We start from the raw sequence: 282816 nt of genomic DNA, 5'->3' as shown, positions 1-282816 counted from the left end.
TTGCTGGTAACATGTGATTCTAGGTATGGAGCATTGTCATTTAGGAATGAAGGTGGGTTAGGGTAGGGTGTTTTGAGGAGATTCTACAGGAAGGAGGAAAGCAGGTTTTTCCACCAAGATCTGGATAGTCCCATGGGAGTGGGGGAAAAGAGTGAGGAAAAGCTCCAACAGGTTTGCTGAAGAGCTGGGAATGAGACAGGGGTGGGAGTGGGAATTGCATTGGCAGGAGAGGAAAGAAGGTGAAAACCTCATGTTTAGCTGCTTTGCTGGCCTTCTTGCTTAGCTGGAAGGTTCTTAGGAATGTCTCCTGGAGTTCAGAGATGGACTAACAAGATTAGATGGGGTAAATAAGGTTGGAGGGGAATATCCATGTGATACACTGGAGATGGGTACAGGGAAGGAGGGGAGGCCACAGCAGGCAATCTGCTACAGAGCTGAGGATGAGACTGGGAGATAAGATTTGGAGGAGAGGAGGGAGAAATGAAGACCTGTAATCAGCCTATTTGCTTCTTTCTTTTACTACTTTCAAAACATTTTATATCATTCTTTCCCAATAAATAGTTTCTGTAAAGCTAAAAATGGCCTTCCCCAAAATTGACAAAACAGATCTATGAGGTGGAAATTTCTGGTTTCTTTGGAGACTCAGTTGTGTCATATGGTATTTTTCTAGAAACTTTCTTATGAGAGGATGTTTGCTTTGCTGAAGCAGGCACCTGAGAGGATGTTTTGCTGAAGAAGACAAGTGAGAGGATGTTTTGCTGAGAACAGACATGTGGTGTTTTTCTGGAAGCTTCCTGGAAAAAGGGGCATGTCATGTTTTGCTAGAGCAGACACATGATGTTTGAGAAGGGTCTAAGTGTAACTCAACAGACAGTGGATGATGCTCTGGCATTTGTTCACCTTGGCACTCTTTGTTTGGTGGTCTTTGTTGGGCATTGTTGACACTTGTTCCCTGATGATCCTGTGGCATTGGTTTGCCTTGCCCTTTTTGCTGATCATCGTTAGTCATTACTTTGTAGAGAGAAGTGCGCCAAAGAACTTCTCATGCTATTGTGGTAGTTTCTCTCCACTTCCTTAGACTCTGGTCAATTGTCACAGCCTCAAGTTTTCTTCTGGAATGAACTGCTGTGGTTTATTCATGAATGGTTATTCATGAATGGTTATTCATGAATGGTTATTGTGAGTGGATCAAGCTACTGCTGCTGATTCATGTGAATTGAACTGCTGATATTCTGACAACAAAACTTGGAATTACCCTCCAAAATATGATTTCTAAACAGTTCCACATCTCCCTTTGCCCTATTAACTTTTCCTTTCCACTACCTTTGGTAGATGGTTCCTTAGAAAGGAAGTTAAAGCATTTAAGAAGCCTTACTAAAGTAGGTTTTGAAAAACTTAAGCCTACAGATCTATCTATACAATCCCATTCCTTGGCATGGCGGAGTAGCTAAAAAGTCACAAGGTTTTCTGCACAAACTGTCATCCTTCCTACTGTCATCCTTTCATGTTGATCCTGTATGTCACTAACTCCCTTTCTTCTGCAAAGACTGGCAATGGAGTCCTGTGGGTTGAGTCCATTCCAGGGCAACCTCACTTGTGAACTAATGTGTGTGACTTACATTTCCAGTGACTGTCTATGGGGCTCTCATGTCATTCAAATGAGCTTTGTTCCATCTTTATTTTAAAGTTCTTCAAAAACAGAAAAAAAATGCTTTTGTTTCAGTAATAATTTGGCACACAATCACATACAATATGTTTTGCCATATGAGCTGTCAGAATGTCAATTCAGAAATATTTCTTTCTTATTCTTAAGGATCTGAAAGGTTCTGTCTTCTCTGCAATGGCTGAAATAAAAAAGGCCAGTTTCTTTGATAAAAGATCAGTTCCTTGAAAAAAATTTTATATATAAAATGTATATTGAACACATTTACTTCTTACTTTCCATCCAATTCCCCCAGGATTCTCTGTCACATCTGCCTCCCAACTTAATGTCCTCCTTTATTTACTTATTCTAACCAATTGAGTTTAGTTACTGTTGCTTATGTGCACACTTCTGTGGGGTCAGCCATTTGATCATAAGGAACCTACAAGTGGCTAATGAAAAGTGACTGTTAGCCACAACCAATTTCCAATGGCTCCTCAGCTGGCTGGTGACTTAGGATTCTCTTCTCACTACATGTTGGAATTTATAACCAGATTAATATTATGCAGGCTTTGTGTAGGTAACCACAGATGCTCTGTGATCATGTATGCAAAGGAAATATCATATCCAGACAACAGCATTTCACAGCACTCCTCTCCCATCCTCTGGCTCCTACATTCTTCACTGGGCCTTGTCTGATAGGGAATTGATGTAGATGACACATCTAAGACTGAACACTCAGAATCACTTATTATTAAGAGAATGCCCAGTAATGTTCTGTATGAAACATTACTCACTATAGCAAGATTTCTGGCCTAAGTCAGGAACTCACAAATACATGGACATAAACATAATCACTTAGCAGGCATCTCTACAATGTATTCATTTAGAAAAATGGTATCAATATGTTCTCCCCTAGAGCCTATGACTAGCCATAGGTTTGGACCATGTTTCCAGTTTGAGACATGCATTATTTAGTGTGGAACAGTTCTTAAATCCAACTCAGATAGTGTTGGTAATGCTCACAGTCTTGATTCTACCACAACAGTGAACACATCTTGCCTGGCAGGTCAGTAATTGTCACATGCAGCATCTAGTACAGGATAATACCATTGATGTCTTTTCCCTCTCAGTAGCCTGAGTAGCATCTTTCAGAAGCAAGAGTTTCCCAGTCAACTCACTATTGACTTCTGTGTGTCCTGCATCAGAGTGTGTAGTGTCTACAGAAACAGAATAACTCTTGCAATCTATTTGTGGTGAATAACCAACAGCAACTGTGGTAACCTGTGGCATTTCAGTTGCCCCTAGGATATGCTTGGCCAATAACTTGTAGGTAGAAACTGTGGTAAGAGCATATTCTAACTTCCCCTCTTAGACTTACTGTGGGGTTTATTTCTGTTATACTCTCACCTTATAGGTACCAATTTCCTTGCCTTTTCTTTGCTTCTCCCTCTTGCCTTCCCTCCTCATTTTGCTTTGTTTTGCTGTTTGTTTTCCCCATCCACTCTGGTAGTTTCAGCTTTCTATAATGCTGCAGGCCTTTTAGAAACCGCAAGAATGAAAAGTTATCAGAGATAACATTTTAACCATGGTTGCTGGTAACTTGAAGATAGTTAAGAAATATTTATTGAGCCATCATTATCATAATCACCACACTAGGGCCAAATCTGTGTATTTTTCCTTTTCACAGAAAAATAGTTATCTTTGTAAATGGACAGAGCTATGATAGTTGGCATATTAATTATCTCTTTCCATGGGTAGGAAGCAACAGACTTGTTTTGTAGAACAAAAGAAAGAAAATTCCTCTGGGGACTTGTTCTACATAGAGCTCCTAAGCTGAGAAAGAAACTTTCTGGGTTTTTGTTGTTGTTGATTTGTTTTGTTTCTGAAATCCCTAAAGTTTTGCTGCTAGGAACCTAGGCAGAACAGACTACAGCACCCAAGATACTGTTAGGTTAATATAAGAATCTCATTTTGGCAACTTGATGTTTAAAAAATAGTATGTTTCTACAAGTTTCCCTTTTAATAAAGAGAGAACAATGCCACAAATGGAGAAGGAAACAAAGAGGAAAGGAAGAAAGATGTTCAAATGGAACAAGAGGGGGAGGATAAAAGGAAGAAAGAAGAAACGGAAGGAAGAGAAGAAAGAAACAGACAGAGAGAGAGAGAGAGAGAGAGAGAGAGAGAGAGGGAGGGTGGAAGGAAGGAAGGAAGGAAGGAAGGAAGGAAGGAAGGAAGGAAGGAAGGAAGGAAGGTGAAGAAAGGGTGGGAGAGACAGAAGGAGGGAAGAAGGAGAGAGGGAGGAGCAAGGGAGAGTGGGAATATATTGTTCTGGGTTTAAGGTTGAAGAAGGAACACAATGTATGCTTCTAATTGTGTTCCCATGGCTCCACCTGCTGGCAGAAACTTTATGATTCGCAGTGACAAGCACTTCAGAGCACAGCAGTGTAGATGCAGGCTGAGGCAAGCCCGGAAGTCACATTCTTCCAAACAAACTTAGCTCACTCTGTTCTGAATGTGGGAATGAACTACCAAGTTTGAGATGTGAGAATCTATACATTTCTGTTGGTTTTAGCTGCATTAAAGCACTTTGTATTGTTAACACGTGGTCACTTTTTAATTTATTAAGACAACACAGACTAGAGATCATATAAAAGTAAATTTTATTGGAATCCATTACCAGTAACCACAAACATAATATCTCTATAGATTATAGATTGTATAGAGGAATTTTTATTAGATAACCATCTAAATAAGCATTTCTATCTATTCACGGAGACCTGTCAAAAACAGGTGAGGAGAGGAAAGAAAGATGGGGAGAGAGGGAGAAAAGAGGACAGGAGACAGGAGAGGAGAGGAGAGGAGAGGAGAGGAGAGGAGAGGAGAGGAGAGGAGAGGAGAGGAGAGGAGAGGAGAGGAGAGGGGAGGGGAGGAGCTCTCGTTTAACTATGAGAGAATGTCTGGAATGTCTTCCTCATACTTCTGGCTCTGAAAGGTAGAAAGGAATATACAGTAGGCTCATATGTGGCATCTCTCCGGTTGTGTTTCCCTGATTTTACATTAGTGGAATAACTATTAAAACATTTCTCTTTAACCTTTTTATGATCCTCTTACTATTTACATTTGACAATTACTGAGTTCTTATCTAGAATAGAGATAGACTAGACCGATACACTACTTATTGACACATTTATTTTTGTTCTTGCACATTTTTAATGGAACAAGAACTACAACTTACATACCAATTTTCTGGAAAAAAATACCTGTGCCAACAATACTCAAGCAATGACCATGGTAAAACCCAAATAATTATTTGGGAGTGAACAAATTTTATTGAAAACTTGTTAATAGGTGAATAAATAACCCGACAAAGAAAGGGATTTTGAAAAGTTGAAGCACAGTTTAAAATTGCTAGATGTTCCTAGAAATGAGCATCAGTCAATGAAACATAAGCTATACTCTGTGAACAGATTAAAATCCAGGAGAGAAGAAATACAATATGCATGGTACTTGATGTAAGCTCGGTTTTCATCACAGAATATGAAACTTGTGAAGCAGGAACTGATGATCTGGGATACTTGCCTGCTCCACCACTCAAGCACTATGTGGTGTGAACCCAGTTTGCATGCACAGTTGGGTGTGGCAGTCCATGCTATAGTAACCCACACTTGGCCCAGCATATTATTACATAGGATACTTCTACCTCAAAAGATTTCTTGTATTTAGAAACCCACACATGCCTCTTTTTTGACCTAGACTTTATTGGGATACGAAATCAATTTCCTAGATAAGGTGGCACATGTTTGCAGCTTGTATTGCATGGGTATTAGAGAGATTGAAACCACAAGAAGAAACAGTGGCTTTTGAAAACAGTGCAACTAGCCAGGTACTATACTTTGGTAAATAAAAAATAAACTGTTTTAGATGAACATAATTTTCTGAAAATCAGCTTAGGGGACACAGTAGCAGGTGGTGATTAATATTCTCACCACCCAGCTCCATGACTAAGGCAGACTTGCCGATGTTGTAGCTCATGGTACCCTGCAAGTCAAAAGAAATGTCTCCAGACTGACACTAGACCCAATAGGGTACAGCTGGATGACAGGAGAGTGCTCATCCTTGGGGACACCTGGGGACAGCACACGTTCCTTAGGTGAGGTAAAAGACCCTCCATAATATCAATAACACAGACAGTGGAAATAATTGCAAATAATGACTTGATGAGCATGCTTGGAGACAATTAAAAGCATAGATTCTGAGGCCAGAAATATCAGGACTTTAAAAAATATTCTTTGTTTTTCGTTTATTAGGTTTTTTTTATTTCCAAACTGCACAACACAGGCAAGTATATAAGCTTTTTAATCCTATGTTCCAATATATAAAATAGAATTGCTCATGTAACTTATGTAAAATAAATGAATTAATGCATACTAATAATTTAGGACATGCTTGGCAAGGACTAGTGCTCATTAAATGGAACTTGGATTTTTCCATGTTTCTTTATTGCTTGTTTATTTGCACATCAGAGAATCTAATAATTTACAGTGCAGAAGTGAACAAATTAAGCAAGAACCTACTGACATTACAGTGTGGTTTGGGAAGATAATCAATACATAATAATGGTAAGCAATGATTTTGGCCTGAAATACACGCAGAAATAGTATAGAAATCCATGGGAGGACACCAATGTGTCCAAAGGGACCAGGAGAGGTTGTGGTAAAGATGTAAAAGTAATTAGAGACTTGGAAGAGGTAAAGGAAGAGAGAAAGCTAAGTAATGGGAAGACATTGCAGGTATACAAATGCACTCAAAGTGAGAAAATGCTTGACACCCTCACAGGCAGATATATGGCTATTGAACATGTAACTAACTTGGGGTGGGTAGTTTTGGTGTGGGCAGTAGGGAGAATCCAGATTCAGCACATTATTTTATGGTAACATATTTAGAGAGGAAATGGCAAGAATAGCTTAATTTTCAAAGACTGGCTGGTTTATTTAACCTCTAATAAATTTGAAATTAGCAAGCTAGTTAGAAAATTTTTTTAATAGGCAAAAGACAGTTTGGAGTAAGAAGATGATGGCAGACACGGAGGCAAATAGACTTGAAGACCAAGACTTGAAGACCAACTTGACTGCTAGCCAGAAGACTGGAAGGAGGAAAAGAGCTTAGTCTTGGAAACTATGTTGATGGGGACACTCCCCACTGTCACAGGAAAACAAAGCAATGAGTTTGGGGACATCAGAGCTACTACCTTTGATTTCAACTTAGTAATTTGTAGGCACAGATGGTTTCTGATTTTTAAGCCTCTAACTTATGGTTTAACTTAATGTATTCTTATTTTAAAGTGATCCATATTCAGTAGGAGTTGCACTTTACATTTTGATGGTTTCTTTTCCTTAGGCAAGCTGTACAGTCTATGCGACTGTCTTGAGAGGCTGAGAAGAGGCAGCAACACACACCTCCCAGTCAACCACACAGTCATGGGAGTGAAGAGCTGGCATTGTACAGTGTACTTTGTTTCTAAGAAATGTTTCTATATCTTTTTTGCTACAACCCATCATAAGTTAAGATCCAGCTCTTCTACCTGGATATCATAGAGGAAATATTATGAACACATATACGATGCAAGGACTGTGGCACACAGACTCGATGGTGGGGACAAAATTATGAGCTGCACAGATGCTTATTCTCTGTGTATAAAAGACAAACGGCTTAAAATAAATATCTACATAGACCCTGGTTGGTGGGATAAATGTAGATTTAACTGATGTAAAAGAACAAGTTTAGAATATCTGAGTTAAAGAAAAATTAGATAAAAAGGGACATGTATAGATAGATCTATGGGAAACAGCAGAGTCTTTTGAGGTTTCTCATGTTAAGGTCCTCCAGAAATCATGAAGGTGGAGGTATTCATCCTGAGCACAAGCAACCTGCTTCTTCCAGTGAGTGCCAGGAAGCCAGTCTACTAGATGGCCCCATTGCAAAAGTGAAGAATGGGCAAGGGGCAGCACAGGAGATGACAAACCACCCATTCTTCCAAGTTTATCTAGCTACTCCTGCAGCCACACCTGCCAGCAGTGGAGTCAGCTGTGTCCTGGTATTTTGTTTGTTTGGTTGGTTGGTTTGGTTTGGTTTGGTTTGGTTTGGTTTGGTTTGGTTTGGCTTGGCTTGGTTTGGTTTTGGTTTGGTTTGGTTTGGTTTGGTTTGGTTTGGCTTGGCTTGGTCTGGTCTGGTCTGGTCTGGTCTGGTTTGGTTTGGTTTGGTTTGGTTTGGTTTTTTAAGTCATCTGCTTATTCAAAATGTTTCCAAGTAAGATGGTGAATTCGATTCCACTCTATGTGACCTGTTGAAAAACAGAAGCAACATAAGAAACAATACACTCTATTCCCACTACGGACAAAAAGATCTGATTAAAAGAGAGAGAAAAAATGAAAAGAAAAGAAGAAAAGAAATAGGCTGAGGTCAAGCTGTATCTACAAAGAAACATCCAGAGGACATCATCAGTGCCCAGCTGTATTATGCTGGTCAGTAGAGGTAGCTATTTCCTCTCTTAGGTAACAAGGAACTGGAAATATATGAGTCAGTCTGAGACTTGAGTAGGAGCTGGATGTACTGTGGGAGGAGCAATGGCAGGAACAGAACAGGTTAAGGAGACAGAGGCAGATGTCCAGCAGAGAAGACTAGGGTGGAGAGTATTCATGTCCTGAGTGAACAGCCAGAGTGGGCACCACCCACAGGAGAGCCACACTAGAATGGAAGAATTGTGCTGCTGAAAGCTGAGCAGGTTCTCAGTGTGATGGGAACATCAAGTGATGGAGGTAACTAAGAGGAGGTGTGCCTTCCACACCCACTCATACCATTAGTCACAGCAAGCCTGCAAATGTTATTGAGAACTGGAAAGTAGGCTAGGGTCACAGGCTGAGGAATTCCTAGCAAGAAACTTGTTTGAATTGCTAAAACCACCAGTGGCCCTTTAGTTATCAGACTGATATAAAACACAGCCTGGGGAGGTATAAAGTATATTCATTCCAACTAGGAGAAATGACTGAGTTCATAATATCTTTCATTATTATGAATATGGATGTTTACTAATATTTATATTTGTATTTATTTTTGTACTTTGTTTTGTTTTTTTTTATGTCTTGACTGAATGGGTTTCCCTGAACATCCTTTCTCTGCACCTATCTTGTAGTATTTTCTACACGACTTCTCACCTCCTGAAAACACATTTTTTCCTTGTGATTCAAACTTCATCCTCTTTTCCCTTTTTCATTTCCTCTCCATACTATGACTTTATTAGTAGTACCTTAACTTCTAAAAACCTACAGACTTCATGCCCCCTCCCCAGTTATTTCCCTAGTGAACTATCCCTAAACCATACTAGGAACACAAGTAAAGTAAACAAATGCTTTATGTAAATCAGTTCTGATTCTACAGTCAACTCATTCTGATCATTACTGCAATTGGCCTTCCTTTTAAGTAGTGGTAGGTAGGGAACATGAGTTAAAGTGAAATCAAATAGACAAAATATATAAAAGGAGAAAAATAGAAGTTGTAGAAAACATCCATTCACACAGATGTACAAAACCCAAAAAAGAAAAAAAAATATTAGGAAAGCCATACAATACCTCAAAAAAGCTTAGAAGACACCAAAGGTATGAGAGAACTTAAATGCTAGGGAAAACAATTCAGTCCTATTCTAAATAGATCAGTGAACACAAAGGGACATAAACAAAGAGAAGAAGTAAGGAAGTCTATCCAGGAAAGTTAGAAAAGTTTAAAAAGCGTCAGCAGTGTAAAAACTCAAAACCAAGACTGAGAATTCTACAAGGAAATGGAAACCCAGATGGATGTCCAAACAGAAAATAGTCAAAAAGAGAGGAAACAATAAGAAAAAATACTGAGACACAAACTAAGAATCCATGGGGTAGAATAAGAAGCTGAGATAAATTCTAAAGCCATAGATAACTTATTTGTTGAAATTATAGCAGAAAAATTCAAATCCAAGAGCAGAAATAGGCATACAAACAAGAACTAATTTAGAAACTTTTTACAACAAAATATGAAAAATACAAAGCAAATAAAACAATGTCAAAAGATTTATGGGGAAATAATCAAAATGACCTCACATAAATACTCAAGAATAATATGAAGCCTCTCATCAGCAGCCATAAACTCTAGAGAAGCCTGGAGTGATAGGTTTCAATTGTAAAAGTAAATGACTACCAGCCAAGCTGCTATACCTAGCAAAGCTATCTTTGAAAGTGATGACTAATTTAAGGACTACTTTAATCTAAACAAGTTCAAATTAATACAATCCACAACAACTAAGCCAATGTTGCAATATATATATATATATATATAAAGGAATGTTATACACAGAAGAAGAAAGTCTCATTTGGAAGAGCACAGGAGGGCACAGACTTATGACATGATCAGATAAGAAGATGAAAAAAAAGATTAGACATAATTCATTACATACGATATGGGAAGCCAGAAAACTTTCAAAACTCCCAGACAAGAAAACAAATAAGCGACAAGTCCCTTCCGCTCGACTCGAGCCCCGGGCTACCTTGCTAGCAGAGTCTTGCCCAACACCCGCAAGGGCCCACACGGGACTCCCCACGGGATCCTAAGACCTCTGGTGAGTGGAACACAGCGCCTGCCCCAATCCAATCGCGCGGAACCTGAGACTGCGGTACATAGGGAAGCAGGCTACCCGGGCCTGATCTGGGGCACAAGTCCCTTCCGCTCGACTCGAGCCCCGGGCTACCTTGCCAGCAGAGTCTTGCCCAACACCCCCAAGGGCCCACACAGGATTCCACACGAGATCCTAAGACCTCTAGTGAGTGGAACACAACTTCTGCCAGGAGTCTGGTTCGAACACCAGATATCTAGGTACCTGCCCTGTAAGAAGAGAGCTTGCCTGCAGAGAATACTCTGCCCACTGAAACTAAGGAGAGTGCTACCCTCCAGGTCTGCTTATAGAGGCTAACAGAGTCACCTGAAGAACAAGCTCTTAACAGTGACAACTAAAACAGCTAGCTTCAGAGATTACCAGATGGCGAAAGGCAAACGTAAGAATCCTACTAACAGAAATCAAGACCACTCACCATCATCAGAACGCAGCACTCCCACCCCACCTAGTCCTGGGCACCCCAACACAACCGAAAATCTAGACCCAGATTTAAAAACATTTCTCATGATGATGATAGAGGACATCAAGAAGGACTTTCATAAGTCACTTAAAGAATTACAGGAGAGCACTGCTAAAGAGTTACAGGCCCTTAAAGAAAAGCAGGAAAACACAGCCAAACAGGTAGAAATCATTAAAGAAAAACAGGAAAACACATCCAAACAGGTAATGGAAATGAACAAAACCATACTAGAACTAAAAGGGGAAGTAGACACAATAAAGAAAACCCAAAGCGAGGCAACGCTGGAGATAGAAACCCTAGGAAAGAGATCTGGAACCATAGATGCGAGCATCAGCAACAGAATACAAGAAATGGAAGAGAGAATCTTAGGTGCAGAAGATTCCATAGAGAACATCGACACAACAGTCAAAGAAAATACAAAATGCAAAAGGATCCTAACTCAAAACATCCAGGTAATCCAGGACACAATGAGAAGACCAAACCTACGGATAATAGGAATTGATGAGAATGAAGATTTTCAACTTAAAGGGCCAGCTAATATCTTCAACAAAATAATAGAAGAAAACTTCCCAAACATAAAAAAAGAGATGCCCATGATCATACAAGAAGCCTACAGAACTCCAAATAGACTGGACCAGAAAAGAAATTCCTCCCGACACATAATAATCAGAACAACAATTGCACTAAATAAAGATAGAATATTAAAAGCAGTAAGGGAGAAAGGTCAAGTAACATATAAAGGAAGGCCTATCAGAATTACACCAGACTTTTCACCAGAGACTATGAAAGCCAGAAGAGCCTGGACAGATGTTATACAGACACTAAGAGAACACAAATGCCAGCCCAGGCTACTATACCCGGCCAAACTCTCAATTACCATAGATGGAGAAACCAAAGTATTCCACGACAAAAACAAATTCACACAATATCTTTCCACGAATCCAGCCCTTCAAAGAATAATAACAGAAAAGAAGCAATACAAGGACGGAAATCACGCCCTAGAACAACCAAGAAAGTAATCATTCAACAAACCAAAAAGAAGACAGCCACAAGAACAGAATGCCAACTCTAACAACAAAAATAAAAGGAAGCAACAATTACTTTTCCTTAATATCTCTTAATATCAATGGACTCAATTCCCCAATAAAAAGACATAGACTAACAGACTGGCTACACAAACAGGACCCAACATTCTGCTGCTTACAGGAAACCCATCTCAGGGAAAAAGACAGACACTACCTCAGAGTGAAAGGCTGGAAAACAATTTTCCAAGCAAATGGACTGAAGAAACAAGCTGGAGTAGCCATTTTAATATCGGATAAAATCGACTTCCAACCCAAAGCTATCAAAAAAGACAAGGAGGGACACTTCATACTCATCAAAGGTAAAATCCTCCAAGAGGAACTCTCAATTCTGAATATCTACGCACCAAATGCAAGGGCAGCCACATTCATTAGAGACACTTTAGTAAAGCTCAAAGCATACATTGCACCTCACACAATAATAGTGGGAGACTTCAACACACCACTTTCTTCAAAGGACAGATCATGGAAACAGAAACTAAACAGGGACACAGTGAAACTAACAGAAGTTATGAAACAAATGGACCTGACAGATATCTACAGACCATTTTATCCTAAAACAAAAGGATATACCTTCTTCTCAGCACCTCACGGGACCTTCTCCAAAATTGACCATATAATTGGTCACAAAACAGGCCTCAATAGATACAAAAATATTGAAATTGTCCCATGTATTCTATCAGAACACCGTGGCCTAAGACTGATCTTCAATAACAACATAAATAATGGAAAGCCAACATTCACGTGGAAACTGAATAACACTCTTCTCAATGATACCTTGGTCAAGGAAGGAATAAAGAAAGAAATTAAAGACTTTTTAGAGTTTAATGAAAATGAAGCCACAACGTACCCAAACCTATGGGACACAATGAAAGCATTTCTAAGAGGGAAACTCATAGCTCTGAGTGCCTCCAAGAAGAAACGGGAGACAGCACATACTAGCAGCTTGACAACACATCTAAAAGCCCTAGAAAAAAAGGAAGCAAATTCACCCAAGAGGAGTAGACGGCAAGAAATAATCAAACTCAGGGGTGAAATCAACCAAGTGGAAACAAGAAGAACTATTCAAAGAATTAACCAAACGAGGAGTTGGTTCTTTGAGAAAATCAACAAGATAGATAAACCCTTAGCTAGACTCACTAAAGGGCACAGGGACAAAATCCTAATTAACAAAATCAGAAATGAAAAGGGAGACATAACAACAGATCCTGAAGAAATCCAAAACACCATCAGATCCTTTTACAAAAGGCTATACTCAACAAAACTGGAAAACCTGGACGAAATGGACAATTTTCTGGACAGATACCAGGTACCAAAGTTGAATCAGGATCAAGTTGACCATCTAAACAGTCCCATATCACCTAAAGAAATAGAAGCAGTTATTAATAGTCTCCCAACCAAAAAAAGCCCAGGATCAGATGGGTTTAGTGCAGAGTTCTATCAGACCTTCAAAGAAGATCTAATTCCAGTTCTGCACAAACTATTTCACAAAATAGAAGTAGAAGGTACTCTACCCAACTCATTTTATGAAGCCACTATTACTCTGATACCTAAACCACAGAAAGACCCAACAAAGATAGAGAACTTCAGACCAATTTCTCTTATGAATATCGATGCAAAAATCCTCAATAAAATTCTCGCTAACCGAATCCAAGAACACATTAAAGCAATCATCCATCCTGACCAAGTAGGTTTTATTCCAGGGATGCAGGGATGGTTTAATATACGAAAATCCATCAATGTAATCCATTACATAAACAAACTCAAAGACAAAAACCACATGATCATCTTGTTAGATGCAGAAAAAGCATTTGACAAGATCCAACACCCATTCATGATAAAAGTTTTGGAAAGATCAGGAATTCAAGGCCCATACCTAAACATGATAAAAGCAATCTACAGCAAACCAGTAGCCAACATCAAAGTAAATGGAGAGAAGCTGGAAGCAATCCCACTAAAATCAGGGACTAGACAAGGCTGCCCACTTTCTCCCTACCTTTTCAACATAGTACTTGAAGTATTAGCCAGAGCAATTCGACAGCAAAAGGAGATCAAGGGGATACAAATTGGAAAAGAAGAAGTCAAAATATCACTTTTTGCAGATGATATGATAGTATATATAAGTGACCCTAAAATTTCTACCAGAGAACGCCTAAACCTGATAAACAGCTTCGGTGAAGTAGCTGGATATAAAATAAACTCAAACAAGTCAATGGCCTTTCTCTATACAAAGAATAAACAGGCTGAGAAAGAAATTAGGGAAACAACACCCTTCTCAATAGTCACAAATAATATAAAATATCTTGGCGTGACTCTAACTAAGGAAGTGAAAGATCTGTATGATAAAAACTTCAAATCTCTGAAGAAAGAAATTAAGGAAGATCTCAGAAGATGGAAAGATCTCCCATGCTAATGGATTGGCAGGATCAACATTGTAAAAATGGCTATCTTGCCAAAAGCAATCTACAGATTCAATGCAATCCCCATCAAAATTCCAACTCAATTCTTCAACGAATTGGAAGGAGCAATTTGCAGATTCATCTGGAATAACAAAAAACCTAGGATAGCAAAAAGTCTTCTCAAGGATAAAAGAACTTCTGGCGGAATCACCATGCCAGACCTAAAGCTTTACTACAGAGCAATTGTGATAAAAACTGCATGGTACTGGTATAGAGACAGACAAGTAGACCAATGGAATAGAATTGAAGACCCAGAAATGAACCCACACACCTATGGTCACTTGATCTTCGACAAGGGAGCTAAAACCATCCAGTGGAAGAAAGACAGCATTTTCTTTTTTTTTTTTTTTTTTTCCATTTTTTATTAGGTATTTAGCTCATTTACATTTCCAATGCTATACCAAAAGTCCCCCTTACCCACCCACCCCCACTCCCCTACCCACCCACTCCCCCCCTTTGGCCCTGGCGTTCCCCTGTACCGGGGCACACAAAGTCTGCATGTCCAATGGGCCTCTCTTTCCAGTGATGGCCGACTAGGCCATCTTTTGATACATATGCAGCTAGAGTCAAGAGCTCAGGGGTACTGGTTAGTTCATAATGTTGTTCCACCTATAGGGTTGAAGATCCCTTTAGCTCCTTGGGTACTTTCTCTAGCTCCTCCATTGGGAGCCCTGTGATCCATCCATTAGCTGACTGTGAGCATCCACTTCTGTGTTTGCTAGGCCCCGGCATAGTCTCACAAGAGACAGCTACGTCTGGGTCCTTTCAGTAAAATCTTGCTAGTGTATGCAATGGTGTCAGCATTTGGAAGCTGATTATGGGGTGGATCCCTGGATATGGCAGTCTCTACATGGTCCATCCTTTCATCTCAGCTCCATACTTTGTTTCTGTAACTCCTTCCATGGGTGTTTTGTTCCCACTTCTAAGGAGGGGCCTAGTGTCCACACTTCAGTCTTCATTTTTCTTGAGTTTCATGTGTTTAGGAAATTGTATCTTATATCGTGGGTATCCTAGGTTTTGGGCTAGTATCCACTTATCAGTGAGTACATATTGTGTGAGTTCCTTTGTGATTGTGTTACCTCACTCAGGATGATGCTCTCCAGGTCCATCCATTTGGCTAGGAATTTCATAAATTCATTCTTTTTAATAGCTGAGTAGTACTCCATTGTGTAGATGTACCACATTTTCTGTATCCATTCCTCTGTTGAGGGGCATCTGGGTTCTTTCCAGTTTCTGGCTATTATAAATAAGGCTGCTATGAACATAGTGGAGCATGTGTCCTTCTTACCAGTTGGGGCTTCTTCTGGATATATGCCCAGGAGAGGTATTGCTGGATCCTCCGGTAGTACTATGTCCAATTTTCTGAGGAACCGCCAGACTGATTTCCAGAGTGGTTGTACAAGCCTGCAATCCCACCAACAATGGAGGAGTGTTCCTCTTTCTCCACATCCTCGCCAGCATCTGCTGTCACCTGAATTTTTGATCTTAGCCATTCTCACTGGTGTGAGGTGGAATCTCAGGGTTGTTTTGATTTGCATTTCCCTGATGATTAAGGATGTTGAACATTTTTTCAGGTGCTTCTCTGCCATTCGGTATTCCTCAGGTGAGAATTCTTTGTTCAGTTCTGAGCCCCATTTTTTAAGGGGGTTACTTGATTTTCTGAGGTCCACCTTCTTGAGTTCTTTATATATGTTGGATATTAGTCCCCTATCTGATTTAGGATAGGTAAAGATCCTTTCCCAGTCTGTTGGTGGTCTTTTTGTCTTATAGACAGTGTCTTTTGCCTTGCAGAAACTTTGGAGTTTCATTAGGTCCCATTTGTCAATTCTCGATCTTACAGCACAAGCCATTGCTGTTCTGTTCAGGAATTTTTCCCCTGTGCCCATATCTTCAAGGCTTTTCCCCACTTTCTCCTCTATAAGTTTCAGTGTCTCTGGTTTTATGTGAAGTTCCTTGATCCACTTAGATTTGACCTTAGTACAAGGAGATAAGTATGGATCGATTCGCATTCTTCTACATGATAACAACCAGTTGTGCCAGCACCAATTGTTGAAAATGCTGTCTTTCTTCCACTGGATGGTTTTGGCTCCCTTGTCGAAGATCAAGTGACCATAGGTGTGTGGGTTCATTTCTGGGTCTTCAATTCTATTCCATTGGTCCACTTGTCTGTCTCTATACCAGTACCATGCAGTTTTTATCACAATTGCTCTGTAGTAAAGCTTTAGGTCAGGCATGGTGATTCCACAAGAGGTTCTTTTATCCTTGAGAAGAGTTTTTGCTATCCTCGGTTTTTTGTTATTCCAGATGAATTTGCAAATTGCTCCTTCTAATTCGTTGAAGAATTGAGTTGGAATTTTAATGGGGATTGCATTGAATCTGTAGATTGCTTTTGGCAAGATAGCCATTTTTACAATGTTGGTCCTGCCAATCCATGAGCATGGGAGATCTTTCCATCTTCTGAGATCTTCTTTAATTTCTTTCTTCAGGGACTTGAAGTTTTTATCATACAGATCTTTCACTTCCTTCGTTAGAGTCACACCGAGATATTTTATATTATTTGTGGCTATTGAGAAGGGTGTTGTTTCCCTAATTTCTTTCTCAGCCTGTTTATTCTTTGTGTAGAGAAAGGCCATTGACTTGTTTGAGTTAATTTTATATCCAGCTACTTCACCGAAGCTGTTTATCAGGTTTAGGAGTTCTCTGTTGGAATTTTTAGGGTCACTTATATATACTATCATATCATCTGCAAAAAGTGATATTTTGACTTCCTCTTTTCCAATTTGTATCCCCTTGATCTCCTTTTGTTGTCGAATTGCTCTGGCTAATACTTCAAGTACTATGTTGAAAAGGTAGGGAGAAAGTGGGCAGCCTTGTCTAGTCCCTGATTTTAGTGGGATTGCTTCCAGCTTCTCTCCATTTACTTTGATGTTGGCTACTGGTTTGCTGTAGATTGCTTTTATCATGTTTAGGTATTGGCCTTGAATTCCTGATCTTTCCAGAACTTTTATCATGAATGGGTGTTGGATCTTGTCAAATGCTTTTTCTGCATCTAACGAGATGATCATGTGGTTTTTGTCTTTGAGTTTGTTTATATAATGGATTACATTGATGGATTTTCGTATATTAAACCATCCCTGCATCCCTGGAATAAAACCTACTTGGTCAGGATGGATGATTGCTTTAATGTGTTCTTGGATTCGGTTAGCGAGAATTTTATGAAAGACAGCATTTTCAACAATTGGTGCTGGCACAACTGGTTGTTATCGTGTAGAAGAATGGGAATTGATCCATACTTATCTCCTTGTACTAAGGTCAAATCTAAGTGGATCAAGGAACTTCACATAAAACCAGAGACACTGAAACTTATAGAGGAGAAAGTGGGGAAAGGCCTTGAAGATATGGGCACAGGGGAAAAATTCCTGAACAGAACAGCAATGGCTTGTGCTGTAAGATCGAGAATTGACAAATGGGACCTAATGAAACTCCAAAGTTTCTGCAAGGCAAAAGACACCGTCAATAAGACAAAAAGACCACCAACAGATTGGGAAAGGATCTTTACCTATCCTAAATCAGATAGGGGACTAATATCCAACATATATAAAGAACTCAAGAAGGTGGACTTCAGAAAATCAAATAACCCCATTAAAAAATGGGGCTCAGAACTGAACAAAGAATTCTCACCTGAGGAATACCGAATGGCAGAGAAGCACCTGAAAAAATGTTCAACATCCTTAATCATCAGGGAAATGCAAATCAAAACAACCCTGAGATTCCACCTCACACCAGTCAGAATGGCTAAGATAAAAAATTCAGGTGACAGCAGATGCTGGGGTGGATGTGGAGAAAGAGGAACACTCCTCCATTGTTGGTGGGAGTGCAGGCTTGTACAACCACTCTGGAAATCAGTCTGGCGGTTCCTCAGAAAATTGGACATAGTACTACCGGAGGATCCAGCAATACCTCTCCTGGGCATATATCCAGAAGATGCCCCAACTGGTAAGAAGGACACATGCTCCACTATGTTCATAGCAGCCTTATTTATAATAGCCAGAAGCTGGAAAGAACCCAGATGCCCCTCAACAGAGGAATGGATACAGAAAATGTGGTACATCTACACAATGGAGTACTACTCAGCTATTAAAAAGAATGAATTTATGAAATTCCTAGCCAAATGGATGGACCTGGAGGGCATCATCCTGAGTGAGGTAACACATTCACAAAGGAACTCACACAATATGTACTCACTGATAAGTGGATATTAGCCCAAAACCTAGGATACCCAAGATATAAGATATAATTTGCTAAACACATGAAACTCAAGAAGAATGAAGACTGAAGTGTGGACACTATGCCCCTCCTTAGATTTGGGAACAAAACACCCATGGAAGGAGTTACAGAGACAAAGTTTGTAGCTGAGATGAAAGGATGGACCATGTAGAGACTGCCATATCCAGGGATCCACCCCATAATCAGCATCCAAACGCTGACACCATTGCATACACTAGCAAGATTTTATTGAAAGGACCCAGATGTAGCTGTCTCTTGTGAGACTATGCCGGGGCCTAGCAAACACAGAAGTGGATGCTCACAGTCAGCTAATGGATGGATCACAGGGCTCCCAATGGAGGAGCTAGAGAAAGTAGCCAAGGAGCTAAAGGGATCTGCAACCCTATAGGTTGAACAACATTATGAACTAACCAGTACCCCGGAGCTCTTGACTCTAGCTGCATATATATCAAAAGATGGCCTAGTCGGCCATCACTGGAAAGAGAGGCCCATTGGACTTGCAAACTTTATATGCCCCAGTACAGGGGAACACCAGGGCCAAAAAGGGGGAGTGGGTGGGCAGGGGAGTGGGGGTGGGTGGATATGGGGGACTTTTGGTATAGCACATTGGAAATGTAAATGAGCTAAATACCTAATAAAAAATGGAAAAAAAAAAAGAAAACAAATAAGCACAACCTTTAACCAGAGATTTTACCAAAAAGTTACAGGCTTTATCAAATGCATTCAATCACTACCTTAAAAGCAGTTACCTCTGTCGATCATTTAAATCACAAAATATAAGGACAGGCTGGTTGGATAAAATAAAGGTCCAACTGTCTGCTGCCTCCAAAAATCACATCTCAATGGTAAAGACACCAACCGAATGATAGTCAAAGGATGGATGTCAACCTGGAAAGGAAAAAAGGCTTGGATCACATCCCATTTTTCTTTCTCTAGCTATGATACAACATTCTGACAGGAAGCAACTTGAGTAAGAAAAAGAAAAAAGAATTTATCTAGCTTCCACTTCCAAGTCATAGTGTATCCTTGGGGGGCAAGAAAAGTCTAACCATGGAGGAACACTGCTGTTGGCTCACTCATAGACTCATGATTTGGTAGGCGAGGCCAGGGCCATCTAACCAGAAACTCATACAGCCCACAGTGGGTATCAATTAACAATTAGTACAATCTATCACAAAACAATCTGGTAAAAGAACTACCTAAGTAAGACTATTTTCCTGGTGATTCTAGGCTGTCATGTGATTAGTTAGTGTAAATAGGACCAGTAACAATTCTGATATCTTAAAAATTAGACCTCAAACTAAAACAGGAATACTTAAATAAGGCTACTATATAATAATAAAGATAATTATTCATTCAGAAGGTTTAAGAACTTTGATATTGTATAAATCAGATGTGGGGGCTTCTAAGTTTATAAAATAAATATTAAAAATTGTGAAAGGTTGTGTATGATCTTGACACAATAGTGGGTGACTTGAATATCCACTCAAGATTAGATTATCATCCACCACCACCCCCCAAAAAAACTCAACAAATGAATTTCAGAGACAAAAATACAGTACATATTGATTGGAATTAATGAACACCTACAGAACATTCATTAGCATATGGAGAATATACATGCTTCTAGGAAATCTGGTAGTCTCTTAAACTGATCACATTTGTACATCACAAAGCATGCCTTAGTAAACACAAGAAAATCAAAATTATTATTTGAATATTAGTAGCGTATAATGAAATAAAAGTAAAAATCAATAAAAAGAGAAACCACAGCTATATTTAAATACTTGGACAATGAGCACTGGGCTCTTGAATTGACCATGAGTTATTTTATAAATTGGGGGTATTCCTAAAATTAAATAAAAATGACAACTCAGCCTCACATAACCTAGGATACAATGAAGGCAGTTCTGAGGAAAAGCACATGAGCTTACATTTAAGAACTCAGAGAGATCCAAACCAAGCCACTGATCCATTCCAAAGCCCTACAGAAAACAGTAAAAAGCTGAACTATAGCGCAATATAAATAAGAAGTAATAAAAGGAAAAATACAGATCAAATGGAAACCGAGAGAGAAAGAAAGGGCAGGGGGAACTTGAATTAGTTCTTTATAAGGACAAGATTTGCAAGCTTATAGAATAGCAATGAGAGAAGACTCCCCTTTTAGAAGTATGAGAGATGTTACAACAGACTTCAAGGAAATCAACCAAATCAATGGGGGAAACACTAAGATCTTTTACTCCACAAAAGCCTGGAAAATCTGGAAGAAATTAAATCTACCAAAACTAAATTAACACAGTATAAGCATCTGAAATAGACATAAACCAGATCGTAGCATTGCTCTAATAGATAAAAGTTTGCCCAAAGTAAAACAACTTGACAGTTTCACTGACAAATTCTACCAAACCTTAAAGGATGATCTACCAAAACCTCTCAAACCACTCCATAAAATAAAAAGTGAGGTTGCACTGTCAAAATACTGTATAAATCCAGCATTATTCTGATACCAAAACTAGATAAATATACATAAAAGATTTTTTGATGAGTACAGACAAAAAGTTCTCAACAAAATAATTTCAAATTGAATTCAATGAAACATTAAATATCTTGTGCAATATGATCAAGTTGGTTACATCCTAGGGATGCAAAGTTGATTCAACACCCACAAGTTAATATATGTAATATTTAAATAGACCTAAAGTCAGAACATATGATCACCTCTGAACCATAGGTGGTGAAAGGCACTTGAAACAATTCAATACCACTTTGTGATAAGAGTTGCAAAACACTAAAAATAACAAGAACATATCTCAACATAATAAATACTTTATATGACTAGTCTAAAGCTATATGACATAAATGAAGAAAACTAAAACATTTTCCCTAAAATCTGAAATAAGACAAGGGCACTTACTTTTATTTTCTTCATTTTATTCAACATGGTGTTCAAATTCTTGGCTAGAGAAATAGGACAAGAAAAAAAAAGAGATACAAGGAGAAAAGTAAGCCAAGTTATTATTACTTTCAGATGACCAGATCTTATATTTAAAATACACTAAAGGCCACCTAAAAACTGTTAGATCTAATAAACATAATATCAACATACAAAATCAGGAACTTTTCTGTATGTCATTCACTAAGATACTGAAAAAGAATTTAGAAGAAACATCCCATTCAAAATTCCTAAGAAGAAACTGAACAAAGGAGGTGAAAATTCTCATTAACTTTATAACACTGAAAAACTTCAGGCATCTATATACACATGCACATATATGTGCATGCATCCACATGTATATGTGTGCCCAGACATAGACAGTACACATATGGATACAAAAAGAAAAAAGAAACAGCCTTCATTGGGAAGTAATTCTAATGTACTTTTTTATGTTTTCCAAAAGTATGAAGAAACACATTTCTGACTTAAGGCATATTTGTTGCTTCTGTAAAGTCTAATATAGAGGTCTAACAGAACCAACAAAAGTTCACACTATACTTACAAGTAAAACATATGTCAGGCACAGGGTCTTATTTCATAGTAAATGAGTTGCACAGTGGACACTGAGCCTAGGAATCTATCCATCTTTCCATAAATTGCACCACAGGGAAGCATCTAGCCTGGCAGAATGATGGAATAGCCTATTAAGTTTCCATGTAGAACACTGATTGTGGACTTATATGCTGCTGGATTAAAGAATTTTCTCCCAGGATGTTTTATATATATATATATATATATATATATATATATATATATATATATATATATATATTCTCTGAACAAAAAGATCAATGTACAGAGTCACATTCCCAAGAGTTAAACTGAATAGACCTAGAAAACAAAATAAAAATAAAAAGCCTGTTTTAATTCACATACTATCATGATTACAGTGACCCAATGACATAATTTGTGCTTTCACAACACAATTTTGGACACTGGTAATTCTTGAATTTTTGTGTGCAAAACCTGCTTTGACTGTTGAGAGTTTGACTGGATCTGAAGGTATGACTGACATCCTAGCTTAGGCTGCTTGTGCAGATATAGCAGAACACCTGAGATGTGGTAATTTAAAAAGAAATTAAATTTATTGTTTAGAGTTCTGGGGCTGAAGATTCTAAGACCCAGGCACTGTGATTTGTGTTGGGGGAGAGCCTCCTTGCTGCATAACAGAAAACATCAAGTAAGCTAACTAGCTGAACATTGTATGTATGATGTTGTATGTATGATGTAAATGCCTCCTGCTAAGAGCAGATCAGATATCTTGCCTTCTTCACCACCCAAATGCCATGCTCATTAATGCAGTCACATTGACAGCACCCATATTTGGAAAGGGAGAAGATATATGTGGAATTCTTAGGATGTGTCTGTTATTCAGTAAATGATACAGTTTCCTCTGGCACTGATGGTACTCATATTGATGCTGACTATTGTGAAGATGGAAAGAGTGATTCAGAAAGTGAAGTTTTAAATGAACAATGCTAGGAACAATTGTCACCCGAATCAGGTATCCATAGTAGAAGCCTAGGAGGAACTGGCATTTCTCAAGAAGAAAGGAGAGATGGTTTTGAAGTGTCATTGGGAGGCAAGAACAGAAGGTTGCAAGAAGCATATCCTAAGACATCCTGTTAGTGCCAAGATGAACAGGAAGGAGATATGGTGGTTTGAATAAGAATGCTTCCTATAGGCTCACAGTGAAGAGTTCAGCTCAGAGACATTGAAAAATTCCACCAGGCACCTCTCCCCTCCTAGAAGAGACGGGTCAGAGAGGACATAGGCTGGAAGAAAGAGGCTAATTAAGCCCCTACTATCTAATTCCCTATATATCAATCAGTTTCAAGGGCACACTGTTCCACCAATCATATTGTGCCTAGTGGCTGATGCTCTATTCCACCCCTGGAAACTGTATAAAAACTCTCCAAATGGGCTGTCCAGTGTCACCTCTCCTTTGGGCACAAGACGATGACCCCAGCATGGTGGAACAATAAATTCCTTTTGCTTTTGCATCGATCCTTGGCTCCGAGTGTGGGAGTGGGAGTGGGAGTGGGGGGAGTGGTCACTGGTAAACTAAGGCTCATCAGAGTCTTACGATAGATTTGATTACTTCGTCACCAGGAAGTGGCACTACTTGAAAGTATTAGGTATTGCCTCATTGGAGAAAATGTGTCATGGGGGGGGGGGACGGTTGGGAATTTCAAAAGCACAAGACATTCCCTGCATCTCTTTCTACTGCCTGTGGATCCAGACTTCAACTCTCAACTACTTCTCCAGTACCATGTCTGCCTGCATGCCACCATGCTCCCTATCATGATGACAGTGAATCAAACCTTTGAAACTCTATGCAAGTCACAATCAAATGCTTTTCTCTGTAAGAGTTGTCATCGGCATGATATCTTGTTACAGTGATAAAGGCAGGGTATCTTATTACAGTGATAAAACACTAAGACAAGAGATGAGGGGAAATTTGCTCTGATTTATTCAGAATGATGGATATTCAGACAAACTATGTTTCTAAGTGCTGAACATGAAGATTGGAATGTAACTGTTCCTTGCTAAACTGCCATGGACTGGCCTCAGTTGGCCCCTCAATTCTCGGGAGAATCAGGGTCTTGGTACTGGTGGGCAGGGAGTTGACGAAAAGTGACAAATAGACACAAACCTACTTATGTATCTGAATGTAATTTGTCAAAGTGAGCATCAGACTTATATATTACAGAAAACAAAGAAGTTAAGTGATACATTAAGGTCATCCAAGGTACACTGAAGTTTTCTGAGACAAAACAAAAAATACACACAAAAAGATTGGCAGGAACCAGGCAATGTTTACAATTGAGATAAGATCAGCCCTATATAAAGTCAGCTATTCACAGGGGCCAGGTGAAAGGTCTTATGCAATACTGGTGTATTGTTAAACCCACCACCAGGGGTCCCTTAGTAAATACCTACTTATGCTATTCCCCTGGGCCTAGAGAAAAACATGTACCTGGGGAGTTCCATAATACTAACCCTTTCATGAATAATACAATACTCCAGTTTCTCCTAAAACTACAACCTTCCTTGTTCCTAGGCCATTGTAAATTCCTGTGTATGGAAGTGACTTGGCTATTGTTTTAAGTATTTACTATGTAGACTAGCCCTGAGATTTATAGCTCTATTCAAGTAAATTGTAATGACTAATTTCTTTCACTGTATCTCTTACAATACTAGAGGTAATTCTGAATGTTAGTGAATAGGTAATAATCATACTGAATTTCAAGCCCAGGGTTGGCTCAAGGATTGCCTAGGACATTGTAACATTGGTGGAGGCTAATCTAACTTAGCTATATGTCAAAATCAATCCTTAAAGGCACTTATAATAAAACAATATTGAAGGAAAGCACACAGATCCATTCACCAACTAAAGCAAGGACAGATTTGGAGCATTCGTTTTACGTTTTAGGATGCCACAGTTCCAGAAGACTAATTTTCTGTGAACTTTTTGCTTAGGACTGTGTCCAAGCTTTTGGGCCTGTCACAGTCACTACTGGAGTGGGTGTGGCACTAAACTTTGTATGTAGCAAAATGAAGAAAACCATATTCTATTGGAATAAAACAGGAAATGGAAAACCCGCATGAGTGTGTGTGTGTGTGTGTGTGTGTGTGTGTGTGTGTGTGTGTGTGTGTGAAATCGAGAGAGGCAGAGACAGAAACAGAAACAGAGAGGGAAAGAGAGAGAGAGACCCATTTAGGTTAATTAGGGCCATCTTGTGACAATTGAGTTGTAACTATCTTTTGCAGCTTGGTGGAACCATTCTCAGGTATAAAACTTCTTCATGAATCTATCAGCAGCAAATAATCCAAACGTGAGGATTAGGGTCCTGAGTGCCTTTGACATCCATGCTGACTATTGACAAGCCCAGGCTTCACAGCAACTCTACATTTGTGATTACAGTAGTTAAGTTTGTCGAGGAGATGATATTTCACAGCTGTTCTCCCTATCTTCTGTGTCTTGTGTTCTTTCATGTGTTTCTCTCCTACAACATTAACTGAGCCTTACATGGGTTGACATAAATGTTTTGTTTAGGACTGACCAAGGATCTACCACTTATTCTCACCACCCCAAAAGCCATGAGTATCTGCATTCACCACCACTCACTGAGGAAAAAGGATTCTCTAAGGCTGAAAATATCATGTACCCATAGGTGTAAATTTAGGTATTTAAAAGACATATAGATATCATGTTCATTTGCCAAAATTACTATTCACTTCCCTACTTGGCCTATGATCTCCTGAGATGTGTGATTTTGAGCATGTTTACAGTACTAGGTGTGGATTCTCCCATCCGCTAATGTAGTGGCTATTCCTGGTTGTCAACTTGACTATATTTGGAATGAAGTACAATCCAGAATTGGAAGGCTCACCAGTGACCCTTATCTGGAGGCTTGGAGATAGAAGTTTCTGATCTGGATCTTGGTATGGAGATCTTGAGCCATAGTGGCTATGGATTCCAGAAGATTAAATCTCCGAGTTCAAGGAATACACCTTTAATCTGGGCTATGCCTTTCATCTGGGATTAAAGGTGTGGTGGAACACACCTTTAATCTGGGCTACACCTTCTGCTGGAGACAATATAAGGACATTGGAAGAAGGGAGTCTAGCTCTTGCTCCTTCGCCTGCTTGCTGTGTGAGACTGAGTAACTGCTAGATCCTTGGACTTCCATTCACAGCTGCGACTGAACCATTGTTGGGAATTGGGCTGCTGACTGTAAGTCATCAATAAATTCTTTTACTATATAGAGACTATCCGTAAGTTCTGTGACTCTAGAGAACCCTGACTAATACAGCTAAGGAGCAGATCTAAAATCCAATCGGAGAACAGTTGGTTATCCCAAAAACAAAAGTGCCACTATTGTGCAAGTGAACACACCTTGCCAGACAAGTTGGTCTTATAGACTGTAGGACTCACAGCTGGGTGAGACCACTCAAACTCTTCTTCCTTAAGCAGCTTGCAAAGAGGCTTCTGAGACTATGCAAGCTATCTAGCAAGGAGGAATGTTCCATCTCAGCTCCAGCTTGATTTGTCATACAGTGGAATGTAAATACACGTGCATCCAAGACTTGTGGCGTCTTTGGTATTAGTGTCTTATTATAAAGTTTGGTGGATGACTAAGAGGAATAACAAAAGCCTGTATTGTTTTCGGGGCATCTGGAGATTCCCTGGCCAAATGACTCATAAGGAGGTATCCCACCCCTGGCACTGGGGAATTTGTTTAATAATCTGTGGCTTCTGGGAACAACATTTACTAGCCATGAAAAGATGCCACTTCCAATTTAAAAATAAACTATAAATTATATTTTTAATTTGGTCACAAGTCTGTAGCTTTCCATGTGTGTGTGTGTGTTTTTAAAAAATAGTTTGTTTTGGTTAATTCTTCCCTTCTCACTATCTCTCCTCCCACACCCCTTTCCCTGCCTTCTGTCTCAAGTGTCCACATTCTTTTATGTTATCTGCATTTTATTCTCTCCCTCTCTTTTAAAGAATCACCCTTCCAGTGGTTTTTTCTGGTTCCTCAGCTTCTACAGGTACTCTGAGTTGAGCAGAAAGAATTAAAAATCAAAATTAAGTGTCCACACATGGAGAACATTGGTTGCATTTGGTTTTCTTTTAGTAGACATCCTCACTCAATAAAATTGTTTCTAGTTCTATCCATTTTCCTAAAAATTACACATTCCTATGTTTCATTACAGATGAATTAAATTCCATTGTGGTTTTTGTCTGTTGACTTTGTACTCTGCAACTTTGCTGAAAGTGTTAATCAGTTCTACACGTTTTCCTGTGGGGACTCCAGAGGATCTTAATAGAACTTTTTCTAGCAAATGACAAAATCTTTTTACATCAGTATGGCAATATTAAAATAAAAACACAGGTCAAGAATATCTCTAGTCCACCTAACAAAACAATGCCTTACATTCCTCTGACACTTGGAAGAGTAAACAGATGCTCATGGGAGCTCTACTAAAGCAAACTGCAAATTGATGCAGTCCAAGGTGATAGTGAAACACTTACCATGTAAATGACAAATTAGCGTTACTACTGTGACAGGGTCTCGTGCAGCCCAGGCTGACCTGAACTTGCTGTGCAGTAGAATATGACCTTGAACTTCATGCATGCCAAACAAGCTCTGCGCCAAATGAGTTCCATCACAGCCCCACCGTTGGCAAACTCTTCAACATGTATTTCTTCAAATACTGTAGCCCCTGTAGCCCACTCATTTCTCTTGTTCTTACTTTGAAACAACTTTTAGTTGAACATTGGCATTCTGTCCTCGGTCTGGTGTTGCTGATTTTCCTTAATATTTTTGCTATTTTTGGAATGCGTTCTGGGAAATTTCTCAGCTTGGTTTTCAAGCACATTGTTTAATCCCTTTATTGAATTTTAAAAATTAAAAGTTTCTAAGATTGTAAATTGTGTTCTTTGTTTCTTCCACTTGTCACTTAACATAATTTCCATCTTTTGACTATTAGAAGAAATTACTTCCTCATGTTCTTTGATATTATTAAACATAGACTTCAAAAATTTTTAAATTTCTCTTTAGGCTGTAATAATACCTTTCTTGGCTACTAGATGGGTTACTAGGTTTCAGTAAATCTTCATTTTATTTTTAATTACATATATTTGTGTAATACTGCATGATGTATAATAATCAACTCGGAACTTTTCTATGTATGTTTTATTGGCTACTATTCTTGGGCTGTTACTAATATAAAGTATTGTGGGAGAATTTGCTAATGCATATTTCAAATTCTTTTTTTGTAAATGTATAAAATAAAGTGCTTCTTTATGATAATTTCATACCTGAGTATCATGGTATTTGTTCATATTTCTATACCCACTATCCTTCACATACACACATGGTCCTCTTCCTTTTCTTCCCCTTTTACTTCATGTCCTTTGTTCTCTCTCTCTCTCTCTCTCTCTCTCTCTCTCTCTCTCTCTCTCTCTCTCTCTTTCCCCCTCTGTATATCTGCTTGTTTGACTGACTGACTGACTGACTGACTGACTGACTGTGTGTTTAGGGGGATATATAAGTCAGCCATCATAGTGACACAAACTTTGAGCCACCTTAAAAGAGGAAAGCTCGACTAAGGAATTGCTTTTATCATGGCATGGGGCCATGTCTGTGACACATTTCCTTAATTGCTATCTAGTATATGAGGGCCCAGGCTAGGCTAGGCTATCACTCAGCAAGTAAGCTTGGGAAACATATATATAGTCTATCTGGGCATGATGCCACAGGCCTTTAATCTCAGCACTCAGGAGGGGCAGAAGTAGGTGGATTTGTATAAGTTCTAGGTCAGCTTGGTCTACATAATGAGTTGTAAGACAGCCAGAGCTACATAGTGAGACTGCCTCAGAAAAAAATCAGGAGAGGTGGTGGTATCTGAGAAAGCCAGAGGAAGCAAGCCAGTATGCATCACTTCTCCAGTTGCATCACTTCACCTTGCTCCAGTTGGTGACTCTAGTTTCCTGCCTTGATTCCTCTGAATAATGTGATGAATGATAACCTGAAGCTAAAGTAAACCCTTTCCTCCCCAAGTTGCTTTGGTCATGGTGTATATTGCAGCAACAGAGAAGCATCTAAAGCAATATGTATTCTGCAGACAAGACAGGACCCACGATTCCTGTCCTTGTCTACTTTCCTTTACTTTGTGGTTGTTGGTTTGGTTTGGTTTTATTTGGGTTTGTTTTAAAAGAGAGTGTCACTATGTAGCCTAGGCTGCCCTCAACTCACTATCGTGCTTCAATTTCCAGAGTAATGGGATTACACACCTGCACAAGCCACATGGCTTTTGTGGTTGCAATGCTACTTTTATGTAAGAAGGGATGCTTATCCTATATTTTAAGGATAATATCCACTTGTAAGTGAGTACATACTGTCTTAGTCAGGTTTTCTATTCCTGCTCAAATACCATGACCAAGAAGCAAGTTGGAGAGGAAAGTGTTTATTCAGCATACAATTTCCACATTGCTGTTGATCACCAAAGAAGTCAGGACTAGAACTCAAGCATGTCAAGAAGCAGGAGCTGATGCAGAGGCCATGGAGGGATGTTACTTGCTGGCTTGCTTAGCTTGCTTTCTTATAGAACCCAAGACTACCTGTCCAGGGATGGCACCACCCACAGTGGGCCCTCCCGCCTTGATCACTAATTGAGAAAATGCCTTATAACTGGATCTCATGGAGGCACTTCCCCAACTGAAGCTCCTTTCTCTGTGATAACTCCAGCTTGTGTCAAGTTGATATACAAAATCGGCCGATACACATAACATGTTTGCCTTTCTGGACCTGGGTTACCTCACTCAAGATGATTAATTCTGGTTCCATCCATTTGCCTGCAAATTACTTGATGTCATTGTATTCAAAGTGGAGTAATAGTCCATTGTGTAAATAAACCATATTTTCTTTATCCATTCTTAAGTTGAAGGGCATGTAGGTTGCTTTCAGTTTTTGGCTATTACAAATAAAGTTTCAAAGAGTACAGTTGAGCAAGTGCCCTTGTGGTATGGTGGATCATCTTTTAAGTATATGTCCAGAAGTAGTAGTACTGAGGTAGAACTATTCACAATTTTCTGAGAATCCTCCAAACTGATTTCTTTTTCTTTCTTTTTTTTTTTTCAGATTATGGTATTCAGTTTTTCATTAGATATTTTCTTTATTTACATTTCAAATGCTATCCCAAAAGTTCCCTATACCCTCCCCCCCCCCCACCCTGCTCCCCTATCCACCCACTCTCAATTCTTGGCCCTGGCATTCCCCTGTAGTGGGGCAAATAAAGTTTGCAAGACCAAGGGGCCTCTCTTCCCAATGATGGCCAACTAGGCCATCTTCTACTACATATGCAGCTAGAGACACAAGCTCTGGAGGTACTGGTTAGTTCATATTGTTCCACCTATTGGGTTGCAGACCCCTTCAGCTCCTTGGGTATTTTCTCTAGCTCTTCCATTGGGGGCTCTGTGTTCCATCCAATAGATGACTGTGAGCATCCACTTTTGTATTTGCCAGGCAATGACATAGCCTCACTCGAGACAGCTATATCAGGGTCCTTTCAGCCAAATCTTGCTGGCATAAAGCAATAGTGTCTGGGTTTGGTGGCTGATTATGGGATGGATTCACAGATGGGGTAGTCCATCCTTTCGTCTTAGCTCCAAACTTTGTCTCTGTAACTCCTTCCACAGGTGTTTTGTTCCCTATTCTAAGGAGGAATGAAGTATAGCCCAGAAACTTAGAATACCCAAGATACAATTTGCAAAACACAAAAAAAATCAAGAAGAACGAAGTCCAAACTGATTTCTAGAGCAGTTCTGCAAGTTTGCAATCCCACCAGCTATGGAGCAGTGTTCCTTTGCTTCACATCCTTGCCAATATGAGCTGTTCCTTGAGATTTTGATCTTACCCATTCTGACAGTGGTAAGATAGAATTTCAAAGTCATTTTTTTTATTGACATTTCCCTAACGACTAAGGATATTGAACACTTTTTAATTGTTTCAAGTCCATAAAAGATTCCTTTGTTTGAAGTCTCTATTTAGCTCTGTACCCCAAGTTTTAATTGGGTTGTTTATTTGTTGCAATCTAATTTCTTGAATTCTTTATATATTTTGGATATTAGTCCTCTGTTGGATATTGGGTTAGTGAAGATCTTTTCTCATTCTCTAGGCTGTATTTTTGTCCTATTGAAGGTATTCTTTGCCTTACAGCAGCTTTTCCATTTCATGAGGTCCCATTTAATAAATGTTGATCTTAGTGCCTGAGCTGTGGGTGTTCTGGAAGTGTCCCTTAAACCAATGCATTTAAGGCTATTCCCCACTTTTTCTTCACTTAGACTTAGTGTATCCTGTTTTATTCTATAATCCACAGACTGAAAAATGCTATGTAACAAGTAGGGCCCAAGGGAGGATGCATGAATCTCATTGAGAAGGGGAAATAAAATTGACATTTCGGGTGGATGGAGGGCGAGAACTGTGTAAAGAAAAGGTGGGGAGGAGAACATGAGGGAACAAATGTGAAGAGGACAGAGGGAGAGAGAACTGGAATCAGTGAGGGGGGCATGTCTTGGACAAGCTAACAATCTAGAACAATGGAAACTTCCATGATCTATGAGGGTGACCCTAACTAAGACTCTTAGCAGTAGGGGATATGGAACATGAAATGATCATTTCATATAACCAGGCAACTCTTCCAACTGAGGGATGGTGATACCAAACAAGTCACAAAACCTTAAATCCCCAGTTTATCCTACTTGTAAGAGGTACAGAAATAAATAGGAAGCAGACAGTGAGGGAGTAGCCAACCAATGACTGGCCCAACTTGAGTCCCATGTCATGAGAGAGAAAGCCTACCCTGACGTTATTAATTATATTATGCTCTGCTTGCAAACTGGAGCCTAGAATAGCAGTCATCTGAGTGGTTTCACCCAGAAACTGATGAAAAGAGATGCAGAGACCCACAGGCAAGCATTAGGGGAGTTCAGGGAATCTTGTGAAAGATGGGGAAGAAGGATAGAAGGAGTGAGAGAGGTTAAAGACAATACAAGAAAACATACAGAATAGCTAACCTGAGTCCATAGCAGCTCAAAGAAAGTCAACTACTAACTAGAGAGCATGCTTGGAATGGACCTAGCCCTGCCGAACATATGTACCAGATATACAGCTTGTTCCTTATTTGGGACCTCTAACAGCAGGAGCAGGGGCTTGCTTGCCTTTGGATTCTTTTTCCCTAATGGGAAGGCCTTGTCTAGCCTCAATAGAAGAAGATAGCCCAGACCTACTACAACTTGATATGACAAGGTAGGTTAATATCCATGGGAAGTTTCCCCTTTTCTAGGAAGAAAGGGGGGGGAGGGAAGAGTGATGGGATGGGAGAAGAGGAGAGAGAGAAATTTCTGATAGGGATGTAAAGTAAATAAATAAATTAATGAATGAATAAGAAAAGAGGCAATGTGTAGTCTAAGTTATACTTTTAAACACATTTGAAAGCTTCAGTATTATGTTAGGAGAACTATTCAAAGAACTTCTAGATGTAAGAGCACAGCAAGTTTAGAAGAGAAGAGCAGGGGTTTGTTTCCATATTAAGACTGAGATACTGTAGAAGAGCAGATATCAGGCAGTCAAGGAGGGGGCTAAAGCAGGAATGGATAGGAGACAGTTCAGAAACCAACAGGTACTCATAGTCAGTGGAGCACACAGCACCAATGACAAGAACCCAAAGACTGAGCCTAGATGACTTGCAAATTAAAAAAAAAAAGGTGATAGACATTATTGTCAGTTGCTTGGTTTTGTAGTTTATTCACAGAAGCCTCTTCAAAGCTCTTGGACAATTTCTAGAAAGGTTCCAAAGAAGACTGAAGACCCTAGTGAAAGTAACTCCATTACATGATCTCGGTCACTCATTGGATAACCCAACAGAAGGGAAATAAAGTGTGAGACAAGCACTGGGATTAATCTGTTTCTGCTTAGTGACCATGAACACATGTGATTAAGCACCTCATGCCCAGTTGCCACAGCTAGGGCTGCTCACCAATATGTCCCCCAAGACATGACAGACTGCACCACAAAATGCAAGCCAAAGAGGACCCTTCATTCCTTCAGCTTCTTTTTTTAAAATCAGGTATATGGTCACAGTACTGAGAGAAGAAACTGACAAAAGATGATTTGGTTGATAAGGAGGAACCAAAAGCTGAGGCAGTGTCCTTGCAATTCAGGAACCCAGAAAGCAAGGCAAGTATATTGTGTAAAAAGAGATTAAGGAGTTTCCTACTTCCCAGCATTGCTCTTCAAACTAGAGAAGATGTACATATGTTTGTGGCCATATGTAAATATTTCCTTAGAATTGGTACAAGTTCTCTTTGATGGGCCACAAATGCCTGTAAAAGCTTGGTAGCCCTGCCTAGGTGCTTTCTCACCTTGCCAGCTTCAAGAGTACTTGGGATAGCAATGGAAATGAAAATGAAGAAAATACCTAATTTAAAAAAAAAAAACAAGTAAAAGTTTCCATATTTATTTTTCAGGACTGGGTACCATTTTACTGGTTCCTCATCAATCACTGTGCCTTTGGGAATCCCAATCATCGAACCTACCTCCTATTAGTGTGTTTTCTTATTGGTGTGCAAGGTCACATTTGTATTCTGAATGTGAGTTCCAGTCTGTCACTTGTTGGTGTTTCTTTCATCACGGGGAAATTAAATACAGTTATGTATTAAACCTGCTGGAATTTTTCTCTTTCTTCCTTCCATCCTCTCTCCCCAAAGTTCCTTTTGAGACAGGGTTTCTCTGTGTAGCCTTGGCTATCCTGGAGCTCACTCAGCTTTCCAAGTGCTGGGATTAAAGGCAGATGCCGCCACCACCACCTAGCATGCCTATAGCATTTTATTTTAGTTCAACTTACTAGCTTCAGGATTATAAAAATCATCCTGCATTTCCTCTTGAGTACTTTTGATTTCATTATAAACGTTTGCCTCTATAAACACAAGAAAGTCATATTGTAAATGGCTGGAGGTAAAAAGAACTCCCTCCCTCAAATTCATACTAAAATTTCACACCACCATTCATTGAATACTTCCTCATTTTCCCCACCAATGTGAAATGTTACTTACTCATTATGAATTTTGTCTGTATGTGCACTCTCTATACCTTTGTGTGCAGTGCTGCCAGTGTTGCATCCTTGTTTTTACTTTAAAAAAAAAAAAAGAAAAGAAAAACCTGCCCACAGCCCCTAGAGGAGGCTCCACTCCCAGGCACTTTAACAAGCCCATGATCTTAAGATCAGGAATAAGTAGAAGACAATATCTGTTCCAACACCACCAGGACGGACTAGGACCAGCAGGATCCATAGATGCAGGAACCCCACCTGACCAGTGGCATGGGTTCCTTCCAGTCTGCCCTGGTTTACCTTGAAAGCTAAGACTATGCATGAGTCTTCCAGACCCATCCTATTTTGATCTCATCATGGTCTTTGACTTAAGTATGTGTCTTCAAAATTAGGGTCTTATTGTCAAGTACTGGAGGGTAAACAATAGCAATGATAATTGCTTGTAATGTCTGAGTGTCTATGAAACCTGACTGTCCAACAACCTGCTCAAAGTAATCCATTCCTACCCCTGGACTTTTTGTTAACTTATGCCTAATAACGACATTATTACCCTTCTATAGGATAATCTCTCTCTCTCTCTCTCTCTCTCTCTCTCTCTCTCTCTCTCTCTCTCTCTCTCTCTCTCTCTCTCAGCTTCAACAGTAGAAAGGTTCCTTATATCTTTTTCAAAAAGTCTTTATGTTATTTATCACTCCCTGTACTATCTTCTCTACTCTAACCTCTGCTTCTTCTTTCCAGTTTAGCCCCGCCTTTTCTCTTACTCCTTCTAACTTTTACCATTGTGTTGTCTCCCCTCCTAGGGAAGCCCCTCTCCACAGATACTCAGTAATTTCTTGACTTCTTTGGATATTCAAAGAGAACACATGTATCTGAAGATTCAAAGCTAATATCCATAAATAGGAGGTGTGGCAATGCATTGAGTCACAACATTTTTTTTTTTATTCCTTACAGGAAAAACAAACATAGGTAAGTAATGATCATTTCATGAGATACTGTAAAGGCATTTGACAAAATTCAGCATCCTTTTATGGTAAAAGTCTTGGAAATATCAGGAACTCAAGTCCCATACCTAAACATAGAAAAGCAATATACACCAAACCAGTAGCTAACATCAAACTGAATTGAGAGAATCTTGAAGCAATCTCACTAAAATCAGGAACTAGACAAGACTGCTCACACTCTCCCTATCTATTTAATATAGTACTTGAAGTCCTAGCTAGGGAAATTAGACAACAAAAGGAGGTCAAAAGGATACAAATTGGAAAGGAAGAAGTAAAAATATCATTATTTACAGATAATATGATTGTATACTTAAGTGACTCCAAAAATTCTACCAGAGAACTCCTAAAGCTTCCGCAAAGTGACTGAATATAAAATTAACTCAAACAAATCAGTAGCCTTCTTCTACTCAAAGAATAAACAGGCTGAGAAAGAAATTAGGGAAATGACACCCTTCACAATAGTCACAAATAATATAACATACCTTGGTGTGACTATAACCAAGCAAGTGAAAGATCTGTGTGACAAGAACTCCAAATCTCTCAAGAAAGAAATTGAAGATCTCAGAAAATGGAAAGATGTCCCATGCTCATGGGCTGGCAGGATTAATACAGTAAAAATGGCCGTCTTGCCAAAAGCAATCTACAAATTCATTGCAATTCCCATCAAAATTCCAAATCAATTCTTCTTAGAGTTAGAAAGAGTAATTTGCAAATTCATCTGGAATAACAAAAAACCCAGGATATCAGAAACTATTCTCAACAATAAAAGAACAACTGGGAGAGTTGCCATCCCTGATCTAAACTGTTACTACAGAGCAATAGTGATAAAAACTGCATGATACTGATACAGAGACAGGCAGGAAGATGAATGGAATATAATTGAAGACCCAGAAATGAAACCACATACCTATGGTCACTTGATCTTTGACAAAATAGCTAAAACTATCCAGTGGGAAAAAAAAAAAAGACAGCATTTTTGCCAAATGGTGTTGGTTCAACTGGTAGTCAGCATATAGAAAAATGCAAATCAACCCATTCTTATCTCCTTGTACAAAGCTGGAGTCCAAGTGGATCAAAGACCTCCACATAAAACCAGATACACTGTAACTTATAGAGGAGAAAATGGGGAAGAGCCCCAAACACATGGACACAGGGGGAAAAAATCCTGAACAGAACACCAATGGCTTATTCTGTAAGATCAAGAATCAACAAATGGGACCTCATAAAACTGCAAAATTTCTGTAAGGAAAAGGTTGCCTTTTTGTCCCTGGTTGGGCACAAACCACCCTTAGACTGGCGATGGCTTTTTTCTCCTATTGATACCAACTATCAATAGGACAAAAAGGCAACCAACAGACAGGGAAAGGTCTTTATTATGCTAAATCCAGTAGCAGGCTAATATCCAATATATACAAAGAACTCAAGAAGTTAGACTCCAGAGAACCAAATAACCCTATTTAAAAGTGGGGTACAGCCAGGCGGTGGTGGCACACACCTTTAATCTCAGCACTTGGGAATCAGAGGCAGGCAGATTTCTGAGTTTGAGGCCAGCCTGGTCTACAAAGTGAGTTCCAGGACAGACAGGGCTATACAGAGAAACAGTCTCGAAAAAAAACATAAATAAATAAATGAATAAATAAATAGGTACAGAGCTAAACAAAGAATTGTCAACTCAGGAATATCGAATCGCCAAGAATCTCCTAAAGAAATGTTCAATATCTGTAGTCATCAGGGAAATCCAAATCAAAACAACCCTGAGATTCTACCTCACACCAGTCAGAATGGCTAAAATCCAAAACTCAGGTGACAGCAGATGCTGGCTAGGACATGGAGAAAGAGGAACACTCCTCCATTGCTGGTGGGATTGCAAACTGGTACAACCACTCTGGAAGTCAGTTTGATGGTTCCTCAGAAAATTGGACATAGTACTACACGAGGACCCAACTATACCACTCCTGGGTATATACCCAGAAGATGCTCCAACATGTAAAAAGGACACATGCTCTACTATGTTCATAGCAGCCTTATTTATAATAGCCAAAACTGGAAAGACCCCAGATGTCCTTCAACAGAGGAATGGATACAGAAAATGTGGTACGTTTACACAGTGAGGTACTACTCAGCTATTAAAAATGATCAATTCATGAAATTCTTGAGTTTCATGTGTTTCACAAATTGTATCTTGGGTATTCTGAGCTTCTGGGTTAATATCTACTTATCAGTGAGTACATATCATGTGTGTTCTTTTGTGATTGCTTTACCTCACTTAGGATGATATCCTTCAGATCCATTCATTTGCCTAAGAATTTCATGAATTCATTGGGTGGATGGAGGAACACCCTCATAGAAGCAAGAGGAAGGAGGATGTGATAGAGTGTTTCTGGGAGAAAGGGAAACTGGGAATGGAGATAACATTTGAAATGTAAATAAAGAAAATATTCAATAAAAACCCTTTTACTGCCAGTAGACTAGTACTAGTAGTAAGAGTGTTAAGGGTGTGTATGTGTGTGTGTCAGAGAGAGAGAGAGAGAGATGTATTATGTGTGATATGTCTATGATATGTATATGTGTGTGTGACCATTGCCCATCCTGGATGTTCCTACCCCAAGTCTCCCAGAATTATGTAAGTTTTAAAATCACCCCCCAAAATTGCATCTACCTCCTTGCAGCTGGTCCCGGTGTGGTTATTCACTTTACGACTGTACGTGCTCATAGGGCTTTCCAACTCCCCTGCTTCATCGTCACTGCTTCCATTGCCCTCATGGACCTATTGGACAATACTTCCCAAGGGCAGGGTGGGCCACAAGGTACAGATGGCTCTCATAGGGCAACTTTGTAGACTCGGTTCTCTATGTCCATGTCTCCACATTGCTTGCATCCTCAGGCTTGCATCCTCAAGCTGCAAACGCCTTTCTCCATTATGCCTCACTGGTCCTATCATTCTTGTATATTTTTAATTTTTAAATTTGCCAATTATCTTACACTTTCTTTTTCATTTGAAATCTGGAGAAAATTTGTGTTGGTTAATGAGATAAGGAAAATCTGTTGGAGGATGTTGTTGTCTGTGATTTGGGGACTTGAGAACAGTATACATATTTACAATGGTGAGCCTTCTTTGTTGTCTTTTGCTCTGTTATTTTGAGACAGTGTAGTTCAGCCTGGCATTGGCCCTCAGTCCTCTTACCCCAACGTCCTTACTTCAGGGACTACAAGTATAGGCAACCACACCTGGCTAACAGCAAATCTGCATTTAAACATCATGGGGCATATTTTTTATTCTATTGGGTTTTTTTAAAGATTTGCTTATTTATTTTATGCATATGAATGTTCTATCTGCATATATACATGCATGTCAGAAGATAGCATCATATTACATTAATAGATGGTTGTGAGCTGTAGAGTTGCTAGAATTAAACTTAGAGTGTCTGGAAGAACAACCAGTGCTCTTAAACGCTGAGCAATTTCTCCAGCCGTTCTACTGTGGTTTTTGTAGAGTTATATCATTTTCTTTATAAATATATTGCTTATTTCATGTTAGCTCTATTCCTACCAGTTTATGGTTTTTAATTAGAATTTTAGAAGTTGGAATATTTTTGAGAAAAACAGGTGATACATATGAATCTACAGACGAGGATAAAAATCAACCTTTGATTTTCCTAATAGTATCAGATTGCTCCCAATATATTTAAAGTATATTTTATTGTTAAATGTTCATTTCTAGCGTTTGTTTTCATTGGTCCCCCCAGCAGTCTGTTAATTTACGATGGCTAATAACAAAACAGACCACTAGATGGCACAATAACATACCTTTCTTGGATTTTCACAAACATTCATAGACAAGAAACCCATTCAAAAATTTATGTTGTTGTTTTATAGTTTAGAGCACTCTAAATACACAGACAATAGTGTTGATCTTAAGATCAATAGGAAAATGTATGCCTAAAGCAATCACCATGAATAATTACATTTCATTAACTTCCCTCGTATAAACATACTGTGGTTTGGTTTCCAGTTCTCTTCCCTCACTCAAAGCTGTAGAGTGGAATTTTGAACATTTTGGTTTACTTTTTCCTCTGCTTCTCCAGATGCCAAAACTTCATTTGCTACCTTAAGTGCACTTTCATCCTGACTTCTAGTATTTTTTGTAACTGACCAAGGTGGTTCAGGGCTGCCAGTGTTCTTCTGTGTAAGCACATAGTGTGCAGCGACTTACTTCCAAGAAGACCTTCCACACAGTAATTTTCAAGCACTATTTTGTGTTCCTTGAGTGGAATTTTAAGTAAACTTGGTCAAGTCCAGAACTACTCTATCTATCTATCTATCTATCTATCTATCTATCTATCTATCTATCTGTCTGTCTGTCTATCTACTTATATCTCTATAAGGTGATAGGGAAAATGTCAGAATGCAATTCTTAGCGAAAAATGAAAATTTCTTTGGTAAATTGTGTCAATTAGATATATACATGTATATCAGCATATATATTGGGCTGTGATTTTAAAACGTATTTCTTATTGTGTGTCACATACAAAAGAGTGTGAAAATCAAAATAAACCTTCCAGAATCTCTCAGGCTTTGTGTTGCCTAGTGTAATGTAGATCTCAAACCTTCACTTTCTGAACCAGTCCATGAACACACATGTCATCTCCTTAGGGGTCTTTGCAGGTTTCCTACTCCGACCTTCCCAGGGAGTGAGCCTTTGAACTGTACTGAAAGTTCCCCAGAAGTCTGAGAAGCCCCAGTCACTCCAGAGGTGCTAGGTTGTCTCAAGTTCTTCCACTTATCCTGGACTAGTGAGCTTCTGGTCCCCAAATATATATTTTTTTAAATTTTATTATTTATTTATTCATTTATTTATTTATTTATTTATTTGGTTTTTTTCGAGACAGGATTTCTCTGTATAGCCCTGGCTGTCCTGGAACTCACTTTGTAGACCAGGCTGGCCTCAAACTCTGAAATCCTCCTGCCTCTGCCTCCCGAGTGCTGGGATTAAAGGCGTGTACCACCACGCCCGGCTCTGGTCCCCAAATATCATTCCCTAAGACCCATGCCTGGTGTTCTAAAGGGATGGCTGGTGATGTCATGCTCTCTAGTGAAAGATTCATAAATGACTCAGTTTCACTGAAGAGTGAACACTCTTAACCCATACTCACCTCCTTGGCCCCATATCAATCGATTTTATTACAGCAACATCCTCATTATTCTGTTCATTGGAATTGAATTCTCAAAATGAGTATTTAGAGATGAAGATATTGTGTTTGCATTGAGAAGTGTGACTTCAAATGCCACTGTCATTCTTGTTTCTCTTGCGGATCGCTGTGAGCATCTAATTCTTGGAATTGTGTTGTAAAGTGAACATTTTTGTAGTGCAGGCTCATAAATAGTGGTATCAGGCAATCTACAGCGAAGATGAAAGTACAACAAAAGCAGTTGATTCTACTAGTAACCAGCTTAAAGAAAACAAAAGGCTCTGCACAGCAACCACTGCCTTTCTGATCTCAATGTTCTCTAATTATATATTTTAGCTACTTACCCTTCATCTAGTATTCTTGAGTACGAATATTTGACTTTTATATGAAATTAGTGTTTTTCTAAAAATGGTGTTTCTAACGCAGCTGCCTGTGGTGTGGGTTATAAGGGGGTAAGTTTTAGATGAGCATTGTGTTTGCCTTAAAAAAAATAAAGAATAGCTTAGTTAAGTCCATTTCTATCACATATTTCATGACTCTATTGAAAATGGGCAGACACTACATTTAAATTTTTGAAAAGTACTCAAAACTGGAACTCAGGACATATTTTCCAATATTTGATATATTTTGGAAAACTTAAGTCCTCTGCTTCTTTTCCTGTTCTGGCAAGTAAATAGAAAGGGCGAAGACTTTGAACATTCTGTCCCCACTGCAGAACTGCACCTGGGTAAGTATCTTGTGTGGCTTGAACAGTATTATCTGAGTAAAGGGAAGAAATTGAATGATCAGGTATAAAATTTTGATTAACATTACTACCTTAGTCAAGTTGATTGGCTCTGAAACATAAGTGTTCTCTAAACTGTGTGTAGATACTTTATATATCTATCATGGTGTAAAATATGAACTATCTAAAAATAAAGGGTAAGTAGGAATCATGTTTGTTCCTCCATATTGCTAAGGGTCTAACAAGATGCCAACACTAGGCCTAGGTTATTCTTATCAAAAGATGCACCAAGGTTTGCTGTACAGTTGATTATGATTATTTTATATTTAGTACTTCATACCTCAAGGTTACTCCAGGAAGAGATTTTCGAGCATAGCATTATATATTTTCACTTTATGGATGCTTAAATCAGAACAAAGAGAGACACGAGATGCACAAGTTCCTATAGAAAGTTAGTAGAAGTGTAGAAATCAATGCTAAATTCCCCAATTCTCAAAGTGAAATAATTCCTCTTCCTGTCTCTTTTTTCCCTTTCTTTCTTCCTCCCACTTTCTCTCTCTTGTGTGTCCTCTTCCCTCCCCCTCATTCTTCCAGGCAGCTTTCCAAATTTAGAGTCAAATGATTCACTGGCCAAGAGAGACCCCAGAGGGGACTGTAGGACAGCAGTCAGTGAAAACACTGCATCTGTTAACATTTTATTCTCATGTTGAACATCAACAAGAGACTTAGGGTAAACTCTCTAGGGTGGCCTAACTTCTGCTGCACACAGTCAACATGTGCTATCCACCCTGGCTTTTCCAACTCTGGAGCTTTGCTAAGCAGCTAGGTAGAAAACAATACCCAGTAGATAAGCACAGGGCAAAACTACAAAGTCCATCAAAGTTGAGTATTTCTTCTGAGCTATCCCCCATCTGTCCTGAGTTTTCCAGATCTCACCATACCTGAGTTTAGCAGTGTTTAGTCCTTAGATTCATTGTGTACTTAAAATTTTCATTAGCTTTTTATTTTATTTATATTTAGTTCTGTTTTTAATTCATGCATTCTTAGTATGTTAAAGGTATAAAGCTGATGAATATAGATTAAGAAGACTGCAATTGTTTCTATTTTATTAAAAATTTCCTTTCCTTTGGATAACTATATTTTAGTTGAAATAAGGTTTGTTCATTTAAACAAATCTCTTCAACTATTTTAGAATACCTTTGGAATCTTTATACAAAATGTTTGCTGGGCAGTGGTGGTGCATGCCTTTAATCCCAGGAGGCAGAAGCTGCCAGATCTCTGTAAATTTGAGGCCAGTCGTATCTACAGGGTGGGTTCCAAGATGGCCAGGGCTAAACAGAGAAATCCTGTCTCAAAAAAACAAATAATGATACTGATACTGATACTAATACTAATTAATTAAATTAAAATGTTTATCCCTCTTTTAAAAGTGTTAGTCAGTAGAGTTTCTTAAGCTATTCCAAATCAAAAATGTATACGTATGATAGTTTGAATGAGATACTTCCATAGTCTCCAGAATTTAAATGCTTTGTTTCCAGTTGGTGAGGATTGGAGATTGTGGCCTTATTTGGGTAAGTGTGTTACTGAAGGCAGGCTTTGAGGGTTTAAGGATTCATGCAATTCTCAGTGTGGTCTTTCTGTTTCCTCCTTGTGGATTAAGATCTGGGCTCTCAGTTCTCTGCTCCAGCCACCACTGTGAAAACTGTCAATTCTGCCAAAAGTAATCTATAGATCAAGTGAAATTCCAAAATAGATCTCAGCAATTTTCTTCATACAAAAATCTTAAGATTTATGTGGAAGCACAAAAGTCCAGATATATCCAGATACTCTTAACATATAACACCATGAGAGATTTTATCATACTTGACTCTGAGTTATAATATAGAACCATAGTAATAAAAGCAATGTGGTACCGCCCCAAGAAACTGACACATAGATCCATAGAACAGGATAGAAACCCGATACAGATGTCCATTCAACACAGCTTCCTGAATTTTGTGAAAGATGTCAAAAAGGAAACTATGAAAATCTCAATATCTTCAACAAATGATTCTGTGAAGCCTGAATAGTGACATGTAGTAGAGTAGATCTAATTATTATCATATATCTCATTTTATGATACTAGACTCCAAGTGGATTAAAGATTTCCATATAAGACCTGATACTCTGAAACTATGGTAGCATAAATAAAGAGGTGAGGGTTTCCTGAACAGAACTCTTGTAGTTCAGATAATAACTCCAAACATAAAAGAGTATGGAGGCAGATACCCAACACGGTTCAATAATTATGGTCCTAAAAGTAATGAGTCATTAACAAAGAGCCGGTGCCAGCTGTGAGATAGCTCCCTCAACAGAGAGTATCTTGTGGCACTTAAAGCTTTTGTCCAGCAAGGAAACTTGTCAACTTAGTCAAATGACAGCCCAGAGAATGCAGAGACTCTCTGATAAATATTCAATAGAAAGTTAACACCTAAAATATAAAAAAGAACTCAAAAAAATAAACTTCAAGAAAAAAATCAATTTTAAAAATAGACAATGTCACTAGACAGAGAGTCCTGAAAAGAAAAGATGCAAATGTATGAAGAACCCTTAAAAAAGTCTTCAGTATCTTTAGCTGTCATGGAAATGCTGATGTTCAAACTGCTTAAGATTCTATTTCAACCCAGCCAAGATGGCCACCATCAATGATACATGTGAAAACCAATGTTGGTGTAGATGTGGGGAAAGGAACACATTTCTACAAAGCTGGTGGGAGTTAAACTGATGCAGGAGGTTTGGAAATCAATCTAATGGCCAATCAAAACAAAAACAAAAAACAAACAAACAAACAACAACCTAGAAATAGAATTACCAAACAAACCACTCACACATCTCATAGACCTATACACAAAGAAATTTATATGGTACTTTAGACACATTTGTATGCCCATGGTCATTGCAGTTCCATTTGTAGTAAGTAAGAAATATAACCAGCCTGGATCTCTAACAACTGAGGAATGAATGAAGAAAATATTCTCCATATTGGAACATACCTCAACTTCAAAGGAAAATGAAACTATCATATGGTCAGATAAGTGGATGAAACATAAAAAGGAATAGAGAGTGAGATATCTAAGTTTCAGAAAGACAAACGGAACATGTCTTCTCACACATGACTATCCTAGTATCAACTCTTTAAGCCAAGAAACTAGAATGGAGACAATAGGGACAGAATTTCCTTAAAGGATAGAAAATGGTAGAGCAAGGTAAAAGAAAGGTGAGCATAGAGACTGTTGAAGATGGAGAGACCATTGGGATGAGGAGGAGATGAAGGGGAAGAGAGGTCAGGAGGGGAATGTTAATCATAATAGAGGGAATGTTAAAAAGCCACATGAAAAGTTATGGTCTGGTAATGCAATTTTAAAAACATAAAAGAGTATGGAGGCAGATACCCAACACGGTTCAATAATTATGGTCCTAGAAGTAATGAGTCATTAACAAAGAGCCAGTGCCAGCTGTGAGATAGCTCCCTCCCTAAGAGAGGAAGGACCTTGAAGAAACCTAGAAGCTCCACAAAAAAAAGGGGGGGGGGCATCTTTCTATTCCTTTGTTTGCTTACCAGGAGTAGTTGACACTATTGCTGAAACACACACACACTCACACACACACACACACACACACACACACACACACACACACACACACACACATACACACACACACATACACACACCTTGAGTATAAAACAGAAGTCAAGTCAGAGCCAAGCTAGAAGCTTGCTCTCTGCTGACTAGCTTTTGCTATAGCTAATGGTGCTAAGCAGGTTGTTAAAAGAAAGAAAGATATTAATAGTGCAGGCCATCTATGAGCTCTCTATACCACCTGCCAAACAAGATGTGCCCATTGGTGGAATAATGGTACAACTGTTACTGGGATAACCAGCTGTTCTTTAGTTGAATTTGTGGACTATTCCACAGTTTTCAAGATTATTAATAATATGGGAGCAAAATCCACATTAATCTGAACAAGATAAAATGTCATTTTTCTTCTAATCTTTTTCAATTTAATTTTATTTATAATTCATTTTTTACATATCATATTCCATTCCCCACCCCTCCCCATCCACCCTCCTACTGCTCCACATCCTATACCTCCTCCCCATCTCATCCCATTTCCACTTGGATGCCCCCACACTCTACGCTACCTGACCTCTAAACTCCCTGGGGCCTCCAGTCTCTGGACAGTTTGGTGCTTCATCTCCGAATGAACACAGACCTGGAAGTCCTCTAATATATGTGTGTTAAGGGCTTCATATCATCTGGTGTATGCTGGTCTAGTGATTGAAAGATCTCAGGTGTCCAGATTAACCAAGACTGCTGGTCCTCCTACAGAATCTCCCTTCTCCTCAGCTTCTTTCAGCCTTCGCCAACTCAACAACAGGGGTCAGCAGCTTCTGTCCATTGGTTGGATGCAAATAACTGCATCTGACTCTTTCAGCTGTTTGTTGGATCCCTCAGAGGGCAGTCATGATAGATTCCTTTTTCTGAGCATTTCATAGCCTCTGTAATAGTGTCAGGCCCTGGGACCTCCCCTTGAGTTGGATCCCACTTTCGGCCTGTTGCTGGACCTTCTTCTCCCCAGACTCCTCTCCATTTCCATCTCTGTAATTCTTTCAGACAGAAACAATTATGGGTCAGAGGTGTGACTATGGGATGGCAACCCCACAAATGTCCTTGTGGTATGGTGGGGCAACTTTTGGGTATATTCCCAAGAGTGGTATGGCTGGGTCTTTAGGTAGATCTATTTCCAGTTTTCTGAGGGACCTCCAGATTGATTTTCAGGATGGATGTACCAGTTTGCAATCCCACCAGCAATGGAGAAATGTTCCTCTTTCTCTGCATCCTCACCAACATGTGCTGTCACCTGTGGTTTTGATCTTAGCCATTCTGATTGGTGCAAGGTGAAATCTCAGGGTCATTTTGATGTGCATTTCTCTGATTACTAAGGACTTTGAGCATTTCCTTAGATGTTTCTCAGCGATTTGAGATTCCTCAGTTGTGAATTCTCAGTTTAGTTCTATACCCCATATTTTTATTGGGTTGTTTAATTTTGTTGGTGATTAACTTCTTGAGTTCTTTATATACTTTGGATATTAGCTCTCTATGAGATGTGGGGTTAGTGAAGATTTTTTCCCAATCATTAGGTTGCTGATTTGTGTTATCGACTATGTCCTTTGCCTTATAGAAGTTTTCCAGTTTTATGAGGTCCCATTTATCAGTTTTTATCTTAGAGCATGAACCATTGAAGGTCATTGAAATTCATAGGATATTTCCCCCTGTGACGATGAGTTCAAGGTTCTTTTCCACTTTCTCTTCTATTATATTCAGTGTATCTGGTGTTATGTTGAGGTACTTTATCCACTTGAACTTGAGCTTTGTACAAGGTTATAGATATGGATCAATTTTCATTTTTTTACATAAAGACAAGCACCATTATTTGAAGATGCTTTGTTTTTTTCCATTGTATATTTTTGGCATCTTTGTCAAATATCAATTGACAGTAAGTGGGTGGTTTTATTTCTGAATCTTCAATTCTATTCCATTGATCAACATGTCTGTCTCTGTACCAATACCCTGCAGTTTTTATCACTATTGCTCTGTAGTAAAGCTTGAGGTAGGGGATGGTGATTCCCCCAGGTATTTTTTTGTTTTGTTTTGTTTTTTTGATTTTTTGAGACAGGGTTTCTCTGTATAGCCCTGGCTGTCCTGGAACTTACTCTGTAGACCAGAGTGGCCTTGAACTCAGAAATCCACCTGCCTCTGCCTCCCAAGTGCTGGGATTAAAGGCGTGCACCACCACCACCCGGCTCCACCAGCTGTTCTTTTATTGTTCAGAATTATTTTCACTATTTTGGGTTTTTTTGCCCTTCCAGATGAATTTCAGAATTGCTCTTTTCATGTCTTTGAAGAATTGTTTGGGAATTTTGATGAGGATTGCATTGGATCTGTAGATTGCCTTTGGTAGGATGGCCATTTTTACTATATTAATTCTGCCAATCCATGAGCATGGAGAATCTCTCCATTTTCTGAGATCTTTGATTTCTTTCTTGAGGAACTTGAAGTTATACAGCTCTTTCACTTGTTTGGTTAGAGTTATCCCAAGATATTTTATACAATTTGTGGCTATTGTGAAGGGAATTGCTTCCCCAATTTCTTTCTCAGCCTGTTTACCCTTTGTATAAAGGGAGGCTACTGGTTTATTTGAGTTAATTTTATATCCAGCTACTTTGCTGAAGTTGCTTACCAGCTGGAGTTCTCTGGTAGAATTTTTGGGGTCATTTATTTATACTATCATATCATCTGCAAATAGTGATACCTTTATTTTTTCTTCACCAGTTTGTTTCCCTTTGATCTCTTTTTGTTGTCTTATTGTTCTAGCTCATACTCTGAGTACTATATTGAATATGGGGAGAGTGGTCATGTTTGTCTTGTCCCCGATTTCAGTGGGATTGCTTCAAGTATGTCTCTGTGTAATTTGATATTGGCTATTGGTTTGCAGTAAATTGCTTTTATTATGTTTAGGTATGGGCCTTCCTGATCTATCTAATACTTTTAACATGAAGGGGTGTTGTATTTTGTCAAGTGCATTTTCTCCATCTAAAATGATCATGTGATTTTTTTTTAGTTTGTTTATATGTGGATTATGTTAATGGATTTTCATATATGAAACCAACCTTGCATCCCTTGGATGAAGCCTACTTGAACAAGTTGAATGATGGTTTTGATGTGTTCTTGGATTCGGTTTGCAAGAATTTTATTATTTTTGCATTGATATTCATAAGTGAGATTGGTCTGAAGCTCTCTTCTTTTGGTTGGGTCCTTGTGTGGTTTAGGTATCAGAGTAATTGTGGCTTCATAGAATGAGTTAGGTAGTGTTCCTTCTCTTTCTATTTTATGGAATAGTTTGAGGAAAATTGGTATCAAGGTTTTCTTTGAAGGTCTGGTAGAATTTTGCACTAAATCCATCTTACCCTGGGCTTTTTTGGTTGGGAGGATTTTAATAACTTCTATTTCCTTGTCTGATATGGGCCTGTTTAGATAGTTTACCTGCTCTTGATTTAACTTTGGTATATGGCATCTGTCTAGAAAACTATCCATTTCATCTAGATTTTCCAGTTTTGTAGAGTATAGAATGTTATAGTAGAATCTGATGATTTTTTCACTTTCCTACGTTTCTGTTGCTATGTCTCCCTTTTCATTTCTAATTTTATTAATTTGGATACTGCCTTTTGGCCCTTTAGTTAGTTTGGCTAAGGGTTTATATATCTTGTTGACTCTTTCAAAGAACCAGCTTTTGGTTTTGCTGATACTTTGTATTGTTTTCTTTGATTCTAATTGGTTAAGTTCCACCCTGAGTTTGACTTTTTCCTGCATTCTACTCCTCTTGGGTTCTTTTGCTTCTTTTTGTTCTAGAGATCTCAGGTGTGCTGTTTAAGTTGTTAGTGTAAGATCTCTCTGGTTTCTTTACAGGGCACTTAGTGCGATGAACTTTCCTCTTAGCACTGTTTTCATTGTGTCCCATAGGTTTTGGCATGATGTGTCAAATTTTTCATTAAATTCCAGGAAGTCTTTAATTTCTTTCTTTATTTTTTTTCCCAGACCCAGTTATCACTGAGTAAAGAGCTGTTCAGTTTCTACATGTATGTGGGCTTTCTGTAGTTTTTGCTGTTATTGAAGATCAGCCTTAGTCCATGGTGGTCTGATAGGGTGTATTGTATTATTTCATTCTTCTTGTATATGTTGAGGGTTGTTTTGTGACCAAATATATGTTTGATTTTGGAGAAGGTACCATGAGGTGCTGAGAAGAAGGTGATTTCTTTTCTTTTAGGGTAAAATGTTCTGTGGATATCTGTTAAATCCATTTGGTTCATAACCTCTCTTAGCTTCACTATGTCTCTGTTTAGTTTCTTTTTCAATGACCTGTCCATTGGTGAGAGTGGGATGTTAAAATCTCCTATTATTATTGTGTGGGGTTCAATGTGAGTTTTGAATTTTAGTAAAGTTTCTTTTATGAATTTGGGTGCTCTTCAATTTGGTGCATAGATGTTCAGAATTGTGACTTTCTCTTGGTGGATTTCCCCCTTGATGAATATGAAGTGTCCTTCATCATGCTTGATAACTTTTGGTTGAAAGTCTATTTTATTGGATATTAGGATGACAATTCCTGCTTATTTTCTTGGAAGATGTGTTTCCATCCTTTTAGTCTGAGATAGTGCCTGTCTTTGTTGTTGAGGTATGTTTCTTGTATGCAGCAAAATGCTTGATCTTCTTTGTGTATCCAGTCTGTTAGCTCATGTATTTTTATAGGTGAATTGAATCTATTAATATTGAGAGATATTAAACAGAGATGACTATTGGTTCTGGCATGTTTGTTTTCTGTAGGTGGTTTTATGTGTTTGTGGCTCTCTGCTTTTGATTTTGTTGTGAGATACTTAATATCTTGTCTTTTCTTTGGTGCAGGTATTTTCCTTGTGTTGGAGTTTTCCTTACAGGACCTTCTATAAGGCTGGGTTAGTCGATAGATACTGTTTGAATTTGGTTTTGTCCTGGAATATTTTGTTTTCTCCATCTATGTTGATTGAGAGTTTTATAGTATAGTAGCCTGGGCTGGCATTTGTGTTCCCTTAGAGGCTGCATGACCTCTCAGCAGGTTCTTCTGGCTTTCATAGTCTCTGTTGAGAAGTCTGTTGTAATTCTGATATGTCTACCTTTGTTCATTACTTAGCTTTTGTTTTTTCTTGCAGCTTTTAATATTCTTTCGTTGCTCTTTGCATTTAGTATTTTGATAATTATGTGACAAGAAGATTTTCTTTTCTGGTCCCATTTATTTGGTATTCTATAGGCGTCTTGTACCTTTATGTCCATTTCTTTCTTTAGGTTGGGGAAGTTTTCTTCTACGATTTTGTTGAAAACATTTTCAGGTGCTTTGAGTTGGGAATCTCCATTCTCTTCTATTCTGATTATCCTTAGATTTTGTGTTTTTGTTGTGTCCTGAATTTCCTGGATGCTTTGGGTTGGAATTTTTTATGTTTTGAATTTTCTTTGACAGTTGTATCAATCTCTTCTACTGCATCTTCTATACCTGAAATTCTCTCTTCCATCTCTTATATTCTGTTGGTAGTATTTACATCTGTGATTTCTCACCTCTTTCCTAGGTTTTCCATTTCCAGGTTTGCCTCCATGTGTTTTCTTTATTGTTTCTACTTCCACTTTTAGGTCTTGGACATTTTATTCAATTCCTTTACCTGTTTACCTGTGTATTACTGTATTTCTTTCAGTGAGTTAATGATATCCTTCTTAAAGGACTCTATTATCTTCATGAGATAGGATTTTAGGACAGATTCCTAATTTTCTGGTGCGTTGGTGTATTCAAGGCTTGCTGTGGTGGGAGAACTGGGTTCTGATGATGTCCATGTATTTTGACTTCTGTTGCTTATGGTCTTGTACTTGCCTTTTGCCATCTGAATATTCCTGGTGTTTGTTGATCTTGGTGACTGTATGGAGTCTGCCTCTTTTTTCCCTGGGTTGCTTCAGGTCTCCTGGAAGATTTGCAGCCCTGGCTATATCAGGCCATCTGTGGGGCCTTCCAACTGGGAGCTCTTCACAGGAGCATAGAAGCTGCTAATCTGTTGTCCTGACTGCAATAGACCTCCCAGGAGGCCGTCTCTGAGAGCAGAGGGTCCTCAACTGCTCTGAGTACAGAGGGTCCTCAACTTCTCAACTGCTCTTAGTTCAGTGGGTTCAACTGCTCTGAGTGCAGTGGACCTTCAACTGCTCTAAGTGCATCCGACCTCTGGGATGTATCGGGATATTGAGTCTTCAGGGGGAACAGACCAACTAGGGGTCTGCCCCAGCAGCAAGGACCAGGCAGAAGGGGTAGGAGGGATGGAAGCAAAAGGAGTGGTATTTGGGAGGGCTGGGGTTTTGGTGGGTGATGGGGTCCTGAGTCCACCAGGCTCCCAGCAGCAGCACCAGCTCAGGGCAGGGAAGGGGGTGTTCTTACCAACTGCTCTAAGTGCAGTGGGTCCTCTGGGGTGTATTGGGATATAGAGTCTTCAGGGGAGCAGACCAACTAGGGGTCTGCCTTTTCTACTAATCTTTAATTCAATTTTAACATGTATCTATGAATAATTGCCAAAATAAATATTAATAGTAAAAGACAAGGAGCCTTTCAAAATTTAAGGTGAAAAGTCTACTTTTCTCTAATGACTTAAAAATGTGAATTTAATCTCTAGCAAGCAGGAATTACTGGCCGTGAACTCTGAGATATAAATGTCAGCTATAAACATAGCATTTAGATGCTTTAAAGGTTTCAATAGAGGAGAAGAAACAGAAGAGGGACTTACTACTGTTTCCCAACTATCAGGAATGAAAAGGTGGCAAAAAGAGACATTTCTGCAGTGAAGCTGCCCCGCCCTCCTCAGGAAGAGGAGGTCCAGGTCTAAGTGAGAAATCCTGTCAGGAACCAATTTGCACAAAAGCACTAAGGAATGAAAGGCAAGAAGCATTTAGAGAGATTTAAATAGAAGCTGAAGCCCGGCAGGCTGCAAAGTGTGTGTAAGCAAAGGTCAGTGCCAACCTACCCAGGAAAGCAGGGCAGAACCAATGATGGGCAGATTTTCTTGCTTCCTTTCTTCTCTTTCTTCCTTATCTTCTTCTTTCCCTCCCTCCCTCCCCATGTCCCTCTTTCCTCCTTTCTCTTCCTTTCTATTCCTCTTTTTGTTTTATATTTTATATTCTTGAATCAGGGTCTCTTTCTTTATGTAGCCCAGGGTGGCCTGAAAAATCACCATGTAGTTCAGGTTAACCTCAAACTAATGGCAAAAACTCTACCTCCTCTTCCCAGTGGCTGGGGTTATAAAAAGGAGCCACTGTGCCTGGCATCACAGGAATGTCTGCCTCAAGATAGCACAAAGTTTGGTGGTGGGAATAGGCATTGTGGGAGATGGGACTGTGACTTGTACAGTCACACTTTCTCCACTGAGGACAAGTGTGCTGACTGGGTCTTAGGACTGATGGCTATGCTCTTCAAAACTCCCCGACTGAAAGGACTAATTTGGGTCTCACAGTTAAGTATAGGATGTCTGGTTTCTTGGAGGATCAGCTGTGACAGCTGGAGTTGACTGAGATGCCCCAGATCCCAACCAGCAGAGCCTCTCAGTGTGGGGTCCTAATCTCTGGAATTTCAACCATATGTTTTGACAGAGACCATTTGTTTTCTTTATAAACTGGTTTGCACTGTATCTAGAGATAAAGAGTGATCTTGTGTGCCACGGGGCCTCACAGCTGGGCACAGACCTGGAAACCAGGGGTTATGCTGGTCCTAGGGGACACAAAGGAGAGTCTGAATATGTAACTGTTTCCCAGCTTTGCTTTGTCCAACCGTGACTGCAGATCTACACAGCTCCAGGAAAAACACGTGACTTCTGCAAAACACAAATGATGTTAATAGGGAGCAAATTTAACTCAGTTATAGTCACAGGACCATTTTTCGTGTCAAGCATCATGTTAAACATTTTAGAAACATGAGCTCATGCTTTCCTCAAAGCAATCCCTTGAGGTAAAAATTGCTATTCTTAGTTTACAGCTAAGAAAGCTCTGGTAGTCAGATTGGGGGGCTTCTCGAGCTCCACCCACTGTCCTCTTCTTGGGGAGCCAAGTTTTGCATCTGGATCTGACTAGCACCAAAACCAATGGTCTAAAAAGAGGATGTTTTTATACATGGACAGTACACTTTATAAGGAGTCATTCAGGAATTCCTCATTCAACTTACATGCTGTGAAGTCTGTGTTGTCAGTGTCACGTGACTTCTATAACCCGAAACTGATAATTTATAATAGCATTTTCTACCAGTACTTTTGTGAAAACCAACTATTTCATGTATATGAGAGTCATTAAAGTTAGATCCTGTATACCACTTGATTACTATTTTGATTGTTTTTCAAAGCTTTAGTTTTCTCAGAAAGATTATAACACCTTTCTATCAGAATTCCCAATAATCTTGGGAGAGGTTAGGCAAGCTAGAAGGCTCTTTATAAACTGCAAAGTGTTGTACAAATGAGGTAATGTTTAAGCGATTCCGTTATAATTCTAATACACTGTGAGGGGTTATAGTAGCTTCAGCCAGTTCCTGTGAGGCTAGTAACATGTATCACTATTTAATATTGTTTAGATTTTATTAGCTTCCTTTGACAGCTATGGCATATATTTTCCAAGTAACTTGGCACAGACTTTCTCCTAGGCCTCACTCCCCCTCACACCCTGGTGCCACTATAGAAAGAGATGACATCACTGTGAAAGCAGCAGCAGCAGCAGCAGCATGCTCTTTGGATGACCTGCTGAAGCGAGAGCCTCGTGCCTCGCATATCCTCAGATCTGCACATGCATTAAAACTATGAAAGCGGTTCTGTGAGGGAGACAAATACAAACACATGAGCTCACTTCTTCCAGAGGCTAACAGGATGTAGACTCTTGGAAGAAAATAGCCTAAATGTCTTCTTGGAAAATTTTGTCTCTGAGCACAGAACACATTATAAAATTTTCCAAATCTCTCCTACATACAGTACATCAAACAGTGTGCCTTTTTACTTTACTTTCTCTCCTCCCCTTTCTTAAGTTGGGGTAAAGAAGGAAAAGCTGTGAACAGTTTTGGGACACTAATGATATCTTCTCTGCTGAAAGAGGAGCATAATAGAGCTTGAAAGCTGGGCCCCATGCCTACTTACTTGACTGGGTCAACAGTTCAGATTTTAATCCACCTTCATCTGACAAGAGAGGTGTATGACACTCCATTAAAATGCACCGAAATTGCGGAAACCTGGCTCAGTTAAAGAATTCTACAAATTATTATTACATAACAAAAGAACTCCATCCACAAATGTCTCTCTCACACACACATACATGACTATATATATATACATATATATATATATGTATATATATATATATATATATATATATATATGTATATATATATACTTTGTCCTGTAGTTCTTCATTGCAGCACATAAGAACTGAAGAACACTATGCTGTTAAGAATTTTTAACTCTCGAAGCCCACATTCAAGAAACAAATCTCTCTCTCTCTCTCCCTCTCTCTCTCTCTCTCTCTCCCTCTTTTCTCCCCCTCTCTCTCTCATAAACACACACACACACACACACACACACACACACACACACACACACACACGCACAGGCACAGGCACACACACACTCACGAATACAAAAACACACACTATTTTTCCCTTATAGCAGTGGTAAACTATTTCTTGCAATGTTTCATTATAGAGGTTGGTTATTTGGTTACTGAGTCTATATTAAATTAATCCATTAAATGTTCTCAGAGAATCAGTTGTGACAGATGGAGTTGGCTTAGATGACCCAGATCCCCCAGAAGAGCTGGGAAACCATTTACTCTCATCATGTTCTCTTGGTAATTTATTATGGCCTTTAGCCTGTAATTATTCATTTTACATCCTTTCTTTGAACCATGTCCATGCTTGACTGCATATAAATATCATATGTGCATAAAAATGTCCAGACTCCATTCTCTGAAATCCTGACTTAATTGGAATGCAGTCTAAGCAGTTTTAAAAAGTTATTCAGATCCTGCCTTGGTAGAGTTGGACTGAAATAGTAGTTACATGAGGCTGAAGCACGAGGGTCAGAAGCTTAATGCCTGCTATGGCAATATGGTGGGACCCGGTCTCAAAAAGCAGAACAAAAAGAAAACTGGGATTGAGCAAAATGGACAACCAATTACCTATCATGTATTCAGTTCTGGGTTTAATCTCCAGATCTTCAAACAGCTGTACAAGTATATTTAGGTGATTCTTCTAGGCACTCAGTTTTGGGAAATGCTCTAGGATAGTGCTTAAAACTGCCTCTGAAGATTAACCATGGTGGCTCTTGTTAACTGAGGTCCACACATAGGATGGTATGGAGGAGAGAGTAGCTGTAGTAGCTGGCATAGTGTGGGTGAACAGATCTCCAGAGTCCATCACAATGCCACTGGTATGATCAGAGGCAGAGAGCAGAAACACTTCCTGGAAAGCTACACACACAGCTAGCATTTTCAAGTTTTCTGGCACGGTCAGCTCATAAGGCCCAGTGAGCAGCACCAGGTAGTTCTTTAGAACCATGAACAAACCACTGTAGGTATCATGCCAGATCTTCTCCATGTTGTCTAAGTTGGTGACAGGACCATATTCGATAAGGTATATCAGGGGCAGGAAGCCCCCTTGCTCTGAGATTCATCATCAACATCACCCATGTAGGAGTCCTTTTGGCTCAAACCCACTACCATACCATGGTGTCATAGGGTTGGCTCACTTTAAAGGAAAAACTAGCCCAGGAGCAACACTACCTCTGAGGCTGACTTTGCACATGTCAAAATTTCACTGACAAGAAGTGTATTGACATAGCCATCCAAGTGTTGGTAGAGGGTATGGATGGCCACCGAGGAGACCTGTGTAGACATGTATGGATGCAGACTGGATCATTTTGACCAACTTTGATGCAGTATGCAAATGAGATTCATATAATCATTAATTTCTGAGAAGTGCTGAGCTTTGATCACAATTCTTGAACTTTCTTGATTCCTTTACATTTTTAAATATCACTGAAAACCCAATGCGCTCATTTTGTATGTGGGGTGCACCTGATTTGCATATTATAAATTAATTGGTAGATTTTGGAATCATTTATTTATTGATTTGCTATTTATTTAGCAAAAATTACAATGGTGGCATAGTAATACATTTTAATAGATTAATTTTATGTATGGTTTAATAGCAAAAGATGGGTTCTCACAGTTACCACTGAGTTTAATAATTTACACTAACCAACATCACACCCACTCTGAGACTCTGAAAACTCTGCTCTCATAAAATAATGAAAGGGAAAAAAGCAGGTTATACCATTAATGTGAAACCCCTTTAATCCCTCATGCTCAGGGAGGTTGCTGGTCTTGATCTTCAAGATGCTGAGAGGCAGAGCAGTGGCCTTTTATACCCTATATGAGATCCCTGGGTACTGGTGATGCCACCAGCCAGCACAATGTTCGCCAAGGGGTATTAGAATATGATCATATGTAAGAGCTAAGAGTCTCTGTAGTATACTATTATGCTTTCATTCTAGACAGAAGTGGGAGACTATATAATTTTCTACAAAAAAGGCCAATATCATCTCTCCCCAGAAAACATGTTCTACTTCACTGAGTAGGGTGTGGGAGGGAATTGAAACAGCTCCTGCTTGATGATGCCTGTTTCCTACCAGCATACTCCCACATGCATGCAGATACATACAGGATACTCCCAGGAGTCCTAAAGACTAGTGCAGAGAAGAATAACATTCCGAAAGTTTGCTCATCTCTCAATAGAAAACAGCTTTCTCGGCCTCAGTACTCCAGATGTCTTGGCTTTAATAATTCTTTGCTAAAGGGAGATGCCCTATGCATTATGGACTGGTAAACAATTTCTAAATCTCAGTAACTGGATGCCAATCTACTTCTGCAGTGGGAACAAACAAATAAACAGAGTAAAACATACAAAACCATGTAAATGTCACCCACAGTCTCCTGTACTTGGCTGAGAATCAGTGTCATAGACTTAAGGGAAAGTGAGTGTGGTTCCATAACAAGACTATTTATTACTGTTGCAAGACTACAAATGACATTGATGCTAAGATTGCAATGATGGATAGGACATAGTGAAAGAGCATAAGTGGAGAGGAGATGTGCTATTGTCTGTTGCCTGGTTTAGGCACCTCTTGGGCTATTGTATAGATGTGATTCCTTTGGTTAAAACAGGAAAGAAAAGGGAAGGGCAATTCTGTAAAGAGACAATGAATTTAGATCAGTGTAGAAGAGTTTTGAAGTATTCAAGAGACAGCTGAATGGCAGGAACAGAGAAAGCATAAGCAGATGAAGTGCTGTACTAGACTATAAGCCTGAGTCTGTGTTGTGTATAGCTGAGAAAAAGACATAAAATCATATCTCAAAAGGTGTAAGGATGATTTTCATTGATTCACTCTGTTCTAAGTTCTTCTAAAATACCAAATAATATTGTGTGTGGTGAGTGTGTGTGTGTGTGTGTGTGTGTGTGTGTGTGTGTGTGAGTGTGCATGTGCTCAGTATGAGTACTTTTAGTATTGAAAGCTAGTCTGAGAAAAGTTGGGTAAATGTTTAAATAATATATTAACATCATAATTTTTTAAAGGAAGACATGTTGACTTAGCAGATAAATGCATTTGCCACCCAAGCCTGACAACCTGCGTTTGATCTGATGCTAGGAATCCAGTGGAAGAACAGGACCACTTATTGTCCTCTGTCTTCTGAAAGGGGCCTGAAAACTCAGAAACACAGGTACCTGTACTAAACAAACATTAAAACCTCCAAATGACAAAATTTGGGCTGATACCAGAATTCTCTCTCACTTATATAACTGACTGTTATGTACAAAAAACTATATGCAGTGTTGTTTTAGAATAGAGAGAAGGATACTTCCTTATGTACTCCCCCCCTACACATACACACCACTAAGATTTAAAGCACCAAATCCATCAAATTTAACTGGAAATAGGAAATACAGTGTGCCTTTGACTATGACACAAATTAATGTTCCCCAATACCAAGACAAGATCAGGCATTCCAGCTAGTTTTATTTGTATGGCATGGCTTTTGAGATTTGACTTTAGTGACAAACAAGAATTAGAAAATGAAGAGAGGACAGATGTTGTAGTCTAAGAGCAAACTGGGTATTGGAATGATACTCTACTCTCCTAATCTGCTTTCTACTGCTGGGTTAAATACCAGGACCAAAAGCAGCTTGCAGGATAAAGGGCTTATTTGGCTTATGCATATAATCTAATATCAGACAAGGCAAACACGTGGATACAGGAAATAAAGCAGAATCCGTGGAGGAGTACCAATTCCTGGTTTGCTTTACAAGGATTGCTCAGTTGGTTTTCTTATACATCCCAGGGCCACCAACCCAAGGACTGTTCTGGGTCCTTCCATATCAATCATCAGTTAGGAAAATGCCCACCAGCTCTCTTACATCCCAATCTGATGTAACTGTTTTCTCAGTTGATATTTCCTCTTCCAAGATGATCCTAGGTAATGTAAAGTTGACAAGTAAAACAAAATGAAAACTCATAACAAACAAAAACATAAAAACTAACCAACACATTTGCTGTTCTTTACTATGTTTGTTTGTTTGTTGTACTTTTTACACATTCCATCCCAATAATACTCAAGTCTATTTTATAATATATGTTTGCAACATCACATAACATGTTAATATTTATTAGAAATGATTTCTCTGAATTACAGTTGTTTCACTTAAGAAGGCCATAAAGCATGGTGAGATTTTAAGCATTTATTTAAGTCCCAGACCTGTACTTTCCCAATAAAGTAGCATTATTCACATGACTATCCTTTTAAAAGTCACTTACAAAGTGGAGATAGAGTACAATAAAGAATGGAGAAATGCTTGTGTAAATTCTATTTCTCATTAATAACCCATGTACTATCCTACCAAGGCAAAGGGTCAGCAGGTGTAAACAAAAAAATGTGCAAACCTAATCCAAGAACACATCCAAATGACTATTCATCATGATCAAGTAGGCTTCATCCCAGGGATGCAAGGTTGGTTCAATATATGGAAATCCATTAATGTAATCCACTATATAAACAAACTCAAAAAAATCACAAAACCATCTCTTTAGATGCAGAAAAAGCATTTGACAAAATATAACAACTCTTCATGTTAAAAGTATTGGAAAATTCAGGAATTCAAGGTCCATATCTAAACATAAAGGAAGCAATTTACTGCAAACCAATAGCCAATATCAAATTATATGGAGACATACTTGAAGCAAATCCACTGAAATAGGGGATAAGACAAGGATGCCAACTCTCCCCATATCTATTCTTTATAGCTCAAAGTGTTAGCTAGAACAATAAGACAACAAAAAGACATCAAGTGGGTACAAGTTGGCAAAGAAGAAGTAAACATATCTCTATTTGCAGATGATATGATAGTATACATAAGTGACCCCCAAAATTCTACCACAGAACTTATTCTAGCTGATAAACAACTTCAGCAAAGTAGCTGGATATAAAATTAACTCAAGTAAATCAGTAGCCTCCCTTTATACAAATGATAAACAGGCTAAAAAAGAAATTAGGGAAAAAATTCCCTTCACAATAGCCACAAATTCTTTTTTTTTTTTTAATAGAGGACACGTTTATTTTAATTTAGAGTATTGGAGTTTTAGTCTTTAGAGTATTGGAGTTTTTAGGCGCCATTGGTTTTCTTTTTTTTTTTAATATTTTTTATTATTACGTATTTTCCTCAATTACATTTAGAATGCTATCCCAAAAGTCCCCCATAACCTCCCCCCACTTCCCTACCCACCCATTCCCATTTTTTGGCCCTGGCATTCCCCTGTACTGGGGCATATAAAGTTTGCGTGTCCAATGGGCCTCTCTTTCCAGTCATGGCCATCTTTTGATACATATGCAGCTAGAGTCAAGAGCTCCAGGGTACTGGTTAGTTCATAATGTTGTTGCACCACAAATTCTATAAACTATCTTGGAGTAACTCTAACCAAACAAGTGAAAGACCTGTATGACAATAACTTCAAGCTTCTCAAGAAAGAAATCAAAGCAGATCTCAGAAAATGGAGAGATCTCCCATGCTCATGGATTGGCAGAATTAATATAGTAAAAATGATCATTGTACTAAAGGCAATCTACAGATTTAATGCAATCCCCATCAAAATTCCATGACAATTCTTCAAAGACATGGAAAGAGTAATTCTCACATTTAATTGGACAGGCAAAACAAACAAACAAACAAAAAACCCAAAAAACAGAATAGCCAAAACAATTATGAACAATAAAAGAATGTCTGGAACAAATCGCCATCCCTGACCTCAACTTTTACTACAGATCAATAGTGTCAAAAACTGCATGGTTTTGGTCCAGAAACAGACATGTTGATCAATGGAATAGAATTGAAGACCCAGAAATATAACCAAACACTTATGGTCACTTGATCTTTGACAAAGACACCAAAAATATACAATAGAAAAAAGAAAGCATCTTCAATAAATGATGCTGGTCTAACTGGCTGTCTGTATGTAGAAAAATGAAAATAGACCCAACCTTGCCAAAGCTCAAGTCCATCTGGATCAAGGACCTCAACTTAAAACCAAATATACTGAATCGAATAGAAGAGAAAGTGGGAAGGAGCCTTGAACTCATTGGCACAGAGTGAAATTTCCTAAACAGAACTCCAATGGCTAATGCTCTAAGATCAACAATTGATAAATGGGACCTCATGAAACTGAAAAGCTTCTATAAGGCAAAGGACATAGTCAATAAGACAAATCAGCAACTTACTGATTGGGAAAAAAATTCTTCACTAACCCTACATCCAACAGAAGAATAATATCAAAAATATATAAAGAACTCAAGCTAACCACCAAAAACCAAGCACCCCAATCAAAAAACAAGGTATAGAGCGAGAGGGACACTAAGTCAGCATACAATCCCAGGGTCTCCAGAGGACTCTCCATTTCCCAGGCACCTAGCATTCCCAGGATCTTAGGATCACTGGTGAGTGGAACAAAACATTTGTTCCAACACAATTGGGAGTGCCTAGGGCCAGGAAGAGCAGGGTCACAGGAACCCTGCCCAACTAGTGGCTTGTGTTCCTTTCAGTGAGTGGTGGTCTACCTTGGTTTCGAACTAAGTGAACAGTCCCACGGCCCCCAGAGAAGGTATCACTTCCAGACGCTCTAATATGCCCAGGATCCCAGGAGCTTGGTCTCACCAGTATCTCAGGGTCTCAGAGGAAGCTTGGCTGCCAAGAACTCTGACATACTCAGAATCTCAGGATCATAGGATCCCAAAAATCACAGGATCACATACAAACATGGACTCTAAGGAGTTCTGATTCAACTGGAATTACAGGAAGGACAGGCTCCAATCAGATATATTGTGGGCACTTGAGATAATCAGATGAAAGGAGGCAAGCATAAGAAACGAAGCAACAGAAACCAAGGTTACTTGACATCATCAGAACCCAAATCTCCCACCATAGCAGGTTCTGGATACACCATCACACCAGAAAAGCAAGATATGGATCTAAAGTCACTTCTCATGATGATGATGGAGGACATATATATAAGGACATAAATAACTCCCTTAAAGAAATACAGGAGAACACAGGTAAACAGGTAGAAGCCCTTAAAGAGGAAACGCAACAATCCCTTAAAACACATCCAAACAGGTGAAAGAATTGAAAAAAAAAAACATCCAGGATCTAAAAATGGAAATAGAAACAATAAAGAAATCACAAAGGGAGCTAACTCTGGAGATAGAAAACCAAGGAAAGAAGTCAGGAGCCATAGATACAAGCATCACCATAAGAATATAAGAGATAGAAAATGTGAGATTCTCAGAGAATCTCAGGTGCAGAAGACACCATAGAAAACATTGACACAACAATCAATAAAAATGAGATATGCAAAAAGATCCTAACCCAAAACATCCAGGAAATCCAGGACACAATGAGAAGACCAAACCTAAGCATAATAGGTATAGATGAGAAGGAAGATTTCCAACTTAAAGGGCCAGTAAATATTTTCAGCAAAATTATAGAAGAAAACTTGCCCAACCTAAAGAAAGAGATGCCCATGAACATAAGAAGCCTATAGAACTCCAAATAGTTTGGATCAGAAAAGAAATTCCTCCCATCACATAATAATCAAAACACCAAATTAGTAAAACAAAGAAAGAATATTCAAAGCAGTAAGGGAAAAAGGTCAAGTAGCATATAAAAGCAGACTTATCAGAATTATATCTGACTTCTTCCCAGAGACTATAAAATCCAGAAGATACTGGGCAGATGTCATGCAGACCCTAAGAGAACACTAATGCCAGCCCAGGCTACTATACCCAGCAAAACTCTCAATTACCATAGATGGAGAAACCAAGGTATTCCATGACAAAACCAAATTTACACAATACTTTCCACAAATCCAGCCCTTCAAAGGATAATAAAGGGAAACTCCAACACAAGGAGGGAAAGTATGCTCTAGAAAAAGCAAGAAAGTATCAGGCATGGTGGCTCACACCTTTAACCCCAGCACTCGGGAGGCAGAGGCAGGCAGACTTCTGAGTTCGAGTCCAGACTGGTCTACAAAGTGAGTCCCAGGACAGCCAGAGCTACACAGAGAAACCCTGTCTCAAAAAAAACAAAAACAAAAACAAAAACAAAAAACAAAACAAACAAACAAAGAAAAAAAAGAAAGAAAAAAAAGGAAAAAGAAAGAAAGTAATCTATTAACAAACCTAAAAGAAGGTAGCCACATGAACAGAATTCCAACTCTAACAACAAATATAACAGGAAGCAATAATGTCTTTTCCTTAATATCTCTTAATATCAATGGACTCAATTCCCCAATAAAAATGACATAGAACTAGAGTGAGAATTCACAACTAGGAATTTTGAATGACTGAGAAGCACCCAAAGAAATGTTCAAATTCCTTAGTGATCAGAGAAATGCAAATCAAAACAACCCTGAGGTTCCACCTTGTACCAATCAGAATTGCTAAGATAAAAAACCTCAGGTAACAACACATGTTGGCAAGGATCTGGAGAAAGAAGAACATTTCTCCATTGCTGGTGGAATTGCAAACTGGTACAACTGTTGCGGTGAATCTAAAACCCAAATAAGCCTAGGCAATGAAAATACAACTCAATTAATATGAATACATGCTGTGCACCTAAATTGGGCAGATCTACCTCTATACTACCACCTTCCACATATAACAGACCTCTTATAACTTGCAGTTTCTCCAGGTCAGGTACCTCTGCTCCATTTTCCTTCTTTCTCCTTCTCTGTCATCCTGCCTTCTCTCTTTCTCTTCCAAAACCTTCAGCTCCACCTTCCCCTCTTTCTCTGCCCAATCACCGGCTCTAGCCTTTATTTATAAATTAAGGTGGGATGAAGGTTTACAGGAAATCGCCTGAGTGCTGACTCATTCCTTGTTTGCAGCCCCTCACATGAGAACAGAAATAACATCAAATATAATTGACCCCAGGGCTATCTGCAACATACAACCGCTCTGGAAATCAACCTGGAGATTCCTCAGAAAATTGGAAATAGATCTACCTAAAGACCCAGCAATACCACTCTTGGGAATATACCCAAAAGATACTCCAACATGCCACAAAGGCATGTGTTCCACTATATTCATAGCAGCCTTATCTGTAATAGCCAGAAGCTGGAAACAGCCGAGACGTCCCAGGACAAAAGAATGTATACCAAAATTATGGTTCATTTACACAGTGGAATACTACTCAGCTATTAAGAACGAGGGTATCCTGAGTTTGGCAGGCAAATGGATAGAACTAGAAAGTGTCATCCTGAGTGAGATCAACTCAGATCCAAAATGACATGCATGGTATGTACTCACCAAGTGGATATTAGCCAAAAAACAAACAAACACCCAGAATACCCAAGGTACAGTCCAAAGAACTCAAAAAGGTCAACAGGAAGAAAGGCCCAAGTGAGAATGCCTCAGTTCCACTTGGGTGGGTGAAGTAAGCAATCACAAGTAAGGAAGAAGACTGGGACCTGAGAGGGAAAGTGGACAGGGGCGAGGGGAGTGGGGTGGGGAGAGGAGAACCTGACCTGGTATTGGGTGAGGGAAAAGAACCTTGGGGCCAGCAGAAAGAATGGAAACAGGCAACTTCAGGAGATAGGAGGTTGGGGGACCCTCCAGAATGCACCACAGACCTGGGAGGTGAGAAACTCTCAGGACTCAAAGGGAGGGATCTTAGATAAAATTCCTGACAGAGGGAGAGAGCACTTATAGAGCCTACCTCCAGAAGGAAGAGCGGGCAGCAAATGAGGGAGGGAGTTGCCATCCCACAGTCAAAACTCTGACCCATAATTTTTCTTGTCTGAAAGAACTGCAGGATTGGAAATGGAGAGGAGCCTGGGGAAATGAAGGTCCAGCAACAGGCCCAAAGTGGGATCCAGCTTAAGGGGAGGCCCCAAGGCCTGACACTATTACTGAGGCTATGGAGCACTCATAAAAATGGACCCAGCATGATGGCACTCTGGAAGACCGAATGAATAAACAGCTGAAAGAGTCTGGAGCAGGTATTTGCACCCAAACCAATGGATAGAAACTGCTGGCTGAATTAGGGAAAGGCTGAAAAGAGCTGAAGAGGAGGGAGACCCTGTAGAAGGACCAGCAGTCTCAATTAACCTGGACCCCCAAGATCTCTCAAACACTGGACCACCAAACAGGCAGCATACACCAGCTGATATGATGCCTCCAACACACATACAGCAGAGGACTGCAGGGTCTGAGTTCAATCAGGGATGATGAACCTAACCCTCAAGAGACTGGAGGTCCCAGGGAGTTTAGAGGTCAGGTGGGGGTGGGGGTTGGAGACATCTTCGTGGAGACAGTTGGGTGGGCTGGGAAGGAATTAAGGGATGTGAATCAGTCAGAGTGTGGATGGGAAGAAAGGGTAATAAAATCTGGAGTGTAAAGAAAGAAAGAAGAAAGAAAACTGTGAACACGAAGGGCATGTTTGAAACGAAGCTAATAACGCACATTAGCTGATATATTGTGACTGCAGGGGAAATAAGCTAATGAGAGGGTGAGCTGCATGCTCCGGGGCCTTATGAATCAGAAGGAGCTTGCACTTAATGTATCAACTCAATAGGCAGTTCATCTTATTGCAGATTATTGCCCTTTGATACTTTACACCAAAGTCATAGCTCTGTGGAATTCAATAACACCTGGCAATAGTGGTGCAGTCTTTATAAACACAAACATTTTATGTGCTGTCATATTTGCATCCAGCTCATAGGCAGACAGCATGCTACTGAATTTCCATGTACACACAGTTTGAAGCTGTGTTCCAGAAATCTGTCTAGCATATGCAACATTTGAATGGCATGAGAAGGAGAAGTGAATATTAGGCTCCATTTTGAAATGTCTTATGATTTCCAAGGGAATGAAGTGTGAAATATGATTTTTCAATAGCTTATGTGTGCGTGAGGAAGAGGAGGAATGGTTAAATCAGCCAGAAAGATGATGGAGGGAGGGAAAAAAAAAACAATTAAGGAAGACTAAAGTTGATCCTGAAAAGATAACTGTGAATCAAAAATATCCAGAGAGACCTCCCAGATACCTTGGCATGTTCGATAATTTTTTGTTACCTCTTAAGGAAAGGTACTCACCAAGAGAGGGCCATGGGAAATCTGTGCATTAGTTCCCAGGAGACCAAAGAGGTCTCTAATGTTTTAAAAATCCCAGGATGTGGAAGTAAAAGATGCTGTTCCAAGGTCCAGCATAGAATTTAGCTGAAATCTTCAGGTCATTTCATCTCATTATGATTCAGTTTCACTATCTGAGAACAGAATTAAACTAGTTTTATTCTTATAGTTGCTAAGGGAAATAAATAACATTACTTCTTAATGGGTGTTAATGGATAGCACAAGGCAAATAGATAAATACATATTAAATATTCCTAATAAATAAAATGTATATAAAGATCAGAAAATTCAAATAAACTATTATTGAAGGTAGATTTTTTTTTGTTTCTTATTTAAGGGACATTTTATTCTAAAGCCTTAGCTAGTTTGAACCTTGGAACGTAGCCAAGGCTAGCCTTGAACTCTTGATCCTCCCATCTTTAATTCCCAAGGGTGATATAATAGACATGGATCCCTACATTAGTCTACCTTTTATAACAGAAACTACTGAGTGCCATTTTGAACACTTCTGGTTCTTATTTAGACCACATTGGATTCTTAGGCTCCAAGCTACCTAATTTTTGTCTTAAAAATGCATAATTTCTTTTGATAAAAATGTTTTAAATTTCCATTTGATAAACATAAGGTTTTCAAAACTTAGGCTATAATAAAAGAGAAATATGAATCTATGAGATGAAATAGGAATCAGATGGATTTAAACCCAAGGTCACCATTGCCCAACTTTAGCTTTTACAAAAAGCATGATGTAGAATTTGGAACTGTAATGCAAACAGTAAGTGTTTGTAGACACCCAAAATAAAATTTTAAAACTCTAGAAAATGAAGACATAAATGTCTATTTTTATGTTTATTCTTTATGTTTAGGTATTTAAACATAAATAAACTAATGCCCAGACATATCCTGAGCAAAAAAGAATGCCAGAGGCACTGTATCTGACCTCAAAACCTTCATAAAAGTAAACCAAAAAAGCTGCATCAATACATACTCCTAGTCAGAGCAGCAAACTCTTCTAGATCCATTCACATTTGTATCTGTGATACGAAGTGTTAATTTTCAGCTGAACAGGATCTGAAATCAGGAGCAGGTCCTGGTGCATGTGTGAGGGACTGTTTAACCTCTAAAAATGCCTGTGAGGGATTGTGTTGATTAGGTGCGTTCAAGTGGAAAATCCACACTAAAGTAGAAGGTACAATTCCCAGGACTTGTGTCCCTGGCTTATAAAAATGAGAAAGTAAGCTAGGCACTAGCGTTAATTGCTCTCTTTTTTTCTGATAATGGATAAGACTGGCTGTTTCTAGCCTCTGATGCCTTAAATTCCTAAGTGTCATGGGCTGTACTCCAAACTGTTAGCCCAAATAGACTCTCCCTTTTAAGTCAATTTCACCAGAGTACTTTTTACACTAATTGGAAACAAAGGGGCTGGGGGAGAACTATTCCCACCATAGTAGCAAGTATGCATTGAAGAAACAAAAAGTTCTTATATGAATGGTACCTAGAAAACTGAGTTGAGTATTTATTTGCAGAATAAAAATCTTGACATATAACAGCCACAATAACAATGGTATGCATTAACTCAGATATAATTTTATTAAAAAAATTTCTTCTGCACCAGCCATTTTAAAATAGCTAGTTATTGTTTGTTGTCATGGTTATTCTATATACTACAGAAAATAAGAAAGTAGATATATCAACTCCAAAATGATCAAAGACTCAAGACTCAAAATCAAAACTCAAAATTATAAATCTACTAGGAGGAAATGTAGAGAAAATACTTAAAGGGCACTGTCTGGGCAAAGATATAAATGGTAGGTAGGTAGGTAGGTAGGTAGATCGATAGATCGATAGATCGATAGATAGATAGATAGATAGATAGATAGATAGATAGATAGATAGATAGATAGATAGACATGACCCCCAATGTACAGGAAATAAATTAAAGATTACAAGCAGGACTACATCTATATGTCCAGCATAGAAACAACAAAGTTAAGAAAAAAAAACCCTACAGAAGGGGATATCCAGCAAAGAAAACCATGTCCAGAATATATAAAGGGCTTAAGTCACTAAATATTAAAACTAAATCAGACAAAACCTGTGGTGAAACAAAATTAAACAAAAGAAAGGAACCACCATCGTTCATAGAAAGTCTAAAGAATGGGAAAATGGCATGAGTATATTAGTGCACATTTCTCAAAAAGAAAAGATTCAAGTAGCCAGAAAATTTATGAAAAATGGAAGGTTCAAAGAGAGTATTTCTCACAGAAATACACATTATAACCACAATAATTTAAGGCCATTTAGAATAGCTACTAGAATTAAAGGAAAAACTAAGAATTTCTAGTAAGAGTGAACAAAGAATAACCATTAATTAAATTGTGAAGAAAAAGGAAGATTTTCATTTTAATAGGTAGAAATACAACTACTTGTGTCCCAGTGCTCCACTTTGAATGTCTACCCAGAGTCACTGAAGCCAGTGGGATATTAATTTTTTTTCAGCCATAAACATGAATTGAGATGCTGCCATTTGCCACAACGTGAATAGATTTGGATGACACAGTCCTAAGGGAGATAACCAGCTACAGAAGACAGATCATGCATGTGGAGACTAAATCATTGGTCCAGAGGAACTAGACGTGTATCAGAATCTGGAAAAAGTGTGGCCAAGGAATCTCTGAAAAGATGCTATCCTGTTTAACATCACAGGGTGCTGGTGGATAGAAGAATAACTTGTAATGTGCTCTAGCACAGTAGCATACTTACAACTAAGAAAAGAGTCAAAGTTCCACATAGCTTATAATGGATATTAAGCAGTCCCATTATAAAGAGATTCATCTGAGGTGACAGATATGCTTGTTACATGGATCTGATGTTGATATGTTGAATAGCTATTCAAAGTCTTACTGCATCTCATAAATACTGCTATATGATAAATAAAAGTAATTATATTTTGCAAAAATGACACAGAATGTTGGCAAGGAAAAGAAGGGAGGGAGGGAGGGAGGGAGGGAGGAAGGAAGGAAGGAAGGAAGGAAGGAAGGAAGGAAGGAAGGAAGGTGGGAGGGAGAGAGGAAGAGAGTAAGGGAGGGAGGGAGGGTAGAGAGAAAAGAAAGAGAGAAAGGGAGGAGAGAGAGGGAGATGAGTTCGATATTCCAGCACCAAATTCCTGGACCTAGTCTGTTGATCTATTCCTATGATACCTTGGATCTAGCACTTTTCCCTTGATTTCATTGCCATGGTGTGAACTTCTTTCTTCTGGAATGCATACTTGGATGCCTTAGCTTTAACTATTGTTAATGAATGATAAAGTCTTGGCTTGTGCTCACCATTCCAATCCATTGCTCTTGGCTCTCTTAGGTAATAAACATTTTTGGTGCCACAAACTTGTCCTTATTTCAGGCTGCAGAGTTGGTGTTGTTCTAAAACCTTTTTCTTTTAAATTTTCAGTGAAATATGAGATCTCTTGTACTTGAGTACCATACTCGAGTGTGTAGTCATGAGTCTTCAATCTTTTAGTAAAACATAATTTTCCTTGGTGCTATGAACTTTTCCTTATTTCAGACTACAGAGTTGGTGTGCAGCACTCACCCTGTGATCCTTATTATATAAAGAAGTGTGTAGACAACTTGGGTAGAAGATCTAGTGAAGAGCAATGGGATATGGCTCCCTGTGATTGAATACTATCTGAGCCTTGATTGTTCCCATTCAATGGTATTCAAATATACACTTAAGTTATAATGACTCTAAATATTAACAATTGTGTTTATAATCTCTAATCACACCTATGTTTAGTTACTGTATGTGATCTATATACAAAGCTTTTCCACCATTTGGTTTTCAACCTGATCCTTCAGCGTATAGTTGACCTGTTATCTATTATGAAGGCTTTCTGGCCAGGTAGTCAGTTCTGTTCTTTGTCCTTCTGTCGTTTTCTGAAGAAATGAGTAGCAGTAATATACTTTCTAAGGTTTTCATTAAAACATGCCTGTCCATGGCCAAACTGTGCATTCCCTCTGCTTCCCCACTTCTAGCTAACTGCTAAACATACAGGAAGCACTAAGGACATCTTAATACATAAATGTTTAGTGATGCCAGCCAGGAAAGTAGAATACCTACCACCTTCTCATACAGACGTACAATAAGCAACTGAAGTATAAAAGACCAACCGACCTGTTCAAGGGACCCCAACCTGATGCTCAGGATGAATTATCCGAGTCCCAGTGTGCAATTCTTTCCCTCCAAAGCATCTTCAAATTAAGATGGATGATAGTGTCATTTAAGCAGAATAGCTACAGACAACAATTATGGCAAAGCTTGGACACGCAACAGGAGTGCAAGAAGGGCTCACTGTCTGTAGCCTCAGTTCGGTGTGATTAACATGTGGCTTGCTTTCTATCTGGGCAAGAGAGTATAGACTTCTGGATCTCATTGCAGGGATGGCCACTTTACAAAATTTAAGGCTTACATCATCAGTGAAATTCCACACTGGTGAGAAGTCTGGTAGTGTAATAATTTTCTGAGTTTTGCAGTTTGCTGCTATATATTCATGGTCATGTTCACATTCTTTTAGAAAAAACATTTTTTATTAATTTTAACAGGAATTTCTTGGGGAAATAATACTTCTCATATTTCACTGAAATGTAAAACACAAAGGTTTTAGAACAACTTGAGTGTGGAGTCATGAGTCTTCATTGTTTTAGCTTAATGGAACTTAAGGGTGGCACCAAGGTCCATCTCATCCTAAAGACTTATCCTCAATCTGGAATTTAAAGCCTTTTTTGGGGGGATAATATGGCATATTTACACAGACTGTCATGGGGCACTCAGGGCTGAGGTGGTCCACTCACTATACTGTAGAAGAGCAATCAACACTGGCTTCAAATGATAGTCCCAGATTGTACCATCATTGCTTTTTGAACCAGTACCTCAGCTTCAGCTTCACCCTACACTGCAGCCACCCAGTTCACTATCTCTGCCACCTTTACCCACTTTTTTCCTAAAGCTATATTCTGGGTAGCACCACTGGCTCATTTACTCCAGTCAACATCTGACATCATTGAAAGACAATAGGTTCTTGATACTTAATTCAACCTTTCTATCTTCCCCGGAACCTTATTAAATCCACTATATTGTGGTGTGGCCTCTGTGGCTCCAGTCTTGTTCCACTCGACGTATCACACATGCTGCACATAGACTAATCTTTCCAAACAGAAGTGAAACTGGCGTTTTCATTGTGTTAAAGCCCTTCCCTTTGGCTGACTCGTCCATCATGAAAATAATCTAATCTCTTTCTTTTGTTAGGACACAGTTCAAACATCTAAAGGTAGCTTAATAGTGGACTTTCAAAAATCTTGACCTTGTGCCCTAAGTCTGTCATCTTTCTTCTTCTAATTTATACTCCATGTTTCATCCAGGCAAATACTTTCCTGCCAGTGACAGAACTCTTGTTGCACCCTCATTCTGCCACCATAGGTCTAGGCCCATATGGAGGCACAGTTCTTTTGGCTTATTTGTTTACTCCATTTCCAGCCCAGGTCTTTCTGTACCTTTACCCTGATGAACTGGCCACTACCAACACAGCAATGCCTTCAGGAAGCCTCCCAAAGACCAGAAAATGTGGGTTAGAGTATGTCTTGACAACAACTACCATTTACTCCTGACAGTACTCGGAGCACTGTTAGGAAACTGCACACACAAGACATACTTCTCCATGACACTGCTAAGCTCTCTGGAAAGAGTGTGCTTTAGAATAGTTAGTGCAACTCCACAACAGCTAACAGTAGTCTCCCACAGGACAGAGCCACATTAAACACTAGTTGAAAGACCCAACCAAGTACCTAACTATTGATTAGGTATCTAACTAGTGATACCGTGATGTCATTGTGAACTAAAGATTATTGTCTACCAGCAGGATATGCTAACACGTCCATAGCCTTGCCCATACCACCTCATAGGGAGTTGATTCAGAATCATTCCTTGTAGCATCAGCAAGAGTTGGGTTTTGGTGCTTGTCACTTGGGGTGGAAAAATGATTACGAATGGAGATGTGATAAGCAGGGCCGCTTTAAATCCTTGGCATTTGCCTCAAGTTTGTCTCGACACTAGCTTTGTTTCATGATTTTATCAAGCAGTGGAGCACCTAGTCCAAGTGTCTTGGCATTGATTAAACAACCACATTTTTCTTAAATGCACAGTGAGTCACTCTCTCCTCAGAGTCTATAAAGTAGCATCCAGGAATGGTTTGGACACGCTACTTTAGTATTTGTAAGAGTTCCAAAGAAAGCCAGATCTCCCTCTTGTCTCCATCCTCAAAGGTACCTTGCAGGTTTAAGAAGCTGCGTATCTAACCAGCTTCATTGCATAGACACGTAACCTGTTTTCCTGCCCTGAGCCTTAGCTGTGTGGAATACTGCGATTTCCAACAGTGAAGGAAGGATCTGTGCAATGTGTGTTTAGCTGCTCCTGCTCACCACTCACCAGGTCCTGGCTCACACAGGAGAGCTAAGGTACACAAGCAGTCGCCTTTGCTCTGAGGGTCCTATCCTGCTACTGCTGATTCGAGTTACAATACCAATGCTAGCACTTGAGATAAACAAGTGGACTACTCTAGGGAAAAGCTGCCAGTGCATGAAAGGGGCACAAGACACACAGCTTCCTAGAAGGCTGAAAATGTTTTTTAATTTAAAATTTTTCATGCAATATATTTTAAATATGTTTGTCTCCTCCTAACTCTTCCCAGATGCTCTCCACCTCCCCTGCACTCCAACACCATGGTCATAGGCTCTTTTCTACTTTCACTCAAAACAAGCAAACAAACAAAACAATGCCAACAAAACAAAGCAGACAAAAACAATAGGACTAAACAATGCCAAACAAAAACAAAAAATATAAAGTTCATTTTGGGTTGGGAAATAATTCCTGGTCATGGGGCATGCCTTGGACTGTGATTGACTGATATACCCAGTAAGACTTTTTTTTTTTTTTTTTTTTTTACAAGCTTGCAATCCCACCACAATGGATTCCTCTTTCTCCACATCCTCACCAGCATCTGCTGTCACCTGAATTTTTGATCTTAGCCATTCTGACTGGTGTGAGGGGGAATCTCAGGGGTGTTTTGATTTGCATTTCCCTGATGATTAAGGATGCTGAACATTTTTTCAGGTGCTTCTCAGCCATTCAGTATTTCTCAGGTGAGAATTCTTTGTTTAGCTCTGAGCCCCATTTTTTAATACAGTCTGGCGGTTCCTCAGAAAATTGGACATACTACTACCGGAGGATCCCGCAATACCTCTCCTGGTCATATATCCAGAAGATGTTTCAACCTGTAAGAAGGACATATGCTCACTATTTTCATAGCAGACTTATTTATAATAGCCAGAAGCTGGAAAGAACCCAGATGCCCCTCAACAGAGGAATGGATACAAAAAAAAATGTGGTACATTTACACAATGGAGTACTACTCAGCTATTTAAAAAAAAATGAATTTTTGAAATTCCTAGGTAAATGGATGGACCTGGACGGCATCATCCTGAGTGAGGTAACCCAATCACAAAAGAACTCACATGATATGTACTCACTGATAAGTGGATATTAGCCCAGAAACTTAGAATATCCAAGATATAGGATACAATTTGCGAAGCACATGAGACTCAGGAGGAACAAAGACCAGGGTGTGGACGCTTTGCCCCTTCCTAGAATTGGGACCGGAACGCCTATGGAGGGAGTTGCAGAGATGAAGTTTGGAGCTGAGACGAAGGGGTAGACCGTCTAGAGACTGCCATATCTGGGGATCCATCCCATAATCAGCCTCCAAACGCTGACACCACTGCATACACTAGCGGGATTTTGTTGAAAGGACCCTGATATAGCTGTCTCTTGTGAGACTATGCTGGGGCCTGGCAAACACAGAAGTGGATGCTCACAGTCAGCTATTGGATGAGTCACAGAGCCCCCAAAGGAAGAGCTAGAGAGAGTACCCAAGGAGCTGAGGGGATCTGCAACCCTATGGGTGGAAAAAAAATATGAACTAACCAGTGCCCCCGGGAGCTCGTGTCTTTAGCTGCATATGTATCAGAGGATGGCCTGGTTGGCCATCAGTGGAAAGAGAGGCTCATTGGTCGTGCAGACTTTATATGCCTCAGTGCAGGGGGACTCCAGGGCCGGGAAGTGAGAGTGGGGGGGGGGGGGAGGGTGTTGGGGACTTATGGGATAGCACTGTAGATGTGAATGAAGAAAGTACCTAATTAAAAATAAAGTTCAGAGGAAAAAAAAGACATTTTTTTTAAAAAAAATTATTTATTTTATGTATGTGTGTACACTGTCTCTGTCTTCAGACACACCAGAAAAGGGCATCAAATCCCATTACAGATAGTTGTGAGCTACCATGTGGTTGCTGGGACTTGAACTCAGAGACTCTAGAATAGAAGTCAGTACTTGAACCACTGAGCCATCTCTCCAGCCACCACCCCCATCCGAGTAAGACTTTTATGGTGATACAAATGGCCTCAGAATGGAGATGAGGGGGAGTGGTCAAGATATAATTGCTGTCATTCCAGCAAGATATAATTAACAGCATGTGGTGAGAGGGGTCAGTGAACTTATGATTTTTAACTCAAGTATGCAGCCCGCCTCGAGTACAGCTGGACAGTGCCTGGACACTCTGACTCCTCAAGATGAGACTCTTTGACTTCACATGATAAGCTACTTCTTGTATTTTGTGTGTGTGTGTGTGTGTGTGTGTGTGTGTGTGTGTGTGTGTGTGTGTTGAAACAACGGGAAGAATCAGGTCAGTTTTATTTGCTTATGTGTTTGTTCCTAGCATGTAAAAAAGTTCCTGGCATTTAATTGTTGTTAAGTAAATATTTATTCATTGCCTGCCAATCTGGGAAAGGCTAGAGGTATCATATAAAGGTACTTCTTCTTTATGTGTTCATAAACACAGAATTTGGGGCCAAAGGCAGAATGTAGAGAAACTGTCCATTTGTCTGACTGTGAGGCTAGCAATGGGCCCCACATGTCTGGACTTGCAGCCCAGTTCTTTTTGATATCACACCAACCCCTGTTGTCAGGCTTCCATTTTTGAGTTCTGGATAATGAGGTACTTCTGTGTGACCTCATTGTTTCTATTTGCCTGCCACAGGCTGTGGTCTGCCAGACAGCAGCTCATTTAAGTTCTCTTCTTGCCACTAGTGCCATCACTAACTAGAACAGTCAAGTGTATTTTCTCTAGTCTGTGTTCTATTTCAAGTGGTTTGTTCTTGCTTAATTTGTACTTCACTACATGTGCATCACTGCTTAATTCCATGGAGAAAAGAATTGCCTGCCAAACAGCGACTGTTGAGCAAAGATAAGTCCCACCTGCTTCAGTCTCCGTTGAAAAATATATCACATGGAAAATATACCCAGGTCTCCTGGCCAAGCTTTGTGAAGTATCTGTCTGCTGTAAGTGTTCCTGGCTGTGGCTCCGGTGAACTTTGTCAGTCAGTGAATTATCTGGGTGTAGAAATATGTGTTCTGAATAAAGTAAAGGGGAATGGAGTGGACATACCAAGACTGGTAACGGGAAGTTGGCAAGGCTCTTCTGACCACATCTGTGCCTCTACATGACACCTTGCTTTTCTGTTTGTGTGTTATAGTGATGTAGAATGTCTTATCACTAGACAAGGGAGAGCACCTGGTTGCAATCCCAAGGTCCTACATGGGGTCAATATGCACAGGGTTCTCTAGACACTAGCTCCTTCCCATAGGCAGACACTGAGAACACTTGGTCCTAGATGGTGCTGGTATTTGAAGAGTTCTGGGGAAACCTCAGAGATCAGATGTAGCTGGAGAACGTAAGTCAATGAGGGTATGTCATCAAGAATGTCTTGTCCCTGGTGCTGTGTGTCCCTCGCTGCTTCTCCTCCCCTGAAGAAAGAGAGCTCAGCCTCAGCCATGTGCTTCTGCTGTAACCAATTCTACACAATTCTAAGCCAGCATGGACTCAACCCTTCTAAAACTGAGCCAAAGGAAACCTGTCAGCTTTAGAATGGTTTTTATTGTTAGTTATCTACCCACAGAAGCAAAAAAGCTAAGTGATAGAATGTACAGGCTCGGAGCTACTGACTTATAGCTCAGTCAGTTTCTCCAATTATAAAAGGAAATAATACTTAATATCATTTAGTGAGAAAACATGTGTGGCAGTGCTTAAGAATTCTGAGACTGGTCATAGTACTTTATTTCATCAATAAAGAAGTAACTAGAATGGGGACTTTCAGATCTTTCTGATTAACACCTCCTAGGGAGGCCTTTCACTTAGCACTTATGTGTTGGTGTAAAAACCAATGGCTTCTATGATTGCCATTGCTTTTGGCCTAGGGATTGGCCCCTTGGAACTTTGTTTTCTTCACTGCAAAAGGAAAGTCTTCTCAACGTTTCATAACAGCCATATAATACTCATACAATATACAAGCCTCACATGCTTAAACACTCAAAGTTGTTAAAGGTAGAAAAGTAAGCATTTACCCTGCTGTCTCTTCATGCCCTTGGACATGTTCTAATGAGACACTTTGACTCTGCCTTTGTTGTATCGTTATAAAACTAGATAGAAAGAGTGGGCACTGATGACACCCGCCCTCTCACTGTCCCACTCTCTATCTGTTCCCACATGTTCCCAGATAGCCTATCTTTCTGTCTTCTTTCTTTCCTCTTCTGCCCACATCCTTCTCTATCCCCAAGGCTCAGCTCCCATCTGCCTGCCTCTACCCATTCTCCAGGTCCTTACTCTCCTTTTGTCCCCAAATAAACTTACCTTATATTAGGTCTGTCACATGGTGTGATTTTTCAGGGGGACACTTTGACATGGGCCCACCAGGCACTCCTTTACCTCTGTCTTCTGTGTCATTATATTTTATATATACAGCCTCTGGAATCTGTAAGTTTATAATTATAATCTCTGCAGTTTCTCTGTGCGTGGCTGTCAGCTCTCTGCCGTACTGCCACATGCTACATGAGTCCTGAGTGCTTTTTCCTTACATTTAGAAACAAAAAAACCTTGCTCCTTTTTCTGCATTTCTATTTTTGTCTCCTTCAGGGACATACTTTACATGCAATCTCATCTCCCTGGTATGCCCCTGCTGACAAGACAGACATATTTCATCACAGATATCATTTTCATCTTTAGAATATCAATTTGAGTCATTAGCATATCTTCCATATCTTTAACTTAATATGACCAGTGTTGACTTCAGCCTTTGAACATTTCAAATACATTTATCATAACCATGGCAATTCCTTATTTCATGAATTTAAAGTATGTATCATTTCAGGATTTGATTTTGGTAATCTGCTTTTCCATTTATCACAGATTGTACATTCCTGTTTGTTTTCATGCAAGATAATTTTTTTTGGATGCCAGATGTTGTAAAATTTACATTGTTGGATTCATACAGTGATGCAAATTGTACTCCCTGGAGTGAAAACTTTAAAATAATTTTAAAAGTCAACAGTTCAAGGTGATCCTAAGGGGTGCGATCAACCAAGGTGATCATTCCAAGATGATAGGGCTTTTGGAAAGTCCTAGAAAGGCATAAGAAAGACATTCTGAGGACACACAGACAGAACATGGAGGGAGTGCTACATAAAAATGCAGCTTAAAGCAATATACTTGCAAGCCAGCAAGCACCTGATATGCTAAAGCAAGACCACAACCCATTTCCCCCACTGGGCAGATCATAACCAACCCCCACTCTCTAAGGGAGCATGGACTTTGGACTTCTGGTACTTACAAACTGTGACAAAATCAAATTCTGGTCTTTGAATTCATCCACTTTGGGAATTTTGTTACATAGGTTTGGGAGCCCAACCAACTGAATGGAATGTTAGCATTCTCACTAATACCAGAGCTTTGTCTTAGGATGCAGTTGTGTTACTCAGAACCAGTGATAGCATCAGATCTTTGCTGTTAAACTTGTCTTCAAGTTAGAGGTATGGCATTTATTCTGGGATTGATTTTACTCCCTCCACCCACCCACTGGAAACGAAAACCCCTCTGCAGTGAATACTATGTTGTGCAAGTGAAGCACTTTCCCAGTCTGGCTATGAGGGAAGAGGCACCTTTTCTGGCCACATATCAAATCCAAATACTGTTACCAGAAATTCTGTCTCTGGCCTCAGCTGGTTTTCCCTTACTGATCCCTCAGTTGCTCGCTGCAGGAAGTGCAGGAATGAGGAAGCCTCTGTAGATTCTGCAGCTTTTCTATGCATGGCCATCAACTCTGTATCATTTGCCGCATGAGTCCTGGGCTCTTCCCTTTTGACTCTTCTCAGGTCTTGATCCAGTTTCTTGCATTAAATAGTCTTCCTGTGGAGTCTAGAAACTTTAAGGCAGCAACCCAGACCAGAATCATTCTCTACAGAGCCTTACTTCTTGTGTGCACATTCTCCACAGAGCCCTGCTTCTGCCTTCATATTCTCTCCAAATCCTTGCCCTATTTGCTTCGTATCAATCTTGCTGTACAATATGGTTTCAGATGTACATGGATGAGAGCAAAATTGTAAATCCTGTCCCATAAACTCCACAGACAGTAAGTAGTCTCTCTCTCGCTCGCCCTCTCTCTCTCCCTGTGTGTGTGTGTGCATGCACACATATGTATCCTCAGTGTTTTGTGTTCAAATAGTTATTCCTGTTGAAAAGGCTTAAAAATAGTGATATGAAAGCCAGTACCAACTTGACTCTTCTAGTATCAAGACCATAATCTTTTCATGAAACCAAAAACTTCTGATTCCAGAACTGGAGTGGTAACATACCTTATGCCACATAAGACACAACTGAGCCATCTAGCCTTACATGATAACAAAGAAGTAGAAAGGGTATTAGGCTTATGACTCAAGAGTGTTCTGGAATGAATCCAGTTAACCAAAAGGGATAACTCTGACAGTCAGTGATATATTCACTCGTGCCACAAGAGTGTTTCAACTCTGAGTTAATAATTATTATTATCATCATGAATGTATAAGCTACCTTGTGGAAAGCAGTGCAAATCTACTCATTATTTAGAAACTCTAAAGGAAAGGAAAAGAATAAATTCTTTAATCTTGGCTTTCATAGTATGATCATAGCTGAAGAGAAAAATCCCTATAAAACTGTTTTACTGACATATGATGCTGTGAAGAATTAAAACATCACATATATTCAGTTAATAGATGAATGGTTCTAGGCTTGGGTCATTGACTATTCCTGACATTATCAAAATATAGAATGAGATACTGTACATCTGTCAATGGAGGAAATGAACACCACAAAAAATGTTGTGGTAACAAAGCTAATTAAGACTGGGCAAAGTTTGAATCTAGTACCACTTCCAGGAAATGACATTCATCAGCAAACATGTGTGAACATACCCAAGAGTAAGCACAGGTCACCTGTGGGACATCTGACAGAGCCAATGATATGACCGATCAGTCAGTACCATGGAAAGCCAGGAATGGTGGCACACTCCTGTGGTAGCAGCACAATGGAGGCTGGCACAGGAATGTTGTCTAAGCACTGAAGAGGCAAAGGGAAAGGGGGCCCTTGACTGTTTAGGGATGAGGCTCCAGTGTGTTACTTTCTCTCTCTAGGCATGGCTCCTGTCTTAGGGTTTTTATTGCAGTGAAGAAACACTATGACCAAGGTAACTCTTATAAAGGAACACATTTAATTGGAACTGGCTTACAGTTCAGAGGTTTCATCCATTATCATCATGACAGGAAGTATGGCAGCTCACAAGCAGACACGATGCTGGAGAGGTAGCTGAGAGTTTTACATCTGGATCCACAGGCAACAAGAAAAGAATGATACTTGGCCTGGCCAGGCTTGAGCTTCTGAAACCTCAAAGCCCATCCCCAGAGACACACTTCCTCCAACAAGGAAAGGCACACCTACTCCAAAAGGCCACAGATTGTAACACTGCCACTCCCTGAGAACCTATCGGGGGGGGGGGGGGGCAGTCATTTTCATTCAAACCACCACAGCTGCCAAAGGCCACTCATTTACTTATACACTCATCATTTTTTAGCCCATTGATGGAGAATAGCACCCTCATGATCTAGTCAGTTCTTATAAAAACTACCAGCCAGGAAAATAGCCTTAAATTTAGGAGTCTTTGAATGAAAACCTAGACCATAACACATATCTAAGAATACCTTTAATGTGCCTTTTTATTCTATTTTACAACATTTTATTATAAAAGCAACTTACATAAAGAATATAAACCTTTGAAGAAAAATACAGGATACTTTGGTGCATCAGCGGCACAAAAAGTTGTGAGAGTAACAAAGTCTTGTCTGGTTGGATTTAAACCTACTCTGTGAAGTGGAACCTGTACCCAACTAATGTGTGTCTCTACATATGTATGTTTCTTGTGCTTTTACTTTGACTCTTTTGGTTTTGAATTCTTTTATTTAAAAAGAATTTAGTCTTATATGTTGGGTTTTGTTTTTGTTTTTAATTTGAGTTCTGATGGTAACTGAACCTGAGGTGATCCACTCCAATGCAAAAGAATACTGGCTTCTTCACCAAAGGTCACATGGCCTTATCCTATCCAGCAGCAATCTTTGGTAGGATATTGAGTGAGTCATTTCTCTCTTAGTGATCTCTAGGTCAAATGGTACCAGAGGAGGAAGGGGAAGTGTGTCTGCCCCATGTACATGTCACCCTTATATTGTGACAGTTTTGAACATCCTTAACACTGGGCTGCAATGAGATTACCGGAGACACTAAAAGTAAATCATATCAAGTATTTCACAATATCCTGATGGAAATTTTATTTCTGTGAGATCTAATGTACAAGTATCTAATTTTCAATATACCTTTTCTAAGAACTCATTTTTACTTTTTCAAAATTACCAAAAATGTCGACACATTAGAGACACCCAACCAACTTCTTGCCCTTTCTTCAGAAACATGAGAAGGATTGGTTCGCAAAGAGCATGTTGGTTCTAAATTACACAATTACTTTATCATTTCCAGAAAGGTCACGAAGAGTTGAGCATCTGTTCAGCTCTCATGTCTCTCCGTAGCAGGCATTTACAAGAGCATGGAAACATGGCTTCGGGCAAAGCTTTGGCTGAGGCTCTTTCCATTTGCCAAATCCATTGGTTAAGAAAGGGCACCTGAGCTCAGCTCACAGCAGCTAACTTGTACTTGTCCAGACAAAGATGGAATGAAACACTCCCTAGTGTGAAGAAACTGAGCAAAACATACACTCTTCCCAGCTGTATTAAGAGTTTAGGCATAAATCAAATGCTTCCAAAATCATCGATGTGTTAGTTCTTAATGCAACCGTAAAGAAAAGATACTCTTAACCAAATGAAACAGACCAATATTCTTATATGCTTTCATACTCTAGAAATAATTAAAAAAATACATGTTAGGTGTGTTGATTTGAATAGATTTGGCCCCATAGACTCGTGTTTAAAAGCTTGACCTCTCGGGAGTGCCACATTTAGGAGGTGTGGACTTGATGAAGAAAGTGTATCACTGTCAAGGTCTAATATATGCTTAAGTTATACCCAATGTAGTACACACAGTCTCCTGCTGCCTGCAGTTTAAGATGGAGAACTCTCAGCTCCTCCAGCACCATGTCTGTCTGCACATTGCCATAATTCCCACCGTGGTGATAAAGGACTAAACCTTTGAAACTGTAAAGGCAGCCCCAACTAAATGTTGTCCTTTCTAAGAGTTGCCTTGATCATGGTATCTCTTCACAGCAATAAAGTCCTAACTAAGACATTGGGTATTTGCATATGTATGGTGCCCACTTTGAAACTAATGTAAAAATAATGGTCAAAAATAGTATATCAACCTGGCGACTGTTTAATGGGAAAATCAGCATCCTGAAATTTGGCAGACTAATTCTGGCTTCATTTTTACCTCCACAGGACAAAGGCAGGCAGATGATAAATGTCCTGATGGTATGGAGTGGTGGTGGTGGTGTGTGTGTGTGTGTGTGTGTGTGTGTGTGTGTGTGTGTGTGTGTGTGTGTGATAGTAATCTAAAAGGAAGTGAAGATTTTTAACAGATAATTAAAAAAAATAAGAAACTCATTCACAACTATTTTTACTCTAAAATTATTTTTTGTTTTCTTTTACTAAAAATGGAACTTTCTGACCTTTATTTTTATTGGGCAGAAGGCTATGATTGTACCATGAACTGTTAGTAAACCAGCAATTCTTTAAAACAAACAACAAATGTCTTACTTTTCCATATTAAAATCTCTTGAAAAGCATGAAGACTCAAGAGTAAACTCTGAGTGGTCCCATTTGTGAGTAATGATGACCTTTCTCACCAGTGCTTCATGGTAGGAATGCCTGTGAGCTAACTAGCTACATTTCCTTGCCTCTTCAATTTTGCCATAATAGTTCAGACAGATTCAGATATGGTTAGAAAGATTACTAACACACACACGCACACACACACACACACACACACACACACACACACACACACACCACATCACTCCATACCATACCATACCACATCACACCACACTATACCACACCATACCCATGATTTAACTGCATACTCACTTTGTTGAACAATGAATGTCCTTGGTTGACACATTAGACAAAATCTCTATTATGTCTTTCCTTTGCTACTCTCCTCCAGCTTCCGTCTGTCTTTTCCCTTCTCTGGGAGTGGTTTTCTTCTTCCATCCTTGTACTTGGCATTGTACATTATTTCTGTTTATAAAAGTTGTAAAAGGATTATCATAGTTCATAAATGCTCAGCTAATAATTGATAATATTTACTTATTGAACATGAAATTATCCTCTTAAAATAACTGCTCATATTTGAACAAACTAAGAGACTTTTTAGCATACTTTCATGTTGGTTAGTTTCTCAAAATTTTCTAAGTTAGAACTTAGAAAATACTGATCTCTAAGTCTCTGACGACTCTTTTTTTCATTTTCAACTTTACTATTTTGCATAGATAAGAACTGGGGTCTAAAAATCTGTGTTTAATAACTTGCTACACCAATTGTCTTGTCACTGCTTTACAGATCTCCAACTTAAAGACCAACCTCCTTTATACTCTAGGTAAAATCCACTGGTAGTCCACTAATAGTGGAAGCTTTTGCAGTTAGCACCAGTTTGCACAGAGTACAGACAATCAGCAATGTGGGCAGTGTCAATGGAATGGAAGGGAACTGTCTCAAACCATCATGGCTGACTTTGCATTGTACTTTATATTTTAGGTTCTTTTTCTCAAAAATGAGTTGATAGTCTTCCTATGTTTATACAATAAATAATTTAGAAAAATCATTTCAAGTTTTGCATTTTCATGTCACTTTTATGTCCATAACTTTATTATAACATGATGAAATATTATGAGAATAGATATTACACAAGAAAAATGGGAACTGTTCAGAAACTAAAATATACTGCTCAAGGTCATACACAATCAGACAGAACCATAGCTAAGATCTGATCATTCCCTGCTGAAAGACTACATTTCCCAGTTTCCCTTCCAGGCTGCTAAAATCATTCCCATTCCCACCCCAATAAAGGTTGAGATAAGACTGCTGCCTACGAATAGTCTTGAGACTGTACCAACAACCTGCTATCTGCCATACCCTGGGCTCAAGAGCTAGCCCTCAATTTACAAATTTGTGATTTCCTTCTTTATTATCTCCTGAACATCTGCTTCTGGATTTATGCTTTAAAAGGAAACTGGTGGCCACCTTCACTGTCATTGTATCAGCTCTTGAGAATGACAATGATCCTAACCTATTAGAAGCATTTTGCAAGGTAAATAAAGTTGCTTTTGGTTTATTTCTCACTTCAGTGGTCCTTTCCTCATTATTTATACACCCTGTGACCCCAACAACCTCTGTAGTGATTAAAGGTAGTGTCTGTAGTGTATAATATTCCAGGCACTGGCTTAAGGCACTGGTTACATGAATCTTCACAATTCCAAGTGAGACAGAACTGTCTGTCAGTCTCTCTGTCTGTTTGTCTGTGTCTTTGTTTGTTTTTCACCCCCCCCCCCCATTAGTGTGAAGGCTTTATGCCTGGGGATATCTAACTCTCGTTGACTTATGAAGAACAGCTTTTCTCACAGTAGTGTTCTTCTTAATCAGGTGAATGTTTAAAATCTGATCTTTGAATGTGTCATTTCACAACATCCTCACTCTTGGGCTTCCTGTTGAGAACTCTCCAGAATATCTGTAAGAATTTTTTCTTCATGTGTGATAAACCTCTTTCCTCTTGCTGCTGTCTATATTCTGTAATGACTCTTGAGGTACCATTTTAGTTAAGATTTTCTCTCTGCCTTTATCTTTCTCCCTCCCTTTCTCTGTCTCTCTGTATGTGTGTCTCTCTTTTTCTCTGTCTGTTTCTCTCTCTGCTTTCTCTTCCCTTTAACAACCCAGTCTCTCTCTGCTATTCGACTCTGCCTCCCCCCTCTGGAATTTGTACTATGTTTTGTTCTTTCACTTGTTGACACCCCATTACCCCTCAGGTGCTCTGAACATTGTTTTAATTCTTTTCCTCTTCCTTTCTCAGTTAAGTAACTCCAAATAACCTAGCTTCAGGGTCACTGATTCTTTCTTTTACTCTATCATGCCTATCGTTAAATGTGTTTCTTTTATTTTCCTCCACTCTGTTACACTCCTATGGCATCTCCCGGACTTATGGTAGTGTTGGTCTTTTAAATAGGTTTTTTTTTTTTTTTTTTTTTTTAATGAAACAGCCTGATCATTTCACTGTTTCCCAAATTTTGGTTTTCTATTCTACTTCTGTTGTATCTTGTTGAGCTTTTTAATAGGTGGGCACTTTGAATCACTTGCCTGGTACTCTGTAGAGAGATTTTTCTGGAGGATTTGGTTATTCGTCCAGTACTAGTCCTCTTTGGTCATATTTTCATGACTTTTGGCCTCTCTAGGGTTGCATTTACGTCAATTTAAAAAACGTAAATATCTTTGTCAATCTACAATGAGTGAAAGTTAAATATCTGTTGGCTCTCTAGGGTCAATGATATTGCCTCCAAAATTCCAATGAAGCAAGAGTGTGGTGAGATATGGCTCCTGCTGGTTGTGTAAAAGAAGGGTGAAAGGATTCCAAGGTTGATGGGCATGCTATGAAGGGTTTGCATTATTATGAATCCAGTGTAGACTCTGGGTATTTAGTTGACTCCCAGGGTGTAGGCTCTGGGTATTCAGTTGGTAAGACAGGTGCTAGAGTAAATGTCTACTTCTCAATTCTCAGATGAGTCTATGAGTACAAAGTTATGTTACTAGATTTGCAGACTAGTGCAGTTCATTGCAGCTGCCTAGAAGCACTCTCACTTTGATGCCCAGTAGGTCTGTCCCTGAACAGTGGATGTGTGAGTCTGTGTCTGCCCTGCCACTGGGAACAACCTCTTGGGGAGGCAGAACAAAGGAAGTGTGGCTGTTCCTAACCCACAGCTCTGGAGGTAAGAAAGCACAGTCTGAGATGTGGGAAAGCCAGAGCTGATTGGAGGGTCCCCAGACCTGTGTGAGGCCAGAGTGATGGGGTTCTCTGGCCCTTAGACATCCAGGCACTGCTAGGAGTTACAAAAGAGCTGAGACATGAGTTGGGACCACCTGGGGACAGTGTCTAGCCCCAGGGCCAGGGGAAAAGGAAGCTCTGGCTTGTCTGAGCAGTGATTGTCCTTAGCTTGGTGGCAGTTATGGCTGGGAGCACAGAGAGGCCTTCTACAGGAGAATTAACCTGCAGCTCTGTAGTCGAATGCCTTCTCCATGGCTCCCTATGATGAGTCATGATGAAAGAGGCAGTTCATGTTTCTAAACTGTGTATTATACAATTTGCAAAACACATGAAACTCAAGAAGCAGGAAGACCAGGGAGCAGGAGTGACCTAAGGTCTCAGGTGTGTGCCCAGTGAGTCTCCAGCTCTCCAACTGCTCTACCGTACCAAGCTTCCTGGTATGGTTTTACCATCCCACATTGCTGGGTGTGGCTGGAACTGTCTCAGGGCTGCACAAAGTTTATAGCTAAGACTGAGGCCTGCATTGATGCTTCTGGAAGTTTAGATGAGCATGGCTTGCCTCTATGTGGTCACGACTTCTTTTATCACAGGAAGAGGCCTTCTAGTCATGTTGTGTAGTCTCCTTAGAGTGATTCCAAGACCTAAGTTGGTGAACCTATCAGCTGAGGCATGGCTTAGAAATTGATCTGGTGTTAGGACCAAGGCCAAGAAAGATAGTAGCTAGATCCACAGAGAAGAAATACTCTTTCTGTACCATGTTCGTGAGCCTACTATGTTGGCTGTGAGCCTGACCTCTTAAAATATGCATCTTCATTCTTTGGTTTCAAACAGCGTTTTGCTGCCTCCAATCTGGATCTCAGAAGTTTCCTAGAAAACCACTTTGTGGTATGGGCAGCTGTCAAATGGTTGTCACTGTGGGGATGCTTGCTGGGAAACTCCTCTTTTGTCATCTTGCTGACATTACTAAGGGAATAGCATTAACATCTTTATGCCACTGTTCCCCACCCCATTGTTTATTAGTACAAATTTTGTTTCTGCAACCATGCCACTTCTTGAAAATGTTCTTTTTCCAACAAGGTTGATTCATGCTTATATCTCAGTGGCTTTTCTAGTCGATTGTCTGATCATAGAAAGCTACCATTGCTTTCTCTTTTTCTACTACCACCTTTGGAATAGTTAAGTTTCTTTAAGTCAAAGTTGATGGGATTTTCTTCAGCTTTTTGTGTTTTCTTTGACACTACTGATCAACATTGCCTATCCCAAAAGTCATATCTACAATATTTTCAAAGAAATGTCTTTATTCCAATTTACATGTGAAATGTGTATGGTATATCACCCTCATAAACTGAGAATACTTTGTGAATTGAAAACTCAAATAATCATTTTAAAAGTTCAAACATCAGCCCTGGTAATATCACTTTATGTTGAATAATAGGCTGAGATTGATCATTGTATTTATCTTATGAACCTGTTGGTAAAGTTGGTGATTTCTTTAGTGAAGGTGTGAAATGTTGGCCTGATTAGAGTATATTTAGAAATAAACAAAAAGGAAAGAGGGGCCCTAGCATGTACGGACTACTTTATAAAAAACATGTACAGACTAATTTACAAACATAACACTCTATAAAAAATATGGCCTCCATATGAGTAGTTTAAAAGAGAAACTATTCCATCCCACTAGTGGTGATGAATGTGATTTTGAAGAAGTCTTTGAGACTAAAGAAGTGTGATTCATTTTACAATCTGGATATTGAATGGGAATAGGCAAGGATGGGGCAGAACAAGACTTTTGATATAGCTCAGCTATACCTTCTGTATTCTTATTCGAGGTAAAATGAGGGATCATATTCTAATTGCTTCTGCTTTTTCAGATAAATGTGAAAAGCAGTCCTATACTATCAGAGAAGACTTGGGGATGTGGAAAAGCTTCAGGTGGTGGCACATGCCTTTAATACCAGCACTTGGAAGGCAGAGGTAGGTAGATCTCCGTGAGTTCAAGGCCAGCCTAATCTACAGGGCAGGTTCCAGGACAGCCAGAGCTAAACAACAAAAGTCTGTCACAAACAAACAAACAAACACACGTCTAAAGAAAGGTGGAGTATGTATTCAGTCATGAATCTTAGTTGATTTCCTAGTATGCTTGAGGTATCCCTTGCCTAAGTCTGAAGTCTCAACTGTGAACCTACACCTATCATAAAGTTGCTGATTGACAGCAACAGCCTCTCTCCATGACTCACATTAAGGGACAGTGTTACTACTGCTCTTTGAACAGCTTCCTTCCTCCCAGTTCTCTGTGAGCTCCCACTAAAAACTGACAACCATGACAACTTTTATAAGCAGGGATTTTATTTATTTATTTATTTATTTATTTATTTTTAGTCCTTTTACTTATTCACTTTACATCCCACTCACAGACACTGCCTCCCATACTCCTTCCCCCATTCCTCCTTCCCTTCTTCTCTGAGCAGGTGGGGTCCCCTTGGATATCCTCTCTACCCTGGCACTTCAAGTCTTTACAAGACTAGGCGCATCCTTTCCCACTGAGGTTAGCTAGATAAGACAGCATAGCTAGAATATATCCTGCAGACAGGTCACAGCTTTTGGGATAGCCTCTGCTCCAGGTGTTCAGGACCCACATGAAGACCAAGCTGCATATCTGCTACATATGTGTGGGAGGCCTAGGTTCAAATCATGTATATTTTTTTTGGTTGGTGGTCCAGACACTGAGAGTCCAAATGGCCCAAGTTAGTTGATTTGTTGGTCTTAAGGTGGAGTTCCTATCCTCTTCGGAGACAGTAATCCTTCTTAGTCTTAGATAAGTGTCCCTAAGTTCAATCCACTATTTGGCTGTGGGTGTCAGTATCTGTTTGAGCTAGCTGCTGGGTGGAGACTCTCGGCTTCTTTCTGCAAATATAAGATAGTATAATTAGTAGTGTTGGGGATTGGTGCTTGTCCATGAGATGGGTCTCCAGTTGAATCAGTTACTGGTTGGCCATTCCCTCATCTTTATAGCAGGGTTTAAAAATGATTTTAATTATATATTCAAAGTACAGAATTGGAAACTCTTGGGAAGACTGACATTCTTTGAAAACACCTATAAATGACCCATTCCACTTATGCTGTGTACTTGTGGTTTGTAGAAAATAATTGATTCTTCTTTGAATTTGCTAGCAAAACCCAGAGTTATACTCTGAGTACAGCCTCCAACCTTATCACTGAAGACAAGAGCTTGATGAGCTTATATGTCAGAACAGAATCATGAAACCCAAAAATGGTTCAAGAGCCACCAAGAGTCAAGCTCTCATTTCCTCTGAGAACAGTAGGCTATCTGTGGGGATATCTTCAGCTGAATGTGTCTTAAGCTACCACCCTGTGTTTAGTTTTCTAAAGATTGGTGACCACATCTGAGAGGATCCTGAGTCTGCCTTTTCTCAAAAGCCACAAACTACATATAGAATTTCCAAGTTATCCCCAGCATTTGTTTTGTTTGAATCCATGGAAGCCACTTGAAATAGAACTGAATTAAGAGAATTAGTCAACTACATGAGTGATACTGCCATCATATTCTAGGCTCTGAGGCTAATATGAAGTTAGCTGAGATAAATAACTTATTTTCATATAAATTTCTTAGAACTAAGTAGATGAAACAAGATTCTAACAGTGGCATAGACAAGCTCATGTGTAAAGCAGTGTCCCCTCAACTGTAAACAGAGAAGGGTAGAGTCGAAATTAATTTTTTTTAACAAAGTCTTATTAGTAATGTCGCACAAAACATTACTAAGACCTCTAAGACAAGCACTTCAGGATCCTTAGTGTTTGGTTTATTGGAAATCCTCAATTTTCCTGTGGAGGAGCCAGTCTGTCTTAGCACTCCAGCCAAGATGTCCCACCCATTACAGATTCATCATCCCCTTGAGGATAGACTGACAAAGGGCCCCTGTTTACAGTGTTGCTGGCTTTGCTGGACAAATGAAACCCTCTTTCCATAAAGAATGTTGGCCATTATGTTTATTTATTCCTTATGAGTAATAAGTGGTGAGCAGAGAGCTTTTTTGTAGGTGAGCAGTGTTGACTTGCTCTATTTTTCTGGTTCTTTCAACATCAACACTTGCTCTTTTTTAATTGAGGATAATCCTCATCACCAACAAACCAATCCTTTCACTCACTCCTGGTCATCAGCATGCTTTAGAAATGTCAAGGCTAAATTTTTAGAAAGTGGCATAACAACAATTCCACACGAATTTCTCATTGTATACACACTACTGTGCATGGGAATTCTTGCCAGTATTCCTTTTTCCAGATGAACATCTATGTGATTTACCCTCTATATTTTTTATTTTAATCTTAAGATTTATTTTTATTTTGTTTGTGTATCTGTAAGCGTATGTGTATATGTGTGTCTGTGTGTCTGTGTGTGTGTGTGTGTGTGTGTGTGTGTATGTGTGGGTGTGTGTGTTTGTGGAGACCAAAAAATAGTGTTGATCCTCATGCTGGAACAGCAAACACATTTCTGTCCACCCTGTATATTTTTAATAATAGTATTATCAAAATTTACTCCTATACTTCGAACTTCTTAATTTGACATCCTGGTCCCTTTACTAAAGATTTCTGGTTCCATTTTCTGCCTTTTACCTCTATTATTTTTATGAACCCATCTGTAATATTGAACATTATTATTTAAAATGTCTACTTATTTTCTAACTGTGTACTTTATTTATGCTGTTCTTTTAAAAAAAAAGCCACCATTTGCCTACCAACAAATAATTCTTTCCATGTTGCTCATTCACCATATTCAGTTTTCTTTATAGTTTTTGTAGATTCGTTTTACTAATAAAAAGTTAGCATCACATTTATAGTTCTTCTCATGTCCACGCATGTTTCTGTGTGTCTGTGCGCTTCTTTCCTTTGGGTGTTGTGAAGTCCTTGAGCATAGAGTAGCTGTGGTTTGTCTCAGTATTCTCAATGTCCTAATGTCTTGAAAAATGAAAATCATACAATTCTGCAAATATTGTAAAGAGCACTATGCCTTCTTCTTTCCTCTTGTTTGTTTGGCTTGTTGTTATTCCTATCTGCACATATAATTTTGCAAGGTTGGAATTAGGATCAATAAAGCCAAAAGAGCATAAATAATAATTGTTTATATTGAAAAACATGAATTTATAAATGACTTATAAATGATTAGGTAAAATGAGCTTTAGATTTAAAATTATATTATGTATTGTTATGATAATATCTTTAAAGTTAATCCTCTCTTAGGAATCAATTATTCTCACGGATATGACACACACACACACACACATATATATACATATATATGACATAAATATATATATATGACTTGTATTTTGTACTTGTTATAGATATACACATAGAGCCCTGGCTGTCCTGGAACTCACTTTGTAGTCTAGGCTGGCCTCGAACTCAGAAATCCGCCTGCCTCTGCCTCCCAAGTGCTGGGATCAAAGGCGTGCGCCACCATGCCTGGCCACCTTCCTTCTTTTAGGACTTACATTTTTGCTTATTTTCTGTAACTGTTAATTCTTATAGCCTAAGTTATTTATTCTAACTGATATTCCCTAATATAAGTTATATCTAATTTAGTCATATGGTCTATTTTTAATCCTTACAATAAACTTGGACTCTAATACCCTAGTCCTAGCTGTCTGGAAGCCGGTATTCTGCTAGAAGCCTTCAGATGAAGATATAGAACTCTCAATGCCTCCTGCACTATGCCTACCTGGATGTCGTCATGTCCCCACCTTGATGATTATGGACTGAATCTCTGAACCTATAAGCCATCCTATTAACTGTTGTTCTTATAAGAGTTGCCTTGGTCATGGTGTGTGTTCACAGCAGTAAAACCCTAACTAAGACACACCCTAACTGGCTGTTTTATCTAATCATAACATTCCGCCATTTTCAAGTAACCAGAGATGTGCCTAGACTAGATCTTTAGTCTTCTCTGATAAGATGTATGCAGATTCCTTGTGATGTTCTTCAAGGGACTTTAGATGTTCTTCCTGCCTAGTTTTCTCTCCTCCAACAAGAACTTCCTGTGCTAATCTTCTGACAAGACCCTTGTATTCCAGAGCAGACCTCTAGAACTTCTGCTTCTCTGTCTTCCCGATGTTTCCCACAACTTCTTGCTAACCATAATCTGCCACTCCTGTACTGTTCAGTTGATGCATCACCTCCTCAATGTTTGTATTTTGGGAGCCCTGGGCTATAACCCTGGAAAAAGATTCCATTCACTGCCTCCACCCACATTAGTCAGCAGCAGCAGCAGCCCTGGCACCTGGGATATCCACCCTACACAGGTTTAACACCAATTCATGTCCTGGCAGCTTCTAACTCTTTTACTTTCAGGGTGTTTGCCTTTTAACACCTAGATAGAATACTTGGGTGGGGTGCACATAGTATGAATCATCCCAGAACAGACACTCCCTTGGATGAGAAATACCACTGTCAGACATGTTCCCAGGTACCTGCTATGGCCACAGTCCCTTCAAGGAGCAAGCATAATTTTACAAGTTACTCTAGCACAGTCACCATGGATACAACCACCCCTGCTATCACCACACATGGATGGCTGAACTAACAGCACATTATCTAGTCTGGCCTCAGATGAAGATGTTGGTTACTGGTTTGCTATCCTAGCTGCCTACAAGAGTCATTAGGAAAGCTTACTAATGTTCAAGCACCTCTCTTAGAATAAAAATTAATTGTTTGAGGTATGATGAGTTATGCTCTTTTTTTTCTCACTGAGATACATTGTGAACTGCAAACAGAAAACTATGCATAAAACACTGATGATTAAGTAACTTCACTGAACTATAGACAAGAACAGAAAATTCCACAAGACTTTGTTTTCCTCCCCTCAAATGACCTATATGAACAACAAGCTAATGTTCTACTCCATAAGCCCTTCTGTTAGTGTGTGTGCATGTGCATGTGCATGTGCATTTGTGTACTCGCGCACTTCAAAATATGTAACCATGTATGTGGAATGAACATGTATGTAAAAGTGTGTGTGCATTAATCCCTATGTGCACGTGGATGTAACAGAACAACTCTGGTGTGGTTTTTCATACTCCATGTTTTGTGAGGAAGAGTCTCTTGCTGACTTGGAGCTCAGTAAGCCAGAGCACCTGGGTAATGAGCCCCAGAGATTCACCTGTCTAGACCTCTCCAGCATTGGAGTCACACCACGAACTCCTCAGCCTAGCTCATTCAAGTGTGTTCTGGGGATGAATTCAGATCCTCATGCTTGCAATAAAATCATTTTATCGGTTGCTCTCTCTCTCTCTCTCTCGTTCTCTCTCTCTCTCTCTCTCTCTCTCTCTCTCTCTCTCTCTCTCTCTCTCTCTCTCTCTCTCTCTGCCCTTGCTATTCATTTTTGCACAGCACACAAAGTAATGAGTTTCACTGTGATGTTTTCTTGAGAAAATGTCTATATACTTTACTTGCTCTGCCATCTAACTGTCATTACCTGTTATCCTCAACCCACGTGAGCTTTTGTTAACCCAATGAGCTTTTCTTACATCCATAACACACATGTTCGAATATATAGTTTTTTTGCCCTTTCACCCCATAACCATTGTTTTCTCCCCTCTTATATTTTCCCTTCTTCTAATTTGATGACTTGCAGATAATATGCACATACAGTTGCATGCCCTGCATCTGTGTTAGGGTGTGCATGCACACACACACACACACACACACACACACACACACACACACAGAGAGAGAGAGAGAGAGAGAGAGAGAGAGAGAGAGACTTAAATCTACATTCCACATATGAAAGAAAACAGTGTATTTGTCCTTCTGAGTCTGGTTTACATAACGACATAATGATTTCCAGTTCCATGTATTTCCCCACAAAGGTCATTGTCAAATGCAGCTCATGAGGTTTCAAAGGAATATAAGGACTCCATGACTAACTGGACCCGAGGCTCCTATATTTGCTTGTTGTGAGCTCTTTTTTCCTTCTTTTGAGAACTCTATGCAATATCTTGGCCAATTTATGGAAGCATGTTTTTATTAAAATATAATTGCATTCATTTACTTCTTCCCTTTCCTCCTTCCAAAAAGTTAGAGGGTTTGGGATTTAAGTTTTGCAGATCTTTAAAGGCCCTAATTATTTATCTTCTGTCTGATTTAGAGTGGGTATGACAGCTAGAATTGATTATCAACTCAATATGCTACTGGGCATATCTGTGAGGGGTTAGCTCCTCATATTTTTAAAGTTTTCTTAAAATGTATTTATTCTTTGATAATTTTGCATGTATGCATATACATAGTGCTTTGATCATTTTCCCTCCACTGATTTTTCTTATGTTCCACCCCCTCTAAATTAGCAAGCAGCCTTCTTCCCAACAAAGCCCCTCCTACATGTGTATGAGTGTGTGTGTCTGTGAGCATGTGTGTGAATATGTTTGTGTGTGGAGAGTGAATGTTTCTCTGAATGTGTATATGTGTGTGTGAGTATGTAAGGGAGTATGTGTGTGAGCGTGTATCATGTATCAGTGTCTGTGTGAGTAAGTTTGTGTATGTTTGTATGTGTGAGTGTGTATCTGTGTGTGAGTAGGTATGTATATGAGTCACATTGTATTTTACTAAGGTTGCTTGCGTAAGTATAAATGTTGGGCTTTTTGCTTGAGCAAGCAACTTACCAGTGACTACATCATGAGGATTATGACTTTCCTGCCTTAGCAACCTTTAACAGTCTGTAACTGATGTAACTCTCAGGGAGAGGACCATCTCCATAAGCCCCTTCCTCATGCATCATCTAATGACGATGTGTCCAGTCTGGTGCAGTAACCACCACTGGTATGAGTTCATGAGTGTAAGACCCGTATGATGCCCAGAAGATAATATTTCTATGAGGGGATGGTTTAATTAAAGCATGAATACCAACTCTAAATGTTTGCAACCCATTCCATGGGCTTGGGCCTTGGTCAGTGAGCTAAGCACCAGTCAGTACTCATCACCCTCTGCATCCTGGCTGTCGATAATATGTTGCCAGTTGCCTCACATTCATGCCATCATGTCTTCCTCATCATGATAGACTGAACCCTAAACACTAGCCAAATAGACCCTTCCTTCAGTGAGTTGCTTTTGTCGGGCTTGTTGTCAGGGGAATTGGAAAAGTAAACACAGACAATTGGGGACATCAGGAGGTCTGGCCACATAATTTGGGGGTCTTTCCAATTGGTCTGTGGGATGCAGAAATGTGCAAACATATAACATTTTGATCTAGAAAATCTCTAGAGTGTGGCAAGCAGAATTTAGTGGCCCATTCTGTTGGGAGTTTGAAGACCAGAATACTGAATGGAATATTGAAGAATGGAGACCCAGCTCATGAATTTTAGAAAATAACAAGAACTCTATAAGTAATGGGATCAGAAGCATTTATACTCTAACAAAACTTTAGCTGAATTTTCCACCAAATCCCAAGAACTCATGTGTGGTTGAATTATAAAAACAAAAACAAAAACAAGAACAAAAAACCAGATTAACTTATTTTGTAGAAAGAATTTCAAGACAGGATAACAGTCATACTGTGCCATAACTACTGTTCACTGTTCATATACATTTTAAAAAGAAGTGTAGCAGAAAGAAGACATATGGGCAGTTTGGTAGGGAATTGTAAACAAGTTCAATGCCAGTCAGGGCAAGTTCAAAAGCAGCCTACTTAGTACAGAGACTAGTGGCACTAACTAGAAGCTTAGTGTTCTTCACTGAAACAGCAGGAAAGGCATTCTAAGGATTAAACCCCACCATTCATTTGAAAGGAAAGCTAAAAATGTTTCTAAAGGAGACCTTCTCCAAGACAACTACTAAAGAATGTGTTTCCCCAAGATCAGCACATAAAGGCCAATGCAACAGTCATTTGAGTGGAGCAAGATACATCCAGACCTTGTATAGAATCTGGCAGTATCATCCAAATGGCATTGATTTTATTAAAAATTGGGAAATGATGCAGAGTAGCACCACAATTTCAAAGAGCCACTGTGGCCAGGGAATGAATGGTAGTGACACTGTACCTTAAAGGAGGCTCTGGGTGACCAATATGCAAAGTTGTATAGATAGCACTCATGTTGCAATGGTGACATCAGGATGCTGTAATGCCAGCCTGTAGGATATCCACAGGGGAAAGTTTAAGGTAGGTCTGTCTCCAGAGAGAGGCTGAATTTTCTGTAGACAGCAGAGCTGGAGGTACAGGGCTAACCAACCACTTTGGTGTCTAGATGATTTAATCATAAACCCCAGATGCTAAATAGTGGTTCTGGGTTTAGTATTTTCTTGATTTATTTTGCTTTTTCTTTGGCATTTACCTATTCCTCCTTTTTGCAATGAGCGTGTTTTTCTACATCATTGAATGTTGGAAATACATAATATCTTCATATTGATTTTATGGGGCTCCCAGCCAAGTTCTATGAAGAGACTTTGGACTTCCTGAACAGTGTTAAATTTGGTAAAGAATAGGACTTTTTGATTGGACTAAATGAATTTTGTGTTGTGAGATGAAAATGGGTCTTTAAGATACAAGGTGGGAAGGTTAAGGATGAAAATGGTGTGCTCTGATATCAAGTTACCAAAAGGCATGTTTACTTTTTAAAATGTATGTATGTATGCATGTATGTATGTATGTATGTATGTATCTAAGTGGGGGCAAGTTTGTTTCACAGAACATGTATGGAAGTCAAAGGGAGATTTGAAAGCATCACTTCTCTCTGTCTATTCTGTGCATCTGGTCACTGACCTAAGGCCATCGAGAATGGTTGGAAATGCGTTCACTTGATAAGCTGTCCCACTAGGTTTTTGGTGGTCAATATTGACTCTAAACTTGACGAGATACAGGATCACTTTGGATACAAGTCACCAAGAAAATCTGTGAGGGAGCATCTTGATAAGGTTACTTAATCCATAAATGAAGACCCATCTTACCTGAGTGGTTCCCTGACATGGGTGAATGAAAAAGAACAAAGGGGCTGAGTACCAACACTCATCACCTCCTGCTTCTCATCTTCAGATTAAGGATGGCCAGCTCCACCACAACTTCTCTGACATAGTGGACTGTACTCTGGAAGACCTTTTACATGTTAGCCCATCTTGGCTGCCCATTTGTTTATGTCTATCACCTGAAATAAATCATGCCATACTTTGCTGACTTTTAGTTTGCTGATAAGAAATCTGGTGTTATTCTCATGTCTTTTCCTTTGTAGATGAATTGAGAGTTTCACTTACAGCTTTTAATATTGTTGCTTTGTATTTTTAGTATCTTCATCATGATATGTAATAAATAGTTTTCTTGCTAGTTGTGCTTTCTGGGTGCTTCTAAATGCTTCTTTTGATTGTATATTCACTTTACCTAGGTTTGGGCAAGTCGCTGATATAATTTTATTGAATAAATTGTCTGTGCTTTTAGATTTTTAATCTCATTCCTTTCATCTAAGATTCTGAAATTGAGTCTTAAATGGTTGGAATTTTTATTCATTCTTGTGTATTTTTCTTATTTCCTAATTTTCACTTTGCATGGTTGACAGTGTAGTGACCTGGATCTTGTCTTTCCTCCATCACGGTCTTTCTTCTGCTTGTGCTTGTCTGTTGATGATGCTTTCTTACTGTGTCTTTTATCAGGTTGGTTGACTTTCATTTTTAGTATTTCTCTTTTTATTTTATTTTTTTCAGAATTTCAGTTTCCTTTCTGAATATTTCTTTGGGATTGTTTTCTCCTCTGTATTAGTGTACATTTTCATCTACCTTAACTATCTTTTTTTTATATAAGTATCATATTGACTTGCTCCTTCAGTCAGTTGAATACCCTATGTGATTGATAACTGTTATAAGTAGGATTGGAGTACTTTTCTAGTATTTCAGCTAAGTTGTTACCTTCAAACCCTATTTTCACTTTCTTTGAGAAACAATTCACTTCAGGTGGCTTATGAAATCGTGACCAATTCCATCACCATGTTTATAACCTTAAAATTCATCTATCACAAACTTGTCCAATGCAAATTTATCTAAAACATTGAAATACTCACTTGAAACTAGACATCTGTGTGGTTTGAATGAGAATAGCCACATATTCCTATATATTTGAATGCTTATTTACCAGGGAGTGGAACTCTTTGAAATGATTAGGAGGACTAGGAGATGATCTTGGAGAATGTGTGTCATGAGTTTGGGAGTGGACCTTTGAGGTTTCCAAAGGCCATTTCAGGTCATCTCTTTCTGCTTACAAATTAGGATATAAACCTCTCAGCTACCGCTCTTGTGCCATGTGTGCAGCCATATTCCATACTATGGTGATAATGGACTAATCACTAAAACTGTAAGCAAGCTCCCAATTAAATGCTTTGTTTTATAAGGTTTGCTTTGATCATGGTGTCTCTTCACAGCAATAGAAACATGATTAAGGCAGAAGGCTACACTTTCACAAATTGAAGCAGGATTTGTAGCAGTTGAAGACCTAGAAGTTATGCAGAGAAATTTAATTTTGGAACCATGAGCAAAGCCCAGAAGAAGTTATTGGTGAAAGTTCAGCACAGTTGCAGCACAAGACTCCAGTGTTCTTGAGATAGTAATAACGTGGATGACCATAACAAATAGCAGCAGTGGTGAAGTAGAGCCTGCCTCTGTTGGGAAGAAAAGCTGTGTGTGCTACATAGGGCAGAGTGTGCATGTAATCCAAAGCCCTTAGTGGGGCCTAGAAGATAATAAGTGAATCAAACATATTGGACATTGAGTTATTTGTACTTCTGGAGTTTGATTTTTGCTTTACTCAGAATGTGAATGTGCCTTTATTCTTTATTCTTAAAGAAAATATGTATCAGTTTATTATTTTTTTTTACAGAAGTCCATAGTTGAGAGATTTTAAACTTATACAAAAAAAAGAGATTTTGGAGTTTTTATTGAGACTTTGGATTTTAAACGACACTGTATGTTTTTTAAAAGAGACAATGTTTAAAGAGTTTAAATTTAAAAGGCCATGGGAACTTTTATTTTTGTAAGTTGTTTCATATTTTTGTGATGTCTTTATTAATGTGCAATCTTGAGGATGAGCAACAAAGGAAAGGTTGTGGCTTGACAGTGATGTGTGTGTGTGTGTGTGTGTGTGTGTGTGCATGTGCACATGTCAAGCTGACAAAGGGTCAGTTACGATGATAGTTTCATGTCAACTTGATACAAGTTAGAGTTGTCAGAGAAGAGGGAGTCCAACTGAGAAAATGCCTCCCTAAATGAGAGCCTGTAGGTAAGCATGTAGGGCATTTTTTAAATTAGTGATTGGGTAGAGACAGTCAATTGTGGGAAGAGTCACCCCTGGACTGGTACTGCAAGGCTGAGCAAGCCGTGGAAAGCAAACCAAAAAGCAACACTCCTTCATGGCCTTTGCATCACCTTCTGTTTCCAGCTTCCTGCCCTATGTGATTTCTTGTCCTGACTTCCTTCAGTGATGAACTGCTGAGTCCTGCTTGGCCATGTGGAAGGGACAGTGTAACGTGGTTTCCCATCCCTGGAACAGAGCCAGCAGGACATGAGTCTCTGTGAGTGTTGACAGTTGCTAGGCCTAAGACTTGTTTGTTTATTCTATTTATGCTCCTCCTTCAGGGTAACTTCCTCTGCCTAGGTTAATATTTCTATAATAATCAGAGACAGCATGAGTATAAGAGAGAAAGTATATCAATGTCTTTAGAAAAAAGAAAAAAAAAAGGTAAATGCTGTGATCTTCAGGACAGTCCTTTAAGGCTGTGGGAAAGAACTCTGAAAACATGACTTCAAAAATAAATAATTTTTGAACAAGGAAAATGTAAAAATGTAATATGAATTCTATGAAGGGCTTCATGGATCAAAAAGAACAGAGTCAGCTGGACTATGGGCCAACTTGTCAGAAAGATATAAAAGCAGATTCATGAGTTCAAAATTAGCCAGGAACAGAGCAAATTTAGATACAGATGTGGTCAGAATTGTAATCCCACCCAGCTAAGTTTATTGTTTATGCTTACAAAGCCAGGCAGAACTGTGGATTCTTTTGCAGTGTTTAAAAAGAATGTGCTTCCTATCTTTCTCTAAGAATCACAGGGCTGGGGTCATGGAATGTTGATTAATGGAAAAACAAAGAGGAAACATGGAGTAAATGATTAATTTGATATGCTATGCAAATGAAAACTAGACCTATGTGGATGATCTTTCAGGAAATCCCCAGAGAAAGCTGTCTCGAGGAGAACACAGGCTGTCAGCTTGTACCCCATGATTGACTTCTAGTAGTTTTTTACTGCTCTCAATCACCCCTTCTCCCAGGGACCCCTCTCCAAGCTGAAGTTTGTCCTTGTCAATGAATAGTGATGTGTAATCATAAGTCAAACACATCCTTTCTTCCCCAACTTACTTTTGGTCATGGTGTTTTATCATTGTAATAGTAACCCAACTAAGGGAGAAATTGGTACCAGGCACTGTGGTATTGCTGTGACAGACTTGACCATTATCACTGTTGGAAGACTATGAAATATTTTGAGACTTTGTCTAGAAAAGTGAATGGATGCTTTAAATGGGTCTTAATGGGTCATACTAGTAGGAACAAGCAAGACAAGGCTGAGGGCTATTTTGTGGGGACCCATGTTAAAACATTTTGGGGTAAAGAATATTAGTAAGTGGTCTAGAGACCATTCTTGTATTTTGAAGTACTTTTTTTTCACTTCTCCTAAAAAAAATTGTCTGAGGCCAAATTGAAGAGTTTTGGATTAATTGCATTGACATTTCTGAACTTAAGACAGCCTAATATTGACTGTGTTGTGTGATTATTAATGGTCACTCTTATGCAGGTATATAATAAAAAGGAGCAAGCTGAGCAATAAATAATACAAAAGATAAAGTTTGAGAAAAGAAAAAACAGGAGATGTAATATTTGAGCCACGTCCAGTGTTCAAGGAGATAAAACATTAAAAAAAAAGCCTGATGCTAAATGAAATAATGGAACTGGTGACCTCAGGGCAAGACCCTAGCCAGTTAACTTTCCAGTTTGTGAAAAGGAATTAAAGAAAAGCGTAAGCAGTGAAAGAAACTACCAAAAACAGAAAGTTGGTGCACATGTAATTGAAAGAGGAAAGCAGTTCCAGTGCCATGAAGCAGTAGAAGTTGGCAGGTTTAGCTATATGGTTCTGGCCTTAGAGTCAAGGGCACAAGAAAGGGACTGAGAAATCTTCCTGTGTGGCTAAAGCAAGCTGCCGAGGCCAGGCATGTATCAGGGTGACCTAGCATGAGGTTGGCATTTATGTTTTCTTTTATAAGAGTTGCCTTGGTCATGGTGTCTCTTCGACAGCAATAGAATAATAATGAAGACATGATCCAAATCCTCTAATCTGTCTTATAAGATGCTACCGGGACTGTGAAATTACTGGTTTCAATCACTGCAGAAAGCAGTGGATCCTACTGTCACAGATCAAGAGGTTACTGGGACAACCTATGTTGTGGGAAATCTACTGGGAAAGATCAGAAACTTAGATTCAACTCAAACTCAGATTAAATAAGTGTATTCTTGCATCCTTAGTGTCAAATAATATGCTGCACTAAAGGGAGCTAAAAGAAGGGTTTATAGAGATAGATATCAAAGTTTGCATTGCAACCATCTAAGAGGTCCATAGCTGAGCAGAAAAAGCAGGGGAAAAAAAGTTTTATTCTTCTATGTTGTTTTTTTCCCCCTGTTGCATAGAAAAAAACAAACAAAAAAGTCCACTTCATCCCAAAGCAAATAGCTAAATACCTTACAGCAAGAACAGCATTATTCTTGTCTATCATGCCTGCAAGCCACTAGGATCTCACAAACATTCCAGGGCAATAAGGGATGGCTGGTGCCATAATAAGTTTCTTTCCCCATCACAGAGAGTTGTGTGTAGATTATTACACAGGGTGGAGAACTCTGGGGGAAATATCCTTAATTCACTGGGATTGAGCAGCTAGTAACACATTGCCATCAGGTTAGGGCTGGCTGTCACATTCCTACATTATATGTTACCTTGATTCCATTTTCAGGGAGTCAATAAAACAAAGAACCATTAATTTGAGCTAATTTGATTTGGTCTCTTATTTAAAAGACACAGAAATTGTTGTCATCTAAAGGTAGGTTCAGCACCTTAGTAATCATGATGCAGAGGCTAATATCACCACCAATATCACCACCACCACCACCACCACCACCACCATCACCATCATGTTTTGTATTTAAGGATGATATACAGAAGAATCTGAATAACATAGCAGATGAAGTGACAGTGTGCAGGAGAGAAGCAGTAAAGAATTGGTTTGCTTTTTTTCTTGCAAGCAAAGTGTGTTATTAGAATAATATTTTTGCATATACTATGTAGAAAATTCTACAATGATTAACATTATGTATGTTGACCTTTTAACCTACTCTGGAAGACAAATGAAATTATTTCCAACTTATCAATATTTTATAATTAAACTTTATAAAAAATTATAAAGTTATAAAAAATTAACTTATCTCATTTTATAACTAAAGTCAAGGTTGAATAATTTGCCCAACCTCAGATAGTACATTAAGGGCATAATGAACTTAGCCCAGGTCTCTCTACAACTGAAGCTACTAGCCATATCTTCCACTGGAGAACATACCCAACATTTCAGCATCACCTCTCAGTGGTTCCAAAGCTAGGTTACAGAGAAGAAAGAGTCCATGAAGAGTGCTGAGGGCCAAGGAGATTCTATTGTTCAAAAGGTGGGCAAATGCTTCAGATCTTACACAATTGAATTCATAGAATGCAATCACATGGGAAGGAAATCCATGATGAGGACAGCCCTGCACGATAATGTTCTCTTAATGGCTTCTAATGTTTTCTGGCAGCTGACTTCCTTAACTTGCAGAAGGAGCCATTTGAAAAATATCCAGATCATCTTTGAATGCCAAAGAAATCTATTTCATTTTAGTGTGGGTGTTTTCCAGCCCTAATCAGAACTTAAATATTCTCAAAGGAGAAGCTCATTACTAAGAGTTATGAATCAAACGAAAAATGCAGTTTTATGTTTAACTCTATGTTCATTAGAAACTATAATTAAGGATTATTATACCTTTCAATGTGAATACCCAGCAGTTAATCACTTAAGTAACTGACTGAATTAGAAGCTTCCATTATTTTTTCCACTGTGAGCTCTCGAGAATAATGAACATCTAGGATTACCCAACAGTAATCTGGAGGTTTGACTACTAATGTTCAGAATTATATTCTTTAAATAAATTGCCTCTTATTCCTGAATGTTCAAATGAGTGGGTCTATGTATCTATATTTTCTTTTTGGGATTTTTCTTGGGCACACTTTCTTATCTTTGTTTGCTTTGTCCTATTCCAATGTGGTAGGTTTTTAAAATTATCTTATTTTATTTTATTATCCATAGGACCCTGTTTATTTTCTATTGAGAAATACAAAAGGGATGGACACAGAAGAGAGGAAGTGGGGGATGAACCTGGAGGAGTAGAGATAGAGGGAATCATAATCAGAATATATTATGTGAAAAATATATTTAACATAAGGAAAATAATAGAAGAAAAGAAAAGAAGAAGAGGGGGAGAAGGAGGAGGAGGAAGAGTAGGAGAAAGAGGAGGAGGTGGAGGATGAGGGGAGGAGGAAGAAGAAGAAGAAGAAGAAGAAGAAGAAGGAGGAGGAGGAGGAGGAGGAGGAGGAGGAGGAGGAGGAGGAGGAGGAGGAGGGGAGGGAGGGGGAGGAGGAGAGGAGGGGGAGGAGAAAGAGAAGAAGAAAAAGAAGCCATAGTAGTTGTAGTAATACATTTAGAGTAGCTGGGAAAAGGTATTTAGATGTAATTCAACAAAGATGAAGTAATTCAATAAAGACAAAAGGCGCCACATGTATATTTACCAAAACAATTTACTCTGGCTTTAAGATTCTTTTTTCTAATAACAGATTGTGTTTGGAAAAAAATCAATTTACATGCCCCTATAAAATCCATGTAAAATTATTATAAACACATTTGCTTTCCATTCTGAATGCAGCCTAGTGCCGTTAAACTAGTAAAATCAAATGTTGTTTTGGCCTGGTTTTGTTAGAAATTCTTATGACTTTATTAAGAAAATATTGGCCCAGTCAAGGGTAAACTGTATGTTTTTGTACTTTTTGAGAGTTTACAGAGACTTATTTGCTATGTCAGGTCATTTATTAATCTACTACAGGGAAGTTAACCATCCAGAAACACTGTTATATAATTGATCTGTTTTTGAGTAACTAATCATTTTATCTGCACTGTCCATTTGTTTAATTTTCAACCATACTAAATGCTTAGAAAACAAAAATAAACATATCAACGTTGTTGTTTTGGATAGCTTAAGAGGAAGATAGACATCAATTCTTTGTAGGAATGTCGTGTATACATTTTGTCCAATCAATGACATCTAATATGCATAAAAAAGATCTTCTTTGGAAACAGATTGTGAGTGAGTGCTGTTGTCAGCACTTGCAGAGGGAGACAGTCAAGTTCTCATCTCTAACATAGCAGAAAGAAAGTCAAGGATATAACTGAAAGAGCTATGTGGGGTTTTCCAGTAACTGGGACAATGGATGTCCTGTAGCTTTCCAACTCCTGAGACAGTTTCTTCAAGCTATAAACTGGACAATCAAAGTAGCAAAAGCAAGAGTCACTGTCTGCTTCAGTATTCAGGCTTTCACATCAGGTAAGGGATGTTTATGCTATTCAAGGGCCTTTTAAAGGTCATGTGAGAGAAGACTTACACAAGGCCTTTTGGACTTGCCTGACAGTGTTGTCTAGAAGGACAAGGAGATTCTAAGAGCTTCACCAGCAGAAAGGTTGGGATTTTATCATCTGCTAGCCCACACAAGGGCTGCATCTTTCCTCATATATTGGGTCTGTAGAGCTGAAAAGATCCACTAGGCAAGCAGTTGGAATATAGCTGACTTTCTTTTTTCCTGCCCAAACTACCATTACAAAATGAAGCTTGAAATACACACGAGTGACTGAAAAGAAAGTAGAGACCATAAAGGAAGAATGTTGCTGCTTGTGATTTCACCTTACCTTCAGTGAAGACATAGAGCCAGACATTGACACAAACATACCCATAGAAGCAATGCAATGGTATCTCAGACTAGTGTCTGAGGATAATTTTCCAATTCAGATTGTGCCTTAGTTAGGGTTACTATTGCTGTGGTGAAACATTATGACTAAAACAGCTTGGGGAGGAAAGGGTTTATTTAGTCTAGACTTCCATATAACTGTTTATCATCAAAGGAAGTTGGGACAGGAACTCATATAGGGCAAGAACATGGAGGCAGGAGCTGATGCAGAGACTATGGAGGAATGCTGCTTACTGGCATGCTTTCCATGGCTCACTGAACCTGCTTTCTTATAGAACCCAGGACCCCCAGCCCAGGAATGGCACAACTCACAATGGTCTGGGCCTTCAAGCATCAATCACTAAGAAAATGCTCTATAGGCTTGTCTACAGCCCAATGTTCTGAAGACATTTTCGTTCAAGAAAGGGTTTGTCTGTGTAACACTCATCATCCTAGTACTCACTCTGTTGAACTGGCTGACCCCAAAGTCACAGAGATCAACCTGCCTCTGCTTCCAGAGTGTTAAGATTAAAGGCTACCACCACCACCTCCTGAAGGGGGCAGATCTGATGCTAAGGTCCTCTTCCCCAATTGGTTCTTGATTTGTCAGTAAAAATAGGCTGGGGCCCAATTACTGTGTGGAAGGTGCAGGCAGGACTTTCAGTTCCCAAGAGAAGAAGGAGATGCAAAGAAGGAGAAAAAAGTTTCTACCATGCTTTGAAGGGAGAAGAACACAGCAACCATGTGAGGTCTCAGGAGGAGCTGGAGCCTGTGGCCACTATTACTGGCAGGTGGCCAGGGATATTTGACTGGGGCTAGGTGGAATTAGCCACTGAAGTTTAGGGCAGGTGGAAAGACGGAGATAATAAATTGGTAAGGGCAGGCTTTTCCAGGTGGGAGATATCAGCACCCAGCAATTGCTCCAAGAAGACAAGTGGAAAAGGAGAAAACTGTGTGTGCCTTTTGTCCAAGGATTAAAGGGAAGCTGGGTGGGGTTGGTAGCATGGCTGGGCCTGAAGCAAAGGTAGTAGCATAAAACTACATGCAACAACCAGTCAGCTGAGGCCTTTTCTTACCTGAAGTTCCCTTCTTTCATATGATTTTTTCTGTGTCAAGCTGACAAAATCTATCCAGTGCTGATTGTGGTCTCATATAAAGTAAGTAGAATATTTTAATTGAAAAGTTAAAGCAGTATGTCTTGGAAGGACTCATCATGGAACAGGGATATTTACTGCCACCAATTAAAATGTTGCAGACAGTGGGAGGAACACATGTGGTTGTATTAAACAGATGTCTCAAGCTTAATTTTCAAGTTATACTAGCAAAAGATGAAGTCGCAATGTCCAAATCTCTTTCTCTCTCAAAAATAGTCAGACCTCCAAACATTATCTTGGATTATGTCATCTGATAACCCAATTATAATGCTCCCTGCTTCTGTAAGCCTAACTTATCTCTATATAAATGATTTAGCAAGGGAACACCACAGACAGAACTAGAATTAGAATAATTACAGTTAAGCCTGTTGTCGTCAATCTTGGTGGTTAACGTTTCATCTGCAAAGGGTTATAAATCCCTGTGTTGTTTGCCTTATATGGTTTTGTTTTCTGCTGCTGTTATTTTTCTTTCCTGTGTATGTGTGTGTGTGCGTGTGTGTAAGTGTGAGTGTGTGTGTGTGCGCGCGTGTGTAAGTGTGTGTGTGTGTGTGTGTGTGTGTGTGTGTACATGTATTTAGGCCCATATATATGCCTAATGTAGGTGTTTGATATCTTCTTTCATTGCCTTTCTACGTTTTCTCCCATCTAGGTGATAACTAGTCCTGACTCTGATCAGCTTCCAATATCAGAAGAGATCAGCGACAAGTAGGGTGGTATGTCTGTAGATTCTCATTTATTCTTTGAGGAAGAGTGTATTGAAACACTGTACTCACAGAAAAGGCTAGTCTTGTTAGACAGCTTGCTGTGGAATTCCCCTGCCTCACACTTGTCAGGCTGAACTCATGCTTCCCAAACATTACATGGTTTCCCGGAGAATCAGAAACTCTGGACCTCTTAGATAGAAAGCCATTGGTCATTGAGCTGTCTCCCTGGCCTTATGTGACAACCTAAGAAACACATGTTTATCAAAGGTGGTAGGCAGTTGATACAATGAAATAAAAAAAATGTAACTTTAATATTAAAGAACTAATGAACAAGACAATATGGACAGTAGACAACCTCTTGGAGTTTAGAATATCATGGCAAGCACAATAGAATATTATATAGTATACTAAGTATATAATACATAGTATATATAGTATAATATAAACTATTATATAGTATAATATTATATTATACATCACATGTGTATATATGTGTGTATATGTATGTATGTGTGTATGTGTAAATGTGTGTGTGTGTGTGTGTGTGTGTGTGTGTGTGTGTGTATGCATGCTATTGAATGTGGAAGAAGTAGACCTTAGGAATATTTTCAAATATTTTGAGCAATGAGGAGATTTTGATAAATGTAATGATAAAGGAAAGACTTTGAACATATACATCATGGCCAGTAAGAGGGATCAGTGGTTAAAGGTGATGCTGCCAAATCCACATGATAAAAAGGAATGATGCTCACAAGCTGACCTTCTCATGTATGCCCACACATGCCTACATGCATGCACATGCACATATACAAATAAATGTAAGCTTTTTAAATGATAAATTTAGCCAAGCATGGTGACATATGCCTTTAGTCCCAACACTCAAGAGGCAGAGGCAGGTGGATCTACTTGAATTCAAGGCCAGCCTGGTCTACAAGACAAGTTCCAGGACAGCCAAAGTTATACCGAGAAATCTTGTCTTGAAAAACAAAACCAAGCAAACAAACATTTGTGGGGCAGAGCTAAAATGAGATACATGTCTGCATTTCTCTGATGTCCATGGCCATTAGATTGTGACTGCCTCACACATCTGGTTTTGATTTTGCAAGCTTGTTCCAGCTAGACCTTGTAACCACTTGAAACCACTGTTTCCAGGCCTTTGCTGAGCCTTACTGCACCTTGGCTGTTTCTGCATCCTCCCTCATCCTCTGTTGCTGGATCACAGTTGTTCTTTCTATTGTTTGTTCATATGTTCTGTTTTTCTTCCTCATTCTTCTTGACCTCCATCCTAGAAGTCAATGAAAATAACCCGTCCCACAAAACTCAGGCCACACCATACCCCAGAAGCCAAGTAAAAGAAAAACACCATTCTATACCTTTTCTCCAACAGTGATGTTTTCAAATTTGAGTCCTTGAGAAAGTGGTGTGCGTTCTTTGTCTGCATGGCTGTCTTCTCCATTGGTCATGTCTGCTCTTTTCTAAGAATATGTGGGCTGAGTGTGGGCTGGATTTCAAACTAAGAGTCTTTCAGAGCTTCAAAGCAGCAGTAGCATATTGCTTTTCTAATACACTGCATACAAATGAAACGCAAGACCTTTGGCTAAAGTGGGAGGAAAACATCCGAAGCCCTTAAGGACTTTTAATACACCTCTAAAAAGATCATAGATTTTCCTTTTACCAAGGTTTTAGGGAAATCAGTCTGTTGTGTAACAGTTTCTTCCATGATGAAGCCTTCCATCTTGGTGGGCCTCTCCTTAAGACAAAGGGTACTAAAAGGAAGCAAAACATCCAATCATATAGGATATGTAAATAACTCAAAGGCTTCAGAAAGTCCTAAAAAATAATCAGTACACTAGCCTGGTCCATCCTCAAGCATACATGAGCTACTGCTGAGAGACTTTGCCAGCAAGCTTAGATTTTAGGAAGAGGTTTATCCTGCCACCTGAAAGCAGCAGAGATCTGCCTAGCTTCTTGAAAAAGGCTCGTTGGACCAATTGAGCTGCCTGGAAAAAACAAAACAAAACAAAACTAACAACAACAACAACAACAACAACAACAACAAAAAGCAGACAATATGGTTTGTTACCTGCAAGTTGTGCAAGTTCCAGCTTTCAATTCAATAGACTTATCCAAGCTGGAGTGGGCTTTGGTGATGCAGCTGTCTTTGAGTCATTTCTGCTCCTGTGATCAACCCCTCACTCATTCTTCTATTGTGAGGCCTAAAGTTCTGATTTAAGTTTAAATTGCTGTTCTTAAGAGATCTATAGAAGAAAAATACCTCTAACCTATAAACCCCACTTCCTCGAGGATAAATAACTTCCTAGAATGCTGGGAACTGTTCATGTAAGATATCAGGCCATGCATTTTCACCTCCATAAACAAGGTTGGTTGCCCCAAATGCACAAGTTATGCCTGGTCAACATAGGTGGAAGATACATAACCAGGATGCACATCAGGGTGTATATTTGCCACCAATTGGACAGAGGTGGGGCGTATATAGCTTTGTGGACTTTACCTTTATAAATACCTGACTACTGTAATTCACACTCATTCTCAGGCCAGTGTCCATCATTCTGGCCAATACTTAACAATGCTTCCTTCATATTTGTCTCAAAAAGTGTAGGAGTCATCTTATTCTCATCCAGTGGAATCAATACTGTACAATAATTCTTTCTTGTTGAGCAAGTTTGACTTCCATAGGTTTCTCACTTTACTGTTTTTAGTTCCTTATCATGTTCCTTAGGATAGTGATTTAAGACAGAAAAGGAGAGTGATAAATCCAAAAGAATCTTAAAGACAAAAGGGGATTTTCTCTTAATTCTGGTATCAAATCGCCATGTGCTTATCAGCTAAGACGCCACTTTCTTATCTAAAGCTGCTGTCTTCAATCAGAGGATCATAAAGTGCCCTCAGAGCTTTCACAGGCTTGTGTCTGAAGAGCGTCCAGTTCATGGGCACTGAAGAGCCTGGAGTGATTCCAGACATTGCTCTGGCAACACCATCTTATTGCATGTCTCAAGCTCTACACCCTTTTCAGTTGCAGTAAAATCACTTGGCCTGCATGAACCCCATGAAGATTGAGATGAGACCACTGCTGTGGAAGAGCCTTGAGCCTGTATCACCATCCTGCTATCCACCACACGGTGGGCTTGGGAACCAACCCTTAATTTTTGAATTTATGATTTCCTCCTTTGTTGTCCTCTGAATATCTGCCCTTGGATATATGGTTCAATAGGTGGCTGCTCATGGCCTTTGAAGGTCTTTGTGTCAGCTCCTAAGTCTGACTGTGACCCTACCCAGTTTGAAGCATAAAATTGCTTTTGGTTTATTTATTTATTTATTTTTTACTTCAGTGCTCCTCTCCTCATTATTTGTGTGCTCTGTGACCCTAGCAGTTATTTACTGGACAGCTCATCTGAGTAGGTTGTGAATAATTTCAAAGAAAGGGGGCATAGCAAAAATGATAACTATGGTAGATACAGAGTGTCCCTTGGGTAGCTGCTGTTACTAAATCAGCCCCTGACTTTCAGACTTCAAGTTCTGTCTTGATGTGGGGTACCTAAAGAGAAAAACTCCCCAGAACCCCCCAAATAAGTCATATGGAATCTTTACTAACAGCCAAAGGGACTGTCCTAAGCAGATTAGCAGAAAGCAGTCCTACCCTCCATTTGATTTGAGGTTTTAAGGGAAAAAAATGATACACTGGGGCATTTTGGACAAGCAAATACTCAGGGAGAAGGAACATATTGTAGGTATGTATATATTTCTGGTCACACTGTTTCTTTCTCAAAATATTTGATGAAGAGCTATCTAAAAAGAAAAACCAAAGAAAGAAATAACTGAATAAATAATAATTTACATCTGATTTTTATTATTCTTATCAGAAATCCTCAGTTGATTTTGGCACAGTCTTTTAAGGAAGGGGGATGTCACAAATTTTGTCATTTAAAATGAGGCCAGGAGAGAGAACCTGACAGCCTCTGGAACAGGCAGAAGCACAGAGGGGCTGAGGCAGCACCCTGTGTGGGCCGGGGACAGCCGGCCACCTTCCGGACCGGAGGACAGGTGCCCGCCCGGCTGGGGAGGCGACCTAAGCCACAGCAGCAGCGGTCGCCATCTTGGTCCGGGACCCGCCGAACTTAGGAAATTAGTCTGAACAGGTGAGAGGGTGCGCCAGAGAACCTGACAGCTTCTGGAACAGGCGGAAGCACAGAGGGGCTGAGGCAGCACCCTTTGTGGGCCGGGGACAGCCGGCCACCTTCCGGACCGGAGGACAGGTGCCCACCCGGCTGGGGAGGCGGCCTAAGCCACAGCAGCAGCGGTCGCCATCTTGGTCCCGGGACTCCAAGGAACTTAGGAATTTAGTCTGCTTAGGTGAGAGTCTGTACCACCTGGGAACTGCCAAAGCAACACACTGTCTGAGAAAGGTCCTGTTTTGGGCCTTCTTCTTCGGCCAGGAGGAGGTCCAAATACAAGATATCTGCGCACCTTCCCTGTAAGAGAGCTTGCCAGCAGAGAGTGCTCTGAGCACTGAAACTCAGAGGAGAGAATCTGTCTCCCAGGTCTGCTGATAGACGGTAACAGAATCACCAGAAGAACAATCTCTAAACAGAGTCAACTATAACTACTAACTCCAGAGATTACCAGATGGCGAAAGGTAAACGGAGGAATCTTACTAACAGGAACCAAGACCACTCACCATCACCAGAACCCAGCACACCCACTTCGCCCAGTCCAGGGAACCCCAACACACATGAGAACCTAGACCTAGATTTAAAAGCATATCTCATGATGATGGTAGAGGACATCAAGAAGGACTTTAATAAATCACTTAAAGAAATACAGGAGAACACTGCTAAAGAGTTACAAGTCCTTAAAGAAAAACAGGAAAACACAATCAAACAGGTAGAAGTCCTTACAGAAAAAGAGGAAAAAACATACAAACAGGTGATGGAAATGAACAAAACCATACTAGACCTAAAAAGGGAAGTAGACACAATAAAGAAAACTCAAAGCGAGGCAACACTAGAGATAGAAACCCTAGGAAAGAAATCTGGAACCATAGATTTGAGCATCAGCAACAGAATACAAGAGATGGAAGAGAGAATCTCAGGTGCAGAAGATTCCATAGAGAACATCGGCACAACAATCAAAGAAAATGGAAAATGCAAAAAGATCCTAACTCAAAATATCCAGGAAATCCAGAACACAATAAGAAGACCAAACGTACGGATAATAGGAGTGGATGAGAATGAAGATTTTCAACTCAAAGGTCCAGCAAACATCTTCAACAAAATTATTGAAGAAAACTTCCCAAATCTAAAGAATGAGATGCATATGAACATACAAGAAGCCTACAGAACTCCAAATAGACTGGACCAGAAAAGAAATTCCTCCCGACACATAATAATCAGAACATCAAATGCACTAAATAAAGATAGAATACTAAAAGCAGTAAGGGAAAAAGGTCAAGTAACATATAAAGGCAAGCCTATCAGAATTACACCAGATTTTTCACCAGAGACTATGAAAGCCAGAAGAGCCTGGACAGATGTTATACAGACACTAAGAGAACACAAACTGCAGCCCAGGCTACTATACCCAGCCAAACTCTCAATTATCATAGAGGGAGAAACCAAAGTATTCCACGACAAAACCAAATTCACGCATTATCTCTCCACGAATCCAGCCCTTCAAAGGATAATAACAGAAAAAAACCAATACAAGAACGGGAACAACGCCCTAGAAAAAACAAGAAGGTAATCCCTCAACAAACCTAAAAGAAGACAGCCACAAGAACAGAATGCCACCTTTAACAACTAAAATAACAGGAAGCAACAATTACTTTTCCTTAATATCTCTTAATATCAATGGTCTCAACTCGCCAATAAAAAGACATAGACTAACAAACTGGCTACACAAACAAGACCCAACATTTTGCTGCTTACAGGAAACTCATCTCAGAGAAAAAGATAGACACTACCTCAGAATGAAAGGCTGGAAAACAATTTTCCAAGCAAATGGTATGAAGAAACAAGCAGGAGTAGCCATCCTAATATCTGATAAGATTGACTTCCAACCCAAAGTCATCAAAAAAGACAAGGAGGGACACTTCATTCTCATCAAAGGTAAAATCCTCCAAGAGGAACTCTCAATTCTGAATATCTATGCTCCAAATACAAGAGCAGCCACATTCACTAAAGAAACTTTAGTAAAGCTCAAAGCACACATTGCGCCTCACACAATAATAGTGGGAGACTTCAACACACCACTTTCACCAATGGACAGATCATGGAAACAGAAACTAAACAGGGACACACTGAAACTAACAGAAGTGATGAAACAAATGGATCTGACAGATATCTACAGAACATTTTATCCTAAAACAAAAGGATATACCTTCTTCTCAGCACCTCATGGTACCTTCTCCAAAATTGACCACATAATAGGTCACAAATCAGGCCTCAACAGATTCAAAAATATTGAAATTGTCCCATGTATCCTATCAGATCACCATGCACTAAGGCTGATCTTCAATAACAAAATAAATAACAGAAAGCCAACATTCACATGGAAACTGAACAACACTCTTCTCAACGATACCTTGGTCAAGGAAGGAATAAAGAAAGAAATTAAAGACTTTTTAGAGTTTAATGAAAATGAAGCCACAACGTACCCAAACCTTTGGGACACAATGAAAGCATTTCTAAGAGGGAAACTCATAGCTATGAGTGCCTTCAAGAAAAAACGGGAGAGAGCACATACTAGCAGCTTGACAACACATCTAAAAGCTCTAGAAAAAAAGGAAGCAAATTCACCCAAGAGGAGTAGACGGCAGGAAATAATCAAACTCAGGGGTGAAATCAACCAAGTGGAAACAAGAAGAACTATTCAAAGAATTAACCAAACGAGGAGTTGGTTCTTTGAGAAAATCAACAAGATAGATAAACCCTTAGCTACACTCACTAAAGGGCACAGGGACAAAATCCTAATTAACAAAATCAGAAATGAAAAGGGAGACATAACAACAGATCCTGAAGAAATCCAAAACACCATCAGATCCTTCTACAAAAGGCTATACTCAACAAAACTGGAAAACCTGGACGAAATGGACAAATTTCTGGACAGATACCAGGTACCAAAGTTGAATCAGGATCAAGTTGACCTTCTAAACAGTCCCATATCCCCTAAAGAAATAGAAGCAGTTATTAATAGTCTCCCAGCCAAAAAAAGCCCAGGACCAGACGGGTTTAGTGCAGAGTTCTATCAGACCTTCAAAGAAGATCTAACTCCAGTTCTGCACAAACTTTTTCACAAGATAGAAGTAGAAGGTATTCTACCCAACTCATTTTATGAAGCCACTATTACTCTGATACCTAAACCACAGAAAGATCCAACAAAGATAGAGAACTTCAGACCAATTTCTCTTATGAACATCGATGCAAAAATTCTTAATAAAATTCTCGCTAACCGAATCCAAGAACACATTAAAGCAATCATCCATCCTGACCAAGTAGGTTTTATTCCAGGGATGCAGGGATGGTTTAATATACGAAAATCCATCAATGTAATCCATTATATAAACAAACTCAAAGACAAAAACCACATGATCATCTCGTTAGATGCAGAAAAAGCATTTGACAAGATCCAACACCCATTCATGATAAAAGTTCTGGAAAGATCAGGAATTCAAGGCCAATACCTAAACATGATAAAAGCAATCTACAGCAAACCAGTAGCCAACATCAAAGTAAATGGAGAGAAGCTGGAAGCAATCCCACTAAAATCAGGGACTAGACAAGGCTGCCCACTTTCTCCCTACCTTTTCAACATAGTACTTGAAGTATTAGCCAGAGCAATTCGACAACAAAAGGAGATCAAGGGGATACAAATTGGAAAAGAGGAAGTCAAAATATCACTTTTTGCAGATGATATGATAGTATATATAAGTGACCCTAAAAATTCCAACAGAGAACTCCTAAACCTGATAAACAGCTTCGGTGAAGTAGCTGGATATAAAATTAACTCAAACAAGTAAATGGCCTTTCTCTACACAAAGAATAAACAGGCTGAGAAAGAAATTAGGGAAACAACACCCTTCTCAATAGCCACAAATAATATAAAATATCTCGGCGTGACTCTAACGAAGGAAGTGAAAGATGTGTATGATAAAAACTTCAAGTCCCTGAAGAAAGAAATTAAAGAAGATCTCAGAAGATGGAAAGATCTCCCATGCTCATGGATTGGCAGGACCAACATTGTAAAAATGGCTATCTTGCCAAAAGCAATCTACAGATTCAATGCAATCCCCATTAAAATTCCAACTCAATTCTTCAACGAATTAGAAGGAGCAATTTGCAAATTCATCTGGAATAACAAAAAACCGAGGATAGCAAAAACTCTTCTCAAGGATAAAAGAACCTCTGGTGGAATCACCATGCCTGACCTAAAGCTTTACTACAGAGCAATTGTGATAAAAACTGCATGGTACTGGTATAGAGACAGACAAGTGGACCAATGGAATAGAATTGAAGACCCAGAAATGAACCCACACACCTATGGTCACTTGATCTTCGACAAGGGAGCCAAAACCATCCAGTGGAAAAAAGACAGCATTTTCAACAATTGGTGCTGGCACAACTGGTTGTTATCATGTAGAAGAATGCGAATCGATCCATACTTATCTCCTTGTACTAAGGTCAAATCTAAGTGGATCAAGGAACTTCACATAAAACCAGAGACACTGAAACTTATAGAGGAGAAAGTGGGGAAAAGCCTTGAAGATATGGGCACAGGGGAAAAATTCCTGAACAGAACAGCAATGGCTTGTGCTGTAAGATCGAGAATTGACAAATGGGACCTAATGAAACTCCAAAGTTTCTGCAAGGCAAAAGACACTGTCTATAAGACAAAAAGACCACCAACAGACTGGGAAAGGATCTTTACCTATCCTAAATCAGATATGGGACTAATATCCAACATATATAAAGAACTCAAGAAGGTGGACCTCAGAAAATCAAATAACCCCCTTAAAAAATGGGGCTCAGAACTGAACAAAGAATTCTCACCTGAGGAATACCGAATGGCAGAGAAGCACCTGAAAAAATGTTCAACATCCTTAATCATCAGGGAAATGCAAATCAAAACAACCCTGAGATTCCACCTCACACCAGTGAGAATGGCTAAGATCAAAAATTCAGGTGACAGCAGATGCTGGCGAGGATGTGGAGAAAGAGGAACACTCCTCCATTGTTGGTGGGATTGCAGGCTTGTACAACCACTCTGGAAATCAGTCTGGCGGTTCCTCAGAAAATTGGACATAGTACTACCGGAGGATCCAGCAATACCTCTCCTGGGCATATATCCAGAAGAAGCCCCAACTGGTAAGAAGGACACATGCTCCACTATGTTCATAGCAGCCTTATTTATAATAGCCAGAAACTGGAAAGAACCCAGATGCCCCTCAACAGAGGAATGGATACAGAAAATGTGGTACATCTACACAATGGAGTACTACTCAGCTATTAAAAAGAATGAATTTATGAAATTCCTAGCCAAATGGATGGACCTGGAGAGCATCATCCTGAGTGAGGTAACACAATCACAAAGGAACTCACACAATATGTACTCACTGATAAGTGGATACTAGCCCAAAACCTAGGATACCCACGATATAAGATACAATTTCCTAAACACATGAAACTCAAGAAAAATGAAGACTGAAGTGTGGACACTATGCCCCTCCTTAGAAGTGGGAACAAAACACCCATGGAAGGAGTTACAGAAACAAAGTATGGAGCTGAGATGAAAGGATGGACCATGTAGAGACTGCCATATCCAGGGATCCACCCCATAATCAGCTTCCAAATGCTGACACCATTGCATACACTAGCAAGATTTTACTGAAAGGACCCAGATGTAGCTGTCTCTTGTGAGACTATGCCGGGGCCTAGCAAACACAGAAGTGGATGCTCACAGTCAGCTAATGGATGGATCACAGGGCTCCCAATGGAGGAGCTAGAGAAAGTACCCAAGGAGCTAAAGGGATCTTCAACCCTATAGGTGGAACAACATTATGAACTAACCAGTACCCCTGAGCTCTTGACTCTAGCTGCATATGTATCAAAAGATGGCCTAGTCGGCCATCACTGGAAAGAGAGGCCCATTGGACACGCAGACTTTGTGTGCCCCGGTACAGGGGAACGCCAGGGCCAAAGGGGGGGAGTGGGAGGGTAGGAGAGTGGGGGTGGGTGGGTAAGGGGGACTTTTGGTATAGCATTGGAAATGTAAATGAGCTAAATACCTAATAAAAAAAAATAAAAAAAAATAAAAAAAAATAAAAAAAAATGAGGCCAGGAATAAAATACAAGGTTAAAGTCTTATTTTTTTTGTCTTTTATCTCCTAAAATTGCAGAAGGAAACCCCTAGAGAATGTCTACCGTTATGAGTCTGCAGTGGACTACTGAACTATAGTTATGGCATGAAGTCAATTCTTAAGAATACTTGGGTAAACTGGTCTCCGCACCAGCCTCTAATTCCTAAGGTAAACTGCCCTCTGGACAAACCCTAAATTCCCATACAATGTGACCTTGAGCTAAAGGTTAACAGCCTACCCATTTAACTGGAATTGCTCTGTTTCTGTAAACAATGCGTCCTTTCTGTATAAATTGAATTTTTTCTCTTAAATCCTTGAATCAAATGGAGGGTAGGACTGCTTTCTGCTGATCTGCTTCGGACAGTCCCCCTGGCTGTTAGTAAAGACTCCATGTGACTTATTTGGGAGTTCTGGGGAGCTTTTCTCTTCAGATACCAGACAGAAGTTGACATCTGAAAGGATTTTGGATGCAGTGTTGAAGCTAATGTCTCTGACTTCTTTATGGGGTGTCAGGAATGAAGACGGGGACAGAGAAAGGAGAGAGACCTTCAGCAGTGACTCTTCTCATAAAGTTTCCTTCTCAAAGTGTAGCAAACTCCACAGTGTAGAGAATTTCCCCACAAAGTGAAAGGCAATGCTTGAAGTGCAAATGTTGTTTTCTAAAGAGCAAATCATGTGGGGGCTTGGTGGGGCTGTGGAAAAAGAGAAGACACAGGCATGAATTTCCTCTACCTCACAACATAACCTGATAACTTCGTGCAGGAAGTGTGTGTGTGTGTCTCTGTGTGTGTGTATGTGCACACATGTGCAGAGTCTCTAATAATGGTCAAGTGCTATAGAACCTGAAGTGGTGCTGTTGTTTGCCAATGGCTGACTATTCTTATATAGGGGATCATTATTCAGGGACAAGAACTCTGATTCTTTAGCAAATTAACTTTAATCATGCCTTAATGAGTGAGTCTGTATCTTCTGAAATGTACCATAATTGAAGAAATATCTGAATGTCACCTAAACTTGATTATGTGGAATAAGTTGTGGCATTTTATTTCCAAAAAAATCAATTTTGCTCAATGTATTTAAAACCCTCTTCAAGTTCTTCCTAAGACATTAGCGTCATCACAGAGCGTGTAATATTGTAAGGTTGTCTGGTTGGAAGGGAGTAAATAATAGAATCCCTGACCTTCATTTTAACAAGTCTATTTGTAAAAAGAAAAATTAATCAGCAAAGACAGAAGGAGAGCAGATGCTGGACTGCCTGACCAGGAGACATTTAGAGCTCTGCTGGAGGTGGCTCACACACTATGGCTTAGAGCCTCTTGCACTGTTATCGGTGGTTAGCTGAGATTTCAGGACATGCTCCGAGGAAACACCTTTCAATGAGAAACATGCTTGAGGATTAGCATTTAACTTCATCACAGAGCCTGGTGCGGGAAGACCAGGAGCAGGGCTTTGGCTTATATCTCCAGGGATGTGATCGTATCATTATGGTTTAGAGTGAAAGACCTGAGAGGCTGCAGAGAATGGGAAGGGACTCATGAGTCAAGTTCCATCCATACCTACACTGCACAGGGTGGGAGATGCCAAGAAGGAGCTGCCTTGTCCAACATATCCAAACTAATTAACTCCTGGCAGAAGCAGCAAAGCCGAAGTAGTTTGCCAGAGTAGTCATATATTTATATCTCTGTAAGATGTCAGTTCACTTTTAAATGTGTGTGTGTGTGTGTGTGTGTGTGTGTGTGTGTAATGTGCATGAAACTTGTTCAAGTGTATGTGTTTGTGATAGGTGCATGCCGGTACCTGTCTATATGTGCATGTTGAGGCCAGAGCAGTCAATTGCTTTCCAGATCATTTATTTGGGATAGTGTCTCTTGCTTGAGCCTGAGATGGATGATTCCACTAGTCTAGCTAGCTACTGTGCTACCTCTGCTTCATAAGGCCGTGGGTTAGAGTTGAACTGATCTGAGCACTGGACTTTATACAGGGGATTGAAATTTGGTTCTCACATTTGCATAACAAATGTTTTTCTCCCCAGCCACCAAATTTTGTTTTGTTTTCATTTGCTAGAATGTAGGCACAGTGCTGAGACCAAGCAGTATCTTTTCTCCCAGGAGATTATGAGGAAGATAATTGTAAGTTTCTCTCTGAATTAAGTTTTCATTTAGGTGGAAGCAATTGGCAGGGTTATGGCCCAGAAGCAATCAGAAAGTGTGGAAGGAGCCGTTGGGGATGTATGGGAGAAGTCACAGGTTAGTGAAAAATAGGTCGTCCAGAGATCAGAATGTTAGACTCTCTTTTCTAGAGGAGCCAAGAAAAGTAGCAAAATCAGAATTTAAAGTATCATGGGTGAGTGAGTCCTCTTCTGGTGAATGTAATGAGTTCTATCAAATTTTTTGTTTGTTTTTTGAATGGATTCTTTTAAATCATTACATCAAGTAAAATATTAATTTTAATGTGATAGATTTGGTACTTCAGCTTTGACAGTTTAATTTTGTTCCTAAGATATTGCTGAATGGTTTAAAATTTTGCTAAATAAATCCAATACAAATTTCTTTACGCTAAAGGAAAACAAACCTATTTTCTTTCTTCCCTTAGATTTTCCTGTGTGTGTGTGTGTGTGTGTGTGTGTGTGTGTGTGTGTGTGTGTGTGTGTGTGTAGGCTACTCTATCTCATTTCTTTTTACTCTATTATTGATACTAAATTATACTGAAGGCTAATCTTTGTAAGAAATCATACTTTGTTAAAATATGATTAAAATTTATGCTTCCTTAAAAACAATTTCTCCTAGATTTCCATCAGAGAAGAGTGTTCACTGATAAGATGTTGATATTTCTAGGGGTGGAGAAGGTCTTCTCAGGGCTTGAAAAGGAGGCATTCTGCAGTTTGCTGAGATGGGGTACCCAGTATCACGTCACAAAGCAAAAGAAGAGAGTGAACATCAAACGAAAGAAGCAAAGATGATAGGCCAAGTGCACCAGGATTTCCTCATTTGTGATTCAGATCTTGTTGAACAATGTCAGAAAGAATGAAAATGATTGTCAAAGTAGCATAGGATGAGAGATGCAGGTACCGGGCCCCAGAACTCATGGACTCTAAACAACTAAAGCTTTGCTGTCCTTTGTTCTGTTTGATTCTCCGTAATCTCGCCATAAGAACGTTAGGAGCCATTCAGGAAATGGTTAGAAAAGTTACTAAACTTGATGACCTGTTGTCAGGATGGATTCTTGCCTTAGACTTTGGTACAGAATTGAGACTATCCTTGGTAATGGGGGTTAAGGTATAGATTCAAGCATAATTCTGGAACAATTGTTTTTATATTCTATCTGCTTTAACTAATTTCTACTGCTGTGACAAAACACTGAGCAAAGCCAGTTTAGGGAGAGGCGTATTTGGCTTACTCTTCCACATCACCATCCATCAGTGAGAGAGATACCAGGGCAGGGACTTTCACTGCTCCTCAGGGAGTAACTAAAACAGAGACTATGGAAGAAGACTGCTTGTCGGTTTGCTTTCTTTGGCTTGCTTGAAACTTTTCTAGTATTGCCTAGATCTACCTGCTTAGTGATGATGCCACCCACATTGTCTGGGCTCTTTCACATTAGTCAGAGAAAGTGCCCAACAGACCCCTCCGATGGAGAAAATTTCTAGACCTGAAATACACTTTCTCAAGAGACTCCAGTTGACAAAACTAACATTTGTACATTTGTATAATTGATCTCTTAACTTCTCCCTATCTCCAACATCACGAATCAAATAAAGTTTCCGGGCAGTGGTAGAGCACATCTTTAAGCCCAGCACTTGGGAGTCAGAGGCATGGGGATCTCTGTGAGTTTGAGGCCAGCCTGGTGTATAGAGAGAGTTCTAGAAGATCCAGGGATACCCAGAGAAACTTTGCCTAAAAAAAGAAAATCAAATTTATAGAGTGTAGAGACAATATCTTGTGTATTGTATGGCTGCATCACCTGTCTATTAAAAAGACCCATGGCTTAGGCAGGAAATAGAAGGTGGGACATCTGGAAGGAGAAAGAATTCCTGGATAGAGTCAGGTGCAGGAGGATGTAATGAGACAGATGCAGTGTACCTGGCAGGATGTAGGTTAAAATAATTGGGCTATCTAAGTTATGACCTAGTCAGAGAAGAGCCCAGTTGTATGGTCAAGGCATTTGTAAATGTATTTTGAGTCAGATTTATTTCTGGGAGCGTGGGCTAGAAGAAAGAACCAAGCCTAACTTCTACAACAGAGTCCATCGGTCTTAGCTCCTTAATTAGCATTTGTTGGATCTGAACAAAGATTAGAATTTAACACCACTAGGGAATTTGATGTAAATTTCCCACAAGTCAAGTAGTGTGATTATTCCTACATGTTCTGTGTTTGGATCTCTGTCTAGATATCCCAAAAATGCGAAAACCACTAAGCTATTTTTCTGGAAGTGGGTTCCAAACAGCACCCTTTTGAAGTCAACTTCTCCATCCTTTTCCCACTGGGCTAAGGCCAGAGAGATAAGCAATTCAGTTTTGCTCTAGACACAGATCAGGGCCAGCATCAGTCAGGAGCCCTGCCAGAAGTGGGCAGGCCAGTGCCTGAGGGATGATTCTTACAAGGTTAGGAAAACATGGTTGGTCACACTTAGGCTACACCAGCAGCCGAAATGCAGAAGTCCAGTGACAGAGATGTCACTATCGAGGTTATGTGTCTTTCCTCCTTTTCTCTTCCTCTATATTATCTTCCCTTCTCTTTCCCTACTTAAAGTCCCTGTCCCATATTTCCCATTCCCCTTTCATATATCCATGATCTATCTCCCTCTCTAGCTGCTTCCCCCTGCCCTTTTATACTTTCCTAATTTTCACAAGTTCTCCAGGTTATACAGTCATGTTTAGGGACTTGTACCAGTTTGATTTTATCATGTTTTATGACAGAAGTATGTGGTTCTTACAGTAGGTTCTTACAGTCAAGTTCTGGAGGATAACCATCGAGGCCCCCAAACATTATAGACCATTGTTGCTGCTCTTGGTAATTCCCCTTCCAAACTAAACCAGAAACCATGAGAGAATGGAGAAGTGCTGCTCACTGGCTTGTTCAGTTTGCTTTCTTATACAACCCAGGAACACCAACTCTGAGATGGCATCACCTACAGTGGGCTCAGCTCCCTTACATCAATCATGAATTAATAAAATATCCTACAGACATGTGTCCACAGGCCAATCTAATGGAAGTAACGTCACCATTTAAGTTTTCTTCCCTGTAGCTTTATAGCTTGTAACAAATTGATACCCCCCCCCCAAAAAAAAAGTAAAGACTCAAGGGACTCTTGAAAGTTAAGAGAAAGACAGTATTTGTGAAAAGACCAAGCAGTCTGGTATGATAGTAAGATTGCAATTCCATGGGACTCATGCTTTCAGCCACTTATATTACCTTAGGAATAATTAGCATTATTTATTTATCCTCCTCCTGTTTTGTTCCCGTTTTGTTGTTTAACAAAATATGAGTCTCCCAAGGAAAGGAGTTAGAAGGTCTCCATGACATAAGCAGAGGTGGAATGTGCTTGTGTTTTGTTTAGTTTGGAATTTTAAAGCTCCATCAAGAATGAAGGTAAGCACAGGGACAGAGCTACTAAGAAAATTGGAAAGAAAATGAGAGTCTTGGAATGTGGCAGCCCTGTTTGATTTTAAATGTAGGTTAAATATTAATTTTTCTAAAAAAAAAATTCCCTTCCTCTTCTAGAAAGGCCTTTTTCTCTCACTCTCTGATGTTGACAGACTGTTGACTAGCCTTTCATACTAACTTGGTTGGAAGTAGACATAAAACTTCAGATGATCCTATTTGTGTAAGAAAAAAAATAAATCTTCCAAACAACTCCCTTGTCGCCAGCATCAACAGCAGCTGAACACGGGCTGAGTTGTTGCACAGTGAAAATTATTCCTTTCATTTCAAAGGAATCAGATGTTTGGGGCAAGCAAAACCCTGGCTGGTTAAACATGATCAAAATAAGCTAGTATCACATTTGCTTATGGAAAGCGTTGATTAAATCTCCTGCTGAAGTCTGCGTAGACTTTCTGTTCCTTCAGAATGTTGTATAAGCAGGGAAGTCAGCTCAAGAACCTTAGCTGATTTGGAGAATCTAAGAAGCATTTGAAGATCTTCTTTTTCCAGAATTCCTTTCTTCTGATGGAACCCTGTAGCAAGTGCGCCTTAGCGGTTGATGACTTATAAACAGAAGTCAAAGGAAATCCGAGCTTCTGTCAAGATCCAGTCCAAATATAATAAAAAGGGAGATGATTGGATGTCTCTTCAAGTTTCTGGATGAGCTTGTGTTCTGTGTTCTTTGAATTTGTAAGGAACGGGGATGAAAAGTGGAGTTTCCAGCTCTCACTTGTTACCTATCTTGGCATAAATGTCAATAATTTCCAGTAGTTCTTTTCTCAAACTTTAGTCTCTCTCTCTCCTTCCCTCCTTCTCTCTCTTTCTGCTTCCCTCCCTCTCTCTTCCTCTCTCTCCTTCCCTCAACCCCTTCCTACCCCACCCTCCCTCTCTTCCTTCCTTCCTTCCTTCCTTCCTTCCTTCCTTCCTTCCTTCCTTCCTTCCTTCCTTCCTTCCTTCCTTCCTTTTCTTTGCCTTTTCTCCCTTAATTCATTTATTTCTTTCACCTTCAAAAAGAAGCAGTTAATAAAACCACGATAGCCCAGTGGTCTGTGACACTCGGTAAACTTTCTACTCTTTGGTGTGAGCAATCAGTTTCTTCCTTCCATGTCTACCCAAGCTGTGTGACCTATGGGTCTTGACTTCCTCATTTGTATATGGGAATTGGACAAAGCTTGCCATGCCAAATTAAATACTTTCCCAGGGTTTCTGAAGTTCATCTTGATTTTTTAAGGCTTGTTAACCATTTCTTGTGAGAGACTTGACCTCTATCTTACAAGACATTCAGTGCCAAATTTGCTTCTACCCACTAGACTCCAATTGTATGATTCCAACCCCACCCCCTTGGGATGACAATGAAAACGATCTCCATTGTCAACTGTACCTAGGTGGGCACATACTCCCTGGCTGAGAACCCCTTGCTGGAATTCATACTTTACTTAATACTCCCTAGATCTGAGTGGGCCTGGTTTGATTGCATTTAAATGTTAGGGTCTTTGCAGTTTTTGTTATTAATTTAGTTTTTGATAATAAAATAATATTCAAGAAAAGCTATCTATAAGAAATTAGAAAATGAAGTGGGGAATCCTGCAGTAGGAGCTTAAGCATTGGTACAGAAATTGTCAAAAAAGCAAATTTGGGGTTCTACCATAGATCTAATAAACTAAAAACTATAAAATGGGCTCAATTTTTTAATCAAACTTTTTATTTTTTTAATTAGGTATTTTCCTCATTTACATTTCCAATGCTATCCCAAAGTCCCCCATACCCTCCCCCTCACTCCCCTACCCACACACTCCCACTTTTTGGCCCTGGCGTTCCCCTGTACTGGGGCATATAAAGTTTGCAAGTCCAATGGGCCTCTCATTCCAGTGATGGCCAACTAGGCCATCTTTTGATACATATGCAGCTAGAGTCAAGAGCTCTGGGGTACTGGTTAGTTCATATTGTTGTTCCACCTATAGGGTTGCAGATCCCTTTAGCTCCTTGGGTACTTTCTCTAGCTCCCCCATTGGGGGCCGTGTGATCCATCCAATAGCTGACTGTGAGCATCCACTTCTGTGTTTGCTAGGCCCCGGCATAGTCTCACAACAGACAGCTATATCACGGTCCTTTCAGCAAAATCTTGCCAGTGTATGCAATGGTGTCAGCATTTGGAGGCTGATTATGGGTGGATCCCTGGATATGTCAGTCTCTAGATGGTCAATCCTTTTGTCTCAGCTCCAAACTTTGTCTCTGTAACTCCTTCCATGGGTGTTTTGTTCCCAATTCTAAGAAGGGGCAAAGTGTCCACACTTTGGTCTTTGTTCTTCTTGAGTTTCATGTGTTTTGCAAATTGTAACTTATATCTTGGGTATTCTAAGTTTCTGGGCTAACATCCACTTATCAGTGAGTACATATCATTTGAGTTCTTTTGTGATTGGGTGACCTCACTCAGGATAATGCCCTCTAGGTCCAACCATTTGCCTAGGAATTTCATAAATTCATTCTTTTTAACGGCTGAGTAGTACTCCATTGTGTAAATGTACCACATTTTTTGTATCCATTCCTCTGTTGAGGGGCATCTAGGTTCTTTCCAGCTTCTGGCTATTATAAATAAGACTGCTATGAACATAGTGGAGCATGTTTCTTTCTTACTAGTTGGAAAAACTTCTGGATATATGCCCAGGAGAGGGATTGTGGGATCCTCCATTAGTACCATGTCCAATTTTCTGAGGAACCACCAGACTGATTTCCAGAGTGGTTGTACAAGCTTGCAATCACACCAACAATAGAGGAGTGTTCCTCTTTCTCCACATCCTTGCCAGCATCTGCTGTCACCTGAATTTTTTATCTTAGGTATTTGAACTGGTGTGAGATGGAATCTTAGGGTTGTTTTGATTTGCATTTCCCTGATGATTAAGGATGATGAACATTTTTTTCAGGTGTTTCTCATCCATTTGGTATTCCTCAGGTGAGAATTCTTTGTTTAGCTCTGAGCCCCATTTTTAATGGGGTTATTTGATTTTCTGGAGTCCACCTTCTTGAGTTCTTTATATATATTGGATATTAGTCCCCTATCCGATTTGGGATAGGTAAAGATCCTTTCCCAATCTGTTGGTGGCCTTTTTGTCTTATTGACAGTGTCTTTTGCCTTACAGAAGTTTCATGAGGTCCCATTTGTCAATTCTCTATCTTACAGCACAAGCCATTGCTGTTCTATTCAGGAATTTTTCCCCTGTGCCAATATCTTCGTGGCTTTTCCCCACTTTCTCCTCTATAAGTTTCAGTGTCTCTGATTTTATGTGGAGCTCCTTGATCCACTTAGATTTGACCTTAGTACAAGGAGATAGGAATGGATCAATTCGCATTCTTCTACATGATAACCACCAGTTGTGACAGCACCATTTGTTGAAAATGCTGTCTTTTTTCCACTGGATGGTTTTAGCTCCCTTGTTGAAGATCAAGTGACTATAGGTGTGTGGGTTCATTTCTGGGTCTTCAATTCTATTCCATTGGTCTACTTGCCTGTCACTATACCAGTACCATGCAGTTTTTATCACAATTGCTCCGTAGTAAAGCTTTAGGTCAGGCATGGTGATTCCACCAGAGGCACTTTTATCCTTGAGAACAGTTTTTGCTATCCTAGTTTTTTTTGTTATTCCAGATGAATTTGCAGATTTCCCTTTCTAATTCGTGGAAGAATTGAGTTGGAATTTTGATGGGGATTGCATTGAATCTGTACATTGCTTTTGGCAAGATAGCCATTTTTACAATGTTGATCCTGCCAATCCATGAGCATGGGAGATCTTTCCATCTTCTGAGATCTTCTTTAATTTCTTTGTTCAGAGACTTGAAGTTCTTATCATACAGATCTTTCACTTCCTTAGTTAGAGTCATGCCAAGGTATTTTATATTCTTTGTAACTATTGAGAAGGGTGTTGTTTCCCTAATTTCTTTCTCAGCCAGTTTATTCTTTATGTAGAGAAAGGCCATTGACTTATTTGAGTTAATTTTATATCCAGCTACTTCACCGAAGCTGTTTATCAGGTTTAGGAGTTCTCTGGTGGAATTTTTAGGGTCACTTATATATACTATCATATCATCTGCAAAAAGTGATATTTTGACTTCTTCTTTTCCAATTTGTATCCCTTTGATCTCCTTTTGTTGTTGAATTGCTCTGGCTAGGACTTCAAGTACAATGTTGAATAGGTAGGGAGAAAGTGGACAGCCTTGTCTAGTCCCTAATTTTAGTGGGATTGCTTCCAGCTTCTCACCATTTACTTTGATGTTGGCTATTGGTTTGGTGTAGATTGCTTTTATCATGTTTAGGTATGGACCTCGAATTCCTGATCTTTCCAAGACTTTTATCTTGAATGGGTGTTGGATTTTGTCAAATGCTTTCTCCTCATCTAACCAGATGATTATGTGGTTTTTTGTCTTTGAGTTTGTTTATATAATGTATTACATTGATGGATTTCCGTATATTAAACCACCCTTTCATCCCTGGAATAAAACCTACTTAGGCAGGATGGATGATTATTGTAATGTGTTCTTGGATTCGATTGTGAGAACTTTATTGAGGATTTTTGTATTGATATTCATAAGGGAAATTGGTCTGAAGTTCTCTATCTTTGTTGGATCTTTCTGTAGGTTAGGTATCAGAGTAATTGTGGCTTCATAGAATGAGTTGGGTAGAGTACCTTCTACTTCTATTTTATGGAATAGTTTGTGCAGAACTGGAATTAGATCTTCTTTGAAGGTCTGGTAGAACTCTGCACTGAACCCATCTGGTCCTGGGCTTTTTTTTTTGTTGGAGACTTTTAATGACTGCTTCTATTTCTTTAGGGGATATGGTACTGTTTAGATCATTAACCTGATCCTGGATAAACTTTGGTACCTGGTATCTCTCTAGAAATTTGTCCATTTCGTCCAGGTTTTCCAGTTTTATTGTGTATAGCCTTTTGTAGAAGGATCTGATGGTGTTTTGGATTTCTTCAGAATCTGTTGTTATGTCTCCCTTTTCATTTCTGATTTTGTTAATTAGGAAGCTTTCCCTGTGCCCTCTAATGAGTCTGGCTAAGGGTTTATCTATCTTGTTGATTTTCTCAAAGGACCAGCTTCTCCTTTGATTGATTCTTTGAATTGTTCTTCTTGTTTCCACTTGGTTGATTTCGCCCCTGAGTTTGATTATTTTCTGCAGTCTACTCCTCTTGGGTGAATTTGCTTTCTTTTTTTCTAGAGCTTTTAGGTGTGTTGTCAAGCTGCTAGTGTGTGCTCTCTCTAGTTTCTTTTTGGAAGCACTCAGAGCTTTCCTAGTGTCCCATAAGTTTTGGTATGTTGTGGCTTCACTTTCATTAAACTCTTAAAATGTCTTTAATTTCTTTCTTTATTCCTTCCTTGACCAAGGTATCAAGGAGAAGAGTGTTGTTCATTTTCCACGTGAATCTTGGCTTTCCATTATTTATGTTGTTATTGAAGATCAGCCTTAGTCCTGAATGGGACGATTTCAATATTTTGTATCTGTTGAGGCCTGTTTTGTGACCAATTATATGGTCAGTTTTGGAGAAGGTACCATGAGGTGCTGAGAAGTAGGTATATCCTTTTGTTTTAGGATAAAATGTTCTGTAGATATCTGCTAGATCCATCTGTTTCATAAATTCTGTTTGTTTCACTGTATCCCTGTTTAGTTTCTGTTTCCACGATCTGTCCATTGATGAAAGTGGTGTGTTGTAGTCTCCCACTATTATTGTGTGAGGTACAATATGTGCTTTGAGCTTACGAAAGTTTCTTTAATGAATGTGGCTGCCCTTGCATTTGGAGCATAGATATTCAGAATTGAAAATTCCTCTTGGAGGATTTTACCTTTAATGAGTATGAAGTGTCCCTCCTTGTCTTTTTTTGATAACTTTGGGTTGTAAGTCAATTTTATTTGATATTTGAATGACTACTCCAGCTTGTTTCTTCAGACCATTTGCTTGGAAAATTGTTTTCCAACCTTTCACTCTGAGGTGGTGTCTGTCTTTTTCCCTGAGATTGGTTTCCTGTAAGCAGCAGAATGTTGGGTCCTGTTTGTGTAGCCAGTCTGATAGTCTATGTCTTTTTATTGGGGAATTGAGTCCATTGATATTAAGAGTTATTTTGGAAAAATAATTGTTGCTTCCTACTATTTTTGTTGTTAGAGTTGGCATTCTGTTCTTGTTGCTGTCTTCTTTTTGGTTTGTTGAGGGATTACTTTCTTGCTTTTTCTAGGGTGTGGTTTCTGTCCTTGTGTTGGTTTTTTTCTGTTATTATCCTTTGAAGGGCTGGATTCCTGGAAAGATAATGTGTGAATTTGGTTTTGTCATGGAATACTTTGGTTTCTCCATCTAAGGTAATTGAGAATTTGGCCTGGGATGGCATTTGTGTTCTCTTAGTGTCTGTATAACGTCTGTCCAGGATCTTCTGGCTTTCATAGTCTCTGGTGAAAAGTCTGGTGTAATTCTGATAGGCCTGCCTTTAAATGTTACTTGACCTTTTTCCCTTACTGCTTTTAATATTCTATCTTTATTTAGTGCAGCTGTTGTTCTGATTATTATGTGTCAGGAGGAATTTCTTTTCTGGTCCAGTCTATTTGGAGTTCTGTAGGCTTCTTGTATGTTCATGGGCATCTCTTTCTTTATGTTTGGGAAGTTTTCTTCTATAATTTTATTGAAGATATTTGCTGGCCCTTCAAGTTGAAAATCTTCATTCTCATCTACTCCTATTATCCGTAGGTTTGGTCTTCTCATTGTGTCCTGGATTTCCTGGATGTTTTTAGTTAGGATCTTTTTACATTTTGTATTTTCTTTGATTGTTGTGCCGATGTTCTCTATGGAATCTTCTGCACCTGAGATTCTCTCTTCCATCTCTTATATTCTGTTGCTGATGCTCGCATCTATGTTTCCAGATTTCTTTCCTAGGTTTTCTATCTCCAGCATTGCCTCATTTTGGGTTTTCTTTATTGTGACTACTTCCCTTTTAGGCCTTGGATGGTTTTATTCAATTCCATCACCTGTTTGGTCGTGTTTTCCTGCAAATTTTAAAGGGATTTTGTGCTTCTTCTTTAAGGTCTTCTACCTGTTTAGGAGTGTTCTCCTGTATTTCTTTAAGTGAGTTATTAAAGTCCTTCTTGATGTCCTCTACCATCATCATGTGATATTCTTTTAAAATCAGGGACTATCTTTTTGGGTGTGTTGGGATGCCCAGGACTGGGTGGGGTGGGAGTGCTGCGTTCTGATGATGGTGAGTGGTCTTGGTTTCTGTTAGTAAGATTCTTACGTTTGCCTTTCGCCATTTGGTAATCTCTGGAGTTAGTTGTTGTAGTTGTCTCTGGTTAGATCTTGTCCCTCAGGTGTTTATGTTAGCTTCTATCAGCAGTCCTGGGAGACTAGATCTCTTCTGAGTTTCAGTGTTCAGGGTATTCTCTGCAGTCAAGCTCTCCTCTTGCAGGGAAGGTGCCCAGATATCTCGTGTTCGACCCTGCCTCCTGGCAGAAGTTGTGATCCACTCACAGAGGTCTTAAGATCCCGTGGAGGGTCCTGTGGGTAGCTTTCGGGTGTCCGCAGACTCAGCGCCCAAGCTACCCTTGTGCTGATGGTGACCGGAAAGGACTTGTGCTCCTGATCAGGCCGGGTTTTCTGCTTCCCTATTTAATGCAGTCTCAGGTCCCACGCGATTGGATTGGAGCAGCAGCTGTGTCTACTCACCAGAGGACTTAAGATCCTGTGGAGGGTCTTGTGGGTAGCCTGCTGGTGTCTGCAGACTCCGCACCCAAACTACCCCGGTGCTGGAGGAACTAGAAGGGACCTAATCAAACTTTTAAAGGCACATCTTAAGCTTTTTGCAGAAAGCAGATAGACATACAAATCCCTATACTCCAGAATCTCAGGCTTTGAACATGCCCATAGCACATGGAGCCCTACCTCACAGACTTACTCCTCAGTATGAGGCATTTATAGAGACAGTGGTTTTTAACCTTGGTTTCAGAAAAGAAACAACTGGGAAGCATCTGCAAATCTCATTGGTTAGGTCGTTATCTTTGTCAGGGTTTCACTGCTATGAAGAGGCACCATGCCGGGCATGGTGTCACACACCTTTAATCCCAGTACTCGGGAGGCACAGGCAGGTGGATTTCTGAGTTCGAGGCCAGCCTGGTCTACAAAGTGAGTTCCAGGACAGCCAGGGCTATACAGAGAAACCCTGTCTCGAAAAAAAAAAAAAAAAAAAAAAAAAAAGGCACCATGACCAAAGCAACTCTAACAAAGAAGAGCGTTTAATTTGGGGGCTGGCTTACAGTTTCAGAGGTTCATCATTACCATTTTGAAGGAAAGAATGACAATATCCAGGGAGACGAGATGCTGGAGAAGGAGATGAGAGTTCTATATCTTGATCAGAAGGCAGCCATGAGGATGCTCTGATTTCATACTAGGTAGAAGTCAGGCATAGGAGGCCTCAAAGCCCACCTCCACAGTGACACACTACCTCCATCACCTACTCCAATAAGACCACATCTTCTGATAGTGCCACTCCCCATAGACTAAGCATTGAAACATGTGAATCTAGCAGAGCCAAAGCTATTTAGTACTACACTATACCAATTGAATCAGAATCCCTCAGAGCTAGGACCAAATATAAATTTTTATCATCTCATTCCAATGTTTTAAAAAATCTGAAGGGTTACTTAAGTGAATAATCAACCATATGTTGTAGAGAAGTACAACACAAAGCTTAAAAGACACGCCCCAACTGGGAGCCACTAGGTTGTTTGTGAGCTATGGACTATAGGCTTTGAATTCTGTCTAGGGTCTTTTCTCCTAAGTTTTTTTTTAGCTTTGTCCTGCAGAAGGTTTAGCAACTATTTTATCAGAGCACATTGAATTCCACTTAGTATGTTCTACATTTTTAGTTTGTATCAGACTCCTGTGACCTGTGTTCATTTCCTGCATTTCACTGTAAACTTGCAGAAGTGAGGACACTGGTATGATCACATCTTCTTTCCCCCATCATCCACACACCAGGGGCAGGCACTTAGAGATATTAATTTAGTGACACGTGTTCAGTGATATAGGAATGTCTATGATGTAGAGCTGAGACATGCAAAATTATCTTCACAGCTGATCTGTCTCCTAGATAGCATTTTTTATTCCGTGTGCTTCAAACCCTTCTCCAAATAGATCCATAATTTTAGACTCTGCCACCTTTATCTGAACAGTTCATCACCAGGAGAAAAAAAAAAAAAACTCTTTGCTAATTCTGGAGCACTGACCATCTAAGGCAAGATTTGCCATGAATGGAAATAGACAATTTTGAGAATTTTGGTGTAAAAATTAATATGTACATGAATCAGTTTTTTTTTTTCAGAGTTATTTAGCCAGCGCGGTTCATGGCCAAAAGGGTGAGAAACTCAACAAGAAGAAGGGAAAGGTTGCGACACTAGCCACCTTTTTTGAATAGTGACCATTTTACACAAAGACTTTCTTCAGCAAATTCGGGTCAGTTGGACAATATATGCGGTTCTTTCCCGTTGGTTATCTTTCCAATGGCCCAGAGACTGAGGTGAGATTCCCACAGACAGTTCCAGACAAACAGAAGTCCTCCCAGGGAATTGCAGGCTGGACTCCAGAGTCTAACACACTTTCCCCCCCTTTTTCTGGGAGTGTGGAGCCAAGGGACAGAAAAGAGGGGAACACCTTGGCTAAGAAGGTATTTATGACCCAACAGACGGGGAGGAACAGGAAAGCCTCCAGCTAGTTCCTTGGACTCTGGCAGCTGTTTCTGTCAAGTTTCCCACTTCTAGATTGATGTTCATTGCTTAAGTCCTGGGGTACTGGGTTTGTTAAACTGACTCTTTGTTCAACTCTCACAATAGGGATTTATGTCTGAATATCACTGGACATGTTGGGCATTTGGCTGCTTTGGATGAGGTAAGTAACAGAGGCCCAGTGCACATCTGGAAAACTGCCAAAGGCAGAACTTAATGTACAGCTCCACTTTCCTCCAGCGGTCTGAACAGGAAACTCGGGTTATTTATCGTTCTTGCCCAGTCTTCACATTCAATACAGGAACACATCCACACTTAGCCATGGGAGAAAGCAAGAGGGAGGAGACCCTGCCCTACAGGAGGGCGGGAAGCTTCTATTTTTGTGGGGCAGAGCTAGGTTCATCCTTTGCTTATTCTTAGCTGTATAAACTTGGGCAAACCCCTTTCTCCTCAAACCTACTCAACTGGCCAGGGGCCCTCCTCCCCTTCTCTAGAGCTTTTCAGGCAGTCTGAAATGCCCCTTCATGTTGCATCTAAGAGTGAAGGACTGCAAAGAGCAAGTCCACATAGATTCCAGAAAACGACTGTGGACCTCACTTCCCCAAGTGCTGAAGATAAAGCAACACCATCGTCTTCTGCCACCCACAAGGGACCCCACACGCAAAACTTGTCCCCAGGGGTCGGCCTCTCAGGACTGTGCTAGCTCTCAGGCAGCTGGAGCGCGGCTCGCGGAGGCTCGGCGGCAGGAGGAGCGTGTGAGCTGGAGGCGTCCCTTTAAGAGCGGCCAGCTGGGCGAGCCTCCGCCTCCAGGACCGCAGCGCTGCCGGCGGTCACCTGGGGCTGTCGCGCAGCGGGATCACGGCAGGATCGGCTCGCTAGCCCTCGGAGTTGGAGCGGGGCTCGAACGTGAGTTGCGGTGGGGCAGGCAAGAAGCGCGACGATCTCCCTCCACGGGTCCGGCGGAGGATGCGGGAGAGCACGTGGGTGTCGCTGCTGTTGCTGCTACTGCTGCCCACACCGCAGCGGGGCGGCCCCCAGGACGGTCGCCGGTCCCCGGAGCCAGAGCCCGAGCGCGGCCCGCTGCAGCCCTTCGACCTGCTCTACGCCAGCGGCGTGGCTGCCTACTACAGCGGCGACTATGAGCGAGCGGTGCGGGACCTGGAAGCCGCCCTGAGCAGTCACCGGCGCCTACGGGACATCCGCACGCGCTGCGCCCGCCACTGCGCGGCGCGCCGTCCGCTCGCGCCCCCCGGCGCCGGCCCCGGAGCCGAGCTGCCCTTCTTCCGCGCGGTGCTGGAGCGGGCGCGCTGCTCCCGCAGCTGCCAGAGCCAGCGCCTGGGCGGCCCCGCGTCCCGCCACCGCGTCAGCGAGGACGTGCGCAGCGACTTCCAACGCAGAGTTCCCTACAACTACCTGCAGAGGGCCTACATCAAGGTACTGAACGTGGCTGCGCCCATCGCGGGTGACCCTAGGGTTGGCTTTGTGGGATAGGGGGTGGGGTGGGAGGGAGCATTGCTCTACACTCCATCCAGCCTTTCGCAGTGGCTCTGCTTTGCGTGCAAGTAGAAGCCCAGAGACTAGACTAGATGAAAGTGGGCAGATCAGCTTTGCTCTCTGTCTCAGCGTCCTCTTCACTCGCAAAAATGGGCTGTGCCAAGAAGAGCATATCAAAAGTGTCTTTCAACACTTCGGTGGTTGTGCTCTACCTAGACCTAGAGTAAATTCTTTGACATAGCCCACTCCTGATCTCCTTTTAGCTATCCCTCTTACTCTGCAGTCTGATCTTCTAAGTTTAAGAAACGGCCCTAAACGGTCCTAAAAGTTATTTCTCTTCAACTAAAGAAGAGCAACGAGATAAAAAGTCGTGGAGGAATGATGCTTGAAGCTGTATGAGGCAATCTACTGAAAGTGCGGATTTCTTTGGTACTGGTTTAGGTTCCTGGGGTTCCCACCATTTAGGACCACTTCACCTCAGATGCCCAGCGCTCTCTGCTTTTACTTGCGTCTATGTACCTTCCCCGGAGTTGCTGTCAGGAGGTATACAATCAAAACTGGCATACCCCAGAGCCCCAGTTAAAAAGACCTAACTAGCTGCATGGCAAAAATGTAGAATGAATTACCCAGCCCCTCACTTCCACAAACTCATGTTTCTCAGGGTCACATTTCTTATGCCTATCTTTCTGAGTCAATATATCCAGGTCTTTCAGACAGCAGTGGGAGGAGTTAATATGGTCACAACAGAGACCAGATCTCAAGAGCAGTGTGCATGGTGCTGAGGTTCAGGAGTTGACTAGTTCGGGTCAAGGACTGACAGAGAACCCAGAATTCTCTCCAGGACATGTGTGTTGTCTGTTCTCTTGTGCTTTCCAATGGATTTGCTGAAGACATGTATCACGCATAAATCTGCCTTTTAGAAAGAAAAGGGCACAGTTTTTCCTGTTCTTTCAGAAATTAGTCAGTTCTGGGGGAGGGACTAAGCTGGTTCCCAGAGCAGAATGTGAGTGATCCTGTCGTGTGGTCCTTTTGAGAGTCTGGGCTGCAAGGGGGAGATGTGGCCATTTTGCTGATGAGTCTGTAGCTCGTGGCAAATAGATTTTCTCTTCTCCGGACGAACAGGAGAAGAGAAGGATGCATACTCATCCTGTGAAAATAAACAGCCATGCAGTCAGCATGTGGATTTCTGTGATTCTGTAGGCATATATTTTTATGTAATATTAACATTTATTTCTCATCCCCTTACCCCTGGTCCCCAATGAGAGGTCAAAGAAGATGAAACCATAAGCCTAAGAGGCCTTTTCTAATGACTTTGATTAACATAACTGACAGATTCCGAGGAAGGAAATGTTTTTACCCCTATAGGAATTTGCTCATTACCACCTACAGGCTGCATTAGAATTCTTCTCTTCTCTGTGCTTCATGGAAACTCTAAGGTAGACTTGCCTTCTTCTCAGGGAGACACACACACACACTGACACACACACACTGACACACACACAAACACATATGCACCATTACCGCCATCTTTGGACTGTGGAATATTCACTAGCAGGGTGACCAGCTCTTGTGTATATGTGTATGGTCATAGTGCCATGTATAAGTGAATTTATATAGTCCGAAAGCCACATGAAACTGAATTGCTCTTGAGATCTGGGACCCAGTTTGCACTTAGGAGTCTATCGTAGCCTAGATATAACTCAGTGGAAACAGGAGGCTTCGCAGAGTTAAGGAAGAACAGGCATTCTCAACTAGAGGATAAACACACTGTGCTCGCTTTCAGGAGTAATATCCTTCCACACCCAGGATAATGAGCTCCTGGAGGCAACTGATCCCTGATGCTCATGTGTTGGAGATTAAGAAGAGATGAGAACTGTAAACTCTGACACTTTGCACTTCACTTTCTTTTTTGAGGGATGAAGATCGGGATGTCCAGAAGAAAGGGACTTGCTCCTTGTTACCTGAGTGGTGTTAGTTTGGCATGTTGATGGAGTGAGCCAAGGGCTTATCCAGAGTCAGTCCGGGTTCTCTGGCTAATGGACTCCAGCCTGTGCTATGGCCAGAGGCCATGGTTGGCTCTGGGCTCTGTAGAATGCTGGACTAGTGGGGATTACACTGAAGCCAGGTTTGGACAGCTCCAGGGGTGAGCAAGTCCTTGTTCCCTGAAGTCACAGGTATCCATTCCTCTCTAGTACTGTTGTATCCAATCTGCACAGAAGCCTGGAGTGTGGGAGAACTGAACAGTTATGTGGTGGTAGCCCTACAGAGGCATAGTTTACCTTGGTATGCAAAGACAGGGTAAGAATCATCCAACTTAAAAAAAGGTCTCTCTCTCTCTCTCTCTCTCTCTCTCTCTCTCTCTCTCTCTCTCTCTCTCTCTCTCTCATAAGATACAATTCATCAGCCATAGCTTAAACCCTAAGATATGGCTATTAATGTGGCATTCCTTGGAGAGTGCATAGTGGTTACTCTTTGCTACTGCATGGAGCCTATATGGTGTGACCCAACGTCTACAGCCTCTGTCCCTTCCCCTTTCCAGGTCTATCTCTCCACATCTAACACTTTGGATCTTGGCCTTGCTATTCTTCCTGGGGAGCTTGAAGGCCCTGGAATAGAAAAAGATCAGAGATTCAAGATTGTTGTATCATACGTCAGCTTTCTATTTTCCTGTCTGTGAGATGGGGAAATACTACCTGCTTAGTCTGAGGTTAGTTTAAGACAGACTAGAGTCTGACTCTTAAGAAACACTACAGTGCAGTTATTAAAGGATTCCCACTTCTTTGCATGTTGAAATCATCACTAACACAGGGGCTTCCATAGCTCCCAGCAGCTGTTTTGAATGCTCATGGAAGAGAACTTTCCTCTTTTGTCTTTCTATCAAACTCCATTTTTAAAAGTGTATATGCCCTTGCTTCTGTGAGCTCCCTGGAATCAAGAACTGCCAATTCTTTTTGCATTTTTTCAAAAGAAAGAGTTGTCAGGCATGGATGCTTACTGGTTAGGTAACTCTTACCTTTGGGGGCATGAGAACATGAGTGAACATTAGCATTTTTGTCAAAAGGTCTGCGCTGGGTCATCAACAATCATATCTAATATCTTAAACAAGATGGGTAGGCATCAAAGCTCAGTATCCATCCATTTGTGACAAGGATACTAGGTCAGCTTTATGCGTGAGAAATAATGAGAGACATTTCTGTGAAGGTCAACAACCACATTTGGTGGGTGTCTGTTTCCTGGATGTCAACTGGTGTGAAAAGCAAAACGACAGATGGATTTCTTGCTAGTTTGCACTTAGAAGTTCTGGCTGTTGTTGCAAGCTCTTCCTGCTCTATCCACTTAGTTGATTTGATTTCTCTCTCTCTCTCTCTCTCTCTCTCTCTCTCTCTTTCTCTCTCTCTCTCTTTAAAAATTTACCTTTTGTTTTTCTCACTTGAAGCTGCACTCTATCCACTGTACCTATTTTATGAGCATTTGTGGCATTTTAAACAAAAGTAAGGGAGATTAAATAATCTTATCTGTGCCCTGCCTTGATCTTCAATCTTGAAATTTGTTCTGCTCCTATGCATTGACATGCTACATCCTGGGCCTGGTTGCCTCATGGATAAGAGAATCCTTGCTCGCATCAAATAATGGTGCCTGACTCCTTAATTTAAAACTATTTGTTAAATAAAGATGCTGATAGGTGGGCAGAAGAGAGGTAAGTGAGGTTCCTGGGCTTGGGGTCCGAGGAGGACTACCAGGAGAGAGAGAAGAAGGTAGAGAGAGAAGATGACACCGTAGGGTAGATGAGTCATGAAAACCTGGCCATGAGGGCTGGCCAATAGAACTTAAGAGTAGCCCAGGTGGAATATGGCAAATCATATCTTGGAGTTATTGGCAGGGAAGTAGACATAATAGCATAGAGGGTACATACTTGTCCAGCTATATTCCTTTATCTGGGAACTGAATAACCAAAGGCAGGGTAGAAACCCCCAATTGAAATTAATTATTACAACACATCAGGAATTTTTCTTTTTCTTCTACTGTTCCTAGTTGCTCAAAAAGAAAAAGCAACAAGCTAGCGCTCTTCTTTCTTTCTTTCTTTCTTACTTACTTACTTACTTACTTACTTACTTACTTACTTACTTAAAACAAGCTTGCTCTTGCCCATTCTATTCTTGACTTGGTGCTTTGTGAGATTTGGCCTTTGTTTTTCTTCCTAGGATTAAGTGGAAGTGGGGGTGGTGCATTGACTTAGGCAACTCTGCCCCACCCTCAGACATCTTCAAACCCCTTTATCTTGGACCATAATCTATTTGTGGTTTAAAGAGAAGAAGAAAATAAGCTCTGGTTTATAGCTGCTTTCTCTCGCTGGAATGAGTGCTTTCAGAGAGAACTGAAAGCCAGACAAGGATGCTTCCTGTGGCCCTTGTTGGTTCAGAAGAAAACCTGGTCCTGACCGGATATCTCTTTTCAGGGATTTATAGAAAGATGCACATTTGTCCTTCAGATATTTCAGGAGGTATTGTTTTATCTTCTGCAATATTATTCTGAAATATTGGCTATCCTTCAGAAAATGAGTCCCCGCCCCCCCCCTTATAAAGCTTTTCCTTTTTTGTCCTTGAGTCATCAAAATATGTCACCACCTCACCCTATGCCCTATTCCTTAGGAAGGAAACCTGTGAAATTCAGTGTGTAACCAGTTGCTTGGCCCCGCCTAGCCTTCCCAGTTGTTTCTGCTCTGCTGTGTGCATCCAAAGACTGCCCAGCTCTTCACTAGTCCATTCCTGCAGCTGCTGCGTGCCACAGGCTGTGCCAATTCAATTAGATCCAAGCATCGACTAACTGCTTACAAGCTTTCTTCCTTCTCAGCCTGGGGCATCAGGGATTCCTTTACAGGTTTTAATCAAGGGAAGTAATAAAGCTGCCTTCCTTTTACTTATTTATTTATTAAGCAGACTCTATCTCTGCGGAGCAAATAGATTCTGTTTGATGATGTCAGTGATGAGAAGATGTCAGCTTGTCTTCTGGGTGGAATTGACACATTGGGAACTCTGTCTTGTGAAAGGAAAAGCACTGATTTGGCAAGGCAGTGGTTCTTTGTAAAGTTAACCAAATGAGAAAAGTGTGAATCTCTTAGAACATTCTCAGGGCTGAGGGACTCTAGGCAAGCTTCTTCTAGTTAAATGACTGTGTTGGGACAGGGAAGTAGGAGAAGTCTGTCATTGTTGGATTCTAGAAATGCAATCCAGCAAAGCAGAGAAAATGTTTTGGCTTAGAGGATTCCCAAAGCCCATGAAGAATTTTATCCCCATCACTTAACAGACAATGGCACTAGCCCTAGATTGGTTAAAAAACAAGGAAGGTTGGGGTTTACAGCACAGGCATCCTACCCTCTAGTCCTGTGTCTTTTTTTTTTTTTTTTTTCAAGTTCCACATAAAGGGCATAGCTGCTGTCGGAGAGCATCCTGCAGAATCTGTGGTGCCTAGGGTGCCTATTGCCTTCAGAAGCAGAGCAGACAGAGGGCAAGCCTCCCACCACTCCCCACCCCTTGCGTTTTTCATTCCCATGATGCATACTTCATTCAGCCAACCGTCACAGTTGTCTGGTGGAAAATTTTGCATTTCTCATTAGGAACAATAATTCTTTTCTTTCTTTTTTTTTTTTTTCCATTCCACGTTCTTCCACAATTCTTTTTCTGTCTTTTAACTCATACCTCCTTTCCTGCTGCCTGACTTCCTAACTAATTTCTACCAGGCCTGTCCATCACTTGCCAAATGGACGAATAGGAGGCAGCTTTCCACGGAGTGGTGTGTGTGTGTGTGTGTGTGTGTGTGTGTGTGTGTGTGTCCGTCCTTCCTTCTGTGTTCAGTACTACAGACTGTTGGGGAAGAGGCCGGGTTTGCTTGTACTCTGTTAAGTTGATTCTTTGGGGAAGAGGAAAATAAAAGAAATCAAAGCAGACAAGTAGGCAAGGTCAGGTTTCTGGTTCAACTAAAATGAAAAGCCTAGTACCTCTTACTTAACAAGATTTACAGTGTTGAGCATCTCCTGGGAACTTCTCCTTTACTTCCAGTTTTTTTAGCACAGACTGGAGAACATAGTCTCCAGATCTGCCTCTTTCTACAGTCTTCACGTCACATTCACGGAACATTGTGCACCAGCCAGCCTTTTCACAGAGGAGAAAATAAAGCCCACCAGAGGACCAGGTTGCTCAGATTGAATTCAATTAAACAGAAGAGCCAAGAATAGAACTGAAGGACCCAGATTCCCGTAAGACCCATGCCCACATAGGGTCCCAGCCTTCACATCTGATACATAAGACTTAAGTGGAAAATGGCACATTTATAATACCAGGTCCACAGTGTAAACTGCCAGTCATGATAGAAATTAGAAGATTGGTTTTATCCTCTTGCTACCTGTTCTCTTCAGGATACAGAACTGAACCACAGAGGTAGTAATAATTTCCACGAGCTCCACTCTCTCGCCCCTGAGTGTTTGTGATTTAAGCAGTTACACCAGTTACTTGATTGTTCAAGTTCCTCTAGTTCTGAGATTCTGGGACAAAGGCTATCAAGGAACACTGGTGATGCTGAGCGTCCGTGTGTACCGTGGTGTCACATTTAAAGGACTGTTTCTGAACAGTTGTGTCTTTGTGAAAGTTCACCAGAAAGGGAAAGTCACAACCAAGTGCTGAGCTAGAAGAACTGGGTGTCACGGAGGAAGTGGTGCACAATGAATCTATTCTAGAATGCTAGTCTCCAAGAAGCCATTTTGGATTGGAGAAGCAGGGACGCCCAGTAAATACTAAGGCCTGAACAGAAGCAGGCGGCCCTCCTCCACACCAGTCATTTCCTCAGCTTTCCACAATGGTGCCCGCCACATTCATGGTGTAGCAGAGTCTCAAGGATTCTATTTTACAAACAGAACATAAATTCCCAAAGAGATGGCAGCTGCACAAATTAGTGCAGAAATTTAACCAGATAGTTAAAACCTGAGGTCTCTGGCGTCTCTGGCTCCCACTTCTGTGACCTTCCCATTGATGCTGTCTAGAGGCTTCCCACTGAAGATATACATGGTGCAAAACTAAAGTAAAAGATGTAGCATTTTATGTAGATTGTCTCGTCAGTGAGAGTCCTAAAAGTAAAAGTTACCGTATCATTGTGCAATGATATCGCTTGTATACTATTCAGCCTGTTTCCAGGGAAGATTTACCATTATCACCTGGGTCAGTGCTATTCCCTGTTGAATGAAGCAAAAAATATTTCCTGGACGAGAAAGGAAGGAAGAAGAGCCAGAAAAGGAAAGAACCAAGATGTCAGACTTTCCAGAAGTCTGGGCTATCATAATTATCCTGCTGGAATTCATCATCTGAAAATAATTGATTTGGGTTTTGTAAAAGTGCCAGGACTCTAGTGGAGATTGCAGCATGACCGTGCCAAGACTCAGACAAGGGCCAGATAAAGGTAAAAGATACAATTAACAAATGAGTAAGAAACAGGGAAACATGTGGAAGTTAACTGACCCAATCTTTCTATTCTTGCTCGAATCAATATTAAGAATTACTCTTCTTGCTGGATGCTAAATATTTTGCTTTACCTCTTCCAAAATCAATAGTCTTGCATGTTAAAATCAGCACACAATTAAGAATCAGGCACAGAGAATTCCTCTACCACCAGATTTGCATGTAAAATTTACCTTAAATTAGGCTATCACAAGATTAATCCAGTAGACCATACAAATTATTTCCCAATTGAAGCAAGACAAAGTTCTTAATATTTCAAGAGTGAATTTTGTATTATTAGATTCTAATAGATGCCATTTACAAATAGTATCAGGGACAAAGACTTTCCCAGTCATTCATGAGTTCTAGAGGATTACCCAGAGGATTAATTAAATGGTGGGGCTGAGGACAAACTTCAGGTCAATAGGTTTATAACAGTCTCTCAACATTGGCTTAAATGTGTAGAGAAGGGCAATTCTTCATAGTGGGTGGTGTTCTTTTTCTCCTTAGGCTGGTGAACATCCTTTCTGACCCTTAACTACTCAGAAGTTGTCAGTCACACATGCCCCGCCCCTTTTCCAGATACTATGACAGGCATAGAATGTTCCTATACATGGGAAAGTATTCTTGAGACGCTTCACTTGCCTCAGAGTGAGCACTGCTGGAGTGAGCAGTTAGCCATATTTGGAATGCCTGCACATACTGGTTAGAAGATCCCAAGTCAAGTTCTGACAATGGACACTTGATGCTGTCATGCCACCGATGAATATTTATGAAAAAGTTTGGCTGTACCTTGTCATCCCACTGAAAGGGAAATCCACCGGGACCAGGCTTTCTCCATTAGGGGAAGAGAACTGGGCTTTCTTGCCATGGATGATCCTGCCTTTCTGTCCTAGTTCAGATTGGAGGGTAGGACAGAACTTTGCCTTTTCTCTGCTTTTCATTCGAATATGATTCAACATGTTTTAGTGATGCAAATGAATATCTCTAAGTTGTGAACTCTAGACTTTAGAATGTGTGCATGTGCTACACCACACACACACACACACACACACACACACACACACATATACATATCCTTCATCTTCAGAGTTACACAAACAGTATTCCACTGTGACTCTTGGGTTTCTTGGATTTAGACACGTATCTTGAGCAAACTAAAAGAGAGAAGCCAACTTCACAAGTTTTGAAGTGTGGAAAATTAGATGGGGGGTGGGGGGCCAAGGGAGCGGGGAGGGAGGAAGGGGAGGGGAGAGATAGGGAGAGCTGGGGAGGGAGGATATATAGAGATAAGGAAAATGAATAAAAATAAATTATGAGTGTACATTAAGAAACAAAGCAAGCCAGGTGTCTGGGACAAGAGGAGGCTGCTTTAAACAGCATATGAATGTTGTGCGTTCCAATATGCCTGTCTCTGTAATAAAACCAGTCATTCAGCGACAGCCATAGGTTTTCAGTCCCATGTCACCACAGATCTAGTGCTCTGAGGCAGTTGTGCCCAGAGCAGCAAAACCAGTTTCCTCTGAAGAGGAACAGAACCCTCTTGAGGGAGATTCCACTAGCTCAGCATATATACAAAATGCCACAATCCCTCTCCAGACTGCAAAACAAATAGTTCAGGGCGACTCACCCAACCCCTAAACAGTTAGCTATTAACTTTCATTAGAATGCCCTTCTTTTCCAATCCAAAGAATTTTTTAAATTATTGAGCCCTTCTAGATGTAGCTTTCTTTTTAGGTCCCGGAGTTAGGAAGAAGAATACGGTATTTCATCTGTTTTCAAGAGGGTCAGCACACACTGTGTCTGTGAGGGCACAGTGTACAGCAAAGCAGTGGGGTGAGCCATGGGAAATGCTTACCACAAGCAAGCAAGCAAGCAAGCAAGCAAGCAAGCAAACAAACAAACATAAACAGCGCAGCATACAAGTAAGTTAAGAATGCTAGTCGTTTTAATATTTAGAGAGAACAGAAGGATTGAGATCCTGTTAGAAGCAGAGAGAAAAGAACATGTGGAGAATTTGTTAAATAAAAGCAGCAATGGCTGTGCACAGTGCTTCAAACTCGAGACTTCTGAGCTTGTGAGACTGAGGCAGGAGGTGAGAGCTCCAGGCCAAAACCTGTCTCCATAAACAAAACAAAACACTGTGAGATAAACAAGAAGAACAGAAGGAGTTTAAAAGCTGAATTTGATGCGTCACTTTTCGTAAAGAATGTGTGCTTCTCTGAGAACTGGGATGGGAGAAGACCTGGAAGGAGTTGGAGGAGTTGGAACCATAATTGGAATATATTATGTAAAAAATCCATTGTTAATAAAATAACCTTGTGATAAATTATGTCTTTAAAGAGAATTTAACTTGTAATTATAGAACATATTATCTCAAAGCCCAGGCCTAGTGGATTATAGTTTCACTGACTATCTTTAAATTTGTTAACTGAGATGCCGTTTGCCACTTCAAGCTTCCTTGCAATCTTAGAGAAAGCTATTTTCCTCTTTATGGCTTTTTTTCTTTACCCTTTGTGAGTCTTATTGTGTATCTTTATGAAGAAAAATAATTGTAGCTCTCAGAGTAATGAACAGATGAAAAAAAAGAAAGTGTTTGAGAAACCTACTCATGAAAGGCACGTGCTATGAAGGGTAAAGGGAAGGATTTAAAGGACACTACAATGATGTCCACTGTCACACTCTGAAGGGTGACCAAAGGAGAACCTTCCATTGCAGTGTTCATGTGAAACTGGCCTCAGAGGATCCCCTACTTTACCAAAATAATCATGATATTATTCTTGTACTATAAAAGCTAAATATATATGCAAATATGTATGTAAAATTAAATATATTTACACATATATACATATACACATATATATACATACAATACATAAACACACACACACACACACATATATATATATATATATATATATATATATATAGAGAGAGAGAGAGAGAGAGTATCATTAAACTGTTCAAAGAATCTTTAGTGAGTGTGAAGCAGAATCAGACCACAGTAAACACGCAGGCCAATTGAATCTAGAAAACTATCTCAGATCATCTTCCTGATGCACATTGTTTGCCAAATAGTTCATAAAGAGACCTAATGTGCCCAAACAGGCATAAAGCATCATTGAAAATGAACAGCCAGGTTTAGCTTTGAGTCAGAGTATGTTTACAAATATAACTCATTAGCAATAGTAGATTTGGGGTATTATCTATTACTGTGCTCCAGATATGCTACATTTTTATATGGATTTTGTAACAAGCTGCAGATGGATGTTCTAGTGGATCTTCACTTTGCAGTAAGGATGCTGAAGGTGGATCGTGAGAGCAATACACCTGAAGTGGTACTGCGAGCAATGACCTGAGCTGGAATCTGAACTATTAATCCAAGTATTTCTGGTCACAAACTCTGTGTCTGTGCACTCTTCTCCTCTTCCCCCTCCCCCCTGTAATTTGTTTATTTATTCACTTTCCATCCTGATCGATCTCAGCACCCCTCCCTCCTCTCCTTCCAGTCCCACCCTCACACCTGCTCCCCCACCCCCAGAAGGAAGCCCTGCCTGCCTTGGGCACCCACCTACTCTGGCATATCAAGTCACAGCAGGACTAAGCACTTCCTCTCTCATTGAGGCCAGATAAGCCCGCCTAGCTAGAGGAAAGTAATCCAAAGGCAGGCAACAGAGTTAGAGTCAGCCCCTGTTCTACTTATTCGGGAACCCAGATGGATAACATGCTCGACTTTACAAAGTGACTTTTGATGTCAGTCTGTGTCTAGTTGAAAAAAAGAGTCCTACCTTTATATGTTGACACCGTTAAAAGTTTGATTATAGGGCCTTGAATTTCCTAATTTCCTACCTGGAATAAAGTGGAGCTAATAATACATACGTTACAGAGTATAATGGATTCCTGTGAAGGAAATACTTTATATTTTATATATATATATATATATATATATATATATATATATATATATATATATATATGCTTCTTACATCATAACTTCCAGGTAGAGGGTAGACTTATGAGGAGACAGAGAATGTCATCACTGTTTAGTAATTGCCCAGGCATATTTTGTCAGAGATGGTGGTTGCCCATGAAGCAGGGAGAGAATCCTGGAGGACTCACGCGTGGATCTGGAACTGTTTACAGTTGAATGCCCCACTGGTATCAACCTCTTCATTGCTACCACAAAAACACTCTTCCAAGTGGGAAATGTCTGGGGCATTTTCCTAACTTTAAATACTTTCCCTCTGTTCACTGTGGCTGTCTCCTACCATCTGATGCACAATCTTCAGATTGTGGCTTCCATTTACTTTATTTATGAAGCAAGGACTTTGCTCAGGCATATATAAAGACTTCTGTCTCACATTAATAGATAAAATCTCTTCCACGGACCATCAGTTCTTGGAAATTTTAAATCCCAGTCAGTCTCTTTCTCATGCCAATCTCCTCCACCCATGGGAAAAGCTTATTTTGGGAATCAACAAATATCCTGGGTGTCAGTAATGCAAATGTGTCTTGTATAAGAGGCAGGTTATAAAGGAGTGACTTGGATAAAGCTGCCTAGGATTCAAGGAACTGCGGCTCCATCCCTAGCTCTGCCCCTGGGGTTTCTCTCTAACCAGTTGAGTTCTTCCCTTGGATAAGATCAGGTCCCAGCCAGATAGATATAAGCACTCCAGAGCTCCTAGCTCCAGAGCTTCGCATCCTTTAGTGTACTGGTTTGTGGAATCAAAAGTGTACGTATGGGAAAAAGCTGAGGAGCTATTAGTACATGAAATATACACACAAAGGAGAGAACAGACTTCCCAGTATACCTGCCACTCAGTCCTCACCTTTGGACATTGAATCATACCAAGCAACGTTTGCAAAGAAGACACACTGATGTTTAACTATGTGGCGCTTAAATACAATAGACAATGTAGGCCACTTTCAATAGAGACAGAGCTAGAGAGATAACAGAACAATGGCACTTGAGAAACTGTTGAGACAGGTGAGTAGGCTAACATAAGAAAAAAAAAAATCAACTCAAAACCTCTTGGTCACCAGCTGAGACAATGACCTTTGGTCTTAGTGACAATGAGGAATCAAAACCCTGGGACCATGTGACAGGATTCAGAGAAGTCCTGTTTTTGTTTTTGTTTTTTTAATACTTTTTATTAGGTATTTTCTTCATTTACATTTCCAATGCTATCCCAAAAGTCCCCCATACCCTCCCACCCACTCCCCTACCCACCCACTCCCACTTTTTGGCCCTGGCATTCCCTTGGACTGGGGCATATAAAGTTTGCAAGTCCAATGGGCCTTTTTCCAGTGATGGCCGAATAGACCACCATTTGATACATATGCAGCTAGAGTCAAGAGCTCCGGGGTACTGGTTAGTTCATAATGTTGTTCCACCTATAGGGTTGCAGATCCCTTTAGCTCCTTGGGTACTTTCTCTAGCTCCTCCATTGGGGGCCCTGTGATCCATCCAATAGCTGACTGTGAGCATCCACTTCTGTGTTTGCAAGGCCCCAGCATAGTCTCACAAGAGACAGCTATATCTGGGTCCTTTCAGCAAAATCTTGCTAGTATATGCAATGGTGTCAGCCTTTGGAAGCTGATTATGGGATGGAACCCTGGATATGGCAGGCTCTAGATGGTCCATTCTTTTGACACAGCTCCAAACTTTGTCTCTGTAACTCCTTCCATGGGTGTTTTGTTCCCAATTCTAAGAAGGGGCAAAGTGTCCACACTTTGGTCTTCGTTCTTCTTGAGTTTCATGCGTTTAGCAAATTGTATCTTATATCTCGGGTATCCTAAGTTTCTGGGCTAATATCCACTTATCAGTGAGTACATATTGTGTGAGTTCCTTTGTGATTGGGTTACCTCACTCAGGATGATACCCTCCAGGTCCATCCATTTGCCTAGGAATTTCATAAATTCATTCTTTTTAATAGCTGAGTAGTACTCCATTGTTTAAATGTACCACATTTTCTGTATCCATTCCTCTGTTGAGGGGCATCTGGGTTCTTTCCAGCTTCTGTCTATTATAAATAAGGCTGCTATGAACATCGTGGAGCATGTGTCCTTCTTACCGGTTGGAACATCTTCTGGATATATGCCCAGGAGAGGTATTGCAGGATCCTCCGGTAGTACTATATCCAGTTTTCTGAGGAACCGCCAGACTGATTTCCAGAGTGGTTGTACAAGCTTGCAATCCCACCAACAATGGAGGAGTGTTCCTCTTTCTCCACATCCTCGACAGCATCTGCTGTCACCTGAATTTTTGATCTTAGCCATTCTGACTGGTGTGAGGTGGAATCTTAGGGTTGTTTTGATTTGCATTTCTCTGATGATTAAGGATGCTGAACATATTTTTAGGTGCTTCTCAGCCATTCGGTATTCCTCAGGTGAGAATTCTTTGTTCAGCTCTGAGCCCCATTTTTTAATGGGGTTATTTGATTTTCTGGAGTCCACCTTCTTGAGTTCTTTATATATATAGGATAGTAGTCCCCTATCTGATTTAGGATAGGTAAAAATCCTTTCCCAATCTTTTGGTGGCCTTTTTGTCTTATTGATGTTGTCTTTTGCTTTGCAGAATCTTTGCAGTTTCATGAGGTCCCATTTGTCAATTCAGAGAAGTCCTGTTTAATAGGAAATCTCCCCTTCCCTAACACTAGCAGATATTCTAAGATAGGGCAGGATATCCCAGAAGAACTTCAGACATGAGACAGTCGGATGCTAACAGGGGGGTCCTGTTTAGGTTCAAGTACTGCAGTGATGGCCAAATAAATGAAGTTTTCTAATGTAACCTTAGTAGGACACTGTGGTTATAGAATTTGACCTTTACTTATACATTAGTCTGTAATTGTAACTTCTATTCTCCTCTAATTGTTGTCTCCAAGGCTTACTGGCGCTCTCTGCTAACTTAGGCCTAGTCCTGGAAGCCTCTAGCCTCTGTACAATCTAGTCTAGGCCTAGAAAGGTTCAGCCCCTGAGACTTGCTGCTTCTTGTTCTTTCTGAGCTCTGACTGGCTGGTTCAACTCAGCTTTTCTGGCTCCAACTCCTCTCCAAGCTGACTGACTCGGTATTGCTTCTTCTCTCAGACTTTCATGAATTGCTCTCCTTGACTTCAAACTAGCTCTAACAATCTGTTCTAATCTTCTCATTCTTGGCTTGTTCTACATTTACCTCTGCCTCGTTTGTTCAACCTGTCTCTGTGAAACTCTCCCAGTAAAACTGCCTCTCTCACTCTCTCTCTCTCTCTCTCCACTGCTCTCTTCCCTTCCCTTTCCTCTCTTCTTGAGTAGGGCAGATCCTATTTTGTCAAATCTTTCTCTGATTCATCACTTTGTCTCCCACTCAACTAGACATCAGTTTCTAACATGGGTGCTTCCTTCCAAAAAACTAATGTCTGGGATTAAAGTTGTGTGGTAAGGATGTGACTGTATTCCAGCCAGAGGGATTAAAGGTGTGTGCTAAGGGTGAGCCACACCATAACTAGAACTAGCTTTTTCCAGTAAATGCAATCTCAGGGTTTACAGTGTGATCAAATATCCTGCAATAATTGTCATTGAAGACTTTCAAATTGGAAAGGCTTTTAGTTTTGTATCTTGTTTTTCAAAGTCTAGTTACCAACTTAGACCAGAGCTACCAGCACATTCTGTATATAATCTACAAACTTCAAAACAGAAAGTAGATAACCAGTACCAAGACTTTTAAGCATTTACAGGGCCCAGCCTTCTCAGAGCAGTAACAGGAACCTTCTGGGTGAACAGCATCAGACCTTTGACTCAATCTCTGATAACATCTAAAGTGGTTTTAGTCATTACAAAGACACCTGGAAGCTTTAAGTTAAATGCTACATTTCCTGCAATTGAACAAAACATACGTCCAAAGAAGAGGAAGTGCGTATAACCCTCCTTAGAACAGACTAGGAAAACCATTCCTATTCTGATTTCTTTCCTTTGTTATGCAGAAGCCAATGATTAAACTTTGAGATAACATAAAATATTATGATTCAGCTGCAAACATTTTTACCAGTACCAATTCTGATTATTTTAAAGTGCAAAAGTGTCTAAACAGAGTGTGTATGAGACTATTCAAATAATGCTAAATATCCAATTAGATCTTGTTAAATGGTAGTTTAAAACACCAATAGACAGAAGTTTATGAAAAATATTGAAACAGTATACTTGCCAGTCTCCTTTTCTCATCTAAAACATTTCCCATAGTTCCATTTGGTAAAGAGTGAATGCTGGATCCCAGCATGGGTCAGAGTGGGAGTCAGTGGTGGTAAAGTCTAACAGGGTCTAACAGTCAGAGTGGGGTAGTCTAACAGTCAGAGTGGGGAAGTCTAACAGGGAAGGAACATGAAACAAAATTCTGGCAAGAGTGATGTGAGAATGAAACTAGAAACCTGGGCTCTCTGAACACCTTAATGACAGCAACCTGTGCGGGCACACCCCGTTTCCCCAGGTTATTTTGCTGCGGAGTACCCTGACTGTTTGGAAATATCTGAAGCTTTGGCTGCTCTAATAGACAGACTAGTTCTGATCCGCAGCCAGGAGAGGGCATGTTTAGATGCTCTCCTCTTTATCCATTTGGCTGGCGTTTCTAGGTGGCAGGCTTCTCCATAGACATGGAACCAGAAAGGAAACAATCTCTATGGTCATCAGGTGCTGTGGTCCTTAGACAGTCCATCTCCACCTCCATTGTAGTTTCTTTCTATGATTGGACACTGTGTTTTGTACACAATTTTTAGCTGTACTTAAGAGAAAGTATAGTAAAAGGTTGGTTTGTTCCATCAATTTCAGAAGTTTTCACACAAACTTTAAAAGGTTTGAAGATGGTAGCAGTGGAGGCATTGGTGATGAAGGTGATGGTGGTGCTGTGGTGATTATGATGACGATGGTGATGGTGATGATGACAGGAAGGAGGATGGACATAATAGTACTACTTGGAATAGGTCTAATTCTGGAATTCTAAGTGGGATTTGCTAATAATACTGTACCATAAAAAGCAGCCCCCAAATCTTTCTGATCTCAAATAAAATTCTGTAGGCAACTTAACTAAGCCATGTCTGGATAAGGAGATTATGTTGTAGCTCATGTAAGGTCCTGAAGGGGTGCTTTCTCACTTCTGCTTGTGAGTTATATCAAACTCCTCTTTCACCTAGATCTAGAGACATGGAGCAGGCTTGTCAGGAATTCAATCTGTGAATTAATTCTTCATGAATGAGTAAATATTGCACCATCCCTGTCTCCTTTCCCAATAGAACAGGTAATGAAGACTTGATACTTGAGGATGAAGGCATGAACCTGCATGTTAGCTACTCAAAGCTAAGTCATTAGGGTACCTGAGCCTAAGAGTGCAGCTCAGGCAACAGAAATGCACTTTCCCCTGGGGCCATTGCTCAGTGGAAGAGCTCTTGTCCAGCATGCGTCAGTCTTTAGGCTCTATCCCAAGGACTTTAAAGTGAACAAATAAATAAATAGAGAATAAATAGTAACAGTGTGTGTGTGTGTGTGTGTGTGTGTGTGTGTGTGCATGTGTGTGAGTATGTATGTGTGAGCATGTGTATGTGCAAGCATGTGTGTGTATGTGTGTGTACATGCATGTGTATGTATGTGTGTTGTATATGTATGTTGTATATGTGTGTGCATGCATGTGTATGTATGTGTGTGGGTATGTGTATGAGTGCATGTGTGTGTGCATGCATGTGTATGTATGTGTGTTGTATATGTATGTTGTACATGTGTGTGCATGCATGTGTATGTATGTGTGTGTAGGGGTGTGTATAAGTGCATGTGTGTGTGCATGCATGTGTGTGTATGTGTGTGTGGGTTGTATATGTGTGTGTGTGCATGCATGTGTATGTATGTGTGTGTGTGCATGAATGTGTATGTATGTGTGTGTGTGTGTGTGTGTGTGTGTGTGTGTGTGTAGGAGACAAGTAAGCAAGGACAGGGAACATGAATAAATCCATCCCCACACAAGCCATCAGTAAACAGTTCCTTTAATACATTCTATGTGAAACGACAATTCAGATTAGGAATAAGAACAATGATGTTCCTTAGCAATGATTCCTTTTGCTGTAGCTTACTATCTCAGGATAAATGTAGAAATGCCATAATCAGTACTTCTAGTCCCCAATTCTCATGCATATTTGATCTAAATAGTCAGGTAGTCTCAGCACTTGGTAAAATTTTAAAACCTATTTGTTGACTTTGAAATATCCATTCTCACACACACACAAAAATTGATTTCTCTATGATTCTTTGGAGAATTGCTTATTTTTATATATTTAAATTAAAATAGTATGCTCACGTGATCATAGTTCTCAAAAGATACTTTAGTAGAAACCGTAACTTTAGTAGATGGAGTTATAATTATTAACCATAATGAATCAGGTGAGATGCCAGGAGTCAGGACATTTTGACTCTGACTTTATAATAACCTGGCACAAGTTCTGTATCATGTTAGTATAGTTAACTTTTTTGTTGCTTTATAACCTTCATTTATATTTTACTTTGTGTGGTAGTGGGATCAATTCCAGGTCTTTGCCAAGGCTGAGTAAGTCCCTGGCCTCTGATCTATATCCCCAGTTAATGTCTTCATTTGCAAAGGAGGGGAATTGGAGTGTATAATCTTGGAATTTTCAAGCAAACTCAGGAGCATAGTTCAATACTTGGCATATTTTCTCTGACAACATTGAATATTACAGAACTATGCACATCAGATTGATTCTAATAAATCCTACCTTCCACAGCATAAAATTGTATGCTTAGATAATAAAACTTAGAAAGTTACTACACTTCCACCGATGGCTCTGTACTGTGGTCGTCCAGCTGTGGAGCAAAACTGTTTGCTCTAATAACAGGATGATAAAAGTCTTTCTCTATTGCTGATGCTGTTTCCTGATGGGCTGCAGTAGCATTTGAAAGTGGAACCTCTCCACACGTTCATTCTTTTTACTTTGTAATCACAATACATACCAACTTTTAATGTAACTATTTTTTCTATAATGCTCCCCCCCCCACACACACACACCTCCATCCACCAGTATAGCTAGTAACCTGATCTTTAGTTCTAGGATTTATTGCTACTTTCACCATGATTAGCCACTAAGATACACTATATTTACTTAATCGGTGTATAGCAATATATAATAGTGCTGTTAAAATTGAAAATTTGTCTGGGTTGTAGTGTCACATGGCGTTAATCCTAGCTCTTGGCAGTCAGAAGCAGGGAGATCTCTGTGAATTGGAGGCCAGCCTGGTCTACAGACTGAGTTCCAGGACAGCTGAGGCTACACAGAAAACTCTATCTGGGAAAACAAGTAGACAAACAAATAAATTGCAAGTTTATGAAATATTATTAATGGTCAAAAATATAGAACTAAACATTAAGGGCTTCTTGATAGTTAACTGGTAGCTAAGTAGGAGCACTCAGTAGAAACTACTGACAAGCTTATTTCATTATAATAGGTTATAATTCTGAGGTTGAAATGAAAGATTGGGTGTTATTAATGCATATTAAAATACGCATAAATTTTTGTACTTGACTATTTCAATGTATAGTTGGAGTCCTTATCAAACGCTTTTTCTTATGTTTATGTCTTCCCTACATGTATTTTCTTTTTAAGCAGAATAAAGACTCGTGACCAGAAAATTGAAAAAAAAAGTCATAATTATTAAGAGCCTCATGAAATTGCTTTGAAAATTGTAATAAAAGCACGCATTTCAAATTTGTGAAATGCACCTCTATTGAATATCTCTTTACATCTGAAATTACTGGTGGTCCATACAGTAAGTCATGCATGACTGCATTTTTTAGCACCAACATATCTGAAGACCTTGAGGGAGTTATGTAATGGCTGCCTAGCTTTCTGTTTCCAAATCTGGGAAAGAGGGCAAGATATGGTGGGACCATGAGGATCTCATTAGAGAATATTCTTTACCCAGAATAGCATGGGCTTCTGGCAAGAACTCACTGAATAATCACTGATGCTGGTGCTGTTATTATTATTATTTCCCTAGTAGCTTGACATCTGTCTTATAGAATAAAAGAGAAGTGTGTCAGTTGTCATTTTCTAACTTTTAGTGTTGTATTGTGAGCATGCGGTTCACTGTTTAGGCTCTGAATTGGCCCTGGGGAACTTAGCTGTGGATAGTTTGGCTTTCAGGCAGTAAGGCTGACTCACAGGCCCTTCTAAGATGTCAGTGCTTCTGAAACTGAGTTTCCCTCTCTGTAAAATGAGCAGTGTTAATCTGTTACACGAGGCTGCAAGGAGGACTAAAGAAAATGCATTAGACACCTTCGGTGTCCACAAATCTGCCTAGTGAAAGTCTCTAACTGACTCTAACTCCCTCTCACTGGGAGACTTTGTATCACAGAGAAGCTACTTAGGGTTTACAAAGTAACTTGGAGGAGTTAATGAAAGGTTTCTTTTATTTTTCAGCCCATCAACACACAGGCTCCTAAGTTTACTATATACTGAATAATTTACCCCAACACTTCCTACTTCACATAAATCAGATATGGGTAATAGACATATAAAAGAACACATGTAGTTTCTATTTGCCCTTGAAATGCCTCTTCCCTCCTTTAACACATTCCAGACTCACAGACACCTTTATCCTCAGAGAAGAACTAGAAAGCATACTTAGGGATGGGGCGGAGCTGTGGGAGAAGGTCCTGGCTGTTTGTATTTTCTTGCTTTGAATTGCTAGGATAATATCCACTCCCAAGGATTATCTAGCAATGTGTGGACCGTTTAGCAATAAGAATTGAGAATTCAAAGGAGACATTCTAGATGGGATGCTTGAGACAAAGTGAGGTTTGTGTGCCCGCAAGAGTCCCCAGTCGGCCCTCCTATGGTAAGGGTCTCATTCTGGAAGCTCTGGATTCTATCTCAAAACTGTCCTCTCTAACAGAGGGGGGGATTCAAATCTACTCATTGCACTCTTGAGTCTTGGAGAACCTTTGGTCTTTTAAAGACGCATGAGCACATCTGCGTTCATGCATCTGAAGCAATCACGGCGGAAGTAGTTATGAGAATTAATACTGTTTAATTAGAACTTAGCACAGGGACATAACTAAATTTGGGATCACCTAAAACCTTTCTATCTGAAGCAGAGAATATTGGAGCCTGGATACTGTTTCTAACTGGCTATCACATTTAGCAGATAACACAGCTGTATAAACAGATCTCTGTATGGCTCTTGGTGTATAGGCTTGTGTTTTGTTTGTAAACTACCTTGATCTATTCTGTGTCAACACTGATGTACAATGCTCCATTTCATTCTCTTGTCTGAGTTATAGAATCTAAACTAGGACATTGGAAGCAGTGGTTGAGGCTGGCATGTAACTAGTTAGTGCCATTGTCATTTATATTATGTGGACTGGTTCTTCTTCAGCTATAATGAATCCAAATGAGAGCATGCTATCCTTTTTAGTTTCTGCTTAATTTGGCAGAAACCTCCTGGCTTTTGATGTCTCTTTATTCTTAATTTATATTGGATATGAGAAAAACTTGAATTTGCATCTCTGCTCTTCACGTTTTGGATTAAGTTTACTATCCTGTTACACTAGGAACTAACTATAAACAATATGTTGGATATTGTAGGATTCTTTGTAAGGAAGATATATATTTATTGCTTACCATTTTTAGAAGTTATTCCTTAAGTTTGAGTGAGACAACTCGCCATGAGTCAAATTCAAGCTTTTGTATGGCTGGGTAGTGTTGAAAAGGGTATTTAATTTCCCTAATATTCCATTTTATCATCTACAAAATGAGCATAATATCAAGCCTCAGTTTCACTGAAAGAGAAGGAGCTCCTCCAAGGGTTAGCATTAACTGAGCTAATGTGTATGTAAGGCTTATTTCAAGCATGCCATGGGTAGGAAGCATAGGCTGATCTTTTCTGCTAAAAAACAATACTCTCTTGGGAAATTTTTCATGAGCTTTAGCAAGTTTTCAGTTTGGTATTGTTTATTGTGGCTGTGAAATATCATTTATACAACAGTGGAATATACAGTATTACTTTACATTCTTTTTTTTTGTAAAAACAGAGTTTATTTATTTGATGTATATGAGTATACTGTCATATGGTTACAGATGGCTGTGAGCCACCCTGTGGTTGCTGGGAATTGAACTCAGGACATTTGGAAGAGCAGTCAGTGCTCTTAACCACTGAGCCAACTCTCCAGCCCCCTTTATATCCTTTATATAACAGTGTATATATAAAGGGTTATAGGTAGCCTCCCTGGCCACAGCCTTTCTAGCCTCATGGGTTTGTGCCAGTCATTTTGCATCTTTGCATCTCTTGGTCTCCTTGATTCTCTTTGGTGGAAGGAGAAACAGTGCTGAAGCCTGGCTCCTCCCCTGACAGCATCATCAGCAGGATATATATCCTTTTATGTAGCTGTGTTCAGTGCTTTCCAAGTTAGACGGAACTATACACATACACCTCCATATCAGCCCAGGTTTATCAGTTATGGGTTGTACAGAAAGACTGAGACACCCAGTACCAATTGTTGTGGGTGCATTGTCCTTAGATACCACCAAACAGCTATATCAGGGATGTGACCTTGAGTCAGCCTTTCCAGGGCCACCACTGTCCCAGTGGCTTAGGGAACCATGCCCGCATTCTTTGGAAATCATGGGGAAAATCTGAATCAGTGAGCTGTTTAACTTGGTAGCTAAATTTAGCCCAATGCTTCACAGACCAAGACAAATCTGTCTAGAGTGGTTCTTGTTGCTACCAGCAACAAGGGTCATAGAATTGAAGGACATCAGATATACCAGCAAGTGGAAAACAGCTTCCTAAAATAATGCCTTCCAGAGAAATTACAAGGCAAGTCACAGTGCTGGGGGGTGGGGGGAAGAGCTAACTAGGAAGTGTAGCTTATCTTGGGATTTCTTTGTTTGTGGTTCAGAGTAGAAGTGGCTATTGATGGGCAGGTGTGGTCCAGGGTTTGGATGCAGGCTCACACTGGAGTTGGAGTGTGGAATAACATCTTTTCAATATGTGACACTCCACAAGTCTCATCAATCAAGCTGGGGCTAACTTTCCTGAGTAGCTCTTTCTGAATTCTGGCTGACACCCAAGGCTGCTAAACACTGCTCTTTATCCAAACATATGAAATCACTAGTATCAGTCAAAATCCTTTTAGTCTATGAAATGCAGTATTTTTTTTCTTCTGGGAAGCAGAGGTGACAATATGAAATGATTCCTTTTAATATGCAATAGGAGATCTAAATGACCTTATTGGAATCTTCCAATAAGCCTTATAAGTTTGAAAGAATTACTTTTCAGCTTTCATGGATTTTATTTTAAAGATTTATTTATTATGCATCTAGTCCTATGCCTGCATGTACACCTGCAGGCTAGAAGAGAGCACCAGATCTTATTGCAGATGGTTATGTGCCACCATGTGGTTGCTGGGAATTAAACTCAGGACCTCTGGAAGAACAGTCTGTGCTCTAAACCTCTGAGCCACCTCTCCAGCCCTTTCATGGATTTTTATTAAGGGCCAACATGGTGAATATGACAACACCCCAAAGGTCTCACATTTAAAATTTTATTTCCCATGTATCTCTCCTTGGGATGTCACTGTCATCTCCAAACATTAACAACATTGTGCTCATTCCCACAGCTATGACATTCTCATTGATGCCATCTTTCTTGATGACCCCAGCTTCTAGTTTCTGCTTCATTACTGTACTTGCCTTTTATTTATTGTAGCTAACTACTTTGGAAATCCAAATGTCATGAGGCTATCTGTCTTCAACTTCTTTTGCCTTTATAAACTTTCCATCACCAAGGGAATTCCCTCAGAGCCCTTCCTTTCTGTTTTCATCTCAGTCTGGGCCAGCTGCATGCCTGTGGTGGACCAGATGCAGATGGCCATTTGCACTGTCATCAAGAGCAACTGCCACTCTTCCTGATGTGCCTTGCCAGGCTTTATGGTACTCACCTCTGTCCATTGAACACGGCAGTAAATCACACACAGCCTGTCTATGATGTCTGCTAGTTATAATGACCTTGTCATCACAGCTGTGGGATTAGAAATGTTGAGCAGTTTTGTGTAGATGTTGCTTAATACATTTTTCTCAAAGTTGATATTTCAAAGAATTTACAGTCCTTTTGTTGATATCAATTGGCAGCATGCTTTTCTCTCCAAGTCTGTTTAATTAATCTGTAAAGGGGGGTATGAATGTGAAAGGAGGTATTAGGAAAGGAAGAGAAGACACTGATTAGAGACACTAAGCAGGTGAAGTGAATGGGCATTTGCATTTTTGTATGGATGAGAGGGAAACGGAGAAGGCTCAGGGATGCAAATCTGGGTGACTGGCATATTGTGACTCTAAGAGTAAGAAAAAACCATGGTGGAGGGTGCAGAGTAGGGAAAAAGAATGTTACTTCCCCTTGTCTCTGCCCTCTGTAAATGTCTAATTATTTGTGCCTAATGGTCTTTCATAATACAGAATACATCATTGCTTCAAATAAATGGGCTTTCAAAATAATAGGACACATACCAGAGATGCTAAAAAGAGTTCAGGACCTGGCTTCCAGAATTATTCTCCTAGTCTGGTCTGAGGTTGCTAATGGCAGATGAGTAGAGTTGCAGGTAGCTTCTGGGAAATGCTGGTATATCCTTGACCCTTTCCTGTCTAAGACAGATGCATCCCTGAATAGGAGCAGGTTCTAGATTTTGTGTCTTGTCCTTTTGGAAGGGATTTGTATAGGGCAGATGTTGACAGTTGGTGATGGATACATGGCCTTGGGGTAATTTTAATTACCAATTATTGCATGTGTTCTCGTGTTTTGGTTAAGCAGGTATAAGCTTTTCCAAAGATGATGGGCTGAGACGTCCATTAACATATGTAGTTTCAAACACAGTCCCGCATCTAGCATTCTGTTACTAGAATGTAGCAACTGGGCTAAAGCATCAGGCTCTTTCTCTCTTTGCCTTCTGTGGGGTTTTCTTTAACATCACATCCTCTGTGTATCTAGCCTTTACTATGTCAAGATGATGTGAAAATGTAAGAACATACCTTCAGCTGGCAAATGCTATGGCAAAAAGGACCCCGTAGTGCCCTCTCCACCACTCTGTATGCTTTACCTCAGGCAAACGGGAGTCAGCAAATTTGAGCTCAGTGGTGCACCCTGGCAAACATAATTTAGAGGGAAACTTTTTAAACTATATAAAGGCTTGTGTTTTGTTAACAATGTGATCAATAAATACAAACACACGTAAACATTCATACTGTGGGATTGCTTGTGTTTTGGTTTGCTCACATTAGTAGCTCTCTTTATTCACACAATAAAAATTGATGTCAACCTTTAGATATTAACATCACGTATTAAGTAACGCAAGCCTCCTCCCACAGTGGTGTAGAAGGAACACAGACTAACCTTGGTCCTTTGGGGAAGGAGTAGCAGACAAAAATGATAACTAACAGTAGGTATGATCGCAAGCAAAACCTTTCTGGGTTAGTTAGCACTAGTTGGTGTATGGGGAGCTCTGGGAAAGTCAAGGAAAACTCTGGGGACACATACCAAAGGCTGCTGGAACAGGGTGGGGTCCTGTAGGTAAAAGTGTGTCTGAAGACTGTACTGTGGTATGTGTGTTCTTCTCGGGGCAGGCCATTCTCTGAGTGCTAATGATCTATGCATAGCATAATGAACCCTGAATAGTATCACCCAAAAAACTTCAGTCTCCAGAACGTTTGTCCATTCACCTTTCTCATCCATATTTTGTCTTCACTGTTTTGCTCAACACCAAACTTATTTGCTGCCTGTGATGTGGGTGACCACAGGAAGGACACACACGATGGTATTAAAAAGAACTTTCGATCTCTTTGAGACCATAGGTCTGTTTAGTTAAGTAGGAACATGTTTCTTTGAGTGATGCTCAATGAAGACATGGGAAGATGCTGTGAGGACACCAACGTGGTAGCAGTTCTGAAGTATGACAGTCCCAGAGAGTCTCCTACAGAGAGGGCTCATTGAGCAGACTCTTTCCACTTTATGACATACACACCAGATCATAAGTTCTTTACTTGAAAACCAGCCACCAAGCCTTCACTCGGCCTAAAAGCATCCTTCTCAAAGGCTCCCTTCATCATGTCTTTACTGTGGGATTGAAATGTGATGTGGTATTGGTGTTACCAGCTAAATATGGAGTCAAAACCTCAAATTGCTTTCGGGTGGTAGCTTTGTGGTAGTCGAGTCTTTTTAAGCAGACCCCACAAATGGGACACCCATCTTGTGCTACCCATACTGTTATGACTCAGTGGGCTTAGGAAACCCCAGCATGACAAGCGGCACTTGTCTCTCAGTTCCTGACATGTGTCTTCACACGTATCTCAAATGCCTCCATGGCTTCTCCCGCAGACACTGCATTCCTGAGCTGACAAAGCCCAGAAGGAGCAGAGTGGAGGGTGAGATACGTGGTCAGCGTTTGTGACCGTTCTCTGTAGTCAGGACAGACCACCCAGCTCTCCCTCCTGCTTGGAGGGCAGGAGCGGAAGGTCACAGGAAAGGGGAGATTAAGCAGTTCTTAATCATTTAGCTGGACGACCTAGAGGCCATCCTGTGCTGCACATTTTCAAAGGATGACTTTGACAGTTTTAATTAACTTCATCCCATGGTTCAGACAGCTGGAAGCATCCTCAGTCATCTTGTGTGAATGGAGCTGGCAGCAGCCCTGGGAGATCAAATCAAAAGCTAGAGCAGGATTCCATGGTGTGGAATGTCACTGTCTCTTCTGCAGGGATTTCGTGTCTTTCCCCCTGGCTCTCCTATACATTACATACTCAGCAGGGCAAAGTGTGGGAAAGTTCCAGGGTGGCACAGATGTCAAAGGCCCCTTGTTCCATGAGGAGAGATCTGCATAGTCCCCATATTCCAACAACTACAGAAATGGTTTCTATGGTCATAGTGTGTGTAAAAATATAATCTAAAAGTTCTGAATTTTACCACTAATCCTCAAAGGTTGAGGCAAGAGGAATGTGTTTGAGACCAGAATGGGATAGACAAAGAGATCCTGACTCAAATATATATAAAATTGGTGGTGGGGGAGGGGGGTGGCAAGGGTTGCTGGTGATTGAATCCAGGGCTTCCAGCATGCTGAGTAAATACTCTACTGCTGAGTTATAGCCCCAGCTTGTTCAGTTTGTTTATTTTTAGGGGAGAGAGAGAGAGAGAGAGAGAGAGAGAGAGAGAGAGAGAGAGAGAGAGAGAATTTTAAAAAGAGAATTCTTTTGAACTTAATGTTCTTAAGCCTATAGCTGTTCTGGGAAGGAAAAAAATAATCACAGTCAATTCATGTTCCTTCTAATCTGTCCATCCACTTTCGATTAGTTTCCCCTTGACACAGAAGCAATCTGGTACCCACTGAGAGCAGAGTCTGGAGCTTGCTTTCTAGTTTGACCTTTCCACCTGACAACTGTGACTTGCTGTCATTGTGTGCAGTCTAGTCTCAAGAGACATGCACATGGTTTCTCTGTTGTCACTGGGTCTTTTGAGAGAAGATCGCATTATGGAGCTCTGGCTATTCTCAAACTCTTTGTAGACTAGTCTGGCCATGAAGTCAGAGCTCTGCTAGCCTCTGCCTTTCAACTGCAGGGATTAAAGGCATATGACACTGCAGGGTCTTGGGTGTAGGGGAAGACAGGGGAGGGAGAGAGCCCATGTCTGGCCAGAGTTCAGCTGTTCTAGGCAGGCAGTCGCAGCAGGAGGACTGCTGGACACTTTCCATGTGGCCCCAGGTGGTCATCTGGCTGTGTGAAGCCGCTGACTCCACACGGTGGGGGGTGGACAAGGGGCAGAGCCCCAGTACCAGGTTCTCAGTCTCTGGCATCCCACACTAGGTAGGGCAGAAGAGCTGAGAACAGAATAGGGGTCCTGGGAGGCACTAGGCCCTGGAGATATGAAAAGAGGGTAGGGGGAAAGAAGAGTGCTGGGTGGTTCCAATGCAGGTGAGTGTCTTTAGTCTGGGCCTTGATGAACAGAGACAGTTTATGATTTTAGAGCTTTATTGTAGAAAGGCAGGGAGAAAGAGAGAAGATAGAGAGACAGACTGGCCATGGTCACGAGGAGAGAAGGGTCTAAAAGCTTAAGAGAGAGAGTAAGGAAAGTAAAAGCTTATAAGAGGGCCAAGCAGCCCCTCTTATAGTGGGCTTTGTTATCTTGCTGTTGCTAAGTAACTGTGGGGTGGAGTCTAGCCAGAATGCCAGAATGCCATTGTCTATGTGACTGCTAGCCACATGCCTCTCTTGTGGGGACTGTGGGGACAGTAACTTCCACAGGAGCCAGGGATCCAGAAGACATGGTCGAACACCTACCGTCCCATGTAGGTGGAAATTACCACCCATCGTGTCCGACCGGGGTTCAAGACCTCAGCTCGACTGGAGACCAGACTGTCTGTGCATAGCCCATTGCCCCACATGCCACCATGCCCAGCTTCATGTGTTTTCTTTAATTATCAGAGATGCAGAAAAAAGCCTAAACTTGCCTTGTTTTTCTGTAAAAGATAACCTTTGAGATTACTGATATTGTTTGTCTTGAATGATTCTAGAATGGCCCGACCTAGCTACTTCACTCTATACTGTATAGAGACATATACCTCGCCGTACACTCATCTAGATGCAGTATTAGACTTGTTTCTAGACTGAGGAAGAGATGGAGTTTTTAAAAAAAATTTATAAACTTGTGTTAATTTAAAGTGCAAAAGAGCAAACATTTTAAAATGGATTTAAGTTTTTATAATTACCAACAAGTGATTCTACATCTTTTGAAATAAAGATTATATCTAGTTGTTCCCTGTGCAATTGCATAGATGGTCTCTGTTAACCTTACCATGAAAGTCAAATTAAAAATCTATCCTGTAAGAGTAATCAAAATGCCTCCATAGGTACTTTGAATATCTTCAAGATAGAAAGGGAACTGGTAAGGGAGATTAGGTTTGTAATAGAGAATAAGTTTCAAACTATTTGCATATATTGCACTATTAAAGAATCTATAAATGACAGCTGTTCATCTGTTGAGAGATCAGAAAGCAATTGCTTTTCAGAAATTGTCGAAAACTCACGCATTTATTCATTCATTTTCTAAAATATGTCAACATGTGAATTTTGGCAAGGCATCTTTCGTATTAGTTGTCTATGAATATAGGTGGTCAGTTCTGCTTTTAATTTATAAGAAGATAAGTTTTGTCTTCAATTTTCCTCTTTCTTTCCTGTGTTTTCTTTCTGCAATCATTATCAAAAAACAAACTCCAAATAAAAAAGTAGCATGTGTTGGCTCATTATAGAATGTTGTATTTCTGAATTTAGCATCAATGATTTACTTTATACCAAATGTTAGGTCGTATAGAGAACTAAAATTTTGGGTATGCATTGAGGAACTCAGGAACCAATGACACGGACCCTTTCTTGGAAGTAATATTAATTTAGAAATAATGGTGAAAGAACATGAAAAGTATGTTTTGTTGTAAACTTATAATTCTTATTATTCTGCATGATGCACGAATAGCATCAGCTCAATGTGGTGGCATGGTTTTTATTTTATTTTGTTTTGTTTTTCTCAGTTGCTCTTACCTAGGTCTGGACCCAACCAGAGCATGGTTTACAACATTTTTGAGATGAAGTAAATATCATTTATAGATTCTCTACTGGTGTTCATATATGCAAATACTTTGAAACTTGTTCTCTATAACAAATTTAATCTCCTTTACCAGTTCCTTTCCCATTGGCTAAGGTGAGCCATGGGTTAAGCAAGGCAAAAGGCCTTGAACTTATTAATAACAAGCCATGCATTTTTTGCTTGTACAGTTCTACATCTTTTAGGAAAAATACTCAATTCTCTCAGCTTTCTCCTCTTTGTGTGTTCCTTTCTAGGATAATGTCTCAACTTTTTTATTTTTATTTTTTAAGATTTATTTTATGTATATGAGTACACTGTAGCTGTCTTCAGATACACCAGAAGAGGGCATCTGATCTCATTACAGATGGTTGTGAGCCACCATGTGGTTGCTGGGAATTGAACTCAGGATCTCCAGAAGAGCAGTCAGTGTTCTTAACTGCTGAGACATCTCTCCAGCCCATGTTTCAATTTTATATGACTAATTAGCAATAAGATTCATGCTGGTCTGTGTGACGCCTTTTAGCTCTTGCTCTAGCACTAGTTTGTTTTGATTTCTGAATTATGTGGTCTCTCTTGACCTTTAAGGGCTGGGATTCATGATTTTGTAGTCCAGCCTTTCTATGACATTATTTGTATACACTGAAATCTTATTACATGACTACATGACTTTGGACATCTGTGTGCTTCCAGACATATGAGTTCTGAGATGACTCCTTTATACAGAACTCCAGGATCTCCTTGCAGCTGCACACAGGTTGAGCTGTCCTAGAGGACAGCTGCAAGCTGTGAAGTGGAAAGCAGAGCTGGGCTTGTGGAAGCCAGCAGGCCCTGGGAGAAAGCCAGGAAAGCAGAAACTTCTTGATGGGCTACTGAGGTACTTTTACAGCACTCTGGGTTTGTTTTTTTTTTTTTTTTCTTTTTTGTCTATAGAAGTTCCACACAGGTGGTCATCTTCCTTGCTCACTTGGGAGGGGCCATTGTGGGGCACCACTTAGAAGAGTCTTCCAAATAGAGATTAAGATGCAAAAACAGGACATTGACTTTTTGAGAATAAAGACCCGAGATCCATTGATACAAGATATAAGCAGGAAGAAGAGTAGGATCACACAAATTAAGTTTGGAGTTGGGGGAATGGTGGATAATTCAAGATAAGTGTAATCTGTGTTCCTTTCTCAATGGAGCAGCTAGTGATATCATGAGTCCATACAATCCATTTGGAGGAAATTTATCAAAGATCATTTTGGGTAATGAAGAATAAACCTTAATAAGATTATTCTAATAAAGCTTTCTAGTGTTTAATGCATTTTCTCATCTCACCTTTAACTAGCCAATAAAAAATATTATCCCAGATATTTGGTAACTCAAAGTTTATACTACTGCACACTCTTACTTCTGTAAAACTATTCTAATATGAAAATGTGTGGATTTTAAAATTTGAGATACAATGAGTTAAGAAAGATGTTGTCTCCAAAACATGGACAAATAATATTTCATGAAATATGTTCATACGTAGATGGAAAATCATAAAGATATTCAATGTGACAATGACATAAAAGAACATTTTGTATATAAATATTGGTATTTTCACTTCTGTGTCTTCCAATTTTTCAAACAACAAAAAAAATAAAAGTAATTACTATTGAACAATAAGTAAGTGCTATAAGAGAAAGCAGATAGCAGTCTTTTAAAATAGAAAAAATAGTTTTAAATAATGAATTCTTTACAAGGAGCATCTTTAATTGTTTAGACTGACAAGCAGCAGATGCTTAGATAACTTGAGTAAATACTTGTCAAGCAATTAGGAAATCAGTGTTTTCTTGCTGGTAAGAATTCTATTCTCCATTCATTTAGCTTCTATACATAACACATATGTTCAACACCTTGAAGCATTTCAATTAGTTATCTTTAAATATGCAGTGATAAACATAGATACGTTACTATCTCTACATGGTTGGTTAACATCACACTTCTACTAACCATTCTTAATAAAAGGCATCAGGTCCAGTGAGGCTGAATAGTGGATAAAGGTCCTTGTCCCACAGTCTTGGGGACCTGAGTTTAATCCCAGGATTTACATAGTCAACAGGAAATGAATCAATGCCATGAAGTTTCTTCTGACCTCCACAATACTACAAACACACACACACACACAACACACACACACACAGAGTCACACACACATACTCCAACCACACATAGATACACACTCACAGACACACATACACAGACATGCATGCCCCAACCACACACACACACACACACACACACACACACACACAAACAATAATAATAATAATGAATAAAAAACACCACAGGAATCTTATTCATTAGAAATATCGTCATGTTACAGAAGAAGCACTGGGTTCCAGCTTCTAGTTTATCTTGGGTTTACAATAACCATGAAAATACTCATTTTTTTCTGGATTATTGATGTCATGGTGGTGAAATAACAGTTTCATTTAGAGCAATTCAAGAGTAAACAGATATTCACTCCCTCAATAAATGATCTTAGAACATGGTTGCTTTTGCATCTCATTTCTCTATTTGGAATTAGCACCTTCTTATTTTCTCTGAAATCAACATAATTGCTACTGTTCTTTTTATTTTATTTTATTTTATTTTATAAGTTTCAGTTTTAGTTGAGAAAAAGAATTACTTGAAATAAAGTGTCTTGAATTTTAGCACACTGACTCATACCTGCAGACCCCCCTGCTAAGAGATGTTGAATCTAATCTACACATCGAGAAGGCTGGATAAAACTTCAGAAGATGGTGGAGCCGAGCTGTGTCTCCTCAAAGCTTGCATGTTCTACACTGCTTCATTTTGTTTCATTTTAGGAAAAACATTTTAAAAATGCTGGATAACAGTTTATAGAGTTGATGTATCCATATGTATATTTATATAAACCCTTTATGTTTACTATTAACTAATTGTATGTACTCAGTAATGTTTTTAAAATTTAAAACCCCATGTCCAAATACCTTCTGAAACTTCCTTGCTTCTAATTATTGATTTATTTATCAGGGTTGCTGGCATTTTAGCTTCATAAAATACAATACTGTTATTATTTTTTTTTTTTTTTTGAGAATTTCAGGATGTATTTTGATTGTATTTTCACGGCAATTCTTCCCTGCAAAGTCCACTCCAACCTTCTTACCTCCTTCCCATCACATTTAGCTCTTATAGAGCCTGCCCTTTAACCAGGCATTTAGGTTTTATAAGTGATGTGAGTTACAATGAAAGGCTGTTTACCAGGAGATGGAAAAAAATTAAGAGACTAAAAAACACCTTATAAGCAAAAGAAGGCTTTTAGTGTGCTATTTAAAAGGGTGGCAATGCATTCTTAGGGCATTAGCTTACTTGCCATCTGCATATTCTTTGCTAGCAGAGATCTCTTACCTCCCTACCCGAAAGCTTCTCAGCTGCACATGTGCTGGAGAGACTCTGGAAGTGATGGGTAAGGAATAATTCAGGAATTTCTACTTGTATGCACAGCACACATGCTACATATAATTAGGGTATTGGGACCCTAAAGTCTGGAATACATTCAAATGCCCAGTCTACCATTAAACCATGTCTATATCTGGCTCATTTGGTGAGGGCTATACTCCTTACCCCATCCCCTAAGGTTAAATTTCCCAGCTCTTTTCCCATGTCAGATGCTTTGAGAAATGTATGGTTTGATGCCCCCCCGCCCCCAGAACAATGAACATGGAGAACATTAGGCTTGTAATGTGATAATTGTTATAAAACAAAAGGATCCTTTATATCTTATGAGTCTAATCAAGTTTTTGCTTCATGTTTGCTTGCTCATTTTCAATATGTGTTATTTTGAACATAGCTAAGGATCCATCTGAGCTGGAAGAATGTTTCAGTACACTTAGCAACAAAGAAAGAGAAAGAATGAAAGAAACAAAGAAACAAAGAAAGAGAGAGAGAAAGGTGGATGGGAGGAAGGAAAGAAGGAAGGAAGCAAGGAAAGAGAAGGAAGAATGGAAGAAACAAGGAAAGAAGGAATAGAAAAGTGTGTTAATCTGAACTGTCTTTGAGAGATATCATATGATGTGAAAGCAGATTAGATGTCTCTGGGTGTCTGGGAAATTATTATAGTTGGTTAATTTTAGAATTTTTTTGTTCGTTTGTTTTGTAGAGCTGTCTTTGTGTCTGAGATGGGGTGGGACACACCACTAGGACACAGCTTCAGAAGGGAGGATTGTTTGGTGACATGTGTGATTTCTAAACCTTCATTTTCATCACAATTAAAAGATCATCATTGAAGACAGTTTTGAAAATGCTGTGACCCTCTCTGTATTGAAGAAGCTGAGAAATCTTGGAAGATTTATATAGCTGGTGTCTGGTGAAGAATACAGTACTGGTATTCTGAGCCTTTTCTCTTAGTTAAAAGAGAAAAGGTGTATGGGCCTTCCTCCTTGGGTGTGCATGAAGTTCAGGCCCCAATTCTGAGGGCTCCAGTGTTTCTTTCTTTTGGACTCAGGATTGCATCTAGTCCCTTTTCCTGGATTTTTCAATAAAATACGTAAGCTCTTTTTCAATACTTAGACCCCTTGTGTGCTCAGAGAAAGTGTTGCTGATGTGGAAGAACTGCCAGTTATTTTCATAATTGGGTTTTCACAATTTTGTAAAATCAATGTCATTAGAAGGGAAAGACATGACCCACTCATCGGCTTCTTCCTGTGGTCGTGGTGGTGATGGTCTGTGTGTGGGTTGATTATTTTAATAAATAAATGCAAATACTTACCTTCCCTGTGTTATGGAAGTCAGTAACCTAAACTCGGAGTCTTACATTCCTTCAACAAAATTATTATAAAATTATAATGGATTATTATAAAATTCAGGTTTTGTTAAAAATAAATGTGTAGTAACATTTCCACAAAAGTGATTCTCTTTCTTTTGCTGGCCTAAGGGTGGTGCTTAATCCTTCTTGACCTTTGCCCCATGTAAGCATTCTAGTAAAGATAGCACCTTCATAGACTTACAAATTACTGGTACAAATTCTGAGAAGGGTGTTTCCAGTTTTATAGATGTGGAAACTGGGACTGCATTGTGCACACTCACACAATTAGGTAATTTAGGACATGTGTCCAGGTTCATCTCCAAACAAGGTCAACGATCTTACCACATTTATTATTTTCAGCTGAAAGTTGTGGTTAAGTTTAGTGTTTTTGAAAGCTTTAGCAATTCTGAGCACTGCTGCAGTCTATGAATTATAATTGTTTTAGAGTAAGTGGCTGAGTGTTCCCCCTCCCTAAGCCCTAAAATGATCTACGACTTTAGCTTTACTATTACATATAAGCCATTTCATGTTCTAAAACATGGAAGTGGCTTAACCCGAAGTGGCTTAAAATCTTTTTCCATTTAATATTTTAAGGATGATAATGGAGCACATAGAAAAATTGCATTGGGCTGGCATGGAAACTGTGCTGAGGATAGCAGATTTGTCATCATGTCCTTGGCTGGACCAAAATGGTGGCCTTGAAAGAGGCACTTGTTCAGACTGAATAGTATTTTACTTTAGAGATGATTCATTTCCTTGAAAAGGACTGAAGGCCTTTTTCTTTTTTCCAAGTAGTTTTTTTTTCTTCTATTTGTATTCAATTTCAAGTTCGGTAAAGATATACAAGTGAATGTTGTAAACTTTTCCATTTTAGACACTTAATTTGGCATCAGCAATAATGGGACCCACAGTTGGCTTCAGGGTCATATGTTTACACTTTTACAGCTCTTAAAGGAAAGAGAAACTTGTTTCATTGTTCAGAGTGTGGTGTTCATGCATCTTGATGTGTGTGTGTGTGTGTGTGTGTGTGTGTTTGAGGGGATCTGTGTTACTAAGACATTGACATTTTAAGACATTGACAGGTACATCATTTGGAGTGGGGTGCATACATGCATACTATAGGCAGATAAGAGTTTCATTCTACATAGTGCATCGTTATAAAGTGTGTCTAGCTCAAGCCAACTGGTATACTAGGTTTGTTTTGTTATTCTTTATGCCTGTCTTCCTCAGTAATGTAAAGGTCAGCCTTTTGCACCTAATACATCAAAGGAAGAAAATTAATGCAAGAAAATCTTAAATGTGTGTACCTGGTTAATTATATAATTCTAAATGAATTTTCATAAATTCCATGTATAAATGTCTGTTTGTACTTATAATAATAATAATAAATTTTGTCACAAATCATATAGTCTTTATAGTTAATAGTGACTTGAGTAAGATCATTTGACAATTTCTTTAGCTTTATTAAGACTGGACACTTGTGCTTTCTCTGCTCTGGAGATGGACAAGCTGAATAGCAGTCTGCCAGTGGTTTTGACCTAATCATCAGATGACCATAATTGGTGTGTATATCGGCCATAAGTGTTTATGTCAGCATGGCAATGTAAACCATGGATTTCTTTTTAGGCAAATCATTGGTTGTGTAGAAAAGAAACATCTTATCAAATTAAGAGGTTTTAAAAGGTATGTTCAACTTGCAGGTCTTGATTCTGCAAAAATCTCAGGAGAGCTCCAAATGCAGCCAAATGAAAAATAATTATAAACTTAGATGAATCATTCAAATTATTGTGATTCCTTTTGTAGCATGTTTCTCAAGAGTGGACTTTGTAAATGACAGCACCATATGATAAGGTCAAAAGCTTGGGCATGCCTATTTAGATTTCCTAGTACTAAAAATGGGAAGGCCTTTACTGTTCACACTTTCTTCTTTCTTTGTCTCTTGATAAGTGCTTGTTTCTGTTGCTACTATTTTAATTTGCATGTCATAAGGACAGCCATTGTGGGGACTGGAGAAGTTTTGTTCTCCCTTCCTTACCAGTAAGATTACAAGTTGGGTGGTCATCTGGGGACAATTAGATATTGTGATGCCCCAGGTCCTTTACACGGCATAGCCTGAATCTTCTACCCTCACAACCCACCATTCTTGGGCATATTGACTTTATTCCTTTCCCAGTTTTTAACTAGAGAATAATCAAATTTTCAACCATTGCTCTCATCTTTTGAGATCCAATAAACTACCAGATGGTTGAGAACACTTCTTTCATAATAGTAATAAATGTATATAAGTTTTCTACCCAGACTGCTAACATGAGTAGCTTCACAGCTCTGATGACAATATTTGATTTGCTAATGATATTGAATGGAAAACAAAAATAAAAAAATGAAACATACACGAGTTCTGAACTCTCAAAGACCCTCAGCTATGGACTTGGAAAGATGAAAATTCTCTTTTAGTAGTTACTGTCTTTCCTATCTCCTGACTCCTCTTTTGCCTTCTTAACCCCAGACAAAGAGGGGAAAGATGCTTAGACATGCTATCATTCATTCTTCCATAAAATGTTGAGCCATATGCAAAACAGTTGAAGAGATGTTGATTCACTTACCCAGGGCCAGCAGAAACAGTTTGGGTCTGTTTAAGGCTTGCTAAATGTGATGGCATTTTGATTTGGCTATGTCATTTGCCTTACTGGTACCCATCTATGTTCTCTGTATGTCCATTGGAAGTAAAGAGCCGGTAAATCTCAATACTACTCTAATAGGAGCTTTGACCTTAGTAGATCTATAACTTTCTGATAGTTGCATCTATTCCTAAAAATGCATCTAAACAACGCTGCTTTCACTTATTGTTAAAATTAGTTGGTCATAGGTATTTCTGTGTGGCCTTTATTGATTCAAATACACTTATTATTTAATATATTCTTTGAGTCTCATAATAACATAAATAATTCTTTATATAGTAACAGATAATCAAAGTGAAAAAGAGATACATATAGTTTTTAATTTCACCAATTGATTAGTGTCATCGTAGACTTCTCTATTAGATAGTTATAGGTGGAGGTGCTGTTTCCCTACTTGGTGCTTTACAAGGAAATGAAAGCTCCTTCTGGTCTGGGGTGGTGCCCTGAGCAGACCTTCCTGCATGAACTCCATAACCAGTCCCACAACACCCAGAAGAAGATACACTTCCAGGCGCTTTAACACACCCAGGAACACAGGATTTCAGGATCCTAGGATTCCGGGATCCCAGGAGTTTGGTCACATCAGTATCTCAGGGTCCCAGATGCAACCTGACTCCCAGGAGCTCTGACATATCCAGGATCTCAGGATCACAGGATCACATAATCACAGGATCCCAGAGACAGCTGAACTCTGAGGAGTTCTGACACAACCAGGATCATAGGAAGGACAGGATCCAGTCAGATATAGTGACGGGAGGTAGCACTAGATATAATCAGATGGCAGGAAGCAAGTATAAGAACATAAGCAACAGAAACCAAGGTTACTTGGCATCACCAGAACCCAATGCTCCCACCATAGCAAGTCCTGGATACATCATCATACGAGAAAAGCAAGATTCAGATATAAAAATCACTTCTCATGATGATGATAGAAGACTTTAAGAAGGACATGAATAATTCCCTTTAAGAAATACAGGAGAACACAGGCAAACAGCTAGAAGCCCTTAAAGAGGAAATACAAAATTTCCTTAAAGAATTATAGTTAAACACAACCAAACAGGCTAACGAAATGAACAAAACCATCCAGGATCTAAAAATGGAAATAGAAACAATAAAGAAATCACAAAGGGAGATAACCCTGGAATTAAAAGACCTAGGAAAGAGATCAGGAGTCATAGATGCAAGATGCAAGCATCACCAACAGAATACAAGAGATAAAAGAGAGAATCTCAAGTGCAGAAGATACCACAGAAAACATTGACACAACAGTCAAAGATAATGCAGAAAGCAAAAAGCTCCTAACACAAAACACCCAGGAAATCCAGGACACAATGAGAAGACCAAAACTAAGAATAATAGATATAAAAGAGAGTGAAGATTCTCAACTTAAAGGGCCAATAAATATCTTCAACAAAATTATAGAAGAAAACTTCCCTACCCTAAAGAAAGAGATGCCCATTAACATACAAGAAGCCTACAGAACTCCAAATAGACTGGACCAGAAAAGAAATTCCTCCACACCTGAAAACTCTAGAACAAAAAGTGGCACATACATCAAAGAGGAGTAGACAGCAGGAAATAATCAAAAGGGCTGAAATAAATCAAGTAGAAACAAAGAGAACTATACAAAGAATCAACAAAACCAGGAGCTGGTTCTTTGAGAAAATCAACAAGATAGACAAACCCTTAGCCAGACTAACGAGTGGGCACAGAGACAGTATCCAAATTAATAAAATCAGAAATGAAAAGGAAGACATAACAACCAAAATATATCTTAAAATAATTATTCTGTTTGTTGAATATTAACATCATGTTCTACAAACATCATGGAAATAATATTGATAGTTTTTCTCACTGTGCTTGAAATTAGCATTTCTTTATTTTTAACTTCAAAGAGTTTTTGCTATTTTAAAATATTTAAAATATACTTACAGATAAAACAATTTCTCTCCTAGAAACACTTATAATCTTTAAATAAACTGATTGTTAAACAATGTACACAGATATATAATGCATTTTAAATACTCTCCTACTATGTCAGGTGGTATCATATAAGGGCTTTGGAAAATATTTCTTAGTGATTCATTTTTAATATTATATGTTCTTTTACTATACTTAATTCCCAAAGAATATTTTATATGTTTTAAAACAATTTAGTATTCAACATTAGATATAGGATCCTTACATATGGATAGTATTAAATATTCATTAATAATAGTTTTGAGGTATGAAATGATATAAATATAAAAGTTGAACAAATTTTTATGTATTATTTGATTCTCAAAATATTCAATATTATTATGTTTGATGTATAAAATGCATTTAAATAATGAAACAACTTAAGAAAAAAATGAAGAAATATATTTCCTAAAATGTACCACCACTTAATTTTTCTCCTACTCATTAAAAAGCCATTACTGAAAAAATAAATAAATAAAAAGGGTAGAAGCCAATTGCTGACCAAAGGGTAAAGATGGGACTTCTGGATCCCAGGAGGAAGAGAGATGCAAGGATAGAGGAAGGGTCTTTGAGCAAGGTTTTAGAACGGCAGGTAGGCAACCACAATGTAAGACCTTGGGTGGCTAGAAACAGCGGCCTCCACCATGGGCGGATAGCTGAAATAGGCTAGCTCATAAGGTTAGGGCAGGAGATTCTTTGCCCAGAAATTGTGTTATCTGGCAAGTTCTAAAATAATAAAACTGTCTAGTGTTTTCCATCCTCAGAGCAAAGGTGGGCAGAGGAAGAGCAGCTTTGGTAATAGCTGGCAGCTTGGTGACGCTAGCCGGGAGGAACGGCAAATTGAGAATGAGGCTAGAGGTGGCAGCCATCTAGGAGATAAGCTGGAAGTGCAGTCTGCAGTCACAGGCGAAGGAGCCAGCATGATTTTTAAATCACACACAACCGTTATTATTATTTAGTACAACAGACAAGATTATTTCAATGTGTGTGTGGAGAGAGAGAGAGAGAGAGAGAGAGAGAGAGGGAGAGGGAGAGGGAGAGGGAGAGGGAGAGGGAGAGGGAGGGAGAGGGAGAGGGAGAGGGAGAGGGAGAGAGGGGGGGAGGGAGAGGGGGAGGGGGAGGGGGAGAGAGAGAGGGAGGGAGAGAGAGGGAGGGAGGGAGAGAGAGAGAGGGAGAGAGAGAGAAGAAAAAAGTACTCCAATTGATTTTCCAGCTCTGAATCCAGACCTTAGACCTCAGACACCCTTGGCGGTGTGACAGGTTTAGCTATGTCTGGCCTAAGGATGAGGAAAGGAAACGCCTGAAAAGGAGCCCGTCACAGCCTGTGACAGGAAGAGGAAATGGTCAGTGTTGCTAGGAGATGAGGATTGCTCTCAGCTCTGGAATGACAGCATGCGGAATGGAAGGTGCTGGAGTGGAATCTGTCCAACATGAACCATGGAACCACACATGCCAGGACGGCTGAGTCAGGACCAAACACAGATGCCAGTAGAAGGGAACGCTGTCCCACCTTCCTTTTAAGTTTTTCTCTTATTTCACTACATCCTAACTGAAGAACCCACACTTACAAGTGGGATCTATAGAACATATTTAGGGATACCCTCAGCTAGATGATACTGCTTTTAAGTTTCCATTCAGAGTGGAAATCCTTTCCTCAAAATAGTAAGCAAAGGTGAATTTAACCTGCTTGGCATCTTTGAGGAGATAGAAACTGATCAAATGAACCATTATTTAAGGGTTAAAGTTAAGAGTTTACAAGGTAATACAGTGTGCTGAGTTCCATGGACTCTGTATTGTCTAAACATAAATTCATCTGCAGACCTTTTTTTTTTTTTTTTTTTTTTTTGTTAATCTTGTGGAAAGTTTTTCCTCTTGATAATCATTAGTTTTCATTTTTTGAAAACAGGTTTTTTTCATGCAATATATTCTGATGATGGTTCCCCCTTTTCCCAACTCCTCCCAGTCCCTCCCAACCTCCTTTCTCATTGGATCTACACCCTTTCTGTCTCTCCATAGAAAACAGACATCTAAAGAATAATTTAAAATAAAATAAAACAAAACCAAACAAATGAGAATACAGAGTAGGACCAAAAAAAAAAAAAAAAAAAAAAAAAGAAGAGAGAGAGAGACGGGAAAAAAAAAAGCACAAGAAATGTATATATGTATGCAGAGACAAATATATTTGTACATACAAGAATCTCATAAAAATACAAAACCGGAAACCATAATATGTCCATGAAATACCTGTACTCTGTCATTCCCTGACTAGCTCTTAACTTATTTAACCCGTTTGAACTTCTCTATGTCTACCATGTGGTTAGCTTCTTTTCCTTCAGTCCTGGCCTGCTTCTTCCTTCTCGTTCCTCAGCGTCTCCCTCACCATCTTTCCAAGTTCCTCTACCTGCTGGTTTATGTGGATGTCCTCAGTCTGTTGCTCAATCGCTCTCCTGTTTCATCTTTTAGCGCTTACTATTTTTTCAGAATCCTCTCTCTTCCTGCCGGTACCTCACCTCTTTTTCCTGCCTCAGCTCATTGACCATCATCTTTTTTTATTGACAGGTGATAATCATAAGAGATTCTTCACCATACTCTGCATATTGTCTGGCTGTGGCTCTCTGTATTTGTTCTCATCTTCTCTAGTGGGAGGCTTCGTGGATGATGGCTGAACAAGGCCCTAATTTATGAGTATAGCAGACTAACCATAGAGGGTCATTTTATTGCTATATTTCTTTACCAGAACACAAGTATGGGTTTTATTGTAGGTGTCTGGGATATTTAGTCTCAGGTTCTTTGCTACCCAAGCAATATTGGCTATGGGTTCCATCTCATGGAGTGGGACTTAAATCAAATATTTGTTGGTTACTCCCAGAAGCACCAACTTCTCTTGCAGGTAGGATGCCATTGTAGACTGCAGGATTTGTAGCTGGTGTTTACCAGTTCTCCTTTAGTAGTGTGCAGAGTACCTTCCAGGAACATTAATAGTAGTCCATAGGGGGTGAAGGCTTTAGGTAGGTATGAGCTCAAATTTTTTCACATTCAATGAGTTGTATAGGTATTGTCCTTAGCAATAGGACTTTGCTGTCAGTTTTTAGAACGCAATCTATATAGTCTTAGTAACAGTCTGGTTGTTTGGGTATTCCTGTAGGACCCATTTGGCTCACAACTCACTTGGATATAATACATTTCCAGTGCTGAAAAACTTCATTTGTGGATAAAAAAATGTCCAGTTAGGCCTCTAGTTCCTCTGTAATTTGGGAATTTCATTTAGATAGACTTCATATATGTATATATATATATTTTAGGAAGCTTCTACCGTATTAGATTTCCACGCTAATTCTCAACTGACTCCTTATTTAGCTGTCCCTCCATGTATTCCCTGTTCCTTCCTCCTCCTCCTCCCTGTTTGATCTTCCTGTTCCAGTCTGTCTCCATCCATAACTATCTATTTTATCTTTCCTTTCTGTCCTTTCCCATAAGTCCTTACTCTCATCCTAAGCTCTGTGGTTATAAGGATTGTAACCTTCTTATCAATGACTTAACAGCAAACATCCCCATATAAGTCAATACATACCATAGTTGTTTTTCTGGGTCTGAGTTACCTCATTCAGGATGGTTTTTGTTTTGTTTTGTTTTTCTAGTTCCATTATTTTACTTGCAAATTTTATGATTTCATTTTCTGTTACTAATATTCCATGTGTAAACAGGCATGTTATATTTTCCTTTAGGTCTCCATTTCTTCACACGATTAAGTCCAGGGCTGCAGATTATAATACCTTGTGAAGTATTTGGCTTCCTCTGGTTCTATACTTACCAATGGGTATACCTAGCTTATGTTTATCCCACAGCATGGGCATGTGGGTCACAGGTAGATACTGAAAGAGATCTCTGGAGAGTAAGTAGGTTTGTTTCTTTGCTGGAGCTATGCAATGAGGCTAGCCACTTCCAATATTGAAGAGTTGTCCAGCATTCCACTCTCTAAAGCCAGGAAAGAATGTTAGGGAATGTTCTGGCTTTGAATAGTTTATGATCAAGCGTACTTTCTTTCTTGTCAACATTCCAGAAAGCAGGGAACTCTTGGCTCTCTCTATCTAGAGTGTACTCCTGTCAAAGCCATGAACATCCCCCAAGTAAAGACATCCCATTTTAATTGTTTCAGTGTGTGTCTCTAGTAGATATTTTCTTATCATAAAGGTATTACAAGCCATCATTGCTGACTTTGAAGGTTGAACTCAGGAATGAACGAAGTTGTCCAAGATATATGAACTGAAGAGATGAGATAAAGCATGCCTCAGTTCATATCCCATAGCCTGCAAAGAGGATTGTATTGTTGTGAGCAGCACAATATGTAGAAGAATGTAAATTATGCTGACGTACAGACTATGTGATGGAGCCCCTCCATAAGTCTGTAATAATTCTATGTAAGCAGATCTTATGGCTCTTGCCAGGGACCTCTATCTCTCAGCATCTTTCTAGATCTTTCTAGGCCTCATCTCCCACTATTCCATTCTAGTATCTTACACACCAAGAAATGTTTCTCTAATATCTTTCCTTCTTGGGTTTCTTTCCATTTATGTTCACATGTCTGCATGTCCACATGTCCAAATCCTAGACACTTTCCAATGGGCTTCTAAAGAGTCCTATTTTCCTGGAAGCTTTCTTTGACCCTTACAATTTAGACAGAAAGGTTTCCCTCCTCAGAAGTCCCATGCGATTCTCTGTGTGCACACTTAACGTTTTGTACAATTATGTTTTGGGATTTGTGTGACAGCTCGTTGTTATAACCTAGATGTTACCACTAGACGATGAGCTCTTTGGGAATAAGGCCTCTGATTCACCTCTGCACTGGTACTGTACTCTTTACTATGTCCCATAAGGAGTGGAGAGGAGTGGAGTGGAGTGGAGTAGAGTGGAGTCGGGGACAAATTTCTGCAGGAAGAAAAGGACGTTGGTGCTCTAATGCTGATTGCACTAAGCAGAGGGAGAAAACAAGACCATAAGCAAGAGAGGCGTGAGAATGTGACTGCAGTGGATGGAGAGAGGCCAGCAGTTAGGAGCATATACAGTTCTTACAGGGGAATGGAGTTTTGTTCTTAGAAACTTCATTGGGTTGCTAACAATAATAACCACCTGCAGCCCCAGTTTTCAGAGAGATCTGACACTCCTGGCCTTTGAAGTGTCTCACTCTTGTCCACGCACCTCCCATTACAGACATATCATCAAAAATAAAATTGACATTTTAAAGGTGACTCTAAACAGAAAAGTTTCATTTCTCCAAGGATCTGAGTACAAGTTCTCTCTTTCCATTGTCACCTTAGGATCTTTCAAACTGAACTTTGTTTCATAATGTATCAAAGGGAACTAAGGTATATGCAGAATTGAAACCAGAGTTATGAAGTAAACAGTTCAAAATCAGAGAGACTGGCTAAGTAGCCTCTAACCTGTTAATTTGTCCACGTCCTTTAATCTCTTTTTTGGTCTTGCCTTGGTCATTTCTTGTATTCTGTAGTTCAAGAAGTAGATTTTCTATTTACAATGATGCTTTCAGAGTGTGCTTATCAACAGAGCTGTAGTGTTTTTCACTTCAATTCACAGTGCTTTAATGAATGACATCATATGATTCAGTGATCTAATTACATTTTACCAATTAAGAAACTAAATTGGCACTACATTGAGTGACCTACAATTACATAGCTGTTCCATGGAGACTCAAGAGAAAAAAAAACCAAGGTTCTAACTTCCATATTAAGTGTCCTGTACTCTACCCATGTGGCACTTTTTCATCTAATTACACGTTCTGCTTCTGTAGTTGGACTTTTCTCAAAAGGAGCGGTCTCTCATCACAAGCATTCTTTGTAGGTCCCGTTTATCACTTAGCAACTTCTGGCAAAGCCCATACAGATGCAGACATGATTCACCAACCTATCCTATTTGTAGGTTATTTGAGGTATAGCTTTAGTACAAAAAGAGCAAGCATATTTGGTTGTGCTTGGCACTCTTCCTCCAGGACACATCAACTGGGCATTTCCACACTGCTGGCTTTGAAGATGAGATTCCACTCGTTGTGAGCTGAGCCTTGGAAGTCCCTACTTTACTTGCCCACAGAACAGTCCCAAGGCACATGCTGTCATCATTTCTCAGTCACACCTTGCAGAGATGCTGTGGTAGTCACAGCAGCCAGACCTAACAACAGGGCCCTCTGTCTAGGCTCACTGGTGTTCCTTTTACCATCTGCACTTAAGTATGTCTTTGCAGATTAGGGCTGGCTGGTTTCTGTATTCTAAGGAAGCAGGCTGTAGGAGGTTAGCTATGAGGAGAAGAGCTTTGTCAGTGTTACATGGTATGAGAATGGCCTCCGAGCAATAGCACATATCTGTGCGCGGAGGAAGTGTGGAGGGACGCTAAAGTAAGGAACATTCAAGTTTCCTTCCTGATCCAGTGAGCCTGTAATAAGTGGACCAGGGTCACACACTAGGGTTGTTTTAAATCTGTTTAATTGAAGTGTAATACAGGTATGGGAGATTACACAAATTCATCATTCATTAACTGAAGACTGTTCATGATCACACCATCCTTTCCAAACTTCCAAAAGCTGTATTCATTCATTGGGGCCTGATTCTAAGACTATATTTTGTAGGTTTTGTGTGTGTGTGGGGGGGGGTATTTGACATCTGTTCATATGTACATTCATTCCTATGTATGAGGAAGCCAATCCCAGCACTGGGTCTCTCATTTACTTTCCATCTCATTTTATGAGACAGAGTCTCTAGCTGGTTGGGGCTGGCTAGTCAGTGATCTGGCTGTCTCTACCCTTCAGTGTTACTATTACAGTCAAATATCAGTGTATTCAGTTTTTATTTGGGTGCTAGGAAACATGGCATCACACTTGCAGAGCAGGCACCTTTCCTGATTGATCTATTTCTCCAGCTCCCGATGCTAAAAATTTCTACCTGCTTGGTCAGAGGCTATGGCTTATATTGTTTCTGTATGTATCATATGGTTTTTATTTTGCTATTTGCAAAGTGATTTAAGTATGATAGTAAACAATGCAAGACATGGTAATTATAATATGGAGACTTTTATAATAGTGTAAAAGTATGGATGTTTTCTGGAATAATAAATGCTAATAATTTGTAAATTACAAGAAGCAAAGTAGAGATGAGAGTCTAAGAAATGAATGTTCATAAGCGTCTAACCAATGATACCATCTTGCTGTGTGCCCATTCCCTCAGGCTATATGTGCATCTGTGCTTAAATATACTTTGAGCCACATTGTTTATGATTTTCTGTCACTTATATTAATTAAAACTTACAGAAACATACTTTTTATATCATTAAATGGATGTAGTGTAATTGCTATGTGTATAATTGACATCTATTTAACACACCACTACTATTCATGGTTTACATGCTCATAAATATTTTTAATATCCTTACTACATTTTAATATGAATCACATTATTTCTGTAAAGTTGGCCTCTAGAAACAGAATTGCTGGATCAAATAGTATGTCTAATTTTTCATATATCATATGCCTATTGCTAAATTGCCTTTAGAAAGTTGGCTCATCAAATTTCTTGAATCACTGTCAACTTTCTGGATTACAGTTTAAACAATGGAAATATTAAAATTTTATATTTAAATTAATTGGTCTTAATATGTATTTTACCAAGTATTCCTCAAATGGTCTTAAGACTCACCACCCATAGTACCTGTCCATCTCAGCGCACTACTGACATCCTGGTTCATTACTGTCCTTTGAATTGTTTATAAGCAAAGGCAGACATATGGTTAGTAGATTTACCTAGAACTAATGGGAAAGAAATTCTACATACTAGAATATTAGAAAAAAATTCTCTCTATCTCTACATGTAATGGTAGGAATGATTGTTTAAAGAATATTATTCTCTCCCTCTCTCCCTTTCTCTCTTTCACTATCCACTATCAGGTCATGCCTTCTCATTTATACTATGTTCTTTCTAATTTCAAATGGGAGTTACTAGAAAAATCCACGAAGCATGAAAGTAGATGGTAGTAAAACAATTTAACGATACTCCTAAAATCCTCATTTAGATAATATGAAACAAATACAAGTATCCTATTTTTAAACTTTAATTCAAGTTCATGCTGACTACCAACCAATGTTTGTTGATTAATGTTGTAATTGTCTCTAGAGCTGAAAGTGGGTTCAACTACCACACAATAGCTCACTGGGTGGCTGAAATTTAAGTCAGTGTTTACTCCAAGTAGCATATTCTTTTAGGGACTGACATTGGGATGCCTGTCTACTGTGACTTATGAGAGACTTCAGTACCAATGTAAGTGTTCTGAGATACTCGACATTTATGAAGTCAGTGAACATTTGAGTAGAGGCAGGCAGCTGGGGTCAGTGCTGTGGACTCCACTTCACTGCCAGGGGAAACACATCATTGCAGAGCATGCTGGTAGTTCCTGGGGAAATCTGGACCTGCAGATTTGATGGATCTTTGGGAAGCTACTAGGAAAAATGCTTTAAAATCCAGAATTATAGCCAACATTTTCTTACTAAAACGTCTCCAAGAAGTCATTTTTTCTATATTTGTTCTATTCTGCTTTAAAATCGCTTGCATATCCTTTTTGCATTCTACATATAATATGATTATGACGTTCTGTTCTGGTCAGTATAGAGATGGGCATTTTTGACTCTAACATGAGTTGAGGAAGAGAGACAGTACGTGACACGAGGAGTGGAAATGTAGCCAGAGACTGAAATTTGAGGCAGGTTTGAGGAAATGAAAACTCACATGTCAGCAGACAATCTCTCTCTCTTTTTTTAAAATATTTTTTATTACATATTTTCCTCAATTACATTTCCAATGCTATCCCAAAAGTCCCCCATGGATCGGTAGCCATAAGAAATTATAACCTAAGAAAATGGCTTCACATACACAAATAGTTAAAGTTCCATGACTTATAAGTGCCTGACTGCCTGATTCCAGACTATGGATCAACCCCATTATGTAGGGAGATTCTGCTGGAGGGCACCATGAAGGCAGAAAAGGGAGGCAGGATGATTGAGAAGTGTCTGGATGCTTATAGAGGGCACAGCTTGGGGCATATCAGGAACTCATTGGATTGTCTATGGGCTCAATGAGGGTTCAAAAGCTTTGACTGATCTCTGGTCCTAGCCTTTCTCCTAAAGCCTTTTAACACAAGTAATGCTAGTAATGATCTTTTAAAGAATAATATTGACTTGTGAGTGTGTGGTGCTGTGGATTAAGCTAAGGGCCTTATACGTGTTAAGCAAACATGTTGCAGTTGACCTGAATCCCAGGCCCAGGACTTGAAATGATTTTCTTTTCTTCCAGGGCATTAGTAGCCTCTCTATAGCCAAGAGGGAATGTCAGTCAGTGTGCAAATGTATCTATCATCCATTTTATCACAAGAAACCATATCTCATCTCATTGCTGTAATCTTAAAATGTTTGTCTGCATTTGAGGTTCCCCCTCTTCTCGCTAGTTTTTCCCACAGCTCATGCTAATTTTATTCCTTTCTTTACCACTGTACTGAAATGTCACTCATTCTATCGTGATTATACACCCCACTAGAGCTACAGGTCTACTGTCTGTCACAAAAGTTTTGTACTTGCAGTAACAATTTTCTCCTCTGATATTGCATCTTGGAACCCCTTCTTTTCTTTGGGAACTAGTTCCTCTGCTCTTGTTAAGTTTCCTTCCAGGCAAAAAGCTCATATCTTTTTTTTTGTTGACTCTATTTCTCCCTTGATTCATAGACTTGAGTATTCCTTTTCTTGAAGAGATTGGCAGGATTGTAACACCCATGGATGAAAACAAGCAAGACGAGGAGGTGAATTAATTGAATTAATACATTATAAATGCTACAGGGAGTGAGGTAACCCAATCACAAAAGAACTCAAATGATATGTTCTCACTGATATTAGCCCAGAAACTTAGAATACCCAAGATATAAGATAAAATTTGCAAAACACATGAAACTCAAGAAGAATAAAGACCAAAGTGTGGACACTTTGCCCCTTCTTAGAATTGGAAACAAAACACCCATGGAAGGAGTTACAGAGACAAAGTTTGGAACTGAGACAAAAGGATGGACCATCTAGAGACTGCCATATCCAGGGATCCATCCCATAATCAGCCTCCAAACGCTGACACCATTACATACACTAGCAAGAGTTTGCTGAAAGGACCCAGATATAGCTGTCTCTTGTGAGACTATGCCGGGGCCTAGCAAACACAGAAGTGGATGCTCACAGTCAGCTATTGGATGGATCACAGGGCCCCCAATGGAGGAACTAGAGAAAGTACCCAAGGAGCTAAAGGGAACTGCAACCCTATAGGTGGAACAACAATATGAACTAACCAGTACCCCAGAGCTCTTGTCTCTAGCTGCATATGTATCAAAAGATTGCCTAGTTGGACATCACTGGAAAGAGGCCCATTGGTCATGCAAACTTTATATGCCCTAGTACAGGGGAACGCCAGGGCCAAAAAGTGGGAGTGGGTGGGTAGGGGAGTGGGGGGAAGGGTATGGGATTCTTTTGGGATAGCATTGGAAATGTAAACGAGGAAAATACCTAATAAAAATATTTAAAAAGAAAAGGAAACAAAGAAAAAGAAATGCTACAGGGAACTTCTGTCTGGCTAGATAGTGATGAGGAGCTTCATTTATTGAATGTGTTTAGCATGTCATATCAAGAAGATGGTTTATATTTTATTGAGCTGAGATTTTCATTTCTGTGCATCTCTAGTTTCTAACCCTTAAATTGGTGATGTTAAGTCAGCCAATTAGACCTCATATTAAATATGGCAATTGATTTTATTGAAATATAAATCTTAATGATGTCTTGGAAGGGAAACCACATACATGGAAGCTAGTGATATTTCTCAATAACATTAATTAATCAGTCACATATTAATTAAATCACTGTCTTCCATATTATACAGGGGGTTAATTTGGATAATTATCTTAGAATATAGAATTTTGCGGGGCCTCTTGAAGATCCACTTAATCAAATATTCCCCTTAATAAGTGTCTTTTTTTTTCATTTTATTAGTATAATACTGTGCATTGGGTGCTGGTGGTGCTGGTAGTGGTGTGTGGGTGTGTGTGTGTGTGTGTGTGTGTGTGTGTGTGTGTGCGTGTGTGTGTTACAGAGAGAGAGAGAGAGAGGGAGAGAGAAAGAGACAGAGAGAGAGAGAGAGAGAGAGAGAGAGAGAGAGAGAGAGAGAGAGAGAGAGAGAGAGGAGAAATGAGTTGATCATGATAGATCCAAAAGTTCTTTTCCTTCCCATTTTTTCTCTTTCATTCTTCTTTATACTTGAACATTGATGCAAATTCTAATTATGCTTTAGATAAGATATATTGGATTGGAAAAATGCACATGCAGGTAATAAGAATAGTATTGCCAAAAAAGAAAATACTGCCATGTAGATTGTCAAGTGGCTTTTCATGGAGCACAGTCGGTAGCTTTTCAGAGTGATAAGCCTTGTCACACAGAAATCTGTGGCTTTGGCTTCCATGTTGTGGTGTCTAGGCTGGAAGGTTTGCAAAATGAACTGAGGAGCAGTGAGGGATGAAAGACAAAGACTTGTTGAGCTGAATGATCTCTGTATTTGTATTTTTATTTTATTCTGTATCTGAAGATTCAATGGCACAGGACAAGAAAGACTTCTCTTATTTCTCTGACTGATGCCTCTCCACTTGCTTCTTCTGCTAGTAGCATGCTTAACCTACCATGCTAAGCCATGGGCAGATTTACCCCTTTGCATAGAAACATCTTTGCTTTTATAAATTTATTAATTTACAAAAGCTGGCACTGAACTGTTTCTAGAACCTGGAACACTACCTAGTGTTAGTAAAAATAGGCTCAGGAATACAAACATATAGACATAAAACCTGAGATGTATATGATATGTTCATTATCTCTGTATCAAGTTATGAAGTATGACCTGCTTCAATCCACCAAGTCCACCCTCATCAATATCCATTGCTTGATGGTACTTGAGTAGCAGCTGTCAGCTTTACTTCTCCTGCAAAGCCTTATCTGCTGACACATTCAACAAAAGAAGTCAGAACATAATTGACTAAGTGTATCCCCGAATTTTGTTATTAAGACTATATAATCCAAACTATTTTATTTTGACTTTAATCTAAGGTCTATTTAAATTTAAACCTGTCATTATGTAGCTAAATGTAAACACCCTCATGTTCTGATAGAATGAATTCCTTAAATTCTTTTCTTGCTGAAGAGAAGAAATTGGATGCCCCCCCGGTAGGCTTCTCCTTCTCCACTCCTGGTCCTTATTCTGCAGATCCTGGGAAGAGAGACAGCTTAAGATCCAAAACCAAGTCAAAGGGTCTCTAACAGTTTGTTTAGGCTTCACTCCAAGAATAAAATTAGTTCTAATACCCACAATGCCTAGAATGGGTAGAGGGGATATGGGCATATGTATATTTCACAGAACGTCAGAGTTATAAAGTTTCTGGAAGACTGCTGAATCACATGAGAAGCATATGCTTACTAGTGAGCTTAATACTCAAACAGAAACTTTCAATCTTACAAAAACATAAACCAGGAGCCTGGAAGCAACTGCCAAAATGACTTTAGAAAAACAACTGTAGGAGCAAGAAGTGTCTGCTGTGGTTGTCCTCTTCAATGAGGACCATTAATCCTGCCCCAAATGCAGTGGCCAAATGCGTTATCCAGACACAGGCTAGCAAACTTCCATGAGCACTCACTTTTGCCTTTGGCATCCTGGGAAGTTGAATGATCTGCCCAGACGTGGAAATGATTAATTCTGTCTCTTCATGTCAGCCTGCCTGTTTATGTTCTAACCATTTACAGCCCATTACAGCCCATGCTATCTGCAAACCATCTATATTTCCCGCTATCTCCAAACTCTTTACCACAGACAAACTGGAAGCTGCCTGAGCTTCACTAGTGGCTGCATTCCACCTTGGGCAGGTTTGTCATAGATTATGAATCAATTTTTAAAGGAAAAGTGCCTAAGTTGATATCAAAACATCTCCGGAAATACAAGGAGAGATGACTCAGCGGTTAAGAGCATGTACTGCCTTGTCAGAGGACACTAGTTTGATTCACAGGTCCCAGGCCAGGCTGCTCACAACTACTTATAAGTCCAGCTCCAAGGGAATCCAAACCCCTTTCCTGGCTTCTGCAGGACAACTACACTCACATTCACATACATATATGAACACATAAAATAAAAACATCTTAGCAGCAGGTTGGAGGAGGATCCAGTACTAGTCCAAATGCTCTAGCTCAACAAGAGCATGGCCTGACTTTTTAAAAGATTTATTTATTGTATCTTATATGTATGGGTGTTTTGCCGGTATGTCTATATTATGTGCATGCAGTACCCATGGGGCTGCAGGAAGTTGCTGCATCCTCTCGTGTTAAAGATAATTCTGAGACATTGTGTGAGTGTTGGAAACCACACCCTGGTTCTCTCAGAGAGAAGGAAATACTATGTCTCTGGCCCAATTTCACCCTTTTAGGTGACTAAAAGTCTTTACATTGGCAGCTTGAACTAAATGGACATGTCACATTCCATTGGGACTAATACATGGCCCTGTTTATTACTTTTGTCTACCCTCCTGGCACAAATGGGACTTAGTATGTTGGGATTTCACTCTCTTAAGTGCCTGGTGGTTATTAAAATGAGATTTACAGATATGGTGAGTTATGTTCATGGAAGAAACATACTCACACAGAAGCAACATAGTATTACCAGCCCTATTTCACAAATGGAAAAAAAAAAAAAACAGACAGAGAGATTAAGCTACTGCCCAAGATCACATAGCAAATAAGCTACAAAGTTGAGATTCCATCATAGGGAACTGAGAGTGTCTTTGAGAGTTTCAGCATCTGTCTCTATTCAGGAGGGTTGTAAATTTCAAGGCTACTTGATCCTGGCTAAAGAGGACTGTTTCTTATAAAAGGATGGTACAGTGCTAACACTTAAAATAGTGACGTGATTAATAATCAGCATGTACTCGCTACATACCTACTACGTCACGACTTACGTGTATGAAAAGTCTGCATTCAGTGTGCAATGTGATGATGCATAGGCAACAACTTGCCTCTCCCAGTAGAGTCGAATCACGAAAGTGTGAAATTACCATTCATTCCATTTGAATTTATTAAATGGGAATGTTGTGTGTAAGGAGTTTTGCAAATAGTGAAATAAATGGCATTTGCTTCATGGGTTAAACCTTCTGGGGGTAGAATCAGAATGAGTGGAAAGCAAACGCAAGGGACAGAGACACAGGTGAAGACAGAGGAAAGTAGGGAGGACTTGAGAGCAGTGACAGCGTTTTAATCTAATTTTGAAGGGTAACACATACAACTGGCATAAGATGGGCCCGAGTGAAGGATGAAGGATATTATGGCAACTGGGATTCATTTTTCAAAGAAAGAGTTGAGTTCTATTTGTGGCATGCAACCTGAGATGCAAATAGTAAATGAGCTTGTCACAGGTCCTTGGGGAGAAAGACAGTGCTGTTCTCATTTGCTGAATCCCAGATATATGCCAGGCTCATCAGATAGGTTTTTTTCATGGAATTTTCACAACCATGAACAGTTGTATTTCCCATTCCACCAGGAGAGAAAGGATGCCTGAAGGGAGAGACATTCCCAAGGTTAGTTAGTAGTACATGAGGGAGAACCCAGGCATGGTAGGGTTCTAACATATATTCTTTCCAGTCCTTTGCAGTATCCTAATTTTGGAGGCATTAAGGCACTATTAAAGATAGGATACTTAAGAGCATTTCTCCAAGGAAGAAGCAGGCTGCTAGTGGTCTACAGGGAGGTGAGAGGAAAACACATAAGTCAGTCATCCTTGCCCTCCCTGCTGCTTGCTATCTGACAACTACAGCATGTCTGTGGACAGACTGTCTTACAACTCTTTGCTTTTCTGTCTGAAGCTTAATGAGCATGCTCACCCATTGATGGAATAAAAATAGCACTGCATTGTAGTATGATGGGAAATCTTTTCTTTGTCCCCAGAGAATATAGCTCTTCCAAGGAAGCAGAAAGCAGAGGCAAAAATTAGGTCACTCTGCCTAAGATACAGTGCACTAGCAAACGAGCTTGGACTTGACTGAATGCTGACAGCCATAAGAGCATTGGAAGTTAGAACAACCGGGAGAGAAATGTGTCTGAGTCTTGCTGATCATTAGCCAGGAAATATCCCTCAATTCAGATTTGGCCTTCACGGTTCCTCTAATTCCCACAAAATTAGTACGTGAATTTAAACAGTTCCAGGTTCATGTCTGACTTTCAGAAACTTGGCAACATTGACCTCTGAAGGAGTGGCAAGACTCAAGCCTTATAAATCTTAAGCCTCCTTTTCAAACAGAGACCTTGGGTTGCTTGATCCTTTACCAACAGTGGAAGATGTCTGCAACCATGATCCCCTTCACTCCAGGAGGCATAAGTACCTAAAAGCTTTGTGTTTCGAAAAATGTGGTAGTTACAAAGTTGGCTTTTGTCCAACCATTTCCAGATTTTGGTTACAAAACTCAGGTATTTCCTCAGATATTAGATTATCCTTAAACAAATACATTCAAAAATTTTGAAGTTTAAGTGACTTAGATAAAGCCACTGTCTCAGAAGAAAATTCTTAATTTTGTGCAGTCATAGTATCCCAGGAATCTAAAATTCCTCTGAGTTTCCCTCTTGTTATACTCTTCTGCCTGGAAAACTTTCTTATTTTCCCACCTTTAGGGTTCCCCAAATATAACTTACATAGCATCCAGATGGTACCCTTGGCCCTGCCAAATCTCAGACTACTAGTAGAATGCTTGCAGCTTCTCACTGTGTGGAAGTCAAAAGTAGATGTCAGCATGGCTAGTGGTCTTTGCCTGGTACCACAGAACTGCCCTTTACTGTCATCCCTTAGCTGGCATTTCATTCTTCTTTCCCACCCAAATGATGATCCCAGAATGAAGACTCTGACCTCTGTGAAAATCAGTGAGTTCAGCAGACAGGGTGGGTAGTAGACAGAGTGGAAGACACTGATAGTGGAGACCTTGGAGAGGAGCAGCAATGTGTGGGATGACATATTGAAAGTTTGACTTTTTCCAGTTCTGGCTAGTCATTGATCTCTCGTCTCCTTGGACCCTGTTTTCTTCACTTTAACATTGTGCCTGAATCTGTAGTGAAGGAATTGTGTTTAAAAACCAGTCACCACTCAGTGTCTTACCCTACTATCAGAGAGCAAATATCCACTTTCGATGCTACCTAATACAGCCAAAGATACCTAGCTGCATTAGTCAAATGCATGCCACACACCTCCTAAATCAAAGTGTGCATGTTGCAGAGAACTGTGAGGATCAAGGGACCAATAATCAATACCAATGACAGACTGAAGACAGCTATGCCAATGCAGCACCTATTAGCATAATAGATTCATGCCACAGAACTATAGAAAAGGGGTAGGAAGCCAGTGCAGTTTTGTCACTTGCTGTATCTGCTGCCTGTCAGACCTGATTTCCTCACTGAGGCTCAGTCTTTATCTAAGGCAGCAGCAGAGAAGGATCTAGAAATTTGGGTATGAGAGCAGAATGGCCATGCAGCTCTCTGCTGTTGTTAGCAGTGGCTCCCTATCCAGTAAGCGAGACGATGGCGGGGGAGGAAGGAAGCCATGGTATCACAGTAAAGACTCCTTGGCAAGAGTTGGTTGTTTTCTCCCTGAACTAAATCTGGCCTTTGTTTAGAGAATTTCCTTTGGTTTTGTGACTTCTCTAGTCCTTTCCCAGCATCCTTTTATTATCAGAGCAAGAACACCATGACCCTTTGCACAGGGTTAAAATAACAGCAGTAGCCCAAGGGAAGACTGGATTGTGCTGTTTATGTCCCTGCTATAACTTACTGTGTGCCTCAGCAAAGCTCGGGGCCCTGCTCCCCTCTGCCTCCAGGCATGTTGTTGAATCTGTCAAGACAATTACTCCTCTTTTACTCCTTTAAGTTGACATACACTTTGAGCCCTTTCCACTCCCCTCTGCCCTGCTCATTCTTTCGGCTGCCAAGTTGCTGTTAGCATTCCTGGGACTCTGTCCTCCCCATTCCATCTCAGAACTTTGACCTTTGTTTTCATCTCCAAAAGGCTGTGGCTCTTTTCCATCTTGCTGACATTTTACTTCCCTGGTGGGCAGAGAGGTCATCAGAACCCATTGTCTTCTTGCGGAGGTTAGAAGCAGGACCAGGAAGAAGTGCAATGGGCGCTGTTGACTGGTTGATGTGTGGGTCATCGACACTCATCCCTGCCTCCTTGGAGAAAGACTTCCCCAGCAAGCTGATAGATCAGCAGGGAATAAAATCCTCAAGGCATTTTGTTGGCGCTTTGAGGGACCACATAGAACAATATGTTTTTTTTTTTTTCCTTTTCAGAATTAGATCAAGTGTGGATGCAGGGTGATTCTGGGAACTGTAAGAGCTTGTCATCTATTATTTTTTTTCTTTTTCCTTTTGGATGTGTGGGTAGGGAGGGTGAAGACCTTCTGCCTTCTTGTGATCTGCCTCAGCTGTTCGTATTCTTTCTAATAATGCCATCTTCCTCAGCTAGGGATATCAAAAATATTGTCTTCTTTATGGCTGTCCCAGTTTGAATAGAAGCTCCATATCCTTGTTCGAAGGACCTGTGAGAGTAAGATGGGAAGGGAGTTTCATGGGGTGATCCTTACCCCATCTTTCTCCTGTTCAGAAAGTAGGCTTCTACTCTAAATCCTCCTTTCTCATTTTTCTCATTGTTCCTTCTTTTCTGTGGAAGAATGCTTCCAGATGCCAACATTTTATCTTTCTTTGAAATGTAGGTGAATTTAAAACTGTCCAAAAGGAAGACCTGACATCTTTACCACCTCTACATTCCCTGTAGTTATGGTCTCGAGAGTGTGCTGAGAGATATAGTGTAACACGGGCCACTCCATCATCCCTGTAGACCATCATGGGGATGTTAGAGAACCTGTGCTCACTTCGTGTGCAGGAGGATTTTGTTTCGGTGGAATGAGAGAAGAAAACATCCCTGAGCAGCAGGGAGGCAGGGGGAAAGAGCTGGGATGGAGAGAAGGTCAAAGGGCTCAGAACCAGTGGGCACAGATCTGGTTATGACTCAATGCCTTATAACCTCACTATTAAAGAAAACCTGTGCTTTTCAGCTCCCATGTGCCTGCAAATCACCTCCAGTAGCTCTGGGATGGAGTTTTAGAACAGGATTGATAGCCAGTTCCCGACTGGTGTCTTTGATTATTCTTGTCAAAGCCAAGCAGAAATCTAAAATTAATGCATACAAATTTTTCAAAATTAATTTGTAGGTAGTACAGACACCCACTATATACCCAATCCTTATTTTCAGATTTCTCCCTTCTCCTCCCATGTCTGCAGGGCTGGCGGCAGCTCCTGGGTCTTCATGGCTATAAATGAACCTAGCTTACCCTGGGATGAGGTCACATTTTCCAAAAGCATGTTTGTAGTCTGTGGTGAAGGGGAGGGTCTGTTTGAACAGTTGAGGACAGGGAAACATGTCCTTCCTAAGACAGACTAGAGTCTGGGCCAAGCCGGATTTGAGGACATTCCCCAGGCAGAGGAAATAGGGGAGGCCCGAGCAGCTGAGTGTGTGTTTATAATTCAGATTCTAGGGCATCCCAAGGAACTGCTGCTGGGAAAAGTCTCCACTATTTCAGTCTATCCTCTAAGCATCAGTACAGTTAGGACCTGAAGACGGATAGTTAACCTTATTAAAGTTCATCACTTCTTAGCTTCTGTCTCTGATAGATAAGGGTTTTTAGAGAGACTTTCAATATTATATATTCTGAAGTCAATGAAAAATATGAACACTTCCCCCAATTCACTTTAATAGACTCAGTTTTAAAGTCCATCTTTAGCCACAGGATGCTTATTCAACACTATGCCACTTCAGGTGAGTCCAGGAGAACACAGTGCTGACCCAAAGAGAGGGGGCAGCTGTTCTCACTGCCCTCAGTCCACATGAAGGAAAGAGTCCCTGCCAAGCCACTCCTGCCGCCATAGCAAAAATTACAGGGCTTGGATCACTTCAACAGACTCCATTCATTTTTTTTTTTTTTTTACATCCCAGAGCTAGGAGTCCAAGGCTGAGCTCCAAGTGCTATGGTTTCTGATAAGGAGAATCTGCTTGGCTTGCAAATGGTCTCTTTCTCTCTGAGATAGAGACAATGCACAGTGAGAAGGAATCTCTGATGTGTCCTCTTACAGTATTAATCCTGTCATAACCTCCTTTTGAGCACACTTACTTTGCTAGAGGCCACCTTCCTCAATACAGGTATGTTCTCTAATGGCTTCAACATATCTGTTGAGGAGACAGACCTTCAGCCTCTAACTAAAGTCAACCAACCAACCAAACAAACAAACAAAAAACACCCCACTTATGAAGTAGGAAAAAGATGAGTATTCTTTGTAGAGATGAATTCCCCTCATATTGTTTTTAAAGATTGCTACTACCCATTAAAAATAGAAATCAGAAAAGCCAATAAAATTGGACCCTATTTTGATTATGCGTTCCCTCGGCATGCACCCAATAATCTCTGACTTCCTTGGAAAGTGTATGATCATCTTCGGAACCTCAATTACAGCTGTCCCTCTTTCTGGAGATGTAATCACTAGACACCTTAAATGTTGAGTGTGGGGCTTGCTTGTATTCATTAAAACCAGAGAAAGGGGGGAATGGTGGTCCCCATTTGGCAAACATTCATTTCCCAAGATTGCATTTGTGTTTTTGTTTATCATAAAATGTTCTTAAACAGAGCTGAAATGGTTTGTGATTATGCCTGTGATTTACACAAAAGAATGTACAAGTGTGGATTGCTCTCTTCATACAGCGTGTCCGTCCTCAAGTAAACAAAATGTGATCCCAGTTGAAGACTCTGGCATACAAAGGTCAATTTGGGAAATTCGTAGAGAAAATAAAAAAATAAATAAAATAAAGAGGCTATTGAGCATAGGCCTGCTCACGGCATTGTTATTGGAAACCCATACATGCATGATTAAAGTTCATTCATGAGCACAGAGGTCAGGGTTAAACAGCACTGGGTCTGCTGGGGAAAGTGGGTGAGTTTCATGACAGACTGGGACTCTCCCTAGAGAACAAATAAGAATGCAGTCACTTTAGGCACTGAAGAGTGAGGGCCTGAGCAGGCCTAGTAGTACAGTAGCAGATTTTCCTCTCATTGCAAAATAAGTTTTACAAAACTGCGTGTTTATTTTGATACTGTTATTTTAAGGATGATATAGAAAAATCCAGGTTTGTTATTATTATTATTAAAACAGAGAAGAGGTTGGCAAGGTGATTTATAGCAGTGTGGATAAGGGCTTCTTTTAAGTATACTACTCATTGTTTCTATCTGCAGTACTAGGTAGACTGGGAATACAGGGTTAGTGCACGAATGTCTCTGGACTTAGGAGGCCAGACAGGTAGATTCCATGTGGATTTTGAAAAGCTGGATTTAGAATAATAGGAGTCACATGTAAGAAAGCTTTAAGTGAGGAATATCATGGATCACTGGGTGTCTTGAGTTGCAAGAGAAGATGAGACCTGTCTCTTCAAGGTCCAGTCAGAGCTTGCTGACAGAGAACTGAGATGAGAAGTAGAATTCCACATCCAAGAAGTACCTCAAGCCAAAAATATGATTCCCAGACAGAAATAAGAAGACACCATCCATTCCAAAAATAAGATAAGACTAAATGCCCTCTGAGGTGGGTTGTCAGGTCAATTGGACAGGGCATAGTCCTTCACCAGATCCCCAGTGATGAATCAGCTCACTGTAGGGTATTCAGTGTTCCTAACACTATGACCAGTATAATTATATAAGCTAATTTATTTCATTGCTTAAATTGTTTTATTGGGAACAAACTAGGCCTAAAGAAACTAAGGTATGGTTGCAGAGGTATAAAATTCTGATTAGACAATAGTCAACCTTTCACCAGTGGCTATGGAAAGCATTGTAGTACAGTGGCTACAGACATGAGAAGAGCATCCAGCCACAGCCCCATGCATGTCTATTGACTTCCAGTTAGTATAACAAGGAATGATCGGTTCCACAAGCAACCAGGACAACACTGGATAGACCCATGCAAAGGAAAGTAGTGACCCCACATCACAGAACAACTCAAATGTGTTTAGGATTATATTTAGGAGTTTAAATTTACAGACTTGGTCCAAGAAAACAGGACAATCTAAACAAATTGTTAACTTTTTCTTCAGCAGGACATGAAATGTCACGAAGTTGCAGCCTGCTTAAAACAGTTGCTCTGCAAAAGATTACACACACACATCCACAGATTAGGAGGAAATACTTGAGAGATTAGAATTCATAAGGAACTCGTACAGTTCAGTACTAGAACTCACAGATTAAAATGTTTGAATAGACATCTCAATAAAGATGATAGCAAATAAGTATATGAAAAATGATTCATTTATCAAATGAGCTTTCTTATGTTTTAACAGCTTTTTAAAGAAGAGTTTAACACTTGGAAGACATTTATGAACAGGCATAAAGTTAAAAAAAAAAAAAGAAACCTGTTTTACTGCTAGGCAACAGAGTACTACTCAGCAAGAAAAAAAAAAGGGAGTAAACTAATGACCTGTAACATGATTGAGTCTCAAACAGTTCTTTTAGTGAATTAAAAAGTTAGACAGACAAAAAGTGCATGCCATGGGATTCCTTATATGAGAGTTTCTAAATTTGGAATTAATGATCAGTTGCCTTGGGGTGAAAACGGGGAAGAGAGAGATAATGAGAACCAGACAAACATGAACCTGTACCCATAATGTACACACCCATCATCTTGATTGTGGTTTGCTTTTGTGGATGAAGACATGTCAGAACTCCTCAAGTTCTGTTTTAACATCAACAGTTCACTGGTCATCCCTTAATTAGGGAACAATAACGGCACTTACCTGTGCATATTGTACCTTCATGCAGATGTGTGTATAGTCTTAGATAAGTCAGTGAGCTTTCTATCCTTAGTTTGCATTGACATGGGTTGGAAACAGCATCACCACGTCAAGCCATAGATTTTGACGTGAGCAGAGCAGCAATGCTTGCGCTGTTGTGGTGATCCACAGCTCTCAGCCTGAGTTACATATCTTGTTTCCCTGTTTCCCTGTTCCTCTCCCCCTCCCCCCACCCACCGAGACAGAGTTTCTCTGTATAGCCCTGGTTGTCCTGGAACTCACTTTGTAGACCAGGGTGGCCTCAAACTCAGAAATCCACCTGCCTCTGCCTCCCAAGTGCTGGGATTAAAGGCATGTGCCACCATGCTGGGCTCCCTGTTCAACTTTTAATTTTCAAGCTGGCTGTTACCTGGGATGACACAGTGTACTTTCCAGAACCATCTCCTACTTCACCTTCGTCCATTGTCATTCCAAGGTCTGGTGCCTCTGGAAGAGACTAGAACCGTGGGTGAATCAGGGCTCTGGAATGTTCTTCCCCACTTCAGGGAAGCTGTCCTCTGTCCTCCTGTCCTTCTGTCCTTCATGCCCACAGAGAAGGGCCTCCGTGAGCATGCGTTCCCTTTCTGCCGGATCAGCCCGGATGCAAGAATTCACTGTGGGCTGGAATCTGGCAGGTCAGAGCTGAGGGAGGAAAAGCAATTTGAAAGTAATACTTGTTCTTAAAATGACAAGCTCTGCAGGTTTTTGTTCTCTTCTGTGTTCCAATTAAATTGTTGAGGATTTTGAAAATTAGTCGAGACATTTCAACTTGCCAAATGGTAGAAACTATTGTTTTTTTAAAAAAAAATTAAAGGAAATGAAATGAGCTACAGTTTTAAAGGTCATTTCTTCTTTAAATAAGCTCCCCCCACCCAGAACAGCCACTAAATATATGGAATTCACATGTATTTGCTTTTTAACAGGAGTTCTGTCCTGCAGAGAACTGAACCCATCACCTCATCTACTCCATGTTAAATCACACCAGTGGGCACAGGTTAAAAATGGCCATTGGGTCATCTTCATGACATAAGCAAGCTAGGTCATTTCCCCACACCTCACACATTTTATAGGGAGGAAACAAAACCAAAACGAATCCAGGCTCGCCTGATTATGGCCATGGAGATTTTCCCCTCCGTGACCTCCAGACCCTCCTGTGATATAGTTACTTCCCAGCCACGGATAGTCTGTTCTCTTCAGAGACTAGCCTGTTCCTACTCCACTGCCATTCCAAATTCACCATGGAAAGTGACATCACTGCACCGTGGATGTCCTTATAGAGGAGGCATAGGGTATCTCAACTTGCAGGTCATATTAGTATCTTAATTACAGAAAGAACTTGATGGTGTCTTCCATTATATTTGGATATTCATTACCGGTCTAGAAGAATGTTTCTGACTGCTATGGTGTGGGTTGGAAGACTAACCTACTGTCAAACCATGATGTCATGTCTGGCTGGAGGAGGTCTGTATAGGGAACATTCCCACATTTCCCAAGTTATAAAATCTGCATGGAACTGAGGTAATTTTCTACAAGGAGACATCTAAGAAAAGATAGAACAATTGACCCAAAGGTAGACTATCAGCCAAGGAATTACAGTCAAGTACAGTGGGTTCATGTTCATGCAAGAGTCTTAAATGATCCTGTCTGTGCAAGCAGTTATAGGGACCAACAACTACAAAGAATTCGATACAATTAGAACTCAGAAATAGTTCAACAGTTAGAACTCAAGTTTTAATGATTTACTTAAAAATTAGGCCAAGTCATGTGTCTCAAGGAACGAACAAATGTGTAAGATCCAAGGCTCCATCTATAAATGTGAGTTAAATTCCTAGTCATACATTTGAAAGACAACAGTGGCGAAGAGGTTATGCAGCTGCCAGACTGACCCATCCAATTAAGAACTACATGGGAAGTTTGTGGGAATGAGTGTTGCTCTCAGATATCTGAAAAGCGATCACAGTAGAAATGAAGTAAATCACTCTTGGTTCCATCCTCCTAAAAGCGCAGAGTTGGAAAGGAGGTCGGTCAGGATTCTGAGTGAGGAAACAAAGCCATAGATTTTGATTTCGATCTATCATATGGCAATGCCATCTTAAGAAGTGGTGCTTTTTTTGTTTTGTTTTGTTTTGTTTTGTTGTTTTTCCTTCACATAGAGAAAATTTAAACAGAGACGGCACAGGCACCATGGGTTAATAGAGATCAGCATTTGCTCCCTGCAGCTCTTTCCTCTTGAGGTAATTTGCAAGACTCTGGGTCAGCTAACTTTGAGAGCTATTCTACAGTATCTAGAATAGCAGCATATTGAAAACTCTGAGAAGAAACCTGTTTGGCATTATGTGAGCCTGCTTTCCCATGTTTGTTTAAACTCCAGAAATTTCCCCCATATTGTGGAACAAGCAAGCTTCAGCACACACACTGGAGAATGCAACCATAGGAAGGAGGCCAGATCAATTGGGTTCCAAGAAACACTTCTCTCCATATGTTGGAGTTCACTGTTACAGGCACACTCAGGCACACACGTGTGTAACAGAGGGTGGGTATCAAGGTTTATTTATGTGTAGCTGACAATTTTGAAAGAATTTCCTGAAAAAAATATAAATTGATAGCACATTGAATAAATAATCCTTTAAGAATCTTAACTGCCTCCAAAACCCTGCGATTTTTAACTCTCCCTTAGAGAGGTCTTTAAAGCCAGCTGTATTCACCACACATCAGCAGGCACTCATCAGCAGGAGAGGACCGCTGCAGCCTATAACTATTTTTTCTTTCATCTACCCCTCCTTTACTTTTAGGCAAACAGCCAGTTTCTTGAAAATGGTACAGGAAGGCCGAGGGGGATGTCAGAGGATACAGGGTAGTGGTTGAGCCACATCTTAAACATCTGGTTTTAATTATCTGTAAGCACCATGCAGGGGACGTAATTAGTGTGACTGAAAATAACCACGTGTGTGTTGATATGTTAGGTGTATGCCTTTTGCCTTCCTGAACACAGCGGTTCTTCTTAGCACACGTCACCATTCAGTAACCAACGGGGCTCTGTGTGTGCAGTTTCTCTTCCTAGTCTCTCTCTTGGCTCTCTGTTTTTCCTTTCCTGTGGTTTGCTATCTGGAGAACTACTACTTTGGCAAGGGCGGAGGGCTGAGTCATAGACATGCCCTAGCTCATGTCTTCTGTAAAGTGACGGCCAGGTCTGACATACATCCAGGCCCAGCTGTCACAGACAGCTGATTCTCTTCTTGAAATGCTATCTGCTCCTGTTCGCACACACCTGTGAAGCTGTCCCCCTTCCCCTGCACTTGAAGACTTGTAAGACTGAGAGCACATGCAGAGAAAAGATGGGAGGTGGGGTCCTTATCTCTTGCAGCACTTCTCTTTTCACTCTTTTTCGACTTGCTATAGTTTCTCTCTCTGTTAGACTCCAACAGACAGTAGGTCGCTTCAGTTCTGATAACCCTCTTTATTTACAATGATACACCACAGTAAAATTAACCCAAGCAAAGAGGTCATGGTTTCAAAATGAACCAGCTATAGCAAATGCTGTTTCTGTGGCCATACTTAATGTAAACATGTCAAGTTTATCTTTACATTTTTTATTTGTTTTTTTTTATTGTTTCTGTTTTCTGTCTTGTTTGCATGTGTTCTTTATTAATGTACTGGCTATTTGATATGATAGTAACCTATCACAAAGAAAAAATATGTAGGTCTTCTTGAACAATTTTTATTTCCAGAAGTCATTTTGAAACTGGCATCCTTGAGTTATTGTGATTTTTAAGAGAGAACACTATGAAAAAGAATAAGGAGAGATGCTAGGGCGCAGCCTCTTCATCCTGATGCCTCCGCAGTACTGCTGGGAACTCAGGGGAGACTGTGCCGGGCTCTAGGAATCCGGAAGATCTCACCATGTTACACAGGGTAAGATGAGGTTTCTCCAATGAAGTAGAAACATCTAAATTAAACACCCTCTCACGTGAAAACGTTTGCCTCTTTTTAAAAATAACACTATGGCCATCATGTGTTTCCTTTTCACTTGGTCATTTCATCCCAAGCAAGTGGAATAGAAAACCCCATGCTTAATAAGACTTTCTAAAGAATATAATGTTTTGGAGGCCCATTCCAGGAGGCTTCTGATTTAAGATTTTATGTTGGACTTTGGCATCTGTATAAAAAAATCTAAGATAAGTTAATTTACAAGGCCTATCTACATCTTTTTTTTTTCCTTCCTGGATTTGAGTTGTTCTAAACTTTAGATTACTTTCCTCCAGGAAACCACTGATTTTCCAAGCTCTTCAAACACCACAAGTTCCCGAAGATCCTTCTAAGTGCTGGGTCTCTTTATCATGAATGCCTATGTCCCAGTCCCCTCCTTCCTAGGCTTTTGACTGAGTTCTCAGTCAAGTGTTAGCTCCTCAGGGAGGTTTTCTTATCTAGTGTCCCTAAGGGAGTCTCCATATTCCCCAAAGATTCTTTCCTTCAGTGTGATTTTATATTTTATGGTAGGAAGATGTATCTGCAATAATCTTAGTGACTCAGACATTTTCTCAAATGTTACATATCTTTGCTTTGTCCACATCTTTGAGAATAGAAACTCTCTTTTGTCCTCTACATCCCAATGGCTAGAGTCTTACCTGCTATCAATTTAATCTGTTCCTGCATCTGTCCCTGTTCACTTTCCAGACCCAAGCCATCATGCCTGTTGCTCTTTCTAAGTCTATGGTTTCTGTCTCTGCATGTTATTATAAGCATCCTTAAAATATTATTTTTGGAAATTGTTGGCATGAGCTCCACTGATAAATATGTCTTTTGCAGAATTAATCCAGTCCCTAGAGCAGAGTTTCATAATCTAGTTTAAAGCGGAATATAATCTGTCAATGTCGAATAATTCTTCTGGAGACCACAAGGGAGGCAAATGTGAGAGTTATGGAGAGTGTGCAGTTAGGCTGGGGAAGCACCATGCCAGCTGTGAGGGAATTGGGAGCCTAGAGGATGTGCCTTGGCTGGAGGGTTCTATGTCATTCCAGCATGCTGATTTCTCCGAACTGTAAAATGTCTCCCATTTGGCATCTGGTTTAGCTGAAGCTAGAGCCATGTGTTAAGGCAGTGTGGGGAAGGCTAAACACCTGGGAATAACTTCTAACAAGTGCAACAAACAGTACCAGATGATGGTTTTCAGTGTGTCGGGAAAGGGGTTGGTGCTCATCTACATCCTCGTTTGTGCTTTTGCTTGGTTTTCACTTAATAAGATGCTTATGTGACCTTTCATGTACTTTAACAGATGTGTTATCTGTAAACTAAAATTGAAGTAGGACGTGATGGCTTTGCTTTCATTTTATGTTTATGTGCAAAGTATGTATTATCACTTAGGAAATTCAGGAAATTGATATATTTTTATTGTTTGTTTTATCTTGATTTCCATATGGAACTTCGTCAAAAAAATGCCCTAAACCCATAACTTAGAAAAAAAATAAGTATTTTAAAGCCAGTAACTTGTTATCAAAGTTCTTTTAAAAAGGAAAATCACTTATGCCACTATTTCCTTGTGTTAGGTGCAGATATTAAAAGCAGCTATTTCTTTTTCAGGGATTTATTTAGAATCTGGATATCACAGGTAACATGTCTTCTATGAAACTGGCCCTACTGTTTTCTCTGTTGTCTGCTCTGCTGTCTTGGGAAGGCGTGGATCTACATGGAGAATGAGTACATCTTTGATTGGGGCAGATTTTAGCAATGAATTCGAAATTTAGTCACATCAAAGTGTTCCATGGAACATCACCTGCTCCTACTCTGATGATCATAAGAGGATGTCAATATAGCAGGTCATAGGTACCACTTAGGATTAAACTCTGTAGAGATAATGGTATTCTTCCAGAAGTAACTATCAAGAAATGATACTGACAATATATTGCTCTCTTGCATATGTGGATACTGTAGTCACAGAAGGCAAATATTTTTCTTAAATGTCTGGTGCTTTGTTAAAGTTGTTCTTTAAAATGTATCATTCATTTTTGTTTTATGTTCATTGGTGTTTCATATACCTGCTTGTAAACATTCATGAAGGTCTCCAAAGGCCTGGAACTGGAATTACAGATAGGTCTGAGCTGCCATGTGGGTGCTGGGAACTGGACCCCTGTCTTCTGGAATAACAGCCAGTGCACTTAACCACTGAGCCGTCTCTCCAGCCCCTAGTAAAGTCATTCTTAAAAGACTATTATGTTCAGTCTGTAACATAATGTGCTAAGACCACCAATATCACTAGTCTTATTGATTATACATTACTTTAATGATTAGATCTCATTTCTTTATGGGGGATTTTTACATAAATTGTCTATCAGCTGATATTCATGTATGTGATCCTTTAGTATCTCTGAGGTTGACTTTGACCCATGGTCAGGAGCTTGGCCAACCTTCATAAATTACCAAAAGAGTGTCCTCTCTGGTTGAGGCTGGTTTAGTAATTACAAACCTGTAGGACTCGTGAAAGAAATATTACACAGAGATCCAAATTCAAACATGTTCTCTAGACCAGTTTAGAATTAACTGTGTTGTGAGACTATGCTGGGGCCTAGCAAACACAGAAGTGGATGCTCACAGTCAGCTATTGGATGAATCACAGGGCTCCCAATGGAGGAGCTAGAGAAATTACCCAAGGAGCTAAAGGGAACTGCAACCCTATAGGTGGAACAACAATATGAACTAACCAGTACCCGGGAGCTCTTGTCTTTAGCTGCATATGTATCAAAAGATGGCCTAGTCGGCCATCACTGCAAAGAGAGGCCCATTGGACTTGCAAACTTTATATGCCCCAGTACAGGGGAACACCAGGGCCAAAAAGGGGGAGTGGGTGGGTAGGGGATTGGGGGGGTGGGTATGGGGGACCTTTGGGATAGCATTGAAAATGTAAATGAGGAAAATACCTAATTAAAAAAAAAAGAATTAACTGTGGACAGGATTTAAAACAAACAAGCAAACAAATAATTTTCTTACAACTCTCCTGACTGAGTGGCTATAAAATAAAGATTCATGATATCAGTGGTATGCCCTGACCCTAGGCTTTACAATAAAATCAAGTCAGTTATAATAATCACCAATTAGAAAGAGCCAAAAAGATTCACAGAACTTAAAAACAAACAAAAAAAGCTTCTACAGTTTAACCTGGAGGAGAACGCCTATGGAGATATGAGAGCTATTGTTATAGTCTTCATTTTATTATTTTCATTGTACATTTTCTGTGTTTATATGCTCATGTGGAGGCAAGAGGTGAATGTCATACATCTCTAGTGGCTTCCATTTCTCTCCTGAGATGGGGTCTCTTACTGAGCCCAGAACTCATCTTCTTTAGTTAGAATTGCTGATCAGCAAACCCCTGGGATCCACCTATCTCAACCTCTAGAGTGGTGGGATTTCTGTCAAATGCCACTGCACTGGGGTGTTTATAGGGTTCTGGGGATCTGAACTCAGCTTCTCATTCTTGCCCAGAAAGACTGAATCATCTACCCAGTCCTGCCGTTATGCTCTCTAAAAACTGGAAGATATACATGACCGGCTGGGGGGAAGTTAAAAGCAGTGCAACTTGGAGGGTACCATAGGCTCCCAGGGTCAGAATCCATGCAACCAAGTGGGCACTGAGTTTGTCATTCCTGAAGATTTCATCCAAAGCCAGAACAGGCCATGTGCAATCAATGTGTGAACAAAGAAACATATGAACATATGAAGAAACTGGCTGGACTGTTTATAAAGCCACAGACTTAATTCCAGGCTTCCTGCCTCCTTCAGTCAATGCCATTATCTGAGCACTTGCTCTGTGAAACTTATATCCATACCAGGGACAAACTCTATGCATCCATTTAATCCCAGCAGAACTTACATGAGTAAACACCAAAGAAGCTTTGTATTTCATCCTGTCCTTAATAGAGCAGACATGAAGCTCGGGCTGTGGTTTTAAGGGTTAATGTTTTTACTTGCCTTTGTTTCTCTCCTGGGCCTCCTCAGTGTGGCTGCTCACACAGAAAGGACATCAGAAAACATGGACTCAGTCAGGCCTGCTGAGCAATGGGCTCAGGCCTGCTCACCCTGATCACTCTTTTTTGTTTGTTTGGTTTTTTGAGACAGGGTTTTTCTGCATAGCCCTGGCTGTCCTGGAATTCACTCTGTAGACCAGGTTGGCCTCGAACTCAGAGATCAGTCTGCCTCTGCCTCCCAAGTGCTGGGATTAAAGGCGTGCTCACCCTGATCACTCTTATCTTTTGGTGTAACTAAAAAGAGATCTAAAGATAACTAACTAGAAGTGTAAAATCTGGAAAGCCACCTCTCCCTCCCTCTCTCTCTCTCTCTCTCTCTCTCTCTCTCTCACTCTCTCTCTCTCTCTCTCTCATACACACACACACACACACACACACACACACACACAATTCTGTCACTATTGTGACAGTGGTGGTATGAGAGTAATTTTGGTGACTGTCATTCCTTGTGTTTCCAAGTACTTCCTCATATTGTCTGCAACTTTTCACTAAGAGGACATCTAATTTATCTTCTCCCACAGGATGCTGTTTCAGAGAAAGAGTTAAGGAGCATCTTAGGAGACAGTTACTATTCAAATGAGGAGACAGTTACTGTTCAAATGAGGAGACGTACCGCTTTTCTCTTTACAGCAATCAAGCCAATTCATTTTCTCTCCTACTCTGGATTCCTACCTAATGCTCTTTGATGAGTGAAAAACAAATCTAAGTGCTAATCTGGTTTCTAAGGGGAGAGGAAAAAAAACAGTGCTCTTGGGACAGATTTTCAATTCCTTCTTTTACCTCCTGTTGTTTAGAACAGACAGCATGTGCGAGGCCCACTTATCCTTAAAAGGGAACATAACCCTGTTAGTGTCAAAAAAGAACTCTCCATTTGAATTCAGGCCAAAGGCTGACAACACGTGATACAAACAGAAAGTACAGTGTTTACACCAAAGCTCTGTTCCAAAGGAAGAAGCTACACTTAATTTTTCCCATCTTTTCCTACAAAGAACCTCTTAGATGTTTGCTCTCAGAGTAAATATACTCTGACATACACCGTAATACATCTATAGATCAATATATTGCTCTCTAGAGAGAGAAAACGTCTTAAACAGAGAACAAGTAAAGTTTTGGGAGAAACTATCTTACTTAGGTTTTTATCACGATAATAGAGGAGCCCTAAAGACCACACCAGATGTCAAGCTGTTGTTGACCTGCCTTTAGGATCCTTCAGGCTGCAGAGTCGCTCGCACTGTAATTAGCTTTTGGAAGTCAGGCATGGAAACCTATAAGCTGGGTTGCATTCTGAAATTGTCTGGAGTGGAAGCCAGCTGTGAGCCTCTCTCTGGGGACTTCCTTACTGGAGTGAGAGTTTCATGTCTTGCTGAGTTTGCAGAAAGTTTTTGTTTTTGCTATTCTTTTCCCTCCCACGCTCTTTGTGAAAAGTCAAGGTAGACTTAAAGGAAATGGGATATGAAAATAATAAAAAATAAGAACTCGTGTTAAACACAGATTTTAGGGCTGACTGAAAGGTCACATACTCTACCATATTCAGCTTAATTTCTTGCTATTTTGTTCTAGCTTTGTTTCAGGTAACTGTTCCTTAAATGTTTGTTGACTTGATCATATAGTGATTACTATAGCTTTTGCATAGAGGTTAATAGAGATCTGTTTAGGATATCTAAAAGTCCAAATCCTTCCCATGGACTGTAATGAAGTTTGCATTATCAGGGAAACTGTGAAGCCAAAAAAACTAAGAAGAGTGCATTACTCAAAGCAAGATCATCACCATTCCTAGAAAACATCATAGTGCATGTGTTTTAGGCTGTAGTCAGGTATCTTCGGGTGACCAGGCAGATCAGATCATGCCTTTGCAAAGCATGGTGCCATTCATTCTGACTGATTGATATAACAAGCTGGGTTTCCAGAGCTGTTTGGTAGATGGCAAATTCTATAAACCATAAGTTGGCATCTCTTCCTTCAGAGCCTCAGGTAACCTCTCTACACACCTGGATTGTGGACCAAATGTGTAACACGGTGGTTTATAGGCCTAATAAAACACTATTTAAATGTCCAGTAGGCTTTGCAAATGTCTATTCCAGATGCTTCAGATGTCTGCCAAAATCTCTGCTGCCCCATGAACTGTTGTCTTCAAACTGTTTGTGCCCCAAGTATCATTTTATAACATATAATAAATCTCTGTGATCCCCATTGAGATGAATCATGACACACAGTTAAAACAAAACAAAACAAAACAAAACAAAACAAAGCAAAACAACTAGTCAAAGCACCTTAGGAGGTGTCTAAATTAGCTGTGGTCACAATTGTTATATGTTTTCATTTTATGGTTTTCCTCTAGAGTCCAAAATAATAGTTTTAGTAGTGGATATCATTGGAAAAAACAAGGAACAGAGAATTTATGCATTTATTTGTTCATTCCACTTAACCAATATTTTCTGAACTCAAAAAAGTGTAAGACAATCTATGAGAATCAGAATGAATGTGAAAACTCCATAATCACCATTTCCATCTTTATGATCAGTAGAAAGTAATTGATAATAATCTCTTCTTATCTTGCTTCCTTGACTCTCCATGTACATTAGAAGCTGTTTGGAGGTTTACCGCAGTCTCTGTGACCTCCCAGTTTTGTGTATTGTTTCTGACATTCTCTCATGCAAACTTTGAATTCATGGAGAATCCCTTGTCTATCTCCCTTGTAGGCATACAGTTTTTACAACCTTCTTTTAATAAGGGTTCAACCTCTCCTCTAGCCCACCACCCAGCAGAGGTAGTAGAAGATAAAAGTTATTAGGATGGTGGAGGAAGTGGACCTGTTCAGCAATAGTTCTTTGGCATGAGAGATTGATCTTCCTTCTTAGAAGTTCAGTCCTGCACCAAACACCAAAGGCAACTCAGCAGCTGCAGTGCAGTCCTCCAGGCAGGCAGACACCACATATGAACTGGCAGCCACAGTTCAGTCCTCTTGGCAGGCAGGCACCAGACATGAACCAGCAGCTGTAGTTCAATCCTGAAGAAACTACCAAACTTGACAAATGGCCTGAGGCAAAGCTGCTGAAGTGGCAGGCTGCCACAGGAACCTTCTACAAGCCGTTCTTAGGGGAGTTTTTTTCAATGGCAGTATTACCACAAGTTGAGCTTAACAATGCTATCTAAGGTGAACCAATACATGTGTGTTATTAGTAAAGAATATTGAGGCAGAGCAAACCAAGCCAGCCCTCAGTGCCCATCCCACACTGTCTTTGTGGTCACATTTATATTCCTTCAACAAGCAGCCTTTTACCGGTCTGCTTCAGGAAAACATCCTTTCACGTGTGTACCCCAGCAAACTATCATTTGACATAATTGTTCAAAAAAAGATGAGAAGTTTCCACTTCACTGCTTACCAATACATTTATTGGGATATACTATGTACTTAACAGGTGTTTTTGTTTGTTTGTTTGTTTATTGTTGTTTTTTTAACTGATTGAGTGATATAATGGTTTGGAATTAAAACTCCATATGACCTTTAGTTCATTGGTGATTTGTAGTTACTGGGGCCTGTCTCTTCAGCTGGGAGGACAATTCACTGTTGCCTCTCATAAATGTGTGATACTAAAATAACAGTACTGAAAATGTACAAACTGGTGAGCAATGTACTAAGCCATGAAGTCACTCTTATTTAATTGATAGGTTTTCTGGTGCTTAACTCTTATTGTTTATGTTTAAAGGGTTATATCAGAATGTATTATTAGTAGACAACTCAGCTACCATATGTCCCTGTTGTGGTAAGCTTTCAACTGTCAAGTTGACACAACCTAAGGTCACTGTAGGCTTAGATTTTTCAAAACCTAATTTAATAAGGGATCTTAAATGCTTCAACCTCCCTTCTATCTAGCCGATCAACCAAAGGTAGTTGAGAAAGATTGTGAATAGGATAAGGGGGATATGGATCTGTTTAGAAGTAGTACTTTGGAGTGGTACCTATCCTTGTTGTCAGCATATCCGTAGTCCAGTCCAATAGACAAACATACATGAATCAGTAGTAGCTACTTAGTCCAGACAAAACCTTGAGGCTCCACAGAATTGTAACAAGTCTGCTGAAGCAGCAAAAAGCAGCCAGAATATCACAAGTTCTTTTGTGTGTTTCTCTCTATGAAGTCATCACAAGTGAAGATCTGTAAAGACCAGTGTTGCAAGGCATACCAATGCAAGAACATCATCAGCAAAGACCAGCAAAGCATTGCAAAGCGAACCAATGCAAGAGCATCATTCACTGTCTGTTGGGTTCTACTTATACTCTTTCCAAACATCACACATCCTCTCAAGTGTCTGCCTCAGAAAAACATCCTCTCATCAGCATAACATCCTCTTATAAGACAGGTTCTAGAAAAAAACATCATGTGACATAACTGAGTCTTTAGAGAAACCAGAAATTTCCCCTTCAGCTCATCTTGGAAAAGAATCTCAGTGTGGAGTTGTCTACATCAGGTTGGCATGATAAATAAGGAAACATGTATACATTCATCTATACATTCTACCTGCTCTTGACTATGAATGTAATGTGATTTATCTACTATAAACTCGTGCTTTGACTTTTCCACAATGATTGACTGTATCCTAGAAATATAGGCTGAAATAACAGCCAACCTGTTTTCCATCCGGTATTTTATCATAGCAATAAATGACACTAGGTCATCTCAATGTTTTGCCCTTATTGTTAAATTGTTCATTTTATTACATTGTCAATTCTTAACAATTGTTAAATTGCTCAATTGTTAAGGAAAATGACAAAACAACTAAAAAAAATCTGTAATGAAAGGCAATGCCTCATTTATTCTTAAACCTTGGGCTTCTATTTTGTTTATAAAGTATGAATTATTATAGCAAATATTTCTGTTCACGGCATGATAGATCTGAGTGGATTTTTGGAGGAAAGCTGTAAGGTATATTCCTGTCTTCTCTAGAGGAAGAAGTAAATGGCCCATATAGTGGTTTGTATTCTATGTTTCAGTGATTAATGTGCCCTGGAGGTAAGTGTTGTTTGAGTTTTAATGCTGGTATCATTCTCGAAGTCTTCGGTGAGTTGTAGACTCAGAATTCGCCAGCTTCCATTTTAGATGACCCTTCCCCACCTATGCTTGTTTTTTTCCACATTCTTTTCACTCTGTAGTTAGTCTTCATATCTAGGGGTTTTTGTTTGTTTGTTTGTTTGTTTGTTTTAAATTAAGAGTGTATGGGGCTGATATTGGTGGCAGAGAGCTGTGGCTGACTCTCTGGAGGTCAAGTGGATTCTGAGCATCCCAGGAGAGACCTCAGCTGCCCTAGTATCCTAATCCTGATCATCTCACCATGCTATCACCAGTTTCTGTGAAGCTTTGGCCAGTGAAGGCTCTTGATTTGGGAACAGTTATTAATTTGATGTGTTTTCTTAGACACAGTGAGAATAATATATAAAAGATTATATAGGAATTAGCAAAGATTTTTCCCATATATGTAGCTATATCACAAGACTGCAACCTTCTAATTCAGCTTCATTTTTCCTGTTTTCTATACAAATATTTTCTATCACCAGTGGGATCTATTTTATCGGTACATCTAGAAAATAATATAAATTTTTGAGTAAAGAAATCTAAAATTAGTATAGATTACAAAATGAATTCTTACAAAAATAATGTTGGTAGTGAATTCTAGATAATATTATTTGAAAAAGAGATGTAGATAAGAGGAAGAATTGATTGATTTATCAAATAATTATTAGGCATAGGAGACCTATTACCTCTTTTTCAGGAATGTGGAAACTGAGGCACAGACAAGTTTACCAATATTCCCAAGGCAACAGAGATAACTGACAATTAGATAAAATTCAATCTATTTAGTTAAAGATATTTGATCTCAATAAAGATATTTATGGTCTGATAGCTTCTTATCACTGACTGAAAGATGAAGAATAAAGATCTCTGAGGAAAAGACAGTTTGACCTTGGTCCTAGTTAGGGTTACTATTGCTGGGATGAAACACCATGACCAAATCAACTTTTGAAGGAAAGGGTTTTTTTGGCTTACACTTTCATACCACTGTTCATTCTTAAAGGAAATCAGGACAGGAACTCAAACAGGGCAGGAACATGGAGAAAGGAACTGATGCAGAGGCTATGGAGGGGTACTGATTATTCTCTTGCTTCCTGTAGCTTGCTCCGACTGCTTTCTTATAGAACCCAGGGTCACAAGCCCAGGGATAACACTGCCCACAATGGCTGTGCCCTCCCCCATCAATCAGTAATTAAGAATATGCTCTACATGCTTGCCTACAGCCCAATCTTATGGAAGCATTTTTTTTTAAGTTGAGGGTCCATCTTCTCAGATGACTCTAGCTTGTGTCAAGTTGACATAAAACCAGTCAACATAATTTTCAATCTAATAAAGGTGAAATAAGAGAGATAATTTAATATGTCTGTGGTCTACAAAGGGTAACACCCAACTGTCTATGGAGGCCAGAGTCTTTGTAGGAACACTACTGCAGAACCAGAAAGGAAAAAACACTTTAGTGGCTATCAGTGAAAAATTCAGCAAAGGAAATAATTCACCAAGCATGTTTTGTGCTTTGTATATGCATGGGTCCATTAAATTGCTAAGATTGTATATATTGAGGACTTGATAGAATGCCTATTATATAGTTCTTATCATCTCTATCTTTCTGTGTGTGCTTGTGGCTGGGACACACACATGCACACACACACACAGGTCAAAAGACAATATCATGCACAATCCAGGTCCCATATATTGAACACAAGGAGGCCAGTTTTGCAGCAGATGCCTTAATGTTCTGAGCCATCTCAGTGTCCCTGAGAATTTTTTATACAGTGTTTTTGATTTGCATGCTTATTTTTTCTCATCTTTGATGAGTCCATCTGTTTATTGATTGTGATTTTTCCCCCTAGGTATCAAGCACAAACACTTGGCACACTTCGGGTGGCAGCTGTTAGGGCAGGGCTGCCTGGCTTCAGTGAATGACTTCGTGCAGTCCTCCTTAAATGACTTCAATTAGCACTGCATTTAGGAAAAAAAAATACCATTCCCTGCTTTTTTTTCTCCTCCCATTTGTTTGAAATCATCTTTTGTCTTCTGGGAATTCTTTTGTTTAGGAAAACTAAATATTTCTCCACTGCCTTGTAGTTTGACAGCTCTGTGAGTACAACAGTCAGTAGAGAATCCTAAAGTAGTGGAAGGCACAGAACGGATTTCCCAAGTGTTCCCTCTGTACAAATGATAGAGACAAATAGCTTCCCAGTGTTTAAACCATAAGGCCTAAAAGACAAGCTCTGGAGAGCACTTTATTTGCTAAAGTTTATATGTGAATGTCTGCTCTGTGTACCAAACATCATTGTTGGAGATAGTTTAAAAGTTAAAAGTATGTATACAGTGATTTTATAATGAGCAGTGTAACTACATTCAATGTCTGCAAGGGTGTCAGGCACCAGATCCTGTTCTCACTGGATAAAGTAATTATTCATTAAAGTAAGTATGTATGTGTATATATATATATATATATATATATATATATATATATATATATATACTCTATTTTGTAGATTATAAAACCAAGGAGCATAGCAGCAGAATCACTTGCTTTATATCTCACCAACAACAACAACTGGAGTTCTTGACAGTTTTCTGGACATCATGTTCTTTTCAAAATACCATATAAAACTTATTTTATCATACCCTGAAGAACTACATGCAGTTTATCAGCATGCAGCCCTGTAGCCTTCACAACATATGTAAGCTCTGGTTTCTTTGATCACCGTATATAGACCTAGCCTCACTTTTTAGTACTTGTCAGTGAATTTTATGCATATAACTTGCTTCTTGTTGCCTCTAATAAGACCTAAAGCATCTACGAACCTCAGCCTTTGTTGCTGAGACTGTTAAATTCATTATGACCCTGCCATCTCCTATAAGAGACATAGCAGGATCAGCTGCTACAACATTACACGGATCTGTGTTAGAAGTTCCATTTTTCTTGTCCCACCTCAGATCTACTTCATCAGAAATACTAGGATCAGCAATCTGTTTGGATATAATATTCAGGTATTTTGGAGGCATCCACAAGTTTGAGAGCCATTGCTAAATGGTTTTGCATAGTGACCACCTATATATTGACATTACCTGACTTGTCATTAAAGCTATTTGGGGTTTTGAGCTACTAAGAGATCTTCAGACAGCTCAGCTTTGCAAACAGAGAAGTATGTATATGCACTACCCTATTTTTTTAGAAATTACGTTTCTTTGGGACTAATGAGTTAAATATCTACTTAGCTCTTTTGTATAAAAATTTTCAAGTAAATTTTTACCAAATTGAATTTTTCTTTAAGAGATACAAATATCAAATCCCAAGGTTAGCTTTATTAGTAACTGAATGTATAGAAAAGCAAAACACTTTGGGCACAGGATGCATGCCCTTTCTCCACTCACTTTTCTGTAGGATCCTATAGACCTCAGCTTAATTACAAGTCTACTGCTTCCTTAAAGTGTTTGCAGTCATTTCCAGCTCTCTAGAAATGTGAGTGTTCAATTATAAATTTTAAGGTTCTGTGGAGCTCAGGGAGCCATGATGCCATGGAAAGCAGGCCTGGAGCAAGAGTGGGGTAGAGGTGTGTCCAAAGCATGCCAATGCCATTCTGAGACCAGTAGGAGTAGGATTCCCCCTTCCCTGTCTTGGGCCTGAATGTCCTGGCCCAGGTAGACTTCTTTCCCTGTCCTTGCTCCATCAGAAAAGGTCACATAGCTGGTTAAAATTTCTTTCACCTTATAAGGCCATGTCCAGCATCACCTAGAATTCCTTCTTATGCAAATGAGGCCCAGACCAATGATAGACACTCACTTCCATAAGGTTTAGATAACCTCCCCACCCTCAGTTAAATGAGTTGCTCAATGAAGCCTGCCTCCAGGAAGTCTGATTCTCTTGGTGCTAACTTCCTGCCTGGGCTTTTCTTCTCAGACCATCAGGGCAATCCCGCTGTCAGGGGTGGGGAAAGGAGTAGGAATGACAAGGTTCTACTCTATATTATGTAGAATAGAATTCAGAGGATGCAATGCGATGGTCCTTATGAGAAAAATACTAACTCTTTAATAAAAAAAATGTTGTAGGTTATTGGTAAAAGTCTGCTTAAATAATCATGTTACCAAGAGTGGTGGCTGGGACTCATCAACTTGACAGATAATGGAATCACATGGAAGATGATCCTCTTGTCCCATCTTTGTAGAATTATCACAGTTGAGATAGGAAGACCTACCTACTGAAGATGGGGCCACCCCTGGGATGCATTCTGTATGGTGTAAGGAGTGACTGAGTTGCAGCTTGCCTTTCTTGATTACAAATGCAATATGACCAGCTGTCTCAAGTTCCTGATGCTGTGGCCTTTGCATTATGATGACTGTAACCTGGAGTTCTGAGCAGTAGTAAACCTTTTTCCCAGCAACAAGAAAGTGACTAAAACACCAGGATGTTTTCAAAGGTGTTCAGAGTCTAATGTCATTGCAAACTGTCAGAGGACCATATTCATTGATCTATTCTAAACTAATCAGTACACTGACACCTTATATGTATCACTAAGTATTTGTTAAAGGGACAGGCAGGAGAATATCTCTGAAAGCTTTTGAGAAATCTCTTATGATGTTAGTTATAAGAGGAGAAAATGCCATCATATAATATCATACGTAGTTATTTTTCTACCCAACTTTGGAATATACAAACTTAGGGAATCTCTGTTTTACACACTTGGTTTACCTATGGCTATGTGTGGCATTATATATGGCACATAAAATGCACTCACTAAAGCTTTGTTGAAGACAACAACTAGAGAAATTGCTCCACAGTTAAGAGCACTTGCTGCTCTTGCAGAAAAGCTGAGTTCATTTCTCTGTATTTATGTGAGGCACCTCACAACTACCTATGTCTTCAGTACCAGTTACCTGATGCCCCCTTCTGGCCTGCTTGGACACTTGTGCACACAGGGTATACATACATGACCTCAGGGTCGCCCACACACATTCCCACTAAATAAAAGTAAATTAAACGGAAAAAGTATGTGTTGAAGACAATGGATAATTGGTAAATGATCGATGGACTGATAGGTGAATGGATAGACAGATTGATGAGTAGGCAATAGAATGGATATCTACTATAACAAATGTTATAAATTTCTATAATTTATGCCTAATTATTTCTATAATTTATGTTGATTGTTAAAAATTGGATGAGAACAATGTTAGATAATCGAGAGAAAAGAAAGTACTTTTAAAATAATACAAAAAAATACTTGGTTTCAATTTGTGGATTAAAACAGTGTTGAAAATACAAATATTGTAAAAACTAAAAAACAAAAACACAAAAAACCAGAATGACTTTAAAAACAAAGTGGGTCAGGCCAGGCCAACTATCTAACCTTCAGACAAATGCCAAATACTAGGCAGAGACAAATTCAAATTATTCTAAGTGGCTGTGGTGGTGAGTAAGACAGCGGCAACATTTGTTCTTCCCAGTGCTGTCTCTTTTCAGCCAGACTCAAACATCTGCATGAATAATTTAAAGTTTCAGAAATCTCCCAGACACGTTCTGCTATATTAGCTTCTCAAAGCAAATTTCTGATTGTGTGGAAGCAGTTCACACTGGGTGTTACTGAGTGCAGGCCTCCAGATGTCTGTTGTTTGGTATTGTTTAACTAAGCACTGGAAAGACACTAGGCTGTTGAGAGGCAAAGATAATCATTTAGGGTCCTGGTAACTGGTGCTTCTCAAGTAACTGTTTTCCCTTTCTGGGTCCCAGTTTCCCCTTTCAGTAAGTTGAGGGACTTGGATTTTCATTTGCCTGAAGCCTTTAGATATGCTGTAGCCACCCAGTTTCCCCCTAGCATAGTAACTAGAATTCTGTTTATTTTATATCTTGAGAGCATCGACTGCTCCTTGGAAAGTGACTTCTTGGGAAGCCTATCTAAAGAGCCAGTTGGCCTTTGGGCACTTAGGCCGGCTAAAGCAGTCAATATGTGTGGCAGCCACCCAGCCAGACCACGCACTGAAAAACTGCCCCACCCCTGGAAAGACTTCACACTGGAGTTCCACACTGTTACCTTGTGCAACTGCTGTGTCTCTGGGAGGTGAGCAAAATAGGAGGTTTTCATAACAGAGGAAAGCTTTAGCCTTAAAGAGGAGACCTGGAGGTCAGGACTTGAGACTAAACCAGGTACTGTGAGAGCCTGCCCTGGAAGCACTCCTTGTGGCTTCTTTGAAGTTGCCACTGAGACTATATTTGGGGATCCAACCACTCAGATGCTTAACAGTTTCAAAAAACAGGAATATTTTTATAGTCTGCATTAAGATAGAGAGAAAAAGGAGCCAATTTAACTGCTAAAACCCTCTCTTCCCAAAATGATGTTCTGGTCTACTTTTTAAGAAGAAAATTGACTTTTGCACTATTTCACATTCACAACAGCAGACATTTATATGCCAAAGCTTAACCCTAATTTTATGCCCAGTGCTATTGGGATATCTGGTATAGGTTTGCTAAGTTGCTATGATTTTTCTTACCAGAAGTCTGGTATTGAATACCTTTTAGCCTTTGTGAGAGGTACCAGCCACTGAAGCCAGTGGAAGAAACTGAGAGGCCCTGATGAATTCACATCTTACTGCAGAAGAATTCTAGTCCTATACCTTCCTACCCAAAATCTCACGCTGTGCCTCTCTTTGCTGCCTGCGATTTATGACTGCAGTCAGATCAGTGTCCTCAAGGGAGAAATGCTACTTTCCTTTCTCGCTGTTATTATCTTATTAACATATAAATCTATTGGATGCCCACTCAACATCATCACCATAGTAACGTGAAACACATAAGGAGACATTCTACTGCAGTCAGAGAGAAGGTAGGCTTATAAAGAGTTAACTCAGAGTCATTTGCCGGTCTACTAAGTGTGTTTCTATTGTTATATTTTATATGTATGCTACATTTTAAAGTAACAGCATGGATTTTCACATCTGTTCCTTATAATTAGACTAGTTCTTAATGCACTCTACTGAGGTCATGGCTGCTGTTCTATTCACTGGGTTTTGAGGACAGGGAGGAAACTTGGCTACAGTTCTGTAAAGAAAGACATTCTTGGTTTATGTGTCTTTGATAATTTTACAAAGTGCCGTATTATCAAGCTCTAAATGAGTGTGAGCATCCAGGGCTGCTTGGCTATATCTGGCATGGGGGATTTTCATGGAAGAAGAAGAGAGTCTGACTGAGCCAGGATCACTGAGTGTCTTACCATCCTCGCAGAGCTGAAACCCAAGCTTACTGTTTTCAGATGCCTGATTATGAGGCTCTCATGCTGTACTTCTGGAATGGAAAGAAATAGTTTGCTATTTGACACAAAAATAGGCATTCACCCCAGGAGGAAATGTGGGTAAGAACAACATCAGTGCCATGAATCTCCATTACCTGTGGGGACACCGGAAGTCCCTATCCTCCTTGTAATTTCCCCATTGTCTGGTTGCCTAAGTGTCTCTTACTGCCAGGTCAGGTATTGGATCTTCCTGCTGCGTTTTGGAGAGGGAAGAATTCTCCAGAATCCAGAACTTCCTGTATTTCTTTCTGCATTCATTTTCCTAATAGTTTGGGTCTTTGCATATAAGGAGTTTCAGGTGGCTGCTTTAGAGGAAAATATAACTATTTTCTCTGCCTGGAAATAGTGAGTCATTGGGATACAAGAAATAAAGATCCCAAGTGATGCATGTAGAATAAGCAACTGCCTGTACCCTATTCTCTCTTTAAGTCTGCATTACACAAATTGGTAGCATGTTTATGTCTGCTGGACCTATCACAAGTCTTCATTCTGTTACTTATAAAGAGGAGACTTTTAACACCTGTCGTAGAATAATATTTGGTGAAATATGATAATGTACTTAAAAACTATAAAAGTAAGGCAAAGGGGTGTGTGTGTGTGTGTGTGTGTGTGTCTGCTGTCTTTACCTGTGACATTAGCAACTTTTCTCTAGCATCAAAGCACTTTTCTGCCCCCTTGGGGCCAATTCACAAAATTGTGATGTCCCAAAACATATGCAAGATCCTGAAAGCTGCAAAGAAAACCCTTCCCGAAAATGGACTGTACTGCGAGCTAATTAATGTTCATTTGTTCGCTTGTGAATCCACAAACAAAGCTTATTTCTAAGGAGGACTGTAGCATTGGCTGCCCTTTGCATCTCAGACCAGGATAATAAAGCATTGGGGTTTAGGGGTGTGGCTCAGCGACAAACAGTGCTGTGTGCCGCTGGCATTGAAAGTGCTAAGGAGAAATCCAGAGGACCTTAGAAATCTATTTCCCATTGCCCAAGTTTCTTTGGATCTCGCTTTGGTTATTGTCAGGAGTCAGATATATTTGCCATGCTGCTGCTGACCCCTTCAAGTCAACAGAACTCACACATCCCATGTGTGCACTATTTAGCCTCTGGAAACAATATCTGTTTTCTTAAATATTTGGGGGATGATTCCCAAACTCTTGTAACTGGAGAACCACCAGCAAAATAGTTTTGGTGTTTTTAATTTTTTTCTTGCAAGGACAGCTGAGCTGGCTTAAACCTGTACTACTAAATAGAATTTCATGATCCAGTCACAGCTGACTTGTGAAAAAAAGCAATGAGATCACCCTATACATCATATATCACAGCTTTTTTAAACAAAAATCCTTGAGAATTATTAGACCTCACCTCTCTGACAGGACAGCTGTAAGGGGACTGGAGAGCAAATTCAATGGACACAAACATGGTAGGATAAGTTCCAGGTGCAGAGAGAATCACACCATATGTTTGGATTAAGGCTCAGCTAAGTGCAATAGGGCATCTAATGTTTCTTTTAGAAATAACCTCAACCGATGCTCTTACATCACTGTTTTAGACTTTAAGCACTTATCTTTAAGACTGTGATGATACCAAGACCCACGGGCAGAAACTCGAAGAAGGCAGATTTTAAGCAGTGCTAGAAAGTCTGGATTGTCCAAAGGTGGAAGGTGTTACTTTGGAAGATAATAAATTTTATGTCAATTGGTGTATTCATCGTGGAACATTTGAGAGATTCTTGCAGAGGATTCAAACACTGGTGTAGAGAGTAGGGTTGGTCCAGATGTCTGTGAAGCCCTAAGATTTCAATGGAGAATGTAGTGTGGGAATCTCTTCAACTTAAAGATGGTTTTAAATTTTCAAACATATGTCGCTTCATAAATGATATTTCACAGTGAAAGTATAATAGAAGTTAAGATGCAAGTCTACAAGGCTAAGAGTTTTCACAGCTTCCAGATAACAAAAGAGTAAGAAATACCACTAATATTGTATGCAATGGATTTCTTTTGTCCTCCAGCATCAAGGGGACACGGATGTAATGACAGAAAACTGCAACAGAGCATGGAAGAGTCAACTGAAGGGCAGGAGCATTTTCAAAGAGACCTGCTACCATACCTTATACCATAGGCCCTTCATTACCCTTAGAGAATGGTTGCAGGCCAGAGGGCAACAACTGTGATCTTGTCCAAGCAGTTTCAAACATCACTGACTCACCAGGAGCTTGTTGAGAGAATACTTAACAGATTATAGTCAGTGGCTCACAGCCATCTGTAATGGGATCTGATGCCCTCTTCTGGCACACAGGTGTACATGACGACAGAGCATGCAAATACAAAAAAATAAATAAGTCTTTAAAAAAGATTATTGTCAGGACCCCCGACCAGACCATTGCCCTCTGTAGGGATTGTACATGGAAAGTGCAATAATGCTGACTGGTCTAGATTCTACCATTGCTAGGCTGAGGAAAAACAGTACTTCTGGACCCTCTCTCTTATAGACTTCTTTGTCTTGAGAAATAACTTAATGTAGCCAAGGGAAGATGCATGAGAGTGTGTTCATGAAGTCCCTTAAGTCTATATTTTTAACATAGAACCCCCTCATCTGCTGTTCCAGAGGAAGGCTTCAAAATAGGCATCAGCTGCTCTTCTGTAAGTGAAGAAGGCCCAGGCGGCCCTAAGCAGAGATTTTTTTTAATTAGATATTTTATTTACATTTTAATGTTATCCCCTTTCCTAGTTTCCCCTCTGAAAAATCCCCTACTCCCTCCCCACTAACCTGCTCCCCAACCCACCAACTCCCATTCCTGGCCCTGGCATTTCCCTATACTGAGGCATAGAACCTTCACAGGACCTAGGGCCTCTCTTCCCATTGATGACCAACTAGGTCATCCTCTGCTGCATATGCAGCTGGAGCCATGAGTCCCACCATGTGTCTTCTTTGATTGGTGGTTTAGTCCCAAGGAGCTCTGGGGGTACTGGTTAGTTCATATTGTTGTTCCTTCTATTGGGCTGCAAACCCCTTCAGCTCCTTGGGTACTTCCTCTAGCTCCTTCATTGGGGACCCTGTCTAAGCAGAGATTGTTATACATTGAGGCAGCCTTTCTGAATAACTATGTTTAGTTTTTAGGATGTATTAAGCCAGTTATACCAATGATGCTTTTCTTTTGAATTTGTACAAATTCGCTGTGTGTATATAAAAGTTAGTGTGTGTGTGACAGAGATAACTGACCCAGTACTGTGGATTCACATGATGTACCCAACCCACAGGCGATGAGAGGCTTATAAAGGCCACTGAGCAAGGCTTCAGTTGAGCCAGAGCCTCCTCCCTTAGACTCCTCCTAGTCTTATGAGTTCCCCTTTCCCAGTTCTGCCTCCTTCATTATGAGCCCAGTTAAGAAATTGCTATATCTCTAAAGATGTCAGTGTGAGTGTAGCAGAGTATGAGAGACTAGAGAAAGCTCCTATGCTGAGGTGACATATGGAGGACAGCCACAAGGCTACTTGGAGTGGTGGACAAGACTCCTCGGGTACTCAGCTTGACTCCAGCCATGAGAGGGCTCAAGGTTGACACTGGTTAGATACTTTTGGGACTTAGTTCTCTCTTCTTCCTCAGTATCCACTGCTTCTCAGTCCTCAGCTTCAGCATCCGCCATGGCAGCTCCTCCCTAGAGCAGTCTTCCTTTCTGGCTCCATACAGTTATGGTGACAACCCATCAGTCCTCTTCACCTCCAGCTAGAAAAACCCTGTTCCTATGCTGTGGTAGAGGCTAAGGCTGGCTGTTCACTTGGACTTTAGTTTAACCAGCCTTTGCTAAGCTCCACTCCTCCGCTTTGCATCACCATTGTCTTAGCTATGATTTCTATTGCCTGTGATGAAACACAAAGCAAACTGGGGAGGGAAGGAAGGGTTTATTTGGTTAACACTTCTGTATTAGTGTTCATCATCAAAGGAAGTCAGGACAGGAACTTAAACAGGGCAGGAACCTGGAGACAGGAGCTGATGCAGAGGCCATGGAGGAGTGCTGCTTACTGGCTTGCTCAGCATGGCTTGCTCAGCCTGCTTTAAAAAAACAAAAAACAAAAACAAAAACAAACAAACAAAAAAAAAAACAGGATTACCAGCCCAGGGGGGACAGCACCCATAATAGCCGGGCCCTCTCCCTGTCAATCACTAATTAAGAAAATGCCTTATGTGCTTCCTTATAGCCCAACCTTATGGGGGTGTTTTAAAAGTTGAGGTTCCCTCCTCTAAGATGATTCTAGCTTGTATCAAGTTAACATAAATCCAGCCAGCCTAACTTTTTAATCAAATAAATATCAAATAAGAGAAATAGCCTTGTATATCTGTGGTCTAGAAAGGGTAACACCCAACTCTTGACCTGAGTCTTTATAGGAACACTACTGTAAAGGTAGGAAGGAAAAGACACTTTTCCTGACAATCAGTGAAAATTCCTCAGAGGAAAACCTCAGCAGGACCACAGGCCCAGCAATGGCCCCACCCACAATAGGCTGGGCTCTCTGCCATCAATCACCAATATAAAAAACGTCCTACAGTTTGCCTACAGCCTGAGCCTTATGGGGGCAGCATTTTATTGCTTCATTCTTTCTTTTTTCATCAATTAACCTATTTATTCACTGTATATCCTGATCACAGGCCCCATCTTCTTTCCCTAGTCCTCCCTCCCAGCTTTCGAATCCACTCCCCAGAAAATGGGAGGTCTTCTCTGGATATCAACCTCCCCAGGCCTGTGAATCTACAGTCTGGTCAGTTACATCCTCTCCCACTGATGCCACACAAGGCAACCCAGCTATGAGAAAGGGATCCAAAGGTAGGCAACTGAATCAGGGAGAGTGGAGACGTTTTCTTAATCGAAGCTCCCTCCTCTCCAGTGACTCTAGTTTGTGTCAAGTTGGCATAAAACTACCTAGCACAACAGATTTTCCTCAGGGGGTAGTGCAAATAATATGTTCCCATGAACCCTCCCCTAATCTCTCACCTGTGAGCAATGACTATTTCTCACAAATTGCCTGTTTATTGTCTCTATTCAGCATCAGAGCATTCCAAGGGAAACAGTAAACTCCCAGTGAGGTTATTTCAGAAAAATACCAACAAAAATATTAACCCACGCTTTTTCTTTTCATTTTTTAAAATTATGAACAAAGGGGATTTACTGATAACTACTCAAATCTAATTCTTGTTCTCAGTGCAATATTTTGTTTGCCTAAATGAGGAGGTGATTTTTTTAAATCGAATTTTCGTCTCATTTTCACCCTTTGTTGAGCATTTTCAAGTCATTAGTATGTGGCAACCAGGACTAACCCATTACTCTGGTCCTGGAAAAGAGATTTGAAAACCCAGCAGGCGGCAGAGCCAAGGTTGTTAAAATCATCATATCCCTAAAGGATGTCAGAAGTCCTCAAGGGAACTATTTACAAGGAAAATCTGGTTTCTCTATGGACTTTACAGGTTTTATTTGTCTATTTTTTTCTCTTCTGACATGTCTATCCCACGTGGCAAGAACACAGATATACCTGCCCTTCCACAGACATATCTCTTACCAGTAGCTGACTGAATGTTGCAACTTGACACATGAAGGTTCTTGCGTTCCTCTAACTCTGCAAATAAATCCAGCCTCACTGGTTTATTTCTGATTTTTAAAGAATCAAATCAAGAGTGACCTACTAGTTCCAACTTAAGTAGGTTGTATTATTTTTAAATAGCTACTAGAAGATCGCTGTGTTTGAGCCAAATGCAAATTTAAATAATTTGTTTATATAGCAAAACGCTACTTGATTTGAAAGCATGTTTCCAAGTCACTTGTCACTTTCTTTCCCATTTAACTAACCATACCTGACTGTAGCTATGTTCTTGCTAAAGCCTTCATGGTGTTGTGTCCTCTTATTTTCTTGATATTGATTTCTATTAAAAGTCACGTTCATGTTCGATGTCCCTATCATGTACAATTGGTGGCTAGTTCAATATACTAGCAGTTTTCAGTGTTTGATGGACAACTGATATGGGAGTATCAGGGTCCCTTCTGGGGGATTCTTAGTCTTGTTAATAAAAGGATTTAAGAATAGAGTCAAAAAGAAGCTCCAAGACAATTTTTTTTCAGAATTAAAACAAAACAGCAGCAGCAGCAGAAGCAGCAACAGTAGAATCAATCCCTCAAAGGAGACAAGCTGTAAGCCTAACCAGATGCCCTGAGGAGGGAAATAGTGAAGAGGACGTGACAGAGTCATTGCATTAGGCACAGAGGCCAGCTACATAGCAGACAAGTATCCACTCAGTGGGAAAGAGAGCTTTAGTGAAAGAATAAAGCCTAAAGCATTAGGGAAAGCATGCTTGCAACAGAGATAGAACCAATAAACAGAAAGCTTACCCTGTCTGAGTAATTTGGCAAAGTGGGCAGACTGATACAGCTCACTGCCTACAGCCCTGCAAGAAACTGAACTCCAGGGTGGGAATTCATGGAGGAAGAGTACATGGTTTTACTAAAGGTCTAGTTATTCCTAATATTGCTTTAGCATTGCTTAAGGTCAACCAAACATCCTAACAGTTGTTCCCTCGGTCAAGCAGTTAACCTATCCAACTGGACTAACTCTTAAGGGAAGAGACAAGGCATATCTTCACCTAGGCATTGTTAATATAACACAACTGCATGATGAATGCTTGCTCATCAATGCCTTATTGGAAGCTGTGAATACATGTGCAAGGATGAGTGATAGATGGATGAAAAGTTCAGGGAAGAAGGAAAGGTTGGGATGTCACAGTTTCAGAGACCAAATGACAGTCTGTCTGGGTGCCCTTTAGCCTACCAAATAGCTATTCCTTGCCCACCCATGTCAGACCCAGCAGCCTAGTAAACAGATAAAAACCTGTGCAATGTGTTCATGTTAAGTTAACAAAACCCTATTCTCCACCAATGGGAAAGAATGATGTCAGTAAGCATCCGAGGCCTATCTGCTTGACTTCTCTGAGGAACCCATCAATGTATCTTAAACTAGGTTTGACTTACTATGGTTTTTTTTGTTTTTCTACCATAAAACTCCTTCCACATTGGAACATGACCTGGGATGACCTGTCTTCTCAGGCACTGGACACTCATCCTTGGCTCTAGAATAAACTGTCTCTATTCCCTTTGAGGTGAGAGGTGTGTGTTTTGCATCAACAAATTCCAAGTTATGCCAAGGAGAATTAGTCATTGGAAAGAAATAATCAGAGATTTTTGAGTTGAACAAATCATTAATATTTTGTTTAAATGCACATACACACACAAATTATTTTTTTAATCTTTAAATTTTCTTGTCTGTTTCTTTTAAGTTTTTGTAAGACAGAATCTTACTCCATAACCGAGGCTGGCACCAAATTTAGAATTCCCAGTCGCACGTAGTTGAATGCTTTTCTTAAGGGTGTGTGCTACCCTGACTTCATTTTTTTTTAACTTGCAAAAACTTTAATTTTCTTCTGAATACTGGTATCTTCAAAACTTTATCCCATGAGAACCAGTAGACACTGGGAAGCAGTAGATGATTGGAACACTGCTGGATCGGCACCCTGAGGCCAACTTCAGAGGTCTTTGGGACTAGAAGATGGTATTTTTATGTCAGTGCAAGCCATAGCTGAGGAAATAGTGTCAAAGGGAACCACTAAAGGCAAGCAGAAAATGTGAAGCTGAAGTTGGGAAGGAATATTTTCCAAGAGAATAAACACTTCAACTCAGAGCAGATTCAGTGAATGACATGGGGCAAAACTAAGTGAGACCTTCTGAGACACCACTTTCCCTTCAGTACGCCTGAAACATTTTTAATTTTCATATATAAAAGCATGATTGATTTATCCTTTTATTACACTCACTTTGTTTTCTCCATGTGGTTGTCTTATATCTTAAGCTAGTTCTTTAAATACGAACAAAGATTTGTTATTTAAGTCCTTGTCTCAACTCATGGATATAGCTCTTTGTTTCATTGATTCTTTGTTTGGTTTCATTTTATTGATTGCAGCCCCGAGTTGGATTATTTCTCGCCACCTACTTTTTTTGAGTATGATTTTCTTCCTTGCTGTTCTAGAATGTACAGGTGTGCTGTTAAGTTGCTAGTATGAGATCTCTTCAGTTTACTTATGTATGCACTTAGTGTTACGAACCTTCCTCTTAGCACCATTTTCATTGTGTCCCATAAGTTTGGGTATGTTGTGCACTCATTTTCATTGAATTTTGGGAAATCTTTAGTTTCTTCTTTATTTTGGCCTTGACCCATTTTTTATTCAGTACAAAGTTGTCCAGTTTCCTGAAGTTTGTAAACTTCTGTTGTTCCTGTTGTTGATGCTATTCAGCTTTAATCCTTGGTGGTCTGATAGAATGGAAGAAGCTATTTCAGTTTTTATGTGTAAGTTGAGACTTAGGGTTGTTTGTTTGTTTGTTTTTGTTTCTGGTTTTGGTTTTGGGGTTTGGGGTTTTTTTTGGGGGGGTTGTTTTTTTTTTTGTTTTTTAGAGACAGGGTTTCTCTGTATAGCCTGGCTGTCCTGGAACTCACTCTGTAGACCAGGCTGGCCTTGAACTCAGAAATCCTCCTGCCTCTGCCTCCAGAGTGCTGGGATTAAAGGTGTACTCCACCACCGCCCAGCATTGTGTGTTTGCGTATTTAGTCAAAATTAGAGAAAGTTCCATGAGGTGCAGAGTAGAACATATGTATATATTCTTTTGTATATGGGTGAAATGTTCTGTAGAGATCTATTCGGTCCATAGTGTGGGGTAGCTCCACTATTTCTCTGTTGGTTTTTTGTCTGGATGACCTGTCCATTGGTGAAAATAGGGTATTGAAGGGCCCCAGTATGAATAAGTGATTTTTGTAGTAATGTTTCTTTCACAGACTTGAGTGGAATGGATCTAGTTTTCACAACCATCTGAGTTAGTCTGTGACTTTTGATTGGAGAATTGAGTATCCTTGTTACTGAGAGATATCAATGACCAATTATTGTTGTTGAGTCCTGTTATGCTGTTGTTGTTCTTGGTGGTGGTTGTTGGGGGGGGGTGATGGTGGTTGTGGTGGTGATGGCAGTAGTGATGTGTGTGTGCATTTCCTTTCTTTTGATTTCACTACTATGACATTATTTAGTGCTATGTTTTCATGTGTACTGTTAGTCTCTTTACATTGGCATTCTTCTTCTAGCACCTATATGGCTGGATTTGTGGATAAATGTTGCTTAAATTTTACTTTATCATGGAATATCTATTTTCTCCATTTGTGGTGATTGAATGTTTTGCTGCACATACTGAAAGATCCTGGCAGAATGTAAAAGGACACAGAAGCCCTGAAATTGGCAAGATAGACGTCAGTGTTAGCAGAACTAGCTTCACTGATTTAGAAAAATAGAGGTGCACAATGCTCTGGCCACTCCTTGAACCTGTTTGTCTGCCAATGTTCTGACCAGGTGTGTGCCCATTGCTGCACCTTCATTAGACTCTTTCCTTGTACCCCTCCCATACCCATTTCTTGAGAATAGACATTGTTTAGATCTGGAAATCCCCTAATCTCCCCCTTCTCCTTTCCCCCCTGAGGGCCTATAAAAACTGGGAACTCTTTCTCCTCAAGGACGACTCCTCTACCCCTGCGTGGGATATGAGTCATCCCCAGAGCTCTGGCTTTCCCCGAATAAAGCCTCATGTGGTTTGCAACAAGCTCGGTCTGTTGTGAGTTCTTGGGTGTCCGCTATTGTCCTGAGGCCTGAGCGAGGGGCTCCTCTCGGAGTCTTTCAATACTAGTCAGGGATGGCAGCTTGGCCTTTTGGAGTCTTCAGCACATCTGTCTCGCCCCTCTGGGCTATTAGTCTCCACCGAGAAGCTGGATGTAATTCCAGTAAGTCTGCCTTGATGTGTTACTTGGTCTTGTTCATTTTCACTTTAATATTCTTTCTTTGTTCTATATGTTTAGTGTTTTGATTTTACGTGGCAGGGGAACTTTCTTTTCTGGTCCAACCTATTTGGTGTTCAGTGTGCTTCTTAAGCCTTTATTAGCACATCTGTCTTTAGGCTGAGTTTTTTTTTTTTCTGTGATTTTGTTGGAAACATTTTCTCAGCCTTTAATCTGGGTTTCTCCCCCTTCCACAATACCCACTATTCTTACTTTGGTCTTTACATTGTCTCCCAGATTTCTTGAATGTTTTGTGTCAGAAGTTTTTTAGTTTTAACATTTTCCTTGATTGATATATCCAATCCTTCTCTTGTATCTTCAATGCCTGAGATTCTCTCTCCCATTTGTAAAGTTTTGCTGGGGAAGCATGCTTCTGTAGCTCCTATTTATGTTCCTAAATTTTTCATTTTCAGAATTCTCTCAGTTTAGGTTTTCTTTATTGATTTTATTCCAATTTATGTCCTGAACAAATTTATTTATTTCCTTATACTCTTTTTGAATTTCCTTAAGGGTTTTATTAATTTCCTGTTGAAGGACCCCTATCATGTTCATAAATGCTCTTTCAAGTTTGTTTGCTCGTTTGGTTTGTGTGTGTGTGTGTGTGTGTGTGTGTGTGTGTGTGTGTGTGTGTGTGCTTTAGCTATGTTGGAATATCAAGACCTGTTGTATTAGTAAAGTTGGGCTCTAGTGGAGTCATATTGCCCTACGTGTTATTGATTGTGTTTTTATGCTAATTTCTCATGATCTGGGATCGAGACTGTTAAAAGTCTAGGTGCTGATTCAATGGGTTTGTTGGGTTTGTGTTTTGTTCCGTAGTTTCTATTTCCTCCCTGGATTTTCTGAGAGTGTGATGGCTGTGTGTTGCCTCTTTTTCTGGCTTGTTCACCTGGAGTACTCACAGGGAATATCTGCTCATGTTAAAGCCTGGGTAACTGGGATTAGCTGGGGAGGAAGGTTGGAGGAGAAGAACTTTGTTATCCATTGGGGATGTGGTGATTGAATCCCAAAAGAAATAGGAAAGGTATGAATCTGTCTTCACCCTACATTTTGCCCTGGTAGGCATATCCTTAAATGAGCTGAAGATGCCTGCTGCAGTTGGAGTCTAAGATATAGTTGTGAGTTGCGGGAGGGTGGTTCGAAGTGGATAGTCTGGAGGATCCACAGGCGATGCGGGCAGGGCTGAGGGAAGACTGCTGCTAGGTTCTGTTGCAGCAGTAAGGATGAGACGATGGGATTGGATCAGAGCACCTGGTTTCCTGGCAGGAGTGGCCTAAAATGTAAAAATTTTAATTGTCAAAAGTGGGCTTTAGAAATAGGAAATATGTCAGTGTAACTCCTTGCTGAAAGAGTTATCATGACATGTGGCCTGTTCTAGAATACTCAGGGTTCAGAACTAGATGAGAGATCTGGCTGGAGCCAAGAGCCAATTGCCACTCAATGTGATCTATCTTACTACCATCTTATGCTATGGTGAAAGCTAGCATCCTAGACTTTCTTCTGCGGTCAAATGCAGATGTTCCTGGAAAGGAATTTTAAAAAGATCCAAAGGATCCTCTTGTTCTAAATGTCTCACATGTGCCTTCAAACAGCGTAATATATACTTAACTTTCAAATTCTAGTCTAGCTTGGCCCAGACCAAGCAGAAGTTTTCAGTATTCTGTTACTCCAAAGCCAATTTCCATCACATATACTTCAAGTAAACTCATGTTAATAAGTGAGCGGAACTTTACCTACTTGTCTTGCTCATGGCAAACTCATCTTAGAAGCCAGACCTGCTGAAATGTCATCTTCCATATGATCCATTGCAGTTTCTCCAGATTCAATCCCCACTATTCAAATCTGCTTTGCTCTTTGAGTCTAAGTGGTAAATGTTTTTGCTTCTCTTAAGATTGTTTTTTTCCATCCAATCTTAATTAAACATGTAATTCGAAAGTAAAAAAAAAAATGTTTGTTAACCTTAAATAATAGAGACTAATTTTTTCATCCTATCCCCTAGATTATCTAATAAAAAGTGGGGATTATCTTTGCTTTCTTCTTATCATCCTGTGTTGGTTTAAGGACATTAATAACAAACTTATAGTCACCAATAATGTGTTGCTGTTACATTAGGGACAGGAATCAATAATGTAAATTAAAAAAAAAATAAAGTATATCTTCTTCATATCATTTGACTAAAAGTGAGGTTGAATTCTTGACTTCATCTTTCCTGTGCCTTCCATTGTCCCTACCTGTCTGTTCTACAGGTCTGAGTCTATGCCTGCCTGAAGGCTGTCTTGTGAATTTAGTCCTGTGTCTGTATCTGCCTGTAGCTGAGTGAATGTCTCTAACAAAGGGCTTCTTTCTCTCTTTTATTGAACAGCACAGAGAGCATCACGTGGAGAAGGAATAAGGGATGTGTTAGAAATATTTTAAGAGTTTAACAAGGGATTTAGTCACTGTTTCCCGCTGACCCAAACTGAGCTGATAATAAGCAATCATCATTAAGCACTATCCAAGTGATGCTTTCGACATTTATGGTGGATATCCATTTTATAAGGTTGCTTTGGACTTAAATTCACTTGGGTTTAGCATATGATTATTATAACACAAATACAAATACACATGGATTAATCTTGGGTTAGGGGCATGGAACACACATTATAGAACATTAGAGCTGTGCAATTTTTTAAGCTACAAAATTTGAATGCATAGAAAATTCAAGGCAAGTAACATTGGTTTTTTTACACTATTCTTTTATAGGAAGGTAAAGCAAACAGGCCGAGTATAGAGTAGGATGTCAGTCTTAAGTCTTAAGTGACCTCAAGATGTATTGTTATCATTGTCTGTGAGATAGGTCAGAGCTTCAATCTCTTGGAATGTAAGGGAAAATTCTAGCATAACACATTGCTACACAAGGCTACTTACCCAGTTGCAGCACATGGCCTTTCTTAAATGTAGAACAGCTTGAATTCAAAGACTAAGTTGGGGCTGAATCTCAGGACATCTGGAAATACACAGTCAATAGTACCATGGACAGACAAAGTTGGAACTCTGGAGTGGCAAAATTTTCTTAGCAAAAACCAAACATTCAACCACTGACCTCTTCCAGTGTCACATTTCAAGGGAGCAGTGAAGCAATGTCAACCCACAGTGTGCACAAAATCGAATCAGAAACCCTAAGTTTTTGTAACTGCTGAAAATAATTTCACAGTCTGTTTGATATGAATTTTTCCTGACTTATTTTTTAAAATAATTCAAACCAGCCTCCTAATTTGAACACTCCCCTAGTCCTTTTCTGTACTCATTTGCAACCACTTTGCAACTTCAATTTCACTTATTTGTCTTGGTATATGGAAAGCTTCAATTTGACTTATTTGCCTGTCAGTTTTCAAGGTATATGTTTTAGGTATAACTTTTTAACAGATTCATTGCTTTAAAATGGTAGATGTCTCTGTCCCAATCAAAAAGTGGGTTGGCTATTTCACCTTAGATGTTGTGGTATACTACAAAAGTCACTGACTTTGGAATTAGAAGCAAGATGATGGGTTCCAGCTTCTGTGTTAGGATCCATAGGGATCTTCCTCCTCAGACCTTCAATTGTCTTAGTCACATTACCATAGAATGGGAGATGGTATTTCACCAGATTCTGGTATCAATTCTGTCACAGTCTTATAATTAAAGTCATTCTTTGGAGTTAGTAACATTTATCTTAGTCGTATAGAGACTGAGAAATTTGATTCGTCTTTGGAGACACTCTGAAGCAAACAGGAGTTCTTGGTCAAAGGCATTAGAAAAAAATGTGGAATGTATTATTCCCCTTATGAAGATTCATAGCTCAGTAGTAAAATGAGACTCCGGATACCCTGCCCTAAAGTAATGTGTCTCACTTACACGTTTATCTCACACTTTATTTTTTAATGATAACAAGTTCTTGTAGGTCTTTAATCATACAGAGGGACAAACTTAGCAAGATAAGAGCTATCTGTAAGTCTCTAATTGTTTTTACTTCCTGGGTTTTAATGTCACATATGTAATCACTTCTTAGCTTCTCATCTTGAAAGATTTTCTTTCTGTAGTCCTTCAGTCCAAAAACCTCAAATATGTCTCAAGAGAATACTAGCTGCTACTCAACTGACCAGATTAAGGTTGTGATTATTAACTGTTAAGAAAAAGCATGCCTCTGAGTGTCTCCATGTGACATCAAGCATAACCTTACTCAAAATGAAATGATGACTCTTTCTAACCCACTATCAAACTGTGTACCCATATAAAACTCATCTAATTTCTTTGCTATTTCCACCCTATTCCTAGTTGATTACCTTTGAAATTTTAAAACTACCCCTGATTTTACAGTTGTTTTGGCAAACTTCCTCTTTTATTTTTTTAAAAGGGGAATTCCAGTTGTTTTCCTAAAATAGTTAATCTCCTCCAAATTTACTCTTATCTCAGTTAATCCTAAAATAAGCAGGCTCTTTCCAGAACTCAAAGAATATCAAGTTGATTAGATAACCTCAATCTCACTCCCTTCACCTGATGAGTGATGTAGCCTTCCATAGGAGGCACTGATATATCCGTGTATTACTTAGGTCTCTTATTGGTGTGATGAAACACCAAGACTATGAAGCAAGTAGGGGAGGGAAGGGTTTATTCAGCTTACACGTCCACAGCACTGTTCATCATGGAAGGGGGTCAGGACAGGAACAGAAACAGGGCAGGAAGTGATGCAGAGGACATGGAAGGTTCTTGCTTACTGGCTTGCTCTCCATGCCTTTCTCAGCCTCTCACTTATAGAACCCAGGGCCAGCAGCCCGGTGATGGCACCACCAAGAATTGATTGGGCCCTCCTTCATCAATCACAAGTTGAGAAAATAACTTATCGCCAATTCTTATGAGTACATTTTCTCAATGGAGATCCCCTCCTTTCAGAAAATTCTAATTTGTGTATCAAGCTGACATAAAACTAGCCAGCACAATTATAGTTTTCAAAACCTTTAAAAAATGAAACAGGATATGTTTGTGAGCACATGCACACACACCTACACCCACACCCACACACCTATACATAGGCCAATCACTTCCCTGTTTCCAGGAATGATACCTGAAATATCTCAACTTTGTGTGCAATGATTCCAATTACCTAGATTTATTCAACTGTATTTCATACTCACAAAAAATTTTGATTCTACCAAAAAAAAAAATACCATTTCATCAACACATTTGTACCACTCCTATTATTCTTCACATCCTTCTGTAGCTGATGTACCCACATGGATACACACATCTGTTCTTCAAGATCCTCAACCTGTCCTCCATTCCATTGAGTCCTTTCCATGGAGGTCACTGTGCCTTGACCTTTCTATCTACAACAATGTTGGTGGTCAGCTACTTATTCACTCTGCTACTGATGCTGTGCTATGCAGCCTTCCTTCCTTCCTTCCTTCCTTCCTTCCTTCCTTCCTTCCTTCCTTCCTTCCTTCCTTCCTTCCTTCTTTCCTTCCTTCCTCCCTTCCTCCCTTCCTCTCTCCCTTTCTCCCTCTCTCCCTCTCTTTCTCTCTTTCTCTCTCTCTCTCTTTCTTTTTTATATTTGTGCTCTGTGTGTGTGTGTGTGTGTGTGTGTGTGTGTGTGTGTGTATGCTCTCATGGGTGTGGGCATATATGTGTGTCCAGGTTCATATGCACCTGCGTGTATGTGTATATTGCCCAAAGTTGACATTGTATGTCTTTCTCAATCATTCTTTACTTTATTTATGAAGTTGAAGTCTCTACCTATACTCAGAATTCACCAATTCCATCTAATCTAGTGACTCCCCTTACCCCTATGACCCATTTCTCTGCCTGTGAGTGATAAGGTTACAGATGGGCACTATGCCTCCATTGCTTTTACAAGGATGCTGGGGAATTTTTTTTTCCATTTTTTATTAGGTATTTAGCTCATTTACATTTCCAATGCTATACCAAAAGTCCCCCATACCCACCCACCCCCACTCCCCTACCCACCCACTCCCCTTTTTGGCCCTGGCGTTCCCCTGTACTGGGGCATACAAAGTTTGCGTGTCCAATGGGCCTCTCTTTCCAGTGATGGCCGATTAGGCCATCTTTTGATACATATGCAGCTAGAGTCAAGAGCTCCGGGGTACTGGTTAGTTCATAATGTTGTTCCACCTATAGAGTTGCAGATCCCTTTAGCTCCTTGGGTTCTTTCTCTAGCTCCTCCATTGGGAGCCCTGTGATCCATCCATTAGCTGACTGTGAGCATCCACTTCTGTGTTTGCTAGGCCCCGGCATAGTCTCACAAGAGATAGCTACATCTGGGTCCTTTCAATAAAATCTTGCTAGGGTATGCAATGGTGTCAGCGTTTGGATGCTGATTATGGGGTGGATCCCTGGATATGGCAGTCTCTACATGGTCCATCCTTTCATCTCAGCTCCAAACTTTGTCTCTGTAACTCCTTCCATGGGTGTTTTGTTCCCAATTCTAAGGAGGGGCATAGTGTCCACACTTCAGTCTTCATTCTTCTTGAGTTTCATGTGTTTAGCAAATTGTACCTTATATCTTGGGAATCCTAGGTTTGGGGCTAATATCCACTTATCAGTGAGTACATATTGTGTGAGTTCCTTTGTGAATGTGTTACCTCACTCAGGATGATGCCCTCCAGGTCCATCCATTTGGCTAGGAATTTCATAAATTCATTCTTTTTAATAGCTGAGTAGTACTCCATTGTGAAGATGTACCACATTTTCTGTATCCATTCCTCTGTTGAGGGGCATCTGGGTTCTTTCCAGCTTCTGGCTATTATAAATAAGGCTGCTATGAACATAGTGGAGCATGTGTCCTTCTTACCAGTTGGGGCATCTTCTGGATAAATGCCCAAGAGAGGTATTGCTGGATCCTCCGGTAGTACTATGTCCAATTTTCTGATTTCCCAGACTGATTTCCAGAGTGGTTGTACAAGCCTGCAATCCCACCAACAATGGAGGAGTGTTCCTCTTTCTCCACATCCACGCCAGATGCTGGGGAATTTGAGCTTCAGTGTGAAACACATAAACTGTAAACACTGCCTGCAGAACTATTTGCCTAGCCTAGGTTATTCCCAGTGGGATTGTATCTAACAAGAAACCAAGACCACTTTTGTGGTTTGAATGGAAAAAAATGCTGCCAGTAGGTTCACCTATTTGAGCACTGGCTGCCCAACTGGTAGTGCTGTTTCAGATTATAGAACCTTTTGAAGGTGCAGCCTTGCTGGGTGAAATGTTCACTTTGGGCCAGCTTTGTTGACTTGTAGCCTCATCTCACTTACTGTTTGCTGCCTGCTTCCAGTGTGTGATAAAGTTTCCTCTCTCAGCTGCCAGCTCTTCCTGACCCTGCTGCCTGCTGCCACACCTTCTTGACCATTATGAACATTACCTCTGTAATGGCAAACTGAAAGAAACTGTTCTTTCTATAAGTCATTGTTGGCCAAGGTATTTTATGGCAGTGTTTAAAAGTAATGTATTGATGCTGCAGATGGACCTCAATTGGGTCCTTGATCTGCAGGAAATGGGGTTCTAGTTACAGGTGAGCAAGGAGTTGGCACAGATGACAAACAAATATGGACACAGGGGAGTGCTGTATTTGGATGTAATTTTGTCAAAGTTAGCATCAGTTTTATATAATACAGAAAACAAAGGAGTAGGGTATCACAGCAGGCAAGGTACATCGAAGTATCTGACACAAAACAGAGGAATGCCTTCAAAGAACTGGCAGGAACCAGGCAATGTTTACAGTAAAGATAAAACAGCCCTGCCTAGAGTCAGCTAAAGACAAGGGCCAGGTAAGTATTTCACACTCTAGTCACAATTTATGCTATTCCTTTGAGCCTTGTGAAAGCTAGCACCAGGGGGAGTCTGCTCTAGCAGACCTTATCATGAATAATGCAATTCTGTAGCTCCTCTTAAAACCAAAACCCCCCTTTTTCCTAGGCCTTGGTAAATTCTTGCATTTGAGAGTAACTTGGCTGTTCTTTTAAGTATCTGTAGGGAATCTCCATTTGTCAGAAGAATTCACCAACTTTCTTTTAATATGTAATGTAGTTTGCCATACCTGACTCTAATGAAGATACTAAGTATACTTTGCAAAGCCTGCCCTGAGACTTCCAACTCTTATCCAGTAAAACACTGTAAGAAGGCATGCAATACCCTCCACAATATTGCAGGGACAAATCTGGGGCATTCTAGTTATGGGAATACCAAGGTTTCAGGACGCTAAGTTTCCGTGAAACTCTTTGCCTAGGGACTGCTTCCAGGCTTTCTAGGCCTGTCAAGCAAGTCACTACTGGAGTGGATGTAGCAATCAAACCATGTCATATTTATTTTATATTCCCCGAAGTGTTCATATTCAAAAGAAGTATCCAAGTACTTTTGTTGAGAAACATCTTGCCACAGGGATTAAATTTGCACTAATTCACCTTGAGTTTGAGAGAATGGTAACTAAGTTTGTGTTTGTGTACTTTATTTATAGTTTTATTTTTCTCCCACATTTTTATTTTGTGTGTATGTGACAGGAGCGGTAGGGGAATTTTTTGCCATGGCATGTATGCACATGGAAGTAAGAGTCAGTGTTGATTCTCCTCTGCTACCATATGACTCACAAACTCAGGGATCAAACTCAGGATTTCCAGGCTTGGTGGCTGAATCCTTTAGTCTCTGACCCCTCCTTCCAGCCCAGATATGTAGATCCTAATTATGGTCCCGCCATCAATTTTCTGGACAAGGCTTCTACTGCCTGCCAATGGGGCCATGAGACTATGTGATTAAGAAATACTTTCAGGCCAATTTATCTAGGCTTATTAGAAGTCACTGTTTGTAAGAGTAGTAAGAGAATTAATACTACCTTCCATGTTTAGACCATAAGTATAGTTACTAAAATGTAACATTCTCAGAAATTCAGATAATCTGCACTTTTCTTTCTAATAGATTTTTTTTTCTGGCTAAAGAACAGAGAACACTTGTATTTATATACTACCTATAGTGATGGTTGGGATATTTCATTTGTATATAACTGGTCGCTGTGGTGGGTTATCTTTTATTTGCTCTCTACCTCAAAGATCATGGCCGTGGCTGGATGTTTGGGAAGCAGCAGATGTGAAGACAGAGGCACTGAGGAACCAATGAGGCACTCTGTCATGGACACCATTTTGTTAGTGAGGCCATGAGGCCCAGCAGGTTTGAAACACAGACAGCTGGATGTGTTAAGTTCTCAGAAGGCCCTTGGACTAATCTAGAAAATTCCTCCAGGAAGAGTCTGGAAGTGAATCTCTCTTTGGCTGTCAGCCTTGGTGCATTTCTTCTTGTAAGCATACATGAGTGTTTGGAAACAAGTAAGGTTTGAAAGCCATCTTCCATTCCTTCAAGAGCAAAGGTTTATATGTTAAAGAAGAAGTTAGCTTCTTTGTCTTATCAAAAGACATAAGTGGAAAAGCTTTGGATTATGGGCTTGCATTTTCTGCATTTCTGTGGGGAATAGTTGAGGAATATTAAATTTTCCTTGTGACATAGGAAATCTAGCACATTAGAAATTGCAATGATGTATTTATTTGTGTATTCACAAACCCTCAAGAACTATTCAATGATGATGTTGACAAAAACATTCCCAGTGTGATCCTAGAACTGTGACAGTGCTTGGTCGTCCAACTTCCAGTTGGTTATTTGCTTTCCCTGGTCCTCAAGCCTTTCTCTGAAAAACCCCTGGGGAGTCCAGGAGGTTATGAGAAAAATAGAGACAACAAGATGAGATTTTGTTTTCTACTCCTCAGCTTCCATTCCCTCTTGCCTATGACAAAGAATTAAGCCTGTGACTGTCGATCCCACAGTCACATTCAAATAAACAAACAAAAACAAAACAACAAACATCCCTTTTGACTCATTTTTAAAATAGTCATTTTTAAAAGACCAGGAAAAAAAGGACAAAGTAAAGACTATTTCAGAAGCAGAAATCCACAGGTCCATCAAAGTGGGCCCAGTCAAATCCCTGTGACTTTGTTGGACAGTTTCAGAGAGATGTGGCATGGATGCTAATATCTGCAAAGCCCAAGAGCAAGCAAGGAGCTGCCTCTTGGTCCCAGCAAAGCTGTGGCCATAACTGTGTGACCAGAGAAAGATCACACAGGTCTCCACTTGTAACCATTCGAAAACTTATCCACAATAATGTGAAGTTTATCAAGAATGACTTCATCTCACCACAGCTTTCTACTTAGGTCTAAACATCCTTGTTTATATAAGATACCCATTTAAATGACGATCCAATACCTCTGCACTCAGATTAAGGCTAAAGATTTATCACCTAGATTCTTCAGGAATTCCACATTCATAATGGGGGACACCCAGTAAGTGCCCACATTTACTTTCATTGTAGTGTGTGTTACAAACTCTACCACGATATACCACGATATACCACAATATACCACGATATACAAGGATCATTTCTGAGTAACAACCTCAAAACTATCTTCTCCTTGTCACTCTCATGATCAGAGGAGTCCCATTCTGATGTAGTAGAGAGGATTTCCAGATTACTATTGTGTTTTTTAATAAATAAACTAAGGGGAAATTCTCTTGCATATTTAAGCTAGGGCTCCTCCAACATTCACTGGACACTGCCCAAAGTGTGTTATGAAATGTGCAGCGTATACTTCCAGAAGAAGCTTTGCTTCCAAGAACAGTAGCAGGAAGCAAGTGTCACAGAGGTCTTGGCCTGAACTGTCTTTTCGGGAATCCTTAGTCACCTTTGACACCTCAAGGGAGACTGCTGACCAAACACCACAGAGACTGGAATGCCTAATGCATTGCTCATTTGCTTCTAGCCTCTTGGGTTTAGAACCCAAACTGGAGGCCTCGTGCCAATAAAACCCACAAACTGATTTCACTAGAGCCAATGCCAGGATGACAGGTCCACACTAGGCACTGAGCCAGATCAACGTGCCCAGCTGTCATCCAACATTTTGCGTTTTCTGTTAGGAATGTAGACACTTCACTTGCAAGAGGTTTGAGGGAAGTTGTCCAATTAAGCATGCACTTAATTTCAGCTCATGCTCAAAAGTTTAACTTAAAAAAAAATGTTTGGGTCTGCCTGTTAGCATTTGCATTGTCGGTTAACATGGGTCTCCTTCGTGTAAGAACTTCCTAGAAAATGGAGTGATGGCTCGAGTCTGTTGTTTAAATGAGGTCGTAAGATATCGTATGCCCCATGGCTGGCCATCGTCAGTGTTTAATGTTAACATGTAAGTTTAGCACATCTCCATATTGTAAAAATAGCAGGCGCCGACTAGTCAGATTCTGCATACTAAGTAACGGAAGGAAAGCAGTTGGCAGACAAAAAGCACTCTAGACAGCTCATTCCTTTTGAGCTTATTCCACAGGGGAAAGCTACTCTTTAGAAATCTCATTCCCCCTTAATCCCCACCAAATAACATTTTGAAAGTCATAAATATTTACTTATAACCATGGATACATTCTAGGCTAACATTCCATAAATACAAAGATAATTAATTCATTTTCTAGACTAGCATAGACATCCACTTTCTGAGTTACCATAAGAACTTTAACACCAGAAATTTCTGAATATTCCACATGTGACGTAGGAAAGAAATATTATGCCTAGAAATTGAAATAATCCCTGTGCCCAAAAGGTCTTTGAGTTTCCTGGCTAAAGAAATTATCTTGATAGTTACATCTTGAAATGGAAAATACAATAACTTGAAGACACACACTCCACTTTCAGTCTGTTATTCTACAAATTGAATATATCCTACCTATTGTTAATGATACAAAATTAAGTATGAAGCTTCCTAAAGTCAAAGCTAAAGAACAACACAAGTTATTATGTGTTCCCAAGGTTTGTTGAAATTAATTTTATAAAATTGTCAGGAGAAGATATTATTTCCTGCACTGTTTTATGAAAATAATTCCATGCCTGGGTAGTTTTTAGATTACGGTACTAACATCACATCACTAGGAAAGAAAATACACAGTGTTTTATGTGGTTGCTTTTTAGTAAATGTCTAAATCTATTCTATTGAATCTTTAGGATTCTCATAAAATAAGATGTAATTCTCCTATATAACTTAAATTTTACATTTGCTAGACTAAAACATAAAAGGTTGAGTTTAGTTCAGTAGCTCCAACAAATTACTCATTTTTATTTCAAACTTTATATTTTCTCCAAATTTTCTTTAAATATTTTCATCATTTTTGAGTTGTGCATTTACCTATCAGAAAAGAAAATTCACCTAGATCAATATAATTTTAAGTAAAAACATCTTGTGAACAGTCTATATCTTGTACATTCAGTAAATAAATGAAGACAGCTAGGACTATAAAGGTGGCTCAGTCAGTAAGTACTTACCAAGTAAGCACAAGGACACAAATCTGATGCCAGCACCTATGTAAACCTGGGTAGATGATGTAGATCTGGAAATCCGGTGCTATTGAGGCAGAGATGGGCAGAACCCCAGAACTCAGTGGACAGTTAGTATAGCTCCTCTGTAAACCCAGGTTTAATGGTATACCTGTCTCAAAAAAGGAACGGAGCAATAGAGGGACACCCAGTGCCCTGCACACGTGTGCACACATGCATTCATGTGTGTGTGTGTGTGTGTGTGTGTGTGTGTGTGTGTGCAACCTTACTATAAAAAGGTGCGAGAGGAAGAGGGGAAAAGGGAGCATGCCTTGTTGATTTTGTGAAAACCTCACCCTGACCGTGGTTACTGCAATGCTTTCCTGACTGTGACAAACACTTTTCTCCATATAGAAGCTCCAGTTGGTTACCATTTAAAGCTATGAATGAACACTTGTTACAGCCCTTCGAGCGTTTCTTTAATAGTTAGCTTCCTGATATTCTTAGCATGGCATCTATTTTATCATAGACTATCAACCATGTAGACTCAGTTACTCAACTCTTTCTGGCTGTCCTCCTCCTTTTCCTCTTCCTCCTCCTCTTCGTCTTCTCCCCCAACCCTTTGGATTTTCCAGAGTTTCTCTGCATATCCCCGGCTTGTCCTGGAACTCACTCTGTAGACCAGGCTGGATCCTCTACTTTTAGTTCTCAGTTCGGAAGATGAATTGCAGAGAAATCTTCCTTGAATTTATTCACAATATTCCTCTTTTAGCCCAAAATGCTCATGCTCACAGTGTTGGTCATTTCTGCCTTTTAATACTTAGAAAGCTCAAAAATTATTTTGTTACTTGAAATTTATCTCCTTCTGGAATTATCCAAAAAGCAGGACTTTTTTTCCCTTCAGGCCACTTGGGTTTTTCATCAACTCTCTGAGTCTGTGACAAAGGATGCAAAATGAACATCTGCCAAATATGTGTGTGGATGAAGTAAAGAACTTGTAGATGATTGATTTACATCCAAAGAATGTACATTGCAGTTCAGTTCATTGGGGCAAGGTTGCTAAATGGCAGTCAGAGGAGTTAAACTAGAGAGTCATATACCTCTACCTCATACCTACAAGTTCTTGAGTGTCATGGTGCTGTATCTGAAGCCTCTCTGTAGATGGTAGATGGCCCCTGATGTGTGTGCTTGTTCAGTGTGAGAGGAGCTGTGCTGAGACTGTGCTCGCTCACTAGCCTACGGCAGTGTGTCTTCTCAGTGTTCACAGGGTGCCGACTGCATCAACATTCATTTCTTTTCCCACACAGCATGACTGCCCATTCTGTGTGACTTCTGGGCTGACAGGTTTCCTCATTCTTTAAGACCAGAGTGAAGTAATCTAGCACTTTAAGAACAGCCTTCCCTCCATTCTTTCAGCTCAGTGGGCAGTTAAACGTTAGATAGTCTCTTCTTGTCACACCAGCCAAGTTTCCTCAATTGTTCTTGACCCAGAGTTTATGTTTCTATTTCACAGAGTGGCCCCATCAGAGTTTTCTCTCTGTGTGATTTATTGCAATTCTATCTTAAAGGAAATCCCATGTGGGGCCTGTAAATGCATTTTGGTTTTAGTGGGTAGTTCATTCTTAAGCTAAAATCTGGTATCTATGGGGCCTTGTTATAATCTTGATCCAACAAGTGACATTCTATGCAAAATATACATTATCACTTGGACATTTATAACCATGGACCACTTAAATAAAAGTACAAGTACATAGAACCTACAGTTAATATGTTGCTTGAATTTATATATCCTGGCAGACAATTTTAGTTTGCAATTTAAAAGCCAGGACTAGTACCAGTGCATAAATAAATTTTATGTTTCAGTGCTGAGGACACAGAATGACACATGCATATACATCATATACATATTCAAGATGATGCGTTGTCCTGGCTTATAAGGAAAGAAAACAAGGAAGCACACAGCCACCTCAATGAGCGTTTGACTGTGCTCAGTGACTTCAGAGATGTCTTCATTGCATTCTCGTGCTGTTAGCACTGCTTAGCATATAAGGTACACTCACATGTATATCTTTTGGTTCATGTGCTAATAAGTATAAGATATATTTATTTTTCTTTGCACAGATAATTGTATATGTGAAATTTAAGTAGAAAATAATATAAAAGATACATAATTTACTGGTCCCTTTCCGAAGAAAACTGGGATGCAAATAAACTTGGCTGTCATAGGATAGTGTATGGTAAGTCCCAGTATGGAGATAAAGATAAGATGATCCTGGGGATCTTTTATTGTCACAATAGGTCTGAAGAGATATTTCTTCAGGCAGGATTCATGCTTAGCCTTATAGGTCAAGTTGGATTTCAAAAGGAAAAGATGGATGGACAAATATTCTCTGTATCAGAGGACCAACCTGAGTCAAGCTGGAAGTGTGGGAATGTGAGGAGCATAAATACCAACCTTTCCTGTCAGTGTCAAGGCCTCAAGCTACTGGTCCAGTATGTTGGGGCTAACCTGTTTTACTCATTACTGGAAGTTTGGCTCTTACTGGAAGCAGTTTCAATGTAGCTCAAATATTTACTCTATTTTTTATAAATGATGTGTTCATGGATGCTGTTCACTATACTGTGATAGTGGGAGCAAAACCACTTGTTTGATAGATCGTTTATAAATTATATGCTACTATCTTAGGGTTTTACTGCTGTGAAAAGATATCATGACCGAAGCAACTCTTATAAGGACAACATTCAATTGGGACTGACTAACAGTTTCAGAGGTTCTGTCCGTTGTCATCAAAGCAGGAACATGGCAGTGTCCAGGCAGGCATGGTGCAGAAGGAGCTGAGAGTGCTACATCTTCACTTGAAGGTTGCTAGGAGACTGACTTCGACGTGGTCAGGAGGAGGATTGTACTGCCCAACCCTACAGTGACACACTTTTTCCAATACGGCCACACCTACTTCAACAAGGCCACACTTACTAATAGTGCCACTCTCTAGGTTAAGCATGTTCAAATCACCACAGGCATTGTTTCTAAAACATATTCATACACAACACAGTTAAACCATTTGAATCTCATTTAGTCTATTGTGATATGAAGTTTTTAGTGAGTAAAGGCTTTGCTTACTACATGACCAAAACATGAACATTTAAATAACTTTTTCCATATTCACTTGAACAATACATTTGGATTTCTACACAATTTAGAACTTGTGCATCTTCTTGTTTCCTATCTAAATATCACCATGTGAATATCCACATATTTTATATTTCTATGTACTAGGGATGGGGAAATGGAGAAAATTAGAATTGAACAAGAGAGCAGATTCAAAGCCAATCACATGGGCAGCCAAAATATTTCTGGGTGCATGCCAGAATGGCAAGACCTAATTTCAGGTAATAACCATGAAAAAGTCCCTGGTGAAAAGGATGCAAACCAATTAAAGGCTTTGGCCTTATGTTTACTGTGATAAAAGTTGCTTCTTTGTCTGTTTCCACACACTGGGAACCTGGGAGCATGTTTTTCCTCAGTATTTGTTTTTTTGTTTTGTTTTATTTTTAATTACTGAATAGTTACTTTGTTAGAGAAATACTCAGTTGAATAGTTTTATGATATTGGATGACTTCATACTTCTGTATCCAGTAACAGTGTGATTTCTTTCTTCATACTTTATACTATATCAAACATTTTTGTGTTTTCCTACAAAATAGATTACTAATATAAGTGCTTACTTTTCTAATATGAAGAAAATGAATCTTTTGTAAGGATTCTCCGTGAGTTAAGCTTATGCCAACATGTTTTGACACGGAGTGGATTTAATTCCACTTAGTTAAAAACACCTCTTTATTTTCATCATGAAACACAGCACAAAAATGTTTTGTCACGTCAGCACTGTGATTATTACAAAGTTGTCCTTTCTATTGTTGGAGAGAGGGCCTCATGGTTAATAACATGGGCAGCTTTTATAGGGGACCTGAGTTTAGTTTCTAAAACCTAGGCTAGACTTGCCCCTTGGCCTATAATTCTAGCTCCAGGGGATCTCACATCACAGACTCCTTCAATTTCGCATGTTACTAAAAACCCAACATTTTGCATTAGTGAAAAACTGAAGTTACAAAGTTAACCTCTTTCTGAATTGGAATAGTTTATATCTTTCAATGTCCTATTCCTTACTCTCTAAAGCCAAAACACCAACAGAGTGGAGGAAGAGTTTACTCAATTCAGTCATTCAGAAAACCACAGCTGTATTTGGCCTCTCATCATTATCAGGAAAGTATAAACCCCAGTGTTGAAATGTAAACTAGAGGGCAGAAATCTTACCAAGCTGTTTGTTTTGGATACCCATAAACTAAATACAAGGGTACAGATGACTTTCCTTAAAACAGGGATATGTCAAAAAGAGTAAACTGGGAACAGTCTTGTCTTATTCCTTTCACCAGGACCAAAATATCCACACAAAACCTTGTGAACAGTTTATTTACAGCACTGAAAATGCAGATTTTGAATACAATAGAGTAAAAACATTTGTGTATCTATGGTGTGAACGTGCACACATGTGTGGGCATACATGTAAATATATGCTTTACCTGGAATTCTGTCCTCACTACTTCTCTCCTTTGGCCTGTCTCTTGTCTTCTAAATCCAAGTCTACCAACCACTTCTTGGTCATGTTGTTCTCGTCTACAGCTCAACCAGCTGGAAAAGGCCATGGAAGCAGCTCACACGTTCTTCATGGCCAACCCCGAGCACATGGAAATGCAGCAGGACCTAGAGGACTATAAAGCCACAGCACGAGTGGAAGCCCCCCTGCTAGACCGCGAAGCCAAGCCACACCTGGTGAGTTCTGGGAAACCCCATCCCTGCCATGGGGCTCCAACAAAACTAGTTTCTTTGAGTCCGAGCTAAAGCATACAGTGGATAAACCAAGTTAGGACTCAGTGTGCACTAACGTTCATACGGTCAAAACTCTCAGATGACATATTATAGTCAGAGGTGAATGCATATTTGATATTCTAAGTTAAAATGTCAGTAATTAAAAGTTGAAGTTGAGGGAAACAAAAATTCACTCAGAAATATAAGGATATTGTAAAGCCTAGAACTTCGTGAAAATATATATACCCCTCTTTGAAGCGTCACATCCTATTTAGCACTTTCCACACAATACTTTGTATTTTCCTGTGGGACTCCCTATTTTTTTATTCATCATTCTGTTTGTTTACATCTCAAAGGATATCCCACTTTCCAGTTACCCCTCCACAAACCCCCATCTCACATCTCACCTATCCCTCCTCCCTTTGCCTCTATGAGGGTGGTCCCCTACCCACCCACCTTCTCCCACCCCACTGCTCCAGCATTTCCCTATGCTGGGGCATCAAACCTCCAGAGAATCAAGGGCCTCCCCTCCCATTGATGTCAGACAAGGCCACCCTTTGTTACATATGTGACTGAAGCTATGGATTCCTCTCTGTACATACCTTGGTCAATGGTCTAGTCCCTGGGAGCACTGGGTGGTCAAATCAACTGACATTGTTCTTCCTGTGAGGTTGCAACTCTCTGCTTCTCCAGTCCTTCTGCCAGCTCCCCAACAGGGTCTCTGAGTTCAGTCTGATCACTGGCTCCAAGCATCCACATCTGCTTTGATCAGTTGCTGGCGAACCTCCCAAGGAACAGCCATACCTGGTTCCTGTCAGCACACACCTCTTGGCAACAGCAACAGGGTAGGAGTTTGGTCCACACCATACTTTTAATTATACATTGATTCTTTGACAGTTTCACACAATGTAAACTAAATAATTCCTATGGGTTATTTTTACCCAGATTTTACTGTCTGCCTCCTACCCCTGTGTACCTCTTCTTCCCTACAAATCTCTTTCTCACATTCATGTTCACATATGTTTTGTGTTCATGTCTGTTTTGTGAACTAGAGTTTAACCATGTCAGTCTCTGTGTTAGAACTTTCTATTGGCTGAGCACTAGATATATAATGGATAACAATGGTTTCCTGATTCCAGGATCTGTCAATAGTCACTAGTTCATGCCTAGGTCACAGAGTAGTTTTATTTTTAGTTTTTGAAAACCTCCAGACTGATTTTCAGAGTGGTTACAATAGTTTACACTCCTACTATGAGTATGAGTTCCCCTTTTCACACATCCACCTGAGCATTTGTTGTTGTTGGTACTCTTAATGATAACCATTCTGACTGGGGTAAGATGGAACCTTAAAGTAGTTTATTATGAATTTCTGATTGCTAAAGATGCTGAGCATGCTTTTAAGTGTTTTCTAGACATTTTTTGAGATTGCTCTGTCTAGTTCTGCATTTTATCTTTAATGCAATATTTTTGTGACTTCTTTGAGAATGTCAAACATGCATAGAATGTTTTTAAGCCACACTCACTCTTACTTCTTCCTTCCAACTATTTTTGGATCCCTGGTCACCCTTCTTGAACTCCCTCTTCCCCACCTTCATGTCCTTTTCCAAAAACATAAATAGATAAACCACTTTTAACAATTAGTGCCCTCATGTATGCATGAGTATGGGGTACCCACTATAGCATCTATAAGTGGCCACACCTGTAAAGCAGGACTTCTTAAGTGCTCGCAGCCCCATTGGCAATTGAATAACATTTTTTTTAGGGATCAACCAAGATGATTGGAGAACACAGATTATAATTCATAGAGGTAGAAAATTATAGTTATGAAGTATCAGTGAAAATAATTTTATGACTGGGGGTCTCTACAACATGAAGAACTGTATTAAAAGTCCATAGTTTTGTAAAGGTTGAGAGCCACTGCTCTAGAGAAAAGTTACTCTCCATCTCCTAGCAGTCATCAACTCCTTATAATTCCTCAACTAGAGATGTGGGCACAAGTGCCCCTCCCCAGTTCATGGTAGAATGTTCTTTGTGCAGGTCTAGTGCAAGCAGCCACTGTAGGCTTAGATTTTTCAATACCTACTTTATTTAGGGTTCTTAGACACTTCAACCTGCCTTCTAGTCCACTGACCAAAGGTAGGGGAGAAAGATAGTTAGTAGGACAAGGAGTTTCTGGACCAGTTTGGAAGAAGTTCTTTGGGGTGATTACACTTGTCACTGCCATGATACCAACAGTCCAGTCCAATAGCAAACACCAAACCCAAATCAGTAGCAGCGGCTCAACCCAGCAGAAGCCACAAGACTCTGCTGAATCAGCACAAATCAGTGGAAGTGGCAAGAGTCAGCTGGAATACCGAGAGAAGTTCTTTGGCAAATTTCTCTCTATGGTGTGAAGACCAGCAAAGACCAGCAGAGACCAGCAAGTGTTGCACAGTTAGTGATGACTGTCCCTTCTTTGTCTGTGGGGTTCGACTTTTATTCTTTCTAAACATCAAGTGCCCTCTCCAGTGTCTGCTTCAGCAAAACACCCTCTCACCAGACAGCTTCCAGGAAAACATCATATGACACAACTGAATTTTCAAAGAAACCAGAAATTTCCACTTCCAGCCACTAGTGCTGACTTCATAAGGACAGCAAGGTTATCATGAACATTAAGACACCGCTTTATCCCAGTCCTTCATGGCTTCTGCCGCTTACATTTTTTCTGTCACCTATTCCTTGGCATTCCCTGATCCTTTCAGGAAGGACGTTCTATATAAATGGTCCACATGTTATTAAATAATGTGTTGTTTAATGTCAGTGAGTTTCTGTGCCTTGACTTGTTTTTGTTGTTGTTGCTATCTGACATTATTCCAGGTGGTCAGATAGAATTCAGAATGCTATTTCAATTTTCCTGTATTTGTAGAGACTTCCGTTATATGGTACTATAAATACTCTTTTGATAAAAGTTCCATGAGTTGCTTTAAAACAAATGTGTCTTCTTGAGTCCTTAGGTGGCCATGTCTTGCTATGTTGCTGTGGTTGGCCACAAACGCTCATGTGATCCTCCTCCCTCATCATTTATTGTATCTAGGACTATAGCTGCCTATTATGGTAAATATTTAATGGGGATTTCTACTCCACCTTTGATCATTTAGTTTCTAAATAAAAGACACAAACCCTTTTTATTTATAATAAACCTTAAGAGTACTAGATCTGGCCAGATATCAACACTTTATGCTATTTTGTCTACTTTCCTGTCAATAACCCTGAGTTATAACTTGCCATGTTCTGTCTAGGATGTTCCTGCTCCATCTGGGTGATCCTCCTGGCTATGTTCTCACAATTCACCTACTGAATAACATCCTATCCTCTCCTTTCTACTCCTCTCTTCTTCTCTTCTCTCCTCTTCGAGGTTTTTCCATCAGACTCCAAGCTCAGGACCTAAAACTGCACCTACCCTTCTTCTGCTCAGCTATAGGCTGTAAGCATATTTATTCAACTAATAGTTTTAAATCAAGGAGCAAGGTTACATAGCACCACTTGGTGTACATGAGGACTTCTTTATCCCCAGAGCAACCAGACCTTGTATTTAGCATTACAGCCCATAGCCATAGATTAACCTCCGTAGATGCCACCTGTCATTCCTGATATTTAACACGCTTACTTTTCACCTAGAAGTGAAGCCATTGTGAGTGGTTCATGGCTACAGTAAGTATTGTTTCCCCGCTTCCAATCTCGAAGGTTTTTCCCTGTACTTGAAGTTTTCAATTTAGTTTGAAAATGCCCCAGAACTTTTCTTACAATTAAATATGATTTGAAATTACATGTGGAAAATCTTTTGACTCCCTCTCCCCAGTTTTTTGATATCAACATTCTCAGTGTGTGACCTCCAATATTACTGCTAAGAAGAATGATAGCGAAATATCTTCTAAGGGAGATTTAATAAAGCAAGATATGGAAGTGATGGCACTTCTAACCATACTTAATACCTCATTACTGTCCTGTGCTTTCCTTACAGTAGAGAAACTATACAATATGCTCTGTGTATGTGAAAAAAGAAATAGATTGATTACTACTACCACATTCCAATTATTCTATAGACTCCCTTTCTTTGACATTTATTTGACATAGGAGAGTCACAGTGGATTGATCAATGAAACCTGGAATTCTCTTCCGTGGCATAAAATTCTGCTCTCACCTTCCCACGTGATCCTAAGTAAGTCTGTGTAGGTACCACTCTTCACAAACAAGATCGTGTCTGTGTCTTTGCAGGAAAGCTATAATGCTGGAGTCAAACATTATGAAGCTGATGACTTTGAATCCGCAATCAAGTACTTTGAACAAGCTTTAAGAGAGTATTTCAATGAAGACATGGAGTGCCGTGCTCTATGTGAGGGGCCTCAGAGATTTGAGGAATATGAGTACTTAGGGTATAAAGGTGGTCTTTACGAGGCAATCGCAGGTAAAGCTTCTTTTGATTCTTTGATTGCTTACTTTAAAGTGCTATAGACATGTGAATATTCTGACAATATAGTGCATAGTAGTAAGTATTGTAAAATGTTAAAGATTCTCATGGGTTTATTCCACTCTGTCTTCTGTTGATAATGTCTATAGTTAAAATGTTGTTGATTCTTTCTTCCCAATTTCTTCTGTTGGATTTATTAATAATTGCATATTTACTTATTTCATCAATATAATAGGGAACTACTGTAAGCATTATAAGTAATTTTTTCAACATATTGCTTTTTATTTTATTTTATGCTTACCAACAAAATGTGGCCTGCTCATGTAAGTACATGTGAATTCACTTTTTGTGTTTAGTGGCTAGATAACACCCACGATATGGGGGCACCATCATTTTAAATGTTAGCCTTTACTGAACACAATGAAAAGGGTTGCAGCTTTTCATTATTGTAAATAATATAGCAATAAACCCTTCAATACATTCTAAAGCAATTCATTGGCTTATGATACTTGAGAATGTTGTTTCAAAGAGTAGGCAATGTGTGTGACACTCAAGAGTTGCTGATACTAGGTAAGTAACCTTTTATTGGAAGAAGTATGTTTTCTGTATATACCATATTTGAAAATAACTTATTTGTATTAACAATATAATTATAAAAATACAATTTTCAGGAGTACGTGTATATATAATACAGGGGATGTGGAGTGCTTTCATAGAGAACAAAAGGCAGAATCAAGTGGAAACGGTAATATCATTGTGCTAAAACCCTATCCATGCTTCTACTTCTTAACAAAGGATTCAAGCTCCACTAAGTTGCCCAGGCTGGCCTTGAACTCATTCTAGCAATTTTAGCAGGCATTGATTCTACAATCCTCCTGCTACAGGCCTCCCAAGTAGCTGAGATGATGGGTTTGTGACACCAGGCCATGGCTCGTTCTTTGCTTACATCTCCAGTCAGTGACATGGAAAGTTGGATGTCCTATGGCCATGGGGGCTGCAGAGGAGGCAACTTTCCATGGGAAGCAGAGAACCCTGGAAGGTCCTTATGGCTAAGGGTCTCTTGATGTGTCTCCTCTTTTGGCTAAGTTGGCCACAGCAGTACAGGCAAGCCTACAGGTACAGGAGCATAGTTTGCTCTGACTGGGTTTTAGAAGCTAGCTGCGGAAGGCTTGAGGAGGCTTCTGTACAGGGAGAGCACCGTGTACAAGGTGGATTCTCTCTGGATCTCAGAGTCTGAGCGTGTGGAGCTATTCTCCAGCTGTCAGCACACAGGAATAGATGCTGCTTGATGGGGAGGGCTTGCAAATCTTGTGTTGGGTTTCGATTTTGATGTTCTATTTTTAGTTTAACTTTTTGATAGTTTCATACATTTAGCTAATGATTTTCAATCATTTTTGCCTTCCATTCCATACAACAGCCTATTTCCTTCTCCAACTGAAGCCCTTCTTCTCAACAGATCCCCCTTCTACTTCTTCCAACTGAAGCCCTTATTCTCAACACATCCGCCTCCTACTTCTTTTCTATGTGTGTTTGGTTCAATGAGTTTAACTAGGGTTTCTTGCTGGAACATGAGGAATGTTACTTATTTGACAAGGATGACTTTCCAGTGACTTTACTAAGATAAGACCTCCACCCCCAGCAACTATTAACCACCGGTGACCTCATGGTTGCCTCCTGCAACCTTGGTGATATTTGGAGGAGTCCAGTGTTAGACATATCTTGTGCAAATAAACCTAGCCACCGTGAGTTCATAAGTACATTGGCTATGCCATTTCCTGAGACCATCTGTTTTTAACTCCACTTCTCTCCAGTCTGTATTGCTTACATTCTTTCTCACATCTACCACACCCTCCATGATGTTTCTAGAGCCTTGGAGGGATGAAAGAACTCTGCCACAATAAGACTAGGGCCCAATCATTATACATTTTCTGCATTTTGACCCCTCATTGACTTCTTCAATAACTGCTGCCCCACCATAACAAGAAGGTTCTGTGAAGATAGGATAATACCAACCCTTGAATAAAAACAGTATTTAGAAGTCACTTTGACAAAACATTGTGGCAATATAGTAGGTTGAATAGTGGTAGGTTTTCTATCTAGGCCTGTGGTCTCCTCAACCAAGGGCTGGTTTTACTGTTCCTGACAATATTACAAGGGTCTAATGGGTGCTAATCTTTCTCCCAAAGTTCTGCATCTCTTTGTGCTGCCCAGATACCTCACTGAAGATATTCTGTTCCCCTTAGGTGAGGAATTAGTTGATGTGATGTAGCTAGAAACAATCTGAAAATCAGACCCAGGTGTCTTAAAATAGAGAACAGGTACTTTTAAAGTCAACATAATCAAAACCCAATTAAACTGGGACTTATTTAATAACAAACCTATTATTTAAATATGTGTTGATGACCTATTATATTCCAAGACATACATAGTGAAAAACAGAGTTCAGCTGACATGGAAACTACTAAAGTCAGTTTGCCCTTCCAATTCTAGAGTGTCCTTATCTCCCCCAAACCACCTACATAGTGGCTCGAACCAAATCCTAGGAAGTTACTTGTCAATCTGACATCTTCCTCAACTCTTATTTGTTGCCAAACATGGACAAATGCTGCATTCACAAGGTACTTTACACTAACAGAGTCTCCCCATTTGCCATAGCTTAAATCAAAACCGTATTTTATCTAAGCCCCCGTGACTACTTCCTTCCTGGTCCTGGTGTGCAGTGTAGACTGAGCACCAATACAGAGCCCACATTCTGTACTAACAGAACTATTGTACATAAATTCCCTCTCGTTGTGGCTTTCATTCCACTTGGAATAAAGCCCATATAAGGACTTTCAGTGTGTGTGTTCACATTCTTTCTTCATTCCTGCCTTCCTAAGGTCTTTGAAACCATTGGATGAGTTGCTCACTCTCCTTCCCTTGCAAATCTTTAAGGTGTTTTCCAGCATCCCTTGACTGGTGTCCTAACTTGTTCACTGCTCAATCTTTAGAAAATCCCTGAGCTACTTAATAAATATTGGCTAAACGAATGTGTTAGTGAAGGCAAGGATAAAGGATGTGATATATACCCCCATAACTGTGCACAGATCAATGTGTTAGTAATGCCTTGTGCTTGTTATGATGTCAGCCATAAATAAATGTGGAGTGTTTTTAGGAGCTAATTAGAGGATAGCTACAAAATATAAACTAGAATCAATGTGTCTATTACAGTCAACATCACTACATTAAATTATCACCCTATGAAGAACTCTGTTACCCAATGTAAGTTTAAGTTGCCTAAAATCAATATACTTGTATGAGTTATTTTGAGGATTTATTTTCCAAAAGTTTTGGTTTTTTGAGACAGCTGACATTTTTAACTCCTCAGTATTTCTGTAAGCCTTAAAGGTGATTCACTTAACAGTAAATTTTGTTTGTCATTTATGGTCTAATTACTGATTTTTTTTCTCAATATATAGTCTTTTGCAAGGGCCGTGAGCTAGCCTTTTCTTTATGATATTTAGCAATTAACTATGCTGTGCTTTTATGGGATGATTTGCCCTACCCCCAGTGCATTGTCTCAGCACCTTTGCTGTCCATGTCCATGGAAGTTTTGGCAAATAATCTAGATCCTATTACTGAAATTAATCTCTGTGGGTTAGTATTTAGTGTTGGTCAAGTTACTATAACCCATTGGCTGCTGGGAAAGGATGTATGAACAGACAAGACAAATCCACACTCAGTGGATTTTACCACTGCATTAATTAATTAATTAATTAATTAATTATGCATTAATGGTACAATGATATTGAACAGAAAAGAATATAACAAATAAAACTATTATGTCGGCTTTCACCCTGCAAATGCTTTCTGGAGTCAGGTGACCTCAATTAGGAGTTAAGTTGGCACTGAAAATAGAGACTGCATTAGGAAAACCATAATGCTTGAATTGTAGAATTAGGAGAGATTTAATGTTGGAGGAAAGCACAAATGGCTACTTGGTACCGATTTTCCCATCATCAGCTCTGTGTAGCCAAGGGTACCTTAGTTGCTCTTATTGACTATTTATACTCTTTTTTGACAATATAATTTTGAGTTGTTGGTGGATACATTGTTACCTTCCCCTTTTCCTGTCACTTGAGATTAGAAGAAACAGGTTTGAAGGCAATGAAGACTTAAGTCTGTGAAGGAGTCTACAGTTGGCTGTTCATTGTTCCCCTAAGATATGATACATAGCTCATGTTTTATTCGAAACTTTCGGGTTGTATACATAGAACTTGTTATTCTCTCCCCATCTTTAACCAGAAGTAAAACATGGTGGATTGTGGTGCTGTTTCTGTTAGCTGTTCTACATGGGCTCAAGGTAGCCAGGTTCTAGAAAATGTTTGCCTTCACCCCGCCAAGTGCTCTTTTCCTTCCTGTGTCCTTACTCAGTCTGCAAGGTTTCCCAGATCCAAGAAGAACTCTGACTAAACAGAGGACCTCTTGAAAGAAGCTGTTGTGGCCAATTAAATTGTGTAGACATGAAGTCAAGTGATTTTCTCAATCCCCAGAGAACCCAATCAGCCCAAGGATGAATGAAGCATTCTTTCCCTGGAAAACATTGCCTCCATCTTTGATAGAATTCAAAGTTAGGCAAAGAGGAAGAAAAGTTTTCCTCATGTTACTAGCTGTTTGTTTTTTCTAGCTCTTGTCTTAACAAAATAGAGCTGAGAGCTCAGGGGCATGGAATCCTCTGCACTTCAGCATCTTTATTAGTTTAAATGAGAACAGCAACCACAGAAGCGAGGGCAAGAGGACAGTGTTTATTCTAATTCTTCAGCTATCTTCCTTTCTGCCATTTTGGCACAATCTGTTCAAACAGTATCCCACATATAAGAATATGCAGTATTAGGCAAGAGTCTTATCTATAATTGGGTAGTATAAGGTTCTGAACTATAGGTATCAGGAAATATCATTTTACTTCCTCCTTTAGAAATATATTGACAGGGGAAGGGAGTTTGGAACTTTCTCCATGCTGGATGTTTCATCTCTGAATGGCTTTTGAATATCCATTGGGTGTAAAAATCCAATCTCAATTCTAGTGCATCTCAGACCTTCTGAAGTATTCAAAGAGAAGCTCTAAGCATCTAGTGAGAAAGTCCATGTTCATCTCTATGCACAGGAAGCATAGTAAACTGTGGAGGCTTGGGACCAAGTGCTGTCAAGCGATCATGGAGAAAATGATGTCACTGTCTGTATGAGGTTTTCATGGTTGGAGATGTTAAGACAGAGAAAGTTCTCTTCTCTCTTTCTGAGTGCGGTGTGGTAAATAAAGTGTGCCCTGTAGAAGGTCTGCCCTGATTAAGGTAAGATCGCAACAGATGGAGGACAACTCTCTCTCTCTCTTGCCTTCCAGATCACTATATGCAGGTTCTGGTCTGTCAGCATGAATGTGTGAGGGAACTCGCCACCCGCCCAGGCCGCCTCTCACCAATCGAGAACTTTCTTCCCTTGCATTACGACTACCTCCAGTTTGCCTACTACAGAGGTAAAGAGGAGATCATCCATGAAAACCCATGGGGATTTTCATGTCATACTTGTATGCTTCTGGCCACCATCCAGACCCCTGCTTGCTTTCATCACCAAAGCAACACAGGCTTATGCACATTTTTTCCCATAAAATTGGGCTGCATGTCAGAGTAAGGCAGGAGGACCCTAACAATGGATAAAGCACAGGATTTCCTGTGTTAACATCATAAACTTACACTAGACTTGCCAATTTTCTTTTTCAACCTAAGATGTTTTTTCAACTCATTTTTAGTTAGACTGCATTAAAGAACCAATACTATTAAAAAAAAATACCTCCCTTTCTGTATCCACTGACATCTTCATGTCCTTTAGCCAAGGACATGAATATTTCCAAAATTCTATACATAAACAAAGGCAATCACAGAATTTTCCTTCTTCTTTTATGTGAAAATGGCATTATTTATACTATCTTCTTCTTTTTTGTTTTGTTTTGTTTTTATTTATAGCCCTGGCTGTCCTCAAACTCACTTTGTACACCAGGCTGGCCTTGAACTCAGAAATCCGCCTGCCTCTGCCTCCCAAGTACTGGGATTAAAGGAGTGTGCCACCACGCCTGGCTTTTTTTATTTTTAAAAATTTATTTATTTATTATTATATGTAAGTACACTGTAGCTGTCTTCTGGAGTGTAGATACTCCAAAAGAGGAAGTCAGATCTCATTATAGATGGTTGTGAGCCACCATGTGGTTGCTGGGATTTGAACTCAGGACCTTTGGAAGAGCAGTCAGTGCTCTTAACCACTGAACCATCTCACCAGCCCCTTATACTATCTTCTGTATCATTTTTAATTAACACTTGCCAGATGGCTTTCACTAAGTTAGACATAGGAAATTATCATTTTGGGGGTCAAATTTAAATTATAGTATGTTATTGTTTAGGTTGAATAGATGAGTACAGAGAGAACTTCCTGCTCTCTCTTTCTTTATTCCTAGATACCATTGTATTAGAACTTATCTTATGATCTTCCTATTGAGGGACAGTGTATTGTTTGTAATCTTTTGTGACTTCAATGACCTTTCAAGTGGATAATACTTTACACATGTCTCTGCATATCTATATACATATTTCAAAGGATAATATCTGGAGGTTCATTTACCAGGTCAAATAGTTCATTCATTCGTATTTTTGATTCACATTGCCAAATTTTCCTTCCAGATGGACTGTATTTTCCACTGTTCCTCCTCAGAATATATTATAAAATGTTTAGATGCCCCACAATCCCCTAGGTAAAGTTTAGTAATTCAAAATAGCTTTAGTTTCCTTTTTACTGAAGAGGAGATATTGGATATTCCCTCTCATACTTAGAAGCAGCTAATAGTATTTATCACCTAAGTCACTATCATGTCCACATCCTCCCTTTGTGGAGAAGTGACTGGCTGCTTGACAGGTCATGATTTCTTGGCTCAATGCACTTGTTATTTCTCCCTGTCTTCAGCATCAGTGCCTTTTATCAGGTCAGCTACAAAGAAATATTTTTCCTTTAAAGTGATGCTGAGGAAGAGGAGGACGAGGAGGAGAAGAAGGATTCAGACCAACATTTTAAAGTTGCCTTGGCAAACTCCCTCTTTTTCCAAGAGTAAAGTGTTATTTATTGTCCTGGCACCATGACAGTGATTACTCACTCATGTGCACACCATGACCAATGAATGCAAACTAGGTAAGCCAGGTGCTTATTATCTTCATCATATTAGAACTCCATGCTCAGAATATTTACATGGGCCACACAGTACAAAACAAGTCCCAGTTAATTCACACATTTTTGCTGTAGTGTTCCAGGAATTACCAATAAGCATTTTTCTAATAGCAACTATAGAGGATTTCTGCAAAGTGTCCAGCACCAAAGCCACCAAAGGTCCTCCCATCTGAGTACCTGAAACTGATCATCTGTGTAAGTGCTTCTGGCCATTTTGCTCAACCTTAGTTTGTCTCCCGTTTATTATCATCAATGCTGACATCAAGAGACACATTGAAGTTTCCCTCTGAAGTCATCTGGGCAAATCTGGCTGATTCAAATGTGGCAACACCTTGTTTCTCCAGTTGGTGAATATGTGAAAGCCTTGGAGTGCGCCAAAGCCTACCTGATGTTCCATCCAGACAATGAGGATGTCCTGGACAATGTAGACTTCTATGAGAGTCTGCTGGATGACAGCACTGATCCAGCATCCATTGAGGCCCGGGAGGTGAGACTAGAGTTCTGAGAGAGATCTCTTTAAACTGCAGTGTGTTTCAGGGACAACTGTTTAAAAAGAAACAAACAACAATGGCAAAAATAAGCACTGTCCTTAAGGATACATCAGAGATTTAATGTCTGTTCCAGATCTTAATTCTTTCAAATTTTTTCCATATTGGAAGTACATATTTCTCATAGGCACAATCTTGTGACAAACCTGTTGCCTAGGGGACCACATTTGCAACTCTGATCTTTATGTTAGCTCACTGACTATTATAACAAAAAGTTCCACTTGAGCATCTATCACATTTCTTAGTTGTTATTTAAATATGAATTCTATTTCTTTCCAGGATTTAACAGCATTTGTCAAACGTCATAAACTTGAAGCTGAACTGATCAAGTTAGCTGCAGAGGGCCTGGGATTTTCATATGCTGAACCGGTAAAAATAAGACGAGAAAATGAGCTGCTATTTAAAATCTTTTAAAAAATAACTTATTTAATTGTGTTTTATGTTCATTAATGTGTGAGTGTTAGATCCCTTGAAACTGAAATTGTAGACAGTTGTGAGCTATCATATGGGTGGGATTGAATTCAGGTCCTTTGGAATTGAACCCAGGTCCTTTGGAAGAGGAGACAGTGCTCTTAACCATTAAGAGCAGAAAATAGTGGTTACAATAGGGATATAAAGTGAATAAATAAATTAATTTAAGAAATAATTATGAAAGCTTGAAAAATAATAAAGCTACCATTTAAAAGATCTTCTTGGTGGATATTTAAATATTAATGCCCCACCCACATTAGTGGAAGAGTCTAATAACCTCTCTAAATTAAGCAGTTGAAAGAAGTCTTTATGTTATACAAGTGATGAACTTTAAAGATTTTGATAGATTCCCATGAGGCTGAGATCCAAAGTCAGAAGCAAATATCTTGTGCATGATTCATTTGCCTGTCTTGTTTCAGTTTTCTAGCATTTCAATGTAAAGTTTTGATTTTTTAATGCATTTTAATGGGTTAAACAAGCCCCATCTTCAGAAGGCACTGGGAGTCAGCCTCTGCACTGTCCTCTCTGCTTCATGTGTTGTCCTCTGATCAAGCCGGGGCACAGCGCCCTCTGCAGACCGCCCCTTGCTATAGATTAATGCAAGTTCTTGTTTTTATTTCATGAAACATTTACCTGGTTCTTTAGGTTGTTAAGGATTTAAAATATTTTGGCTACCTAGATAAATTTAATATAGATTAATTCTTTTGATATTCTAACTATTTCTGATTTCTTTCGAAAATACATAGTCCAGGGATCATGGTTATTAAACTATTACTTCAAATATATCCAAAGAGTGGACTCCCATTGCAAGAAGAAAATGGGGTCTGGAAGTTCTTGAACCTTAACTTATTTTCTAAAGAAAATGTTTCTGACACCTTCATTGTTTCTAGTGATATAGGAAAGTACAAATTTAGCAACCTTACAAGAGGAAAAGTATCCACCCTCCTCATATATGTTAAGTGCAAATGCTATGCCATCACTATTTTAACTTCTATTTTTCTGAAGGCAGCTCATACTATTTTCTCCTTTTCACATAATATTTTTTTCCTCTTTGAATTACCCATGTATAACTTTTTCCACTTATCTATTAATTACTGAATATTTTATGCAATATTCATGTTAGTGTGTTGATGAAAACATTAATTATAGTGTATTTTAATTGATTCCTAATTATGTCTTATTGGCAGCAGAACACTTTTTAAAATTAGGTTAGTTTAAGGTAATATTTCTGGTATAATACATATATGTGTTCCTACTTAGTATTTTGAAGAATTGTGTTTTCCCAAGGGACCCCAAAATATAACACCTACTTCATGGTTCTGTACAGATAACTAATCCAGCTGGATTTCTTTGTTGAAGTTTTAGTCATTATCCACAAAGCACTTGCATTGAGGGATCTTCGAAGCCCTTTCTGTTATCAAATTCCAAGTCTCTATCCAGAACCAGAGGACCAAGCACCTAACTAATTCCATACGGTCTTTTGATTCATTTGTTATCCATGGTGTCTTTGGCAAAATTGTATTAGCCTCCTCTTCGTCAATACAGAGTATAAGTTTCTGAATATTTCAAGTTTTCTAAGTATTTTATTAGGAGTATTTTAAATTTTTATTCCTATAAACGTCATTTTAGTACTAAATGTATATACCTTTTCTTCAACTGTAAACAGAATTACTGGATCAGCTATGGAGGACGGCAGGATGAGAACCGGTGAGTTCTCCATTTGCAAAACAGGCTACAGTGAGATGAGATGCTTGGGGCAGGAGATGGTGCCGGGAACTCAACTCCAGTAGATTAGTGCAAGCTATGGAATTATTCTTCAAGTTGCATGTTAGGAGCTTCATCCTGGATCCAGCTCTCCCACTCACTTCTGTATGGTTTTAAGGAATTACTTTTCTCCTGAATGTGGAGGGTTTTTTTGTTTTTTGGGGTTTTTTTTTGTTTATTTGTTTGTTTGTTTTGTTTTTTGAGACAGGGTTTCTCTGTATATAGCCCTGGCTGTCCTGGAACTCACTCTGTAGACCAGGCTGTCCTCGAACTCAGAAATCCGCCTGCCTCTGCCTCCCGAGTTCTGGGATTAAAGACATGCGCCACCACGCCGGGCCCATGGAGATTCTTTTTTAAAATGAAGAAATTAGCCAAAGAGTTCTTCAAATCCCAATTTTCTGTGATTACTCATTGCACAAGGCTGGATGTTATTTTTATTAACAAATTTTATAAAATTTCCTTTTTAAGATGGTTTTTGTTCTTTGAAATTTTCATACAACACATTTTGATCATATTCAAAATTTGCCTGTGGATGGTAAATTCCCTTACTATATTAAATTGAAATCAGGGTCATGTTTCTGTATAGTGAACTGTGTGTTATTACTAAGCAAATTGAAGTTAAGAAAAACCATTTTTAATATAATTGAAGTCAACTCATCTGTTTTTAAATAACTCAAGCTTATCCATGTTTGAGTTGCCTGTTTGGGATGACACAGTCCAGTCAACCTATTCTCAGATTGAGAAAGGCCATGTCAATGGAAGGGACCACTGTCAATGGAGGGCACTAGCTTATGGCTTTGCCACAATAAACTGGAAGATTCAGGTCTTAGAATCTTGCAATCAATCAGCCCTTGGGTGACATAATATAATTGGAAGAAAATATATAGGATATATAGGAGTGTTTGGACGTGCCATGTCTGTGTAGACTGAAAGGCTATCTACCATCACGGGTGCATTTGGAAAGCTTGACACAAACTGGCTCTTTCTCCTTAGAACAGTCAAGAACCTACTATTATATTAGAATATGGATTATCTCCACTCGATCATTATTCAGTGATGCATAATTCAGTTCCCTGTTCAATAAACAATGTAACATGGAGAATTAGGAAGGTGCACACAATCTTTTTTTGTTTTGCTTTGTTTTCTTTTCTCTTTGGGACAATATGCTGATATGAAGATAGTGAAACTAATTGTAATAAAAGATCAAAGAAAAGACTTTAAAAAAAAACCAACACAGCATTGGGGGGAAACTGAGAGACCCACACAAAGCACAGCATATATTTTGATTTAGGAAGATAGGTGAATGGGATGCAGTTCAGAATCGGAGCCTATGTAAATACAGTGTTCTTTGCCTTGGGGCAGTTTTATTTGATGAGAAATTTCAGTCTCAATCTTTTTGAATGGACAGAGTCCCTTCAGGAGTGAATATGGATGGGGCAGAAGTTCATGGATTGTCAATGGGAAAGAAGTCACCGCCCAAGATAGGTCGAGACCTAAGAGAAGGTAAGTATTTGTAAGCTTTTACCTCTATAAGGATCAAGGAAGAGCATGGAATGTGGAAAATGTTTAAAAGGTTGAGGTCAAACGCATTTCTCTATAAGATTGAGACTACATCTGTCAATGTCTGAACTCAGATCTCTATATCACGGAGAAAGTGTTTCCAGATACTCCTTCCATAATTTGAATTAGACAAGGTCTGTGTGGTCTTCCCCATTCTCGGCTGAATAATTGAGGGATAGAGAGGTCACTAGACTGATTTCTGTTGCTCAGCCAATGAGAGATTACTAGATAGTGTGGGTGAGTCAGCGTATCTAAGAATCTTGGAAAAGACATAGTTAAGTCAGATCTTACAATAGTTCATCTGAGATACTTAAATAATATAGATTCCAGTGAGGCTTTGAATAAAAATAAATTTTATTTTGAAAATACAAATGATGTGGAAATCTGATTCTGGGCCTTGTGCATGCTGTGTAAATAGCCTAAAACTGATCTACAATGTCAGCCTAAAGATATTTCAGAGTGATTTATAGGCATGTGTAGAGAGCTGGTCTAGTGGGTAAAACAAGCAGGACACAGGCATAGAGATAAATAGAACAGAATGCTGTATGCCTGGTCACAGAAGAACAAAATTAGTGGAATTGCAGAGTACTGCCCCAAGCAGTTTTTACATAATCAAGCATCGCTCTAACAATACACTGTTAGCAAGAGTACCATTGCCAATATTACCAGTACTTCTAACACCCATTATTTTTCAACCAAACTCATGTACCTTCATTTTCATAATAACAGTCTCTCACCAGAGGCAATTTAGTCACTTCTCAAATGTCTCACAACATGTGACATCTGGCAAGCCCTTGTACCTGATGATCATATTTTCTTCTATACCTACTGCATGGATTATAAATAATTATACCTAAAATATAGCATAAAGTATAAGTCATGTGGACAAAATACAGGTATAAGTATATACAGGGGTTAGTCCCAGGACTGACCTTATCTTAAGGGTATCAGAGTCTGAGATAAAATAGCGTAAGATTGACAGAACACCTGTGTAGCTTCGTGTTGCGGTAAATCTCCAATCCAAATAAGCCCAGGAAATGAAACACAACTCAATTAATATAAATGCATGCTGTGCGCCTAGATTGGGCAGACCTACCACTACACTACCATCTTTCCCATTTGAGAGACCCCTTAGAACCTGTGGTTTCTCCAGGCCAGGTGCTTCTGCACCCCTTTCCTTCTTCCTCTTCCTCCATGGTTCTCATTCTCTCTCTCTCTCTCTCTCTCTCTCTCTCTCTCTCTCTCTCTCTCTCTCTCTCTCTCTCTCCCCCAAAACCTTCAGCTCCACCTTCCCTTCTTTCTCTGCCCTATCACTGGCTCTAGCCTTTATTTTATAAATTAAGATGGAAAGAAGGTTTACAGGAAATCAGCTGAGTGCTGACTCATTCCTTGTTCGCAATCCCTCACAGAAGAACAGAATACACATCAAATATAATTAGCCCCGGGGCTATCCTCAACAGCTTCCTGCATCCTTTAAACCACCCATAAACTACTTATAATACCTAATATAATGTGCTATGCACATATTACAAATTTGCATATGCTATAGTATATTCTCTAAAGATCAAGGACAGGAAAACATGGATATGTGTTATTAGATGCCGACACAATATTTATTTTTTTAGCTTTTTCAGTTTCCAGTTTTGTTGAATGTATAAACGTGGAGCTGCCTATATACAGCCCCAGCTGTAAGATAAGAAACCAAAGTCCATGCATCCAGGGGTCTTCCCTTCTGCCCCCAGGAGAGCTGGTTAGCACCTCCCTGGCTGCTCTGAAACATCTGGCTCTTGCTGGTCCTGGATTTCCCAGCCCCTTCCTTCCTGTACTTACATCGAGTTGGTTGGAAACAGTAAACAGGATGATAGGCTCACCTGCTCTGACCTAGACCTCAGGGTGTAGCTACAGAGCCCAGAGCCTGAAAGCTTCCTAGTCAGCCAGAGTTCATGTTCCTTTTGAAGCTCAGAAGCCACCCAGGAAGTGAGTGCCATTGTACCCGTACTTTGATGAAAATGTTTCAGAATCCAGTGCACTTGCCAGATTTCAAAGCTTTTCTCTTTTTTCAGCTACCAAGGGATCCAAGGTCTGGTAACTAAGGTTAGCAGGATGGGTGGAGGGGGAAATCTTTGTAATGATTGGTTGGTTATCCAAAGCTACCATTTCCATAGTTCTCTTGGTTGAACTAACAAAAGGATCTCAGGATGTATTCTGGAAACCTGCCAATATGAAAGATAAATAAAACCACACCACTTTTTGTATCTACTGTTTCCATGAAGGCAAACCATTTCTGTAAGAAGGTACATGGGATGCGTTCCATCACTGTCACTGAGCAGATGTCGGGGAGCCACCAACATGACATCGCAGATTTAATTCCAGTGTCCTGTACCTGGAGACAGCATTAGATCCCAAAGGCACAGGGCTTGTCCCCACTTCCCTTTTCAGGCAACAAAAGCCACAGTTGGCAGTCACCTGTGCTGATTGATCTCATTTTTTGACCAGGTACAAATGAGGGATGCCATGATCCATTTTGGATTTTACTAATTTGACAGATATGATCAGAGAATCCAGAAGCATGCTTAGCAGTTTTCCATAAAAGATGCAACACAGGATACAAATGAACGAGCAGATAAAGTAGACATAGGGCAAGGTATAAGGGAGCCAGGCTACAGATCTTCCCTGTACTCTCTGCATTACTACCCTCCCAGCATCTCCACTGAAAGTTTATAGAAACCTGGTGCTTAAGACTTCTACAAAGCCTGATTTCCACATCCTCCATCCCCCAGAGTGCAGTTTATAACCCTCTAATCCTTAGTCCTTCAGGGACTAGACCCGTTCTGAGTCTATACAAGGGAAACACCACTTCATTGGCATAAAGCATTGGCTTTATGAAGACTATGAATGATAAAATATACTTCTATTATTTGGAAAACTTAAGTGTTTTAAGTGTCGAACTAGGAACTGGTAACAAAATATACATAATTTCTTATTTCACCACAACTTCAGTGCCCCAGACACTTGAATACAACCCAAACTGAGACTAGTGGCAAGCTATAAAGTTCCCAGTCCCAGAACACTCTGGTGGCTTGGCAGAAAGCAGATGCCAAAGGGTCAAGACAGCAGTGACATGCTGTAAAATAAAGAATCTGTCATCTATTCGACATAGTGTTAAATAATATTCACACAGGACAGCTCTTTGGTACCAAGAGGACAGTCACTGGGGGCCACCTCTGAAACTAACCTCAAGTAAGAAACATTCATGATGACTTGATGAAGACACCTCTGTCACATACTCATTCTTTTCACACCCATTTTCCAAAGACCATACTCACTAATGACTTCAGAGTGACTGGGCACACGGCAGAAATAATGTTGCCCTTGGAATCGGAAGGAGGGCTTGGTTTCAGGATGTGTTATGGTAGGAAGCACACTATAAAATGTCACTCCTTAATCCCTCTGTGCCCTGCAGTAATCATCTATGAAGGAAGGGTTATTATCTTTCACCCTAACCCATGTCTAGTGACATGCGATATTTATGGGAATACCATTGCTCTTGCCATGAACCACAAACAGGGAACACAAGGGCACACTTCTCTACGTGATCTTTGTTACATCCAGGGAGCTGGAGCCAGGCACATACTTTATGAATGAGAGAAGAATTAAGTTGGTTAACTAACTCTCCCTGCACAGTGGTTAACAGTTGGCAGCAGCCATCAAACCAGGCCCCAGGAACCACAACTTATTGGAGTACATTTTTATTATAATTTTCACATCTTCCTCTGTCTGGTGTGCTACTGGAAGTCATCTTTGGACTGATTACATCCCTGTGAATGCCAAGGTTCTCTCTCTCTCTGTCTCTCTCTATCTTTCTGTCTCTCTCTGTCTCTCTGTCTCTCTCTGTCTCTCTCTCTCTCATCTGTTTTCTAAGTATGATAACTTTCTGTTAAAAATTGTAAACATTCTCTGGTAATTAAATGAATTCGGGAAAAGCAGGTTTCAAATATTAATTTTTCCAGTGTCTTAAGTTCTTTAAGACTTCATGGGGCCCCTGCCTTCACATGGTGTTTGAATATTACTTGTCACAGGACTGTGAGTACTGCCAATAATATAAATTCATCTTCTAAATATACTCCATCAAGGCAAGCTTAATAACATTGATACCAGAATCCAATATAGTATTCTAATTACAGCTAACTAATCCAATAATAATGATAATAACAGCAAACACTTATACAGAACTTGGGTGGTACTTTTTTTTCTAAATGTTTTAGCATTGTAATGTTAAGATTTGTATTTTAAGAATAATCTTATTATCTTCAAGTAAATTACTTCAAACCAGAAAATAATGAATACTTGACAATTTGCAAAGCAAGCTAGATCACTAAACTCTGTACTTCTATTTCAATTTCATATTGGCAAATGTTTTCTCATAAAACTACAGTTATCCTGCTGGTATCTCAGCTAGGGCTTATCTTGCTGTGATAAAACACCATGACTAAAGGAAACTTGTGGAAAAACAGCTTTATTTCAGCTTGTAGTTCCACATCACATTTCACAGTCCATCATGGAAGGGAGATGGGGCAGAGACTCAATAGCAGAGTGTGGGATGTCTGCCACCATCGAGGCCCGCAGAGTAACAATCAGTAAGAGGCATGAAGGCAGTTCAGTTCAGCACAACTAAGTAGCCAGCATCCATTCAAGCTCTGGGAGTCTGACTCTCTAGTAGTTTATTTAAGCATATTTAAGCACAGCACAATTTAGTGAAAACTTTCCAGGTGATAATGAACTCAATTCCATGTGAACAAAAAAAGCTTATATAAATCTCCTCAAAGAACAAAATACAGTAAATAAAGATCAGATGTGACTATACCTTCCAAAAAGATGAATTCTATAGATTTACTGCATGTGACATTTTCCATAAAAATAGGTTTTATAGACTGACTGATGAAGACCAAGCTACACATCTGTTCTATATGTAAGGGGAGCCTAGGTTGACAGTTCAGGCTCCAGGAACCCCCAAGGGTCCAGTTGGTCTTACTATGGAACCTCTATCCCTTTTGGGCTCATTAGTCTACCCCCAAACTCTCCCACAAGACTCCCTGAGCTCTGAATCTCTACATCTGTTTCCATTAGCTGCTAGGTGGAGCCTCTCAGAAGAAAGTTATGCTAGGCTCTGCAAGCATAGCAGAGTATCACTAATACTGTCAGGGATTGGTTCTTGCCCATGGGACAGATCTCAAGTTGAGCCAGTCATCCTTTAGTCTCTGCTCCATCTTTGTCCTTGCACTTTTGGTAGGTAGGATACATTTTTGGTCAAAGGTTTTTTGGGTGGGTTGGTGTCCTTATCCCTCCACTGGGAGTCATATATGGCTATAGGCTACAGGCCCCTTCAGGCTCCATATGCCCCACTTCTAGATGTCCTAGTTTCGGGCACCCCCATAGATTCCATGGAGCTTCCCTATCCCAGGTCTCTGGCTTGTCCTAGAGATGTCCCCTCCTCTGCTCACTGCTGATCCCCATTCCCTCCTCCCTCTCTTTCCCTATACCTAATTCCCCCTCTTCATTTCTCTCCTTACCCCCTCTCCCACCCAGTTTCCTCCTTCCATCCACCTCTGACATCTGTTTTATTTCTGCTTCTAAAGGAGATTTAAGCCTCTTCCCTTCAGCCCTCCTTGTTATTTGGCTTCTTTGTGTCTATAAATCATAGTGTGGTTATCCTGTACCTTATGGCTAATATCCACTTATAAGTGAGTGGTGCAACAAATTCTAAGAAATATCAAGTTATACCAGTAGCCAACATCAAAGTAAATGGTGAGAAGCTTGAAGCAATCCCACTAAAATCAGGGACTAGACAAGGCTGTCCACTCTCTCCATACCTATTCAACATTGTACTTGAAGTCCTAGCCAGAGCAATTCGACAACAAAAGGAGATTAAGGGGATACAAATTGGAAAAGAGGAAGTCAAAATATCACTTTTTGCAGATGATATGATGGTATATATAAGTGACCCTAAAAATTCCAACAGAGAACTTGGAGTTACAGAGACAAAGTTTGGAGCTGTGACGAAAAGATGGACCATCTAGAGACTGCCATATCCAGGGATCCACCCCATAATCAGCCTCCAAGCGCTGACACCATTGCATACACTAGCAAGATTGTGCTGAAAGGACCCAGATATAGCTGTCTCTTGTGAGACTATGCCAGGGCCTAGCAAACACAGAAGTGGATGCTCACAGTCAGCTATTGGATGGATCACAGGGCTCCCAATGGAGGAGCTAGAGAAAGTACCCAATGAGCTAAAGGGATCTGCAACCCTAGAGGTGGAACAACATTATGAACTAACCAGTACCCCTGAGCTCTTGACTCTAGCTGCATATGTATCAAAAGATGGCCTAGTCGGCCATCACTGGAAACAGGCCCATTGGACACACAAACTTTATATGCCCCAGTACAGGGGAACGCCAGGGTCAAAAAAAAAAAAATGGGAATGGGTGGGTAGGGAAGTGAGGGGGAGGGTATGGGGGACTTTTGGGATAGCATTGGAAATGTAATTGAGGAAAATACATAATTAAAAAATGCAAAAAAAAAAGAAAAGAAAACTACTTAACATTTCTACTTCTATAAAATACGTGGTCCTGAAAACTAGGACTTTATGGATTTAGTCTCAGAATAAAAGAAATTCTACATTTATAAATTTTGATAGTAAATTTTAAAAATTAATGGAAGCAATGATTAGGTCATCTGAAGGACTGTCTTTTAGCTGAGTCCCACTCTAGATGCGTATCTTGATGGGGGCACTGAAGGTCAATTCACACTTATAGCTTGATTTAATTATTAAAGATTAACAATAAATCAAATTGATAGGCTTTAAATAATGTGGTCAGCCCAAGCCAGATAAAAAGTAAAATTCATCATATTCACAAAGATTTCATAGTAGTTTCAATATTTAAAGAATGGAATTTTAAAAACACTGCCTTACACAGTAATATACTTCAAGAAATGAAATATACCCAAATAACTTAGTCTCAATCATTCAGGAGAATGTTCACGTGGAATCTGGTATTTTATTTTAAGCAAAGTAATATCAATCTTTTTCACTAATATTCCTGATTTGGCCACAGTTTCTTTTACATTCCTACTTTATTTTGATTTCATGGCTTTTGGCACTAAGTTAGATGAAACATAAATATAGATAATACAGGCATAGCTTCATGCTTGCACACGTGGAAGAAAACTTCCATTCAAGCTAGCTTGATGCTCCTCCAGAAGCAACTGCTGTAACAAATGGCTATGCATAGCTCAAGACTGATAAACTCTACCTCCTTCTTTCAGAACTCCATTGGCCATGACTGTGACAGGAACTCAGATCCAAACAGGACTAACAAATAGTGGTTTTGCCTGACTAATCTGCTCATAGCAATCAAGGAAACATCCATTTCTTTGTCTCCTCTTCCTTCAGTGGATGCCTTTTCACTCCCCTGGCAGTGCCCTTTGACGCTCTGTGCCCTCCGTAGCTGGCCTCCCTCAGGGAGCTGTGGTACCTTCAGGAATGTATCAGGTTCTTATAATCCTGACTATAATGGGGGAAGGAATTGTTCGCTTTCTTTGTTCAGTGTCTGCTTCAGTCTCTGCTTTACCTTTCTCGCTAACAGAGGCTGCATCCCCACACCCAACTCATTCTCCAAGGAGCCTATGTGGGGCTCATGTTTCTAAAACACCACAGGCAGCACTCGCATGAAGAACAGTAATTACCCTAAATACAAGAGCACATTGTCAACCATACTGGGGACACCAGAGGATGCTGTGTTCCATGATGTCTGAGTCCCAATGCGGAAGAAATCTCGGTGCCAGATCTGAGGCACACATACTAAGAGAGCAGGAATCTTCAGGCAAGCAGTTGGTTGTGATGCTGTATCAGAGCTACAAAGGAGGGTCCACGGAGAAGGGCATCTACCTGGAGGAGATGCTGGCGCTTGTGGAATTCTGCTTTCTAAGATCAGAATCAAATAAAAAACCAACGGTTTAACCATTGCACATAAAATGCTTACAGTCCTGTGGCGAAAACTGGTACCTAAACGTGTACTTTTCCCTCAATCTATATTGTGTTTGTTGAATAATGATAAAAAGAAAGAAAAGGAGGACATGACCACTCCTAAAGGATTGAGGGTATTATTATAGATATAAGAGAGAGCATCAGCAGAGGCATGTGGCAGAGTCCAGAGTGAACACGGCAGGCCATGTGAATCGGACACATGAGGAGGAGAAAAGGCATGAGAGAGCCAGAAGCTGAAAGGCCAGGACAGTGGGATGATAAATGTCAGCCCAAAGGGCAAGAGGCCAGCTAAAATGGCTGGGTTATGTAGGAAAGGGAAGCTTGGACAAGAGGTACCTAGCCTAGTCCTTGCACAGGAGAATTCAGAGTTCAGGGTGTATATGCCCAAGACGGGCTGCCAGTCAGTCTTTGATATGATAATCAGCACCTCCATTAACAGATTGTCCTCAGGTTTGAGACCTAAACATTTATCAAGCTTTATACTATGAGATTTGTCTTTTGCTTCTGTGTTCCTATGGAGTCTGCCTCTCTGGTGTTCTCCATTGCAGACTGGCTGTTGGGTTTTCCGTGCTCCCTCTCAGAGGGTAGAAGTAGCAGAAAGATACTCTGCTTTGTTCCTCCAGGTGGCCCTCTGCTCTACGAGAACATCACCTTCGTCTACAACTCTGAGCAGCTGAACGGGACTCAACGGGTTCTTCTCGATAATGTCCTGTCGCAAGAGCAGTGTCGGGAGCTGCACAGTGTGGCCAATGTGAGGACGAGAGAAGAGGAACCCTTAAAGCTAGCCTACCCTGACCCTAGAAGGGAAAAGACCCTTTGCCCTTCGGTCCTCAGCCTGCAGGACAGTGTTCTGGAGGAGGGCAGCCCCTGTGCCAGAGTATCCTGAGCTTTGATGGCAGCATCAGGGAAACAGGCTGCAATTGCTCTTAGGAGGAAGACAGTAACCATGGAGGTGCTTTTGTAGCTTTTGGGTTGGAATAATCTGAAACTCCCACTGGCTTAGTTCTTCGGAGAGTAGCCATGTAGCATGTGCCCTGCCTAGCTTAAGAGTTGCTGGAGATTTCCCTTTATTTTAACCAGCAATCAGCCAGTACATGAATAATTTGTATTATATTTCTATTTTTTAAAGTAGTATTTATTTTTAATGAAAATGGACTGATGATCAAAGAAAAATTTCCCCATTGGTTAGAAGTGGTTATACCTGAACCATGGAGCTAAATGATACTGGGTGCTGGATTGGAGTCTCAGCTTCTGGAAGCCAAAGCAGAAAGGAACCTACGTGGATCCTTACTTGTCTCTAATAGAGTCTTTAATTTGTTTTTTTCCTCAGGGAATCATGCTGGTTGGTGATGGATACCGAGGGAAAACGTCACCCCACACACCCAATGAGAAGTTTGAAGGAGCAACTGTTTTAAAAGCACTCAAAGTAAATTCTTTGCTTCCCTTCAGCTTGGGTTCGTAGGGGATGGCTGAGGCCTTTGTGAGTGGCAGATTGAGGAAGAAGAAGAATTTAGAAGGGCACAACTGTGAGACAGAAACTTGGTCAGTGGTTTCTGTCTTTTGCTTTCGGTGCTGAGGATCCATTCTCAGCAGATGCTCAGCCACTGAGCTTCACCCTGGCTGTCCGCTCTGCTGTTTCAGGCGATCCCTTCATTGGGTTATCCATTTACCAAGCTTCATGCTTCCTAAGTTTCTTTCTCCCCCAAAACTATGCAGCCACTCTCCTCACGGATCTCATGAGCTAATGATGGAAACATTCTAAAATCAGTAATTCTCTTCTCTGAAAGTAGTATTAGAAAAGAAGAGTATATTATAGGAGATGGGAAGAGAGAGCAATGAGCTTTGTACTTTCCCATTGTGGTTAGAAAGAGTTGTTTCAGTGGGTCACTGTTCTATCTGATCCCACAAGCGTGTAGAAGTTATTCTTCCTCTTCACTGATGCGGAGATGGCAGTCTGTATTCTCTTAATGAAACCTAGAGTCTGTTTGTCTCAAACCTCCAGCCAAACCCATGGTCTCCAACATCCCTGGCTTTTTGTTGTTTCAGTTTGGTTATGAAGGCCGGGTGCCACTGAAGAGTGCAAGACTGTTCTATGACATCAGCGAGAAGGCTCGGAAGATTGTGGAATCCTATTTCATGCTGAACTCAACCCTGTATTTTTCCTATACACACATGGTCTGCAGAACAGCCCTGTCTGGTAGGTTTCCAGAACCTGAACTTGTCATCTTCTTCCTAGCATGTCACAGGAAAGAAAACAATGCATAGAGAGGACTTATTACATTCTAAGATGGTCATTTATGATAACTCTAGCTTTCTAAAACAACAGAAATTTACTAACTCATTTTCTATCCCCTTTGTCTCCTAAAATTCTGAAAGACCCTCATTCTGTACATGTTCTGTCTTCAAACCCATTTCTCATAATGGCTAAGATAGAATAAAAATGCTTCTCTCCTTTGGGCTTCAGGGACTCAGGAAGCTGGAAAGTACAGTTGCGGACTCCAGTAGAGTAGAGATGTAGACAGTGAGGAACTCAATAGAGAGAGTTCTGAGAGGCAGGGGCCCCTCACTCCTGCTTGTCGTCATAGTTTCCGTTTTCTCCTTACCTCAATGTGAGTGGAAAGAACTATGTCAGAGCACTCTACCCCCATGGAAAGTGAGTCAAAACCTTTGGTTTGCATCTCCACATCCTCTTGGAGACCGTATGCAAGCCATACAATGTGCTGGGTTTACCCAGGTATACGTATTCCATCTCTCAAGCTGAAAAGACAGGTGTGGCTTGGCCCAAGTTCCATATCAGGGTTGTGCTGAGCCACAGGAATCCCTCAGCGGCTATTTTTATATAACACAACTACCTTCTGTCTCTCCATCTTTGCAAGGGACAGGCAGAAACTGAAGATGACCATCAAATTGTCCTTTTGACTGTTGCACATTGCAGTGATTCTGTTGCCCTTCTCCATCCTGCTCGCTCTCATTTTGTTGTTGCTGTTGTTGTTCCTTATTCTGGCAGGGCAGCAGGATCGAAGAAATGACCTCAGTCACCCCATTCATGCAGACAACTGCCTGCTGGATCCAGAAGCCAATGAATGCTGGAAGGAGCCTCCCGCTTACACCTTTCGGGACTACAGGTAAGGATGCCCCTACTCAACCCTCGGTGGGAAGAGGGAAGTGGGAAGATGCTCTGCTTGCTTCCTCGTTCATTTCTGTGAAGCAGAGTCCTCCAGGAATCACCTGGAGCCTTCTCCTTTTTATCTTAAGCATCATGCACATTTTCCCTCCTTTTCCTTAGACCAACTGCTCTCTAAATCACTTTGTTTCACTAAGGCATAGCATTTTGCATGTGTTTCCCACTCGGAGAGCACACAGGCATGGTCCCTTAACATACATAACATATTATCACATGCATGTGTATTATTCACACCAAGAACCGTGTCTACATTTTTCCATTATGAAAACAGAAACGTTGGGAAATAACTCAGGTTTCTTTAAGGGGTTGGCCACTGAGAGTTTGACCAATGAGTAGTATATGGTCAACACTAAATTGTTTTTTGTTTTTCTTCTTTTTTGGGGGGATAGGTCAAAAGGTTAGAGATGGGAAGACCTGGAAGGTCAGGGTACATGGTGTGAAATTCACAGGTATTCAATAAAAATATTGTGTTGGGAAAAGTAAAAGAAAATAGAAACTCACAAGGGAATACTGTTGTATAGTTTGAGGAGATATGTTAGTACACAAAGAAGATATCCTAGCATGAAACAGTGCATCTTAATATGTAGTGACTATTAATACTTAACAACATGGCAGTTGCTATGTTGTATTTTATTCAAAACATTTAGTGTGCAGTCCTTATCTGAGTGACCATGCTAGATCACAAGGAATTCATTGCCTAAGCTAAGGAAAGAAAGCCCATCCCCCAAGGTTCCTTTTATATCTGGGAAAACGAGGGTTATAAGCAATGTGGCTGGATTTAGAAGCTATCTGAAATCAAGCCTGACTAACTGTTGACAATGTCAAATGAGCATTGAAACAAGGCCAAAACCATATGGAAACGGAACCAATAAGCATCCAGAGTATAAGCCAGACACCCCTGAGCTTAATTTCAAGGGTTGGGGGGACCAACATCAAAGGTAACTCCCCATTCAGGTGGCTCCCTTCACTGGTCGTCTGTATTTTACTATGAGGCTGCTGAGGACTGTATTGTCACTGACTGCCCCACCCCCTCCTTGCAGTGCTCTCCTGTATATGAATGACGACTTTGACGGAGGGGAATTCATCTTCACAGAAATGGATGCTAAAACCGTGACTGTAAGTAACCCTCTTCCTAAAATTGGTTTAGCATTTTAAATTCAGTCTTACCATCTTCCCAGGATCTTACCGATTGCTGAATTTTAAGTAGTTCTGAGCTCAAGAACTCAAGAGGTAAAGCGGGTTCTGGTGGTCTATACATAATGAAAATACTAAAGCATAAGTCGCCATTTCAGTCCATTTTGAAGATGAGCAAAGTGAGAAACGGGGTTTTTAAGAACTTCATCACAGTCATTTAAAAAATGTTAGGTGTGGAATCAAAGCCTAGAGGTCCTGTCGAGTGACCTGATGGGAACTTCCAGCCCGAGTCCCCAAAGCATTCACATCACAGACAGATCAATGGCTTCCAGGAGCCAGAGTGCTTAGGCTAAGCACGAACTCCCAAACGGGTACACATGTGCATGCAGATTGGTATAAACTGTTAAGGATAAGCCATGAACCCTTTAACTCCAAATGGATATTTATATTCAGTAGTGTTTAAATCAAATGTCACAGTCAACTATTTTATTAACAGTCAAAAAAAATGCCTTCAAAAACCAGCATCCTTAGCACGCACAGACGATATAGTTAGATTCTTTTGATCATTACACCAAAGATCAATCTCACTATAAGAACACTAAATCACAAAAAGAAGAACTTATGAATTATAAATTATTGATTACAAAGTCTCTTTCTTCCTGCAAAATCTAAGCAGCTGAGACATGTGCATAGGTAAGGGAATTTCAGACTCTCTCCATGTTTTGTGCATTCAATTTTAGCTTACCCATTTTCTTCAGTGGTGAAATATTCATGGAACACTATGGTGGTTTAAAGTGGGTGATATCTCAGGCTACACACTGACTTAAAGAAGATTCCTATTGCGGGTTGTTGAAATAGTTCCCAGAAACACAGGTATAATTTTAAATATTTCCTGCATTTGAACACAACAATGTATGTTCAAACAGACGTGCTGATTCACTGTTTAAAAAGTAAGTCAGTAAGTAGTTTGAGGCTTCAGACTCTGAGGATATAAACCAGGATTGATGATCTGGGCTGGAGTTTAAATCCCTGAAAAGGATTCTCACTTGTGAAGGAGCTTTGTGAACAAAACGTCTTATTTCCAAACTTTGAAAACATGGAAACTGAAGAAGAAAAAGGTTCCTATTTTAAATCACTCGAAAGAAAAATCAGACTGCTGGTTGAGGATTCCTTTGCTTCTACTCCATCTAGTGGCCATATTTGGAAGTGCCCCTGGTTGATGGTACAGGGGCTGGCTCTGTCTTTGCTGAGTGTATGTTAAATACCAACCTGCTGCTTTTGTGTGAAAGCAGGAAGGGGTGGGAGATGTGTCACTTGAACAGTTCTACACTTCTAATAACTGCGGCACCTACAAAAAAACACAGAATCTACTTCCCTCCAAAAAGTAAATGAAAAAAAAAAAAAAAAAAGTGGAAAACCGGAAAAGCTCACTAGCTCAATCATGTTCATTCATTTAGCAGAGTTTTAAGGTAGGAGTTCTTAAAGATGAGGAATTCTCATGTATCTGCTTTCCCTTAACAAACATAATCCAATCTCAGGAGAAGTGGGCAGGGTCCTTTCTCCCCCACCCCTCATTGGATACGGAAGGATTGTTTTGTTCCCAGCACCTACATTAGGTGGCTGACAACTGCTTCAGACTCCACATTCTAAGGACTCACACCTTCTTCTGGACTTCATGGACACTAGTACATGTGTTTATGACCTACACACATACAACCAAATACATACACACACACACACACACAGACACACTCGCACACTGGGATTCTTAATTTTGATTTTGCCTACTTCTGCCTTCTCGCACTCAGACCTAGGACAAGAGTTAATCTTACATCGCACTGAAGGGTTTTAGGAAAAATTCAGATCTGTTCCTGAGAGGGTTAGAAAGACATAGTCCCATAGCTGAAGAATGCCCCTGTCTTCCCACACACACAATGGCTGCTGCTGTGCTGTTTGCTCTTAAACAACCTCAGTGGAATGAGTAAGCTCTCATTATCCCCTAAAGGATGCAAAATGACATGTAATCCTATTACACACCTTTTAAGACATAGGACCACAGCCTCCAATACTCAGTGGCGTACGCTTGCTCAGACTTAAGATTCTCAGCTCGGTGCCCTCAGCAGTTCCCTGAATGCACTGACTGCCCTGCTGATAGTCAGCAGACAGCTGGGCATCGGGCAAGCTTTGAATTGTTGTTTCAGTCATTTCAGACCTCTGGAACCGTGAGTGGGTCAGCTCGAGGGGTGGTGTGTTCTCACCACTGGAGGCAACCACGTGATACCTGTATGACCCATGGACAAGCATAATGTAAAGGAAGTGAATTCAAAGCTTCGTACAGTGACAGCTACATAAACCATAGGTGTTTGGCTGGAAAACTGCCAAGGGTGTGCAACCATGTAACTGCCACTGGGGCCACCAGTAAAACTTCTCTGGTACCCCTCATGTCCTGGTTCCCTTCCAGTTTTACAGGGACCAGGATGCACACTCACATTAAACATCAATGGATCGATAGAATGAAGAGCTGATGTAGTGCAGTAAAGTGGACGGTTTGTGTTCTTGAGAGGGCAGGCTGTCACCAGAGCACATGCCACGTGATTCCTGTGTGTATGGGACCTGCCACCCAGGTCACCTAAGTGTTCTTATTATATAAGGGAAATGTTATTTTGAAACTTTATATATTTTACAGGTAAAAAAAATGAGAATCGATTTTTGTTTTCAGTATTCCATTATGAGGACCCCCATTGTTCCTTGCTTCAAATTTTAGCTGAGGGGAGTAATCACACCGAAGGAATGATAGAAGGTCACGTGGTAAGGAACTGGAAGTCTAATTGTCATTTTGTTCTCAGGCCTCTATAAAACCAAAGTGTGGCCGAATGATCAGCTTCTCGTCTGGCGGCGAGAACCCTCATGGCGTGAAGGCGGTCACCAGAGGCCAGCGCTGTGCTGTGGCACTATGGTTTACACTGGACCCTCTTTACCGAGAACTGGTGAGTCCACACCAGGCTCTCTGGATTGACTACTCTGTAAAGTCCTTTGCATCATCCCTAAGTCTGTAGTGGCTTTTGCAGTAAGATTTGGGGAAAGCGGAGGGGCTGGGAAGGAAGTTTTGTACCCAGTTGAATTCTAACTGTGAAGACATGTGCAGAAATAGATCCACTAGCGCATCTTCGTTGTCACAGCAAATGTTGACTATTGAACTCACTGGCACCATTGTACCATGGTACCAGTGGACCACGGACAGACAGACAGGGACTTTCTCCTGGTCATGAGTAAAGTTAAAAAAGCATTCAAACAACTCTGACTAGTTCATGCAGCATGCATGGGAAAGACGAAAGAGACCTGGAAGACCATTAGTATTTGCTACACTATTAAGTTGAATTTTAAAATAACATTATATTTGAAGTGTCCGGGACACTCACTGTTTCAATCTGTCAAGAGCCCTGCAGTTCAGACCAGCAGGCAGAATAGAAACTCCAGGGAGAAAGCAGTCCATTTCCTTTAGGGAGTACCTTCCAAGTCCTTCTCTTGACTCAGTGATATCATCAGCTTAAAAATATCCATCAGAGCGTCACCATAGCTCAAGAGACTGAGTGTGGTGGTCACTAAGGGTAGATCTGAAGCTGACACAGAAGTCTACTGATGACTTCAGAGTCTACTGAAGAGCTGAATGTCGATAAAGTGTTTTACACCTTTAAAGGTTTGTTTCTTGTTATTGTAGCATCTCTCTAGGTTGAACTGGTTGTACTGAAACTCACAATGTAGACAAGGCTACTTTTGAACTCACAGGGATCCTCCTGCCTCTGCCCCCAGTGCTGGAATTTAAGGGATGCACTAAATAGAGCTAAACATGCTTTCTTTCTTTAAATTATGTTTGTGTGTGCACATCTGTGAGTGTAAGTGGAGTTCTGACGAGGACACCTATCCCCCTGGAGTTGGAGTAAGCCACCAGACATGGCAGTTGGGAACTGAAAACAAGGCCTCTGAAAGGACCCTATGCATCGTAACCAAGGTCATCTCCCAGCCCCCGAAATTCTAGCCTTAAAATGATGTGCATAGTTTTCCCTTTAAATTTCTAAGCTAAACTAAATCCAGTTTCAGCAGCAGCAGCAGGAGTTTGAAAAGAACGTTTTATTTTTGTCTACACCCTCAAAACACTTTCTCTTCACGTCTAGGTAGGGCTTTAGGTCAGAACTGAACAGAAGATGAACAGAAGAAAAGTACAGGGGAGGTCGGCAGCCAGGAAAGGCGCGCACCTCAGTAGCATCTTATGTCGGGGCTGTAAGAACAGCTTGCACTAGCTCAGACACAAAGAAAGACAAAAAAGGCACCAATGGCCAGAACCTAGCAGAGGCCAGATAACTTTCTAGGATGTGTCGCATCCTCCTTCCCCTGTAGTTTCTCTTTCCCTGTGTTTTTAATCTACAAAATGCCAGCACCATTGCTCTATGCAAAGGTCTAGACAGCAAATTGTGGAAAATTCGGCACCCTACTTTAGTACTAATTTTATATCCGCCACTCCATCACAATAAATTGTAGCATTTTATTAAAAAAGTTAATACATAACTTGTTCACAGCTCCTTCCTACTCAAGACACTTCAACACCAGTGTTTATGCTACATGGAAAAGTACTAAGAAACTTCTCCAGTGTGCAGGCTTTAGTGCCATCTAGTGGTCAGAGTAGGAACTGACAAGCACCTCGTAGAATTGCTAGTTGAAAACTTTCTACTCTGGATAAACTTCCAGGAATCACCTGAGAGTCTGATCCCTAAAACACTAATGCCTGATTCCCACCTTCAGATGTGTGTATCTAACTATTTCCAGAGCTTTCTGAGTACCAGGAGTTTAAAACTTCCCAGGTGCTTCTATAATGTAACAAAATTTGTGAATCCCTGGTTTAAACACCAACTTAGGATTTCTGAACTCAGAAAACCTGTCTAAGAAAAGTAGCAGATTCTCTATATAAGTTACTGTATGGTGCATGGTTGTGCATGTCTTTACTCCCAGCACTGAGGAGCAGAAGCAGGTGGATTTCTGAGTTTCAGGCCAGCTTTGTCTACAGAGTGAGTTGTAGTACAGCCAGGGCAACTAAGAGAAAACTCTGTCTCAAAAAATAAAAAATCATATATATGTGTTATGTGTGTGTGTGTGTGTGTGTGTGTGTGTGTGTGTGTGTGTGTGTGTATCAGTGTGTGTGTGAGAGAGAGATCAAAAGAAAGAAAGAAAGAAAGAAAGAAAGAAAGAAAGAAAGAAAGAAAGGAAGGAAGGAAGGAAGAAAGAAAGAGAAAGGAAGGAAGGAAGGAAGGAAGGAAGAAAGAAAGAAAGAAAGAAAGAAAGAAAGAAAGAAAGAAAGAAAGAAAGAAAGAAAGAAAGAAAGAAAGAAAAGAAGAGAGAGAGAATCTTTAGGGAGTATTCAGTCACATACATACATACATACATACATACATACATACATACATAAGATATTAGATGGTCTGTAGACATCTGTCCCAGCACTTGGGTTTCTTCCCTCTTCTTTTTCTTTTTATTAGATATTTTCTTCATTTACATTTCAAATGCTATCCTCAAAGTCCCCTATACCCTCCACCACCCTGCTCCCCTACCCACCAATTCCTGCTGGCCCTGACATTCCCCTGTACTGGGGCATATGATCTTCCCAAGACCAAGGGCCTCTCCTCCCATTTATGGCCGACTAGGCCATCCTCTGCTACATATGCAGCTAGAGACACAGCTCTGGGGGGTACAGGTAACAGACCCCTTCAGCTACTTGGGTATTTTCTCTAGATCCTTCATTAGGGGCCCTGTGTTCTACCCGATATATGACTGTGAGCATCCACTTCTGTATTTGCCAGGCACTGAAATAGCCTCACAAGAGATAGCTATATTAGGGTCATGTCGGCAAAATCTTTCTGGCATATGCAATAGTGTCTGGGTTTGGTGGTTATATAGGTTTCTTCCTTCTTAAGAGAAGCATGTACTGAGAGTTTCTTGTGGTCATCAAATGTGAAAGCTTTGCATGTGTGTCAGCTTGCTGAGCCCCATGCTTTCAGATGTAACGATGCAGTTTTCCATTATTTAGTATCTCTGCCTGTATCGTTATTAACTCCCAGCTCCTACCTGGCAAGAGCTTTCTTTTCAAGTCAGAACACAGTTATTCTTATAACTTAGTATGCTGAAAACTGTACTAGGACCTGGCAAAGGGGAACAGAAACTGGACAGGACAAAATTCCTGCTTTCATGGAACTTAATGTCAAGCCAGAGAGATGATAACAGGGACCCACATTATTAAACAACTGGGCAAGTTTTTTAAGAATTGTCTGCAGTAAATGATCACTTAGGGACATAAAGAATCAGTTAGGGAAGGTTTAATTTGGGAATTAAATGTAGGCAATAAGATTTATAAGCTGAGCATCCCTGGGGAGATGCACTCTAGGCCTTCATTCCCATAAATACTTCTCTTTTCATATAATAGAGCCCTTGACAAGAGGTAGTAGGTTTTCTGGGCACTGGAAATATTTCAGTGACCACGACAATGAGATCCTTCTCTCTCCTTTTTACAACCTAAAAGAAGAATAAAGGACTGCAAATAAGCAAAGGTGTGTAAATAATCAGATTTATTACAACAGCAATACACCTATTGCTATATTTTATATATAGTCTATATAAAAATAGAATAACATAACTGACTTAACAGTAGATATTAGACGAACTATTTACAAATGCAGGATATGTGAGCCAACTACAAGGAACACTGGAAGAGAGGGAGGATGGCTTGCAGAAGACCGGAGGTTTGGGGTAGTGTACTTGAGAAACAAAACTGGATGGGGAGGCAGCTCAGGGTTGCAGCACACGCCTTGCATGTGCTTAGCTTCTGGACCCTATCCCTAGCACCAAGAAAACAAACAAACAAACAAACAAACAAACAAAAAACTGAAAACACAGCCCACAGAATGAAGGCCAAAGTAGCCAGAACGGCGTGTTTTCTAAAAGGAGCGTTGAATGTAAGGGTGAGAAGGAGCCAGGGGCAGTGTTTCACACTTCATATTAGGCTGGTGGACTTTTTTCTAGCTGCTAAGAAGCCATTGTGGCCATCCTTCGCTCCTCACACCCTTGTAAGCTCCCCTAGTCGTAGGGGATGACTACACGGAAAAGATGACATTAGCCAACATGTCGACTTAGATTAGAGGAGTACCACAGGTCACAAGGGTTTAACTTCAAGGGGAGGTTGCCTTGGAAGTTTAAGAAGACCTGCTGTCTCTATGCTGCACTGGTACAGGGGTAAAAGAAAACACAGACTATACTGGGAGTCTTCGGGGGGAAGGGGTGTATTTCAAACCAGGGCTGGGAAGCTATTTTGAGAATGAATACTCAGAGACTTTGAGGTAACCAAAAGTTTTAGTATAAGGTGGGCAACAGAGGGGCAGCACACAATATAACTGAGGAAGAAAAAACAATATTAAAAATCTGAAAGCTCACCAAGTAAACAGAACCAGGAACCAACAGAAGAATGGTGAGTGCCATGTGGAACAGTGTTGCAGTTAGACTTAAGGGAGATTGTCTACCAGGAGCCTGAACAAGGAGGGAAATTTGTTTGGAACCTTCTAGAATACCCAGTGAGAAGAATCTGAATGAGTTACTCTTAAGATGTAGCGCTTAGCTATTTAGAGGACCTTTCACAATGTCCAGACACAGTTTTAGTTCCCACAATGTGGAGACATCTTCTAGACCAGGGATGTTAACATTAGCAGTATACAGGAAAGTTTCTCTGTCTCTGTCTCTGTCTCTCTCTTTCTCTCTCTCTCTGTCTCTGTCTTTGTTCCCTCAAATGTCAGTAGTACCATGTCTGAGAAACTCTGTCCTTCATTCTCCATTAAAAAGACAGGGACAGACACAGGACACAGAAAGACAGGGCCAAAAACCTTATCAAGTGTGGGAGATCAGGACCAGGCTTTTCTGGCAAAAGGTGAGTATTCTTTTCTGAGAGACACTGAGCTAAGTAAGAGATGATGATGCCTGGGAGACAGAAAGGGTAGGAAGCCAATGAATAGATGAAACATCTTCTGTAAGAGCCATCTCGGAAAGTAATTGCATAGAATGTGGGGATGTGTGAAGAGCGTACCGGTTTGGCTGAAGTAGGCTTATCCCTGTCTGGGTGTTGCACCAATCTGTGCACAGATGGCTGGCTGGAAATGTTGGGGAAGCATCTGCTGCCCGGGCTGGTTATTACACTTGTACCAGAAATGTGTCAATTGTCTTTTTGCAGGAGCGGATACAGGCAGATGAAGTGATTGCCATCTTGGATCAAGAACAGCGCGGGAAGCATGGACTGAATATTAACCCCAAAGATGAGCTATAGAAAAGAGAGTGCTCTATTGAATATTTATTTAAATAGATGATCTTATGAGAACCTTTTTATTTTTGTACAGAGCCGTAGTATAAATTAACAGGATACTAAGAGTCGTTAGATTTCTCCCCCTGTTCCCAACTTCGCTTCATTTGCTTTCTTCTGGTCTTCATTGTTTTGCTTCAGTTCATCATTCAGAGCCCATTCACACCCTCAAGCACACACCGCACTGAGTCACAACACCCACACTCTTCATGTCACACCAGTAAACATGCAACAGAATTTACACTACAGAAGTGCACACAGGCCATGTACACATGGCACAAACTCCCAAATACGCCACACATACATAAGACAAACATAAACATACAGAAACACATACCACCCAGATACACAAACACTACATGGCACACACACACACACACACACACACACACACACACACACACACACACACACAGTTACTTTGCAGCATATTCAGAATATCAACATGATCAGCCTGCACTCAGCACCCCACAGCTAGAGTGTGCCCCGAGGTCTAAAGATAGGATGTGAATTGGTCTCAGGCTTCTATGGTTTGCTGCCTTTCCCCCATCACCTTTCATGGTTCCATTGGCTGAGAGTTCAGACTCTTCACAGCAAGTTTGCCTTGTGTCTACAGGAGCTCCCAGGACACAGTCTGCCAAGTCCCAAGAATCACAGAGAACAGCATCTTTCAGGCTTGAGGAAGCCACCACTGGATTAAGGACTATGGCACGGGGTCCCCTTGGGTAGAATGTTAGGACTGGTGTTTTCAAATGAAGTTCTGATTCCCCTCCACAGTGCTCTGTAAGAGGGGACACCTAAACAGGGGTTCCAGCAGTGTAGGTTCACCCCCAGTGGTGATGGAAGAATGAATACCTTAAATTGCCCTGCCCTAGGCACTATTGCTGCTGGAGAGGGGCTCCTGCTGGTATAAATTCAGAGCTGTTTCTCACAGGCTGCACCTCAATGGCTTCTGTTGGGCAGCCTCCTCTTCCTGCTGCTGTCAGCTCACACAGGCATGCTGTGTCTGAAGTGTTTAATAAAGGGATCCTTGTTACAGAACTTGTCTTCCGATGCACACCTATTTTATCTTCCAATGATGTTTTTGTAACTATCTGGGACAACCCAGGAACACATGGACCATGACAACTCTGCCAGCAGACAGTGGTCTGCAAGAAAGTGGGTAACTTGCTTTGGAGGGAACAAGACTGGCTAGCGAGCTGGAGTGTTAATTCAGAGAACTCAAAGACTTCGGGGTTCACTGCAAAGGCTCTGCTCTCAGACCACACCCACTGTTGCAATGTGCTCCAGTAAAGGGGGAGGTTCACTTTCTGCCACTTGTGATCTGGTTAGGGCTAAGAAGACTTTGCTCGGTGGAACTGAGAAATTCAACTTCAGTGCTGTGTGCTGTTGGCCTACCACTGCCAAACCAGAATTCAGGATGTATCTCTGCCGTGGAAGACTGGGCAAAGCTCTCAATTCCCGGGTGACCTAAAGCAACTAACTCGCTTCCTCTTTCTGGACTCCAGTTCCTCTTCTGAAAATGGTGTCATTCATTATAATTGTTTCCAAAACCCTATGCCTTCCTCAAGATTCAAACTGAACATAAACCAATAGCAAGACTAATATTAGAAATATTAAAAAATACAAGCAAGTTTTTTTCTGCTAACATCTGAGAGTGGCAAGTGACGTCACCACAGGGCTACTACAGGGCTATGAAACTTTTACCCCGACTTTAGGGTTGACAGTTCGTGATATGTGAAGCAGTTAATTTGTTTGCTCTTCACTGCAAAGCACTTGCTGGCACAAAAACTCCATGATAGACAGATCTGGGCAAGGATCTAATTTCTGTTTTCTGGTTACAAGACATCAACAAAGAAATCAGACCTTGGCTCTGCACAGTTCTTGTTTCCTGGGTGCGCTCGTGCCCTGGGAGAGGCAGCAGCTTCAGCACAGAATGTGCCATCCAGCCCATAGAAAGTGGGTAAGCGCCTCAGTAGATGCCGCCACTGTTGTGTGCGATCCCATCGTGTGTCACGCTGACAGCAGGGAGTGGTTGTTCCCGTTCTGCTGGTTGGCCATGTTGCTTTACACCTGGAACATCGAAGATCTACTAAAGCATTCATTTTTTTAATCTGCTCCACATCAAACCATGCATAATTTCATTCAAATATTTAGGGAGTGCCATCGAATGACTTAGGAAAGCCAAACTCAGAAATTAGAGTCTATATGTTAAATAGTCCTGTTTGCAAATAAGTGGAAAATCCCATTCGAATATTTGTAGTTATAAGGGCTGAAGAAAGCCAAAGAGATTACAATCCAGTTGCCTCTTTCACTTTGGGCAAAAACTGAGGCTCCGACATGATGCTGTGATGACTGAGTTAGAGCAGACAGGAGTAGGACTGAAGCCACCGCTGTTGGAATAGGGGATGCAAGAATGCCTTGCCTGTGAGGCTGAAATCTAGATGCAGGGCTCCCTCTACCTAGAGAATTTGTACGTTTACCTCTTTGGCCAAAGATGGAACTTGCCTCTCTCATCCATGCCTCTGCAGGTCTAGATCCTTCCACCAGGGCCACCTTTTCCCTTGTTTACACACATGGACCCTAAGCTCACAGCAGAGTAAATAACAAAGTCTTACTTTTTTATCACTTAAGGACCATTTGTCCTTTCCTTTTTCAAAGTTCTATATTTCAAAGGCTGGTTTTCATCATCATAATACTGTATCGAACAGATATAACACTAAATATGGTCTTTCCTGGAGAATGCACATATGTTCTAAGCATGGGATACAATGCCCATTTAACAGTGGAAGACAAAGAGAGCCATGAACACTGTAATGACTGCCTGTAGACACTTCCTTGACTTAAGAGCATGGAGCCAGAGGAAGAAGCAAGATCTTACCAGAGAAAAGCAAAACCATCTGAGAACTGTTGCTCTCTACACCATCTGCCCAGGCCTAACTAATTTGCTAACAGGAAAGGTTTGCTTTTCTAGAATCACACAAACTCTTTTTCTTTTCCACCTAATAGCTGTGAGACAGCATGCATCTCCTTCTGTTCCATGAGATACATCGGACCCAAGTCCCTAATTCAACTTGCTTCCAGTTCCTTCATGAGACATACCTAGTGCGCAGCAACCCCCATGACAGTCATAGAGATCATGAGGGAATCATGGATGGTGTCTTTTTGCTGCCCCTCAAAGATAGAGATTGTCTTTGACTTAAACGTACCATGGACTGACCTAGGACAGTGCAACCTGGGATGTGAAGTACCTTTCTGTACAGCCTGCCTCTCAGCTGACAAGGACTTCTCCGTTTTCCTGGCTTCTCATCATTCGCACAATAAGTAACATTTCTTTGGCATGTACTCAGCTGAAGAGAAGCCACGGAATGAGTCAGTTCCATTTAATAATTTATACCTATGAATTTTAATTGAAGTACAAATGCTGAATTATTTCACAGAAGACAGCCACAGGGAACAACTCCCTCAATGACGTCAAGGAAGGAGTAATGGGGCCACCTCAGAAGCTCCTCATGCCAAAGCATTAAGTATTCGGAGGAAGCTGACATTGTTGTAGCTGGAAAGTGGGGAAAAGGAGACCAGTCCCACACACTGAACTCTTAGAGGGAAAGAGGAGCCATTTGGCAAAAATTCCAAACTACAAGACCCTGGGTTTCTTCCACCTATCGCCAAGAAGCCTGTGGAATGACGTTACCCTCTCACATGGTCCCAGCAGCCCACCCTCAAATCTTCTGCTCCCGGACAATTTGATGTTTTCAATTGGAGATGCAGGGTCTGGTTTGTTTTTACCTGGTTAATAGCTTCGGATGCATGGAGACAAGTCGTGTCAACCACCTTTGAGCTCACTGCTGGGCTGGAACAGTGGCCCTGTGAGACTGTCAAAGTCTCTGTTGCCTCCTCCTCCTCCTCCTCCTCCTCCTCCTCCTCCTCCTCCCTCTTCCTCCTCCTCCATGCAGAAAAAACAATGCTTTCTGTGCCCACTACTGTTCTGACCTCTGAGAGCCAACAATGACAAACTTGGAACAATCTGATCATTGATCCTGCTCTTTAGTACAATGGATGGCAGAGGCCATGTGAATGCTTGAGCCTGGTCTGCTATACAATGGATGGCAGAGGCCATGTGAAATGCTTGATTTTGGTCTTCTGTACAATGGATGCCAGAGGCCATGTGAAGTGCTTGAATTAGTGAATCATCTCTGGCTTCAGAAATCTTATTAAGAAGCCATAATGCAATAGCTGAAGGTTGCATTCCCGCTCCTCTCCACGTTCCTGAAACGAGGCTAGGGAGGGGGGTAGGATTGGCTGCTCATTTACTGTAAAACATACCTTTTTTTTTTTCTGGCCATGGTAGCTGTGTATCTGAAGGAAGCAGAAACCAGGAGAAGAAGATGGTCTGCTTCTCTTTCCTCCATAGGGCAATAAAAGAGCATCCAGGAGAAAGGTTGGGAGCTATGTCTGCTCATTTCCCCTGTCATTTGTTCACCACCCCCTCTGTCCTAGGTAAATAAGAACGAGTCTTTTCCATCAGGGTCTCCACTTCAACCTCAAACTGGATATTAGTCTTATTTATATATGGAAACCCTTCCTTAGGCTCTTCTTCTCTGACTTGAATGCCTTCCCACATGAAGGCAGGTCCCTGACATAAGTCTCAGGAGTCCTTTAGACCTTAGTTAAAGCCTTCTCCTTTCCAGATTCATGTTTTCACCCTTGAGTTACATCTGGTGGTGGGTGGGGTAGAAGCAGGGACCGGGCAAGAATTACTGGCCGTGTCT

General features: G+C 40.0%; 1 protein-coding gene across 1 annotated transcript, besides 2 other annotated features; it reads left to right on the top strand.

The window, feature by feature from the left end:
- The first annotated feature begins 132555 nt into the window (after positions 1-132555).
- Positions 132556-279085, top strand: P3h2 (prolyl 3-hydroxylase 2). The gene is made up of 15 exons (NM_173379.3): positions 132556-133153; positions 241076-241225; positions 245516-245705; positions 251086-251217; positions 253295-253437; positions 253778-253867; positions 255636-255676; positions 257142-257236; positions 265964-266091; positions 266671-266766; positions 267387-267537; positions 268348-268465; positions 269565-269640; positions 272505-272645; positions 277919-279085. The coding sequence occupies exons 1-15, from the start codon at positions 132686-132688 to the stop codon at positions 278009-278011; spliced, it is 2112 nt and encodes a 703-aa protein (NP_775555.1). The 5' UTR covers positions 132556-132685; the 3' UTR covers positions 278012-279085.
- Positions 195526-197531: an enhancer, noted in NCBI's record as "VISTA enhancer mm1097". NCBI's record gives its function as "enhancer in: limb[7/10] | nose[10/10]" and the evidence as "EXISTENCE:transgenic organism evidence [ECO:0001131][PMID:17130149]".
- Positions 211886-213161: an enhancer, noted in NCBI's record as "VISTA enhancer mm1095". NCBI's record gives its function as "enhancer in: trigeminal V (ganglion, cranial)[6/9] | cranial nerve[7/9]" and the evidence as "EXISTENCE:transgenic organism evidence [ECO:0001131][PMID:17130149]".
- Positions 279086-282816: the final 3731 nt, after the last annotated feature.

Source organism: Mus musculus, chromosome 16 (genome assembly GCF_000001635.26).
Source record: "Mus musculus strain C57BL/6J chromosome 16, GRCm38.p6 C57BL/6J".
NCBI lineage: Eukaryota > Metazoa > Chordata > Mammalia > Rodentia > Muridae > Mus > Mus musculus.
The sequence above is the reverse complement of the archived record's forward strand: the minus strand, read 5'-3'. Positions and strand labels throughout refer to the sequence as shown.

What these genes read in the sequence shown, in the direction of transcription:
- P3h2 (NM_173379.3), top strand. Translation starts at nt 132,686, where the DNA reads ATGCGGGAGAGCACGTGGGTGTCGCTGCTGTTGCTGCTACTGCTGCCC. An exon ending in GATTTTCATATGCTGAACCG is followed by an intron (nt 253,868 to 255,635) that starts GTAAAAATAAGA and finishes AACTGTAAACAG; the next exon opens with AATTACTGGATCAGCTATGG. An exon ending in CTGTTTTAAAAGCACTCAAA is followed by an intron (nt 266,767 to 267,386) that starts GTAAATTCTTTG and finishes TTGTTGTTTCAG; the next exon opens with TTTGGTTATGAAGGCCGGGT.